We start from the raw sequence: 274,165 nt of genomic DNA, 5'->3' as shown, positions 1-274,165 counted from the left end.
ACTAGGAAGAAATGGTGATAGCTTATCACTAAAGGATAGATTTCTGGATTTCAAACTGAACAATTCCCTCCTTCCACTAATGAAAGGAAACGCACTTTTTGACTTTCCTGAGTGTTCTCAGAGGTGAGGTATGACTTTCAGGCCATATTGGATGCCATAGGATTTAAAACTTGGCTATGATATTATGATGGTGGTGTACATACATATTTAAGTTTTAAAAATACATAAAAGAACAGAGAACAATAGTATACACATTTTAATTGGAGATTAGCTTCTTGACAACAGAGAAAGTGAAAAATCTATAATTATTTCAGTGTATATGAACTCTTTTTTTAGTAGCACATTTTAAGTTGTGCAACAGGGAGACCTTTGGAGGAGCAAGGGATATAAAAATAATGAGGAATTAAATAATTTTATTGTTCTTAGAGAAATAAGTCAAATAATCTTCCCTTTGGTATTACTTTCTGAGAGCTTTTTTCTTTCTTTTTTTTTTTCACATCCTAAATAGCCAAAAGCAAAATTTGGCATGCTATAGTTTCTAAACTTCTTTTGTTGAGGCTACCATTTGTTTTGGGACTGTTGATAAACATTTTCTATTTGAACGCTGAGTTTGGAAACTATTGTGTATTACAGTGACCTAATTAGTGGTTTCCAAAGGGACAGTTAGCAAAAATTCTGATGTCTTTCCACCCTAGGTTGTATCTGAATTGGGAAATAGAATGTGCAACTTGAAAAGACCTTCAGGAGTTCTGTTCATTTGAGAACTGCTGGCCTGTGAAAGAGAAAACCATTAATATTTTAATCTCACCTTCTGTTATGGTCTGAATGTGTCTTCCCAAAATTTATATGTTGAAATGTAATCACCCTCGTGATAGTATTAAGAGGTGGAGCCTTCAGGAGGGGATTAAGTCATAAAAAGTTCAGGGAGCTGCCACAGGGATGGGGCTACACAGAGAGCCCCTACTAGGGCAATTTCTATTGGAGCAGCAGGAGTGGGGCCACTGCAGAAAGGCCCCACCAAGGCAATGCCCAACAGAGTTATGGGGTTGGGGTCACCGCAGAAAGCCCCCACTGTGGCAATGTTTAGTGGAATTGTGGAGGCAGGATGATCTCTGAGATCCCAGACTTGTAAAGCCACCGGTGTGCAATGTGCAGTGCTAGCCTGAGAGAGCCTCAGACACTCGACTTCAACCCCTAAGAGCTGCTGCATGGGCTGCACCCAGCAAAGCCATGAAGGCAGTGCTATCTGAGGGATTGCGGGCCCAACCTCCACTCCAGTGTGTGCAGAAGGCACGGCATGGAGTCAGAAAAGATTATTCCCAAGCCTCAAAATTTAATATTGTTTGCTTTGTGTTTTGGACTTACTTGGGACTTGGGATCTTCTTTCCTATTTCTCCCTTTTGGAATAGGAATGTTTATCATATGCTTGTCCCATCATTGTAGTTGGAAGCACATAACTTGTTTGATTTTACAGGCTCACAGCTGGAAAGGAATTTGCCTTATGAAGAGTCATACCTTAAGTCTCACCTGTAACTGATATAGATTAAACTCTGGACTTTAGACATTGGAGCTGGTACTGGAACAAGTTAGACTTCTGGGGCTACTGGGATGGAATGAATGTATTTTGCATATGAGAAGATTATAAATTTAGGGAGTCAAAGGTAGAATGCTATGGTCTGAATGTGTTTCCCTCAAATTCATAGTTCTAAGGAAATATAAAACTAAATAGGTAAAGAGAATTATGATAGATTAAGGTGCCTGTTAAATTGATCCTGCACAATTCAGGAATTTTTAAATTTTCAGAACGAAAACTCACACACATTTATTACAGTGGTGTTCTTTGGAAAAGTGGGTCTGAATTATTATAATATGAAAATTGACTTTTTTTCCTGTTAAAAAATGTTAAAATTTAACTTTGGCTCTAAAATGATAAAAATTAGATACCAAAAGAGGTGATGAACCAAAATGCATATTTTCAAAGTAGGGCATTCAAGAACCAATTTGATAATTGACCTATAATAAAGACATAATAGAAGAGTTAACTGCATAGAGCAGGGGTCAACAAACTTTTCCTGTAAAGAGCCAGATAGTAAAGGTTTTAGACTTTGTGGCCCGTAGGGTTTCTGTGGCAGCTACACAGCTCTGTTGTTGTAGTGCAAAAGCAGCCACAAACAATACTTCAACAAATGAGCAGGGCTATGTTTCAATAACACTTTATTTACAAAGACAAGCAGTAGGCTTGATTTGTCCCAGAGGCTGTAGGTTGCCCACTGCTGGCATTGAGGAAATAAGGGCTTATGAAGAGGTTCTTTTGGAGAAAGTTCTCTCATACCCCTATGGGAACCTTCTCTCAAGCCTTGAGAGGGGGCCTTCAAAAGGTTCACTTGAAGCGCTTTACCTGTGTCCCTCTGAATTTACAACACATGTTGTTCCCCAAACTGGAAATTACCTTCACTCCCTACCAATGGCAGAACAAACACCCGTAAGTGTTTCCTGTTCTCCAAGGCAGGTCACGGGGGACAGAACATCTGCCTAAACTGGCTTAATTTGAGTTCAAAAGAATCACCCCAGAAGGCAGGAATCCAGAAGAGACAATTCTGTGCAGAGTGAACTGAAACCTGGGGCAGACTGGGAAGTGGCTTCAGAGAAAAACGTGACTGGACATTCTAATTGAAACTCCGTTTGACCAGAGGATTTCTTTTATGTTTTAAAAATTGAGCTGAAGTGAAATGAGCCAGGCACAGAAAGACCAATACTGCATGATTTCAGATTGGATGTGGAATCTAAAAAAGCTAAACTCATAGAAGCAGAAAGTTGAGTGGTGGTTTCCAGGGTTGTAGGGGCAGTGAGGGAGGTAGTGGGAAATGAGATGTTGGTCAAAGGGTACAAAGTTTCAGTTAGGAGAAATAAATTTTGGAAATCTATTGTACAACACAATGATTATAGTTAATAATACTGTATTGAATACTTGAAAATTTTTAAGAGAGTTGATTTTAAATGTTCTCATCACACACACAAGCAGGCTTGAGAGGTGATGGATATATTAATTACCTTCATTTAGTCATTTCACAGTATATACCTATATCAAAACATCAGGCTGAACACCATAAATAATATACAATTTTTATTTGTCAATTAAAAAGTAACAATAAAGAGTGAGCTTATAAGTTATGGAGTTAAAATTTTATGCAGAAGCAAGGGAAAATCTTCCTCCAGTGAAAAAATTCTAATGAGATTTTGAAGACAGAAACAAATCACATTTTTTTTGTTTTTGTTTTCTAAATGTTTTGCAAGAGAAAATTTCAAAAGCATAATCAGTAAGAGGGAGAAAAGTGTGCTGAATTCCATGTATCCAGCATGCAGCCATTGTTAACTCAGGACCAATCTTGTTTCGGTTCTACTTCCCTTTCACCACCCCCACACCCCAAACACAAAATTACTGATTCTAGATCATGTCATTTATTTACAAATACTTTAGTATGTATCTCTAAAAGGCATGAACTCTTTAAAAAACATAACCATGGAATCTTCAATAATATAGTACCTTAGCATCCTCAAATATCTAGTCTGTGTTCAAATTTTTCTGATTGCCTAATAATTGATTTTAGATTTTGCTCAAATTAGGATCTAAAGTCTATATGTTGCCCTTTAGTTGTTAAGTCCCTTATAATGTATAGATTCCCCAACATTTTTTTTGGTCCTTTGCAATTTCTTTCTTTTTTGGTTGAAGAAATCAGGTTTTTGTCCTGTGAATTTCCACTTTCTGGATATTGCTGATTGCATATTTGTGGTGGTGTTAGTAGGATTTTTTAAAAATTTCTTTTGAATTGCAAATAAGATCCAGAGACCTGATCAAATTCAGGTTTAATTATTTGGCAAGACCATGTCATGGGTGACGTGTGCACTCCTATAGTACTTCCAGGCCCATAACGTCTGGTCTTCCTCTGTGATGTTAATATTTATCAGCACTTGGGACAGTTTGATAAATCCATTAGAAATTTTTGTTTTTTAATCAGCTTTCCACTTAATGGTTTTGGCAGCCATTGATGACTGCCCATATCCATAATTTTATTAGGGGAAAATTACATTTTGATTACATATCGCTGGTTGTTTTTGTTCAAAACATAGGTTATATGTTAATCTGCCAGTACATTGGCATCTTCTGGATGAGGGACTCATTAGTCTTCTCACAAGAGTCCCTTTTGTTCATTAGCTTGTGGAATTTGAGTGTGTGTGTGTGTGTGTGTTTTTAATTGTTTGTTTGGAGGGGAGTTGATAAGCTAATTAGCTATAGAGACAAATTTCATTTTTGCTTAACTGACTCTCACTGCATGAAAAGGCAATCTAATTCTCCAGCCTACTTTGGTAAGGTCTGATGACTTCTGTGGGCATGAGCTTTAGAAGACTGGTTGGTCCTCTGTTTTGGAAGATCCTTGAGTGCCAAGAACATGATACATTGATGATCTGCTTAGTAAGAATAAGTGTTGCTCCTCAGTTTGAGAGGTTTTTGCTCTCTTTGAGAAATATTTTCCCAGACATTCTAATGTCTAAATGCCATCTGAGTAGACAATCTTCTTCAATCCATGCCTGGTAAGTAGTGGGGTTCTGTGTAGCCAGCTTATTACACTAACTTCTCCTGACTCCAGTCATGGCTCCTTATTATTTTGTCATCAATGATGTTAACCAAACCAAGGAACATATTTGCTACTTTTCATATATCTCACTCCTTCCTTTTTCACTATTGTCTTTGTAGGACTCATAACATGTTTAAGAGGAAATTAAATACTGCATGTACAGGTCTGAAGAGCTAGAGGCTGTATCTATAACCTTGCCAGTTTAAAGCATAGATCTTGAGTCTAAAAAAATTAAGTGGGTACTGAGATCAAATTCTTGGAGGAAGAATATCAGGCTCTTAAACAATTTCAATGTCATAAGCAAGTGGGCCTCCAATGGAAAATCCCAGGTAAAAAGACACCTTCTCTATGCTTCTGCCACTTCTAAGTTGACCTAAAAAAGCGGGAGTGATGGGTATTGTGATTTTTTCATTGATTCCATATTCTATATATAAACAATTATTTTCAGCTCGACCTTGTAAACGAAGCAAAAGTTCTTGGACTTTTTCCTCCTTCCACACATCTCCACTCTGCCACAAGGAATTAATATCTGGTGTCTTTTTAAAGCACTGGTCAATTTTTCCTTTGTGAACAAGTCTTTCCAGTCTTTTACCTTTTCCAAGAAAGAAATATGCAATTGGTTGCTTTGTACGATGCATATGTTTATATTGCCCCTTGAAAGAATTTTTTAGTGCTTGAGCATACTCTTTCATTTGTTCAGAATGTTGATCTAGTTGTTGATATTCTGGCCAGAATAAGAGGGAAGCTAGAAAATATGGTTCTGAAAACTGATAAGTCAGTCCTATTGGTTGCAAGACTTCTCGAAGCTGATCTTTTAGTTTTTCAACTGGCTTTACTAATCTGGAGGTAGGTTTGATACAGGAGAGAATAATGTTGGCCAAGATGAAATTTAGCTTTTCTTTTGACTGGATTTTGACAGTGCATCGTTCTAAGAGAAAAGTATATTCGTTCACTATATATTCCATAGTGCTTATAGCATCCTCTTGACTTTTGATAAGATATTCCAAGAGCCCAGAAAACTTGTCTGCTTTTAAAGCTACTAGGCTTCTCCTGCATCTCTCTACTTGAAGTGGCTCACTGAACTTTGATCGAAGATCTGTGTTGTTTTGTGATTCTTCTAAGAGACAAAATATATCTACATATTTCTTAAAATATCCAGCCACCTTTCTCCGAGTTTTGGCCTCTTCATTTTGCTTAATATTGTTCCTGGGTTTTAGCAGGACAAAGTATTCATCAAAAAAATCAAAGGACTTTTTCAAAGAAAATTTCAATTTAGTTAAATAAGGAATATAGTTTTTGAGAGCTAATTTATATTCATTGTCTGGATCCCCTGGAATATCACTACTTCCTGATACAAAATTGACCATATATCTTTTAGATAGCTCATTTTTATTATCAAAAAAAGGAATGAGCTGGAGAATTTGGATTGTGTAAAGCCCAACTTCTATCTCTCCTTGATAACCAGCTATATTGTAAGTATCATACCGCCTTTTTGACTTCGGATACAATCTTTCCTTCACTTCATACTCTCTATCTTCACTTTGCTGTTGAGATTCTTTGAATGCACTTGAGGCATGTTCTGCTAAATTCAAAAGAGCAATTAGATCATCAACTGAAATGCTCCTGTTTCCTCCGTTTTCCTCTATCCACCATCTTATTTTACTTTTGTAGACTTGACCCAGTGTATCTGAGATATAAGAATTGTCAGGTTCTATGATTTTTGCTTGTTTTGCCCAGTTTAGAGCATTGCCAAAGTCCTTCTTTTTAATGTAGAAATGTCTTGCCAACGCTTGGCAAATGAATGCATTTGGGTTAAACCGATGGATACTTTCAAGCAATACAGCTTCAACTGCTTCATTTCCTTCATCTTTATGTAATGCTTCAATAAATGGGGAAAACCAATTTCCTGTTTCACCTTCATGTTCATCGCGGTGTCTTGTGAGTAGGAGTGTGTGCATATCTTGCAAAAATTTACTTTTTCCCATACCAGTATCGAAGAACAAATTCTCAGTTAGCATATGCAACATAATTTGACTTTTATTCAGGTGATAGCTTTTCTTCAATTCTTCCAGTGAGAACTCTGCAATCAAAGAGTGAATGATGCGTACTCCACAGTAGTTCCCACATTCGATGACCTCTGTTTTTATCAGAATTGTAGAGTAGGTGCCCATCTTGTCTTCAAATTTTTCTGTCCCCCAGAAAGCCTTCTTGTTTCCAATTCCTAAGAATTTTTCACACTGTGATAGTGAAATGGTGGTATCAGGCACATATGAATTAAGAAGAGCCAGAAAAGAAAAGAGCTTTGCTTCCTTGGTGAAAATATTCTGCCCTTTCAGGATATTCCGGACCACATTTTCTATGTATTCTTTATTAAAATTGGTTTTCATGATCATAAAGGAATAAAAATCCTCAAAGTTTTTATGCTGTTCTTTGATTTCTTTCAATTTAAGCTCAAAAGCTCTCTGTTCTTTGGGAGAGAGTTGCTGTATTACGGCAATACTGTCTGGGATCCTTGCACTTTTTTCAGGATTTTGTGATCTCATACAATTTAGGATAATCACCAGAGGTTTTTCATATCGAATGTACTTTTTAGCTATAGCTGTTTGAATAGAGTACTGCAGAAGATAGACATTATCTTGTTCTTCAAAATCATCAACAAGGAGTAGTACAGGTACGTATTCCTGACGGTTCATTGCCCCATAGGTGATTAAACTGGTTACCTGTTCTCCAATTTCAGAAAAATCCGCTGTCTTATTTTTCAGCACAGCACATCTGAATTTCTTCCTTAGTTCCCAGAGAATGTGCATAGCCAAGGTAGTTCCCCCACAGCCTGGATGATGATACAGATGAATAATTTTGGTACTTGTTGGTTTAGAAGAATCTGCACAGTTTTGAATCATTGCTTCAAGTCTTTCATATTTATCCCTTTTGACAAAAGGTGAAGAATAACTTTCAGAAGAGAAGTAGAAGTTCCACCATGACACTTTGCCACCTCGATAGAAGTCTTCCTCTTTTGATGCCTTGAATTCAAGGAATTTATTTTTGTCCTTCTCTAACAGTGTACCCTCACATTCATTTTCACAGATAATTTCCAGAGCAGTCATGATATCTTCTTCCTTTTTCAGAAGGACAGTCGATAAACCAATAGATGGCAAAAGTCTTTTTGAAGATTGAGTCACAGATTTTAGTTTAAGAATAGTGCCATTGATCTCTTCAAGGCTTAAAGCAGAAATACATTGGCTTGAAATTTCATCTTGGTGTTTTATTAATCTTGCTTCAAGTAGATCTTTCCATCCCTGAAATATGTGTGGGTGTACACAAATACACAGTATATTTTCCATTCCTTTGAGATCCTGGTAGAAAGCACAGAAAGTCTCAATGAGGGGATCTCTTGGGTCATCCACAGAGGACAGTAATAGAAATACCACCAAAAACTTCCCTCTTGGCATTATGTCTTCATGTGTAAGAAATGAAATCAGTTTCCTGACATCAGAAGCTCTTTCTCTTTGCCAGGAACTTGGATCAAAGGGTTTATATTTTTCACTGTCAAGGTCTAACCTGCCATTGCAGAAAATCCAGCTGGGTTGATGGTAAAGATTTAGAGTAGAAATCGTCTCATTTGGTGTGGTTTTCTGTTCTACATATACACTTGGAAAGTGAAGGTTTGCTACTCGGCTTTCTTTGTAAGCTTTGACCACTCCATTGATGTTAGACTCAGGATCAAACTCCAATACAGCAAACCATTTAATTTCCTTCAGGAAATCTAAGTGTTTTGTTTGATCTGGGTGGCATTTATTTGTTACAAGAATGTACTGTTCATAGTATGAATTATCTAACAAATCTTGATTTCCTGTCAATAATTTAACCAACTTTGGTCCCTCTCTTTCTTTTTTATTTGTTTTTGCTCTGAATTTTTCTTCTGCTGCTTTTCTGGACTCTGCCAGTGTTTTAAAATCTGCTTTAAATGCTCTGAAATCAACTTTATTTTTCGTAATGTCCTTAGAGCTGGTCCCATCTCGCACAAATAGTGAGAAGTTTTTACTTTGTTCCCATGTTTTGTTGTTGTAATTTTGCATTTTAATCTGGAAATAATCATATTGGCATTCAGAGAACTGTGGAATAATGTCCACTTCAATAACAAATCTGTCAGATAGAGTACTATTTGGCAGTAAAACTTCCACAAATCTTGGCTCTCGAATGCACTTCTTTGCTTGTTGGACTTGATGGTCTTCAAAATACTTGTTTATCATCAGATTGAAATGGTTAATGAGGGCTTCCTTGGTATCACTGGTGACTTTGATGCCAACAATTTTCCCATGGGGTTTGTCTTTGACTCCAAAATGAATAGTGCCATTAGTACGTGAATTCATACAAGCTGAAGCAAATCGGAAAACCTCATTGCTAAATTTCATCTTGACATCCTCTTCTGTGGCTGTTGCTGTATTTGTGAAGGCTTTGAATTCATGTATCGGATCAATGAGATTGCCTGGTCCTGTTTCAGGCTGTAGACTAAAATCCAACTTGTAACGATATGGATTACTGAATTCATCAAATGGGTATGATACACATGTCAGGTCTATGGATGGTTGCCTTTCCTTTGTATAATCTATTTTATCTTCTATGAGCTCAACTTTTAGTGACTTAGAACCTTTAGCAGTTGTACTCATTGCAGACGGATTAGCCATATCTGGGTTCTCTTTACCCTTTTGTTTTTGCTTTGAAGTTTCTCTACGTTCCTTTTGAGACACAGTTTGGTCTTTAGGAGCATTTTTACTGGGCTTTCCCATCTTAGATGTCTGAATCGAATCTTCAGTGGCTGTTTTCTGCAATTCTTTGAATAGTTCTTCTATTTGAATAGCTGGTCCATGTGTGATGCCCATATCAACAAGATGTTCTTTTTTTAACCACTTCAAGACTGCTCCATTCACGTCTTGTCCAGTCAAAATTTCCCTGTGTTTTTGGTCAATCTTATGACTTTCTAACCACTGATTTACATCCTCTTTTGTCCAATCATCTGTATTTTCTGGAAGGTTAAGTTGCTTTGCCATTCTGATACCTATATGTAGAAAAAGAAAAATTATTTAGTATTATTAAAAGTAAAATTTTGAAACAATTTTAGTAGATAATATATACATAATTTTCAAAATTAAAAAAGTTCAAAAGGATATGCCAATGAATTATCTCTTGAGAGAACGTGACTATTGCCAGTTTCTTCTGCATCCCTCCAGAGAAAGAATACCAAATACAAACACATGAACACACTTTTCCCACATAAATTGTGGCGTACTATACATAATTCTCTTGCTTCATTCACTAAGTAAATTTTGGGAATGCTTCCAGTCAGTATATATAGAGATAGTTTATCCTTATTAATGATTGTTTGCTATAATGTGTGTTTGCTGTATTATTTAAGAACGTTCAATTCTGCTATAGAAAATAAGAGAAAAAAGGATATTTGAAACTAAGTACAGAAGCAAGTTTGTGAGATACATCATGATAGAAATAGATAAAGTAAAAAGAGCATATGAGTATTAAGCATAGTTAGAAAGGGATATAAGAACCAAATAGTAAATATTCATGAGACACACATGAAGCATTTGCTGTTTTTGAGGTCTTAATTTGGTTACCTATTTGGTGACACCCATTCTAATCATTTGTGTTCTCCATTGAAGAAACATCAGTAAAATCCATAGTAGCTTATCAGGCTAATGACCTGTATCTGTGGCCAGACATACTCATCCCTCTGCGTTTCTCTGATTACAGCAGGTGTATGTCATTGACCCAGGACATCTTCCATCTGCCAAGACCCTTTAAACAGACCTCAACTCTGGTTCTCAGAATTGTACAATCAGTGGAGAATGCTGAAACATCAGAGAGGAAGAGAGAAGATATATTAACTTGCACAACTCAGGTAATGAGATCCTTCTACCCTTCTTGTTCCTTACCCAAGATGTGTTGACCACCTCTTTGTTGTGTTGTTGGGTATTTTAATTTTTTTTTTTTTTTGAGATGGAGTTTTGCTCTTGTTGCCCAGGGTGGAGTGCAATGGCGCAATCTCGGCTCATTGCAACCTCTGCCTCCTGGGTTCAAGTGATCCTCCTGCCTCAGCCTCCCAAAGTGCTGGGATTACAGGCGTGAGCCACCATGCCTGGCCTTGTTGTGTTATTTTAATTGATTTTTAAAAATATGCCCTTCAAGCATCTTAATTTTGTCTGTGAGCTGTTCTGTTCCATGTCATCTGGAATAGCTTGCTGAGTAGTGAACTCGTTGGCTACTGTTGTATTAAACTAATTTTTCACATAATAATTAATAAGAGCTGATTCCTGAGCAATAACTTGTGGCATAATTATTCAGTTTGCAAATTTGCAGACTACTATCTGAAAAATTAATGTCAATCTAGGCTACAGAAATATAGCAATGGTTAGAAAAAATGAAATTCAAATAATAATAGTCAGCTTTAAGTATGATCCAAAATTGTGAGACATTTTAATGAACTAAACTTTCATTTATCATGGGAGACATCAAATTAAATAATGGAGACAGCCTGGGGAATGGTGGCAGATAAATTATTATATAGGCCCATGTTCATGAAATAATACACAGAAATATTGCTTTCTAGTGGCAGATACAAACTCAGGTTTAGGATTTACCTTTCTTTCAAGACATGAAGATGCCAGAGCCACTGTCCAAGGTTTAAGCTATTATTTTTTTTGTATGTAACTACGGTATACATAGAAAGTGAATAAGCAACATACCTTACAGCTATATCAATTCAAAATAGGCAAAGATAGGCAATATCTTCGTTGCTGTTTTGTACTGTAATTTTATAAGATTTTACTATTGGGGAAGCTAGGTAAAGAGTACACAAAATATCAAATTATTTCTTACAACTACATATGAATCTACAATAATCTTAAATAAAATTTTACTCAAAAAATAAAAAACAGCAATGGTATCCATATTTAGAACTGAGCAGTAATAAAAATGCTGCATATAAAGAGTTGTAAGGAACAATGTCTATAATACTTGGAGAAATATGTATAGCCTTGGATGTATTTATAAAAATGGAAGAATGGGTGTGGCCCGCCGTGCCTTGCCATGCCTCGCCATGCGCCTGTGTGGCTAAGGCTTCTGCTGTGTGTGCGCGCAGGTGTGACTTGTGTCCGCAAAGTTTGTGATGTCCGGGGGACTGCATGTACCTTCAGCCGTCCTCCCTTCACACGCATGTGGACACAGTGTCACCTCCTCAAGCCATAGGGTGCCGAGTCTAAAGCACAGGGCCGGGTTCCAAGATGGCTGAATAGGAACAGCTCCAGTCTACAGATCCCAGTGTGAGAGACACAGAAGACAGGTGATTTCTGCATTTCCAACTGAGGTACTGAGTTCATCTCACTGGGGCTTGTTGGACAGTGGGTGCTGTCCAAGGAATGTGAGCCAAAGCAGGGCAGGGCATCGCATCCCACAGGAAGCTCAAGGGGTCAGAGAATTCCCTTTCCTAGCCAAGGGAAGCCGTGACTGACGGTACTTGGAAAATTGGGACACTCCCACCCTAATACTGTGCTCTTCCAATGGTCTTAGCAAACAGCACACCAGAAGATTATATTCTGCGCCTGGCTCAGAGGGTCCCACACCCACGGAGCCTCACTCACTGCCAGCACAGCAGTCTGAGATTGAACTGCAAGGCGGCAGCAAGGCTGGGGGAGGGGCGTCCACCATTGCTGAGGCTTGAGTAGGTAAACAAAGTGGCCAGGAAGCTTGAACTGGGTGGAGCCCACAGCAGCTCAAGGAGGGCTGCCTGCCTCTGTAGACTCCACCTGTGGGGCAGGGCATAGCTGAACAAAAGGCAGAAGAAACTTCTGCAGACTTAAACATCCCTGTCTGACAGCTTTGAAAGGAGCAGTGGTTCTCCCAGCATGGAGTTTGAGATCTGAGAATGGACAGACTGCCTCCTCAAGTGGGTCCCTGACCCCTGAGTAGCCTAACTGGGAGACACATCCCAGTAGGGGCTGACCGACACCTCATACAGCCAGGTGCCCATCTGAGATGAAGCTTCCAGAGGAAGGATCACACAGCAAAATGTGATGTTCTGCAATATTTGCTGTTCTGCAACCTTTGCTGCTGATACCCAGTCAAACAGGGTCTGGAGTGGACCTCCAGCAAACTCCAACAGATCTGCAGCTGAGGGTCCTGACTGTTAGAAGGAAAAGTAACAAACAGAAGGGACATCCACACCAAAACCCCATCTGTACGTCACCATCATCAAAGACCAAAGGTAGATAAAACCATAAAGATGGGAAGAAACCAGAACAGAAAAGCTGAAAATTCTGAAAATCAGAGCACCTCTTCTCCTCCAAAGGAATGCAGCTCCTCGCCAGCAACGGAACAAAGCTGGACAGAGAATGACTTCTATGAGTTGAGAGAAGAAGGCTTCAAACGACTGGTAATAACAAACTTCTCTGAGCTAAAGGAGGATGTTTGAACCCATTGCAAAGATGTTAAAACCTTGAAAAAAGATAGAAGAATGGCTAACTAGAATAAACAGCATACAGAAGACCTTAAATGACCTGATGGAGCTGAAAACCATGGCACAAGAACTACGTGACGCATGCACAAGCTTCAGTAGCTGATTCTATCAAGTGGAAGAAAGGGTATCAGTGATTGATGATCAAATTAATGAAATGAAGCCAGAAGAGAAGTTTAGAGAAAAAAAAGTAAAAAGAAACAAACAAAGCCTCCAAGAAATAAGGGACTATATGAAAAGACCAAATCTACGTTTGATTTGTGTACCTGAAAGTGACGGGGAGAATGGAACCAAGTTGGAAAACACTCTTCAGGATATTATCCAGGAGAACTTCCCCAACCTAGCAAGGCAGGCCAACATTCAAATTCAGAAAATACAGAGAATGCCACAAAGATACTCCTCAGGGAGAGCAACTCCAAGACACATAATTGTCAGATTCACCAAAGTTGAAATGAAGGAAAAAATATTAAGGGCAGCCAGAAAGAAAGGTCCGGTTACCCACAAAGGGAAGCCCATCAGATTAACAGCGGATCTCTTGGCAGAAACTCTACAAGCCAGAAGAGAGTAGGGGCCAATATTCAACATTCTTAAAGAAAAGAATTTTCAACCCAGAATTTCATATCCAGCCAAACTAAGCTTCATAAGTGAAGGAGAAATAAAATCCTTTACAGACAAGCAAATGCTGAGAAATTTTGTTACCACCAGGCCTGCCTTACAAGAGCTCCTGAAGGAAGCACTAAACATAGAAAGGAGCAACCGGTACCAGCCACTGCAAAAACATGCCAAATTGTAAACACCATCGATGCTAGGAAGAAACTGCATCAAATAACGAGCAAAAGAACCAGCTAACATCATAATGACAGGATCAAATTCACACATAACAATATTAACCTTAAATGTAAATGGGCTAAATGCTCCAATTAAAAGACACAGACTGGGAAATTGGTTAAGGAGTCAAGATCCATCAGTGTGCTGTATTCAGGAGACCCATCTCATGTGCAGAGACACACATAGGCTCAAAATAAAGGGATGGAGGAAGATCTACCAAGCAAATGGAAAATGAAAAAGGCAAGGGTTGCAATCGTAGTCTCTGATAAAACAGACTTTAAACCAACAAGGATCAAAAGAGACAAAGAAGGCCATTACATAATGGTAAAGGGATCAATTCAACAAGAAGAGCTAACTCTCCTAAATATATATGCACCCAATACAGGAGCACCCAGATTCATAAAGCAAGTCCTTAGAGACCTACAAACAGACTTAGACTCCCACACAATAATAATGGGAGACTTTAACACCCCACTGTCAACATTAGACAGATCCACGAGACAGAAAGTTAACAAGGATATCCAGGAATTGAACTCAGCTCTGCACCAAGCAGACCTAATAGACATCTACAGAACTCTCCATCCCAAATCAACAGAATATACATTCTTCTCAGCACCACATCGCACTTATTTCAAAATTGACCACATAGTTGGAAGTAAAGCACTCCTCAGCAAATGTAAAAGAACAAAAATTATAACAAACTGTCTCTCAGACCACAGTGCAATCAAACTAGAACTCAGGATTAAGAAAGTCACTCAAAACTGCTCAACTACATGGAAACTGAACAACCTGCTCCTGAATGACTACTGGGTACATAATGAAATGAAGGCAGAAATAAAGATGTTCTTTGAAACCAACGAGAACAAAGACACAACATACCAGAATTTCTGGGACACATTTAAAGCAGTGTGTAGAGGGAAATTTATACCACTAAATGCCCACAGGAGATAGCAGGAAAGATCTAAAATTGACACCCTAACATCACAATTAAAAGAACTAGAGAAGCAAGAGCAAACACATTCAAAAGCTAGTAGAAGGCAAGAAATAACTAAGATCAGAGCAGAGGTGAAGGAGATAGAGACACAAAAAACCCTTCAAAAAAATCAATGAATCCAGGAGCTGGTTTTTTGAAAAGATCAACAAAATGGATAGATTGCCAGCAAGACTGATAAAGAAGAAAAGAGAGAAGAATCAAATAGATGCAATAAAAAATGATAAAGGGGATATTACCACCAATGCCACAGAAATACAAACTACCATCAGAGAATACTATAAACACCTCTATGCAAATAAACTTGAAAATCTAGAAGAAATGGATAAATTCCTCAACACATACACTCTCCCAAGACTAAACCAGGAAGAAGTTGAATCCCTGAATAGACCAATAACAGGTTCTGAAATTGAGTCAACAATTAACAGCCTACCAACCAAAAAAAGTCCAGGACCAGATGGATTCACAGCCAAATTCTACCAGAGGTACAAAGAGGAGCTGGTACCATTCCTTCTGAAACTATTCCAATCAATAGAAAAAAGAGGGAACCCTCCCTAACTCATTTTCATTTTATGAGGCCAACATCATCCTGATACCAAAGCCTGGCAGAGACACAACAAAAAAAGAGAATTTTAGACCAATATCCCTGATGAACATCGACGCAAAAATCCCAGTAAAATATTGGCAAACCGAATCCAGCAGCACATCAAAAAGCTTATCCACCATGAACAAGTGGGCTTCATCCCTGGGATGCAAGGCTGGTTCAACATACACAAATCAATAAACGTAATCCATCATATAAACAGAACCAAAGACAAAAACCACATCATTATCTCAATAGATGCAGAAAATGCCTTTGACAAAATTCCACAGCCTTTCATGCTAAAAACTCTCAATAAACTAGATATTGATGGGACATATCTCAAAATAATAAGAGCTATTTATGACGAACCCACAGCCAATATCATACTGAATGGGCAAAAACTGGAAGCATTCCCTTTGAAAACCGGCACAAGACAGGGATGCCCTTTCTCACCACTCCTATTCAACATAGTGTTGGAAGTTCTGGCCAGGGCAATTAGGCAGGATAAAGAAATAAAGAGTATTCAGTTAGGAAAAGAGGAATTCAAATTGTCCCTGTTTGCAGATGACATGATTGTATGTTTAGAAAACCCCATCGTCTCAGCCCAAAATCTTAAGCTGATAAGCAACTTTAGCGAAGTCTCAGGATACAAAATCAATGTGCAAAAATCACAAGCATTCCTATACAACAATAACAGACAAACAGAGAGCCAAATGATGAGTGAACTCCCATTCACAGTTGCTTCAAAGAGAATAAAATACCTAGGAATCCAACTTACAAGGGATGTGAAAGACCTCTTCAAGGAGAACTACAAACCACTGCTCAATGAAATAAAAGAGGACACAAACAAATGAGAGAACATTTCATGCTCATGGATAGGAAGAATCAATATCATGAAAATGGCCATACTGCCCAAGGTAATTTATAGATTCAATGCCATCCCCATCAAGCTACCAATGACTTTCTTCACAGAATTGGAAAAAACTACTTTAAAGTTCATATGGAACCAAAAAAGAGCCCACATTGCCAAGTCAATCCTAAGCCAAAAGAACAAAGCTGGAGGCATCACGCTACCTGACTTCAAACTATAGTACAAGGCTACAGTAACCAAAACAGCATGGTACTGGTACCAAAACAGAGATATAGACCAATGGAACAGAACAGAGTCCTCAGAAATAATACCACACATCTACAACCATCTGATCTTTGACAAACCTGACAAAAACAAGAAACGGGGAAAGGATTCCCTATTTGATAAATGGTGCTGGGAAAACTGGCTAGCCATATGTAGAAAGCTGAAACTGGATCCCTTCCTTACACCTCATACAAAAATTAATTCAAGATGGATTAAAGACTTAAACGTTAGAGCTAAAACCATAAAAACCCTAGAAGAAAACCTAGGCAATACCATTCAGGACATAGGCATGGGCAAGGACTTCATGACTAAAACACCAAAAGCAATAGCAACAAAACCAAAATTGACAAATGGGATCTAGTTAAACTAAAGCACTTCTGCACTGCAAAAGAAACTACCATCAGAGTGAACAGGCAACCTACAGAATGGGAGAAAATTTTTACAATCTACCCATCTGACAAAGGGCTAATATCCGGAATCTATGAAGAACTTAAATTTACAAAAAGAAATCAAGCAACCCCATCAAAAAGTGAGCAAAAGATGAACAGACACTTCTCAAAAGAAGACATTTATGCAGCCAACAGACACATGAAAAAATGTTTATCCTCACTGGCCACCAGAGAAATGCAACTCAAAACCACAATGAGATACCATCTCACACCAGTTAGAATGGGGGATCATTAAAAAGTCAGGAAACAACAGGTGCTGGAGAGGATGTGGAGAAGTAGGAACACTTTTACACTGTTGGTGGGACTATAAACTAGTTCAACCATTGTGGAAGACAATGTGGCAATTCTTCAAGGATCTAGAACTAGAAATACCATTTGACCCAGCCATCCCATTACTGGGTATATACCCAAAGGACTATAAATCATGCTGCTATAAAGACACATGCACACGTATGTTTATTGCGGCACTATTCACAATAGCAAAGACTTGGAATCAACCCAAATGTCCATCATTGATAGACTGGATTAAGAAAATGTGGCACATATACACCATGGAATACTATGCAGCTTTAAAAAAGGATGAGTTCATGTCCTTTGTAGGGACATGGATGAAGCTGGAAACCATCATTCTGAGCAAAGTGTCGCAAGGACAGAAAGTCAAACACCACATGTTCTCACTCACAGGTGGGAACTGAACAATGAGAACACTTGGACACAGGTTGGGGAACATCACACACTGGGGCCTGTTGTGGGGTGGGGGAGGGGGGAGGGATAGCATTAGGAGATATACCTAATGTAAATGACGAGGTAATGGGTGCAGCACACCAACATGGCACGTGTATACATATGTAACAAAGCTGCACGTTGTGCACATGTACCCTAGAACTTAAAATATAGTTTTTTAAAAAAGGAGGAATGACTGAAAAATCATGAACCTAATGCCAGTTTAATAAATTGAAAGAAGAATAACAGAATAGAACTGAAATAAGAAGAAAGAGAAAAATAAAGATAAGAGCAGGAATTTATAAAGTGGAAAACAAAATGACAAGAGAGACTCAGTGAAGTCCAAGAGCTGTTTAGATAAAAAGTAATAAAATTGACACTTCCATGGAATGATTAACCAAAAAAGAAAAAAGAAAGGTGGCACAAATAAGCAATATTAGAAACTTTAAAAATGAACCAACTTTAACTGAATAAATTGAAAACTCAGATTAATTGAGCAAATTCTTAAAAAATATAGCTTACCAAACTGACTCTAGACGAAACCGAAGGAGTCTCACTTCCAGGGTAATGTAGGAGATCACAAAAGGCCACCTATTCACCCACTGCAACAATGAGAACAAAATCCAAAAAATTGCAAAACTCATATTTTTAAGTAATCACAAAGTCATCAATAGACCAGATGACAAGGACTGGATGAACTAAAATTCCAGAGAGGAAAGATCCCTGTCTATGTAAGCTTTGGGGGCATTTGTTGATTTGGGGTTGGGTTTAAGGATTAGACTTGGCCTATCGGGAGGAGGAAAACCAGTGGGGATTTTCATAGTCACAGGGGCAGGTCTAATGAAGTGCAATTAGAAGTGTTCCAAAATGTTTACCATAATGGAAATGCAAAGTAAAATTACAACAAGATAATACTACATGCCTACCAGAATGGCTAAAATTAAAGACTGGTAACGCCAAATGTTGGTGACGATGTGGAGTCAGTGGAGCTCTCATACACTGCCTGTGGGAATGTACATTGTTTCAGCCACTTCAAGAAACTATCAGTTTTTGTGAAGTTAAATATATACCTACTCTTTGGATCTGCAATTCTCATGAAAATTATTAAAGTGCTGATACAGGCAACAACATGAATGAATATCACATCATACTGTGTGAAAGAAGCCAGTTACAACAGAAAACATATTGTAGAATTCTACTTATATAGTTTAAGAATAGGCAAAAGTAATCTGTCATAGAAGTCAGACTGATGTGGGGGGTAGATATTTTCTGGGAAGGGGTGATGGAAATATTTTATATCTTGATATGGCTAGTGGTTGCACAGATAAGTACATATTAAAATTTCATAAAGGCTTACCCTTAAGTTTGTTCATTGTATACAAGTTATACTGTATTTAAAAAGCCAATAATGCCTCCAAAATACATTAGAAAATAAATAAACGGATGAATAAAATAAGAGATACTTGCATAAAAAAAATGATGGTGTGTTATGAATCAAGGATAATTGTGAATTCAATGGTATGTGAGGTCCTAAAGTTTTACTAGGTGTTTATTATTGCAGTCTCAGATTATGAACTTTCGACTTCTGCATCCCACTCAGTGTTGATTCAATACTGGTTTTAGAGTTGTCTAAAAATTGACTACACCCTCGTCTAGTAACCGTTCTATCTGAGTCACTTTCTTGTATCCATTTACTGAGTCACGTCTACTCCACCCTATGAAAGTATGCTCACTTTCGTTGCACCCACACTATTTAACACATAAAGCAGGGGTCCCCGATTATTCTGCTGCTAGCGTGCTCTGGCTCCTGAGGCCTCATACCCATGGCTCTCATCCCCCATCTCGCCGCATCCCACCAGTACCCTTTTCCCACCGGTACCCTTTTCCTAGGGTCTCCCTGACTTCCTTCATCAATTTGGACCTTTCACAGTTTTACAGACACAGTCCTTAGTCTCTGGTGATATGTCATAAACTAGATTATGAGACTGGTGAATTAGATGGATTATTTGATTTATGCAAGAGCTACATACCATTATATGTAAAAACGTAAAGTCAGGTTCTCATATAAGAGTGTAGGGGATGGAGAACTGGGCCTGAACATTTGGTTGGGAAAGTAAGCAAATAATAAAGAAGTGACTTTTGACTGTTTTCTCTACTAGAGACATTATGAATATTTCAAATGTCATTGAACAGGTTACACTTTCACACTTCTTCCCCTAAAGCTTTTGTCCGATTATTGATAGCTGTGCCTTTTCAATACATTATTTTAAAAAAATTGTTGATGATGTCACTGTTAGAGAAAATATATGCCAGCATTCATAGGTATTTATGCCACTGTTCATAGATATTTTACATATTAATGATTTCTTTATACCCTCTCGTTCCAAAATGTTTTTTAGGTAATTTAGAAAGTAATATAGGATCACACATATATTAAAACCCTTAGGTAAAGAAATCATGGGGAAGGCTAAATAAGGGTGGGGGAAAAAAGGTGAAATCAGGGAGTAAAATTAGTACCTAAAATTACTGGTTTTGATTCCGTATACTTTAAAAACTGACCTGAAAATTTGGTTCTGAGCATCTTAGTAGGAAACACTATTTGTTACTGATTGAACCCACACACATTTTTTAAACTCTGGTTGGTGTTAAACTGTAGGGTTTGTTAACTTTTCTAGAAGGGAGTTGAAGGTCAGACCTTTATTCAGAAATGTGATCCTCCAACCGTCTTGCATTGTCTTACTGTTTGCTTTGGGGAGAAATTAGACATAAACCTAGTATTTTTCCAGGAACATAAAGCTGCCTTAATTCTAAAGACTTCCCATAGTAGACTGTCTGTCTGTCTTCCTATATATGTCATCCGACAATAATATCTGAGAAGCTCTCAGAGAGTTTTGTTTTCTGGAAGCTACCTATTTCTTAGAGTAGATGGTGGAGGGTGTATTTGATTAAAGTAAAGTACTTTTAAGTTTTCATTGCCTGTTCTTTATCTATCTTTCCGTTTTTTTTTTTTTTGTGGTTGTTGTTTTTTTTTTTTTTTTGAGACAGTGTCTCACTCTGTTGCCTATGCTGGAGTGCAGTGGTACAATTACAGCTCACTGTAACCTTAAATTCCTGGGCTCAAGCAATCCTTCTGCCTCAGCCTCCAAAGTAGCTAGACTGCAGCTGCGTGCCACCACATCCAGCTATTTTTTTTTTTTTTTGGTAGGAATCTTGCTAGGTAGGGTCTTGCTATGTTGCCCAAGCTAATTTTGAATTCCTGGCCTCAAACAATTCTCCTGTCTTTGCCTTCCAAAGTGCTCAAATTACAGGCTACCACACCTGGCCTGTTTGTTCTTTCTGAAGATGCTGTATGCCTTGGGAGAGTTCATCAATAAAAGTGTCTGTAGTTTTCAATTGCATCTTTAATGAAATGTTATGACTAATTTTTCAACTAATATAAAGCAGACTGCTGTCAGAGCAACAAATAGTCTAGAATTTCTAGGCTTAGAATACTATTTTTTTGTTTTGAGGTATATTTGAAGCTTCTAATTGAAAAGTATATTTCTTTCTATTCAATAAAATGCTGCTATAGATAGTAAGAACAATATTAATAATAGATATTGTACTTACCCAGTAGTCTTGCAAATTTCTTTTACATATATGTGGGGAAAACCATCTCTTTTAGTGCTGAAAATATCTGATGTGTTTGTTTTCTTCCTCCTACGATGCTAGAGAAAAGTATTTTCCTCATTCTGGTTTTAACGGAAGTCTATGTATTCTCTGCTTCTGTCTCACAGCAAGCTCGAATTGGCTCAGAAACAGCAGGGCGTGTTTAACAACTGGGAGGTTGGGGAAGGAAGAATGTAGGTTTGGTTTCAGTTTCATTTCTCAGATCTGAAATTACAGCACCGCCTTTTCTATCTGAAATGCTTTTTAATAAGCTATGGCTATATACCACCTTCTGGTCTGCTTGGTTAAAATCTGAAGGCTTAACAATTTCTCCTCACTTGAGAGTTTTGAGGGCTGCAGAAAGCCCCATTGTCTTGTTATAGACAAACTGTGGGATATTCTGGCTTAATTGATCCCTTGGGAATATGAGTTTACATTGCAGTCCCAGCCTTGTAGAGCGCCAGGTTGGAGATACTCTAGGTCAATATTTCACTGGCCTTTAAGGGTGGAATTACTGTCCATTCCTGTTTTCCTAAAGTGTAAAGAATGTCTTTCAGGGATAGGACTTCTCTGAGCACCCCAATAAATGCTAAATTCATTTATTGCAGAGCAGACCAGGGCTGCAGCAGACCTGATGGTCACATTGTAGAGATTTATCTTTTCTAAGGTCAGTGTCAGGGCCAGAGAGAAAACTGCCTGAGTGAGAGCAACAAAAATAGCTGATATTTTAAAAACTAACAGCAAGTACTGATATTTATTGTGTGTGCTCAATTAGCTTTTGGTTTCCACATCCCACAACTGATTCACACTGGTTTTAGATGGAAACATTTAAAAACATTTATTTTAAAATATTTATTGGGTGCTTACCATGTACCAGGCATTGTTCTAAATGTTTCATATTAACTTAATTACTCTTCACAACAATCTCCTGAGGTAGAGATTATTTTTATCTCAATTTTAAAGGTGAAGAAACTGAGGCATAGAGATTAAATAATATGGCTAAAGTTTGCATAACTAATACATGGCAGAGATTCGAATCCAGGTTTCAGGCCAGTGCTCTTAAATCCTGAGGTTTAGGAAGAAAGAAAGTGGCTATGAAGGACAGCCTAGATATGACCATTACACTTATCACCCTCAGGAGCCCTCCTTGTAAGGGGACCCTGGGCCTGAACTCCAAAACCTGGGTTCCACTTTGCATGGGGACCAGTGTGATGGTTAATTTTATGGGTCAACTTGACCGGGCCACAGAGTGCCTAGATACATTAGTGTCAAACATTATTCTGGTGGTTCTGTGAGGGTGAGGAGGCAGGACTAGCTTGCAGCTCCTGCTGGGACAGACAGGACAGCATGTGGAGACTCACATCATGAACTTTTGCTTCAAGAATTACTGCAGCAACATACCAGGAAAGCCAAGAGAATTAACAGACCCTTTGAAGGAACTGTATCGCCACTGCAGTTTCTCTGAGATGCCAAAAAGAAAAGTCATGAGTCTGCTTGCTTTCTCAGCAGGGAGGCTGATAGCCAGGGGCAAGTTCTCAGCCCTGGTCACCGACTGCCTGGAAATAGATTCGATGTTGTTGCCAGGGGCACAGTGGGAGTGAGACTGGCCTTTAGGAGTGTGGGTTGTGTGGAAACGGGGTGAGGCCTGTGACTGCTGGCTTTTCCCCACTTCCCTGGTGTCCTGTGTCACTCAGTGGAGACAGCCATAATCCCCCTGGGAACATAACTCCATTGGCCTGGGAACCACACCCCCGCCCCCTACAGCAAGTGCAGCAGGCCCCACCCAATAAGAGTCTGAGCTCAGCCACACCTATCCCTGCCCCAACCTGTTGGTCTTTCTTTACCTGCGCTGGTTGCAAGACAAAGGACATATTCTGCCCACTGCCTCAGAAACATGAATATATAACTAGACGACCCTAGGTCAAGTTTGCTTCCTCCCTATAGTACCACAGCTAATGCACTCTTGAAAATGCCACCTCCTGGCTGGAGGCCAACCAACACAAAACCAGAGCATTTAATGAAAATATAACCAAGGACCCTTACAGAGTCCACTTCACTCCCCTGCTGCCTCCACTGGAGCAGGTGTTGGTATCCACAGCTGAAAGACCTGAAGATGTATTACATCACAGGACTCTTTGCCGACACTTCCCAGTACCAGTCTGGAGTCCAGTAGCTCTGCTAGATGACTAGGCCCAGAAGAGAAAAAACAATCACTGCAGTTTGGCTCCCAGGAAGCCCCATCCCTAGAGGAAGTGGGAGAACACTACATCAAGGGAGCACCCTGTGGGACAAAAGAATCTGAATAGTAGCCCTTGAGTCCTAGATCTTCCCTCTGACACAGTCACCCAAATGAGAAGGAACCAGAAAAACAATTCTGGTAATATGAAAAAACAAGGTTCTTGAACACCCCCAAAATACCACACCAGCTCACCAACAATAGATCCAAACCAAGACAAAATCTCTGAATTGCCAGGAAAGTAATTCAGAAGGTTTATTATTAAGCTAATCAAAAAGGCACTAGAGAAAGGTGAATTCTAACTTAAAGAAATAACAAACATGATACAGGATATGAAAGGAAAATTCCTCAGTGAAATAGATAGCATACATAAAAAACAATCACAATTTCTGGAAATGAAGAACACAATTAGAGAAATAACAAATGCACTGGAGGTGGTTGGCAAGATGGCCAAATAGGAACAGCTCCGATCTGCAGCTCCCAGTGAGATCAATGCAAAAGGCGGGTGATTTCTGCATTTCCAACTGAGGTACCTGGCTTATCTCATTGGGACTGGTTAGACAGTGGGTGCAGCCCATGGAGGGTGAGCTGAAGCAGGGTGGGGCATCTCCTCACCCAGGAAACACAAGAGGTTGGGGAACTCCCTCCTGTAGTCAAGGGAAGCTGTGAGGGACTGTGCCATGAGGAACAGTGCATTCTGGCCCACATATTACACTTTTCCCATGGTCTTCACAAGCTGCAGACCGGGAGATTCCCTTGGAGGCCTACACCACAAGGGCCCAGGGTTTCAAGCACAAAACTGGGTGGCCATTTGGGTAGACACCGAGTTAGCTGCAGGAGTTTTTTTTTTTTAATACCCTAGTGGTGCCTAGAACATCAGCAAGACAGAACTGTTCACTCCCCTGAAAAGGGGGCTGAAGCCGGGGAGCCAAGTGGTTTAGCTCAGCGGATCCCATCCTCACGTGCCAGGTCTGTCCTGCAGACCCTGGCCGAGCGATGGATGTAAGGGGTACTCAGACACAGGTATGCAGTGTAAGAGCAGCTAGGGATCTGCCTGGCTTTAGTGGCCAAAGTGCAGCAGCCCTGAGAAGCTGGAGCTGCTTGCTTTTATTCAGTGCAGGCACAATGCCGAAAACCTGGAGCAAACACAACCTGAAGGTGACTAACATTTATTGTTCCCCTTTCAGGAAATGTCATACACATGGATGATCAAAGGTCAGTTCCTTGTCAATATAAGTAAAGGAACCTGTTTAAGATAAATTCCCCTACACTCACTTGTACCTACTCCTTGCCCTCTGCCTCAGGGATATAGAACAGCTGCCTTCAGCTATTCTCCCTGGAGCTTTGCAGAACCTTCTGACCTTTCAGAAGTTCTGCTCCTTTCCCTATTTTTTCTCCCACCACTCTGACCGATCTCCTACACCCATGGAACCCAGCAAGCCAAGATCCACTGGCTTGAAATTCTCGCTGCAAGCACAGCAATCTGAAGTCGACCTGTGATGCTAGAGCTTGGTGGGGAGAGCGGTGTCTGCCATTACTGAGGCTTGAGTAGGCTGTTTTCCCCTCACAGTGTAAACAAAGCCACCAGGAAGTTCAAATTGGATGGAGCCCACCGCAGCTCGACAAAGCTGCTGTAGCCACACTGCCTCTCTAGATTTCTCCTTTCTGGGCAGGGAATCTCTGAAAGAAAGATAGCAGCCCCAGTCAGGGTCTTATACATAAAACTCCCATCTCCCTGGGACAGAGCACCTGGGGGAAAGGGTGGCTGGGGGCACAGCTTCAGCAGACTTAAGCGTTCCTGCCTGCCATCTCTGAAGAGAGGAGCAGATCTCCCAGAACAGCGCTAGAACTCTATTAAGGGACAGACTGCAGACCACCTCCTCAAGTGGGTCCCTGACCCCTGTGCCTCCTGACTGGGAGACACCTGCCAGCAGTGGTTGACAGATACCTCATACAGGAGAGCTCCAGCTGGCATCTGGCAGGTGCCCGTCTGGGACAAAGCTTCCAGAGGAAGGAGAAGGCAGCAATCTTTGCTGTTCTGTAGCCTCCACTGGTGATATCCAGGCAAACATGGTCTGGAGTGGACCTTCAGCAAATTCCAGCAGACCTACAGCAGAGGGGCCTGACTGTCAGAAGGAAAACTAACAAACAGATAGGAACAGCATCAACATCAACAAAAAGGACGTCAACACAAAAACCCCATCCGAAGGTCACCAATGTCAAAGACCAAAGGTAGATAAATCCATGAAGATGGGGAGAAACCAGTACAAAAATGCTGAAAATTCCAAAAACCAGAATGCCTCTTCTACTCCAAAGGATCACAAGTCCTCAACAGCAAGGGAAGAAAATGACAGGGAGAATGAGTTTGATGAATTGACAGAAGTAGGTTTCAGAAGGTGGCTAATAACAAACTCCTCTGAGCTAAAGGGGCATGTTCTAACCCAATGCAAGGAAGCCAAGAACCTTGAAAAAAGATTAGAGGAATGGCTAACTACAATAAGCAGTGTAGAGAAGAACACAAATGACCTGATGGAACTGAAAAACAGACCATGAGAACTTCGTGAAGCACACACAAGTATCAATAGCTCAATCAATCCAGTGGAAGAACGGATATCACAGATTGAAGATCAACTTAATGAAATAAAGCATGAAGACAAGATTAGAGAAAAAAGAATGAAAAGGAAGGAACAAAACCTTCAATAAATATGGGATTATGTGAAAACACCAAAATCTACATTTTATTGGTGTACCTAAAAGTGACAGGGAGAATGGAACCAAGTTGGAAAACACTCTTCAGGATATTATCTGAACCTTCCCAAACTAGCAAGACAGGCCAACATTCAAATTCAGGAAATACAGAGAACATCACAAAGATACTCCTTGAAAAGAGCAACCCCAAGACACATACATCAGATTCACCAAGGTTGAAATGAAGGAAAAAATGTTAAGGGCAGCCAGAGAGAAAGGTCAGGTTACCCACAAAGAGAAGCCAATTAGACTAAAAGCAGAACTCTCTGCAGAATTCCTACAAGCCAGAAGAGAGTGGGGGCCAATATTCAACATTCTTAAAGAAAAGAATTTTCAACCCAGAATTTCATATCCAGCCAAACTAAGCTTCATAAGTGAAGGAGAAATACAATCCTTTACATAAAAGCAAATGCTGAGAGATTTTGTCAACACCAGGCCTGCTTTACAAGAGTTCCTGAAGGAAGCACTAAATATGGAAAGGAAAAAGTGGCACCAGTCACTGCAAAAACATACCAAATTGTAAAGACGGTTGACAGTAAGAAGAAACTGTATCAACTAAAAGGCAAAATAACCATCTAGCATTATAATGTATAAAATTATACATAACAATATTAGCCTTAAATGTAAATGGACTAAATGCCCCAATTAGAAGACACAGACTGGCAAATTGGATAAAGAGTCAAGACATATAGGTGTGCTGTATTCAGGAGACCCATCTCACATGCAAAGACACACATAGGCTCAAAATAAAGGATTGGAGAAATATTTACCAAGCAAATGGAAAGAAAAAAAAAGCACATGTTGCAATCCCAGTCTCTGATAAAACAGCTTTAAACCAACAAAGATCAAAAAAGACAAAGAAGGGCATTACATAATGGTAAAGGGATCAATGCAACAAGAAGAGCTAACTGTCCTAACTATATATGCACCCAATACAGGAGCACTAAAATTCATAAAGCAAGTTTTTAGAGACCTACAAAGAGACTTAGACTCCCACACAATAATAATGGGTGACTTAAACACCCCACTCTCAATATTAGACAGATCAATGAATCAGAAAATTAACAAGGAAATTCAGGGCTTGAACTCAGCTCTGAACCAAGCAGACCTAATAGACATCTACAGAACTCTCTAACACAAATCAACAGCCATTCTTCTCAGTACCACATCACACTTATTCTAAAATTGACCACATAATTGGAAGTAAAACACTCCTCAGCAAATGCAAAAGAACAGAGATAATAACAAAAAGTCTCTCAGACCAGAGTGCAATCAAATTAGAACTCAAGATTAAGAAATTGACTCAAAACCACACAACTACATGGAAATTAAACAACCTGCTTCTGAATGACTACTGGGTGAATAACAAAATTAAGGCCGAAATAAATAACTTCTCTGAAACCAATGAGAACAAAGACACAACATACCAGAAACTCTGAGACACAGCTAAAGAAGCGTTTAAAAGGAAATTTTTAGCACCAAATTCCCACAGGGGAAAGTGGGAAAGATCTAAAATTGACAGTGAACATCACAATTAAAAGAACTAGAGGAGCAAGAGCAAACAAATTCAAGAGCTAGCAGAAGACAAGAAATAATTAAGATCAGAGCAGAACTGAAGGAGATAGAGACACAAAAAGCCCTTTAAAGAATCAATGAATCCAGGACCTGTTTTTTTGAAAAGATTAACAAAATAGACCACTAGCCAGACTAAAACGAAGAAAACAGAGAAGAGTCAAATAGACACAATAAAAAAGAGATAAAGGGGATACCATCACCGATCTCACAGAAATACAGACTACCATCAGAGAATACTATAAACACCTCTATGCAAATAACCTAGAAAATCTAGAAGAACTGGATGAATTCCTGGACAGAAACACCCTCCCAAGACTAAACCAGAAAGAAGTTGAATCCCTGAATAGACCAATAACAATTTCTGAAATTGAGGCAGTAATTAATAGCCTACCAACCAAAAAAAGCCCAGGACCAGACAGATTCACAGCCAAATTCTACCAGAGGTACAAAGAGGAGCTGATACCATTTCTTATGTAACTATTCCAATTAATAGAAAAAGAGGGAATCCTTCCTGACTCATTTTATGAGGCCAACATCATCCTGATACCGAAACCTGGCAGAGACACAACAAAAAAAGAAAATTTCAGGCCAATATCCCTGATGAACATTGATGCGAAAATCTTTGATAAAATGCAAACCAAATCCAGCAGCACATCGAAAAGCTTATCCACCACGATCAAGTCAACTTCATCCCTGAGATGCAAGACTAGTTCAATATATGCAAATCAATAAATGTAATCCATCACATAAACAAAAGCAATGACAAAAACCACATGATTATCTCAATAGATACAGAAAAGGCCTTTGATAAAATTCAGCACCCATTCATACTAAAAACTCCCAATAAGCTAGGTATTGATGGAATGTATCTCAATAAGAGCTATTTATGACAAACCCAGAGCCAATATCATACTGAATAGGCGAAAGCTGGAAGCATTTGCTTTGAAAACTGGCACAAGACAAGGATGCCCTCTCTCACCACTCCTATTCAACATGGTATTGGAAGTTCTGGTCAGGGCAATCACGAAAGAGAAAGAAATAAAGGATGTTCAAATAGGAATAGAGGAAGTCAAATTGTCTCTGTTTGCAGATGACATGATTGTATATTTAGAAAACCCCATCATCTCAGCCCAAAGTCTCCTTAAACTGATAAGCAACTTTAGCAAAGTCTCAGTATACAAAATCAATGTGCAAAAATCACAAGCATTCCTATACACCAATAATAGACAAACAGAGAGCCAAATCATGAGTGAACTCCCATTCACAATTGCTACAAAGAGAATAAAATACCTAGGAATCCAACTTACAAGGGATGTGAAGGACCTCTTCAAGGAGAACTACAAACCATTGCTCAAGGGAATAAGAGAGGACACAAACAAATGGAAAAGCATTCCATGCTCATGGATAGGAAGAATCAGTATCGTGAAAATGGCCATACTGCCCAAAGTAATTTATAGATTCAATGCTATCCCCATCAAGCTACCATTGACTTTCTTCACAGAATTACTAAAAACTACATTAAATTTCACACGAAACCAAAAAAGGGCCTGTATAGCCAAGACAGTCCTAAGCAAAAAGAACAAAGCTGGAGGCATCACACTACCTGACTTCAAACTATACTACAGTATAGCTACAGTAACCAAAACAGCATGGTACTGGTACCAAAACAGAGATATAGACCAATGGAACAGAACAGAGGCCTCAGAAATAATGCCACACATCTACAACCATCTGACCTTTGACAAACCTGACAAAAGCAAAAACAAGCAACGAGGAAAGGATTCCCTATGTAATAAATGGTGTTGGGAAAACTTGCTAGCCATATGCAGAAAACTGAAACTGGACCCCTTCCTTATGCCTTGTACAAAAATTAACTGAAGATGGATTAAAGACTTAAACATAAGACCTAAAATCATAAAAACCCTAGAAGAAAACTAGGCAATAGCATTCAGGGCATAGGCACGGGCAAAGATTTCATGTCTAAAACACCAAAAGCAATGGCAACAAAACCAAAATTGACAAATGGGATCTAATTAAAGTAAAGAGCTTTGCACAGCAAAAGAAACTATCATCGGAGCGAACAGGCAACGTACAGAATGGGAGAAAAGTTTTGCAATCTATCCATCTGACAAAGGGCTAATATCTACAATCTACAAGGAACTTAAACAAATTTACAAGAAAAAAACAAACAACCCAATCAAAAAGTGGGTGAAGTATATGAACAGACATTTCTCAAAAGAAGACATTTATGTGGCCAACAAACATATGAAAAAAAGCTCATAATTGCTGGTCATTAGAGAAATGCAAATCAAAACCACAATGAGATACCATCTCACAACAGTTAGAATGGCGATCATTAAAAAGACAGGAAACAACAGATGCTGGAGAGGATGTGGAGAAATAGGAACACTTTTACACTGTTGGTGGAGTGTAAATTAGTCAACCATTGTGGAAGACAGTGTGGTGATTCCTCAAGGATCTAGAAGCAGAAATACCATTTGACCCTGCAGTATACCCTGGGTATATACCCAAAGAATTATAAATCATTCTACTATAAAGACACATGCACACATATGTTTATTGCAGCACTGTTCACAATAGCAAAGACTTGGAATCAACCCAAATGCCCATCAATGATAGACTGGATTAAAAAAATGTGGCACATACACACCATGGAATACTATGCAGCCATATAAAAGGATGAGTTAATGTCCTTTGCAGGGACATGGATGAAGCTGGAAACCATCATTCTCAGCAAACTAGCAAAGGAACAGAAAACCAAATACTGCATGTTCTCACTAGTAAGTGGGAATTGAACAATGAGAACATATGGACACATGGAGGGGAACACCACACACTGGGGCCTGTTGATGGGTGGAAGGCTAGGGGAGGGATAGCATTAGGAAAAATACCTAATGTAGATGATGGGTTGATGAGTGCAGCAAACCATCATGGCATGTGTATACCTGTGCAACAAACCTGCATATTCTGCACATGTATCCAGAACTTAAAGTATTATAAAGAAAAAAAGAAAAAATTTTAAAAAATGTTGCTGATCCTTTGTCTTGTTTTTCAGAGTCAAGGAAACTTTTATTTTGAGCTATTGACAGCTTTTTACAAATAAGTATACTCCTATGAACAAAATTTGGAGCATATTTGTTTCTCTCTACCTTATTTTTCCAGAATTTGGAAACTATTTCTGAGTATTCTTAATTTATGGCAGTATAGTTATTTATGTAAGTGCAATAAGAATTTGTTTTCATTTGTAACAGGACACAATTGGAGAAACTGGTTATTTTATCGAGGCTGTGACTGGAATGACATGCTTTCCTTTAAGGAATCAAACTTGCCCTATAGAGCCAATAAAATATTTTTGGGAAAACTGGCCTTATACCTTGTCTACACAGTCCCTGCACAGGGTTCCTGACCTGTGGTAAATAAAGAATGGCACTTTATGACAGGCCCGGGGCCCCAAGTTATCTTGGGACCTCAAGGGGAGAAGAATTCACCCAACTCATAGGTATTTGATGGTATAAAACATGGCTGGGCAGTTTGAGGCAGGAGAATCACTTGAACCCAGGTGGCAGAGGTTGCAGTGAGCTGAGATTGCGCCATTGCACTCCAGCCTGGGTGACAGAGCGAGACTCCATCGCAAAAAAAAAAAAAACCCAAAAACAAAAAATAAAGGCTGATCTGAGATGCCTTCCATGGAACAAAGTTCCATCAAAGCCAATTTAAAAAGCCTATGTGAAAAATAATTATTCTTGCTGCACTTTATACAAATAATCTGGCTAAGTGCAACAAAGCAAATTGGTCCTACCATGATGTGTCTTTAGTAAAAATGGGAAACTGGAGAGAGAAAAATTATGTTTCAAAAACTATGGTACATCTGTTGTTGGATTCTAGTCTTGCCTAATATTTTTCAATTTTTATTATTTTCTACAGTTTGGGCTGAATTCTAATGTTTCTTGGGTACAAGTTTTCAAAATAATGTTTTCATTTTTTTCCCTTCTTTTTCCCCCCATTTTTCCTCATTTGGAGTCACTGAAAACTAAGTTGTGCTTTTGTAAAGCCCTGTGACCTGATGCTAGATAACTTAAACTTCAGAAGAAAGTAACAGCAGCCTATTTACATACATAAGCCACTTTCAAACCTGCCTACTGATATATGGGCTTCAGAGTAATGTGACCTATATCGATTTACCAGGATTGTTCTTTTATATCTTGTAGTTTTTCTCTCTCCCCCTGTTTTCTCTGCATAGGACATGAGACTTCTCAACTTGCTAAAAATAAGCTTTCCTAATAACTTGGGACCTAACTGTCTAGGAATGAACCATTTTAGCCATGAGAGGCCAGATGAAACCTGAGACCAGAGACTCATTTTCTTCTAAAATGCTTTCTCCAAAGATTTTAAAAAAGATAAGGGGGGAAATGTGAAAGGAAAGTAAATCTTGAAAATCTTGGGCCCCCCAAAATCACTAACCTAAAGGGAAAAGTCAAGCTGGGAACTGCTTAGGGCAAACCTGCTTCCCATTCTATTCAAAGTCATCCCTCTGCTCACTGAGGAAAATGCATATCTGATTGCCTTCTTTGGAAAGGTTAATCAGAAACTGAAAAGAATACAACTATTTTTCTCTCACCTACCTGTGACCTGGAAGCTCCCTCCCTTCTTGAGTTGTCCCTCCTTTCTGGACGGAACCAATATACATCTTACATATATTGATTGATGTCTCATGTCTCCCTAAAATATATAAAACCAAGCTGTGCACCTTGGGAACGTGTTATCAGGACCTTCTGAGGCTGTGTCACAGATGTACATCCTCAACCTTGGCAAAATAAACTTTCTAAATTAACTGAGACCTGTCTCAGATTTTTGAGGTTCATAAACTTCTCTGCAGAGTAATGTAAGACCTTCTCCTCATTAAGGGTGGGGTGACATTTTGCATATTACACTATATTTCTTTTCAGGAAGAATGTAATTATTTCTGGGGGCATCAAAGGGTTTGCATCCTACTATCTAAGTCAAGCATTCACGTTTAGGGGTTGTTTCATTCAGAAGAATGAGAAAAGATCACTCTATAGCATGGCTGTTGAAATGGGGGCTAAGGAGAAGGAAGCTCTCTAAGATACCTGGTGGTGGGGTCAGAATTATTAACTCTAAAGATAGTTATGGTTAGCAGGAATATTTAGTAGTTTTTCCTCCTTTCATTATAACTTTTTTCTCTACATCAAGCCTTTAGTTATGTCTTACTAAATGTTATAGTCCAGTAGGGGAGTTTAAAAGAAATAAGGATCAGGCCTATGTCCCCAGGCCTATGAACAGCTTGGGGAGTATAGCCACTTGGGAGATCCTGTTACTGTATGGACTGGTGGACTGCAGAAGAGGGAGGCAACTGTTTGGAGCAGGGTCAGCAGCAGACACAGCTTTCAGAAAGAGGGACATGTTCTGGACCATGTGAGCGTTGCCCAGATTCATAGAAATATAGGCCAGAAGAACCCTGATAGAGCATAGACTTCTTGATGACAAGAAGAATTGGGTTTGGAGTCCAGAATATCTAAGTTACATTACAAAGAGATACAAAGATGTGGATAAATAAATATATTTTTTATTCAATATTCAATTTAATCTGTATTAGCCTATGTTTCACTTTATAGGCAATGCGTAGTTCTTAAATTCCAAGCTGTAGAATGCTGCTTGAGACCGTTCTGGCTGTTGTGCGTCTGAGAATGAGCTTCTGGGATGGCATTCCTTGACACTGAAAACTTGAGAACACATATTACCATGAGGAAGCCCTCTAATCAGGCAGGAATGATGGTGGTCAAGGAAGACTTCCTGGTGAAGGTGACTCTTGAACTCAGTTGTGAATGACAAATCAGAATAGCAGGAGAGAGAATGTTAGATGGAAATAAGGCAATCTCAACAGAGAGAACAGCATGTATATAGCACAGGTTGAGAAGTAAAGGGAACAAAGAGGGTAATGAATGGAAAAAATAAGCCAGGGAAGATGGGATCTAAGAAACAGGTGGAGATAAGGCTGTATTCACAGGAGACAAAAATGGCTTAAAGGAAGAGATTCACCTGTAAATGGGAACAAGAGAATGGAGAGAGTTCAAGTTTATGATTACTTTATTTTTTGAACTCTTCTCTCTCCTGGAGCAATGAGCTGGGAGAAGGGCAAGGGGTACAAGGAGTGTGTGTGTGTGTGTGTGTGTGTGTGTGTGTGTGTGTGTGTGTGTGTGTGTTGGGGAGAGTGTTATGTGGAGGGTGGGGAACAATATATTTACCTTCCACATAAGTTTTTATTGATACCAAGATGAGGTAAATAGAACTCTGGTGTGGATCTGTGGGTTTGAGTCCAATAAGCTTTCTCTTTTACATTCATCTTATTTAAATCTTTGCTGTCACAGTGAAGAAATAATTTAGAAAACTTATAAAAGCAATTGAGTTTAACACAGATTTTATTGCCCTATAAACAGTTATGATGTGACCAGTGGATATCAATGAAACTTCTTAATTATTTGAGTCTGAAAATGCATATTTAAAACATTAAAAGATTGACTCCACTTTGTGCCAAGCTCTGTGGGTAGGCATATTTCATATCTTAAAAAGGCTTGTAATTCATTCAGGGAGGCAAAAGCAAAATCTGTAATTAGAGGTTAGCCATAATGTTATGAAAGTGCCATGAGAATAGAGAGAGAGAATAAAATCATAAAGATATAAATAAACATATTTGAACTACAGGTGATGTATTGTCTTAAATTACTTCTATATCATATGCCAGAGGGCCTTCAATGGAAAATCCTAGGTAGAAAGACACTCTTTCTATGTTCCTACCACTTCTGAGTGGACCTGAATAAACAGATATTACTGGTATTTTTATTTTTTCCTCTGTTCCATATTCTATAGAGATTAGCTTGCCTTCAGCCTGACCAGTCAGACGACGCAGGAGGTCTTTGACTTCATTTTTTTTCCACACATCCCCACTGTGCCAGAGGGAATTTGTATTTTGTGCTTTATCAAAGTACTGCTCTATTTTGGCCTTGTGAACAATACTGTTTAGACCCTTCCTTTTGCCCAGATAGAAAAGTGTGCTTGCCTGCTTGGACCTGCACATGCGCTTGTACTGTCCCCTGAAGGATCTATTTAAGGATGAAACATACTTTTCTATTAGTTTGGAATCTTGATCTAGCTCTTGATTTTCTGGCCAGAACAGGAGGCAGGCCAAGAAATAAGGACCTGGATATTGATGACTTAGTCCTACAAATTGCAAGACCTCTCGGAGTTGTTTTTTTAGCGTGGTAAGTGGTTGAATTAACTTGGAGTTGGGCTTTAGACAACTCAGAATAATGTTGGCCAAAATGGAATTTTGTTTCTCATTTGTCATGGGCTTTTTTGAGTTTTGCTGTAGTAGGAAGGCGTATTCATTCACTATACTTTCCATGGTGGTAGCATCTTTGTAGTTTGGATTAAGATATTCCAAGAGTCCAGCAAACCTATCTGCTCTGAGAGCTTCTAGCTTTTTCCTGCAATTCTCCTCCTGGAGTAACTGACTCTCTTTACTTTGTAATAGACATGGATCCAAATGACAGAAAAGTTCTGTGTATTTCCTGAAACAACGACTGACTTTCTTGCTTAACATGATTTCCGCAATTTCTTTTTGGGTATACCTCATTTTCAGAAGAACCATATAATCAATAAAAAAGTCAAAGCACCTTTTCAGATCTGATTGTAAATTTTTTAGGTGGGATGTGAACTTGCTAAGAGCCAAATAACATTCATTTCTGGGATCAGGAGGAATGGTCCACTTTCCTGATAAAAATTGCACCATATGTTTTTTGGATAATTCATTTTCTTTGTGGAAAAAGGGAGTGAGCTGAAGAATCTGGATAGTGTAAAGACCAACTTCTATTTCACCCAAGAAACAAGCTGTGTTATACATGTCATATCGTCTCTGGGACTTCTGTGGTGACCAGTTCTCGGTTTCATAGTTTTTACTATCAGTTTGCCTTTGGGATTCTTTGAAAGCTCTTGAGGCTTTTTCCGCAGCTTCTAGGAGATGTGTTAGGTCATTAACAGTAATGCTCCTACAGTTTTTGTTCCCATCCAACCACCATTTGATTTCACTTTTGTAGACTTGACCAAGTGTATCTGAAATATAGGAATTTTTAGGTGCTTTCATTTTGGCCTGACGTGCCCAGTCCAGAGCTGTGTTAAAGTCCTTCTCTTTAATGTAGAAATGTCTTGCTAAGGCTTGACAAATGAATGCATTTTGTGGGAATCGTCTACTTCCTGCACTCAAGACCTTTTCAATGTCTTTATTCTGTAAAGCTTCCATTAATGGGGAAAACAGAGTGTCTGTTTCATCCCCATACTCCTTGCGCTGTCTTGTAAGCAGAAGAGTTTGAACATCATGTTGAAATTTGTCTCTTCCTATTCCAGAATCATAGAATAAATTCTCTTCTAATATATTCAATGCAATTTGACATTTATCCAAGTGATAGCTTCTTTCCAGTTCTTTTAGACAGTACAGGGCAATCAGAGGGTGAATGATACGCACACCTGTGTATCTCCCATATTCTGCAACTTCTGTTTTTATTAGAAGTGTAGAATAAGTTCCCATCTTGTCTTCTAAGCTTTCAGGTTCCCAGGGTGTACTAGTGTATATGATTCCCAAAAATATTTCACACTGTGAAACTGAAATTGTAGAATCAGTAACATAAGAGCTGAGTAAAGCCAGGAAGGAAATGAGTTGTGCTTCCTTGCTGTCAACATCCTGTCCTTTTAGGATATTCCTGACTACATTTTCTATATATGTTTCATCAAAATTGCTTTTCATGATCATGAAGGAATAAAAGTTTTCACAGTTCTTGTGCTGCTTTTCAATTTCCTTCAGTTTGGCCCCAAAAGCTCTTTGTTCCTTGGAAGAAAGTTGGTAATTTAGTGCAATACTGTCTGCCAATTTTGCACTTTCATCTGGATTCCGGGATCTCATGCAGTTTAAGATAATTACCAGTGTTTTTTCATATCGCAAATCCTTTTCTGCTAAAACGGAATGGATGGCATTTTGTAGAAAGTAGACATTTTCTTGTTCTTCAAAATCATCCACAAGGAGAAGCACAGGAATGTAATCCTGATGGCTCTTTGCCCTATAGGTGACCAGATTGATCACTTGCTCTGCAATTTCTGCAAAATCAGTTGTCTTGTTTTTTAACACAGCACATCTGAAGTTTTTCTTTAAGTCCCAGAGAACATGCATAGCCAGTGTGGTACCCCCACAGCCTGGATGATGATAAAGATTGATGATTTTTGCAAATATTGGTTTAGGAGACTCTGCCCAGCAGTGTACTAAATCTTTAAGCTTTTCATAACTGTCCCTTTTAACAAAATCTGAAGAATAGTTTTCAGAAGAAAAATAGAAGTTCCACCAGGATACTTTGCCACCTCGATAAAAGTGTTCTTCTTTTGATTTCTTAAACTCCAGGAATTTAGATTTGTCTTTCTCGATGTCTGTCTCTGTACACTCATTTTCACAGAGGATTTCCAGTGCAGTCAAGACATCCTCTTTCTTTTTCTCTAGGATAACTGAAGAAGATCCACGGGCGGGCAAAAACCTTCTTGATGACCGAGTCACCGATTTTAGTTTAAGGATAGTGCTGTTTACCAGTTCTATATTTAAAGTGGAAATACTGTGGTTTGTTAGTTCATCTTCCATCTTCATTCTTGTTTGTAGTAGATCTTTCCATCGTTGATAAATATGTGAGTTTACAGAGATACACAACATATTTTCCATTCCTTTGAGAGCTTGATAGAAAGCCCAGAAAGTTTCAATGAGTGGATCTCCTGGGCTTTCCACTGAAGAGAGTAATAGAAACACTACCAAAAATTTTCCTCTTGTCATTATATTTTCATCTGTGAGAAATAAAATTAGTTTCCTGACTTCTGAAGCTCTTTCTCTGTGCCATAAATGTGGTTCTAGAGGTTTATATGTCTCGCTTTTCAGGTCTGATCTGCCGTTGCAGAAAATCCAGCTGGGCTGTTGGTAAAGATTAAGAGTAGAAATCTTCTCCCTCATGTTAGTTGTCTTGTCTTCATATTGATTTGGAAAGTGAAGGTTTGCCACCCGACTTTCTTTGTAAGCTTTGACCACTCCATTGATCATAGATTCAGGATCAAACTCCAACACAGCAAACCATTTAATTTCTTTTAAAAAATCTAAGTGCTTTATTTGGTTTGGATGGCATTTATTTGTTACAAGAATGTACCAGTCATAGTATGAATTATCCAGTGAGTCTCGGTTTCCTATGAGAAGTTTAACCAGCTTTAGTCCTTCACTCTCCTTCTTCATTGCCTTCATTCCATACTCTTCTTCAGCCTCTTTTCTAGATGCTACCAGTGACTTTAAATTTTGTAAAAATGCCTTGAAATCTACATCCCGTTGCTTGGAATTGGCCAGGATATCCCTAGAGCTAGCCCCTTCTCTTATAAACAGTGAAAGATTTTGGTTTTGTTTCCATATTTTATCTTTACAAATTTGCATCTGAATGTAGAAATACTTATCATTACATATAGAGTGTTTTGGAATAGTATCAACTTCAATGACAAATCTGTCAGATGGTGTATTGTTCTGCAGAAGGACTTCCACAAACCTTGGCTCCCGAATACACTTCTTGGCTTCATTGATCTCACTTTCTTCAAAATACTTTTTGATCATTACATTGAAGTGGTCAATGAAGGCAGCCTTACTGGTGATTTTCACACCAACAATTTCTCCATGGGGTTTGTCCTTGACTCCAAAGTGGATGGTGCCATTGGTGCGTGAATTCATACAAGCTGATGCAAATCGGAAGACTTCATTGCTGAATTTCATCTTAATGTCCACTTCCGTGGCTGTTTCTGTGTTTGTGAGAGCTTTGAACTCATGTATTGGATCAAAGAGATTGAGTGCTCCTGTTTCAGGTTGTAGAGTATAATGTTCTATGTAGCGATGGCTGTCATGGAACTGATCAAAAGGATATGGCATACAAGTCAATTGTTCAGGTTTTAGCTTACCCTTTTTCTTGTCTTTAGCATTTGCTACTTCATCTAACACATTTTCTTTCATAAGAATTGATTCTTCTTGTTTGATATCTCTGATCTCTCTGGGATCATAATCAATATTAGATGACGTTGAATTTTCTTCTTCCTTTTTGGTGTGTTTTGGATTTTTTTGGTGTTCTGTTTTGGACGGTTTTGAATTATCTAATTGTCCCGGATCATGATTGTCACTTTCAGGGGACTTACTATTCAATTTGTTGTATGAACGTTTTATCAAAAGTGCTGGACCCCATGGTAGCCCCATTTCTATAAGGTCCTTCTCAGTTAATTCCTGCAGGACTAATCCTGTTACTTCTTCACTGAACAGAATTTGCCCATATTGCTCACTAATCTTAAGGTCTTCATTTACCCATTTTTTCACATGCTCTTTGGTCCAGTCTTTAATCATTTCAGGTAGAGATACTTGTTTACTCATATCAAAGCTTCAACTTCTTCCTGAGACAAAGCAATATAATAAGTATTTTAGAATTATACTTTATTTTTAAAATCACATAGACAATTATGTATATATTATCATACAGAAGATACATATATATATGTATAATATTGCTCAAGGCTAACTCTTAAAACTGCTTGATACTTACTTTAGCTATTTTACCATCCTAATTCATACCCTTGTTTCTTAGGTGACTCTAATTGTAATTATGAAATAAGCTATAGCTGCTAACTGGTGACACACCTTTTAGCCTTATAATAATTCTCCCTTTTAGCTTAACTTGGTGAAAGTTGGGGTTTTGTGACTTAAAAGCAGAATCTTAAGTAACATAGAAATTGGTTTCCATAGCATATAGGAATATTGCAAATAAACTTTAAAATAATGAAACTGGATAGGTAGAAGTGGGTTGAGGAACAGGAATCCACAGCTGGCTATCTTTGTTACATAGTAACAGAGCAGTTGGTTAAATAATCTGTTTTCTTTTGGAACTCAAGCTGTTAGGCCACAAGGCTAGGGTTTGGGGGAATGTGGTAGCAAAATGTCAGGATAATTGATTTGATTGGCTAGTTCTTGTGTTCTCAGAAGGTACCAAAAGAGACTAGCTATAATTCAAGCTGGGATCCCTGAAACTAGATAGGGAAAATAGTATGAGTTTTTAATTTTGTTAGAGCCATTTTCACCTAAATTATTGATATGAGGCTAATGAAGAATCTACAACTATGTACTTTGATGAATGGCAAGAGCTGCCTATTTTGGACTCCTAGAACAGGGGTTCTTAACCTTGGTTAAACATTAGAATTACTTGGCATTCCACACCTGAGACTGCATTAGTTGGTTGAGGGAGTGAGGGTGGTGTTTTCAGGCATTAGTACTTCTAAACATTTGCCTTGGTGCATCTATTGTGCAGACAAGACCAACAGCAGTGGTTCTTAAGGTGTGGTCTCCAAACTAGCAGCATCAGCATCACTTAGAAGCTGGCTAGAAATGTAAATTCTCAGGCCCCCACTTAGACCTACTGAATCAGAATTTAAAAGATAAATCAATTAATTGGTTTAAGTAAACAGAAAATCAGAAAGAATATTTTACGGACAGACAAAAAAACCATTAAGGATCAAATGAAACAAAAACACTAAACTATAAAAAGATAAAATACAAGCATTTTAAACTAGGGGTCTCCAAATCTGGGGACCTGGACCAGTACCAGTCTCTAGCCTGTTAGAAACTGGGCTGCACAGCAAGAGGTGACTGGCTGATGGGTGAGCTGGCAAAGCTTCATCTGTATTTACAGCCTCTCACCATATCTTGCATTACTGCCTGAGCTCCACATCCCATCAGATCAGTGGTGGCATTAGTTTCTCATAGGAGTGAAAACCTTGTTGTGAACTGTGCATATGAGGGATCCAGGCTGCACACTCCTTATGAGAATCTAATGCCTGATGATCAGTCACTCTGTCCCATCACCCCAAATGGGACCATCTAGTTGCAGGAAAACAAGCTCAGGGCTCCCACTGAGTCTACATTATGGTGAGTTGTATAATAATTTCATTATATTTTACAATGTAATAATAATAGAAATAAAGTGCACACAAAATGTAATGCCCTTGAATAAACTCAAAACCATCCCCCACTACCCTGTGGAAAAATTGTCTCCCATGAAGCCAGTCCCTGGTTCCAAAAAGGTTGGGGACTGCTGTTTTAAATGATTTGTAATTTTTAGGTTGCTTAGGTTTAAGGAACCTAAGTTTTTTTTTTTTTAATTTAATGTACAGCCAGTCACAAAGTCTAGCCAAACTGCAAATTTGAACCATCTGTGCTTGGAGCTTCTTGGAAAAGTTCACCAGAAAGTCCCCTTGAAGTTATGTATGGAGAATAAGCTAAACTGGGGCTTCAGCTTGCAGCCCTGTGATTGGCCACAGAGGAAACTTGCACTACACATTTATGATATGAATACCATATTTGCACCAGGATGATTTTCCCCATCTATAGGCATGCAACCACTGAGCCTAGCAGCTTACACTTGCCTTGGTAAAACTGTTCCTGGTTGTCTTAGTGCCTTGAATTCTCTTACTTACTCTGGCTTCAGTCTGCAGATCACGACTAGTCCTGGGCCAATTAGCAGAACCATGAGCAACTGGCACAATGAACGCTATAAACGTATTTTAGATGATCAATTCAGTTCATCTGTAGCGTAGACAGAAGTCACTTGTGGGTCTTAGGGGGTCCCACAAAAATTAGCCCATATATTGTAACCAGCGATAAGTGTTATTTATCTTAAATAGTGTCATCTGTTCATTCATTCTACACATATTTAATGAGCACCAATTATGTACCAGGCATCATGCTCAGGAAAAACAGTGATAATCAAAACAGATGTGAAGCTCGTTCATGACATTTATTGTCCATTGGAGAAGATAAAAAAAATGAAATAAGTCACACAGACACACACACACACACACACTCAAAAAAGTTTATACTGACAAAGTGTGGTAGTGCTTTTTGTCAGACACAAGAAGGAGTCTAGGCCTAGGATATATGAGGAAGAAGAGAGTGGGAACATTGGGCAGGTGAAGTTAAGGGAACTGCTGGAGTCATGTGGGAGGCAATTGAGGGAGAAAGCCTGGGGGACAGAGTTAGGGAATAAGAAATAGTCTACTTGGTGGACCTGCCAAAGGCCCCTTTAGTGGGTCTAAGGGGTATGACATAGCGCTGTTCCAGCAGTGGGCAGCTCCTACTCTTGCACCCAGAGCCAGGGCACTGGGCCTGCCATACAGTACTCCAGGGCAGATGGAGCTTGGGAGCCCGGTAGGCTCATCCCTGATCTTCCCATCTCCCCTGCCAAGGCCCTAAGTGTCATCTCAGGTAAGACCGACAGAGGGACCCTGCCTCACCTTTTTACAAGCATTATATAAAACCAATAGTATAAGCAGTTATTAATAAACATATCCTTAATGAAAACTTTTTTGAAGTCATTACATATGAGATAACTACCATAGTATTTTAAATCTTAGTCTTAAGATATTTCATACTTTGAAAATTTGCTGAATACTTACTTTTTATATATTTTATGCAGTTTTTAGACATTTTAATACATTTTGTATTAAATACATTTTGTATTAAAATGTAGGAAGCTGAAGGGAAGAGGACACTTGTGTCCTCAGATACCATTTCTGTCATAATTATTGGTGGCTCAATAGACATGTCATTGATCCTTCCAATACAATGGCCTCTCACCTGATCGACTTTTATCTTGACATCAACCCACCTCTACTCCCACGGTCATATCCTTGACCTTATCATTACTATTATGGATTGAATTATATCGCGCCAAAGTTCAGGCGCTGAAGTCCTAACCTCCAGAACCTTAGAATGTGACTTTATTTGGAGACAGGATTGTTGTAGATGTAATTAGTTGACATGAAGTTATAGTGGACCCTAATCCAATATGACTGAGGTTTTTGTGAAAAGGGGAAACTTGGGCACAGAGGCTTGCCTACACACCGGGAGAACAGTATGTGAAGACATAGGCAGAGGTTAGTGTGATGTTTCTACAAGCCAAGAATCACCAAAGATTGCCAGCATGCTACTGTGAGAGGCATGGAAGAAATTCTCCCTTGCAGCCCTCAGAAGGAACCCTCCCTGCCAATAGCTTGATCTTGGACTTCTAGTTGCAAGGGTTCTGAGATAATACATTTCTGTTGTTGAAGTGACTGTGCTACTTTGTTATGGCAGCTCTAGCCAACAAATACGGTTACTGAGAACTACAAGCCCTCCGTCCTCTCTGTTTCAAACACTTCCATGTCCCCACCATCTCCTGCCCCTCAGGCCCACTGCCTGTAGTGCTCAAACACTAGTAAGGATTTCTTTACCACCAACACCTTCGATCTATTGATTCTACTACTGTCTCACTTTTTCTCACTCCATTCATGTTTCACTTTTCCTCCTTTACTGACTTAATATTTCTTTGATTATTCATTATCATGACTTATTTTTCTCCTCTCTGGTACACTCTTAAACTACAATGCTAGTTACATCCACCACTCAGTCCCCACTCAGTCCCCACTCAGTCCCCACCAGCTTGTCAGAGCATGGCTGGAGAATGGCCCTCCATACCCTGACTGGAACATGGATGGACAATGGCCCTCTGCACCCTGACTGGAGCATGCTGGACAATGGCCCTCCACACCCTGACTGGAACATGGTTGGACAATGGGCCTCCACACTGACTGGAGCATGCTGAACAATGGCCCTTCATACTCTGACTGGAGCATGCTGGACAATGGCCCTCCACACCCTGACTGGAACATGGCTGGACAATGACCCTCCACACCCTAACTGGAGCATGCTGGACAATGGCCCTCCACACCCTGACTGGAGAATACTGGACAATGGCCCTCCACACCCTGACTGGAGCATGGCTAGACAATGGCCCTCCATACCATGACTGGTCTCACCTTAATGCTGTCAGCTACCATGCTTTATTTCTCTGCTTTAGTCAACCTCTTCACTTGCAGTAGTCACTCTCTTATTCTCCTGAACAATCATTTCACTGTCTCTCCTCTCTCATCAAACCTACAACACCTCCTCACCACGGTCACCTTGTTTCCCATTTAAACTGGCAGAATTGAAGGAATCCAAAGAGAGCTTCTCCAAACTCCTGAAACCACATCTACCCATCAACCTGCGTCTTCACTTTTCTTCTGTTACTACATCATATGTTAGTTTCTGTTCTCTGCATGTTCTGCCCACATGCCTAGTGAGGTCAACCTCTCCACTTGCAGTAGCCCTTGCATCCCTCTCACCTATTCAGGAAGTTGCTCCAGAAACTGTCCCCACTCTATTTGGCTTCTTCAGTCTTTCCTCATCTACTAGATCTCCTTCAGCAATCCATCATGTTTATTTTTTTCATGTTAAGCAAGACTCTTTGGAAACTACTCTTCCCCACGTTTGTGCTTTTCTTCACAGTAGATCTGTCTACACTTTCCGTTTCCTGTTTCTCTTCTTCCACTCACTTTAGAAGGCACTCCAATCAGGCTTTGGCCTCACTCCTCCACTAAAATTGCACTTGGTATTGCTACAGACAGTTCTTGACAGAGCAGCAGCACTTGAAACAAGTGATTGCTCTCTTTTCCTTGGATCACTCTCCTTGCAGGCTTTTGGGACACTACCTTTCCTGATTTTTCCTCCTCCTTTTCTGGCTAGTCCTTCTCAGTTTCCTCTGCTGGTTCTTCCTTAACTCTCCACCTCTAAATGTTGAAGTGCCTCTCAGACCTAGCCTCTTTTCTATCTAGAGTTTTATCTGGAGTTTCTCCCTATGAATCTCATCTATCTTGCATTTAAACGCAATCTGTATGCCTGTGACTTCCAAATTAACATGATCGGCCCTGGCTTCTGCCATGATGTCCATATATCTGCCTTCTCTATGTTCACCTAGATATATGACAGTCCTAAAACGAACATGGCCAAAATTGATCTCCTGATATCTGCCCCTCCCACTCCAAACTTGCTCCTCCTACAGTCTTATCAGTTAATGGAACTTGTCAATTGTTCAAGGCAAAAACCTTGGCAGCATTTTTTACTGCTTTTTTTTTCACTCAGTGTATTAGCAAATACTTTCAATCACACCTTCACAGTATATCCAGAATTCCACCCTTTCCCACTATCCCTACTGCTACCACCCTGTTCTAGGCCATCATCTCTTTCCTGGATTATTTTTGTTACCTGGTCTCTCTGACTCTGGCTTTGCCCCACCACCATGCCATTCACTCTATTTTCAACACAACAGCCAACCTGGTCCTGTTCAAAAGTGTAAGTGTGATCATGTCACTGACTCTTAGTCAGTGTCCTCTGCTCAAAACTTTTATCTGACTTCTCATCTCGCATGGAGTAAAAGCCAAAGTCCTTAAATAAGGTCTGACATGATATGTCCACCCCACTGTCTTTTTGACCTCATTACTTCTGCTCACTTCCCTCCAGCTGCCCAGTTGTCTTACTGTTCCTCAAACATGCCAGCCATGCAGCTACACGAGGCCTTTGCACTACCTGTTCTCTCTGCTTGGAATTCTCTTCCTCCAGATGCCAACACAGCTCACACCCTCACCTTTTTAGTTCTTTACTCAAATTCAATAAGGCCTTTCTTGCTCATCTTTCTTAAAATTTCAGTCCTTCCTCCAGCACTTTCCATTGCTCTTCCCTGCTTCAAGTTTTCACTTTAGATTTATGTACTATACATTTCACTTAATTATATTTCTCATTCTGTGTCAGCAACTGGAATATAACCTCCATGAGAACAGGCATTTTTGCCTGTCATTCATGCATGAATCACCAGGGTCTGACATAAAATAAGCACTCAATAAATATTTGTTGAATGAGGAAATTAACATTTTTAGATTAGTGAAACAATTGAATTGTATTTGGGAAATATCTTCATGTTGTCATCGATGAGACCAAAACCAACTCCAGCATCTGGATTAGCCAGTCATAATTTGTAAGAAAAGAGTTTACTTTTCAGAAAGAAAAGTCAGTAAACATTTTATTCTTCATCTAACAGGCAAATTACAGAGACTTGATGTCCTATTGTAAGCTCCAGTTTTCTGACACTTCTCCTCAGGTTTTGGTGTCTCACAGTCCCTGAGTGAGCATTTTTCTCAGATAGGGTTTTCCCTGGAGGAGATCTATTTCTACCCTAGGTCCTCAGTAAGCCAGAACCCCAGGGCTTCAGGGTCACCCTCCGCTGTTTTAACTGCTGTTGCTGCTTTAGGCAACAAACCCTCCTCTGGAGATGCTCTTACTGTCACCATAGACTGGCTCTGTTTAGGTGTGAGCCAGTGTCTTCTCCTAGCCAGTGTCCTCTCTCAGTAATTCAAGCTACCCATCCTTTCTTTGGGTCACCCCAAATACTGTAAGGAAGAACTCTAGATTTTTCTCTTCTGTGACTACAGCAATTCTTATAGACCCCAGCACCCTACAAGAAGCAGCGTTTTAGGAATTTCCTGCTTAGCAACCATTACATGCCCAGAGACACTGTGTGTGCCGGGTGGTTGCGTGGGGGATAGCAGAGGGATTGTCTTTGTGTCTTTGTGTTACCTGACAGCATGACAGCTTTCCCTCACTTTCTTCTTTATTGATTGACTTCTGTCAGGAACTACCATGGAGATAGAAACACCCTTCTCAAATAGGGTGACTGGCATCTGTGCTCCTCAAGCCTCAAGTCTTTTTATCTTTACCTTGTCTTAGAGGTTTCCCAATGGTTCAAAGATAAAGACTCCACACCCTGACTGGAACATGGCTGGACAATGGCCCTCCACACCCTGACTGGAGTATACTGGACAATGGCCCTTCACACCCTGACTGGAACATGGCTGGACAGTGGCCCTCCATACCATAACTGGTCCCACCTTAATGCTCTCAGCTACTATGCTCTATTTCTCTGCTTCAGTCACTCTTTTATTCTCCTAAATGCTCATTTCATCGTTTCTCCTCTCTCATCAAACCTACAACACCTCCTCACCACGGTCACCTTGCTTCCTGTTTAAACCAGCAGAATTGAAGGAATCCAAAGAGAGCTTCTCCAAACTCCTGAAACCACATCTACCTACCAACCTGCTTCTTCACTTTTCTTCTGTTACTACATCATGTGTTAGTATGATAACATATAACATAAAAATATTTCTCAGCCAGAATTCCACCATTTCCCACCCCTATGTTGGTAGCTGAGAATATATTTAACAACTTGAAGCTATTATGTATTCAATGTTACTTTCATGTGAATTTTGCCCTCTGTCAATTATAAGCATCTTATATGATCTATAATCCATAGGTAGTTGGAGCTGTTATTTAATTCAGGTGACAATGATTTGGGCAAAAATCTTTAATAATGCTTTGACATAACCCTTTGGCTCTTTCTGTGACTTAAGCCTTACACCCTAGACTGCAGGCATAGTTTTAAACATGAGGGCTTTCATGTTTAGCAAGAAGCTACACAGTGTGTATAAAGGTGGAGGAGTTGTGATCAGAAAAATGATGTCATGATTAAATTATGTCTCCTCTCAGTGAGCCTGTTTTCCCACTTATAATACAGGAAAATTGGACCAGAACTAGTGTTGTCTTAGCTGTTGCTTGTTTTTGTTCTGCTTCTTCAAATAAATGCACCTGAAACTGCTGTATCTAACATGGATAAAGGTGTAGCTGCTCTGGTTGGAGCTGGGCAGAAGACCTTCACCTTAACTCTATTCTGTTCTGGGATAATTTTGAAACACAGAGTTCTCTTTATTTGTACACTGGGCCCTCTCTATCAGTGGGTACCACATCTGTGGGTTCAATCAACCACAGATTGAAAATATTTGAAAAAAAAAATTGCATCTGTACTGAAAATGTACAGACTTGTTTTCATTGTCACTATTCCCTAAACAATAAATACGGTATAACAACTATATAATATTACATTGTATTAGGCATTATAACTAATCTAGAGATGACTCAAAGTACACGGGAGGATGTGTATAGGTTATATGCAAATACCTTGCCATTTCACATTAGGGATTTGAGCATGTACAGGTTTTGGTATCTGCGCAGGTCCTGGAATGGATCCCCTACAGATAATAAATTTTAGAATCTACTGCCTAAGGACTATTATTTTTCTCTCTTTAGGGACTAAGCAGGAAGGATCAAACTGGCCTGCCCTTGGCAAGCTCTGGTGCTCACCCTCATGTTTAGGAGGCTGGGCCTCACTGGGCTCACTCACCTCACTGGGCTCACTCACTCACTTTCCGTGCCTCCAGGAAAGGATGCTCAGAATCCCAGCTGCAGCCCAGCAGGCCCACCCCTGCTCTGATCGTCTGTGTAGCTGAAACCGCAAAGCAAAAGTTAGTGTTATTTTCTTGAAGTGCAAGTTCAAATTATGTATTTCTTCCCATAGTCTCTATACAAGCTAGTTGTGCATAAAAGTCTTACATAAAATGATGGCTAAACCTTGGAGGATTTTATTCTTTAATTAAATGTAACTTATAGGACAGAGTATGGCATAGCTGCACATGGCTACAATTTTCTACACGGTTTTGTATGCTTGGATTCCTGATCTCCTGGTCTACGTTTTACCCAGGATTTTTAGCCTCACCCCCAGAGCTTTCCACCTCTAGAAATATGCTGCACCGTCGCCATGCTTGCTGGAAAGTTTCTTTTTTAAAAATTCTGCAATCAGCACAAGTTACATCTATTGATTCTCATATAAAAATAGTGATATTTCTCATTCCTTTTAAAATGGTTTCATAAGAAATAGCTTATGCACACTTGCAAGTATGTTCATTTTCAAAGTTCTGTTTTACTTTTTATAATTAGTTTTTAAAGATAGCTTTTAAAGAGAGTTGATTAAACAAGACTTTAATGATTAGAAACTTACCAGGGCTTTTCTGAAAACTTCTATCTTTATATTAGAAACATAAAATAAGTCTTCATGAGGCTGTTTGATCTGGATCCCTTAGATTAGTTCCCCTTTCTTGATAATTTGCAAGAGTCACGTTCTGGAAAGCAGCTATGAGGAAGCAGAGCTGTAGGCAGAACAGACTTGGTCCTTGTTCAGTTTGCCGGAGGATATACTTGTTGAGAACATATTGCATAAAACAATGATATCACAACCAATTAAAATGCAATAGACTGGACTGCTGCTGAGGAAATGTTTATGAAACAGATTTTCCCCCCTAACTTTCTACTATGAAAATGTTCAAACATACAGAAAATTTGAAAGAATAGTGAAAAGAATACCCTTCTCCCAGGTAGCATCTCTTTGTGTACTTACTTCTAAGAAAATAAATAAACCTCAAGTATGTGGCAGGTACACTTTATCTCTCTTCCAGCATTCCACATTCAATGTAGAGCAAATCCTATGGGGTGTATCTTCAAAATATACCCAGCATTTGACTACCTGACACCACTACCAGCTGGTCCAAGCCTTCCTCTTCTCTTTCCTGGATTATAGGAATAGCTTCCTTGGCAGGTTCCCTCTTGCTGTTATTGATCTCTTCAGGGACTTCTCAAAAAAGCAGCCAGAATGACCCTGTTAAAATGTAAATAACATCATATCAATGTTGTGTCCAACCCTGTCTGTGGCTTTCCATCTGACAAGGCCTCACACAATCTGGTACCCTGCTAATCCTCTGATATTAGGTCTTTTATTTTTCCCTCTAAATCTGGCCCAGTCCCCCGACCTCCTCGTTGCTTCCTGAAGGAAGCATCTGCCCCTGTTTCCAGCCACTACACTTGTTTTCCCTTCCTGGAATGTCCTTGGATACCAGCAGGGCTCACTCTTTCACTTTGTTGAGATCTTTTGTCAAATGTCACCTTCTCAGCAAGGCACTGTTTGGCCAGCCTACTGAAAACTTTATCCCACCTCCCAACATTTCCTATCCGTCTTCTGGCTTCATTTTTTATCTACTTAGGACTTACAAGCAGCAAATATTTTATATATTTTAACCTATTTACTATTTATTTTCTGTCCAACCCATTATTCTATGCACTCCATAAGGACAAATTTCTTTACATTTTGTTCATTATCTGGCATTGCCTAGCACATAATAGCTTCTTAACAAAAATCTGTTAAATGAGTAACACATTTTCTTAGAGTAGTTAAAAGTAATGAATATTTGAAAGGCCTTGAGCTACCAATGTCTGTGGGTCAAAGGACTTCCTCATTTTCCTAGGGAAATTATTTCACTTGGCTGGAACTCCAGGTAGAAATTTGGGGAAATCTCTTTACAGTGCTACCTGTTAGGCCAGAACTAACTCCAGCTTCTATCATCTGGTCACAAATAATGAAAAGGAAGTTTTTTTTCAAAAGGAAAGCAAAATGAATGAATATATTTTCTCCTGCAGTTTTTGTAGATACCCTAGTTACAGAATACACCTTACCGACTTTCTGCTGTGTCACTCACTGTCACCGAATGAGGCCATTTCTCACACAGCGTTTTCCCTGGAGGAGGTCCCTTTTGACTCTAGGTCCCCAGTGTCTTAAGACCTTTGCTGTTTTCACCCTCTGCCTTTGCTGGGAAGCTGCTCTTCTGGCAAGGGGCTTACACTTTCCACAGACACAATCTGCTCAGGTGAGATGCAATACCTTCTTTTAGCTAGTGTCCTCTTTCAGAAATTTAACCAGCCAGTCTCTCTCTGGAAATGCTAAAGATGGAAAAAACAGACTCCAGATTTTTTCTTTTGTTTTAGCCAGTACAATTTTAAGAGCATCTGGATGTATGCTGTTGGAACTAAGTGACAATCCAAATGACCATGATTAGTGTGGACAAATTTTGTGATTGCCTTGACTTAAGTCTTGGCTTTCTAGGGGCCCTCAGTGTCCTGTTTTGAAACAATTGTGAACACAAATCTTATCTTTAGCAGTGTTGGTTATTGACAAAGGAGTTGCAGGTTGGCATCCTCAACACTCCAGTTTTCTCTCTTTGATGTTCAGCAAGAATTACCAAGTCAGCAAACTCTCAGGGACAAGCCCACCCCATCTTTGAGAGACCCTCAGCAACACCGCTGATATCCATGCCCTAGGGAGGTGTTCTGCTCTGTAGGATTCTTAGAACTGATGTAGGGGAAACACACTTCAGAATCTGGCTGTAGCCCAGGAGAGCTACCCACACCCTCCTCGCATAGTCTGGCAGACAGAAGCCACACAAGCAAGTTAGTTTCGTTTTCCTGAAGAACACTTTGCATTTTTTTTTCTTAGTTTTCAACCAGATTGCTGGATAAGATGTATGTGAATGAAATACTTTAATAGAATAATATTTAGCCTCTGCAGAGTATTACCTTTGATAAAATGTAAAAGTTTTAATAACATCTTACGTTATAAAGACAGAATTTTGTGTAATTACACAAGATCACACGTTCCTTTAGAATCTTCAGTGCTTAAATTCCTGACCCTGTTTGCATCGTTTCCCTATCCTCTTTTCCAAAGCCTGCCTGCCACAATCAGAAACCCTCCCACTATCCTAATTATACTTAATGGTATGTTTCTTTTTAGAAGAGCACTTACAAAGTTATTATCAGTTAAATATACGGACATGTATTTAATCCATTGATTTTTCTAATTACTCTAGTATTTTTATAAGTAATGGTTTATGTGAAAACATATATTTATATAAAAAGTACAGCTGAAGTTTTAAAAAATAGCTGTCATCTCAAAAGCATAACAAATAAAGGTTTAATGATTCAGTTTACTTACCAGGATTTTCCTGAAAACGTCATCGTTTTATATCAGAAACTTGAAACAGGCCATTTGAACTTTTGCTGTCTCATTCCTCTTCTGATGGCTAGGAGACATGAGTGTAAGGATCCTTTTTTAAAAACTAACGCATTAAATTGTGAAGTCTTCTGTTCTCCCAGTACTCTGACTTTCTGAGGGTGTGTCAGAGTGCCAGTTGAGAAGCAGGAGGAAGTTGAAGTATAGAGAGTTTCAGTTTTGCTTTAGAACATTCTTTTTTCTTGGGTTTAGAAGGATCTGAAATGTTTTTTAATCAATAACATTAGCAAAAATATCAATAAATTTGAACCACTGCTTAGAAACTGTTTACCAGGCAGATTTTTAAGTTATAAGAGTTAAGGAATAAGGAAACAACAAACAAACAAACAAAAAAACCCAGTGACCCAAAAAACTACCTACAGGACAAAGAGAATGGAAATACCAGGGAGAAAATTAATATGTCAGTGCAATCTAAGTTCCTGTTACTGGTTGAATTGTGTCCCCCAAACATTCATATGTTAAAGTCCTAATCCTCACTACCTCCGCATGTAACTGTATTTGGAGATAAGGTCTTTCAGGAGGTAATTAAGTTAAAATGAGGTCATTAGAGTGACTGTAATTCAATCTGACTGTGTCCTTGTAAGAAGACGAGATTGGGACACAGACACATACAGAGGGAAGACCATGTGAAGACACAAAGAAAAGATGGCCATCTACAAGCCAAGGAGAGAGACATCAGAAGAAACCAACCCTGATGATGTCAGAGACATTCGAACCAGAGTGACTCCATTTTGAATGAGGGCTACGAAAATGAGGTTGAGACTTGCTGGGCTGCCTTCTCAGAAAGGTAGGCATTCCTAGCCTCTAGATGTTTATGATTAAGGGAGCAAATTAATAATATTTACTAAGCAGACCCTGACTTGGGAGTGTCCAGATATCCCAATATCTGGAGAACAAAGGCATTCTTAATTTTGTTTTAAAGAAAATAATATTGATTCTTGCAAAATACACTAATTAAGAAAATTAATTCTTTATCAGAAACTCTTGTAGCAAAACACATCTCCCCATATATACAAGCATTGTACCTAGGGTGGATGTGTTCCTCCTCTTACTTTTGGGAACGTCCTACTCTGTCTGTGGAGTAGCTGTCCTTTTACCACTGTACTTTCTTAATAAACTTGCTTTTACTTTGCATTGTGGACTTGCCCTGAATTCTTTCTTGCGTGAGCTCCAAGAACCCTCTCTAGGGGTCTGGATTGGGACCCTGGTCCTGTAACATTTCTGGCAACCATGAGGGATTGATACTGAAGAACCTCCCCACCAACCCAAAGGAAATGGACTACAGCACTGATTGGATGACTTTGGGTAAGTGGTGGGGTACCCGGGTAAAGAATGGGATTGGGTTAGAGGCCCAACTTAGGGGTATTAGAGTCTCTCCGAAGACAGGGTGAGTTAGAGACCCCTGTTAATAAAAGGCAAAGATGCTTGACTGACATCGGGGTAAAGGACCAACTTAAAAGGTTTAGAGTTCCTTCTAAGATGTAGGGGGTTAGAGGCCCCTCTCAGTAAAGTCCCTCTCTGCTAGAAAAGGGTTTGGCACTGCAGGCTATGCTCTTTGTATTAATCTGCCTTGTCCTCCTTGCTGCATAAATCAATTTCTTGGTTGCTGTCTGTGTTGCACTGTCATTTTCAGGAGACTTTATCTAAATGGTCTTAGGGATTTTAACTTACTCTTTTCCTATGTGCCTCCTGATTTCCTTGTGTCTGCTCTTGAAACATTGGGAACAAAAAGCATTGACGGCTCCGTCTTTAAAATTGCTGATTGAGATTTGGTATTCAACAGCTATGAGCAATAAAATTAGGTTATGTTTTGTTGCTGCTATGCCGACTAGGTGTGATCGAGAAGCACTAGGATGGAAATCAGGGGACTCTTTGATGTTTTGTTTCATTTTGCACACCAAAAACACTTCTTTCCTTTCTTGCATTCAGGCAAACCGGCTTTGCTTGTTCAATCCACACTGTCTCTATTGCCCAGAACCTGCTTGCTCTGGTCATTCCCATCTAAATCCTCTTCATTTCCCTTGCCTTATTCAACATTTTTGTCAAAGTCCATGTTGTGGTTTATCTAAGATTCATGACTCAGCTCACTTATGTTATTTGGATAATGTGAATCATGTTTGATGAGAGGAAAAGAGGAAAAAAAGCTAGACATACTAGATGATCCTTTAATGCAAGCACCCTTGGTTCAGCAGGCAGTTTTGGGTGGAGCAGAACCTCCTTCTGTCAGCTCTGAAGGTTCAGATGTGTCTGTCCTTTCTCCCTCTATCCCCCTTGAGAACCCTTTGTCCCCTCCTCCTTACCCGTCTAGCCCCACTCTATACCCACCACTCCCTGAGGAACTTAGCCTGGTGAGTACTACCCCTAGTGGAGCCTCCTATCAACCTCCAAAGGGAAACCTTTGTCCACTTAGAGAGGTGGCAAATGGGGAAGAAGGCACTGTGAGAGTACATGTTCCCTTTTTTTTTGTCTGATTTGACTCTATGTAAAGAGAAGTTTGGTGATTTCTCTGAAGACCCAGGAAGATTCATAGATGAGTTTGAGAAATTAATTCTGACCTATAGTTAACTTGGCAGGATCTGCATGTTTTGTTGTCTCTGTGTTGAACAGTGGAAAAGAAACAATGCATTTTGGGGACAGCTAGGGCTCATGCAGATGAGGCATTGGCTAACAACCCAAACCATAATACATATCAGGCAGGAGGTAGAGCAGTTCCAGTTCAAGATCCAGAGTGGAACTATCAAAGGGGCAGTGACAACTTGGGGAGGAGCGATCATATGGTCACTTGTTTGTTGGAAGGGAAGAAGAAATGTATGAAAAAGCCTGTTAACTATGAAAAAGTTAAGGAAGTTTCTCAGGACAAAGATGAGAATCCAGCTTTGTTTCAAGGGCATTTAGTTGAGGCAATTAGGAAATATACTAACACTGATCCTGCTTCAAGGGAAGGACAAACCCTTTTGAGAGTACATTTTATAACCCAGTCTGCCCTTGATATCCATAGGAAACTAGAAAAAGCAGCTATGGGTCCCCAAACTCCCATATGGAACAGCTTTTGGTTATGGTATTTTTAGTTTTCAATAACAGGGACAAAGCAGAGGAAGCAGAAAGAGTAAGAAGGACCTCCCACAAGGTGCAGCTCTTGGCTGCAGACTTAAGCTTACCTCCCACATGGGGTTGCCCTCCTGGTTCTTGGCCTGAACAAGGGAAGCTGAAAGGTGGGAAGTCAGAGTCACCGTGCCTTGGGCATTAATCAGTGTGCACACTGTAAGAAAACTGGCCTTTGGAAGAGGGATTGCCCAGTGCTCTGAAGGGAGCCATTGGCATCTGAACCAATGATGGCTGAAATAGCCAGGCAAACCCAAGAGTGACGGGGTCTGAGACCTTCCAGCACAGCTCCCATCAGACAACTAGCTATTATCTCTGGAGAAGCCTTGGGTAACCCTTGACGTGGCAGGTAAGAACATTAACTTCCTTCTGGGTTGCTTATTCTGTTTTGACCCATTATAATGGGTCTCTGTCACCCCAGAACTGTATGGCCATGGGGATAGATGACAAGCCCATAGATGCCATTTTACCTATCCTTTAAGCTGCTCTTCAGGGACCTTGCTTTTCTCCTGAATGCCCCACCCCTTGTTGGGAAGGGATTTGTTAACTCAGCTGCGAAGAGTACTATCTTTTGGAAATCATAAGGCAGACTGAAATTGCTCCTTCTTCTTTCCTGTGAGTAAATATCAGGCTTTGTTGCTAAACATCCTGATATAACACTTAAAGTATGCCATATGTTGAATCCACCTGCCTATTTGCCTGAACCCACAAGTATCGTACATTATTCTTGTATATAAGTTATGCTGCAAGTTTATTTCAGCTGTCCAGATTTAAAGGATAAGCCTCTAGATAATCTTGAGGTAGTATGGTTTACAGATGGAAGTAGCTTTGTGCACCAGGGAGATGGGAAAGCTGGGTATGCTGTTGACAGTCAACACGAGGTAATCGAATCTCAGGCCTTACCAGCTTCTACCTCAGCTCAAAAGGCAGAATTAATAGCTCTTATTAGAGCCCTGCAATTGGGAAAGGACTTAAGAATTAACATTTCACTGATTCTAAGCATGCCTTTCTGATACTTCATGCTCAAGCTGCTATCTGGAAGGAATAGGGACTCCTAACTGCTAAGGGTTCCCCTATAAAACATCACTTAGAAATTCTGGGCCAGGCACGGTGGCTCACGCCTGTAATCCCAGCACTTTGGGAGGCTTAGGAGTGGGGGTGGATCACTTGAGGTCAGGAGTTCGAGACCAGCCTGGCCAACATGGTGAAACCCCGTCTCTACTAAAAATACAAAAAAAATTAGCCGGGCATGGTGGCAGGTGCCTGTAATCCCAGCTCCTCAGGGGGCTGAGGCAGAAGAATTGCTTAAGCTTGGCAGGTGGAGGTTGCAGTGAGCTGAGAAAAGAGGCTCTTCCCTTAGTGTGACTAAGGGAAACTCCTTTGCAGATGCAGCTGCTAAGGCCACAGTGTTAAAGGAGCCCCCAGCCATGATAATAACAGAACCAAGATATATTAAAGAGGAAGAAGAATGGACTGAAGGTCCATTGAAGGTCAGGGTTTAATTGAAGATCATTCTGGCTGGCTTATCAATGACAACAAACTGTTGACACCAGGTGCTAATCACTGGAAAATAGTTAACCATTTGCATGACTCTACTCATTTGGGAAGCGATTCCCTGTATCAGTCAATGTCACAGCTTTTTGTAGGAAAAGACTTACTTAAAACAGCAAAGCAGGTGACTCAGGCCTGTGAACTATGTGCCCAGAATAACCCAAATAACCAATCTTTACCTCCTCCTCTAGTAAGGCCTGTTCGGCACAGAGGAACGTACCTTGGTGAAGATTGGCAAATAGATTGTACTCAGATAGTCCAATGTAAAGGGTTTAACTATTTATTAGTATTCGTTGACACCTTTACTGGTTGAATTGAGGCTTTTTCTATCTGGTCTGAAAAGGCAATTGAGGTTTCTAAGCTCCTACTAAAGGAAATAATTCCCAGATTTGTGCTGCCTGAGAGCTTACAGAATGATAATGGCCCATCTTTCACAGCAACAATTACCCAAAACACATCTTCAGCCCTGTGAATTCCTTAGTAGCCCAACTGCAGCTAAACTCCTGGGAATAAACAGCTGGGTCCACTTACCTCAAATTAAACCTGACTCTTACGAAGTCCCACAGACCTGTGGAACACAAGAGACTGATCCTGTTTATTCCTGTGAGTGAATCAGTGACCTCTGACTCCTGTTTGGAAGAAATGAAAGGGAAGGGTTACAGAAAAATATAGATTGACAATCTACTTTTGGGTATAAGTTGGAGTCATGCAGAGAGTAACTTATTTACTGAGTGGGCACAGACTTTAGCCTCTACGTAATCAGTCAAACTGTTGGGTAGGTGGAGAATTGCCACTTTCCTCCACTTCTGGGTTGCTCTGACATATTCAATCGGTCAGCTTAAGTTTGTGGGGGACTTTATTATGTTCCAGACTATTACCTAGCCTGTGAAAGCTTTAGACACTCATATCTCTGCCATCGATGTGCTATCAGTTGACCCTATATCGACTTGGTTCCAACAACTTCCCAGTTTTTGGAAAGCTTCCCTGTTTAGTTTACTTGGAATGATTTTACTTATTTTGCTTTGCTGTTGTGGAATATATTGCAGTTGTACTTTTTGTGTAGGAATGCAAGACAAGCTCACTCAATGCTTTCTTAAATTGAACACTTACTAATCTTCACTTAATCTTCTGTGGCTTAAGCTACTCAGTCTGTGGTACTTTGTTATGGCAGCCTTGGCAAATTAATACAGTGCCATTAAATTTCTGCTTGCTGATTCACCACTGATTTCATTTTCTTTTGAAAACTAAAACTTTTTGGAGGTTATAGATATCAGGATGTGTATATTAAATGTGTACAATGTTTTTCTGAATCAATTATACCTCAGTAAAGCTAAATATCATTATTTCTTCAATTGTGACTATAATAAAAGTTTATTTTCACACTTAAAAAATACAGAATATACAAAGAAGGGAGAAAACCTATGTTATCCAATTACAATATCTATTTGCTGTTGTTTACTGCCTTTCTTTTTTTTCTATATGTATTTAAAAATGTATAAATTTAATATTTGAGAAATTTCCCAGGCCGGAAAGCATGTAACTTCAAATAGGCAATGTACAACGCCCAGTAATCTAGGTTTTATTTAGCTTTGTCTTTCTCTCTCAGTAAGCATATTTCGGAGATTCTCAACTGCGCATCCCCTGTCAATTTTGACCTCCATCACTCTCATGTGATGAAATGTCTTCCTATGCAATGGACAAAATGGAAGCCATCAGATGGGTTTTCTCACGTGCTCCATTCTCAAGATCCTCAAACTCATTTTTTCCCACAATAGAGCAGTGATTCTTAATCTTTACTTCTATAATCTCATTTTTTCCCCCACAATAGAGCAGTGATTCTTAAACCACATTGTGCATTGACCTCTGGGGAGCTCTCAAAAAAGCAGATGCTCAGGAACTCCATTGGACAATCAATTATCGCTAGGGATAGGGCCAAGCATCAATAATCTTTAAAAGCTCTTTGAGTAGTTCTAGTGTACAACCAGGGCAAGAATGTCTGGAATAAAATGAATGACTTTTTCTCTTTCTTTTCCAAACTTCTCTTCCATTTTCACACAATTCAGTCCTAAAACCCAAGAACCAATTCAGAAAACTTATCCTTAAAATTCTACTCCTCTAGAACCACTCTCAGTACCAAAATCTATATTACTTCAGGTTCTCCAGAGAAACAGAACCAATAAGATGTATCTATATCTGTATCTATAGCTATATTGTATATATCTATATATGAAATCTTAGATATATATTTTTTCTATTATCTATCTATCTATAAGGAGATTTATTATATTGGCTCATGTGATTATGAAGGCTGAGAAATCCTACAGTCTGCTGTCTGTAAGCTGGAGACCCAGGAAAGCTAGTGGTGTAATTCAGTGCAAGTCTGAAGGCCTGAGAACCAGAGACCCACAGTGAGGAAGGAAAAAAGGTGTGAATTCCTCTTTCTGCTCCTTTTAGTTCTATTCATTACCTCAACAGGCTGGATGATATCCAACCCTTTTGGGGAGGGCAATCAACTTTATTTAGTCCACCAGTTCTGGATGCTAAAATACCATCACAGACACACCTAGAGACAATGTTTAATGTGGACACTGTATGGCCCACTCAAATTGACACAAAAAATTTGGGAGTCACACAGTTACATATAGCAGTGCAGCTAAATATTTTATGGCTGTATATCATAGGCGAACAGAAACTGGGAGACAGTTAGCCATTTCTTCTACAGATGTCTATTTGCAATTCAAAGACTCCTAAAAAGCACAGATTCTCTTAAGTGAAATTGGAATCTGTGAAAATTAACTTCTTAATGTCTTAAAGTTTTCTGGCTCAATATGCTTTTCTGGCATAGTAAAAGCAAGAAAAGAAAGGAGGAAAAAGTGAAGCCGAACAAATTGAGGCTTATACAATGAAACTTCTTAAAATATGGGAAAATATAGGAAAGTAAATATGCTGATGACTTCTGGGAAGAGGGAAGTTTAGACAGAATATCTCTAAGTTTGATATTATCATGGACCAAACTCACACCAAATGATACAGTAACACTAGGAAATTGTATTATTTTATTTTACTTTTTGAGACAGAGTCTTGCTCTCTTGCCCAGGCTGGAGTGCAGTGGCATGATCTGGTCTCACAGCAACCTCTGCTTCCCAGGTTCAAGCGATTCTCTTGCCTCAGCCTCCTGAGTAGCTGGGATTACAGGTGTGTGCCACCAGGCCTGGCTAATTTTTGTATTTTTAGTAAAGACGGGGTTTTACCATGTTGGCCAGGCTGGTGTGGTGCTGACCTCAGGTGATCTGCCCACCTCAGCCTCCCAAAGTGCTGGGATTACAGGTGTGAGCCACCGTAATATTTTAAAAATATGTCATTAGCTAGCTGAGTAAACAAAAGTATAGATTACCTAGAGCTTCCAGTAAAATTTGTTGTCTTGGGACCATGTTGGAAATACGGGTTGTGTGTGGCAGAAATCAGCAACTAATATAAACCACAGTCAGAAAGACATTGAATATTCAGATGAAGGACCAGGTATGGAAAAACACTTCTCAGTATGCACATTATATGTATCAAAGACATTTTATGCCCCACTTTACCTTCTTTTGGTCTATCTTTTATCATAAACATTGCTGTGACAACAAGTTTTGTGCAAATATGACCTGACAGTACCTTAATTCAGTGACTGCGTACATCTCACTTTATGTTCCAGGCTTCTTGGGCACCAGGAACGATAGGTGACAACTGCTGGAACCCTGTGGTATTCATGTATGAGCATCTGGGAAATGTGAGGAGCATAAAAAGTCACAGGGGTAACCAACAGTTGACTAATAGAGGACAGAAGCTGGTGGAAAATTTTTCTCCTTTTCACAGCTCAGAAAAATTCTTAGTTGCATTCTGTCCATCTCCTCAGTAGGTCCTGGCAAGATTGAGCCCAGAGCCATAACACATTTCTTGTATTGGTTTTCCACCCCTCCCTGTTTCACTTTCCCCAGGGCCCCACTACTTTTCCTTGGGCTCAAATCCAAAATAAACTATCTGCATACAAGCTCTGTTTCCCGGAGTGTAGGGATGGGGTGGGGAGGAAACTGAGGCTAATACAGTTGGCACCAAAATGGGCCCAGAAAGCAAATTCACAGCATGGGATTCTGGAACTGGTCAGGAAGTGGTAAGGACTATAGTAGTGATGGTAAATTTCGTGGTGAAAATTCCTGACATGCAATCAGCATGAGGCACAGAAGAAAAGTGAAACATTGGCTTATGCTGTAGTTTCAGCACTTAGATGGTGTTAAAAAAGCAGTGTAAGAATTCTAAATTGGACTGGATTATAGCAGCCTTGAAAAATCAAATGACAGGTTTATATTAGCTAACTATAAACTCAAGACTGTCTCTGAAATCAGAAGTCCTACATGGTAGTATTTTAAAATAAAAAAAAAATTTCTGAAGCTCCTGGACAAGACTGTACTGAAAATCAGGCACAGAATCTAATTTTAATGGTAGAAGAGCTACATAGTCAACTTTATATGAGTGTAACACCTCTATAAGTATTTGATGTCATTCAGGGCTGTGATAGGAAAACAGTGGAGCCCTAGAACCTGGGATAGAGATATATGAGTAGGAAGGTCTGAATCTGGAATACCTGTACTGCCTTGAATCCTATGGGCTGGTAGAATAAGCTTCTTCCCATATCAGAGGATAGTGGCCTCTCCTTGCAAAGAGAACTGGTAGAGATTTCACTTGGAACAAGACAATACTTATTTTTTTTGTGAGATTTGCCTCAATCTTCTCTCGTTGCCTGCAGACCAATAACTGGGGCCAGCTTTCAGGATAGATTCAGCAGGAAAATAGAACTTGAGAAAACATACCCCACAAAGTGCAAGACTTGTCTTATATTTACCATCAGAAACCAGGGTAACATATGTAATAGTGGATAGTGATGTGAAAATGGGCAGAATATATGAATGGGGAAATTTATTGCTAAGTGGACACTTTTTCATAACTCTGGATTTAATATCCTGGCCCAGATATAATATCTTAAAATAAAATAAATGCTGGAACTGCCTTGGAAGTATGTCACAGAGCTCAGGAAAGAGAGTAATTTAGAATAAATTTATTACGTGATCCCAGATAACCCACTATTTCCATATGTTTCCCAGAAATAAAACACTCCTTATTTTAAGGATAAGAGGGCACTCCTTTCTTTAAGGCTATATGGAATGTACTGATGCAGAGGGTCCTGGACTCTTTGACAAGCTCAGTGCTGGCTATCTGCTGAAGGCCAGGGTTGAGAGTAGGAGGTATGGCTGGATGCAATAGCTCATGCCTGTAATCCCAGCACTTTGGGAGGCTGAGGCAAGAGGATTGCTTGAGGCCAAGAGTTTGAGATAATCCTGGACAACATAGCAAGACCACATCTCTAAAAACATTAGAAATGATAAAATAAAAAAGAGAGTAGGAGATACACGCAAGAACTGGGCTCCATACAAATGGATATTTGCATTAGAGAATGTATTCTGGAAATGCAATTTCCCAAGGGAAGCATTTAAATAAAGAAGCAAGATGGAAACAATAATAGTGAGCAGCAAGACCAGAATGGTGACCGGGGTCTGTGGTTATGTTTAAGAGGTCACAGTTCGTTTCTAGGAATAAGATGCACAGGCAGCCAAAACAGTATGACAAGTATAGCCAAACTTGCATAATCAAAAAGACAAAGAGCTGGAGAGCAGATTTCAGCCAACATATTAGAAAATTATGATACTGCAGTCAGTTTTGAAGATCTCAACCAGTTTATAGATCTAGAGTCCATTGATTGAAGAGAGCTTTCTCTTGAGGAAGGCCTCTGCAATGTCACAGCAGGTAAATATAATAAATAATTTCCCAATCTTTCCCCACAAGGACATGCACTTATTTGCCTCAGTCTGCAAAAGTACAGGATTACCTATACCTTTTGAGGGCTGTTTTATATATAGGTTACAAGCTGACTCTGATGCCTAAGATCTAAAACACCATTGTAGTCCTCTGGTTAGAGTAGTGGGGTCCTTAGAGTAAGAAGATAAATAGAATTCTAACACAAGTCTATCTCATAAGTGGGTCCAATGCATTTCCAAACTCACAATGGTTATTTCTCTAGTCCTCGAGTACGTAATTGTGAAATTCTTATCAGCTTGCCAACTCTCACACTGATTCCATGACATACAGAATGAGAGCCATTACAGTAGAAAGGGCCAAGTAGAAGTTCCTGAATTGCCCCCATATCCTCCTGTCAAGACAGTAAATCAGATGCAATGCTTCATTCTGAGAATTTCAGAAATGAGAATTACTATCAAAAAGTTAAAGAAGCAATAAGTAATGATCCTTTTAATAAATCTCTGTTCAAATCATCTGTATTCCCCCAACAAAAGTAGATGAATCACGCATATTGGCAGTGGGCTACCATATACTTAACCAAGTGGTAGTCCCAATCATAGATGCTCTGCCAGATTTGGTGTCTTCACTGCAATAGATCAATGCTATCACTTAATTGTGTAGCTATTGATGTAGTTAATGGACTTATTTTAATCTCTATCAGTAATGACAATCAAAAACAGTTTGCATCTACATTGGAAGGAGAGCAGTCTATATTCATACAGGCAATCCATGGCTACTTTAAGTCTGTTAATATAGTTTGCAAGGACCTTAATCATGTTGATATTCCACTGAACATCCTATCTGTCCTCTATGTTGATGACATCATGCTAATTGGACTAGAGGACAGGAAGTGGCAAGTACTCGGAATTCTTTAGTAAGATAAACACATGCGAAAGGGTTAGAAGATATATCAAACGAGTCTGGGAATTTATCACAGCAATGAAGTTTTTAGGGATCTTATGGTCTGTGGAGTCCAGAAAAATAAAGAGGTTTGTAGAAAATTCAAAACGTGATGTAAGCTGCTCTGCTATTCAGGCCATGTGGCCCAGCAGATCCCATAATGCTCAAAGTATTTATTGTGGATTAAAATGCTGTTCAGAGTCCCTTGGAAGGCCTAATATGAGAAATACATTGCAGATTCTCCAGGATTCTGGAGTAATGGCAGGACTTTTGTGCAGAAAACAAGTTGATGTTTAAAAAAGAACTGTAAAAGAGACGGAGTGCTTGACTATGAGATAACAAATGATATAGTTTGGCTGTGTCCCCACCCAAATCTCATCTTGGATTGTAGTTCTCATAATCCCCATGTGTTGTGGGAGGGACCTGGTGGAAGGTAATTTAATCATAGGGGCAGTTACCCTCATGCTGTTCTTGTGATAGTGAGTGAGTTCTCATGAGAACTCATGGTTTTATGAGGGGCTTTTCCCCCTTTTGCTCAGCATGTCACCTTTCTGCCACCATGAGAAGAAGGATGTGTTTGCTCCCCCTCCCACCATGATTGTAAGTTTTCTGAGGTCTCCTGCTATGCTGAACTTTGAGTCAATTAAACCTCTTTCCTTTATAAATTACCCAGTCTCTGGTATGTCTTTATTAGCAGTGTGAGAACAAACTGACACAAGTGATTATGTGACTAGAGTTTTCCAACATGAGTTGGATATTATCAGATCGTAGGAGCCATGATGTCAAGCAAATGCAACAGCCATCTGTCAAATGGTGGAATGACACATTCAGATCATATCTGAGCAGGTCCAGGGGTCACAAGTAATACATAAAGAGGTGACACAGAACTCCACATCACTTATCTCAGTTTTACTATTGCCTCTGCTTCAAATTATATTTGCGGTGTAATAGGAATTCCTCATGACTAACTGAGAGAAGTAGAAACTAAAGGCTTGGTTCACAGATAGGTCAGTTCGATATGTTGGTGCTGACAAAAAAATGGACAGTTGCCATATCACAATCACACTCATCAGATACCCTGACAACAAATGGTGAAGGGCAAGCCCTCCAGCAGGCAGAGCTACAAGCAGTGCAGTTGGTCATGATTTTTATGGAGGGGGAAATAATCTGAAGTATGGATATAAATAAAACCTTGAGCAGAGGAGGCATGGAGGGAGCAAAATGTAATATTGGAAACAAGTAAGTCTGGGGAAGAGGCATATGAATGGACCTTTGGAAGCAATTACACACTTTGTGGATCCTTTTGTCTTATGTTATGTGCACCGGAGAGCATCTACTGAAGAGAAGACACCAGACAACCACAAAGAGAAACTCATCACACAGATGTTAACATCTTCCCTCTTTAGCTACTGCAGTGTCTGCACAATGAGCCTTGGAATGGATGGCCATGATAATAGATTTGGAGGTTATTTATGTGCCCAATATCAGGGACTCTGTCTCACAAAATTGGCTTATTGGCCCTGCCACTGCCACTGTTTATTGGCCCCCCTGCATAGCATAGACCAGAGCTGAGCCTGCATATGACACCATCTTTCAGGGATAACAGCCAGGCACTTAACTGTAGGTTGATTATATCAGACCTCTTCCACCCTCGACTAATTTATCCTTACTACAATTGATAGTCTCTCTGCATATGTGTTTGTCTTCCCTGCCTTGAGTACCTCCAGAGCTCATACCATCTGAGTGATTACAGAATGTGTGATTTACTGATATGGCATTCCACACAAAAATGCATCAGATCCATTTCAAGATAAAGAAAGATTTATTATCCTGGAAGTGAAGCAAGATATCTCCCTGACTCCTTTGCTGGTGGGAACTAGAGTACACAGGCACTGTCAAGGGCAAACTCCACTCACTAGCTGCTTCACCCCTTATGGGAGGGGGAGAGCAGGTGAGCAGGTGCTGGAGCCAGGGTGAGCACTTTTGGGCACCAGCAAAAGCAAACTCCATACTAGCCCCACAGCAGCATCTAGGGGAGGGTGTCCAAAACCCCCAAAACCCCAAAGGAAGTGTTACAGTGCCCTTTTAGCTTTGCCATCCACGGATGGCTTAAGTGTTAACAGCTCAGTGGAGGGTCAGTGTGACAGCCTTTTGCATCCACATTCGAGTTCTTGTCCAGCATCCAAGAGGAATGAGGTGGCACAAACGACTTGAAGATAGTAAATGCAGGGGATTTTATTACCAATGAAAGTGGCTTTCAGAGGGAAAGGAAGCTGAAAAGTGGACAGAGCGGGAAGGTAATCTTCCCCTGAAGTCTAGCCATCCCCAACCAGACTCCTCTCTGAAGCTATGCCATCAAGCTGTCCTTCTGAATTCAAGCCACTTCTCTCTGACATCCCACTGTAATTTCTGTTGTCCAATTGCTTCTCTTCCTCCTGCTGGCTGAGCCTGGGGTTTTTATGGGCACAGAATGGGGGCAGAGCAGGCCATGGGTAGTTTTGGAAAAGGCAACATTTGAGGGGGAATGCAAGTTCTTACTTTGGGCCACAGTTCCAGGCTTGAGGGTGGGGTCCTCACTGGGGACCCACTCTCTTCTGCCCAAAATTTCCCTGCCTCCTTTCCCTATGAGGACTGGAAAGTCCTGACTCATCAATATAAATACTAGTCTTGTGATCTTGGCCAAGACATTTAACCACTATTTTTCTCAGTTTCTCCATCTATTCAGATGAGGATGACAGGAATCCTATTAAGATCATATAAGACAAGGCTATGTGTAAAAAAGTCCTTTAGAAACCACAAATAATGATTTCAACAGTCATGGAAGTGAGTTGGCCAAGAGTCCCACCATACCAGTACCAAGAGGTGACTTGGTAAACAAGAAATGGTACTGTGTGATGGGCTTATACTGCCCACTAAGAGCAAGGAAGGCATTGCTGTTACACTTCAGGACCATGCTCATCAGGGAGCTTGGAGGGATCACAAAGGCAACATAGAGAATTATCCATACAGAGACAACAGGCCACAAGGTAATCACTGGACAGCCACAGCACAGTAGGTAGGGATGGCATCAGTTTTTATGTGAAGGTGGGCCTCTTCAGGAAGTCGTGAGAACACTGACATCATACCACAATCGGGAACCAACCAGGAACTGAACCAACACACTAGAGACTCCATCAGTGATGACTTCAATATCACCACAATGAACATCTTGGATGCCAGGTGGAGGCAACTGCAAATCTGCCAAATTGGGACTGGTAAACAGGCAAAGAAAGAAAGAGAGATTGAAAAAAAAAAAAAAAGACAGAGAATCCACTTAAGAGTTCACAAACAAAATTCAAAAACACACAAAGCAGCTAAGATCAAAAAGGACAGACAAAATTAACTATGAATTCATTCCAAATAAAAATAAATTTACATTTTAATAAGCATGTTTAGGATTGTCAAAGAAATAAATGTAGGGATATTAATAAAAACAGAACAAGAAATTATTTTAAAAAGTTGAAATTAAAGATAGATAAGAAAAAGTTAATTGAAAATCTTGGAAATTATATATATAAATTGTGTATCTACATTTCATATGTATTATATATAATATATGCATAATGTTATATATGTACTTTATATATGATATACACTTTCAAACATCTTATATGTATTTTATGCATATATGTGTATATTCAATAGGTTTGATAAATTCCAGTTATGGTAAAAGAAAATAAAATTTGTGTATTGAAAGATGTTTCTGAGGAATTTACCCAAATGAAGCACAGAGAAAAAGAAATAAAAATATGTGAAAGGATAATTAAAATATATGGTGAAGAGTTTGAGAGACTTTAACAAATGTCTGATTGTTGTTTCAGAAAAAGTGAAGAAGGAAAATAATGGCAAAGTAACATATGTTACTTCTGCTATTTCCCAGAATTGAAGAGAGACATGAACTTTTATCCTGGAGATTTTAAAAATTACAAATAAAATAAAAATAATAATAAATCCATAGCTGGACATAACGTAATGCAACTGAAAAACATTTAGTATAAAAAGGAAAAATTTCAAACTGTCAAAGGAAAAAATTCCCAAATAATCTATACAAGACTGAGTACAGAACTTTCATCAGAAACAACTGATGAAAAAAGACAAGGAAGTAATATATTCAATATTTTGAGAGAAAATATTCATCAGCCTGGAAACTTACACTCAGGTAAACCACAATTCCAAGGTCAAAATTAAGACATTTCAGACGTACACATTTCTTTAGAATTTACCACTAATTGATTTTCAATGAGAACTGATTACTTGATATACTTTAATAGGAAGAGAAGTAGACTTAGAGGGATGACAAATGACTTGAAAAATTGGAGTCACACACAACATTAAGAAAAATGGAGGCACACAAATTGATTAAAGGGTTGAATGTGTGTCCTTTGATGAAGGGATGTTAAAGCATTGTAGTGTTCTAGGAGGACTATAAAGATATGGATTAATTCCAGATTTTAAAATAAAACTATATATGTATTAAAAATATAGGATGCCAACTAAGGGAAGAAAAATATAGTCTAGGGTTTCCATGAGAGTAGGAGATAAAAAAAAATGTAGAAAACTTTATTAATCTACCAGAAGGGAGGAACAGAAATAAAAAAGAAATGGGGAAGAAAGATGGTAAACAGAAAACATGAATTACAAAGGAAAAAGAATATAAATATATAGTTATCACAGTGAATGTAAATAAGTTGAATTCACTTATTGAAGTACAGTCTATCATGTTGACTATATGTTGTTTATAAAAGATCTGACTAAAACAAAAACTACACAGAGATTTGAAAGAAAGTATTGAAAAATATACTAGGCAAATAATAACCAGACAAAGGATATATCAGTATTAAAATAAAATAAAATGTAAGACTGAAAACTTTGATAGGGATAAAAAACATTCTACCAAGAGAATATAATAATAATGAATTTGTGAGTGTGTAACAACATAGCCTTGAAATATATGAAGTGAAAACTGAATTACATGGTGAAATTGACAAAACAATTTAGTTGAATTAAAAACCTAAATATGAATGGAAAAAATTTCAGAAGAAAACATTTAAAACATGAGAATTGAAAAATAATTTTGCCACAAGACACAAAAATACAAACCATAAAGGAAAATACCAATACATTTTTATACATTAAAAAAACTTTTTGTATCAGAAGATACCATATAAGGGAGAAAAAGTAAGTTACGTAATCAACACAGGATTATAAAATCAACAAATAATTAATATTCAGCATAGAAAGAGTTCCTACAAATCAATACAAAATGACAGCCTGATAGAAAAATGGTTAAAATATGTAAAAAATCAATTTATATATATAGAGGAGAGAACCTGAATGGCCAATAAATATAAGAAAATATCTCGACCTCACTAGTAATAAGGGGAATACTTGTCAAAATTACATAAAGGTAATATTTCACATTCATTATGTAGGAAAAGTATTATAAAAAGTAGGTTAAACAGAATTCTCAGATTCTTGTTGGAAATACAAGTTGTTAAAGTAATTAGTATCTAGAGAAGTTGATACTCATGTCTCTAATCTAGATTTTCAGTTTCTAGGTTTATGCCATAAACTGACACAAGTTCATGAAAAAGAATATTTATTGTTCTAATGAAGAGCAAGAAAAAGTTCAAATCCAACAGTTGAAGGAAAGATAAATTGTATGTACATATATACACATAATATATACATATGTGTAACATAGGTATTTTGGATTTAAAAACTTGTGTTAGAAAATTAATGAGAGGCCATTAGGCTGAGATGGGTTTAGGCCTTAGGTCCTACATAAGCAAACTGAAACCCAACTCATTGTAAATAGCGAAATGAAACTTTTAGCTTAACTGATCAGATACTGCCAACTAACCCCTAACTAGGGACTTTCCACTTTAATGAATCAAATATTTTCTTTGTCTTGCTTCCATGAGCACCTTATAAAAGTTTTGCCCTCACACCCTTTTTCTAAAGTGCTAAACTGCTTGTAATTCATGAATTGTTAAATGTTCAAAAAACTCATTAAAATTTTAATATGTCTAAGTTTTGGTTACAATTACATAAATATATGGCATAGAAGGAATTTTAGATGCTAAGTTTTGTTTTTTAAAAAATAAATTCTCCTTGTAGTATGGGAGCAGAAAAGAAAATAAATAATAAAATAAAAAAAATTCGACTTCTGCTTTCATCTCTGACACATAGAGGGCTTGGAAATAGTCACTTCCATCTTTACAAAAAAAACTTGAACAAAATGAAAAATCAATTGCTTTTCTTGAACCCTTCAGAAAATTGAGATCAGAAAATAAACTGTCATCCTGAAATCTGGAGACACCAGCAAATACAGAGAATCATAGCTGAGATCAGCTTACCTGGACCAGAATCCACAGGAGCAATAAACTGATAATGACACTTAAATGGTAATTTTGACATGCTGACCTAAAGGAAGAAGCTGAGGAACAAAGTATAATTTTAAAGAGTTTACTTAAGCCAAGGTAAGAACAGTTGCCCAGAAAACTCAGACCTCAGTAAATTTGGATATGAGCTCCCCATTTGGCCTTTGTTACAAGCAGATTTCTAAAGGTGAAAAGGGGGACAGGAGTGGGATTATACAAAGTTGCTCATCAGGAATTCTCATTGGTTTACAGAAAAAAAAAAACATTGATTAGTGGTTGGCTATACATTGTTCTTTGTATCACACATTCCAGGACCATGAAGATAATGGCTGAAGGTCACATTGTGAAACTTGTGGTAACTTATTTTGAGATATGTTTCATCAATACCTAGTTTATTGAGAGTTTTAAGCATGAAGGCTGTTGAATTTGTTAAAGGCCTTTTCTGCATCTATTAAGATAATCATGTGGTTTTTGTCATTGCTTCTGTTTATGTGATGGATTACATTTATTGATTTACATATGTTGAACCAGCCTTGCATCCCAGTTATGAAGCCGACTTGGTAGTGGTGGATAAGTTTTTTGATGTGCTGCTGGATTCGGTTTGCCAGTATTTTATTGAGGATTTTTGCATGGATATTCATCAGGGATATTGGCCTGAAATTTTCTTTTTTTTGTTGTGTTTTGGAATCAGGACGATGCTGGCCTCATAAAATAGGTTAGGGAGGATTCCCTCTTTTTCTAATGTTGGGAATAGTTTCAGAAAGAATGGTACCAGCTCCTCTTTGTATCTCTGGTAGAATTCAGCTGTGAATTCGTCTGGTCCTGGACTTTTTTTTGGTTGGTAGGCTATTAATTACTGCCTCAATTTCAGAAATCGTTATTGGTCTATTCAGGGTTTCGACTTCTTCCTGGTTTAGACGTGGGAGGGTGTATGTGTCCAGGAACTTATCCATTTCTTCTAGATTTTCTAGTTTATTTGCATAGAGGTGTTTATAGTATTCTCTGATGGTAGTTTGTATTTCTGTGGGATCAGTGGTAATATCCCCTGTATAATTTTTTATTGCATCTATTTGATTCTTTTCTCCTTTCTTCTTTATTAGCCTGGCTAGCGGTCTATGTATTTTGTTGATCTTTTTAAAAAACTAGCTCCTGGATTCATTGATTTTTGGAAGGGTATTTCATGTCTCTATCTCCTTCAGTTTTGCTCCGATCTCAGTTATTTCTTGTCTTCTGCTAGCTTTTGAATTTGTTTGCTCTTGCTCCTCTAGTTCTTTTAATTTTGATGTTAGGGTGTCGATTTTAGATCTTCCCTGCTTTCTCTTGTGGACATTTAGTGCTATAAATTTCCTGCTATACTCTGCTTTAAATGTGTCCCAGAGATTCTGGTACATTGTGTCTTTGTTCTCATTGGTTTCAAAGAACATCTTTATTTCTGCCTTAATTTTGTCATTTATCCAGTAATCTTTCAGGAGCAGGTTGTTCAGTTTCCATGTAGTTGTGTGGTTTTGAGTGAGTTTCTTAATCCTGGTTTCTAATTTGATTGCACTGTGGTCTGAGAGACTGTTATGATTTCCGTTCTTTTGCATTTGCTGAGGAGTGTTTTACTTCCAATTATGTGGTCAAATTTAGAATAATTGCGATGAGGTGCTGAGAAGAATGTATATTCTATTGATTTGGGATGGTGAGTTCTGTAGATGTCTATTAGGTCCACTTGGTGCAGAGCTGAGTTCAAATCCTGGATATCGTTGTTAACTTTCTGTCTCGTTGATCTGTCTAATGTTGACAGTAGGGTGTTAAAGTCTCCCATTATTATTGCGTGGGAGTCTAAGTCTCTTTGTAGGTCTCTAAGGACTTGCTTTATGAATCTTGGTGCTCCTGTATTGGGTGCATATATATTTAGGATAGTTAACTCTTGTTGAATTGATCCCTTTACCATTATGTAATGGCCTTCTTTGTCTCTTTTGATCCTTGTTGGTTTAAGTCTGTTTTATCAGAGACTAGGATTGCAACCCCTGCTTTTATTTGTTTTCCATTTGCTTGGTAGATCTTCCTCCATCCCTTTATTTTGAGCCTGTGTGTGTCTCTGCACATGAGATGGGTCTTCTGAACACAGCACACTGATGGGTCTTGACTCTTTATCCAATTTGCCAGTCTGTGTCTTTTAATTGGAGCATTTAGCCCATGTACATTTAAGGTTAATATTGTTATGTGTGAATTTGATCCTGTCAATTCAGCTAGCAATGATGCTAGTTGGTTATTTTGCCTGTTAATTGATGCAGTTTCTTCTTAGTGTTGATGGTCTTTACAATTTGGTATGTTTTTGCAGTGGCTGGTACCAGTTGTTCCTTTCCATGTTTAGTGCTTCCTTCAGGAGCTCTTGTAAGGTAGGTCTAGTGGTGACAATATCTCTCAGCATTTGCTTGTCTGTAAAGGATTTTATTTCTCCTTTGCTTATGAGGCTTAGTTTGGCTGGATATGAAATTCTGGGTTGAAAATTCTTTTCTTTAAGAATGTTGAATATTGGCCCCCATTCTCTTCTGACTTGTAGGGTTTCTGCAGACAGATTTGCTGTTAGTTTGATGGGCTTCCTTTTGTGGGTAACGCAACCTTTCTCTCTGGCTGTCCTTAACATTTTTTCCTCCATTTCAACCTTGGTGAATCTGATGATTTTATGTCTTGGAGTTGCTCTTCTCAAGGAGTATCTTTGTGGTGTTCTCTGTATTTCCTGCATTTGAACGTTGGCCTGTCTTGCTAGGTTGGGGAATTTCTCCTGGATAATATCCTGCAGAGTGTTTTCCAACTTGGTTCCATTCTCATCGTCACTTTCTGGTACACCAATCAAACATAGATTTGGTCTTTTCACATAGTTCCATATTTCTTGGAGGCTTTGCTTGTTTGTTTTCATTCTTTTTTCTCTAATATTGTCTTCATGCTTTATTTCATTAAGTTGATCTTCAATCTCTGGTATCCTTTCTTCTGCTTGCTTGATTTGGCTATTGACACTTGTGTATGCTTCATGAAGTTCTTGTGCTGTGTTTTTCAGCTCCATCAGGTCATTTATGTTCTTTTGTAAACTGGTTATTCTAGTCAGCAATTCGACTAACCTTTTTCAAGGTTCTTAGCTTCCTTGCATGCTCCTTTAGCTCAGAGGAATTTGTTATTATCCACCGGCTGAAGCCTACTTCTGTCAATTCATCAAACTCATTCTCCTTCCAGTTTTCTTCCCTTGCTGTCAAGGAGTTGTGATCCTTTGGAGGAGAAGTGTTCTTGTTTTTGGAATTTCCAGCATTTTTATGCTGGTTTCTCCCCATCTTCATGGATTTATCTACCATTGGTATTTGATGTTGGTGACCTTCGGATGTTGTCTCTGAGTGGACATGCTATTCCTTTCTACTTGTTAGTTTTCCTTCTAACAGTCAGGCCCGTCTGCTGCAGGTCTGTTGGAGTTTCCTGGAGGTCCACTCCAGACCCTGTTTGCCTGGGAAGCACCAGTGGAGGCTGCAGAATAGCAAAGATTGCTGCCTGTTCTATCCTCTGGAAGATTCATCACAGAGAGGAACCTGCCAGATGCCACCCAGAGCTCTCCTGTACGTGATGTGTCGGATCCGTGTATCCAGTCAGGATACACGGGGGTCAGGGACCCACTTGAGGAGGCAATGTGACCCTTAGCAGGGCTCGAACACTGTGCTGGAAGATCCGCTGCTCTCTTCAGAGCCATCAGGCAGGGTCGTTTAAGTCTGTTGAAGCTGTGCCCACAGCTGCCCCTTCCCTGAGATGCACTGTCCCTGGAAGATTGGGGTTTTATCTATAAGTCCCTGACTGGGGCTGTTGCCTTTTTTTCAGAGATGCTCTAACCAGAGAGGAGGAATCTAGAGAGGCAGTCTGTCCACAGAGGCCTTGCTGAGCTGTGGTGGGCTCTGCCCAGTTTGAACTTCCCAGCAGCTTTATGTACCCTGTGAGGGTAAAACTGCCTACTCAAGCCTCAGCAGTGCTGTGTGCCCTTCCCCCAGTGAAGCCTGAGCATCCCAAGTTGACCTCAGACTGTTGTGCTGGCAGCGAGAATTTCAAACCTGTGGATTTTAGCTTGCTGGGCTCCGTGGTGGTGGGACCTGCCAAGCTGCACAACTTGGTTCCCTGGCTTCAGCCCTCTTTCTAGGGGAGTGAATGGTTCTGTCTTGCTGACATTCCAGCCGCCACTGGGGTATGGAAAAAAAAACTCCTGCAGCTAGCTTGGTGTCTGCCTGAACAGCTGCCCAGTTTTGTGCTCGAAACACAGGACCCTGGTGGTGTAGGCACCAGAGATAATCTCCCGGTCTGTGAGCTGCGAAGACTGTGGGAAAAGCGCTGTATCTCTGCTGGAGTGCACTGTTCCTTAGGCACAGTCCCTCATGACTTCCCTTGGGTAGGGGAGAGAATTCCCCAACCCCTTGCATTTCTCAGGTGAGATGATGCCCCACCCTGCTTCGGCTCCTCCTGTGTGGGCTGCACCCACTGTCCAACCAGTCCCAGTGAGATGAATCAGGTACCTCAATTGGAAATGCAGAAATCACCCGACTTCTGCGTCCATCTCGCTGGGAGCTGCAGACTGGAGCTGTTCCTATTCAGCCATCTACCAAAATGCTTTAAACAATTGCCCCTGGGCATGGGTGTGGTGGTGGTGGTGGGGTTGTGGATGGCACCTAACTAAAGTGTTTTGGATGGCACCTAACTAAAGTCTCATACCCATGTCTCTCTGGACCTGATAAGTTCTGCATACCTCACATTCCTCAGACTGCTCTGAGCTATTTTTCTTCCTCAGATGCATTTTTGGAGGCTGTGTGAACTCATGAGACTGAGAAACTTTCAGTCTTAGGAAGGCCTCCATGCTTGCATGGATTTTACCTCCAGGAAACCCATGGTGAAGAACCAGAAAAGCTTTGCTTCACAGCTCTGTCAGCGGGGAGAAAAAAAAAGTAATCATTTTGAAATACACCCAAAATACTCTCCATAACAAAAAGCCTACTCTCCAGGAGAAAAGTCTTTGTCAGAGCCCTGTCCCACCTATGAGGAAGGGTATTCACCCAAATTTAGTTCACTTTACGCTTTCTGTCTCACCTAATGGAGAAAATATAAGAAACAATTATGAAGGTCACAGCACAGAGACACAGGCCTGCTAAAAGACTGAGATTTTATCATGGGATTATAGAATGTTTCCCTTGCCCCATACCTTAACACCACATCAACAGGGATCCAGTATAATCAAGTGAATTTAGCTAAACTAACTGCAAAATCTGGGCTTTATTTAAGAAGGTTGAAAAAAACCAAAAATGCTAGAGGAATTTAAAGCCACTGAAAACTATAGCTCATGTATTCCCAGAGCCCAGTATATTAGTTAGCTTGATCTGCTGTCACAAAGTACTGCACACTGGGTGGCTTAAGCAATGCAAATTATTGTCTCACCGTTCTGAGTGCTATAAGTCTGAAATGAAGGTGCATTAAGGTTGGTTCCATGTGTAAAGGAGACTGTTTGGAATCACCTGACAGATTCTTCTTGGCCACTGCACAGATAAAGCCAATTCACTGAGACAGTGGTATTCCAGTAGAGAAATTGTTTAATTAATTTAGGGGTAGTCAAATTAAAGATGAGAATTTATTACTCAAGTCAGCCTCCCTGAGAACTCAGAGGCTAGGGTTTTTATGGATAAATTGGCAGGCAGGGGACTAGGGAATGGGTGCTGTTAATTGGTTGGGGACATACAATTACAGGGGTGAGAAAAATGATCCTAATGCTGAGTCAGCCTCTGGGTGGGGCCACAAGACTGGTTGAGTCATGAGTCATGGGTCTGGGTAGAGTCAGTCGATTACCAGAATGTGAAAGGCTGAAAAACATCTCAAAAGACCAATCTTAGGTATGTTATCTATAGGAGCAATTGGGGAAGTCACAAATCTTGTGATCTGGCCACATGACTCCGGAGGAGTAAGAAAAAAGCTAGGAAAAAATAGCTGGTTGTTATTTAACTATGCCTACATCTTAGCAGAATTCAGGCTCCTCTCATAATCCTAATCTTATGGTCTTTCATTCATCTTACAAAGGGAGTTTCAGTCTCTGAACAAGGAGGGGGTCATTAAGCTATAAACAAAATTACTCCCATGGTTAGCTTGGCCGATGTTCAGGAATGAGTGAGGACAGCCAGCCTGGGAGGCTAGAAGCAAGATGGAGTCAGCTATGCTAGTCTTCTCTTGTTGTCATGTCTTTGCAAAGGCAGTTTCATGTTCCTTGCCTCCCACCTAGCTTCTGGTAGCCTAAGGCATTCTTTGATTTGTACATGGTGTTTGCCTCGCATTTTCACTTCATTGTATGTGTCTCTGTCTCCTAGTCGTATTGGATTAGGGGCCCACCCTATGCTAGTATGACTTCAATTTAACTTAACAAATTTTATCTGCAATGACTCTATTTCCAAATAAGGTAACCTTCTTAGGTACTGTCGGTTAGTACTTCAACATATGAGTTTGGGAGGGGAGACACACAATTCAACACATAACACATAATAACAAAAACAAAAAAGAAGATACAAACTGATAATATCAGAAATGAAAGAGAAATCATCACTACTGTTCCCACTGACACTAAAATAAATAAATAAATAAATACCATGAACAGCTCTATGTCCACAAATTTGGACTCAGATGAAATTAATCAATTTCTTGAAAAACACAAACTATCCAAACTCACACGAGTAGAAGTAGATAATCTCAATAGATCTATGTCTATTAAAGATATAAAATCAATAGTTAATAATCTTTCAAAAAAGAAAGCACCAGGCTCACTTGGTTATACTAGTGAATTCTACCAAACATTTAAAGAAAAAAAAGATGTAATTACATATAGTCTCTTCCCAAAAATAGAAGCTGAAGGAACACATTCTAACCTATTCTATGAGGTCAGTATCACCCTAATACCAAAACAAGAAAAATGCTTAATCAGAAAAGGAAAACTGTAGACTAATATCTCTCATGAATATAGATGGAAAAATCCCAACAAGGTATTGGCAAATGGAATACAAAAATGTTTAAGAAGAATTATATATTGTGACTGATATGGTTAGATTTGTGTCCCCACCCAAATCTCACTTCGAATTGTAATCCTCAGGTGTTTAGGAAGAGAGCTGGTGGGAAGTGATTGGATTATGGAAGTAGTTTCTTTCATGCTATTCTCATGATAGAGAGTTAATTTTCATGAGATCTGATTATGTTATAAGGCAACTTTCCCTGCTCTTGTTAGAGCTTCTCTCTCCTGCCACTATGTGAAGAAGGTCCTTGCTTCCCCTTTGCCTTTTGTTATGATTGCAAGTTTCCTGAAGCTTCCTCAACCATGTGAAACTGTGAGTCAATTAAGCCTCTTTCCTTTATAAATTACCCAGTCTTGGGTATTTCCTTATAGCAGTGTGAGAATGGACTAGTATAGTGAATTGGTACTGGGAATGGGGCACTGTTATGAAGATACCCCAAAATGTGGAAGCAACTTTGGAACTGGGTAACAGGCAGAGGTTGGAGCAGTTTGGAGGGCTCAGAAGAAGATAGGAAGATGTGGGAACATTTGAAGCTTCCTAGAAACTTATTGAATGGTTTTAACCAAAATGCTGATAGTGATGTAAACAATGAAGTCCAGGCTGAGGTGGTCTCAGATAGAGAAGAGGAACTTACTGGGAACCGGAACAAAGTGTACTCTTGCTGTGCTTTAGCAAAGAGACTGGCAGCATTTTATCCCTGCCCTAGACATCTGTGAAACTTTGAACTTGAGAGAGATGATCTGAAATTGGAACTTAAAAGGGAAATTTGGACAATTTTTCTGGGTGTTGTGGCTCATGCCTGTAATCCCAGCACTTTGGGAGGCCGAGGCAGGCAGATTACCTGAGGTTGGGAGTTTGAGACCAACCTGACCAATATGGAGAAACCCCATCTCTACCAAAAATACAAAATTAGCCAGGCATGGTGGTGCCTGCCTGTAATCCCAACTACTTGGGAGGCTGAGGCAGGAGAATCACTTGAACCTGGGAGGTGGAGGTTGTGGTGAGCTGAGATCGCATCATTGCACTCCAGCCTGGGCAACGAGAGTAAAACTCTGTCTCAAAAAAGAAAAAAAAGTTTGGATAGTTTGCAGCCTGATGATGTAATAGAATAGAAAAACCCACTGGGTGCGGTGGCTAATGGCTGTAATCCCAGCACTGTGGGATGGATCACTTAAGGTCATCCATCCTTAAGTGGATGGATGTGTGGATGGCCGCTGTGGTTGGGTAACTTAAGGTCAGGAGTTCGAGACCAGCCTGGCCAACAAGGTGAAACCCTATCTCTACTAAAAATACAAAAATTAGCTTGGAGTGGTGGCAGGCACCTGTAGTCCCAGCTACTTGGGAGGCTGAGGCAGGAGAATTGCTTGAACCCAGGAGGCAGAGGTTGCAGTGAGCCGAGATCATGCCATTGCACTCCAGCCTGGGCGACAGAGAGAGACTCCATCTAAAAAAAAAAGAAAAGAAAAGAAAAGAAAAGAAAAATCCATTTTCTCAGGGGAAATTCAAGCTTGCTGCAGAAATTTGCATAAGTAATGAGGAGTTAATCACCAAGACAATGGAGAAAATGTCTCCAGGGCATGTCAAAGGTCTTCATGGCAACTTCTCCCATCATAGACCTGGAGGCCTAGGAGAGAAAAATGGTTCCCTAGGCTGGGCCCAGGGCCATGCTGCTGCTCTGGGCAGCCTCAGCACATGGTGTCCTGCATCCCACCCATGGCTAAAAGAGACCAACATACAGCCCAGGCCATTGTTTCAGGCAGTGCAAACACCATGCCTTGGCAGCTTCCATGTGATGTTGGGCCTGCAGGTGTGCAGAACACAAGAATTAAGGTTTGGGAACCTCTGCCTAGATGTCAGAGAATGTATGGAAACATCTGGATGTATAGGCAGAAGTCTTCTGCGGGGTGGGGACCACATGGATAATCTCTGCTAAGGCAGTATGGGAGAGAAATGTGGGGTTGGAGCTCCCACACAGAGTCCCCACTGGTGTGCTGCCTAGTGGAGCTGTGAGAAGAGGACCACCATTCTCCAGACCCCAGAATGGTAGATCCCCAACAATTTGCACCATATGCCTGAAAAAGCAGCCAGGGGGTGCTATACCATGCAAAACCACAAGGCTGGAGCTGCCCAAGGCTGTGGGATCCTACCTCTTGTGTCAGCATGACCTGGATACGAGATATGAAATCAAAGGAGATTATTTTGGAGCTTTAAGATTTAATGACTGCCTTGTTGGATTTCTGACTTGCATGGGACCTGTATGTAGCCCCTTTGTTTTGGCCAATTTCTTCCATTTGGAATGAGAGCATTTATCCAATGTCTGTACCCTCATTGTATCTTGGAGGTGACTAACTTGCTTTTGATTTTAAAGGATCCCAGGCAGAAGGGATTTGTTTTGTCTCAGATGAGACTTTGATCTTCGACTTTTGAGTCAATGCTGAAATGAGTTAAGACTTTAGGGGACTGCTAGGAAGGCATGATTGGTTTTGAAATGTAAGGACACAAGATTTGGGAGGAGCTGGGGGTGGAATTATATTGTTAGGTTTTGTGTCCCCACCCAAATCTCACCTTGAATTGTAATCCCCAGGTGTTTAGGGAGAGACCTGCTGGCAAGTGATTTGATCATGGGGGTGATTTCCCCTATACTGTTCTTATGATAGTGAGTGAATTCTCATGAGATCTGATGGCTTTATAAGGCAGTTTTCCCTGCTCTTGATAGCACTTCTCTCTCCTGCCACCATGTGAAGAAGGTCCTTGCTTCCCCTTTGCCTTCCGCCATGATTGTAAGTTGCTTGAGGCCTCCTCGGCCATGTGGAACTGTGAGTTAATTAAATCTCTTCCCTTTATAAATTATCCAGTCTTGGGTATTTCTTTACAGCAGTGTGAGAACAGACTAACACAATAACCAACTGGGATTTATTCCGAATATGAAAGGCAGTTTCAGCATTTGAAAATTAATTATTGCAATCCATTCTATCAACAGGCTAAAGAAGAAACATTATATAATCCTATTGATTGATACAGCAAAAGCATTTGGTAAAATCCTACACCCATTTATAATAAAAAGCTTTTAGCAAACTAGGAATAGAGGAGAAATTTCTCTGTTTGGTGAAGAGCACCTACAAAAAAACTACAGCCAACATCATATTTAATGGTGAGAAAATGAATGCTTTCGCCTTAAGATAAGGAACAAGGCAAAGATGTTCTCTTTCTTTACTCCTACTCAAAATTGTGCTAGAAGTTCTAGCTAGTACATTTAGAAAAGAAAGCAAATAAATAAGATTGAGGAAGAAGAAATAAAAGCATTAAGACTATTAAAACTAATAAGACTGTTGCATCAGACAAGAGATAATGGTGACCTGGATCAATATAATGGTGGAGATGGAGAGATGGATTGAAGAGGTAAGAAATAAAATCCACAGAGCCTGGGAATGGATTACACATGCGTGGTAGAGAGGGGGGTGCCCAGGATGACTTTTGGGATTTGGTTTGCATGACTAGAAAGGTTGTAGGGCCATTTATAGAACTAAAGAGAGCACCGAAAGAGAGTAAATTTGGAAGAAAAAGCTATAAATTATGCTTTGGTCAAGTAGAGATTGAGATGCCTTAGAGAAGTGATGTCACTTGGCCACTTTTTGCTTGTGTGCGTGTGTGCATGTGTGTGTGTGTGTGTGTTCCTGGAATTCAGAGAAAAGCATAGGGCTAGAAATTAGTTTGTAAATTATTTGCATGTAAGTGGTGATTGAAACCATAACTATGAAGAAATTGCCTAAGGGGAGATTATAGAGTGAGAAGGATGCCAAAAACTGTGCCCTGGCATTTAATGGTCAAGAAGAGGAGAATGAGCAACAAAGGAGACTCAGAAGTAGCTGAAGAAAAGAGGAAGACCAAGGGTAGTGCATGTTTCAGGAAGGAAGCATTGATCAAGAATGTTGACTACTGCTGAAACAGTACAATGACTACTGAAAAAAATCCATGAATTTAGCAACAGAGAAGTCATTAGTGACTTTACAGAGGGCTATTTCACTCTGTAATGGCGTTATGTGCCAGACTGAAGTAGGTTTGGGATTGAGCAGGAGGTGTGAAAATTGCAATAGCACAAAAAGAAAATCAAGAATGACTGTGAAGTCAGTGATAGAAATAGTACTACACTTGCTAGAAGTGAGGAGGTGGAGGACATGGATTTGAGTGAGAAATTCTTTTCATTTTTTGTTTTAAATAACATTCACTTGAGTATGTTTTAAAGTTGGTGTAAAACATTCAATTGAGAGAAAAGTTTGAATACACATGGAGAAGAAAAGAGATGATGAATGGTGTAAAGTTCTTGAAGTGGGTAATGGGGTAAAATCCAGAACAGAGGTGGAGAGATTATTCCCCTCTCTGGTAGTCAGAGAGATGCAGACCAGGATAGACGGGGAGGAAAGTATGTTTTATTTCAAAAAGATGAAGGAGTTTCAATCTGGTAACTTCTGTTTTCTCTGCGAAGTAAATATTTTATATCACTTATCTTGAATGGTGTATATGCAAAATTTAACACTCTCTTCTAGCATATTTGTAAATTCTATTTGCTAGGCACATAGCTAGCTGTTTAGTTTTGTGGGTTATGGATTGTATTTTGGTGTGATGTAGCATGCTGTAGCATTATAGATCTCTTCAGATTTTTGACAATTTATGAAAGACTTGAAATCTTTCTTTAAGGAGAAAAATTATAGAGATTGCAACTGAAGGTGATTTTTTTTCTTTTGACACATTTTGAAAAATGGATGCGTCATATTCCATCATATAGATGTATTATAATCATTTGCACATTAAGTTTTTTTAAATAATACTGTAATGAATATACTTATACATGTATCTTTCTCTCTTGATATTTCCTAGACATGGAGTCACTGAGTTAAGGATTTTAAACATTTTTAAATCTCATAATACATATTGCCAAATTTCCCTTCAGAAAGATATCCAGTTCATTTAGTCAAACCCAAAAGAAATATAATTGAGAGATTAATATGCTAATTTTAAACTAGGAGACGTCACAGTATCTAGAATTTGTTTTAAACTGACACTTTCTAAATTGGGACCATAGATGGCACTAAAGGATTAAGGAATGTAACCATGTTTGTAATTCTCTGTTGGAAGGGATCTTGAATGGACATCCCAGCCACCCTCTTTCATAGCAGATAAACTATAAACAGTTCTAGAAAAACAGTCCTTTCTGTCTTTAACCTTATATATAAATCAAATTGGTCACCCATTCTAAACTTATACTTTTAGTCTTAATGGTCTGTTGTAATTCTGTAACAATGTAAGCTTATTGGAATTTATCTTATCCTCTATGCCAGTGGTCCCCAACCTTTTTGGCACCAGGGACCGGTTTCATGGAAGACAATTTTTCCACAAACCGGGGAGTTGGGCGGGGGGGGGGGGGGGGGTAATTTCAGGATGATTCAAGTGCATTACATTTATTGTGCATTTTATTTCTATTATCATTATGTTGTAATATATAATGAAATTATTCTACAGCTCATAATGTAGAATCAGTAGGAGCCCTGAGCTTGCTTTCCTGCAACTACACGGTCCCATCTGCGAGTGATGAGAGACAGTGACAGGTCATCAGGCATTAGATTCTCATAAGGCGTGTGCAACCTAGATCCCTCGCATGCGCAGTTCACAATAGGGTTCCTGCTCCTATGAGAAGCTAATGCTGCCACTGATATGACAGGAGGCAGAGCTCAGATGGTAATGCCAGTGATGGGGAGCAGCTGTAAATACAGATGAAGCTTTACTCACTGGCCTGCTGCTCACCTCCTGCTGTGCAGCCCAGTTCTTAACACACTGGTGCGTGGCCCAGGGTTTGGGAACCCCTGTTCTAGGCTGTGGAGTATACTTCACCATGTCATTTGCAAATTCCTTGCAATACCAGTTGTCTTATACTAAACTTTGACACCTTTCATTCTTCTGCTTCTAAAACTTTCTTTTTTTAAAGAAGGAAACATACAGGTCATAAGTCAGAAAGGCAAAGAACTCTCGTGATCTGATCATAAAACTTAGCACTGTGGAACTCTGGATATGAATTTATGTGACATACTTAACTTGCTAAGTTGTACAGTGACTTTCTAGCTTTGCAGTGTGAAAATTGTATTTTAAACAAACTATTTAAATGCCAGACTGATGTGTCCTTGTAGGGATGGTTTTGAATGTCACCACTGTCCACTGTTTTTACCATCAATCCTTAGGAGTTGCTTTGATGGCTTCTTACCCAACGTTTCTAGATTTCAATAGTCCAATGACTGAGAAGCAAGCAGGCTTGCAGGGAGCCAACTTTTCTTGGAAGACCAAATGGCCCCTGCTGGTGTAGATGAAACTTACATTAAGAACTACCTGTCTTAACTTAGCTTTTCCTCTGTAACCTCCTTCAGCGATGACAGTAGAACATGTGTTCAGTCATTATCTATGGCTGGGAGACAGGAAGGGGAGGGAAGCAATGGGAGCATTCATGTTTGTGCCTTTTCAAAGATAGATTTAAAAAGCTAATGTTTACAGCTTGCCACTCACAATAAAAATGCATTAGATGCAGAGGACATGAGAATTGAATCTACCTGTTAAAACCGGTTTACTTTAGTTAAAACAAGTAGCCATTGCTTCAGAAACCTTTCAGAGCCACAATACACACACACACACACACACACACACACACACACACACACACACACACACACACCCCTCCTTGATCTAGGCCTTTTTGTTTCCGTATAAATAAAGGTCTCACTGCTGTGGAGCAGCATGATATTAGAGATAGGAAGTGAAATTATAGGTACCCCATTCTAGAAATGTAAAGAATACCACCTCATCTCTCTCTCTCTGCAGTTAAAAGAAGTTTGCAGTCGACCTTACTGCAATGTAAACATTGCCTGATAATATATAAATATGTATGCAGATGTTTCTACATATAAATAAATATATATGAATATACATTAAATATGTATTAAGAGAGACATACTCATTTTGAGTCTAGCTTATTAATTCTGAAAAAATGGAATTATTTTCCTAGCATTTTGATGCAAAGTGGAAGCCACCTGAACACTGAACAATTGAGTAGCTGATGTTCTGCAACTCCAGAGAGCTTGGAAGCTTTAGCTAGGAACTTTATATGTAAACACACAGCTTCATGAAGACTCCAGTGTGAGTCCACAAAGCAGCCCTTGCTGAAGTTGTCTGGGAGAAGGCAGAGAGTGATACAGACAATTACTCATTAGTTAATGACATTGGACGGGTTTCCTAACGTCTCTCAACATCAGTTTCTTCATCAACAAAGTAGGGAAAATGCATCATAGCATTATTCTGAAGGCTAAGGTAGAATATATTTTAGGCATCTGGCAGAATTTGACATATATTGCACACCAAATTGCAACAATAAATTAATTAAGTGAATCCTTGAAAAGCCTCTGCCTCAGGGTAGTCTTTTGCTTTCCAATTCAATGTGTTTCAATTAAATTCAATCTCAATTCAATCCAATGACGTAGACTTTTAGCCATAAGAAGCAAGACCCGCCAAATACTTCGTATCTTTCACCAGCTGTTCTGATTAACCTGGCAGTTGCCATGGTAACATTAACCCAGTCCTCTCTTAGTTATGGAGGCTCCTTTATTCCAGGATTCACTCTTTTTTCTGATGGACAGCAGGTGAAATGGCCACAACATTAAAGCCAAATTGTTATACATTTTAATGAAAAAGTAAATTCTGGATTTTAGTGATAGAATTTTGTTTTAAATCTCTACAGTCAGTCTCTGAATCTTGATGTCCTTCCGTCTTGGCTGCAGTTTCTCTCAGGCGGTCAGAGCACACAGTTCAGATTCCTGTATTTGGAGAGCCCTGGGCCGTGATTAGAGTCACCACCCAACACGAAAATCACCTGTTTACACTTCCAGATTTTTACCTTTCAGGGATTCAGTTTAGGGGAAAGGAGAAAGGAAATTAAAGGCAGGCAAATATGGAATACAATAAGGAGAAATGAAATCAGAACAAAAAAAGGAAAATCAGGAAGAAAGGGCCAAGAAAAATTGAAAGAAAGAAAATGAGGGTAAATGAAAGGGAAGAGATAAGTGGTCTACATACCTGAGTAATTACAGAACAATTTTGCACAAATAGAATTTCAATTAAAATGTGTGATTTAGAATGTTAAGTTCTCCTTAAGTAGTTTTTTGTGCTTTATTTTATTATTGTAAAAAATCTATGAAGCAGTACAAGTATCTGTAAAGTAAAAAAGAAAAAAATTAAGCCTTTCCACTCGCTATTCCTTTCTTCTTCTCAGAGATTGCTACTAAATATTTTCTGTATATACACTAATACATAGAATTAGTATTGATTCATATGATTATATCACATATGAATCATACCAAAAAATGACCTGTGACATATTGTTTTTCATCTAATAAGATATGCAGAACTTTTCTCCATGTTATTACATTTAGATTTATCTCATCTTTGTAATGCTACAATGTCCTAACTGTTAGTTTTACTAGTATTTAACTGGCCCCCTGCTGATAGGTACTCTGATTTCTTGTTCCTTTTCTTGGAACAGATCATTTGAAAACAAGAAAACCTAAAGACACTACTGGAAAAAGTTTGGACATTTTATTGACATTATAGGTATTTGGCAACTATTACACTGTGTGTAATTACTTGATAGAGCCTACACTAAGTGGTGCTGCATAAAAATGATAAGAGTACAAGTGAGATGCCATGCTGAGTTCTCAAATGAGGAAACAAATTTTCTTTTATGTCTACTTCTTGGTTCAGTTCTTTAAGCAAAGGCAACAGCTTGGTGAAAAGATGTGGACTTTATAATATCCGTCTGCCAAGAAGATATCGATATTTATGGTAAATTAATAAAACGATGGGCCATAAAACTGAAAGGAATCCTAGAGTTTATTTGGTCCTTCTCTCTCATACTACAGATTAGACAACTGGGACTGGGCACAGATAGTGTTTGGTTTTACCTCAACACTACCGCATCAACACTACATACACAGTACTAGTTTGCTAATATCATTTCTATGTGTGTAACCTAGTTACTAAATGATATCTCACTTATTTTAAATTGTTTTATCTTCCCCATCTAATAGGGGAAAGTAGATGTGTGTCCAGGGCTCCAGCAGGATTTTGTAGGCAGCATTACAGGATCATGAAAGAATCTTGGGCACTTCTGGGGAGGCTGCACAGTAGATATGACATCAGCACGGATAGTCTTGAAGAGCAAACAGGAATATTCCAGATGGACAAGGAGGCAAATTAGAGCTTTCCATGTATGGTCATGATATAATCTATTGTTTAAGCTGGGACACTTTTGAAAGCAGAAGGTTTGAAATAGATGTATTTTAAGTGTGTGTGTTGGAACAGTGGGGATTTTCCTTGATGGCATGAGAAACTAGGTCAAGGTCAGAAGTTGTTAGACACAAATGAAATCAAGCAAATGTATTTATCTATTAGCATCTAATTATGACTGCCTGGCAGGTCAGCCTCTACTACTAAGTGTTTGTTTGAAATTAAGAATTGAGACTTGCAGTTGGTAGATTTCTTAATATGCAAAATCATATAGTTAAAAATTAAATTTCATTGAATTATTTCAGTAAACATATGTTAATTAACCTAATAAAATTTCACTAAAATAGAACTATCTAAGAAATGGTTTTAGATGGTCATTGTAAACACAAGAATCTTCCTGATCTGGAACCAGAATATAGAGGGTCACCCACCCTTTTTAAAAGATATTTATGGACATACAGCGATAAAATTCATGTTCAATTTTTCTCTTTAAAGTTGATTTCCAAGTTCACTTTTTGCCTCCTTAACTGCTATTTCTTAACCTTTCCCGGCATCTCCATAATGGTGATGGCATCTCCTGAAGTTGGTGTTTCCAAGGGTGTTTCCCCCTTTATTTGCTTTCTGTCTCATCTTTTTGACATCCATTTCCACCTGTTTCTCATTTCCATACAAAACTCAATTTTAATCAGATATTCGTTGTTTTTCCACCCACTCACATGCTTCTGAAGGTGTTGTCTTCCCTACCATGTCCACGGAAGTAAATTCTGAGTATTGTTTTAATCAAGGTAATCCCACTCCTCTTGCTAATAATTCCTTTAGGGAAGGGCACGTAACATGTATGGCCAAGGAAACCCTACTGGAATTCTAGTAGAGACTTCTGGGAAAGGTTTCCTCACACCCAAGGAAGTAGCACACAAAGTGGCTTTTTCCATTTTCTGGATGGTGCGGCATGTTTATATGACTTCTGGAATTGCTACGTCCATCCTGTAACCATGAGGGAAGAGCAGAAGATGAAAAAGAACTTGAGTTCTTGATGACATTGTTGAGTCATTACATTAACCAATCCTGGGAATTTACCTGGCTTTTGAACTTCCTGTCATTTGAGATAATAAATTATTCTTTAAGTCCATTTAATCTGAGTTTTTTGTTATTCTCTTTCAAAGGCATGGTGATATATGGTCCAAATTTACTTCTTAAACCCAGATCTCTCCTTGAATGTCCCTCTCGGATATAAAACTGTCTATCGGATATTTCTGTTTGGAATCCTAAACTAATCCTAACCTTACCTAGTTCTCAACTCATCATTTTCCCCCTTTTAAACCTGTTGCTTCACATGCACTTCCCATCTTGTGTGATGGCATCATCAAGCTCTCAACACAGAAACACAGGCATTATTTATGACTCTTACCTGTTATTTGGTGTCCCACATCCAATAACTGGGTCCCTATAAGTTTTATCTCTAAGACTTCCACCCTATAGTCCATCAAGCGCTTCATCCTCATCTTGATAATAGTAATATCTTCCCTAATTATTTATCTAGTCTCAGCTTTGTCCTATAAAATCCATTTCCAAGTTTATGTAGAGTGATCCATCCAAAACAGAAATCTGTTGTGATTGCTCACCTGGTCTGAGTCTCATTACTTACAGAATAAATCCAAGTTTCTTAACTGAACACTCAGGTTCATGCATGATCTGACCCTTATCCATGTACTATCATTCATTCATTTTATCCTCAAATATTTCTTGATTGCTGAGATATGATAGTCATTGGGAATATAGGCAGATGTTGTTCCCTGCCTTCCCTGACTTTGGGAGCTTACAGTCTAGCAAGGAAGATAGACACTAAGCAAATGATTACCCTCGTGATGAGTGTAATGGGGAAGTACAGTATACTAGCTTCTTCTCTCATCAGTACTTGCCTTGACCATTCCCTCTCTTATTCTCTTATTATTACTGCACTGCTTACAGTTCTTCACATAGACCAGGCTGTTTCTTGCCTCTATGCCTTTGCCCAAGCAGTTCTCTCTGCCTGAAATGCTTTCCTCACATTTCTTCACTTGGCTAACTCCTTCTTGTCCTTTGAGATTCAGCTCAGCTTCCTCCAGGAAGCCTTCTTTGAATACCCTAGACTCAATTTGATGCCCTCATCTAAACTTCTGTAGTATGCTTTGTGTTCTTTCTTAATGGTGTACCATGTTGCATTTACTATCTATTAGTATTATTTAATTTATTGTATCTCTTTCTTTGACTAGACTGCAAGCTCTTAGAATATAAAGACTGAGTCATATTTAGTTCTTCTCTATCTTATGGCACATGAAATATAGTTAACAAGAGTTTATTAAACATAACTGAAATTTCTAATGGGATTTAAATTTCTCAAGGACTGGGCATGTTTTATAATTTTACTAAGTATACCCTCCTGGATCATTCACATGTTTTTTGTTTTGCATGACTATACTTGTCATACTCTTTCCTCATATATTATAAATCTTACTTAATGTTAGCTCCTGGAATGCCCTTTCCTCTAAAGTTGGTGTGTTCCTTTTGCCCACCAAAACCCAATATGCTGTAAGAAATCTATTGGATGCTGCCAAAAGGAATTAATCAACTCCTTCTTCTGTGGCGTCTCTGCATTTTTACACACTTCAACTATTGCATTTAGAACACAGTATTATAATTAGCTCTTTACATGCTTGGTCCACAGTATAATTATAGTAGCATGATAAGGGTTTCGATACAGGTGTAATGAGAGCATTGCAGAGGACCTGACCTGCCTGGAGAATGTCACTTTTGAGAAAATCAAAGCAGGGTGAAGGTTGCCTAGTTCAGCCTCTTCATGTTTTGATGAGGAAACTGAGGGCCTGAAAGTCTGAGTCAGTTTCCTCCTCTGTAAAATGTCTAGTTATCTGTGAACTGTGAGTCAGAAAATATGAATTATTTTACATATAATGAGAATCAAATTTTATGTAATCCCACCCTGTGACTCTCTAGTTTCTGAAGGACAAAGCATTTTGGTAGAGTTTCAGTGAAATGCAAGGAAAAATAGCTCCCAAAGTTATTTAAGTGCCTCTGGGAGATAAAAGAAACTTGGTTATTGAAAATACAGTAATTTATTTGCCTCCTATAGATGGTGTCTTTATTAAATATAAAGAGGGCAGGCAATTCAGCTCAGTACAATTCAAAAACCGTGTATTGCCTGTGTTCTAAAGTGTGTGTGCTGGGATGAATGCGATGAGGCTCACTGATCCCCAAAGACTCAGAGGCTCAGAGAGCCTCTGTCATAAACCTAAGGTGGGATTCTGCTGGAGATTTTCCCAAGTGTGAAAACATTCTCCCATTTTATGCCGTATTGATGGCAAGCAGTTGAGCTGTCATCTTCCCCAAGAGCATATTCAAATGAGAAAATTCTTGGCCAAGAAACAACAAACAAGTAAATAAACTCTGCTGGGAGCTCAATAATACTTGAAACTAATGAAGTTCCCAAGGTAAGGCTGACAAGACACAGTTGTGTTTGCTCCATTCCAGGATGCCATTCCCAGAGAAATCATTGGTGCATTGGAATAGACCTTGGACTTGGAGCCAGAGATGTAGTTCAAGAATCAGCTCTGCCATTCATTGGTTTGGTGACTTTAGGAAAGTCTTTCAACTCCCAGAGTTTTGGTTTCTCCATCTGTAAAGTGGGTATACTGGTTCTAGCTCACAGTGTTCTTGTGAAGATCAAAAGAAGTCATGGATGTGAAAGTTGAATAAACTTCAAGCTTAATATGGTAATCACAATAAACAGTGTATCTAGGAGATGAGAAGGAAGGAGAGTAACACTGTTAAATCCAAATGCTGTGTCTGATTTCTGTGTCGATGAGGAAGATAGTTTTGCTTTCCTATTGCTTTGTGAAACTAAAAGATCTATATTAATGTATATTTGAACACAAACTTTAGAGGACTATGTAAGAATGATATAGGAATATACATGCTTATATATAGCAATGTAGAAGCAGAAAATAAGAACTTTTAAAAAACAAGTTTAAGTAAAATATAGGGAAATAGCCACCTATATGCTAAGTAATGTGTTGTCACTCAATTTTTATTATTTTGAGAACACCTTTTCATGTACATGCTCTAGTGCAATTGAAGGATCATATGGACCTTGATGTCTGAGACTATATTGCAGTTTAACTGAAATTGTCTTATTAACATGGAAGTACACGTCAGAAAACCAAGGAAAACTATATTTTAATAGTAGGTATTTTAATTTTTTGCATAAAAGTCTATCGGTAGAATATACTCTTTAAAAATAATAAGCATCAAGAATTTGGTTCTATTCCAAGTTAGAAGTGGTAATATAAAGTTAAAAACTAACACTAGCTACGATTCTGTTTAGTAATGAGAAAAGAACTTTAGGCTGGCTTTTAAAGATTAATTTGTTAATTAGGTGAACATCTGGGTTTTGGTTCATCACTTCCCTTGGAAACCTTGATTAATTTATGAAACTTTCATCCTCATTTACTAAAAAAGCATTGAGTCATCCGGTGTTACACACCAATGACAGCAAAAGTTAATTGGATTCTAGATCCTTTCACATTTCTGCTTTCAGCAATTCCTTGCCACTTTGAGTGGAACCATGCGCTAAGGGAGTCCGTGTATTTTTGTGTGTGCGAGAGAGATAGAGAAATGAGAGGAATTACAAGTAATTGAAAAATGAGTTTGAGAAAATAAGAATATATATTTGTATTTTCTTTGGTTTATGGTGAGAAACTCTGGAGGTGTACACAAAATAGCCAAACCAAACCCCAAAACTAACAAACACAGTTAGTTACCTCAGTGCGTGTTTTTTTAAAATAGAGTTTTGATTTGTGAACCATGTGAATGTATTATTATCTTTTCAGAAAGGGCTGTTGAAGATTGTCTGTGGATTGAAGTGTTTCAGAGTTGGGTTTAGGGAGGCGAAGACAGAGATGTAGCTGCAGTTCATTGTAGTTAGTGTCTGGCCTCCAAATAAGAGATGCATTAGCAAAGAGAACACCCCCAAGGAAGGAGGGGGGCACAAGACTGAGAAAGAAAGGGAGAGGTGGATGGAGCTGGGCTGGATGGCTTACTTACTGACTTACTTTCTTCTGGCCCTGCAATTGGATTGCAACCTTTTTTTTTGGTGCTGCTACTTACAAATTGCATTCAGCTTAGAAACCACTCTTTAGGTATATACCTGTATATGGCATATGATCTTGGCCGTGTGAAACAATACTCACAGATGAAGGGGACTTCATCACACTGGTTCTTAATTTCTTTCTGCTTTTGCTTTGCCTCTCATTGTTCTTTCATCCTGTTTTCCTTATCAACTTTACTTTTTGGGCATATTTTATCTTGTGATATTATGCATTTATATGAGCTACCATGAATCTTTTCTGGAATTGGAAGGAGTATGAATAAATATGTACATAACTAATCTGGGGAAATGCTAACAGAGGAGTAAGATTACAAGTGATTTTAATTGTTTTATGGTGAGTCTTCTGCACTTCCAAGTACACATATATTTTTACAAGGGGCATGAATTTCTTTTCTAATAAGATACAGTAGTTTTTTTGCTAAATGTAGAAGAAAATACTTGTGGTAGAACTGATGGACTTTTCCAACAGAACAATATATAAGGGTAGTAGAGACAGAGGACCAGAAATGAGTCATAGGACTAAAGTCTTAATTTTCTTTTCACCATGTGCTTCTGTGAAAATGCAGGAAGGGCAATGTACCTACAGTGGCTTGCTTGAAACTTTTAGAAAAGAAATTCTATTTTTAAGAGTTCTTTTCTTCTATTTAAAATAATAGGCCATGAGAGAGCAAGATCTTTATTTTTATAATTCCCTATAATCTAGACTTGATTGCACATTGGGAAATAAGGATTAAAAAACCAGCGTCTACAATCTGATTTTTATGTAATATTTTTACTCTACAAGACAAAGAATTAAGACCACATAAAAGAAAAAACAGAATAATTTATTTGAATCCATCTTTCCTTGAAAAAAATAAAAATAAGACTTTAATAGTCATTTCCTTAAGTGTTCACAAGTCTTCTCAAAAATACTACTGGTGATTGAAAAAAAAGAGAAGGCATAGTTTTGTTTTTGTGACAACCATCCTTATTACTTTGTTGTACAAATAACAAGATAGAAATTTGGAAATAAAATTGAAACATAAATTTAGCATTCTTAACACTAATAAAAATTTAATAAAACAAAGTCTGCTGAAAAATCTAACAATGTAAAATTTCCACATTTGTAGGTGAGACAGGATAGTCTCAGTGTTGATGATAGTGAAAGTGTAGAGTAGAACTAATTGAGGTTTGTAGAGATATTTCATACAAAAGTTATGAGGAAACCCCTGTCACTTTCGTTCTCCCCGTCAGCATGAGAACGACTCTCCACTGAGGAATATTTCCCCAACATGTTTTTCTGTTGCACAAGACATTGTGTATATGCTGAAAAACCTGCAGTTCAATTTGCATAAATGCCTCTATTCTGCATGTAAAGGAATAATGAGTAAGAGGTGTTGGTCTTGGTTTCTTCACTGATTCCAGATTAATATACTTTCCCACTGTTTTTCCTTAAAATGTTTCTTCAGAATTTCACTCGAATGTACTGTTTAGCCCATGAAAGTTCACCTAGTGAAGAGATATACAAAATATGTAAACAGTTCTATAGATTTTTCAGGTCTGCAGGTAAAAGAACTTTAAATTCTTTTATTGCTTTCCAGGGCTACAAATTAGAAGAATGTTTGGAGCTAGCTCAAGAAAATTACATTTATCAACAAATAAATATAAGAGTCAGCAATTATTAAATTTTGTAGATAATTTACTTTCGAAACTAAAGGTTTACTTAACTTGAATGTCCTGTTTTCAATATACTAACATCAGTCTTGGGTTCAATATAAACCCTACCAAGAGCATTTAATGAGGTCAATAGACAACATTGAAATACATCCATCCATAAGTTCACTAAATAAATAACTGGGCTGAGTACTAGAATATGAACACAAACCAGTTTACCAGTTTGTTAAACAGCAGTCCAATTAGGTAATAGACACATGAAGTAAAGAAAATAACACTGTTATTTTACAACAGTCTAAGAGCCAGAGAATAAAATTGTTTGGCTGTCTTTCCTACTCAGAAGTGACTGCCAAATAAAAGAAAGCAGAGAAGTTAGGATTCTTTCCCCAGAGCTGGCACATTCAAGTTGGGAATGAGAGATGGGAGAGATTCACCAACCACCTATAATAATGCATTACTCATGAAGTTGGTCTTTGAATTTAATTGGACCTAGAGGAGACTAAAACCACAGATAATCAGGAAAGAAAAATGCTCTCTGCATCTATAGGTGGCATTTATTCTACTGAGAAATATTTATTTTACTAAGAATCACTAATCTTTAGTTAAAATAAGTAAACAGCAGCCCACTAAACTAGGAAATCTTTAAAAGATCGAGTCTTATTTAATGTCTTGCTCTAGCGCATAGTAAATGTCCTGGAAATGTTTGTGAATTGATTATAAGTAAAATAAGTGCAAAATAGTTTCTGATAAAGAAAAAGGAAGCATTTCACTTATTTATTAAAAAAATTTAGAATTAGTAACATAAATCTGAATTCAAATAAAATAACACTTTAGAAAATATTGGCTCCCCATTTAGATAATGCTGGAAGACAGACAGAGGAGGAAAATTTTAAGAAGGATATTACGGATAAGGGAGACAGTTATGGAGAAAGAGAGGAAAAGAGAAGGGTAGACTCAGAAAACGGGGGATTCAAAGGATGAAGGTAAAAGAAGAGAGAGCCACTGGAAGACAAAGATGTACATAGATGAACTGACAAACACAAAAACGACTGAGAAGACAGAAGAAGAAGGTGAGAAGAGAGAGGCTGTGGGAGGTGGAGATGTCACTCAGTTTGGGCTGGTAGCATGAGCTGGGGTTTTGAGGGTGACTGCCTTTTGGAGGAGCATGTCCCAATAGCGGTTTTGAATACTTTTTAAATAGCAGTTTTGAATGCCTGAAAAAGAACATTTCTGCTTTGTTTTCAATTCTCAAATCTTATTTATGAAATAAACTTTTATATTCTTAAGAAAGTCAAAAGATTTTGCTAGTGTCTAAAAGTCATCTAGTTTCAAAGGGTGTTTTTTTTAAGAATCAGTTTTTTGACAGGCAAAACAACCCAATCAGTTTATTTTGTGTTCTTAAATTGTAGCTGCCATAATCACAATTTTGACTTAAAATTTATTTCGTTCTTAATAACCTTAAAAGATAAACCCCAAGTTGTCATTTGGTTTGTTTACATTCTAATGTGAAAAATCGATAGTTAGAAGAAAGGATACATAGAAAAACAAATGAACTTAAATAGGATAGAAATTTTAATTAGATTAAATCTTAGAAAGGAGACATAATCTCAAAATTCTTTCAATGCCTTATATTTAACAGCAAACAAACTTCCCCTAGTTTTCTATTATAGACAGTAAAGAGAATTAGGTATCATTTTAGAGTTTTTATTCTTAAAATATCATGTAATAATATCCTACTCTTGTGTTCTACTAGATTGATAATGCAATGCTTTACAACATTTTTTTTTTCAAACTAGAAGTTCCTAACTCCATCAGTCTGTTCCTTATTTATGTGACTCTAGGTAAATTTTCTCTGATGAGGTTCTCTGAAGTATCTTGCCACTTATTTAGTCCTTAAATGACGCACAGTCCCCCCAGCACTAGGTTTCCTCCCCATAAGATGATTTTTCCTGGATTTGTTCATTCCTAGTTGTTATTTTTGGTATTTACCCAGGAGTGTGCATGAATTACTTTGCTGAAACTGTTTATTTTGCCAGAGGGCAAGTTTCTGTATCTGGTTATTGATGTTCTTTTCAAAGTCAATAAGTGACAAAGAAATGATGGAAGATGATCTGTGGCAGTTATGACTGCAGGCAGCTATAGCCCACAAAAAAGAGAAGTTCATTTTATTATTTCAGAAGATTGTAGGCTTTATTTCTCCATGGCATGGAGGAAAGGGAGACTTCTTAGTGACAGCCTTGAGCTTAACTGGATAAATAGGTTCCCAGCTTTGTCCTCAGCACAGGTTTTGTCCTCTATGGGTGAGAGGCCAGTCCTCAATGGGGTTCCACTCAACTGGGAATAGGCTACTTTTGAATAAGAGGATTGGCATTGGTGCTGACTGTGCTGTGGACCCTCTGTAGGCTTTTATTTTACTGGTCCTATTTTTAGTGACAAATCATCCATAAAACTTCCATAGCCACTGGAAAATCACTAAGTAATCATTAAGATGGCTACAGAATTAGCCTGAACATTCCTTTCATACCCAGATGTGGATTCCTTGGGGAAATATTGTGAGAAAGAAATGTACACAAGAGAAAGTTGATTCTAGAGTTTTGTATCTAGTCCACTGGCCCAAGTGCATGGCCCTCGAAGATATTTGTGTGTTTGCCTGTTTTGTTTCTCAAAATTATGTTCAGGTGGGGAAGTGTGTTCAAATGTACAGAAGCTATAATTTCTTGTTTTGGTATTTTTCTTCTGTGCCTTTTAATCAGTTCTGGGGAAAGCAAAAGCTAAATGCTTAGCCTCTCCATAGCACCATCAAATGCAGATTCGTACTTACTCTGGATGGTCTTGCTGCTGGGCAGGGATGTGCTGAATAACTTCATACACTGTACTGTGCAAATCTTGCCCCGATACACAATCAGAGACTGGAACAGACCTGCTTGGGATCTAGAAAATGTGACACATTAAAAATAAATTATCTCAAGACTAGTAAATAGTTTTTCCACTATGTTGCATAGTTGAAAACAACTGGCAGTAGTGATGATTAGAGAATTAGAACTATTTATCTTCCCTAGAAAGTTGACTTCCTCCTTGCTACACTTTTCTGCACTTACCCTATGGCAGTTTGTGCAGCAGCATAGCTATAAGGTCAGAAGAAGGATAGCTTGACAAAGCTATGGATTTTTTTCTTCATTTAAGAAGAAAGCTGGCAGTACTGTAAAGGAAATATTATAGAAAGAAAAAATAGCAAAAGAGAAGATATCAGGACATCTTAGAATCAGATAGCATATATCATTATCTTTTCTATACCTCAGTTACCCTTTTGACACTATTTGCCAATTATGTGCACAAGGGTGGCTTAAAAGAAAGAACAATATACAGCCCAAATCCCTCATCGTATTGCAAATAAGTAAAGGCAGTACCAAGGAATGTGGAACACTCAAAGGAAAATGTTTTGGTTTAAATGTAGTAATGGACTGTAAAAACTAAATGCTTAGGTGAATGTGGAAAGAATAGTGTATTTATGGCTGGTAAAAACCAACAGGTATTTTTATTGAAAGTGGTATTTGTGTTTTATTAATTCCCATTCCTTATATTTCATAACTTCCTTCTTCCTATAAACACTCCCTCCCAATTATTTAGCCGAAGTCTAGTTTTCCTCCCCATCCCAAATGCTTCCTATTTTAATCCTACTTCTGTCCACTTTCAGTCCTTCATATTTATACACCTTCACCTCGAGGACTCTTTGCTCTTGATAACTCTGAAGAGTTCACTATCTCATGTTAATTTGACCTGCTAGGTTTTAATGGAACATCTTAGCTTTTTGTTTTTCTAGAAACCACTAATTTCCATTCCACTTGCTATAGCTCTCACATGAAGCCTTAGTATATGTGATTTCTTCTGTCATTTTTGTGTCAAGGAAATTTTGGTTTACAATCTATCCTTGAGATCAGCTCTTGATATTTGTTGTATGAAGATATTCAGGAGCTACGGTAAAAGCAATCTATTGATGATCACTAACTTACTCACCTAACCTAATATTACAGCTGTTAAATAATAAACTGGCTCACTTAATGCAATTGTTTTCTGTCTAACTCCTGAAAGAGGTGCTAAATGGACAATGAAATGTGCAATTGGTAGAGACAGAAGTAATCCATTTGTGTACATACCACACAATATGCCAAGAGATTATTTTGATTATCTTTTTTTGAGTCAGGGTCTCGCTATGTTACTCAGGTTGGTCTTGAACTCCTGGGTTCAAGTGATCCTCCTATCTCAGCTTCCTGAACAGCTGGGACTACAGGTGCACACCGTGGCACCTAGCTTATTTTGATTTTAAAAAACTCAGAAAGTTAATAATTTAATTTATTTCCCTTCTCAAGTTCAGTTTTGAGATCTTGGTTTTATTATCACCTTTCCTTTTCTTCTAAAGGCCATTGCATTTGGCTGCTAATCTCCCATTACATAGCTACGTATACATAGCTGCCATTCTGGCTTCTCATGCAGATCCTCCTCCTCATGTCCCTGTCCTCATCCTCCTCCTTTGGTTGTTGGTCTTGATTTCTCACTTCTTCCCCAAAGCACCTGCAATGGCCAGTTAAGAACCTCAGCAGATTCCTCAGGAGCTTGCAGCTTTGAAGATGGACATGGCTCCAAATCAAGTTATTCTGTTTCTGATAGAAATAAGCAGGGCTTCTACTGTGTAATTAAAGCCCCTATTTCTCTGCTTAAAGTTCTTCAGGGCTGTAATATTTTGAGCCAATTGAGGTCCTCCCAGTAAAACTCCAAAATTGAGTAGTGATTAATCACATGGTAAGATTTAAAATTTCTTACATAAATCTCACTCCTTTCCAGTGAATTCCTAGGAATAAATGTTTGCATTATTTTAAATAAAAAAAAAACTCCTTATTCAAAAATTCAATTATAAGTCTTAGCTCTTCAGTTTCCTGCTCTCCAATTTGAAGCCACACCTCAGAGTGGTGCTTTCTACCATCGTGAGAAGCTGTTTGAAATAACTGATCCATCAAATATTTGTTTTTGTCTTTTGGTTGTGGAAGTGAAGGTGAGCCAATCCTGCCTGAGATTGAATAGGGTATTGCAAAGCCTTTGCACAGTAGTTCTTTGCTTCATCTGTGACTGTTACTGACTCACCCTTAGGGAGGATGAAATGCAATCAGTCCCTCTCCATTACTCACATGACATTTCTCAAATAAACTCTGTGGCGAGGAAGCTTACTAGATGAACCTTATACACTGATAGAATCCTCTGAACAAGAGAAGTCATCATTCCCTAATGGCAAATAGTCTTTTTAACAAATGGAAATGAGAATGCCTGGAAGCAAGTAATCTGTTTTTATGGTGCCCTTCCTCAAATGGACTCTCACAGCAGAATAAGGAAGCAGAGGAAAACTTGGTTCTATACAAATCTATAAAAATGTTAATAATCTGATTCGCTCAGAGAAACACTCTGCATGTCTGTTAAGAAAAACTGATTACTTTAAAAGATCTTTTTTTTTTTTTTTTTCCGGACTGAAATGACTTCAACTATATGAAAGCTCCCTTGCCATCTCATGCACCTTTAGGGCAATAATAAAGATGTATACTTGCATACTTTGGGCCTATATGGCAACTTCCTTCTGAAGCATGAGGTATCTTCAAGGGTGTGATCAATTGTCTTTGCAATGTTGTCAAAAGATATGAGGGGCCAATAAAGGGAAAACTGAGGAACAGAGAGAGTTTAGTAAAGTGATGGGTTGCAGTCACCCAAGTGATGCAGAATGACTTAAATTAGGGTCTCCTGATCCGCTGTTTATTCAGTATTTATTTATTTGAGACAGGGTCTTACTCTGCTGCCCAGGCTGAGTGCGGTAATGTGATCACGGCTCACTGCAGCCTTGAACTCCTGGGCTCAATGATCCTCCTGCCTCGGTCTCCCAAGAAGCTGGGACCAGAGGCATGCATAACCATGCCTGGCTAATTTTTAAATATTTGTTGGGATGGGGTCTTTGCCCAGGCTGATCTCAAACTCCTGGGCTCAAGTGATCTTTCCATCTCGGCCTCCCAAAGCCCTAGGAATACAGATGTGAGCCACCACGCCCAGCTTGTTTATTCAGTTCTCTTGACTTTCAACCTAGTTAGTTCTCTCTTCACCGAGATTACCAGGTAAAGACTATTTATGAATTAGCATAACTTCCTTATTTGTGTTAGCTTTACTTATAAAGGCGAAGTAAGACGCTTTAGCTTCCCAAATCTGGCAATGCCATTCACTACGGAGTAAGTCAATGCAGCTTAATGCAGTAATGGGTAATGCAGCCATTTGACCACACTGCCCAGTGCTTAAACAAATGCTTTTTACACCTCTGGTGAAGCAGAATTCTACTTCTCGGTTAATCAGCCACTAGGAAAACCAACCCTGGAAACACCAGAAGCATCTGGAAAAGCAACAAATTCATATATTCCGAAGTCATCCAGAGCATCTTCATGGCCTGAAATGTAAAACAAATACTGCTTACAAACCAAATGCCTTGATTTGCTGTTGTTTTTTAAAGCTTTGTAAAACTTATCTTTATTGTCTGTTTTAAATGGTATAGGTACAAAATGAATTTAACATTTCCTAATTCCTATAGTCGTATTGCCATTAAGCAGTGTTGGAAATCACTCTTTCTGAAGCTGAGAATTGAAACTGAATTGGAACAATTATTCTTAAAGCCAGACGTGAGAATAGCCTGTTATATCTTTAAATACACACAGGTGGGCAACCTTGGCCTTTGTAACTTGCAGTTACCAGAGACTCATGGTCACCAGGGTTTAAGCCTGAAGGTCACACCAGTTCTTGATCCACCCGTAATATCTACTGCACCCCGTTAGATCTAACAGATCTAACAGATGTAACAGATCATCAGAACTAAAAAGAGTAAATAGCTAACTGAAGCTTCCCATACATAAAAAGTAAAATACATTACACTATCAATCCACATAAACTATCATCTATAGAATGATGGCGGGGGAGGTGGTTAGAAGGAACCAGATAGCCTCTGGGGCCCTTGCCAGCTCTGACATTCTGTCACTTATAAGTCAGGAAGGGCTAGAAAAGAGGAAGAAGGCCCACATTTATTACACATCCAGGCATCATATCAGGCACTCCACCTATATCATTTTATTTAATTCTCATAGCAACCTTAAGGGGGAAGTTTTTATCCCTATTATATAGAAGAGGAAGTTGTGGTTAAGAAAAATAATTTTCCTAAGGTGACATGAGGGGAAATTGGCATATATAAAACTGAAACTTGGCTCCCTGTGATTTTGTGGCCTGAGCAAAAACTTTGTTAACTTATAATAACTCAGTACAGTCAATATTGATGATAATGAGGGTTACAGTGGGGACAAAGAAGCAATCCTGGCCCCTGCCAAACCTTCTTTTCCTCTTCTCTTTGGGATGGAGCTGCCAGCATGAAACCTACCTTAGGAATGAACAAAGTGATAGAACCCTTTGGCATTTTCAAAACAATAATAGGATCAATGAATTAGCAGAACTAATTTCTTTGATCCTACTGACTGGACAAGTGACTTAATCTCCTTGATTATTAGTTCTCTTGACTGTAAAATGGAGTTAAGAGTGCCTTCCAGGCCTGATATTACAGACTTGTGTGACTTATATAAAACCAATACAGAAGACAGCACTTTCTAAAGTGAAGGCACTAACTCAAAGGTAAGAGACTGTTATATTAATTTTAGCTCATATTAATTATATTACATTAATAATATATAATAATATTAACACAACTAATTAACATACATTAAAACTGATAATAGCCCTTTTCAGCCTGGCCATTACCTGAAAATATTTGAGCTTTCCTGTATTCTGTTTCTGGCCTGAAAAGACAAAATAGGTATTTTTGTCAGGGATAATAATTGAGGAAAAAGCATCTAAGGAAAACAACTATTTTCATAGAAACAGATGCATTACCTGCCTTCTAGTTTCTGTTTTATAACTAAAATCAAGAGAGAAGAAAAATGGTAAGGTTTTTTTTAGTACACATATATACAGCTTCAAATTTTTTTTTTGTAATTTTAACTTACCTTTGTAGGGTTGATATTTTTTCCATAGGAAGAGAAGACACATGGATATAATCAAAAATAGTGATATTCCAGTTATACTTGCTAAAGGTGACAATGATTTTCCTTTCTGTGCAAGCTTCTCTAGTCCTAAATAAAAAGATAAATATATTTTTAGCAATAAATTGCTACAGTATATAACTTGACTTTTTAAATGCCTTATTTTAAATGAGACGCTATTGAAAAAATATATAAACACGTATATTAGAGACACACAGAGAGAGAGAGACCAAATGGAAGGAATGCACTTATTTTAGAACACACACTAAACTCCCTAGGGATACCTGTGATTGGAAACGTGGTGCACTGCCCAAGTTAAAACTGACTGTGTTGTACTAGGTGTAGCCAATATCTCATGTCGTACTTCTCAGTGATGTTTGCCACCTTAACTTAGATCTGTTTCATCTCATTGTCTCTACATCCCTAAATGCTAAGTTGTTCTCTCATTTTCCTTCCATTTTGCTTTTTTAGCATAATTCAAGTATGTGAATTTTCTAGGGAGATAGTATGTGATTAAAGGTGCAAGAGGGGATGTGTTCATTTCAAACACACTTTAGTAATTTTTGGCCAACAAAGAAATGTCTTACCATAAATGATGAAAAAAATTAAAAAGAAAAAAAATGTCAATTCTTAAAATAGGATGTATGTGTGATTTTTCAAAAAAATATTTAAAGTCCCACCTTTTGACTAGAATTCACTTTGTTTTATAAGTCATTCCCTTTATTAATATCACTATATAAAATACGGTGCTAATAACATCTGCTGAGTGCTTACAATATGTCAGGCTCTGTTCTAAGGCTGCATGATACATATTAACTCACTGAATCTTTACAACAATCCTACAAGGGAGAGATTATTTTATCATCCCTTCCAATAGATGAGGAAGCTGCGTCTTGCCCAAGGTCACTTGGGTTATAAGTGGTAGAGTCCAGATGTTACCCCAGACTCTTAACACTTAATGATGCCTCCCTTTAATATAATTTTAACACAACTTATTAACTGTGGCTATGTCAACACCAGCTTCAGGTTATAATATGTTTAGTTATATAGTCAATCTATATAATAGGAAGTAGTTTTAACCTCCAACAAATGAAAGTAACAGATGTCTTCCATATTACCATGTGAATCAGATATGGGTGTGGAAATAAATCATGGCAGTTGCTTGTCTCTGTCCAGATTAATGTGTGAGTGAAAGTCATGTGATGCCATTTCCATTCAGCAATGGTGAACAGCCTGGAAAATCTGGGTGTGGTAAAGACCATGGTGGCTACACAGCTCTGCAATAAATATCCAGCCTGCACTGTGTCATCTTTCATCATAAAATCTCTGCTGAGATCTCCAACAGCCAAAATAAGGGAGGAAGCCTTAATCTTTTCTTTCTCTCAGTATGAACCTACATTAACTCTCTTGGCTTTTCCACCCAGAATACTTCCATTTCTTAATCTTACAGGAATCTTTTAATAATGTAGTGTAGATCATATGTGCAAAAATCGAGTAAACACATCATGGAAATCAGTTATCTCTTCTAATTTCCCAATACAGCACCATTCACATATTTCCCTTAAGTCCTAAAGAGTTTGACAAGGTTGTTTTTCATTATCAAAAATCTTCACCATTTCTGATGGGGAGTTTATAAATTTCTGACATGCGTTCAGAGAACTGCATTCTTAAAATGTTATTCTATGGGATTATAATATCTGTGTCCTGCTTATTGCCTTTAAACAGATTTTAAATTAAACTCTTTCAAACCTTGGCTAGAAGAAATAAATGCAAGGCAGCTTCAAATGAACTAGAATGGCAATTTATTGATCCTAGATATAGACTAGAACATCATGAAGCTTATTAGATTATTTTTGCCTCATAAAAAGTTGTAGAATAATTTATATTCTCCCACTGTTAGAAGGTTGACCTTTTAGTTTGGAACCACTTTGCACTTGGGTAGTCTCTTTGTGAGATCTTAGCCTTTTCTCAGATATTATTCTCTTGTGGGATTGTTCTCTCTAAAGAGCTGTGTAACTTTGGGTGAGCCCCTTGACTCTCAGGGTTTTGATTTTCGCATTAGTATAATGAGGAGGCAAGAGTGACTGGCATTTAAGTTCTCTTCTTGCTCTGATACTCTATGACTTGGGGAAGCCAGAGAAGTTTACATGAAGTTATGTAAATAGGACCCTATATCTGTGGCATGCTAGTAACCAAGTCTTCAAAAAATTGCACATATATATATGTTATTTTAACACACCTTGTAAACACACACAATACACTTTTAAGTTTAATTTCCATTATTTTTTCCCTCATTTCCTCAAGTGTAGGCAATGTAATTATAGAGCAACATTTTTCTGAGTTTTAAAACATAGTAATTTCATTATCATTAAGTCCAAAATGTTTTCTAATTTTCACTGCAATTTCTTATTTGACCTATGGGTTTAGAAGTCTGTTGCTTAATTTTCTTAAGTTTGGGAGTTTTCTAGTGGTGTTTCTATTATTGATTTTTGGTTTAATTTCATTCTTGTTAGAGGGCAATCCTTTGAAGTTTGTTGATTTTTTTAAAGACTATACAAATAGTCATATGAAAAGGGTGTATTCTGCAGTTGTTGTATGTAGTATTTATATTATTTCAACTAGGTGAGGCAGGTTTTCTCTATTCCTACTGAGTTTTTGTCTGTTTTATTAGTTACTGAAATAAATATGTTAAAATCTCCCACTTTGTGATTTTTTTCGGTCAATTTTTGCTATTTATTAGGTGCACTTCCTAATGCTTCTTGTCTTGAAGAATTTATCTAATTCATCTAATTTTTATGTACATTATCTTATACCAGTACGGTAAGTCCTCACTTAACATCAGCTGATTCTTGGAAACTGTGACTGAGCAAAACAAAAAATAATGAAATCAATTTAACCATTGGCTAATTGATATAAACAAGAGCTAAGTCTCTACAACATATTTCTGGTCAGAAAAATATCAGAGTTCTACATAAAGATCCCAAACACTTCTAATATCAAACACTGAAATAAATTGAATGAATACATACATTGAATAAAGATTAATAAAACAAGTAAGATCATTATTTACTCAATTTTTGGTGAATCTGTGAATGATGGCAGTGGTAGTGGTAATGGGTTACATCAAGGAATAAATGTTTACAAAGTGAAAATTGTAAAAAGCACCTCCTAGCATCATGCAGTTCAAAAACTAACATCACAAATCTGGTAGTCTTGCGGAGCACTTTCATATCACATCATTTATTGTCATGCATTTATATGATTATCCTAGTCTTTATAAATTTTTATTTGACAATCATTCATATTCATTCATTCATTCTCCAACCCGCTTATTCTAGTTCAGGCTTGCAGGTGGCTAGAATCCTATCCTGGAAGCCCAGGACACAAGGCCGGAACTAGCCCTGGACAGGGTACCATCCCATTTCAGGGCACACTCACACACATACCCACACTAACTCAGACAGTGACTATGCAGATATGACAGTTCACTGAATGTGCACATCTTTGGGATGTGGGAGGAAGCTGGAATACCTGGAGAAAACCCATGTAGGTAGGGGGAGAAAGTGCAAACTGCACACACACAGTGGCCCCAGTGGGAATTGATATTTTTTCTCATCAATATTATAATGAAATCATGTTGAAATGAAATAACATTATTAGAAGACCTGCTACATAGCTGTGCTAGCTTTCTTTTTTGTATGGTTTATCCGTTCATCTATTTAATTAAAACCTTTCAGTATCTTCATACATAAGGTGTGTATCCAGTTTGACATTTGTTTTTTACTTGGAATATTTAGCACACTAAGACCTAGTATGATTAGTAATATATTTCAGTTTAGATCTGCAATCTTATTATTTTTTCTATATTTCCTACCTTTTATTTCTTTTCTCTCTCCTTTCTTGTCCTAATTTAGATTAATCAGAATTTTATTTATCTTTTCTTCTCTATTTCCTTGTTAGTTATACATTTTTATTTGTCTTTTAGACTTTAGGGATTAAAAATTCTAATCAATAGTTTTACCACTTACTGCTTCTACGATACAATAATTAGTTTCATATTACAGTTGGGAAATCTAAGACTCCAGGACTCAAATTTGAATTTAGCAATGTCTAACAACAATTCCATGCTCTTTCCACCACTCTCACCTAATCATTATAGAAGAAACAAAATCCTTCTCCCAAATGAAGCCCAAATCTACTCAGTTCTACCAATTGAAGCAATGACAAATAAATCAAATCCTCTCTGTATATGATGTTATCTTAATTGTTTGGTGAAACTCACATCTCCCCCTGAGAATCCTCTTCTTCAGATTCAGCATCCCAAGATCATTTTGTTGTTCTTTACATAACTGGATTCCAGATTCTCTACCATCCTAGAGGTGCACTTTTGGAAGCCCAACAAAATTTAGTTAATTTCATTTCTAAGACATAAATTTAGAAGGACCCATACTTCACTGCGGTTGTCAATAAGATAAAGGCAAATAGAATGCTCTCTGAGACAGTGACAGTGATAAAAAAGCAAAAAACAAAAAAAAAAAAACAAAAAAAAAAACAAAAACCAGAAAAACTGGTAAGAAATAAATAATAAAAAAGAAAGAATTGAAAAAAAATACCAAATAATAGAGTGGCAAGATTTAACATATATCGTATGATTTGGGCACCACTTTTAGCAAGTGAATTCTCTATTTCATCATTTTAGATCTGACAATAAAATCAAAACTAGCTAAGGGAATTTTCAGATAATGCACAATTAAATATATATTAAATATTATATATACATAAAATCAAATGTACAATTTGTTTTCCATTTACAAAAGAAAATTCATACCATTTACAGTTACAGATAAAGAAAGAGTCTCAGAGAAACTAAAATATTTGCCATAGTCAGTAAGTCCTAGAATTGAGAGTAGACAGGTTTTTTTCTGACTGCAAGTTCAACTTTTTTTCTGTTAATCTGTGGTCAAAGACTGGTTTTTCCAATTAGTAGGTAGGCTCTTACATATCAGTTTTTCCTCTAACTTTTTCTGACATAAGACTTCATGTGCTTCAAATCTTTCACTTCTTAATAGCCAGACTGCCATCACCAAAATTCTATAACCCCTGAAGACTCCTCAAAAAAGAATTCAATGCTAATTTATTCTATTCAAGTTTTTTCAATGTGCTTTACCATCAGCAAAACTGCTGAAAAACACTTGAGTAGTCTCGGCTGTTTTTTCCCTCTTAAACTTGAACATATGCTAATAATTACTATTTCCAAGCAGTTCCCGTTCTAATAGTGAAGCTTCACTCTGGCCGGCATCAGCTCTCTGCCAGACACTTCTGTGATTCTCCAGTCAGGCAGTAGGCTTAATATACAATGACTGGATGTCTTAGACTAGATAAGATACATATGTTCCCTTCTCCTTCATTTTTAACTTTTTGTCCCTTTTGATATGTATTTACTAAAATGACCTAATTTGCACACATTCTCTCCTACAGAGGATCCCACTGTTTCCTTCCTCCATTACTTCCTTATTTCTTTAGGCTCCTTCCTTATTGCCCTCTTGCCTCTTCCCTTGGCCTGTGTTTGCCCTACATCAGAGAGCTTTCCTGTAGTGACCAGTGCCTGTCAGCCCAAAACCACGGCTGTGGCAAAGGCCAAGAGACTTCCCCATGGAGAATGAGGAATAGGGACAATCCTTTTCTCGGAAGAAATGATCTTTCCTGTTAGTCCTCTTCTCTAGAGCATTCTGGCTCTCTGCTCTCAACACTGCTCCTCTATCCCAGAACACACAAGATTTACTAGGTCCAGCATTTGAAATTTGTTCCTTTCACACACACAAAAAGTGCCAAATATGTAAAGGATCAAATCAAGGGGCACAGTTGTTGTGGTCTCAGCCGCAGGCAAGTGTTTTTTCAAAGATGAACTTCCAGAACCTGAACTTGAAAATAAGACAGCAGGAAATTCTGACCCTATTGCCATAGAGAATGTATAGGGATCGCTTCTGCAGTTCTGGACACCTGCAGGAGCTTCCTTCTTTCTCCTTTCAGAGAGTTTATACTATTCTTTAGCACATAGCATGCCATTCTCCCCATTATTTAAACATGATGGAATCATGTGCCAAAGCCATAGTGCAAATGCTATTTGCCTCCTCCTTAGGCAAACAAATAAAATGGAATAACATGTTAAGTGCAAATATGGGCAAGAGGTGTGGTATCCATGGTATCGCAACCCTGCTGTTTGAGACTGCACTCAGTGGCAGGACAGCCATATGCTACCAGTCTGTGTATCCATTTCTACATCAAAATGAAGTCTTGAGATCTCTCTCATCCAATCTGTTCACTGATTATGGCAGCTGACTCATGTCCCTCCGGAGATGAAGGTGCCACGTTGAGGAGTGTGCCATTTCCACACCCCATCATAGGCCCACTGACAGACACAGTTGTTCAGTGCTGGATGCTCATGGAGACATCACCTTAGGTCTCAGTGTCTGAATGTCATATTTGTAGTTCTATCTTAATTGTCATTTCCAAAGGCCCAAAGTGAAATACATTTCCTAGACGTCTTGACTTGAGAAATTTCCAGATAGAAAAAATTAGTAAATTCATTTTCCTGCCTTGAGTCTTTTTCCTGTTCTCTTCTTTAAGAAAAGATGGGAAATATAAATACATGTAAAAAATGGTAGCTTTCTCAGGATCACGTACAAATTGAAAACATTTCTATTATGGATAAATCTCAAACTATGCCCACATGGCCTTAGGGAATTCTATTTATACAATTGAATGCCTTCATTAAATGTGAACATTTGAATACTGATCAGATGATTACATTTCCATAAACATTCTCTATCTATCTATCTATCTATCTATCTATCTATCTATCTATCTATCTATCTATCTATCATCTCTCTGTCTGTCTGTCTATACATGGCATGCCACAATAGCAATTTTGGCTCAGTTAAAACTTTAAAGTAGGGACATCTGCATTCAAGGAAGTCCGTAATTAAGGTAATAAAATCTTGTTTTGCAAAACACAAAGCTAATTTATTATTTTAATAGCTATTCTTTTCTTGAAATGTATCATAGACATTATTTTCAGTTACAAGTATTTCCTAACTTTGCATTAATATGAAATTATACACATTGTAGACAAACCAGAGTATCTCTACGTACATAGCATTAAATTAGATAGGTGATGAGAAAGTACACGCACATAGCATTAAATTGGATAGATGATGAGAAAGTGACTCTATACCTACCTTTTAGAAAGACCATATGGTTTCATCAACATTCTCAGTTATATCAAAAGAGACAGTTTGTATAGTGGTTAAAAACAAGGGCTTTGGGTCAGGTGTGGTGGCTCACGCCTGTAATCCCTGCACTTTGGGAGGCCGAGGTGGGTGGATCAACTGAGATCAGGAGTTTGAGACCAGCCTGGCCAACATGGTGAAACCCCGTCTCTACTAAAAATACGAAAATTAGCCAGGCATGGTGGCACATGCCTTTAATCCCAGCTACTTGGGGGACTGAGGCAAGAGGATCACTTGAACCCAGGAGGCAGAGGTTGCAGTGAGCCGAGATTGTGCCACTGCACTTTGGCCTGAGCAACAAGAGTGAAACTTCATCTCAAAAAAAAAAAAAGGCTTTGAATTCAGATATTATTTATCACTTACTAGCTGTGTGAACTTGCCTGTTGTCTCTGTTTTCTTTAGGATATTTCCATGGAGATATAAAAAGGTCAATTAATATCTCAAATTAGATGTGAATCATAGTCCAAAGAGGTGAAAGTCACCGTTTGCTGTAGTCTTAGAAAGAGAAAAACACAGAACTAATTGTTTTCTCCAGCCTTCCTCTCCCCACTGAAAATCCCCAATAAAACTTGATTATTTCCTGACCTTGTCATTTTCTTTCCATATCTGTGAACTTGGAGTCATCTCTGGCTCTGTTTTCCTTTGGCTTCCACGTTTTATTGCTAAAACTTTTTGGTCAGCCAAATGTTTTGCCTTATTAAGAAGTAAGAGGTTAATCTCTTACTTACAGCTTCACTGGCGACACCAAACACAAATTCGGTTCTGGAAACATCTCAAAAGCAGGTATTTTAACCTTTTAAATGATTTCAAATTCTCCACAGATCTCAAGAGTTTACTCCTCAGAGTGGATGGAGAGTAGGCTCAACTGATACTTGCAAGTGATGGTCATTTATAACTGTAGGTTGATGTATACTCAATCTGTCCTGCTGAGGTTCATTAACTTTGAAACTTAGAAAAAACAAATATTTAACAAAACACATCAATACTATTCATTTTCTTTGCCATTTTGTTGCTGTTTGAGTTAAAGCTCTGTGGACATTTGGGGGTTAGAAAATAGCTCTAAAAGCCACAAAGAGGTCACTAATATTGACAGCTCTGAATCCCTCTGAAAAATAAGCACCTGCTCTTCTTATTTACTATAATAACAAATGCTTGGTCTTTGTACAGGTCAAACAGGTTTTTTAGATTTTGCAAAAGGCAATTATCTGATGTTAAGACTGTAGCTGTCTTTAGACCTTGGTAATAAGATCTTAATCAAATATTGGGGGCTTCTGATATTATGAGACTATCTTGGCTAAATATTAATGTAGAAAGTTTAGGCAGTGGGAAAGCCTTACTGTAGTATACTTCTACCCATTACAGCCATGTTTTCACTTGCAGTGAGCATGAGAAACAAGCTGAAGATGACACCAGGATTGCTACTATTTTATGTGCTTAATTATGGCTTGCTGTACAATTGTGTCTTGGTTTGCTACTGGGGTGAAAATCTGGTTAAGCCTATAAAAAAATTAATAAAATGGAAAGCAAAGGATGTACCTCAGCTGTTTATGTGTTTGCCACTCATGTTAGATTGTGAGCAGGAATTCTTATTAGGAGGAATTACCTTTCTCATATGTTATTCTTAGTGCCTACTCCAATATTTGGCCCATAGTGAGTGCTAAAAAATGAATGAATGGGTGCTTAATTTATAACACCCTAAAACACACATGCTTTTTGGGTCTACAAGAAATATATATTATTATCTACTGCCCAAATGAAGCAACTCAGGTAAAAATTCTAGAGCTGCATTGTCTGACATGGTAACCACTAAACCTGTGGCTATTTACATTCAAATTAAAATTAATAAAGATGAAATAAAATTAAAAATTCAGTTTCTCAGTTGTGTTAAGCACATTGTGTTAAGTGCTCAATGTGTTAAGTGCTCAAAAGCCAAATGAGGTTAGTGGCTATCATAATGAACAGTGCATTTTCTTCAGATGAAAAAAACCCCACCATGACAATATATACATCCCAAAATACCGAGGTGATTTTTCCTCCTGGTACCAAGGAGTACCTACGAGAAACCCATTCACTATACATTTATCAACCCGTAGGTTTGCGATAGTCTTATAATTCTTCATGGCTCTTTAGGAACTTTTTAGTAAATTCAAAACGCTCTGGAGATAAAATATACTAAACAAGTGGTTGTCACACTTGTATGTGCTGAATATTCAGATTCTCAAGTGCTACCTGAAAGATCCTGATCCAATAGGTCTGAGGTGTCTTAATGAAGCTATATTTTTAGCGACCTCCCTAGGTGATCTTGATGCAGATGGCCCAAGGGCAACATACTGAAAAACTGAGCCTAAGGATTACAAGAAATTATATTGTTGCATCACTTATTCAACAAAACATATTGAGTTTCTCTGTATTATGGGTCTTTTTCTAGGTACCAGTGCTATAAAGGTGAAGAAAGAGAAGGCATCAATAGAAAAGATATTAATGAGTAGTAGCTTTTATAAACTTGTTCTTCCACCAGTCATAGGTACCTTAACCACCATGTCCTGTCCAAACTTGCCCCCAGATTTTGCCCAAGTGGCATTTGACTTGTGTGCAAAGGAGAGTCTGAGAAGGACTTAGCAGTAGTAGAAGTAGTCATAGAAGAGGAAGAAGAAAAAGGAAAAGGAGAAAGAGGAGTAGGGAGGGAAAGGGAAGGGGAGAGGGAGAAGGAGAAGAGAATACAAAGAAATAAGAAAGACAAAAGAAGGAAGAAGGAGAGAAGAAAATGTATCTGAGAAATAGGAAGAAAGGAAATGGACACAACTCGGTGACTGAATGTGGGACCAGGGAATAGGCAAGAGGAATGGGTCTGAGATGACATTTAGCTTTCTGTCTTAGGTTGGTAGTTAGTAGGGCCATTCACTTAAATAGGTAATACAGACAGAATAGCAATTGTGGGGGAAAGAAGATGGTTTAGTTTTGATATATCGGACCTGTATGGTGCTTCTGGCACTTCCAAGCAGAGACATCCAGAGGCAGCTGGGTGTACGGTTTTAGAGCTTTAAAGATATAGATTTGGGATGTACCAGTGTTACATGAAGCCATGGAAATGAATGAAATCATACAGAAAATCATACAGGAGAATAAAACCATTCTGTAGAGAGAGAAGAGAAGGTGTAGAAGGATGAGAATTTGGTGGACATCAATATTTTAGGCCGTAATTCTTAATCTTTGCGGGTTGATGACATTTCTGAAAATCAGATGATTTCTAGAGAAAGCCAAATTTCACAGACTTACAGAATTTTGTAATTTCCAAGGTGTTGAGACTCCCCTTGTTAACTTCCATAGATTTCAGCTGTTTAAATGGTGAAAGAGGAAGGGGAGCCCATGAAAGACAGTGAGAAGGGGAATCAAATAGAAGTAGGAAAACCAGATTCCCAACTCTTGGAGACTTATTCATCTGACCTAATGCAGTGGTAGATATAAACCCTCTAAATGAACAGCCTGTTTCTCTTATATTTTTGTTCATAAAACTAGGAAAGCAAGAGTGCACATTTAGAAGTAATTTGTGGAATTCCCTTTTTCTTCATAGCCCTTCACAATTGAATTGAATTTCTCCCCTATTTCATTTTGAATTTTTTTTCTTTGAGTCATAGAAACCATGGCTTAGTTAACTTTGGAAAGAGAGATTTTTAGAATATATGAATAATCCCACAGTGATTTTCTTTTCTACCTAGGTATAAGATAGGGGAAGTGCAAGGCCAGCACGCATTCATGTTTTATTAGGATCCCTTCCTCGTATGTCACACATACCTACGGAAGTGATGATAACTGTGAAATGAGTTTCATCTTGCCTGCCGGTTATGTTGTTGTAAGCACAGCACACATAGTCCATTGTCTTCTGGGCTACTTTCTCAGACGCAACTTCTAAGCGAGGCCCATGCTTAATGATATATGTAGTATTGTCAGTCCTCCTAATCCAGGAGTAGGTGTTGGGGGGATGAGAATCAGCAGAACAATCAAATAGGATGGCCTCTCCAAGGTCAACAGTAAACACTTCCCCTACTTTTAGCCCTTTATCAGAATTCACTTGAAGTCCATAAGGTCCATCTGCATCAATATAAAAAAAATAGATAAGTAACACAAGTAATCACAACATAGGTTTTGAGTTTGGGAGAGCTTAGTAGCATTTTACTGTTTTTGAAAGTTTTCATCTTAGAATTGGACGAGCAGGTCCTTGCTTAGACTCCCAATAAATGATGAGGACCTAAATATGTTTTATTTTGATATCCATGAAAGTGAAAATTATTTGAGATTTGATTTGAAATAGTGATTTGAACTAATCTGAAATAGTAAAAGCCTGAAACTTCATATACAATTTTACAAATACTGTCATCATAATTGTGATGCTAAGGTTTTGAGTAATGTATTGATAAATCTGCAATCTTGTAGACAAATTCAATCTTGCTGTTTTTGTGTGACTAGCTTATTTTTATATGCTGATTTATTTTATTATTTTTTTAATTGAGACATGATAATCGTACGTATTTATGAAGTACAGTGTGATGTTTTGATCACATGTTTTGATACATGTATACAGTGTGTAATGATTAAATCAGTCTAATTAGTATCTCCATCACCTCAAACATTTATTATTTCCTTTTGTTGGGTACATTCAAAGTCTACCATTGTTGCTGTTTGAAAATACACCATAAATTGCCGTTAATTATAGTCACCCTATAGTGCTATAGAACACAAGAACTTATTCCTCATATCTAGCTGTCCATTAAATATTTTTGTGTCTATTAACCAACTTTTGGCTACCCCCCACCACCCCACTCTTCCCCATCTCTAGTAACTACTATTCTACTCTCTATGTCTATTAGATCAACTTTTTAGCTTCTACACATTAATATTTCTGAAATAGTCATTGTACTTGAAAATATTTTTACAAGAGATTATGGCCACTATTTTCTCTTTAACAACCATACTTTCAGTATTATCTATTTTTCTTCTCAGTGCTAGGGTAGGCCATGTAAATATTTATAAAAGACATTGTTTCACATGGGACACTGTGCAAATAGACATAGGGGTGTTTGGTATTTTTACAACATTTTAACAGTTAAAGAATTTTTAAAATCCTCCCACCCACACCCCAGCTAAGATTAGGATTCCATTTGAAAAAAAATTACATCTTCTTTATCATTAACTACTTAACCCCTGGTGTTTTTTTCCACATTGCAGTACTCCTGTAGCATTTTACCATTTCTATGGTGTTATGTTGCCAGTAGGTGAAGACACATTTCCCATTGCTTTCTTCAGAGAATAAGGAAAATTTAAAAAAATTCTTCTCCTAGATAGGTTTTCTCATTCAGTCTAAATCCTGGCTTATAGTCTAAAAATCTTTGAGTTTTAGTGCTTATGTTCACCCTTCAGCTGATCATTACCAACATTTATTGGATATCTGCCATGAGAAGGCACTTTAAGTGCTTATGCAGATAACAACATTTAATATTTAAAGCAACCACCATGAGGTAGATGTTATTATTCTAATTTTAAGATGAGGAAAGAGATATTTAAACAATTTATTTGCCCACGGTCTTATAGCTATTAAATAGCAGAGCTGGGATTCTAAAATATATGCACTTAATCATTCACATTACTTCTCTAAAAAGAAATAAAGTATAAGTGGTATAACTTTCTATATCATAATAGTTTGTTGTTGTCTAACTATAGTACTAGTTCTACAATCAATTACTAATTATATATTAATATTAATTCTGTAATCATCCAATCAAGTAATAAATCAAATATTTATTTAAGAGATGATGCTAAGTATGAGATAATATATTTAGTATACGGGAGATAGAGGTATGAGACATTCATATTCTTAGGGAATTTACAAACTGGATATGGCTATGGATGGTTTGCTCAGTAATGGCCTAATCTTAAAGGTCCTGATTTTTTTAAAAGTATAAGCTATTTATCTCTCAACATATAGAAAAATAGAATGTAGTAACTAAACATTAGGGTAACTAATTTTTTCAATCACTAGCTAGGCATTCTTTAGAAGTCATTTGAATTTTTGGGGTCTCATTTTCCTCACCTTTTAATATAAAAAGACAGGTTAGAGGACTGATTGCCAAGATTCTTTCTAACCCCTTTGAAACACCAGGATTCTTGCCATGCCATTAAAAGTAATGGCAAAAACTGTGATTACTTTTGCACCAACCTAGTAAAACCATTTTGGATATTGACAAACCAATCCCAAGTCTGCAAATTCCCAGAGTGGTTCTCTATAATGTCAGCATTTTCTGACCAATCTGCCACAGAGGAGACAAATTTTCTAAGCTATAACAGAAAACGAATATACAAAACAATAGATTATCTTCAGCTAGAAAACAGACTAATCTATGTTTTCTTTCTAGAGAAAAAGACATATGGAGAAATGTGAAGGAACCATATGGGTTTTTATTAATAAACCTGCATGAGATAAGCCTGCTTTCAGAAAGCAAACAGAAGTTAGTACTTTCAATTTAAAGTAATCAGGAACTGAAGGTACAGGATTAAAATAAGGAGAAATTTCTGCCCCTTTCCTGTTACTGTATAAGAAGCCTGTTCTCTCATTTCAGGCTGTGACACAGTCTCAGATGAAACCACTGTGATAAAAGGTTTAGAACAGTGTGCTGTCAAATGGAACTCTTTTGTTCTGAATTCCACTAAACAGTAAGTAGTATAATGGGAACAAAAATTTGTTTTTGCTCACTCAACCGAAATCAATATTGAGATTACTTTGCACATGGTATGAGTCTAGGCATAGTGAAGACATCTGAGATGTTGACCACATACTATGTATGGCTATTATCTCAGGCCCTGTGGTTCAGAAGGGACCCTTCATGTTGTCAGCATTGATAGAACATTAGGGAAGGAAAGATCACCAAGCAGCGGGCACAGTTATGGTTCACACCGAAGGAAACCAGCAGGAGGAATTTACCGTAGTTTGGGAGAGCAAGAGACCTGAGTCTATGTACAAAAACTAAAGTCTGAGGGTCTTTCTGAGAATAGAGCAAGGCAGACTTGATAAAGAAGAAAAATGTGGTCACAAAAATACAGCCACTCAATTTAGGTCTTCGTCTTCCCCCTGGTTTTCAGGGTATAGAGAATGGGGCTATAAAAACAAACTGTCTAGTAATTTAATACACATAAAAATGAGTGTTACTCCTTTTCAAGCGTGCTGACATTGCTCAAAACTTTTTGGGGAACTCCTCATTTGGAGTTGCCTTAGGACCCTGCAGCATAATGGAGTATTCTCACAAGCAGTAATTCTTCAATTTCAATTTCAGAGGGTAGGTTTAATTTGTAGAGGAAGCCCATAGTCATTTAGAGCCAAGGCTAGTAAATAAGGTCAATTACCTAATTTAATAAGTTCATTCTGGTTTAAAATAAAAATACCTTTAAAGAAAGTAATCTGATTATCTTATCTTCCTTAATCATGTTTATTTTGATTTCGTTACTTCCCCATTTATTGGGTTTCATGATTGGCATAATTTTTTCTCTTCTGTCTGTTTTATTTATATGCTATATCTGGCTCTTCAGAAGCAGCCTCACATCCCTCAAACTTCCTTGCCCCCACCTCAACACCTCTTCCAACTCTTGGAACCTAACACTTCGAAGCATTTCAGTTCCTTGCTTCTGATATGTTTCTTAAAAAGTAACATAGTTTGTTTATTTAAGAAATGCACGGGTTTTTTTTGCAGAAAATCCTAAAATTCAGAGAAGCACAAAGATGAAAAGAAAGTCATTTGTAATTTTATTGCTCAGAGAACCAATATCCACATTTCAGTGGATAATTTTCAAGTCTTTCTTTAATGCATCTTTTTCTCTCTCTCTTTATCACACGTGCACACAAATTTAACTACATCTCACACTCTACATGTTGCTTACAATATACTTTCTTCTGACTCTACTATGATGTTATTTCCTTTATCATTAGAATTCCAGGCTGACCATCCCTCTACTTGGAGGGGCAGCCTAGTACATTATTCAAGTGAATGGGCAATCCAATTGGAGATATTTGGAGTGATTCAACTAGAGTGACCTCTGATACTGAAGATGAAAGCAGAAGGATAATTCCATTTTGACTTTGGATTATGGTTTACTTTCTTGCCTTTGGCAGAGAGCTCCCAATAGAAATGAACCCTTTGCCTTGGGGATGGCTGTTTACTAAATGACTTGTAAAATCACATATCATCTGTTCTCTTTAACAATTTATGGCTGTGTGGGAACAGTACCTAAATTTACATCATGATGCTGTTTGCCGCCCTGCTTGGGAGCAGATGGTAAGTATTTACCGTGAATGACCTTTTTTCCCCTTTAATTTTTATCACTTAGAGCTCTCCACTGCAGCATTGCCATATGTTGCACACAAAATGCAGTGGTTACTGGGTTATTATTTACAACTGGAGCTTGAAGGCATATCATGAACTGCAAGTAGATACTTGTCTGAGTTATTGGCTTGACATTGTATTCCACCAAGGCCAATACCAGATTATGACATCACAACCTCATAAGTATATAGTCAATCTTAATAGACTTTATTATACTTTTTCTGCCAAAATAAAAAATAGTTCCTACTTTCATGAAAAAACGCTTCACAGAAACAGTGCCTTTAGAAAACAGAATACTTGATTTTGCTAAAGGTCAGGAAAAAAAGTGCCAAAGCACTATAATGAAGAAGCTGTCACCTTATAATGAGAATTTAGCCTTTTTACAGCATCGTCAAGTAACACTGGAATCTAAAAGGGATATGAAGAAAGATAATCTGTTCCATTTTAGTTAAGTTCAAGAAACTTTATTGATTTCTTAATCTCTGTCAGCTATTGCCCTATGGATACAAAGATGAAGAATGCAGAACTCTGGTTTGGGTTTGGGGTGTTCACAAGAGTCAAGGAAAATACAATGCAGTGAGGACCAGGAATGAGAGTGCCTAGGATGCTGAAGGAGCACAATGAACCTGTTAGTGACACTGAGGAGGTGAGACAAGTGGAGGCAGGTAAACCTTTCTGGAAAGGATGATGATGTCATGAGGGAAGAAGAAGGTAACCAGATGAAGAAAGAGAAGTGTGAATAACACCAACCAAGGCACATATTCCCAGCTTGCAGTGAATGATAAAGATTGTAAACATTTGGATGCCACATCCACAGATAGGATATACAACCAATCTTCAGATTACAGTATATATTTTATTTAATTTTTGTTACTCAAAAGCAACAAAACCAACCAACCAGAACAAAAACAGGGCTAAAATAGTGATAGCAAGAAAAATGATTAAATTAATGGGTCTGGGTTGTGTTTGTACATGTTATATGGTAGGTAGTAATTGTTTAGCACAAACAAGACCCTGATGTTTGATTTTTTAAAATCAAATAATCTATAAATCAATGAGTGCATAAATGAATAAGTAAGTGAATGAATGAATATCAATAAGATGAGATGTTGAACAAGTGAAGGATTCTGCATTTGAAAGTAAAAATAGTGAAGACAAAAATTAGTAATGCAATGTTCACAATTACCAATTAATGAGTCAAAATTTTTCTTAAGCCACGTAGATAATTCATCTTTACAATGTGTAAATGGAAGCCACATTTGTAAATTGTCTAAATGTTCTTCTTTCTATTATCTGTTGTTAGTCTTTGCATGTGATAGGTGTTTCTCTATGAGATTTTCATAGGTAATGTTTAAAATAATGTAAAGAAGAAAGTTCAGTCTGTCAGCAAAAGATAGATTCTGTAAAGTGTGAACTTACTCAAATTGGGGTATTCTCATTCTTTCAAATAACATCGTGAAGGAAAGAAGGCTTAGGAGCCTAAAGCATAATATTTAACATTTGCAGGTTTGATTATGGTTTTCTCTCCCATTTTTATATTTTCCACACTGTGTATCACAGCATATTCTGTGATAATAATGAGATTGGTGCATAGACTTGCACATGTTGAAAGAAAGATGTTATTTTCATTTTGCCAGATTAATATGAACTGTATAGCAAAACAAAAGTATATTTCAAAAATGATATTTGCATTTGCCTATAATTGCTTAAGTAAATTTCCCCAGGACTTTTTCATTTAAACCTATGGCTAGAGTTTAAAGATAGGCAGGTAGGGATGGGAAGACATACAGATAAAGAGCTAGAAGAAAGAATTGATGTAAAGAAAATATTTTACAAGAGAAAAATAAACTATGTTAAATTCAGGAATGGTAATATTTGGAGAGGAAAAAAGTTCTCAAGATATTCTTTCGGTTTTTTCATTGCAGCCTTTGCATTGTTCTGGGTTCTTGAAATTGAGAATCTTGCTTTCCGCTGGAAATAAGGTCGCACAATAGACTGAATCACGAAATACAACCTGAATGGCCCCTGGCCAGTATTTCAACTTGATATTTAAGAAATAGGATTGTTCTAGTAGACATATTTCATACAAGACAGTGCCTAGGAGGTGTGATTAGAACTATTGAACTACAATAATGGTAAAAAGCCAAATGACATCTGGTACTTATATTCTCTGTGACTATCCTGGGAGATATTCTCAGAAAACAACAAAAAACAACTCACGAGTTAAAGAAAAATAAACTTACAATATATGATGGGCATAATGATATCACTTTCCATTTCACTGACAGGGTTCCTCACCAGGCAGCTGTAATTCCCAATGTCTTCCTTGGTTACTGGAGCAATATGAAGGGTATTGTTTTGGGGAGAAAAGGAGTAGGTGGAGCTGGTGTGGACAGGTCTCCCATTTTTTAGCCATTGGTAAGCTAGCCGAGTGCCCCCTTCCACATGGCATGTCAGGGTCATGTTCCCCACATACTCCACAGCCCCAGAGGGAGGATGAATCTGCACCACTGGCTTTGTGATAGGATCTGAAATATTAAGAGAGATATGAATGATTTTTTCTTTTCATGGAATTATAATAAAACCCTATGAGGTCTTTCAAATATGAACTCCTGGAGAAATTATTCCAGCATTTTACACTGTAAATGTAGACAGCTCAGGTAATAACTAAAGAAGAGAAGAGAATAAAAAGACAGGGAAAATGCAAAATGACAAAATATGAGAATATCATTTATAGTCAGAGATAATCAAATTCCAGAACTTACTTTTCAAGGATGGTCTAATGAAGCCCTTTACTTTATAGGTGGCTGAGAATGCCAGCTTCCTTATTTCCTGTTCATTGTGCTTTCACCAACACCATAAAGGTGCACTTTCACAGGCAAAATTTATATGGTTATTCCCCTCTATTGATTTGTCCTAATGTCCCAATAGCAGCTGGTTGGGATGGATGTGGTGAACTCAAATTTCTATCATCTGCAAAATATACAGCTAACATATATACTATACTTTTGGGAAACTGAGGGATAATTTTAGTGAATCACATATGTAAAACTATTCTTTCTATGTATGTCATGAAGCAATTATAAACTTTAATTGCTTTGCATTTGTGTTGTAACATTATGTTAGTCACTTTAACAAACCAAAGCCTACATTTCAACACTGACTCAGTCTGAAAATAGGATAAAATATATTCTTGGGCTTTTATCAAATTAGAGAAAAAAATACAAATCCAATAGAAATTCCTATTGGAAAGTCAAGTCACAGGAAAATAGTCTTATTTCATCATCTGCCACACAGTAGGCTCTTAATAATATTTGTCAAAGCAAATTTCCAAAAATGAGTAAATATTTGCTCTCTGAATTTTAACTGTAAAGTTGATGGATTATATAAGCATGGTAGAATTATATAAGAATCCACAACCATTTCTGGCAATTTTCTTTAGTCATTGAAGTTCTTGACTCAATTGATAAAAACAGTGGCTTGCCCAGAGTTACACAGCAGTCAGTGGCAAAATGAAGAGGGCTTCACATCTGGCAATGTTTCTCTTCTGCATTTTGGAGAGAGGTGTATTTAATAATCTCCTTCTATGTATGACTACATGACACAGAGAGAATAGGATGATACATAAGTGAGAGATGATTGTGTCCAATGTTTAGACTTCAATTTCCTTTCAAGCTTTTAATTAGGGTCGATGCATCTTCCTCAGGTAGATTTATTTTGACTTGTGCTCCTATTTTTCTACACTGGAAAATGTGCGTTAGGGAACAAACTGACCAAATTCTCCATCCCAGAGAAGATAGAAGAAAGTGAAAGATAAGAGAAAGGAGGTTGAAAGGTAACTTGTAGGGGAGTCGAGTAATTCTGAAGCCTATAGCACTTTTCAAGAAGGGTGTAATCAACTGGCTCATCTATTTAATTTAATCCTTCATCTTCCCTGGCAAGAACAAAAGACTGGGAAAGGCTTTATGTTTATGATATTATGATTTTAAAAGAAAAATAAATTGTGTACATTTAATATGCAGAAAAAGCTTATATTTCAAATGTACCTGTGTGTGGAACTGTAAGTGGTATGAGATAAATAGGTAACACATCAACAGTTTTGTATGAGAAGAACCAATCATTAGAATAGTCACGGGTATTGTGATCATACATTTGCTTAAAACAGTATAACTCAGATGAAGAAGTTTTTCTTCTGAGAAGAATTTTGGCACGGGGCCTAAAACCCTATTCAGGCTTTACTAAGTTTTTGGTTGCATTTTCCTAAGCAGATTCAACTTTACTACTGATTAACAAGAAAGGATTCTATTAGGAGGGAGACAGGACACCATATAGGAAATCTTCATGGAAATTCCCTTTAGATCTCTCTTTTCTTTTTCCCCACAGTTGCTCTCTAGGCATTTGCTTCTACCTTCTGCATCTTTACTCCTCTGAAGCCTCCCCAGTCTCCTCTGTGGCCACTCATTTATTCCACAGATAGTTGCTGAATCTACTAGTGGTCAGCAAAGGTTTTAAGCACTGAGGACAAAGCAGCAAATAATACAAAGTCCCTGCTCCTAGGGACCTCATATTCTAGGTGGGGAAGAGAAAGAATAAACAAATAAAAATCTATAATATGCCCAGGTAGTAATAAAAGCTATGAAACAGAGAGAAGCAGAATTGGAGATAGAGAGTGACTCTCTCTCTCTCTCTCTCTCTCTCTCTCTCTCTCTCTTTTCTCTGAGCATGTGTGTCTGTGTGTCTGTGTGTGTGTGTGTGTGTGTGTGTGTGTGTGTGTGTTGGAGAAGTGAGATCACATTTTATATAGGGTGGTCAGTAAAGGCTTCACAGATAAAGTGACATTTGAGCTAAGACCTAAAGGAAACGAGGGGAGCATGCTAGTATCTTGGAGAAAAGCTATCTAGGTAGAGCAAACAGCAAGTACAAAGGCCCTGAGGAGTAAGTGTGTTTTGGCCCGTTCCAGGAAGAGCATGAAGGCCAGCATGGCCAGAACCGAGTGAGTGAGGGGGATGCAGATAGGAAAATGGGGTCAGATAGGCGCTGGGTATGTGGGGCATTGCAGATTGTTAATACTTTGACTTTTACTCTGAGTGAGATAGAAGCAATGGGAGGATTTTAAGCTGAAGGAGGCAGGAATAGAAGCAGGGAGAGTAGGTGGCAAAGCTATTAGGATAGTTCAGGCCACAGCTGATTGTGGTATTGAGTGGGGCAGTACTGGGGGTGGTAAGTGGTTGGATTTTGTCTATATTTTCAAGGTAAAGCCAATAGGCTTTCCTGTGGACTGGATGTGGGATGTGAGAAAAAGAGGAGGTCAACGGTGACTGCAAGGTTTTGGCTAGAGCAATTGATAGAATGGAATTTGTATTTGTTAAAATGGGGAATACTGTCAAATAAACAGGTGTAGAGATCAAAAATCAGAAGTTGGGCTTTGGACATAGTATATTTTACATATGTCACTTATTTCAATAAGGAAAATAAGTGTCTGAAAGTTAGCTGACCCCACTCCCCCTCAGAGGACATTTCCAGGCATGTCCATTGTCCTTAAGTACCATTCTTGCACAAGTCTCATCCTCTTCCAAACAGTGTACTGAAACAAAAATCTTCATGACAAAAATAGGGCTCTTCCCAGGGTACAGTCTATTGTTGAGAAAATAAGATTTTCTCCATCTCATCAAATTAGCAACATTATACTTGATAGTTCCCAGGCAAACAAACAATAAGTTATACTTAGTGCTTGATTACCTATTGCACTAGGTATATCTCTTATGTGCATGTCTTATTTAATCTTCAGAAAGCCTCGTGAGGTAGATAATGTCATTAGTGCCATGAGACATTGAGGCTTTGAGGATTAATTGATTTGTGCAAAGTTGTGAAGCCAAGATCTAAAGCCGAAGTAGTTTAGTCTCCTGAGCCTTTGCTAACTACCATACTAGACTGCTGCCCTCGTACACTCACAGGGGACTCACCATCAACCGTGACTTGTATCTTCTGACTGGCAGATAGAGTTCCATTTCCCTGAATGTTGACCTTCACGATGTAATTGCCTTCATCAGGGAACTGCAGTGGGTTGATAAGCAGAGATGCATTGGGTGGCATCATGGTGAACTTGTGTTGGTATTCCAAGTCAGGAACCACAGACTTATTCACAGAACCCAGTAAGTATTTGGGCATCGTGTGGGGTCTCTCAAATAGCCATATGATCTGGATGTCTGATGCTGGAGTGTGGAAGCCATAGTGGACGGGTAGGTAGAGGGCCTGACCTCTGACGCCATGGACAGTGTGTGATGGCACTGTCACCTTCAGCCCCAAGCAAGCACCTGTTGCAAAGGAAAGGAAAGTTGTGAAGACCTTGAGCCACATTTCACAATCTAAAGGGGCAAATGCAGAGAGAACCTGATCAGGTGATAATCCTTTTCAAAGAAGAGTGGCTTCTAGGTACTGACTATTCTAGTACTGGTTACATATAGAGGTAAATATTTGTCCCTGAAACCTTCTGCACTTAAAAAACTCCACCCAAAGACTGTGCTGGTTGCACAAGATAAAAAGGAAAAGCAGAAGTTATTTTCTACGATTGCTACGGAATAATGGGAAAAGGAGAACTAAGAAAGTTTACTACTTCTAAAGTCCAATGAAACCATTAAAACATTTGGAATTATGACGATATTAATGTGTCATATCATATCATAATCTAACTATGTGATTTGAGAAATACTAGAGGTTATTTCCTTCTAACAGTTTCCCTTAAAGCCGTCTGAAATGACTGAATATTCCATTATTGGAAGTACTTCCTTTTAGCCAAATGCTTGCCAAATGCAAATATCCCAAGGAGAGTGGTATTAAACCATTATCAGTCATGACTAGTTATTTCCACCCAGAACAGGCATCTGGTTGGTGTATTTGAGAAACAGCAAGAGGCAGGTACAGACAGAGCACAGTGGAGGAGGAGGAGCATGATAAGATATGAGGTCAGTGAGGTGGCTGTGACAGACTGGCAGGACCTTAGGATCACGGGAAAAACTCTGGCAATTTTACTCTAAGATGGGGATGCAATAGGAGTTTCATTAACAGAAAAGGGCTATTTTTTTAAATGTTTTATTAGACCTAGTCTAGCTGCTGTGAGAATACACAGGAATAGGGCTAGAGCAGGAACAGGGAGAACACTTAGTTAGGAGGTGACTGCAATGTAATAGGCCAGAGACAACTGTGCTGGAAACTAGGGTGTTAGTAAAAGACGTTTTGGAAAAAGGCTGATTGTGACAAAAGGATTTGCTGACACTTTGAGGGTGTCAGAAACAAGGAAGATGCCAAGCTTCTTGACTCGGACCAACTGGAAGAAAGGAATTGCAGTAAATAAATTAATCATGGGGAAGACTGTGGGGAGAATAGTTTTTGTGGGGAAGACGAGCATTCAGTTTTGGGAGTGTTCATTTTGAGATGCCCATTAGACATCTAAGAGGCAATGTTGTGAAATCCTGATTAATGTGAATTTAAGAGAGAATGAGGGGCCTGAGAGGGCCTTGGGGCATGGAGCTCTGCCCAGTGGATAGCCCTGGGCAGTGCTGGGGATTTCTGGGCCCATGCATTCACTGCTGTATCTTCAGGTTTCTTCCCAGTTTCTGGCAACTGGAGATATCCCCGTCTTACCTTAAGCCATGATATATTATTTTATTTTATTTAGCATTTCTATGTATTTGCAGGGGGAAGAGAGTCTTCCTTAGCTCAGGTTACCATGTTGCTGGAAGCTCTTTGCTTCAAAATCCTCATATTAAAAGGGGCAATATGATACCTACATCATAGGAACATTTGATGTAGTAGAGGAGAGAGTGAGAGAAATTTAAATGTGGAATATTTTGAATGATGAGAGAAAAAATAGACAATGAAAAGAAACTGTAGACAATGAGTATAGACAACACTTTTGGGGAGTTTTGCTGTGAAGAGGAGCAGAGATATGGGACAGAAGCTGGAGAAGGATCAAAAATGTGAAATAAAGAGAGTTTTTTGCTATTGGGAATGTTTCACTGGAAAGGGAAATGTTGATGAGGCAGAATAGAGATGGGTGAAAGTAGAATAAAATCCTTAAGCAGGTGAGAAGAGATGGAAATTAGATATAAATAGAAGCATTTTACAATTTTAAATTTCTCAAATACAAAATGTTCATCCTCTTTGATCACTTCCACTTTTTCATTTTTTTCTACATTTTTTTGATTTCATTCTACTAGAAAGGGAGTCCTCAAGCTTCATCCAAGTCATGTCATGAAAGGCCATCAATTTTTAAAAGGGAAAGGTGGAAAGGTCTGTTTGCCTTTTGTGATTATTTCCTTGGAAAAACTCAAAGATGTAGGCCTGTTCCTATGAGGAATCCAGTTCTACCAACAGTAAATTTATCTCCTTCCTTCCCAGAGTGGAGGTAGAAGCAAAGATTCCCACAGTTTGGGCCTTTGGCTAGCTATTAGTAGAGAGTGAGACTCTGGGGTTGGCAGAGAAGTTAGAGGAAAGAATCCAAGAGGAGAAAACACCAAAGAGGAAGATAGTTAGTTAGAGGGAGAAGAGATTCCTAGACTTGCAACTGAAACTTACCATATGGACTGAAAAGCAGATGACTGTAAAAGAAACATAAAGACATGTCTTATTGTCTCCTTGGCCTCTGTGTGTTTTTGTGATTAACTTCTAAGAATTTTTTTTCTTCTGATAATGGACCTACTTGCACACTTTGGTGATTGGTCCATAACAAAGCAGTTACAAAGATGAGAATTCCCTTCTGTATTCTTTTCTGCCAAGTGTAAGACTATTAAATCTGGAATTTTTCCTAATTTGAGTGATTAGAAAAAGAGAAAACTGGGTGCTGGGAATTCTAAAGAGGAGATAAAGTGGATTGCAGAAAAGAAGTAGTGGTTCTCGCAAGGAAATAGTAGGAGAGAGAAAGAAAGATGGGAGAGAGAAATCTATGTCTCAAAATTAGTGATGTCTAAGATATGTGAAGCAGAGGCTGACAGTCGGGGTGAAGCTCTTAAAGTCATAGATTTAGTAAGACATTGGGCCTTTGCATGGGAGATCAGCACAGGAAAAGATTCCTCTTTGTCTATCTGTTTTCTGTACAAAACAAAATGCATTTATATGTCTTTCATTGAAGTTGAAGATAGGCAGTTCCTGACAAGTTCCTGGTAAGCAACAATAAAAAAAAATAGGCTTAGTACGTGTTATTACTAACTTAAGATATGTAAATTGGAACTTTCACTGTATTAAGTGTATTGCTCCCTCCTTTTTTTTCACTTGTGTAAATATGAAAATATTTACAAGTGTTTCATGGCTCACTCCTGATCTTGGACTCCCATGTTCTATATCCGCCATTAAGTCTTAAATTTATCACTTGCAAATAGCTCTAAAATAATGATTTTCAAGCACCTATTCTCTTAACTTGAAGATTACTGTGATTGTTACTTTAATAAAGTTAAAGATCTACTGAAATATGAAGTCCTAGTAAAGGACACATACTTGGGGTAAAATGGTGATTGGTCAGTTATGTGACCTTAAATAAGTCATTTTAATTTTCAGACTCAGTTTTCTCATGTGTGAATAGGAGGTAATATCAGATAAGGTGTAAGGCCTTTCTCAACTCTCTTAATTTTATGTTATTGACATCCTGAGGTGCTTTTCTAAGGGTAGCAGCTACCTATATTTGAAGGTGAAGGGCCCAGAGAGTTTTGAGAGGACCCAAATTGAGAGAGGGCCTAAATAATTTTGAAGAATTGAGTCCCAGTTTTTGGTTCATTTATTAAGTTGTCAATTCTTGGATATCCTTTAATAAAACAGCAATTCTGTGTTTTTTACAAAGAAATCAAGGGGAATGATGGAAGTCTGTATAATTGCCTTGGGAATGCACTGGAAAAAGCTGCATGGCTGCTAATAGGGAGCAGTTTTGTCATGGATGTGTTGGTTCACTTAGGACATTTCACAACTCAGCCTAGAAACCACCACTAGGCTGAGAAGGTCTGAATGGATTCCGACCCATTTTGTGCTTGTCATTTGGGAAAGCCACTGCAAAAGTCCTTCTCTGCTTTTTTTTGTAATTGACTTCCTTTGTAGTTATTTTTGAAAAGATTGATTGAGATTTATTTAATATTCTGGAAATGGTTGGGAGGCACTATATTACTATGGGGTGACAATATTGCTGGAATAGAAATGTTGATGAGTTTTGGATCTTGACCCAGAATGTTGAATCTTAAATATGAAAAGACTGGTTAGAGAGTCCATGACTAAAATTATAGGAGGAAAATTTTATTTAATGAAATATTAAATACAGTACAAATATTGAAGCTCTGAGAAAAAATAAAACTACATTAGTAGAAAAAGATATTTTATATAGCGTTTGTGATCATTATTTAGGGGAAAATTAGTTTTGGGGTCTATTTTAGACTGCATCATGTAATAATACCTTAAATAATATATTGCCATCAATATCTCTGAATAGGTTCAGTGCTTTCTTATTAAATTAAAAGTTTTTTTAAATATGTATGCTTTTTCAAATGTTTGTGTGACAGTGAGAAATAGCACAGCTGTTACAGTAACTATTTGCTTAGAGATTGCTTATACAATTTTTTATCAGATAAATTATAGGTAGCAAGTTATAAGAATGTCAGCAGGGAATGAAATTTTCTTTATACAGTATCTTATCTCAGCCACGTAAAATCTCTTCATTGGACATGAACCTATCAATATGATACAATCTTTGCTTGTAGTGAAATTTGGGAATAAACAGATAATTGAATGCTTCCTCCACATTCTAGGAACACATACTCTCTTATCATTGATGTGTCACCCACTACAGATGTGATGAATTCATGCTGTCCAACACAGTAGTTTACTAATGTGAGAAAACTTAGCTTCATTTTGAGAAATTTTCAAGTGCTCTTTTCTAGTTGTATGAGAAAACCCAAAGGACTAAACCTATTGATTTTAGAAAATCATCCTCTGCATGAACAGATAAACTTCAAGAAAATAAATAATATAAAAAGGCCGGTTGTGGTGGCTAATGCCTGTAATCCCAGGCACTTTAGGGGACTGAGGTGGCAGATTGCTTGAGCCCAGGAGTTTAAGACCAGCTTGGGCAACACAGCGAGACCCCTGTCTCTATTTGAAAAAATACAAAAACAAAAATAATAAATAATATAAAAATTGATGAAATTTAAATTTATTTTTAGTAGTCCAAATATTTGGACTTAAACGGAAATTTAAATTCGATTTTATTATTATATTCACTATTACTTTCTGAGTATAACAAACAAAAACTCTTATAAATTATAGTTCTGTTAAAAAATATCTTGACTTTTTGCATATAAGGCATTACACAAATCTGGAGAAACATTTATAATACTAATCATAATCTGACATACAAAATTGCAGCAATGATCCCTCCTTTACAGACCCTGTTACACTGTATGACAATAGCACTATAAAAAAGTATCCAGTGTTAAGGTACACTTGAAGTCCTACTGTAGAATTTATCTATATTCCAGCAACAAAGGACTCCCTAGACCGGTTTCATTGTATTGAATATAAACATCAGATTTCACAAAGTGACCTCTGCTGTAGCTCAAAATAGCTGGCATTTACTTCCCTGTTATCATGTGTGGTATTAACAAGCATAACACAAGTATTGTTGACTGAAAATAAAATCTTGCATCTTTAGAGAAAATAGAAATTATGATGTGTTTTGAATAAACTGTACAAACTGTACATTTTAGGCTTCAAATTTTTAAAAATTTTTTAAAAAGAAGAAGCAAACAAAACTTCAATATTCCTAAAAGCAAAGATTGCCAAATCATCTGTGGTCTTTACAACACACTGCCTATGGAGAAAAGCAAATTTGCAGAAGAGAGAAGGTCTTAAGGTATAAAAACTGCTTTAGCTATTTACGAACATGCTATTTTCCTAATGTACATTTGTTTTATTTTAGTTGAATTCCTTAACTAAATTGTCTCTAAGTTCTTCTTAACGCCAGTTTCAAAAACAACACTTATAAAATGATAGTAGTCCTACTGTTTTAAATATAAAAATAAGTGGGACGATGACCCAGGATACTTTCAAAAGGAAGAAAAATGCACAAAGGTAGAGACAGTTATAATAATTATTTACTTTTTCAAAAAATTTTAGAAAACAAAAATCTATTATAGGCTTAAATTTGATAACATAAATACTGTGATAACTGGAACAATCACAACTCTGGGAAACTCAAAGACTTAAAAAAATTTACAAACTGTACATTTCAAATGTGTGAGATAGGTACAACAGTAGGTATGAATTTGAATAATAACATTTACAATGCAAACTTTAACAAAATATAGGAGTGAAAGTAAAGCTCTAAATAGCTGAAGAAGCCTAAAAGTTAAATTGCTTATTTTGCTAAGCTGTTCTTAATTTTTAAAAACTGTAGCCTTTTTTGAACTCCTATCTGTTGAATATAAACAAAACAAGAAATTGATTTGACTTTTAAAACTGATAAATAGGAAGAATGGAAATGAGAACATCTGGTGAAAATAATGTTGACAGACAGCAGTTGGAATGCTGGAAAGAGACTCCTTTAAACTCGAAAGATAAAGAGGAGAATGAGGGAAAATATTAAGGTAGAAAAAATTTTTAATAGGACTAGCCATTGGGCAAAGAGAAAAGCTAAAGGCATTTTGGAGTAACAATCTTTTCAAACACATTCTCCCTTTTGTGTAGGAAATTTTTTTGTTAGTTTGGAATCTTACCTTTCTTCCATATTTCATAAGATGAGACAGATAACTTAAAACGAAGCAGTAAACAGTTTGCAACAATATCTTTAATTAAAAAGAAAACAATTTTTGTAAATTATTTGTAGTTTCACTCTAAGTGGTCACAATTTCATGGCCTATTAGAATATTTGCTGAAATAAATGCATTAAAGACTATTGAACCTATATGTAAACTCTAAAAGAAGAAATTCATTATATTTTAAAAATATCTGAATTCTCTTAATGAGTGCTATGACAATAATTGTTGTTCCAAGAAAACAATAACAATCTATTTATTGAAACTCATTTCTCTTAAATGTTCCTGCTTCTTTGCTGTAACAGTGTGTTATTGTTAAAAGGTTCTGACCTGCTCTTCAATTATCTGAATGCATCTACAGCCTAAAGCAAATATTTACCTTATGTCCACAATAAAAAAAAAAAACCTAACAAACAGCTAAAACACAATTCACACAGGGCCTTACCGAAGAGAAGGAGGTATATTTTGCACTGAAAGACCCCAAGTGTGTCACCGAAGGGCTCCATGAAAGCATCCTGTCCCATGCATGCAGTGCCCTGTTCTCAGTGGTAACTTGGACCAGCAGCTGCTGGTTTATTTGCTAGGGAAATTAGCAGTGAGGTAACAGACCCTATCTTGCCTCTTGCTTCTGTGATTTGAATACAGAATGAATGTGTATACAAAGGACACAGGGAGTGGGAACACCTGTTATGTGCTTAGCAAGAATACAGGCTTATGGCTTTCAGAAGAGTTTCTTAGCAACTACCAGTAATTGTCTATATATTTCATAAATTATACTTAGTTATTAAAAAATCACATGAAGGAAAACATCCTTTTCAGTGACTTTACTGAAAAATGGCATGTTTTCATAATGAAAGAATACTGTGAGATTTCCTTAAAAACAAAAGCTGGTTTTCTATCATGCAGAACTATGCCATTATTATTTTAAAATTAAAAAAAAATTATATGAAAATTGAAGTAGCTCATGTATCTGCTAAACAGTTATAAATCTTCATGAAGTCACTAACATGTAAAAATTCTACCAATGAATCAAAAGAGAGATCCAGAATATATTTAAAATGTATTTTTTCTATGCAGTGTTTCCTATTACAATGACTGATTTCATTTAATTTTTGAATTCATCTTATTTTTAAAAGCAAATCACAGGTGTGTTTCCAACTGGGACTGAGGCATGGACCATGCATAATTATAATGAAAAGTGCATGCCAAGAGATAGTATCTGAGGCCACATTTTCACAGCTGATGCATAGAGGAAGTGAACCAATGATCTAGAAAAGATCTCACCTCTACTGCAGTGTCCAGGTTACAGTTTTTCAACCTGGTCTCTCCATTGTCATGGCAGCAGATAGTCTAAGCATGTCCGCTTAATTTACTAAGTTATTAGTTAATCCCTATTTGCAAGAAGGCTCTGGTTCTAGCCTTGTTATATAAAATGTTAAGGATATATCCAAATCTGCATCAAATCATCAAATCAAGGAAAATTCCTTGCATGCATCAGTTTTAACAGTAAAGGCCCACTGAAGAAGTTCAATGATAAGAGGGGAAGGAAGACTATACCTCAAGCATAATTAAAGTAAAAAAGGGATGATAGTAACTTTGGAATCCAAGTTTGGAAACACTCTTTGCATTAAGGCTCTGAACTCTTTTAGAAGGACTTCTATAAGCAAAGAAAGTAAGTGACTATTGGGAAAACGAAGTCCTCTTCAGAGATCAGTCACTTTCAGATCCCTCCATGCTTCAGAAAAATGGCAAGAGCTCCTCATGCTTCCCCCACCTCCCTGCAAAATAATAACAATGCCACAACTTTCTCTGCACTGTCTCTAAATCTGGTACATACATCTATTGCAGCACTTATCTCCTTAATCTTTATTTTATTGGATGTTTATTTTCCCTCTGAGCTCTCGAATACACAGAATAATCTTATTCATTCATGGATGTTGGGCACGTAGCATAATGCTTAACTAGTATTTTTGTTAAGTTGTTTCTCCAGAAAACAAAACTCTAAGTGCTCCTTGGCCCGTCTTACGATTTTCAGTTGATGCGTAAGAAATACAAATAAATTTTAATATTGGATTGCACAAAATACAATTTGGAAAGTAATATGGAAGTTCTACAGATATCACATAGGCTCCCCCAACATCTTTTAGATTGATATTAATCTCCAATTGCCTTTATTAAATTGGCTGTTTTCAGTGTTTTTCAATCTAGTGCTGGATTATAATGAAGTTTGTTGGGTCCCTGGCAAAAAGAGAAATAAAGACAATGTACTGTGTTTTTCCCTAGTGTTAAATATACTCAATATAAACGAGTTTTTTATTCTGAGATTTTCTTTGTTGTATTTGAAAATATTCTGTTTCATGACATAAGGTGATAGTAGATGCTACATTAAAAAATAAATGCCATATGAATCTTACTTGTAATCTTTTTATTTCATGGCACATATTGAAATATAATACGGCACATCTAGGGAAAGGGCTACTGGGATAATCATGACAAAGCGCCCTCTAGTGGTAAACTGTAGATATAAACTCTTACCTGCTGGAGTAACTTCTGATTTCAACATGTTTATACAGGAAGTGAGAAAAAGAGTGCTCAAGCTTAACTTCAACAATTGTTAATTTTTACATGATTCTTAAAAATAGTTTGAAGTGTTTTATAATTATAAGAATTTTCCTACCATCCATATCTCACATCACACCTGTAACCCACTGGGAAGTTCTGCTGTTATCATTCCAGTCAGGAAAAAAGGGCTGTAGTGTTACTGTTTACCAATCTTAGTTATATTTGCATTTAAAATGAGAAGGCTGATTAACCTAAAACAATCTATATCCACGGTGATTAAACTGCAAGCAATCTAAGGAGCCACTGGGATAGAGTATGCGTGTGTGTGTCCACGTGCATTTACAATGGGATATGGACACATATACTCCTGTGCAGGAGGGTGTGTGTGTGTGTGTGTGTGTGTGTGTGTATGTTTGTTGGGGGCAGGGATTTTTATTACCTCTCAAATCACACTACACAGTTTACAGTCTAGTTTATTTAAATTGCAGACCGGTATTACTTCATACAGTAAATGTCTGCTGCATGAATTTCAAACATCCACATTTTTAATCACAAGTAGCTAGCACATGCATGTTTTGCAGTGGCAGAAACAATTAAGGAGAGGTAGTGAAATGCCAAGGTCAATGTAGATGTAGAACAGTGGGGAATAAGAACTGGGGAAAGAAATGTTTCTTATTGTTGTAATTAGTGGATTCTCTCCAGTTTACAGGGAGAGTTAGCTGCCAGAGGAGGCTATCACATATGCCTATGCCTGTGCTAGTGTTCACTTATGTAAAGTCTACAAAGCTGCCTCGCGGAAGCCTTCATCTATCTTATATGGCTGCTAAATACAAAGCAGTAATGTCTTTCTTCCTGGGCACCCCTTTAGGTCACTACTTTACCTTCAGCAAGTGTTCTGTTTTCTGTTATGGCCTGCTCAAGAAGTGTAGTCATATCATCTTGGAGGGGCTGCATCTCTCCACTGCTTTGGTATTTGTGGAGTGGTAAGAAATTTTATCTTTCTAATCAAACCAGGATCTCAGCTTTTATTTAAGCTTCCAGACATTCCTCCTGTTTTGGGCCATTAGTAATATGCCCTTATCCTACTTTACTACTAATCCTATTGTCCTGAATCAGATCAATTTACTTAACTCTTGGCTCTGCACTCCTTTACCAAGGAATTGGTATCCAGCAAACCTTCCCCAGGATTTGTTGGCTGACCATCTAAACTTTCCATTATTTTGCACTGGACTATCACTAACAACAGCTCTCAGGTAAATGTGAAAGTCCTGAATAAATCTTAAAAATAAATACCTTTTTGAAAATTGGAAAGGAAATAGCATGTCAAACCTTTTAAAAAGTGTTTGTTAGGATGCCAAGTTTTTTGTTTTTTTGAGCGTAGACAGATAGAAATGAATAACGTAAGGTTCAATTATTTCATATAGTGTTAAGGTATGCTGAATTAGAAAATATAGTTTATTTAGACACCAGCGCTGATTTACTTTACAAGCTTTCAATATTATAGTTGTTATAGCCTTAAAACATTTAGAAGACTGTATCCATTTTTATCCATTTCTCCAGTTTATAGGAAATAAACTAAAATGTAGAGTTTTGGAGTAAAACAAAGTTTCAATACTTTCTTGCGTTTTCAGTGTCGAATAGATAGGGATAACACTCATTTTTCTGAATTTGGCCAATAGAAATACACACATTATATAAAAAAAACTTTTTGGGGGGATCATCTTTAACTTTGTGTATTTGAGTATGTGAGGGAGAAAATTCCGGGGTTGAATCTGGGTTCTAGTCCTAGATCAAGCTCTCATGAAATATGTGGTCTCGAACCCTTATACGGATATGTTTTCTCATCTTTACAGCATGGATTTGACATGCTAGAGCTGGACTGCCTTTAAGAATCACTGAAGATTTTAAACAAACAAACATCCCCAAAGAAAACAACAATAATAACAGCACACACCTCAGGTGAATCTGAACAGTCAGGTTTGAGATCTACTGAACTCAGATCACCCCTAAGATATGCTTTTAAACCCAATTGTGAACTCCTTGTGACCACAACCATAGATTATTAATCAAAGTGCTTACTTTAGTGTTGCCTTGAGTGCAACAATCAAGAAATGTTTATTGACTTGGGTTTTATTTTATAGGCTAATATGGCTGGCAGTTTTTGTTTCTTTTGATGCTTTCAGGGACTTCTAAATATTGCAGATTTTCACATACAAAGAACAGTCTGACAATTAAGATTAGAGAAGGTAAAGAATAAACTAAACTAGACTTGCCCTAAATGTGACCAGAATTTCTTTAAGGGGTTAGAAATAACAGAGTCAGAGAAGCATATAGGTAAACATATAATTTCAAAGGAGTTGCTGAACGCAGTGATGATACAAGTATGCACAAGGTGGTTCTGCTGGAGTAGAGAACTGGGCAGAATCAAAACCAATAATACCTCATAATTGTATAGTGCTTTACAATTTATACATTTCATTCACCTACATCATCTCACTTATCCTTACAAAGCCCTATATAAAATATTACACCCTCATTTGTAAAAATTAATAAAACGAGGCTCTAAGGGGTGAGAAAATAGAATTTCAGAATCAGAAATAACCTCTGTTAGTGTCCCCCAAACTTCAGTCATTTGCAAATCACCTTTATTAGTTTTGCCATATCTGACTACCACCCATACTATTGTTTACCTAGTATTTTTTAGTAGGTTGACACACTTGAACTTTTTTTATTCTAAGAAATATTTTTGAAATTATGGGTCTGTGTCATACTTTTAGAAGTTAACATTATAATAAAATAAACTTAAAAAAATTGGTGCCATGCTTTAGAACTTTCTTCAGCACAATACATGAAAATCTTAACACATCTGATGACCGATTAATCCTTCAGTTTCTACTTGCACATCTGCAGTAATCTTAGGCAAGTTCCTTAATTTCGCTATACCTGCTTCGTCATCTTTAAAATGGGAACACACAGGATTCTTGTGTGGATAAATGAAATCATATATTTAAAGCTATTAGCAGTTCCTGACAGGTACTCAGCTTTCGATAAGTGTTAGCTATCATTGTTAGCTTTAGGGCTGCTTTTTCTTCTTCTTCTTCTCATATTCTCATAATTGTAAAGTCCTTTTAAAATTGTGTCCCCAAAGACACTCCTGTTCCTTTCCCCAATTTAACTAAACTGCCAAAAGATGAAAAGAGGACTTTAAAGTGACACGTATACTCGTTATTGTCGTATTTCCCGTCATCACTGCTTTAGAGTACGGAGGTAAAATAATAGGCGGGCGTCAAAATCCTTCGATTTTAGAGCTTTTGCAGGGGATACCAAGACTGAGGTAGAACAGCCCTAAACCTGGAGGGCCGCCTGTTGGGCAACCTAGAGCACACCTTTCCTCTGGCCAAACCCAGCGCGCCCGGGGTAGTCTCGAGTTCTCAGGTTACCCCTCAGTGACAGCCCTTTCTTGAGTTCCTTCTCCTTCGCGTCAGTCTCTCGTTCTCCCACCCCGCCCCTCTAGACCAGGTGAGGTTTCCTCCCTCACACTCCTAGGGGACATCGCGTCAATCTGGCTTATATATTGTCTCCTCTGAGTTTGATCTTTCGCTCAACGCCTAGTCACCTGTGACTTAGGTTTCCGTCTCGCCGAAGAGTAGCTACTGCCTAGTGCAAGCACCTTTGTAAGACCGGCGATCGCAGTGGTCGCTCTGAGCAGTAATATTTACCGGCTTAACTGAAGCACCCGCTCTTTTGCTTGCTGGGAGATGTAGTCCCTGGGTTGGCCACTTTAGTTCATCGTTGCTACCGCCGGCGTCCAGAAGACTACAGTTCCCAGCATGCCCAGGGCAAGACAGGATAGCCTGGGTCGGCTCCTCCACGTGACCACCCACTATGGCTTCCTAGTGTCAGGGCCAGCTGTGTAGTGGCTCGGTGTGATTTGTTAGCTCTTTGAGGCAGGGTACCCTCCTCAGGATTTCGACATGCAAAAAATCAAATCTCTCATGACCCGACAGGTAAGTCGCGGCGGCTGAAGCAAAGGCTTCCTTCATCTCGGAAGTGAGAGGAGCCGAGATGTTCTGTCCCCAACCAGTGGCGGGCGGAGATCTAAGTTATGGGTGGTGGCAGGTGTCAGGGGGACTGGGAAGCCGGGGCATACCCTAGAAAACTCACCTGGGCCGCCTGGGTTGGAGCACTGCTCCAGCGGGTACCAGCCTCCCAGAAACATTCGTTTAAAAATAAGTCATTGAAGGAATCAGGGTATCTTTGTCTCCCCTCCTCCTCTTTTTGCCGTCTTTCCAGAACAGCCCGAGCTTCCTTGCAAGGTCTTCCGCATCCAGGCTGTCATATGCGAGCTGATAGCCTGGGTAGGGTGGTGTGGTCTGTGCAGTAGAGGTGACCTGGAAAGACTGAAAACGGATGATTTGAAGACAGAATTAGTAGCTTTTGGATTTTGGGCAAGTCCCCAAACTTTGTAGCTTACGTTTCTGGATGTGAAAATAATTATTTTTGTTCATTTTATTTCACAGTTCTGTTATGAGGGTCATCGATAAGCTAATATATGTGAAAACTCTTTGTGAAATTCTGCTTTAAAAAATTTATTTTTGTCATGGCAAAATACTGATCTTTTCTTTTTTTCCGAGAATGGAAATTCATGAATAAGAGCTTTGGCTATTTTGTAACCTGTCTCATAAATGTTAGGGACCTCGTAATAATGCCTCAGCTTCATTTAAGAAGTGCAGAAATTTTCTTTTATGTACTTATTGATTATGACTTTGTTTTAGCTACCTTTGTTTACTTCCGCTTTAATATTTCACTAGAATTGGTCATTTTATTATTTTAATATTAAAGATAGTTAAGATTAGAGTTTTAAATCAACATGGCTTTTAGAAGTTTGGAGAATGTGGAAGGTAATCGTTTAGTGAAAGGTATATTTGTGAGTTTTTTTCTTGTTGATTACAAAAATAACTCAAATTCCACATTCTTATTTGAGAATTCACAATTTGAGAGATATATAAACAGGATACAAATTGTGTATTTCTTTTGCACAATGCACAAATGACCCTTACATGATTATTTTAGTTATGTCAGATCATTTTGTTAATGTTATGAAAATATAATTAAAATGTTCTGTGAATAATAAAAATATTTAAGTAAGTGGCTAGTAACATTTGTTAATTCCTCACGTGTGTTGAGTACTGGTGTTGTGCGTCCTACTACTTCTTACTTGACGATGAGTTTGGGTCCTGCTGTATCCTGTGGCAGCTGTGTGACTTTCGGCAAGTTACATAACGTTTTTAAGCATCTGTTTCCACATCTTTAAAAAAGGAATAATGTGTGCCTTATGGAGTTAGCCTGATAGTGGTGTTTACATGATATAATGAAGTTAAAGAGATTAAGGCTTTAACGGAGTTCCTGGGCATTATCAAGGAAGTGCTTGAACGCAGAGACCGTTAGTTACATTGGCTATGTTGATGGTGGGAAAGCAGGAAAACTGGAAGCAGGCAAACTGGAAGCAGGCTGTTGCAGTAATTCAAGCAATAGATAAGTTCTTGCTGACTTCGGTACCTGTTTGATTTTTAAATCAATATATACTTTTGTACTTTATATCACTAATACCTCTAAGCTGCCTTTGGAATGCTGAATTTGGACTTTTGTGCATCAGCTGTTTGATGCTGTCTCAAGTTTGTTGCCTGCCATACAGTTCAGTGTAGTTAACATTGTCATAATTGTATGGTAGCTGTGGTTGGTTTAGTTTTTTTGACCTCATTTTGTAAAACTGAGGAGAGAAAAAAATTTCAGATAGCAGTGATAAGTGTATGTCTCCTAAATGTAATGCAATTGTGCTGAAAATGGTAACACTTAAGCCTTAGTCAGTTGCTTATTAAATTTCGGCAGGTCAAACCTGTGTTTAATGGAAATGGAAAAAAATACATTAAAGAACACATACAAAAAGCTGGAACCATACTGTGTACAAAGTGAGGTAAAATTAGGAGTTTTGCATACATATTTAAAGTTATCCTAATTATATATGTTATGGCTTGACTTTCACATATTTGATACTGATGCACAGTTCCTCAATCTATGAGGTATGAAATTAGTGTGCCTGCTATTTACATTGAGGGTTTGAATTAGTACAGTTTATTATTGGGTTAAATTTAATAGGATTACAAGTAAGTATACATGAAAGTATTTCTTTTTTTGAACCTATAGAATGTGCTAATAATATATATTGAGTTAATATGGAGAGATAGGAAATTAAGGTCTGTGAAATTTAAGTTTTGGGACATTTCAGCTGTCCTGGGATCTTTGTTTGCAAAATAATGGGAGGAAGGAAGGCTTTGTTAGCTCCCTTTATTTAGATGAGATCTGTTCTTCATCTTTCTCCATTATGCTCACCTCTGTTCTTTCAGTCCATTCAACAAATGTTTATTGAGCAATTTGTGCCAGGCACTATTCTAAGTAAAAAAAAAATAGACAAGTGTTAAGGCAGACATGGTGATAAACACTGTAGAGGAAAAGAGGATAGAAAGTCCTGGGAATTGTTGGTGATTTGAGGTCACTTATAATTTTACATAGGATGGCCATAGAAGGCCTCACAGAGAAGGTAATATAAAAAAAACCTGAAGGGGGTGAGGAAGTGAATTCTGTGATGTAGATATTTGGGAAGGAGCATTTCCAGTGGAAGGAAAGGCAAATGCAGAGGCCCTGAGGCAGGAGCTTGTTTGAGAAATTGCAAGTGGCCTGTGTGGGTGAAGTGAGTGAGGAGAAGAGTAGTGGGAGATGAGGTCAGGATAAGGTTAGATGACTGAATGCAGGAAGCTAGATCATGTAGTACCTTATAGGTAATAGCAAGGTCATGGCTTTCATTCTGAGTGAAATGGCAAATAGAGGAATGATATAATCGGACATAACACTTCAGACAGACCATTTGGACCCATGTTTTAAGAACAGATTGAAGAGCGGAAAAGAGCAAAACCAGGGGAGACGAATGATGAGGCTACTGTGGTAATCCAGGTGAGAGGGTGGGTGTAAGCCTTCCACCCTAGTGGTGGAAGTGTTGAAAGAGGTCAGACTGTGAATATGCTGTAAATGTAGAGGTGACAGAATTTCCTGACAGATTGGGTTTGGGCTGTGAGGGAAAGAGAAGCATCAAGGATGACTCAAAATAGTTTGGCCCTAGCAATTGGAAGAATGTAATTGCCATTTCCTCGGATGGATAAAACTGAGGGAGGAACAGATTGAGGGAAGGGACATGGTTTTTGGACTTGTTAATTTGAAAGCCTCTTAAATATTCAACTGGAGAGATACAGTAGGCAGTTAGCCAGATGAATCTGAATTTCTGGGGCGAATCCAGGGTATAGCTAAAACTCTGGGAGTTACAAACATGTAGATTGCATATAAACTGGTGAAGATCACCAGTGGAATGAGTGTAGATATACCAAGAATCTAAGGTTGGAGCTTTTGAGAATCCAGTGTTAAAAACTCAGGGGGAAGTGGTGGATCTAGGAAAGCAGAATGAGAACATGCAGCTTGTGAGGTAAGAAGTCTTTAGCTTCCTGAATGGCACCTGGAATATAGCACATGCTCAATAAATATTTGTTGCATGAATGTGGGATGAAGAGAACAACCAAGAAGACTGCCTTGAAGCCAAGTAAAGAATTTAAAAGAGTAAGGAGTGATTAGCTGTGTTAAATGCTGCAGATTGGTCAAGTAAGGTGAGAGTGAGAATGAGAAATGTGCTTTTGGATTGAGCAGCGTGGAGGTCCTTGGTGCCCCAACTACAGCAGTTTTCATGAAGTTGTGGGGAGGAAAGCCTGATTAGAGTGGGTTCAGGAGAAAACAGGGGGAGAGAAATTAGGGACTGGGTGTAAACACTCTTGAGTTTTGCCAAAAGGAGAAGGAAACACAAATCACAGATGCTTCTTTGGATGGATAAGACATAGTTGCTGGTTTCATAAATGGAAAATGAGGATTAACGTAGACATAACTGAAGTAGTTTGAAGTGTTAATCTGATTTGGGTAAATGAAGAGGCAAGTGTTAATTTATGCTGAATTTTCTATATGTCTAAACTGGGGAATTATCAACACAAACATCAAATACAAAAGAAAATCAAATAGTGGTTAATGATAGCATCAAAGTGTTAACTTAATAAAGGCAGAGAACTGTAGTTAAAACCATGACTTCATGCTTTAGAGAGATGAAGATAAAATAAGAATGACTTCATTTGTTAGTAGAAGTTTATAAAACTGATAAAGTGTTACAAATCTATAATTCTAAAGTACAGTTGAATGTCAGATGTGCTTTGAGACATTTATGTAATTCTTCATTTCTGTTTTGATAAAAGGAAAGCATTTCTGTCATAATAAAAATATTAAGAATTATGGTTAATCATCACAGAATGCTTGAGATATATGAGACAGTATTTTTGGCTTCTCACATACATGACCTCTTTTACTTCTTTTTTTTTTTTTTTTTTTTTTTTTGAGACAGAGTCTCACTCTGTCGCCCAGGCTGGAGTGCAGTGGTGCGATCTCGGCTCACTGCAAGCTCCGCCTCCCGGGTTCATGCCATTCGCCTGCCTCAGCCTCTTGAGTAGCTGGGACTACAGACGCCAGCCACTACGCCCGGCTAATTTTTTTTTTTTGTATTTTTAGTAGAGACGGGGTTTCACTGTGTTAGCCAGGATAGTCTCCATCTCCTGACCTCGTGATCCGCCCGCCTCGGCCTCCCAAAGTGCTGGGATTACAGGTGTGAGCCACCACGCCCGGCCTGTTTTACTTCTTATAATAGCCTATGAATGATCATAGAATATAATGCACAGAAAGGATAGATAAGTTGTTCAAAACCACAGCAAGAAAGTCAGGATACAAACTCAAGTGGTCTGCTCCAGAGCCCATTGCTATAATCACTTCACTCTACATCCTCCTAACATGTACACGGGTTTTCAATTTGTATTACTTTTATTTTGTACATTTGGCAGAAATTTGCCGTGTATTGGTATTGAATTGTTGTGTGGTGACTACTTTTTCTAGATGTTGGTATATATCACGTTTACATTTCAGGCATTGGTTTCTTTACGGACTAGCTCTGGGGAAAGAGAAATTAAATATGATATATTTCTTCAGGGATTTCTGTTAGATTAGTTAAGCAAATCTATACAGATGGTCCCCGATTTACTGTGGTTTCACTTAATGAATTTTTGAGTTTATGATGGTTTTATTGAGATTATTAAATGTATTTTCCACTTATGATGGGTTTAAAAAATTTTTTTATTTTTAGTTCAAGGGTACCGATGCAAGTTTGTTCTATAGGTAAACTCGTGTCACAGGGGTTTGTTGTACAGATTATTTTGTCACCCAAGTATTAAGCCTGGTACCCAATAGTTATTTTCCTGATCCTCTCTCTCCTCCTCTACCGTCAGGCAGTCTCAGTGTCTGTTTTCTTCTGTATGTTTCCATATGTTCTCATATGATGGGTTTATTGGAACATAACCCAATTGTAAGTGGAGGAGCGTGTGTACTTTCAAAAATGTTTGTTTAAAAGACATGGCAATTACATTTTAAAAATATATTTTAGGGGTGGTCATGATTTTGAATCAAATTGGGAAGTTTTACTTTCATGTGTGCATATATAATGTATATAGAAGTGTAGTTTGGTAACTCAGCCTTGCCTTCTTTACCACTTTTGATGCTATTCCCTCATGACTGTTGGTGAGAATTCAAGACAGGGAAGAACAAACCGCCCAAGACTAGTAACATACTATTTTTCTCCCTCACTCATTGAAAGGCATATTAAACCTCCTTAGGCCTTTTTTTTTTTTTTTTTTTTCCAGCGAGCATTCCTAGAAATTTTCTTGCGGTCAATTACATGTTCCCATGGGAACAATGCGCTAATTTGTTGGAGACTGGAGCCTGACCAATGACTTCTACCTAATAATTTACTCATTTCTTTGTTGTTTACTCTGTTTCTGGAACTTTGCTAGCCACTGGGCTGCAGAGGCAAATAGGACTTTGTCTCTCCCTTTCCTTAGGACTTAAAGTTTGGAAGAGAAAGATATATTTAAAATTTAAAACTTTACTACTTTGGCTGAGGTATTGTCTTGGAAGATGTCTTGCTGAGGTATTGTTTTGGGAAAATGCACATTCCTGGCCCAAATCTAGAAAAACCTATTCATTAGGTTTATTTTAGGGCCTAGGAATCTTACTTTTAACAAGTTCCCTGGGTGGTGTTGATGGACATGATCCAAGGGTTATAATGAGAAATGCTGTGTTCTTTGGAGCATAGGGATTTAGGAAGACTTTGTAGAGGAGATAATTCTGAAAGTGATGTATTGCTTTCTCATTTCTTGGAGTGGTAAGTGTGCCTGAAAGAGGGAGACGGGGAGAGAAGGGTGGGTGGGTTAGATATTCTGGGGGTAATGGAAAACTTGGGGTTGAGGCAGAGCACTTTGTAATAAAAAATTTTAGATATGACTAGTGGTATTTTACAACAGGGAAGAGAAAATACACATCTCTGTAGTTTAAAGATAAGCAAGTTCTGCTCTGAGTCTCAAATAGTCAACATAAGCATACCATATATTTTGGTTACTAAGGATCCCCAATGTAGGGCACCTAAAGGACAATTTGTATCATAAATCTCTCCTCAAATTAATAATAGCTAGTTTTGCCTAAAAACTAATATTGCAGGTACATTAAATGTCTGCTTCGAATAGCCTATTTTTAAAAAGAGGATTTTAAAGAAAATGTGAATTGCTGATTTCTTTCTATTTTAATAATTTCCCCTGGTACAAATAAAGCTTTCAGAATCCCTCAGTTGATGTGAATATAGAAAGTACAGGGCGCCAAAGAACTAAAGGACAGGTAAAAGACAGTGAGATATGAGACTTCAATCTTAATTTATGCAGCAGGAATTGGATACATTGGTGGGAAATAATCAAGTAAAATGAAGGGATTACTTATATGTTAGCTTAGTTGGTTAGTATATTGCATCTGTGAATCATAATACTATTGCTTGGACTTTTTTCCTGATGGATTTAGTAATTATTGTATATACAAGTGGCTTTTATAGAATGCTTTTTGTTATGTAAGTTTCTTTACTTTTGGCTGTTTTCAAATCATCGATGGGTTGGACTTCTACCATTAGTTGTGAAGTTGACGTATAATACTCTTTTATTTTAAAATACCAAAAGTACACCCTTCTCTGATTTAATAATAGTACTATATGTATTAAATGATGATTGCTTTTAGAATATATCTTCCATATTTTGAAGCAGGAAAATTTCTATTTTTAAAGTGGTCATTTCTGTTTCAGTAGGTGTATTCTATCCTTTTATAATTCTTCAGCATGATTAAAATTTTCCTCATCTTATTATTTTTTTAAGGGTCTGAAAAGCCCTCAAGAAAGCCTCAGTGATCTTGGTGCCATAGAGAGTCTCCGGGTCCCTGGAAAGGTATTGAGCTACACGTGTGAGCGTGACTTTTTACTTCCTTAAGAAAATATGATTGCCTCTGGATAGTCATTGATTCACAGAAGCTTTTCTTTCCCACAGGCAGATGGTTGTTAAGATAAACTAGGTAAATTTTTATTGTATAGTAGGTGTAGGGCTTGTTTCATTACACGTTGGGATGCAGTATGTATGATTCATTATAGCAAAGCAAAAAATGCAAACTTGATAAATTTGGAATTTATTATATTAAATTCTTAGCCTGAAAGCAGTTATATATATGTGTATGCACACACACACAAACACACACACACACACACTCTTATTGATTTATCTGCTGTAATTTGTAGAAATAAAATGAAATAGTTGACTACTGACTTTCTATACTCTTAACATTCTGTGCCAAAAATCATGATTATATTTTTGTTGTGGAGCAGAGGTTTTTGAATAAGCATCTAAGCCATAGTATTTATACTGAATTGTATAACTTATCTCCTAGATTGTAGGTATTTTAGATTTTAATCCTCTGATATTCACGTGAGTTTCTCAGTTTACAAATTTTATATAGGTTATTTGAAAGCTAGCTGGATTCCCCTTGGAATTATTAAGTATTGTTAAATCCCTGCTGTTTTTCTGGGGTGTTGCTGCTTGGAGCTGCCCATGTGAATAGCTGCTCCATCACAGATTAAGCTGGCACTTCTGAATGTCTGTTTTTGTATTTTTTAATTTGAGAGTGATACGTGAAAATACTGTTTGTTTTCTGCATCAGGCATTTGAATACACAGGGTGTGCTTCTCTTGATCAGCAGTTTAAGGCCTCTCCTTACACCTCGGTGTTAGCTCCTTAGGAGGATGATTTCTCATCTCTTTCAGGTGCCTTACCTGCTAAAGTGAATTTTGTATTTACTGCATTGTTTTTATTTTGGGTTAGGCTGAAACATATTCTCCAAGTGCAATAAAATTATAACCAACCCTTTTGCATGAAATGGTTGAGACAAAAACTTAAAAAAAGCATTCCGTATAGTTTTATGTAATGTTATTAAAAATTAATGACTATGAAAAGGTTGGGAAACAAGAGATAGCCATAAGTCCTAATTAATTGACAATAATTCTCTTTATTTCTTTGAGTTAAGAAAAAGATTATCATGCATTATGAACATACCTTGAATTAGATTGTATTACATATTGCAGAATCAATGTCAAATTGATGAGTGAGCCTCTTTAAAAAAATACATTACAGTCTTAACAAGAACTTTCTGTTGTGTTTCCACCATGAGCCATGATGTTTTCCCAGTAGTGGTTGGTAGTGAATTTATGGTGATCTCATTACACAGTCTTCTTATTGGCTGTACACCCCTAGCTCCATCAGTGACCAGTGCTGTCTGTACTTTTAGGATAACTGGCCTTGGGTGGAGTGGCCAGTCTGGGATCACAAGGTCAGCAAATATAAATGGTTCAGGTGAAGAGTAAGCTTAAAGCACTGGTCTCTTTAGCACATACTAAGAAGCTAAGTTAGTTAAATAATAAAACAGTTAATAGTAAAAAATGTATTGATGCTGTAAGCTTACATTTAACCTTACACTAAGAAATCCTTACAAGCTTCATCTGCCTGTTTGTTTTTTCTGTGTTCTCCTGTAGCATAACAAATGATGGAGGGTGAGCAGAGCTTCTGCCTTCTTTCTGGGTGGTTCTGAGAACATGAGAGTTGCTGGGTCCAGAGAGTGGCAAAGCTCCAGTCAGTAAACTGAGTCTTTGGATGAGGTTTGAAGTCAGTACTGAGATCAGGAGTTAAGAAGACTCATATTCAGAAATTCCCTACACAGCATAGCTTGATGTAACTTTAATGTTCAGTATTTTTCACAATTTAGATAAGACTTTATACTTAGATCGTAACACATATATTTTAATGATTTATTTTTGTATAATTGCTTTGAAATTAATGTTGTTGCTAGTTCTTGATGACCTGAAATTTGATGTAATTGAAGAAGATCTTTAAGATCTTTTAAAATTAAGATTAAAAGCATTTTAACAAAATGGAAAATGTTAATTCAAATGATTATTTTAAAATAACTTTTGCTTTAAATATAAAATTAATGTATACTCTAAACAGAAAACATGATAAACAGAAAAAGGTATCTTAAAAAAAAAATCACAAAAATCACCAACACTGTCAAGGTTAACATTGCCTACTGGTCTTTTCCCTATGCATATTCAACAAATTTATTGAGTTTCTATGTGCTAGAGATACTTTCTAGGGATTGGCAGTATAGCAGTGAAAAGACAAAAGTTCTCTGCAAAAGTCAAAACTTCCCTGTTGTCAGACAGCGAGCTTACATTCAAGCAGGGGTAAGGCGATTACAAATTATAATACTGTGAAGGAAACAGGGCGATGAGATAAACTCTTTGAAATTGGCAGTTATTTTACAGGAAGTAGTCAATATAGCTTTTTATAATGGTATTATAAGTTATACAACCTTTTAAAAATGGTATCACACTCTAGAAATTATTTGGAAGCTTGGGTTTTTAACTTGGTGATATATAACTTGGTGATATATATATATATATATATATATATATATATATATATATATATAACATAGGAAATTCTCACAGTATATTCTAGGTTTAAAAAGCAAGGTACCCATTAGTTTTGCTTAGGGGAGTACTCTTTGAACTTAACAATTTGTGCTATTTAAGTAATCACTGTTAATTCTTGTATGGAAAACTTATAAACATTAACTTCATTTAATAGCTCTGCCTCACTCATAACTGTAGGTACAACTTTTAAAAAACATATGCCTGGTCTTCAGGAATTGGCTCCTTTCTTTTCATAGTATCTTTCTAAGTTAGGACAGGAAATTGAGAGATTTCAGTGGCATTTTCAAGAAAGAAATAGGTTAATTTGGGTTCTGTTACATGAAAAGGTTCTAGTATAAAGGATAAGTAGGAGAAAAATATTAGGATAAATGATGGCTGTTTAAGTTTAAAATGGTCAAATATTGGCAAATTGTATGTGCTTCAACTTGCTAGAAAAAGGAGGGTAGTGAAGGAGAACTGAAGGGCACTAGGTGTGCTTGATAAGCCAGATGGTATTATTTATTTATTTATTTTAGAACTATATAAATTCAAAGTGGGAAGAAACTGTATAAACCATCTGGTACAATTTCTGCATTTTATAGACAATCTGATCCTGTGCCCGATTTTAAGAGCAGATGCAAGTCAAATGGTAATCTATATACTGGAAATTTGGAATTTGGGTGGATAAAATAGTATAGAAAAGTAGAAAACATTTAAGGTTCTTTTCAGAACTTGCTAGAGGAAAGGAAACTTTTAGACAGATTTCAGGAATTTTAGCTTAAATAGCTCAGAGCCAAGATCAGTGGTGCCCAAACTTTGCTGTACATTTAGAATCAACAGTCCCCAGGCCATGGCCAATTCCAATTAAATCACTGTTTTTGGGTGGAGGCAAGTGTCAGTAATATTTAGAGGTTCCCTGGTAATTCCAGTGTAAAGCCAGGTTTGGGAACCAATGGCCAAGATGAGAATATTATCTCAAGAATGGAGCAACAGGAAATAGAGGAACTGTTCTAAAAAATCGTTTGGAAGTTTTACTGAGAATTTTTGTAGAATGAGATAGAATGACCTAAAATTTCATTCTTCGAAATGGATTCTGTTATATTTCAAATTAGTGGGATTTTCATGCAGAGATAAAGATATAAGAAATTAGGTAGTATTTTCTAAGTTTGTTAATCCACTTAAACATGAAAGGTATTTTACTTAATTGGTTACAAGAATTACGAATAAAACTAGTATTTGTTATAATATATGATAGTAGAGCCACAATGTTATTAGTTATAGAACTTATTTGGACTGTGTTTGAGAGTATTTGTTGAACCCTGATTAAAAAGTAAAAATACCAGTATTCAGAACCTTATAAAATCTACATCCATGATTTATAGTCCTTTGGGTATATACCCAGTAATGGGATGGCTGGGTCAAATGGTATTTCTAGTTCTAGATCCCTGAGGAATCGCCACACCGACTTCCACAATGGTTGAACTAGTTTACAGTCCCACCAACAGTGTAAAAGTGTTCCTATTTCTCCACATCCTCTCCAGCACCTGTTGTTTCCTGACTTTTTAATGATTGCCATTCTAACTGGTGTGAGATGATATCTCATAGTGGTTTTGATTTGCATTTCTCTGATGGCCAGTGATGATGAGCATTTTTTCATGTGTTTTTTGGCTGCATAAATGTCTTCTTTTGTGAAGTGTCTGTTCATGTCCTTCGCCCACTTTTTGATGGGGTTGTTTGTTTTTTTCTTGTAAATTTGTTTGAGTTCATTGTAGATTCTGGATATTAGCCCTTTGTCAGATGAGTAGGTTGCGAAAATTTTCTCCCATGTTAAATCATGCTGCTATAAAGACACATGCACACGTATGTTTATTGCGGCATTATTCACAATAGCAAAGACTTGGAACCAACCCAAATGTCCAACAATGATAGACTGGATTAAGAAAATGTGGCACATATACACCATGGAATACTATGCAGCCATAAAAAATGATGAGTTCATGTCCTTTGTAGGGACATGGATGAAACTGGAAACCATCATTCTCAGTAAACTATCACAAGAACAAAAAACCAAACACCACATATTCTCACTCATAGGTGGGAATTGAACAATGAGATCACATGGACACAGGAAGAGGAATATCACACTCTGGGGACTGTTGTGGGGTGGGGGGAGGGGGGAGGGATAGCATTGGGAGATATACCTAATGCTAGATGACGAGTTAGTGGGTGCAGCACACCAGAATGGCACATGTATACATATGTAACTAACCTGCACAATGTGCACATGTACCCTAAAACTTAAAGTATAATAAAAAAAAATTAAAAAAAAAAAAAAATCTACATCCAGCCTTTATTAATATACACTTTCCATAGTACTTCCACAGTGGCACAATATGAACCTGAAAAAGAGTATTGATACTAGTATTGTTTTACGAATTTTTACTGAAGCATTGCCTCCTCATAGTATTCTTTAATGATAAGGGGTTTTTTTGGCCTCAATTTAATTAACTCATAAATAGTAATGGGATTCAGCTGTCTTTACTTTTACATGATTGGTTTACCTTTGGTTTTTTTTCATGAAAGAAAAATATAGGATGAGGTGACAAAATAAATGTCTGTTGCAGTCAACATTTGAGAATATAATTGTTTAAGGATAAGAAATAATTTGTTTATACTTCATCCATTCAACAAATATTTATTGAGTACCTGCTTACTCTGAAGCATTTCTACTTATATAAATTCTAGGAATTTGAGCAGAATGTTTTCTAGAGTTTCTAGTACTTCTGTGAAATCAGATAAACCGATTTGACTTGACTTCTTAAAATCCATTAAAAGAATCCTAAAACCACATGCTAACTGCAGAGCTTGGTTTACAGTTTTACCAAAATTTGTGGAAAGTGTGCTTGAATCACAGTCAAGAGACATAGGTTGAAGTATTGACTTAAACATACAGCTTGTTGAAAGGAAGTCATTTTAATGCTTTGTGCCTCAGTTTCTTCATTTGTGAAAAGATGCTATTGAACTAGACTTTTTTGGAGTCCTTTTTGCTCGAATGTATTATACTTTCTATATTGTAATTTTTGTAGGAGAAATATGACACAAGAAATATACATTCTAAATAATTTTTTGAGCAGTTTTTGTTAGAAGATTTGCATATTGGTGTCTGTATTAGAGAGGATTAGTATTGAGGTTTATGACTAGATGAATTTATTTAGTGATCGTGATAAAGACTTTCAATTTAGGATTATGTATCATTTAGGACAGGTGTCTTCTGCAGGTGGTACTAAGGGAGACTCTAACTATGGATCTGCAAAATCATTTAAGAGTTTTTCTTAGGTGCTCATGGCTAACAGTATTTAGTTGTGTTCTTTTTAACCATTAATGAAATTATGCTTCTCATAGCTTCAGATGCTTTGAGATTCTTAACCCTTCTTTCATAGCAAATCATATAAGTTCATTCATACAGTCCATTTGGCAAACACTTATGGAACCAGGCAGTTAGTAATCATTGAAGATGCAAAGAGGTACAAGACTGTTCCTAACTCAACCTGAGTGGGGGAGACAAGCAAAAATAGATAATTGCAGAGGACTAGAGGCACAATAGAGTTCAGCTAGGAGAGGATGTGGAGTAGGTAGAAATGTATTCAGGATCTTTTAGAGTTGGCGATTAATTTTTTTAAGAAAGATTACAGTTTTATGGGGTGAGTTGTTGAGTAGAGGTTGGGGACAAGGATACTGATTAAGAAGAAAACAGGAACATAAGGTATAGGAAATGGAGAAGGGTTACATTGGAAGGACATTTAAAAAACAGATTTTAAGATTGATGATTTTATCGGATTTGGAAGGTGGAAGAACCTGTGAAAGGCACTGGGATTGAAGGTGCTGTGATGTTGTCTTTTCTCAGAATAGACAGTATTATTTTCTTTTAGAGAAAGTTTCTGATGAGATGTTCGAAAACAAAAGAAAAACAAAATTAAGATGTACACACTCGATTTTTCTCTGTATATCTTGATTTATGATGTGTCTTTCCTTCAGTGTTAGCCCCAGAAAGGACAGGCATGTGACACATATTAAAATACATTATCTTAATCACTTGATTGTGTTATAAAGCTGGATTAAAATGTGATCCAATAACCTTTTATTAAAATGTTCTATAAATCATTTTGCCCAAAACCTCTTTTTAAATTGTAACTTCAACAGTATTCCACTAGATGGCACTAAAAGCCTGAAGAAAAACAGGGTAGGCTTTAAAAGATAAGTTTATTTAAAATGCACACAGAAACTGATGAACCGGCTATCTTTGACGGATTATTATTGTTGTTCTAGTGGGATTTTAGGAGAATGTGCCATTTCCTCACGTAATCAGACATCTGGCCATTCATTATAAACTTATGTGGCATATGGTTTTAGGGTATCTGGGATCTTCAAATAAGTTTTGAATCCTGTTTCATTTGGAAAGAGATAAAATCTATTTCTGTTCAGTGATTTATGACTTTTGTAATACTGACTGAATATTGAAAACTTCATGTTTTGTTCTTACTTCTAGCTCTGTTTAGATTTTGGTGACTAAACGCTTCTTTTTTTTTTTTTTTGCTTTCAGTTAGAGCCCTAACGTGATGTTAACTTTGGTAAGATTATAGCTTCTGTTTTCCCTATAACAGAATAGATTTTTTATGTTGACGAATGAAGAAATGCAAACAGTAAAAAAAAAGTCTTTGATAAGATTTGCTGTGGCAAACCGCAAATCATGCTTGTAAAATTTCTCCTCTTTCCTTCTCAACACACACACACACATACACTGCATTCTGCCATTGAGTTATATAATCAGCTATATAAGCACTATATTCTGCCACCGAGTTTTATAATCAGGTGTATAATGTGAACTGTGGTCTAATGAGCTAAGTACAGAAAGAGGAGTTGGTGTGCATTTCATTTTTTATTCTATATATTTTTTGCAGAGTTTTGAAATCTGACCTGTGAAGTGAAGATTTGCATTCATATTTTTGTTTGAGTAAAAACTAGTACTGAAGATTATGAGATTCCAAGCTGTTATGTGGGCTTAGAAATTAGGTTAAATTACTTTTCAAAATTGCAGAAAATATTGAGTTTGATAATGGTAAGGAAAACTGTTAAGCTGTCATAACTTTTTATAAAAGTGAATAGAATTAAGAGCCCTGAATTTGGATTAGTATTTTTAATTAGTGTGGTATTTTAGATAATTTAAAAGTAGTGATTAAATACAAAATTAGTAGTCTCTCTTTTTTTCCTCCTAAACTTGAATATATTCCCTTGAGTGATGAACTCTTAAGTGGAAAATTTTTTGGTAAAGTTATAGCCTAGTTCCTTAGAAACCATAAACATACTGGGAATGTATTATAATACCTTACATTTGAGGCCTCAAATTGTTTTACATAGCTGAATCCCCAATTCCCATAATACCTTTTTTGTTGTATTGAGAGGAAAAGTAGCTTGGCTAAATCAAAGATGTTGACTTAAATCTCTAATATGATTGTTTTTCTTCATTTTTCATAAAGTTACATTTCTGATGTACATTTATGTACATGTTCATGTAGCTTTATCTCAGACATGATCAAAATAGAAAAATAGACTAGGTGGTATTATATGCAACCTTATTGCATGTTGTGACTGCTGGAAAAACACAGCCTCTAAAACGTTGAATTCTGCTTGGTTTATTACATTAAGAAAATATTGAATATTTATGCCTGTTTTTGATATAGCCTAACCTGAGGCAGTGATATGTGTTAAGATGTTTTATTTTTAGTGAAGAAAATATGGTTCTAATATATAAAAAATATGTTGAATTTAAACAAATCTCAGTTGTTGCATTTGTCTTTTGGCATACGTGCAGACTCTCCCTTGTGACATTTTTCTATCCTGCGGAAGCCACCCTTTATTGCTTTAACCTGTTGTGCACTTTCTCGATTCAATATTTTTACTTTTGCTTTGCTTTATATTTGTAACCCTATTCCCCCAATTTCTAAATCTGAAATTCTACCTATTCTCTCATATTTTCCAAATGCCACCACTTCCATCAGATGTGAACCCACCGTCTGATGCCTTCATTCTGTTTGCATCACCCTCATGTTCTGCCATGCATTGTCATTGCTTACTTATTCATTTGACCCCTCCTATTATTTTAACAACTGTTTGAGGGAAGAGCTATATTTTACTCATTTTTGTTCCTGTATGACCTAGTATGGGAAGTTTTTACATAGTGGGAATTTAAAAAATTGTTAAACGAAATTTGTTTTTTGGGGGAAGATAAGGTTATAGAGCTTTGAAAGTAGGCAGGTTAGTTTCTAATGATAGTATGGGAGAGAGATTTCATTTGTTCATTTTTTGCCTTTTATGCTTTTGTTTTCTCCTCTTTGTTATTCCAATTCATTACTTTAATTGTAGTTTTTTTCTCCAGCTTTAATTCTGGGGTAATGCTGATATACTTTTTGCTTAGTTGATTACCATTGACAGCAAGTTGTGTGGCAGCACATTTGGTAGCCTGTAGTTGACAAATTATTTTTGGATTTTCAAGTTTTAGAGAGCATTTATATCACTATTAATGATACTATGTATTTATTAATTATTATGTGACATAAAATTTATTATAAAAATATTTTAAACATTTTTAAGACTGAAATATTTTATCCCAGACTGTTTGAATATCTAATATTATTACAATTTTTTTCTTAAATCATATGTTTAAATATGGTGTAAGAAGTTCCGTTTGGTATTCATTTCCCCCAATTTTGCCTTGTAATTTTTTTATAGGAAACCTTTTGTTCATTTTGTTTATGTAAAATTTGGGCTCACACCTATGTATTGGTTCTATTTTAGGTGAAGAATTATGTATTTTTGTACATCTCCCACCCTAGGGAATCAGTTTCTATTAAATTATGTAGTAATTGTGTTAAGAATATGCAATCTGGTTGCTTCTGTTTATTTTTCTAATTTACATGTGTAAAATATTCCTAAATCAGTTCACATCGTTATCTCTAATTAAAAGAAAGAAATGTTTTACTAAGAGTTTGTGGAAAATTTTGACTATTGAAACAAGAACATATTGTCTTTTCCTTTCCTTTTGTCTTATATTCATTTTTTTGCAATTAACTGTAAATTAATTTTAGTTTGATCAGTGATTATCTATGGTGTGCCTTGGCACTGTGGAGCAGCGTGATGGAGAATGAAGAGAAATCTCAGTTCTCAAGAAGTGTACAGTCTGATTGAGCAGGCAGCCCTAACAGCGATGAAACATTTAGACAATGATTAGGTAGACGCAGAGCTTTACAGACTGCTAGTTCAGTGGGACTAAAAAGAACACGGTGATCGGGATTCTAATGAGAAGGGGGTTTGAATAAGTTCCAGTTCAGATGTATATTTTCACATAGAAGTTATGAAATTGTTTTAAAGGAGAGGATATTTTATAGGGAAATAATATTACATAGGGGCATTTGTTTTAGATTTAATTCTATTTTGTATGCTACATTTCTTTTTCTGATTTTCTAGGTTTTATTCCTTTCCTTAGTCCAGGTTTCTTACACTTTAGAGTATCAGGTGTTCCATGTCAGTTCTTTGAAATTATATGGGGTTGTATGCTCTCTGTGATACTAATTGCTTAGTTCTTTAGGAAAGAATAGCATTTGACATACATATACAGATTGTACTCCTTTTACAGATTCATCATGTTTTTGAAATGTACACTTGTGAGATACTTATAAATTATGTTTTTTCTTTGGCATTCTTAATAACTTTGGATATTTGTTTCACTGTCATTTTGAGAGAGACAGAGAGAGAGAGAGAAAGAGAGAGAGAGAATGCATGTTTGCCCTTTACAGGTGAAAAAAAAACTAGGCATGAAGAGACTAAGTTGCCGAGGGTTAATGATGGAATTGCAGCTAAAAATCCAAGTATCTTTACCTTCTTATCAATCAGTTAGGTACTATATGGAGAACCTCAGCATGGTGTTATATGTCATTGACATTTATGCTTTTAAGATGAAAGTACTCAATCATTGCAGTCTATTTGAATTTCTGGCTTGGCTCTATTTCTGATTTAAAAAAATCGTAGCAGTTTTTGTAATCTTCAAATATTTTGTCTTGAATGGTATCAACTGCATTTATTTGCTCATGTTGCTGCAGACTGCAGAATTCCTAGGGAGGCAGTGTTGCCATGTCCTCACTTGGGCCTCATTTCCTCACCTCCCTCAGCTTACAGTATATGAAGCTGATATTTCAAATGCCTGTGGACTTTTAGGGAAAGAGATTTCCAGGAAGTTCAGACCTCCTCTTCCATTTCATTTCTGACTCTCATTTCATATTTCAATTGGATGCATGGAGGCTGCCTGTTGATAGGCTAGTTGGTAACCTTCCCTTCCACACGTGTGAGTTTTAACCAAGTCTGTGCGGCAGCACCACTGTCCAGGGTGCTAAATGGATTCTGTGTTGTAGATAAACCCCTTTAGGAATGTAGCGCCCACTGTTGGGACCCTGGATTTCTTACTGCAATCATAGTAACTGATTGCACGCTGACTCAGTGATAGCTATGTCATTGACCTTTTTTTCTCGGTGTATTTTATGAGTTAGCACAGAAGAGGGATTTTCTTTTCCAAGCATATTTGATTATTCAGGTTTGATATTTGTGAGTTTGCCTTCTCTTTTAAGTTTCTTGGAATTTTACATTTAAACAGTCAACGTTTTCTTGAGTTTTAGATTTGTTCTATTTTTTTAGCTTGAAATTACTAATAGGGAATAATTTTATAGTTAGTTTTACAAATACAAAATATAAGTTAAACTCTAAAAGATATCTGAGCAAGGCTCTTTTTACAAATAAAAAATATGCCCTGCAATAAAATAATCTAGAATTTCTCTATTTGAAAAATATACTGTTCTTTGATCTTTCACAAACCTGACAAAAACAAGCAATGGGGAAAGGATTCCCTATTTAATAAATGGTGCTGGGAAAATTGGCTAGCCATATGCAGAAAGCTGGATCCCTTCTTTACACCTTATACAAAAGTTAACCCAAGATGGATTAAAGACTTAAATGTAAGACCTAAAACTATAAAAACCCTAGAAGAAAACCTAGGCAATACCATTCAGGACATAGGCATGGGCAAAGACTTCATGACTAAGACGCCAAAAGCAATGGCAACAAAAACCAAAATAGGCAAATGGGATCTGATTAAACTAAAGAGCTTCTGCACAGCAAAAGAAATTACCATCAGAGTGAAAAGGCAACCTACAGAATGGGAGAAAAGTTTTGCAATCTATCCATCTGACAAAGAGCTAATGTCCAGAATCTACAAAGAAATTAAACAAATTTACAAGAAAAAAACAACCCCATCAAAAAGTGGGTGAAGGATATAAACAGACACTTCTCAAAAGAAGCCAACAAACGTATGAAAAAAAGCTAATCATTACTGGTCATTAGAGAAATCCAAATCGAAACCACAATGAGATACCATTTCACGCCAGTTAGAATGGCGATCATTAAAAAGTCAGGAAACAACAGATGCTGCAGAGGATGTGGAGAAATAAGAATGCTTTTACACTGTTGGTGGGAGTGTAAATTAGTTCAACCATTGTGGAAGACAGTGTGGCAATTCCTCAAGGATCTAGAACTAGAAATACCATTTGACCGAGCAATCTCATTACTGGGTATATACCCAAAGGATTATAGATCATTCTATACAGATACATGCACACGCATGTTTATTGCGGCACTATTCACAATAGCAAAGACTTGGAAGCAACCCAAATGCCCATCAAGGATAGACTGTATAAAGAAAATGTGGCACATATATACCGTGGAATATACGCAGCCATAAAAAAGGATGAGTTCATGTCCTTTGCAAGTACATGGATGAAGCTGGAAAGCATCATTCACAGCAAACTAACACAAGAATAGAAAACCAAACACCGCATGTTCTCACTTATAAGTGGGAGTTGAACAGTGAGAACACATGGAGGGGAACGTCATACACTGGGGCTTATTGGAGGGTGGGGGGCTAGGGGAGGGATAGCATTAGGAGAAATACCTAATGTAGATGATGAGTTGATGGGTGCAGCAAACCACGATGGCATGTGTATACCTATGTAACAAACCTGCACATTCTGCACATGTACCCCAGAACTCAAAGTATAATAAAAAGTGAAAAAAGAAAAATATACTGTTCTTTAACTGACCAGATAATTTTTGTACATTTCCTTAGTATTTTTATTGTGTTATTTTACTTACTGAAAATGATTTAAAACAATAGTTCCTTTTTGTGTATATAAGTGTGTTTGAGGTTAATTTGAATTAAAAATCAAATGGCTAACTTGTGATATGTCTATAATGTCTTGATTAACTAGTGTGGCAGGGGAGTGGGTATCTGAATTGTAAAAATTTACTAGTTAACTGAAGCTTTATCTGATTATGCAGTGAAATTGCACAGGATAAGGATGCTGACATTGGGTTTAGGGATTTGTCTGTCATGCTCTTCTTCAAATCCACGGAACCTCCATTCTGTATCATTAGAAAGAAAGCATTTTATCATATAGAGAAGTTTAGGTTCATAATCAGATCATTAATTGTAACAGCAATCCACTTTGAAGGAAGCCTCATAGTATTACAGAACTAAATTTGTGAACCTTTTCTGGAGCCACTGTTTCTTAGCTGAGTACTGAGATTTTTTTAGCAGAGTTGATGTCTTCTATTCAGGACTCCAAAGTTGACTGTGACCCAGAAGTTATTGAGGTGTTCTTCCCTTATTATCTGTGGTGAGACAGATTTTAGAATATTATTAAATAGTAAAATGTATGTATCTGTGATATGTATGTATGATAGGTTTAGGTAGTCACTTTTTTTTCTTTTGTTGAACATTAAAATTTTTATCAACCTTGTTGACATGCAAGGAATTGAGAATAAAATCTAAATATTCAAACTGGCTAGTTTTCTTCTGTAGTTGTTAGTGTTAATGGTCGGCTAGTTCCTAATTTCCTGTGAACTTTTCTGGTTTCTGTTGGTTTGTATCCTTGGTCAGAATCGTTCCAGGTAGATGTGACTGTTAAGACAAATGATCGTTTATTTCCATGCAGATATAATTTTAACAGCTACAATTACTATAATTGTGATTTTTTTTCTTAAAGGAAGAATTCAGGGAACTTCGAGAACAGCCAAGTGACCCTCAAGCTGAACAAGAGCTTATTAATAGTATTGAACAAGTATATTTTTCTGTGGATTCATTTGATATTGTTAAATATGAGCTGGAGGTAAACAGAATTTCATTAAAACGTAACTAAGGCCTATTTTGTTCAGTGATTGGATCTGTGAGATTTGAATACTTTTTTGAGGCATTTATGTATTTTTGGTACCAGAATAGGTCTGTGATTACCACATTGTGATTAAATCAACTGTCAGCATTGTTTGGCGATGAAATTATTATTTTTTAAATGTAACTTTAAATACAACCGTTCAGGGAAACATTTCTGTATTTTTGGTTTTCAATTGTTAGTATTTAATGTGTTAGTATGCTGTTTCTATCCTATTTTATATTATCTATGTTTAGAGAAGCTCAGACTTTTAATTACAAAATATGTATTTACATAATTGTTTAGTGATGATAAAAATTCTTATGCCATAGTGTTTATAATACTGACATTTTAAATTTATAAGAACTTTAACGAAAGTCAGAGTAGTGAAATTTAGTCTTAGATACAACCAAACGCTGTATGCATATATACTTTATATGCATTATTCACAGTCAGTCCCCAGCTCAGTTTGAAGTTTCATCAGTCAGTTGACTGAGAGTGTTTCCCTGTATACGGTATGCATTTTTTGGTTAGTTTCCCATACTGTCCTCTGAAAGCTGATGTAATCCAGAATGTAGTCCAACAACTGTCACACAGTAGTACTTATGGTTTGTAATATTCCAGAGGAGAAATCTGTTTTGAGTTCTATCATAAACAAATAGAGATATATCTGTGCATGGTAGAGTTGGGGTTAGGTTAGTTACTGTCTCACATTCTCCTGTCACAGGCCGTGGCAGCAGTGTCTGTCAGCCTAGGATCTAGAGTCCCCAGTGGTAGTGGGGTTTCTCAGAAGGCAGAGCAGCAGCAGTGGAGGTAACAAGGCTGAATGAGGGGTGGAACCAGAGGACTGTGTACTAAAGATGTATAGGCTTTTGTGGTTGGAACCTAGGAGGGAGGTTGGGAGGACAGGCAGCATGGAGGGCAGTGGGATGTGACACTGTTTTGTATGCACAGTTTGTAGTTCACTAGTCAGAAGGGTCCAGGTAAATGAAACCGAATTAAACAATTTATTTTTTCCTCTTCATTCATGAATTTTTTTCTGTAGAAGCTTCCACCTGTTCTCAATTTGCAAGAATTAGAGGCGTATAGAGACAAATTGAAACAACAGCAAGCTGCAGTAAGTAAAAAAAAAACCACATTTCTTTCTGACAAAACTCTAGATGAAACACAACAGAGAGGTATAATGTTTGCAGATGTATGGTTTTAACTAACAATTAACATAGAAACAAATCTTGTTATTTAACATGACTGATTCAAATGATGCATTTATATTAAAAATTTAATGCGTATGGTTTTCCTTATGTTACGTTGGTAGATTTGCTTCTAGAACTTGGAATTTTCTCTCTGGAATCCTAAATGTGATCAAAGAACTTTGAACTTTGTTTTAGATTAGTAAGTACCTTTAGGCTCCTTGTCATAGACATATGATTTCCCTACCCATAGTTTTGTAACTGAGTATTCCTTTTTGTTTTTTGAGACAGGGTCTTGCTCTGTTGCCCAGGCTAGAGTGCGGTTGCACGATCATGGCTCACTGCAGCCTCTCCCTCCTGGACTCAAATAATCCTCTCACCTCAGCTTCCTGAGTAGTTGGGATTACAGGCATGTGCCACTAGTCTGGCTATTTTTTTTAATGTTTTGTAGAGATGACATCTCACTGTTGCCCAGGCTGGTCTCGAACTCTGGGGCTCAAGCGATTCTCCTGTCTCAGCCTCCCAAAGCACTGGAATTAGAGCCACAAGCCACTTTGCCTGGCCCTGTAATGGAGTATTCTCTCAGAATTAATGTCCCCCTGAGATTCAGAAAGTCTGAGTTGTAGTCACTATTTAATTATGATGTTGAGTAAATCATTTAACCTCAGTGACTCCCTTTTGTTTATCAGTAAAGTGATAGGCTTGCATTTTCTTTAATGCTGTAAAATTCTCTGATTGTATAATTTCTTTATGTTAGGCTAAACCCACTTTATGAAATTCAAACTCTACTGTAGGGATTAATTAATGGTAGCATGTGTATTAATTTTTTTCAACAAAAGGACCAGTAGTAATAAGTTTATCGGTTTGAATTTAAGATATGATTTTTAATAATGCAACTGGCAAACAAAGGAAGGTATACTTTTCTATTACACTCAGAAGTCTCAGTGGGTGCTAGGGTCTGCTTGGAGGTAGCAGTGGTGGTATAGGGCAGTCTTGGGCAGGAGAAGGGATTTGAGCTCTAGAGCAGTGGTTGCCAATTCTTTTAGCACCAGGGACCAGTTTTGTGGAAGACAATTTTTCTATGGACTGGCAGGGGTGGGGTAGGGATGGTTTCAGAATGATTCAAGTGCATTTCATTTATTGTGTATTTTATTTCTATCATGGTTACATCATAATATATAATGAAATAATTATACAACTCAGCGTAATGTAGAATCAGTGGAATCCCTGAGCTTGTTTTCCTGCCGTTAGACGGTCCCATCTGATGGGAGACAGTGACAGATCATCAGGCATTAGAGTCTCATAAGGAGCACACAACCTAGATTCCTTGCATGTGCAGTTTACAGTAGGGATGGAGTTAGAGCTCTTATGAGAATCTAATGCCACCGCTGATCTGATGAGAGGTGGAGCTCAGGTTGTAATGCAAGTGATGGGGAGCGGCTGTAAATACAGATGAAGCTTCGCTTGCTCACCTGCCACTCACTTCCTGCTGTGTAGCCCGGTTCCCCACAGGCCACGGACCAGTACTCTCTATTAGTAGACAATCCTGTAGAACATTTGGAATTCTTAAAATGATATTTAGGATTAACATTGATATTTCTTCATTAATTAAAGTCTAAAAGCCATTTAAAATTTGATTTTCTTAACCTTAATGGAATCCCTCTTTCTAGACAAAAACAATGAGTGTATCTAAAAATTAATTTACATAATTTCAAAGATGCTTGAAGCAGATTAAGAAAATGTGAAAGGATTAATGCAGTAGTGTAGTGGGTGTTCAATGTTTTGTTCTCAGTTGGCCTGGGGAAGGGGAACCAGTTGTGTTTCTGGAGCAAACTCCGTAAATACCTTCTGTGTGTCCTGCTTCATGCCTCATGTGCTATCTCTGTTAGTGAAGTTGGCAGGGACCCTGAAATGGTGGAATTAGAGCCTCATGTTCAAAAATCATTATACTTCTAACTTGCATACATTAATATTATTCATAGAACAATACACACAACCTTAGATATCTTCATAGCATTCCAAAAAACATGTTTTCAGCTTTTCAGAATTGGAGGACCAAACTACTTGCTTGTCTTCTTAGGCAGCATAAAGGATCTAAAGGATACAAGCAAGTTCTTTTTCCCAGATATTGTCGCCATAAATTCAGTTGATTAAAAATCTGCTTAACAATTTCATCTTTTTTCAATCAAATCCTATTCCCGTAAAGATGGTTACACTTTTTGGTTAATGTTACTTAAATCAGATAATGATACACATATTATTAACAATAATAATGACCATTTATTGAGTTTCTGTTAAGGACCAGGACCTGTGCTATGTGCTTTATTATATTACCTCTTTTACTAATTTCATAGCCCAGGGAAATGTGTATGGCCATAGTATGCCAATATCTGCTCCCAAAGTTATTGGGGAGATCTATGGAATATTCTTTTAAAAATTCAAATATAAAATATCATAGAAAGCATGAAGCTTGTTCTTTTATTTCCTTTGTTTGAATACATCTTCTTATAGGTATCTAAAAAAGTGGCAGATTTAATCCTTGAAAAACAGCCTGCTTATGTAAAGGTAGGATAATATTTGTTATTTTTTGTAGTAGAATTTTTAAATGTTTGAGTGATTTACACTTGAAACTGTTAAAATATTGTATTTTTTGTCAATAATTCTGTAGCAGCATATTGACTGTTTTTTGGGTGTGTTTGTGTATATGTATGTATGTATGTATGTATGTATATTTTTCTTTTTCTTTTGGGCTAATTTACCAAACTGAAGAAGCGAAGGGTTTTTATATATGATTCTAAAGTGATCTCTTGGGTTTTTCAAACTTTAGAAGAGCCAGTGAAAATTGCTCCCATTAACATTTAAACAAATAGATTCACCAATATTGACCACTCATTGGCAATATAACAATCTGGCTTTAAAATATGATAAAATTGGTACTGTCTAACTGAATCTGTGTTTTCATCGGAAAATCAGAGCCTTCAAAATCCATTGAAATGTCTACCAATGTTCAGATGACGACTTTCATTGTCAAAGCATCTTAGTAAACAGAAATCATATTTGTCATATCCTTTAATTACCTTGTGAAGTTCTCTTGGGTAGAAATTTAAACAGATATATTACTGGTATTTGTTTATTCCTGTCTACAACAAGTTGGGTCTAGATTTCCTTACAAGCAATACTGACTGAATATTTTGTCATCTGTCATTGTGAAAATCAGTTACAAGTAGTCATTTTAAATAATTTTGTGAAAAATATACTAATAGTTTTCAAGTTCAGGTATTTTTGTTGCTACTTTGTTTTTCAAGCAGGTTTTCTTTGCATCTGACTAGAGTTTTTGTTAGAGTACTATATAAATAAGAAAGAAAAATAAAATACCTCCAACAATAACCTGTACCTAATCTTTCCATAGGAACTTGAAAGAGTTACCTCATTGCAGACAGGTCTTCAATTAGCTGCTGTTATCTGTACAAATGGGAGAAGGTATTGCTTTTGATGATATTTTGTTCTTTAAGCTGGACAATATTTCAAGAATAACTATGGAATCTATAATTTATAATTGATTTTTTAAATTATGGATGTGGTTTCTAGAATATCATTCCTTAAGCGAACATATATTATGATCTAAAGACTACACTAAGAGGGTTTGTGGGAAATATCTCTAAGTGTACTTATGGGTTTTAAAAAATTACTATTTTTATATTATTTAGACTAGTACTTCACAAACTGTTTGTCGTAAAGTACCTACTTTTTTCTAAAATTTCCAATCTGTTACAGGCTGTGATTTTTTAAAAATGCAATAAAAACAAATTACTAGGCAAGTGAAATAAAGAAGGAAAGACATAATACAGTCTTAATTTTTTTAATTATTAGAGTCACAAAGAATAATTATTCTGTCAGTTTTTGTACTGTGTTTTTAAGCGCTTATTCTCAGTTTCTGTAATTTTTTGTTATAGACCACTAGCAGGTTGTGAATTCGCACCAATCTTCTCGTGGTGTTCTGAGTAATGCTGGTTTAGACTGGCCATTGAGTACATTTGTCAAATAGTAGTTTAAATCCTTGGTTTTAATAGTAATCCATTTCACTGCTTCATTAGTTACCTAATTGTTCTGTGTGGATAGTATTCTTATTATAATAAAAAACTTTTAACTATTTATTGTTCACTTTTGCAGACACTTGAATATTGCAAAGGAAGGTTTTACTCAAGCTAGTTTAGGCCTTCTTGCAAATCAAAGGAAACGTCAGTTGCTGATTGGACTTCTGAAATCTCTGAGAACTATAAAAACATTGGTATATATGGGTCATTTAAAAGAATTAAAACTGAATTTTGTGGTTGAAACAGATTTTACCTTTGATTTTTGTTTTTTCAGCAAAGAACAGATGTACGGTTAAGTGAAATGCTGGAGGTAAGTTAATAAGTTTTGGAAATTTAGGGTCCTACTGATATATAGAAACATTAAAGCAGACAAAATTCAGAAGTGCATTTTTCTCAAATGGGTTTATGATATAAAGAATATTTTTAGACATGTAAGATTTTTAGACATGTCAAAGATTCTTGCTCTGGAGCCTTTTTCTATTGACATGATATTACTTCATTTAGAAAAGCAAATGTATTTGGGAAAACATTTATCTTCTGATAACATTGGAATGTTAACTTGTTTGATTGTATTGCATCCAGATAGCAATAAAAATTAACATCTTTTTCATCTAACACATAGTAGTAATTTAAGGAATGTGTGATACTTTAGTTTTGTTCAGTATCATGTATTAATTGCTTTTCTGAGTGAGCCATCTGTTTTTTCTTTGATGCATTCTTAGCATTTTCTGTCTACTTCTGTCATAAGGTTCACCAAAGCATAATGTAATATGTGTGTTTCCTCATAATACTTGAGCTCCTTGGGGTAGGTACTTTGTCATTATCAGCATCACCAGTGGTTTGAATTGCATCTGTTGAATTTAGAATTGAGCATACGGAAAAGTTTTTGTGGTTTTCTGTATAATTGTTTTATTACTTCTCAACTATTACTGCTAACTAGGGTTTCAGAAACCCATATGAAAAATTCATTGGGCATTAAATTACTGTTAGGTGATAAAAATACTCTGAGTTTATTAATTAGTGTTTTTTTTCTAAATTTATTTCTTTAGAACTATTTATTGATTTCTTGGTGGTAAATTGTTGACTATCAATTACAAATAGAATGCATACTATTTTGAAACATTTTATGTAGGCATTACTGAAAGAAGATATGTTAACAGTTAAAGAAAACCTTTCCTGTGAAGCAGCTAATGATTTAATGTAGGATTTATCCATAAGTCATGGTCTCAGGGGGCTGTTACTTTGAAGGAATAGAATATTTTAAATATTTCTTCTATGTATATATTTTAGGCCTGGAACTAGTTGCCTCTTATATTTTGTCACTTATCTATCATTGATATTCTAAGAGGAATTAAAGTTTTTTGATTCTGTAACTTTTGGTTAGAATATGAACAGAGATTGTTTTTTATCAGGGGCTTTAAGAAAAAATGTTTCTATTCTAATGACTCCTGTTGTTGTTACCTTAAGGAGGAAGATTATCCAGGAGCTATTCAGTTGTGCCTTGAATGTCAAAAAGCTGCCAGCACTTTTAAACATTACAGTTGTATAAGGTAAGGTCATGTAAAAGTTTTAAAGCAGATTCTGTTGTCAGCTTCTTATGTAGCAGCTGTGTAAAAATGTTAATAAACATTGAAAATTAGTATAAAGTGCTGTGTTCTAGTTTAACATTCATATTTATATATGGGCAGTACAATAAAATTATAAATAATAGGCTTTAAGGTGTGAAAGATCAGATACTTTTCATTCCTGCTTTTTCTTGTCACCTCATTGAAACTCATTTTTCATATTTTTTCCAATCCAACTGATTCTATTTTTATAGAGTTGTAGACAAGAATAAATTATCTGTTCATATCTCCAATGCATCTCTTGGGAATTCTTCCTTGACTTTGCCCAGCTTATAAATATGGAGGATATTATTGCAGCTTGTTTTGAAGATCCAGATGGTTCAGGTGTTTGGCTCATCATTATAAAAAGTCTTTTGGAAAATTTAAGTATGATTTCAATTTATATAATAATTATGTTTGTAATAGTTAAGTGATTATGTATTCAATGTGTTATGTCTTTTGTTTATTATTAAATATACAACAGAAAAATAGCCACTGTATATTTTGCTATTATCTCTAACTTTATTAATAGCATTTTGGTTTGCTTAAAATGAAGGATTTGCATTGCTTGTGACGGTCTTGGGGAAGCTCTAATCCCTAGGTGTAATTTCCAACATTCCTCTAGAGCCATCACAAATAAATGTACAATCTAAGTAAAATAGTGTGCTTGCCAAACAAATCCAGTTTCAAATTAAATTCATACCCATCCCAGATTGCATCCCCTTTGTCTCTCCTGTATGGAAATTCTGGCATTCAGTGAGCATGACTCACTGTTGTTGTAGATGTTGATTGCTAGTACCTGAAAACTAAAAGAATTATAATAGAGCAAAACGTTAATATAAGTTTGAATTAATTTAAAAAAAATTATCTCATATTACAAGTTTTTGCTGGTTATAGGCTAAGGGCTAGATATTTTCCTCCCAGAAATGCTATTTAAGTCTCTATGGTTTTTTTTTTTCTTTAAAATGTGCAGATTGAAGTTACATGTTTTTTTGTTTGTTTGTTTTTTATTTTAAAGATGGAGTCTCACTCTGTCGCCCAGGCTGGAGTGCAGTGGCGTGATCTTGGCTCACTGCAACCTCTGCCTCCTGGGTTCAAGCGATTCTTCTGCCTCATTCTCCAGAATAGCTGGGATTACAGGTGCACGCCACCACGCCCGGCTAATTTTTGTATTTTTAGTAGAGATGGGGTTTTGCCATGTCAGCCAGGCTGGTCTCTTAACTCTACCGTGCCCAGCTTGAAGTTAACACATTTTTTATTTGGTTAGGATATAAATTGAGTAGTACCAGTGATACTTCCATTTTGTCTATTTTGAGAGTGATTAACTGTCATTAGTAGAAACTTGACGATGTCATTTACACTTATTAGGTTAAGTAAATAGAGAATTAGTTTTAGTGTGTTGAATGTATTTAGAGATTTCCAACAAGCCATTCTGGGTCCTGAAAAAGCAAATCCATTTGAACCAAAGCATCCATTTAGTTCATTTTGTAGTGATAAATCTGTTATATAGTAACAGCTTATTGGGTGAAAATAATTCAGGCAGTTTACAGAGTGTTTATGCCAGGTACTTTGCTTTGAAATTGTCAGTATGGTGATAAACCACATACAGTGTAATCAGTATAATCCTTGGTTTCATAAAGAACATAATCTATCAAGAAGGACTTATATTAAAGTAGGCACCCATAAAATTAGGCTGTAGAGAGAAGGAAGTTGTGCATACAGTGGAAGCATTCGGATCTAACTCTCCTTCCGGGATCAAGACTAAGGAGGACCTGAACGAGGAGCAGGAAGACTTGAGGTAGGCCAGGATATGAGGGTTGTGAATAGGAAACTGTCTACACCAGAAATGAAATCTTTGTTGCGGAGTTACCAAGCAAAATGAAGACTGAAAATATGTATCTATTGGATTTATAGCAACAAAGAAGTCATAGTTGACCTTTTGGGGACAGATTTGGTGGGAGTTGGTTGAACTATCAAGTGTAAGGTGAGGAAATTTTGTGATGAGGACAGATACAGAATTAAGAAGAGGAAACCTCAATATTTGAAAATTGGTAGGAGAGAGTGAGAAGCTGAAAATAAAATAGCATAATAATATACTAAGGCTTTGCAGGGATTATAGCAGAGATTGACTTTGAAAAGGTCACTGTCTATTATAATAGGAAAGAATGAGCATGGAATTGGGTGGCAGGAAATTGAGGGAGCAGGTGATGTGTTGAAACTTTTATATAATTAAAAATCTATTTTAGCTATGCTAAAGTAAATGTCTTACATGATGAGTGTTAACTGTAAAAAATGTCTTTGAAAGAAATTCTTATTTGGGCTTTTAAAAATTGATATCGAGTGGCTTCTGAGCACTTTTTAAATTAATGGATATACTGATATGTGGAGGAGGTGTGGCTACAGTTATCGAATGAGGTTAAAAGGTTGAAATGGAAAAGATTTAAATTAATAGTTATTTTAGGTAATACAGTGTATAAGAAGCATGCTATGTTTAGATATGTGAGTCATGCATGTGATAATAAGAAAAATTGGTCTTATTCTCTGCAAATAGGTAAAAGTACATCACACATACATTCAGATATCCCAAGAAATTCTTTGTAATGGGGTTTTACTTTAGGTATCTTAGGAAAACTTAGATAAAGTTGTGTTTTTAACTTGGTGATTTAGTGACAGTGTCAGGGTGACTCAGAGAGCAGGGCTATCAGTTGGAGCTATCTGGTGGTGATGATAGCCCCTCCGCTAGCATTTCTTCTCCACCCCATACCAGCACAGTATCCTTTGCCAGCCACCATTCACCTGCCTAACACCATTCCCTCTTTCCCTTCACCTGTTGTTTCACTCTTTTGTTTATATGGGAGAACATAATAAGTTTGTTCACTTCTTTTGTAGATGATATAATGTGGGATATAAGAATAGAGTTAATTGACATGTGGGTCACGTTGAGTCCACAAAGATAAAAGACATTGTTATTCTAACATTCTTTTATTTTTGTCTTTATAAATTAGATACACCTCTTTTTTTTTTTTTTTCTGTGCATTTTTCTTTCTTTTGCTCTGTTTCCTCTGGTCTTCCCAGTACAGTGTTGCACCTGTTCTTGAGCTCTCTAGTTGGGCCTACTCATACAGGATTCATCCACACTTTTAAAATGTATTTAATTGACTTGGGCTTGTGGAACTTAGCCGAAGGCAAGATTTAATCTTTGCTTGGACATAAGTGAATTAGAGTGAATAAGCATTTTACATTCTAGTAATCTTAGGAGCAGTAATTAACTTCCAACTGAATGTATATATTCTCAATTTTAAAAACATTTATATCTATTCTAATTCTTGTTGATAACTAGAGAATCATAAATGTTTTCCTTTTAGAAATGATTTTTGAGAGAATCACCCCATGATATAGAATATTTCTGAATTCTGATGTGATTTTTAAAAAATGCTTTAAGCAAGTTTATATGCTCAGTATACCTACTTGTCTACTTGTTAATTTTTTCTTGGCAGATTATGTGTTCCTCTTTTCTTTCCTAGTCACATCACTCCTTTATTGGAAATAAGGTTTTTGTTTTTGGTAGAGCGCAAACTCTCTAAGGAGAGTTACTTGGAGTAGCTGAGATGGAAAAACTTAGGGTTGACTCTTACGATTCTGAAAGTAGGAAAAACAATTTACATATTTGCTTCTGCATAAAGAAATACTGACTCTATATCTTGTAAGTCTCAGATTATATGACTAGGTAGTTTAATACATGAAATGCCAAGTATAATTGGCTCTCTGTATCCATGTGTTCTGTGTCTCTGGATTCAACCAGCTGAAAATGGAAAATATTTGGAAAGAAAAAACAGCAACAAAAATAACAATACAACACAAAAATCACAATGCAATCATAAAAATAATAAAAATAAAAAATAATACAATATAACTGTTTACATACATTTGCATTGTATTAGACATTATAAGTAATCAAGATGATTTAAAGTATAAGGAGGATGCGGACAGGTTATATGCAAGTACTGTGCCATTTTATATAAAGAACTTGAGTATCCGTGGATTTTGATGTCTATGGAGGGTCTCAGAATAATCCCCCACATAGACTGAGGAATGATTGTCATATAATGATGCACCCAGTTGGTTGAAAAATGAAACAGAAGTGGCACTTCCTCTGCACCTCTCTTCCTTGAGATGTGCCATGTTTCAGCATCTTTAATAAAAGATACAGTAATCCCAGTTTTGTTCACTTTTATAACTGAGAGAACATTTTTACATTGTTTGATATTTCCTGAGTTGATTGACAGAGAGTCATATAGTTGGGATTTATTGAGAATAAGAATCAGAATGTGTTTATGCTAAAGTGCATCTGTGAATGAAGTACTTAATTTCTTTTTCACTTGAAATTTGTCTCAATTTGTTTCAAGGAAAGTTAATTTTAAAAGTCAAAACTGCTTTATTATTGTATTTCATTTGAAAGAAACTACTTGAGGGAGCCTGATAACTTTTGTATTATGCACTGTAAAGTTTGCATACTGCTGAACTAGTTTGTTGAGTACTGTACTTTAACATAAACAGATGTATTAAATGTCTTATAATCTTTCAAGAATTCCTTCATTTTTTCTCAGAATATGATCTTGGTAGTTTAGTGAAAATTGTAGGTTGTAGAATGTCTTTACGTCATATGGCAAATGAACACAGCTGACAAATATAGCAATACTGGGAACTTTTCTTCCCCTATTGCATTAATTTCTTTATAGCAAGGTGTGCCTGCTTTCTTCCTCTAAGGTCAGGGACATAAGGAGCCCTGCCTTGAGTAATGTTTGAACATTGATTGTTTCTGCTAGGTTGCCAGGCCTTCTAGCTTGATCCATTGTCTAGATCCTGAGTGCTTGTTGGTTGGTCAGCTTGGACCAAGTTTTGATAACACCTGCACTCCTCATCTTCTATTTTAACTTGTTTTTCTCTGCCTCCCTCTGCCATGCTGTGCTGTTTTAAATAATGTAAAATAATAGTTTCACATGACAAAAATCCTAATAAACAAGGGGGTTTTAAATAAAAAGCAAACAGTTTTCTTTCTGCCCCATTCACCCGTCCCTTTCCTAATCCCTGGAGTAAACCACTTTTACAGCTTACTAATTTTTTAAAAATAATTAAAAAAATATACATAATATATATATACAGACACATATACACACATATATCTCTTTCCTGTTTTAACTTTTATCAGTTCACCAACTAAAAGTTCTGCTGAACTCTAGCATGGGCTTGGCAAACTGTCTTTAAAGGGCCTGATAGTAAATATTTTAGGTTTTACATGCCATACGTCTCTGTTGCAACTATTCAACTCTGCCTTCTGCCTTTGTAGTCTGAAAGTAGCTGTAGACAAAAAGTAAACAAAGGGTTGTGGCTATGTTCTAGTAAAACTTTATTTAGAAACACAGACTGCCAGCTGGATTTGGCCTGTGGGTTCCGATCTCTGATCTAGAATTACAGTTAATAAAGTTGGAGATGTTTTGAACATGTTAGTATTGGACTCTGAGCTTTGTGGTGATAGATTAGGTCAGGGATTTCTTTCTTTCTTTTTTTGGAGACCGAGTCTCGCTGTGTCACCCAGGCTGGAGTGCAGTGGTACAATCTCGGTTCACTGCAACCTCTGCCTCCCTGATTCAAGTGATTCTCCTGCCTCAGCCTCCTGAGTAGCTGGGACTACAGGCACACGCCACCACACCCAGCTATTTTTTAAATATTTTTAGTAGAGATGGGGTTTCATCATGTTAGCCAGGTTGGTCTCAAACTCCTGACCTTAGATGATCCACCTGCCTCAGCCTCCCAAAGTGCTGGGATTACAAGCGTGAGCCACTGCACCTGGGCAAGGTCAGGGATTTATTAACAGAGTTAAGTGGAGTTAAGTTAAGTTAAGTGAAGACAGACATCTAGTTAGATCCAAAGTGATCTTAGGAATTCTGTTATAGCCTGGTTATATATGGTTTGAAGGATCACATAGACACTTCATGGTACTTAAGAGTTGTTGGTTTAACTTTAGAATGTTGAAAAATCAGTTTCTCTGAGGTCTGCTGATAAATTCTCTGCTTCCTGTAAGTAGATTGAAAACCACTGGAATAGGCTCTGATTTAAACAGACTGGAACGTCAGTGTCTTAGGGCCATGGAGATACAGTATAAACTTGGAAGTACATTTACTTAAGCTCATTCTAAAAGTTTTAGAACTTTACTGAACCATACAAATTGGGCAATTGAGTAACTCGTCTTCAGCATATAATAGAATCATGAAACATTAGAGCTAGAAGCAACCCTTTCTATCTGGCCCATTTTCGTTAATAAGAGACCAGGGAAAGATCATTAAGATATTATCGCTGTGCCATCTTGTCTTTTTGTATAGTCAGATTTGTTCAAAATCTTGATTTCTATACAACCTTTCTAGGACTCATTCTTGTGAGTGTATGAGTGTCTTAGATTAGTTGTTTAAAGAACACTATTAATTGGTTCTTTATGGATAATTTATTCCTAGTATTTCGTGTAGTGATGGTAAAAACCCTTTGCAGAATTGTTTGATTCATTCCATTCAGCTTGCAGACCGCTTTTAAAGGCTTTTAGCCTTCCATCTTAGAACTGGTAATTTCTTGACCATAATGTTGCATTTATTTATCAAAATGTTTATGAATAGATCCTTTTAACATACTTTAATTAATTGATCAAAATGGATTGAATTCATGTTTCTAAATGATGGCTAAGAGCTTCTTTAAAGGCTGTACAGTTAATGTCCACTATTTAATCACATAACTTTTATATATGTATTTTTAATTAGTAGTAAATTGTTGTCAAATTGCAGTTGTACATTTTGAAAGCATTTTTAATGAAAGCAAATTTTTGATTTATAGATTTTTATGTTTGTAATCTTCCATATGCTGTTTACCTTACCACATTTGCATTAAATCTTAATAAATGGGATATAGAATTACTTACCTTTAATAACAGCCATAAAAACATCTAGGTTTATTATAATTTCATAAACCAATAATAAAGCCCATTTGTTTTGATAGAGAAGCTGAAGAAATCATTGCTTTCACTTGTGAATGAATTCAGATATATTTCTTTTTCCTCCAGACTCAAAATATTCCCTAAAGGAATATGTTTACCAGTTCTGAATTACTCATTATTCCACTTGTCCTTGCCTCTCTGCTTCTGTTACTCTAGGATCAGCCTTGGGTGAAATTTTGAACTCCATATGATAGAGGAACTGTCTTTAACTCTTACTCATCTCTCTTTTCTTGCTAAGGCTCCTGCAGACAAGAGTTCAGTGTGGTTCTTTTTCTTCTAAAACATTCTCTTCCCTTTCCTGCTGTCTCTGTAGTTTTATTTATTGAGGTAGAGAATAGGGGCTAATGGAATGATGGCAAAATTTTACCATTTTTCTTTAAATTACAAATTTGACTTAGAATATTTATTACCTGCTCTGAGTTAGGTAGTAAATTTAGTTCTGGGGAGTCACTGGTGAGTAAGCCACAGTGCCTTAATCACTTGTGCCTTGGAGACACAGCCACAGGTATTCCTTACTGTAGTACAGGAATTCGTAAACAGAGTATTATGAAGGTTGTGGGGGTAGTTACTTAGCAGGGAAGGACTTCCCAGAGAATATGGTATTCGAATTAAGCCTGGAAAGATAGATGGATGTTTGTGAGTGAGAAAGGAAGAAAGGATATTCAAGTTATTGTGAGCACTATGTACAAGAACTGAGGGTGTGAAGGTCTGGAGTTTGGTTCAGGTGCTGTGCACAGTACATATGTCTAAAATATAGGCATTAAGAAGTCTATGTGAAGTTATTTTTTTCATGTCAGATTGTTAAAGGTCTTACATGCCATACTAATTTGGGGCTTTTCTCGTTAGTTTAATAGGGAGCCACCAAAAGATTTAAAGCAGGAGATTAATGTGGTTTTATTTTTGCTTTACTTAAGAGCTGCACTCAGATGTCTTTAGGGACCAGGCAGGTCATATAAATGTGAGGCTGCCAGATGTAAGACCATAGGAAATGGTAGAGCCCACAGGACTAGATAGCACTTGCCTTGCATAAAGCCTTTTGACAACACTGTGTCTGCCAAATCATATAGAATATTGACCAAATCCAATGTGAAGTTAGACCCCTGCTCAGAGCTGTTTCTGACAGCTTTTTGAAGGATGTTGTACAATGTTTGATTGATGGTATTTGTCAAATAAATGGATAGATTGATTAAAATAGGTGTGTTACATATGCAGATTCGTTAGGAAGCTATTTTTTTTTCATTATTTTAAGTTCCGGGTACATGTGCAGGATGTGCATGTCTGTTACATAGGTAAATGTGTGCCATGGTGGTTTGCTGCACCTATCAACCTATCACCTAGGTATTAAATCTGGCATGCATTAGCTATTTTTCCTGATGCTCTTCTTCCCACGCGTCCCCTGATAGGCCCCACTGTGTTGTTCCCCTCCCTGTGTCCATGTGTTCTCATTGTTCATCTCCCACTTATAAGTTAGAACATGTGGTGTTTGGTTTTCTATTCCTGTATTAGTTTGCTGGAGATAATGGCTTCCAGCTTCATCCATGTCCCCGCAAAGGACATGATCTCATTCCTTTTTATGACTGCATAGTATCCAATGGTGTATATGTACCACATTTTATTTATCCAGTCTGTCATTGATGGGCATTTGGGTTGACTCCATTTCTTTGCTATTCACATGTCTTTGCTATTCACATGTCTTTGTTATCGTGAATAGTGCTGCAGTGAGCATACATGTGCATGTATCTTTATAACAGAATGATTTATATTCCCTAAGCAAAAGGTGATAATGCTTGAATTAGGACATAGAATTGAGAAAAGATAATCACAGGTGGATATGGAAAATACTGAAATGAAATGGTAGAATCATCAGGATTTGATTACCAATTACATATAGAGAGGGAAGAATGCAAGATGACGCTGAGATTTTCAGCTTTATTTGAGTAGGTGGTGATGCTGTGAATTGAGACAGAGAACATGGGAGAAGGAACAGCTCTGAGGGAGAGAAGATACTGATTTGTTTTGTTTTGCTTTTCTTGGGGTTGGGTGAAGATTTATTTAATTCTTTGAAAGTGTTAAGACACTACCATTGCTATCCTTTTGGGGGAATTATTTTGGGGACAACAGTTTTCATTCTTCATTCACTTATTTATCCATTCATTATTTTTTTGGCAGGAGTTGTCCTAGAATTATTTTTTTAAGGAAATTTCAGTCCTACCTGCAAGTATTCCCTTAATCTGTGTCTGAGGATTTGGCTATATTTCAGGCACAAATCCTGGTTAGAGATCTTAATTTTTCTAATAAGGTATCAGTCCTACACTGTTAATTGTCAAAGGATATAGTTTTGCTCACTTCCAGTTTTTACTAGAGAATTATACTCTCCAGTCCTCAACTTCAGTTCAAAGTATGCATATGATAAATACTATTTGCAGAAAATGATCTAATTCCTCTAGATGTTTGGACATTTATCATTGAGAGCATCAAAAACTGTGTGCTTGTATTACATTGTTTTTACTTTTCTGACAGATTGCTATCTATATCTATCTATATCTCACTCTGGTATTATCTCTGTAGCTTGCCTTGAAGGCTCTATAAGAAGCAAATGCAAGGAACCCATTATTGTATGTATTGTAAGGATATTGTCAGGGGGTTGTGCCTTTGGAGATCAAGACACTGGCAAAATTTTCTCTCAGAACTTAATGCAAACAAAAGTGATTTTTTATATTTTTGTTTTGATTTATTTTTCCGCTTTGAGCTACTGGTATGTTCTTCTGTTGTAGACACTGGATTAAGTACTATGGCCCTCTCTATTTGCTTTGGCTGCTAGGAATTTGAGAGTCAAGTTTATTATCAGTAGATAGCAATTTTAAAAACCTTTGATTTTGGTGTGCTAAATGTCTTTCACTTGTTTGTACTATTTTAAGAACAATGAGGTTTTATTCTTTCTTGTTAAAATATGTTCTCTGTGATTGCATTTATTTTGTTAGATATCACATCCTTTTTAGTAGTGAGATATAATTCAAATAATGTTAGTTCTATTGATTTTTTTTTTACTGACCTCATAAGAATTAAAGGGGGAAAAATCTAGATTCAATCACATGTCCTAAGTGTATGAGTATAACTCAGTAAGCTTCTATAAAGTAAACATAGTTATGTAATTACCACCTAGAAGTAGAAACAGAGTATTTCTGACACCCCACAAACTTCTCGCATGTCTCATCCCAGTCATTCTTCTAAGGTAAGCACTGTTCTGGCTTCTGTCACCAAAATTAGTTTTGCTTGTTTAGAACTTTAAATAAATGGAAGCATACAGTATATACTATTTTTTACTGACTTCTTTTGCCAAACATATTTTTGGGGTTCACATACATTTTAATTGCTATAGGATTTTATTTTATGAATATATCACATTTTGCTTATCTAATTATTCTAGACAATTGTGTTGCCTCAGGTTTTTGCCTATTAAAAATAATGCTGCAAGGATTCTGTGTGCTTTTCTGTTCAGTATGTATCCAGGACTAGACCTGCTGGGAGGTAGAGCGTGTGTTGTTTCAGTAGATATTAGGGTTTTCCAAGAGGTTATATCAGTTTCCCCTTCCTCTAGCATCAGATGAGTGGTTCTGTTTGCTCAACGTCCTTGCCAACATTTGGTGGTGTCATTTTTAATTTTTTAAAAATATTTTTAGCCATTCTTTTCATTCGTTACAGTGTTTTTATAGTATTAATTTGCGTTTCCTGAATGACCAATACACTTGAGACAGATAGAATAAAAATAAAGGGCAAAAGTCTTCAGATCACTGAGAAAGAGGATATTCAATTGGCTGTTAAACACACAAACATTGTTTATATAGACTGTTTATGTAAAAGTTATCAATTTTAATTCTTCAGTTTTTTTATTTTTATCTGTAGATTCTTTCTTTCTACTCACACAATCCTGTTGCTGCTGCTAATGACTCTTATTCCCTTCTAATACTTTTTCTTATTGCATTGTCTATATGTAGAATTCAGCAGCATGTCTTACGGTCTATACTCTTAATCTTTGAATTTATGGATTAATTATTCAGTTAGTATGTATTTATTTAGCACTTAGTTTGTCTCAGAAATAGACAGAAACTCTGTTTTTTTTTTTTTTTTTAATAGTGAACTGAATTCAAAGCTGCAAGATACTTTGGAACAGATTGAGGTAAGAAGGATTATATCCTAACCTTAATGACTTTTTCTTTTCAGAAGTTTTTGAATAGCCTAGGTGCAACATTGTGTTTTGGCTTTTATGTTATTACCAATGTCTCTAGATCACTGTATTTCTTGATTTTCATTTGGAATATCTATTTATGGTCAAGTTAGTGTAAAAATTTACTTGTAAATTATGGGATCTCAAAACAGCATTTGAAAATATTGTCATTTCCAAGAAAAATTTCCAAACTATTAGTCATAGGTGTGTTCTCATATAAATTATATAATAGCCAAAATACTTTCTATGTATTAATTATATTTTAATTATCAGTTACTTTATTGTTTAGTATAGTGAGTTAATTTACTTGTAAGTAATTATTGGCTGATGAAAACCCTCCAAAATTCCTAAACCTCATAATGATACTCACATAGTTCATCAAAAACGTAGAAACTAAAAAGGAAGAGATATGTAATTGTGAGCATGAAGCATGTTTTGCCTGTTACATATATTCAAAATTAATCTCTTTCCTTGACAATCTTTGCAAAGGAGGGTATTCATTTTAATAAATAAGAATTATTTGGTTTCTTCTAGTCTTGTATTGTTTTCCTGATAAGCGTATTTATAAAAGTTGAGATTGGACTTTCAAATTACCTTTTGAGAAAGTAATTTTTGACCACAAATGCAATTATTTGCTATTAAATAATTGTGAGAATGACAGTTTATTTGATAGTCACAGAAACAACTGCTTTGAGTGGTTTAAGTTAACAATTCCCTGAATATTTTAATGAAGGCTTGCTTTTGAGAGCCCAGGATTTCTTCACTTTTAATAGATATTATTCTGTATTTATATTAAAAACTCTTATTTCAAAGTAAAATCATTGAAAAAGAAATCCATAAAGCATGGTAATTTAGATATAAGAGCTTAAACCTTGAGGAATATACTTTTAAATTCCATGTAGTTTTGTTGAGAATTCCTTTTCGTTGATTAGAGAAAGATTGTTTTATTGTTCTCCAGTAGTCCCACAAATTCAGTTTATATAAGATTTTAGCAGATGCTTGAGGAAACATTAAGTAGTAAGAGTAAGATTCATTACAAAACTATTATTTTGTTTCCTGTAAAACACTAGGCATGGGTTTTAAGGCATAGAAATTCACATGTTAATATCTTGGTAAACTTGATTATAGTTGCTAATAAATTTACAATTGCAATTTATAACTTTATTTAAATTTGTTTTTGACTTCTAAATCTGGTATGATAGTAAATGTATTTAGATGTTAACTAAAAGTGAGAAATTAGTCTTAATGTTTTCTTCTCATTGCCTTGAAAACATAATTCCTTAACCATGTCTTGCTTCTTCTTTTAATTATATAGGAACAGCTGGACGTAGCTCTTTCCAAAATCTGCAAGAATTTTGACATTAACCATTATACCAAGGTTCAACAAGCTTATCGACTTCTTGGAAAAACACAGGTTTGTTACAAAAGGATGTTTGGATTTTTCCTTAATCAGGAATTTGTTGTCCTTCATGATTAAGTCTGAATATTATTAATCTCATGTCCTTAAAGTTTTATTTAACAAAGTACATTTTTATTCTGAATTAACAGTGATAAAATGGTTGTTCTTGTAGACTCAGAGGGTATATGATGTGGTTAAAACATTACAGTAGTTTGTTTTGAACTATGAAGTACTTGTCAGGTTTAATATTTTCACAATTTTATGTAGATTTTCCAATAAGTATATTATAAGATAATTCAGTGGGAGACAACATGTAGTCTCTTTTAACTCAGCTCTTGGTTCTGAAACAGGACTTCCTAATTTGCAGCTTCACGTGTTGTTAGATAGCCAGTATGACTCCCTCAAAATGATATGTCAGCATTGTACATTTTGTACATTTATATGTAAAACAAGTCCATTTTATTTATCACATATTTCAGAGGGTTCTTTTATCCCCAAAATGTCATAACTTCTCTCATAATATATGGCTTTTCATACTCTTACTGTTCAAGGGCTTCCTTGAAAAGCTTGAAACAGGTGCCATGGTTTTGAAAGTTAATTGTATCTTTTGTTTGTATAGGATTATATGTTTACCTATACAACATTTAATGTGATAGATGTAAATGTTTTCTTCCCTTAAATGGTCCCCTCTTTTAGAAGGAAGTTTAAGATTTTGCTAAACAATTTAAACTCTACATTTTGAAATCTGAATAAAAAAATTTTACTGTTTATTGTAATTTAATTTTCATGTCTTAAGCTATACCCAAGAAAAAAATCTAAGAAGAAAGAACTTAGCAATTTTGAGGGATATGTTTAAACACCTTTGAAAATGGGATTATAACTTCTAATTTCCCTCATAAGATTAAGTCTTAAATTCCATAAATATTTTTGGTACCTCCTACGCGCATTGCTTCAGGTGTCTGGATATAGGCTTTTATGTATCTTACCTTTTAGTGAGGGATACTGGCATACATCTTTTTATTACACTTCACTTTATTGTGCTTTTCAGATACTGTGTTATTTACAAATTAAAGGTTTATGACAAACCTGCATCAAGCAAGTCTGTCAGTGCCATTTTTCCAACAGTATGCATGCATGTACTTCATGTCTGTGTGTCAGATTTTCATGATTCTTGCAGTATTTCCAACTTTTTCATCATTATTATATCTGGGATGGTGATCTGTGTTTAGTGAGCTTCATGTTAGTATTGTAATTGTTTTGTGGTCCATGGGACTGTGCCCATATAAAATGGTGAACTTAATTCACAAATGTGTGTGTTCTGACTGCTGTACCAACTGGCCATTCCCCCTTCTCTCCCTCTTTTTGGACCTTTCTATTCTCTGAGGTACAGCAGTATTGAAAATAGGCCAATTAATAAACCTACAGTGGCTTCATGTCTCTCACTTTAAATCAAAAGCTAGAAATGATTAAGCTTAGTGAAGATGGCTATGCTAAAGACAGATTTTCAGTGTACACGGAACAGCCTTCTATTGGAAGAAGATGCCACCTAGGATTTTCAGAGGTACAGAGAATAAGTCAATGCCTGGCTTCAAAGCATCAAAAGACAGGTTGACTCTCTTATTAGGGGCTAAGGCATGTGGAGACTTTAAGTTGAAGCCAATGCTTATTTATGATTCTGAAAATCCTAGGACACTTAAGAATTATGCTAAATCTACTCTGCCTGTGCTCTGTAAGTGGAGTAACAAAGCCTGGATGATAGCACATCGATTACAACATGGCCTACTGAATGTGTTAAGCCCACTGTTGAGACCACCTGCTCAGAAAAAAAAATGTCCCTTTCAAAATATTTCTGTCCATTGACAATGTACCTAGTCCCCCATGACTTTGATGGAGATATACAAGAAGATGAATGTTGTTTTCATGCCTGATAACAGTCATTCTGCATCACATGGATCAAGGAGTAATTTTGGCTTTCAAGTCATACTACTTAAGAAATACATTTTATAAGGCTATAGGTACCATAGATAGTGATTATTCTGATGGATCTGGGGAGAGTAAATTGAAAAGCTTCTGGATTTACCATATGCCATTAAGAGCATTTGTGATTCCTCTGCTGGATCTCAGGAAAGTCAATTGAAAACCTCCCATAAAGGATTCACCATTCTAGGTGCCATTAAGAACATTTGTGATTCATGAGAGGAGGTCAAAATAGCAACATTAGCAGGAGTTTGGAAGAAGTTGATTCCAACCTTCATGATGACTTTGAGGGGTTCAAAACTTCAGTGGAAGAAATCACTGCAGATGTGGTAGAAACAGCAACAGAAGTAGAATTAGAAGTGGAGCCTGAAGATGTGACTGAATTGCTACAATCTTATGATAAAACTTGAATGGATGTAAGAGTTGCTTCTTACGGATGAGCAAAGACAGTGGTTTCTTGAGATGGAATCTACTAGTGAAGATGCCATGAACATTGTTGAAATAACAAGAAATAATTTTGGATATTACATAAACTTAGTTGATAAAGCAGCAGCAGGGTCTGAGAGGATTGACTGTAGTTTTGAAAGAAGTTCTACTGTGGATAAAATGCTATCAAACAGCATCGCATGCTACAGAGAAATATTTTGTGAAAAGAAAAGTCAACTAATGCAGGAAACTTCACTGTTGTCTTTTCAGAAATTGCCATAGCCACTTCAGCCTTTAGCAACCAGCACCCTGATCAGTCAGCAGCCATCAACATTGAGGCAAGACCCTCGACCAGAAAAAAGATCGACTCACTGAAGGCCCAGATGATTATTAGCATTTTTTTAAATTTTAGCAATTTTTTAAAATTAAGGTTTATATGTTGTTTTTTGAAGACATAATGCTATTACACACTTTAAATAGACTATAGAACAATGTAAATGTAACTTTTATATACACTGGGAAATCAAAAAATTTGCTTTGTGAGGTATGCCTGTAAATGAATATGATGTCAGGTAGTAACAAATGTTACAAAGAAATATAAATCAGAGTATGTGGATGCAGAGATAGAAAGTACTGATTCATATAGGCTAGTCATGGAAGGTTCCCTGAGAAGATTACCATTGAGAAGTGCACTGAATGATATAAAAGAAGGAATACATGCAGAATGATGCAGAGGGTAATTAGAGATATGGTTGTGTACAACATATTTAAGAAAGAGCAAGATGAATACCAGTTATAAATAAAGAACAACAGAGCAGTGTTCACGAGTCACATTTATTTTGAGTGCTCTGATAATTTGGTTATGTGAAGGGTTATTTGCAAATAATATACCCTACAGGTATAATTCTGGGAAAAATATTATCTTTGTGTTGTAACTATTATTTGAAAAGATGTTTCCCTGGGTTTTTTCAATTTGTAGAAATTTATTTATTTTAATAATGTGAAATTATGTTGTGCGTTTTTTCTTTCCACAGACAGCAATGGATCAACTTCATATGCACTTCACCCAAGCCATTCACAACACCGTGTTTCAAGTTGTTCTTGGTTATGTGGAACTATGTGCAGGAAACACAGACACAAAATTCCAAAAGCTGCAATATAAGGATCTCTGTACAGTATGTAGTGACTTAATTACTATTCATATATCTCTCTTTTAGATTTTAAATTTATATTTCCTTTATCTTGGTACATACCTATTTGAAAATGCTACTAAAATAAAAATAAATCTTTGCCAAAAATTTTTTTTCTCCCAAGTTGTTCTTTTCCTTATAGAGAAATTGGAGGACTCAGTCACACAAATGGTAAAGGTTACTGAGATTGGAGCATGATTGCTTCTCCATCGACTCTTTACCATTTCATAGCTTCTTTTACCCATCTCTCTCAGGCTCCAAATTATCTCTTATGAATGCATCCAGTAGGCATCTAAGCAACCATCATTGCTGGTTTTCTGTACAGATTTTCAACCAGTTTTTTCATGTGTATGAATGCTGCCTTTGTCAGCATCTGTAACTGGTTTTTTCTTTTTTCTTTTTAAAGAAAGAAACATAGGTCTTTAGGTAATATAACCCAACAGGTGAGAAGTGGACTGACTTGGGTTCTGTTTTAGAAGTAGGTCCTGCTGAGGAGTTGATGTAGACTGTGAGGAAAAGAGAATGATGAATAATTGGGAGAATGGTACTGCCATTTGCTTTTATAGGGAAGACTGGGAAGGAACAGGACTTTGGTGAAAAATCATGAGCTCTGTTTGGTATCTATTAAACATTCAAGTAGACTTGTTGAGGACGCAGTTGCATAGAAGAACCTAGAGTGATCAGGGCTGAGTTTGTAAATTTAGGAGTCATCAGCATCTACTTGTATTTAAAGCCCTGATACCAGGTAAGAAGATTGAGGTGAAAGGGTATAAATAAAGAAGACATGAGGGCCCTGGGTCTTGTGACATTCAGGGGTTAGATAGAGGAGTGAGACTAGTAGAGTCTTAGAGCAACTAGCTGGGTAGGAGGAAAACTAGGAGATGGTGGTGTCACAACAGCATGAAGAAGGAAGCATTTCAAGAAGAATGGAACCTATGTCAGATGCTGCTGAGAGTCTGAATATGGTAATATTACAGGATTGACCACTTGATTTAACCATGTGGAGGTATTGTTTACCATGATTTCTTCCTTTAGCCTAAGAATGCACTATGTCTCTCACTGGAGACATCCTTGAGTTTTCTCTAATGTCAAGTCAGGAAATTATAACACTTCTAGTAAGTAGATATCTATTCTGCTTTGTAATTGTGTCCAGGAATTAGTGTAAAAATAAGTAATCTTCATCCTTCAATGAATTTCTTTGTCAAACCTGCTGGTTATATGTCCGTTGGGTACTACAGAAATTTTCTTACCTAAGCTACAATAAGTATCCTGGAAGGGTGTGATTATATATGATGTATTAAAGATTAAGTTAATAACGACAGTGGATGTATGTTAATACAGCTAAAAATATCTTTTTAAACTAATTGTAGAAACCATGAGGACTGTTTTACAGATTTTATGATTACTAACTTTAAGTGTGATGTAGTTGTATAATTTTGTCTTTAAATGTTCAGTTTTAGGTATAGCTATCATTTGGTAAATATTAATAATTTTGAAATGTTTTGTTTATTGTTATTTTTCTTATTCATATATGTTCTTACGTTGATAGCATATATTATAAAATTACCCAATCACCTTTTTTATTCTAATAAGTTTTATTAATTTTTTTATTGTAATGTTGCTATCACTAATAGATGGTAAAGCAATTATGTTAGCAATTTTTTCCTATTAAAGCAGAAAAGAACTCTTAAAAATTAAACCAGACATTTTAAACAAATTAGAGTTTTGTCTTTTCATCTTTTTAAATTTGGTTAAATCTGTTGTGTGTGTTTGTGTGTGTATATTTTGCTTTCTTTTATTGACCATTTTTATATGCTTTTAAAAAAGTCAAAGACATAAATTGTGCTCATGCTTCATGAGAAAGCCCCTCTGTGCATTTATATAACAAAAAGCTGAAAGATATACTTGGCTTACAAATTTTTATGAACAAAAATTTGTGCTCAAGGTGTTTACCATTATGTTTCTTCTGAGTTTCTTTCACTTTTTAAAGAAGCTGACTGTAGGCTGGGCATGGTGGCTTATGCCTGTAATCCCAGCACTTTGGGAGGCCAAGGAGGCCAGGGGTTCAAGACCAGCCTGGACAACGTGGCAAAACCCTGCCTCTACTAAAAATACAAAAAAAACAAAAAATTAGCTGGGTGTAGTGGCACATGCCTGTAATCCCTGCTACTGGGAAGGCTGAAGCAGGAGAATTGCTTGAACCAGGGAGGTGGAGGTTGCAGTGAGCTGAGATCACGCCACTGCACTCCAGCCTGGGCGATAGACTCTGTCTCAAAAAAAAAAAAAAAAAAAAAAGCTGAGTGTAAAATAATCTTTTGAAGTAGTTGTGTATATATTTAAATTATAAGATAATAAATAGCTTATCCTTAATTTCATCTTTAGTAAATACTTGTTAAAATTATCCCCAAGAAACTTCTGGTACTTTATTATAAAATTATCCATATACGTGTGATAGTAGGTGATACATATATATATATATGTACATATATATATATGTACATATATATACACACACAGACGTATATGTATGTCTATAATTAAATTAAGGAAACCAATGATTTATTAATATTTTGAAGTGTAGTCATAGAAAACATAATAGCAGGCTCATATATTATTATTCGTCTAACACGGTTGTACTTTTTTGGTATTTATTCAAGCTGTGCTAAAACATTAGTTGAAGTAGCTTTGGTTCGAATTGGTGAGAATAATAGCAAATATTAGCGATGGCTTAATGGAGGAATTTCTTTTTAAGAAAGGAGTTAACATAATAAGGTGAAGATTGTGATGCATATCAAGGTAACCCATTTTCTTTGGCTATTCTCAATAAAAAAATTAAAGAAGTTTAGAAATCATCCCAGGCCTCCTAGAAATTACCCCCAAGGCTCCTGGTCAGTGCTGCTACAGGCAGATATGAGTGCAGAAACCTTTTTGTAACCTGTTAATTTATTTTATAATATTGAGTCATATTTGATGGTTAAATCAGGTAAGATTTGGAAGAAATTCTTTCTTTCTAGTTCTGCTTATTTATTACCTAGTTTGATGAAAAGTTGTTAACTTTTAGTAACTGATCTATAGAATACAGTGGTTAGCTAAGGAGAGGAAAGATAGAGGAGCTGAATAAAGAAGCTGATGAAAGGAAATCTAAGTACATTTTCCTGGTGAGAAAAAATATCAAGGCATAACTCAGGCAAGAGAGATAATTCATGAAGGAACTTTGTATTAGAATGTAAGCTGCTTATTTTTCAATATGTGGCAGTGGGGGATCATTTTAGCCTCTAATTAAAAATAACTGATAATAATTATCGAAGATATACTTGTGTGACAGCAAATGTGGCAGTGGGGCATCAGGTGAGCAAGAAGCAGGAGAGTCCTCAAAACATGTGCAGGGTGTTGACTGACATGAAATGAGAAGAAAGAGTCTAAGCATTTTGGCAGTTTATATCCTCTGTACAGTAGCAATGTTTTGAAGGAAGTGTTTAGTCATACATAGAGCTTAAAAATATAACATTGAAAATTAAGATGAATGCTACAGAGTAAGAGGCAGATTTGAGTTCCTGTGAACAGGGAATAATTGTGCTTCCTTTAAATGGAAAGAGAGTGGAAATGAAAAGAGATAATCATCTGCTTGCTTTATGCATAGTATCATTTTAAACTATTCTTAGATATCAGCCTAAATGAGCTACAGTGAAATTGAACGAATTAAAAAAAAAAAGAAAAACCTCTTGGAAATCTGAGATGAAATTAGTGTTCCATTTTTATTTATTCTGGTATACAGAACCTCAAGTTCTTAAGGCCAGCAGCATCCTTTCCCAATCAATTTTCTGCCATTTGTTTCTATTCACCATTGCTCTGAGTTTAAAAGTTTAGTTGGTTTTGAGCTTTTTGAAATCATTTTGCAGTTGAATGTACTTTTTTTTCTTTACTAAACATGTTTTTAGAGTGGTTTAATTAGATGCATAGTTTTTATTGGTTGTCTTTCAGTCTGTTTTCTCTGCTTTTCTTGAATGTATTGGTTTACTGCTTTTACACTAGTTGTTTAGGTTCTTTTTTTAGAAAAAGTGGGTACATTATTTTGAAACCCAAATAAATTGCTAAAACTTAGCAGCAAGATTTCCAAATGAAAATTCATCATACCTCATGTCTGGAAAGGGAAAATATAAAGGACTCATAGTAGTACTTTTATTTACTTAAAAAATTAGGCCTTGTTTGTGATTGCATTTACATTTTGATGTACCCTACATATTTACACCAATTTGTGGAGAGATTTATAGAGAACATTTGGAAGCTTTTAATTTAGCACCTTTGTAGAGAAACCCTTTGTGGTTTATTTGAAAGTTTATGAAGTATTCATAAGGATTTTTTTTTCCTTTTTAAAAATAACATTACTTTGGCAGGCTGATGGGTTTTCCTGGGGAGCTTATTTCAAGATGCTAATTAGGATGTTATTGATTAATTTTAGGATAATGGAGTTGGCTAGGCTGCCTGAAGTTTTCTCAACTATTTTTAAAATTGTTCATTTCCAAATGATCTTAATGAGCTTTGAGTTCTGTTTTTATGATGAATTTCATAATGTAGTAAAAATATATGCTATGGAAAAATATACTCTCTCTGTATATCTATACATACATACATACACACTCATATATTATTTGGGGGAAAAAAATGTTTCTGTTAGAAAAAACTTTTGAAATTATTTCATTATGTGTTTTCATAGTGTCTGGCACATTGGAGGTGTTTCCTTAGTAATTGGATTGCCATATTTGTCTCCAACTGGTGTGGTGTTGACACAATTAGAGTCTGTTTAGGTTAAGTGAGAGGGAAAGAAAACCAACACTGAGCACCTTCTCTGAGCCATGTACTTTTACAGGTGCTTTATATTAGTACATCATAGACAAACTATAATATTAATCTAATGTCCCATTCTTATAGGCTTTTAAAGTTTCATTCTTAAAAACAGTATTTTTTGATACTGAATTATAATCATGTCAATTTTTTGGGAGTCAACCAATATCTTTAGTAAAGTCCCTGTAGAAAATAACAGTTTATTTTGTTATTAGTATAAAACCCCAAAGACAGATTCTTCTTTTGAGTGAAAACATGTTTCTGTTCCTAAATCCTCAGGATTTTTGTGAAGAATTAATATTTTCTCTCATCAGATACTGTGAGAGTGTATTGACTCTCTTTACTATGGATGATAAGCTGCAGGAAGTTAATGCTAAAGTTAATAATATTCATGTTTAGTACCCATTTTGTTTTGGGTTCTCTATAGAATTAACTGCTGCCTCCTTACCCCTTTTCTGTTTTCCGACTTCTTAAACTGGTATGTTATTTATATGTCTTTATGTTACTCACAGTCTTTATAGGGCTAGACATAATATAAGTTATATAAATAGTGGCTCAAATTAAGCAATCATTAATATATATTCTCTTAAAAATATGCATATTTTAAATTATACAACTAAAACATAATTGTAGGAAAAGACACAAGCAAAAAGAAGAAAGTAAAAATTGCATATGTCTGCATGCAAAGCTGGTTCTTTTAATGTGTATATAAGCTGATAGCTTTTAAAAGTAGCTGCACAAACTGTTTTATAACTTTTTTCCCACTTGCTACATTATAAACAATTTTTCCGGCTGGGCGCGGTGGCTCACGCCTGTAATCCCAGCACTTTGGGAGGCCGAGGCGGGTGGATCACGAGGTCAGGAGATCGAGACCATCCTGGCTAACACGGTGAAACCCCGTCTCTACTAAAAATACAAAAAATTAGGCGGGCGTGGTGGCGGGCGCCTGTAGTCCCAGCTACTCGGGAGGCTGAGGCAGGAGAATGGCGTGAACCCGGGAGGCGGAGCTTGCCGTGAGCCGAGATTGCGCCACTGCACTCCAGCCTGGGGGACAGAGCCAGACTCCGTCTCAAAAAAAAAAACAAAAAACAATTTTTCTATTTCAGTAAATATGCTACTTGCATAATTTTTAATGACCAAACGGTATTTCACTGTAAGAGATGCTGTGGATTAATTGCTTTCCTGTTCTTGGATATTTATGTTATTTCCAGCTTTTGTCATTATGAACAGCACTGTAGTAAATATTCTTAAAGCTAAATCTTTGTGTACATCTTTATTTCTTTAGGATAAATCACGAGAAATGAAATTGCATTGTCTGTCAAAGCTTTACATTTTAAAGGCTTTTGGTTTGTCTTTCCTAAATTGCCCTGTAAAAAATGGTATTTCAATTTACACTCCTGATCAGCAGAGTCTGCATTTATCGCTTTCCCTGAGCACATGAATGCTGATTATCTTTTATTTAATACCATAATTATCAGATGCCAGAGGTAGCATATCAAAGATAATTTGTGTTGCATATCACTCAGGCATGTTTGGGATGGTAAGGAGGTTAAATGACATTTCATTGATTGTTGAGGTTAATTTGCTTGATGTGGTTGGATAGGTGAGTAGACCTTTCTTGCTGAATGCTACAAATTTGAATATTTGGTTGAAGAGAGAAACCTTTTCACTTCAAAGAATATTATCATTTACTTGGTTTGCTCAGGTCGGTTTCAGAATGAACTAAGAATTCAGCTGTCAGATTTATTCTTATCACATATATGGAGTGCCTAGCTAATTTTGTAGTATATAATTTTATGTAATGATTTCTAAATTAAGTAGGTTTTGATAATTTTTAAAATTAAAACTTAATGACCAAAAGGTAGGTAAGGAAAGTTTGTTTGTTTCTTCCTCTTTTTTCCTGCCATTTTCTCTCTGGATCATCAAAAATTGTGAAGAGTCTGAAATTTTATTCTACTTACAAATTAATAAGCTAGCCTGTTACTATTTCCTGGATGCTGGTAGAAGACACAGACTTCATATTCTTAGCACTATAACTTGTTAAGTGTAAACCAGTTCCCTTGTCAGTACTGAGCTTTTCTTTTTTCTTTTTTTGAGGCGGAGTCTCCCTCTGTTGCCTGGGCTGGAGTGCAGTGGTGTAATCTTGGCTCATTGCAACCTCTGCCTCCCGCGTTCCACAGGTTCAAGTGATCCTCCTGCCTCAGCCTCCCAAGTAGTTGGGATTACAGGCTCCCACCACCACACCCGGCTAATTTTTGTATTTTGAGTAGAGACGGGGATTCACCATGTTGGTCAGGCTGGTCTCGAAATCCTGACTTCAGGTGATCCACCTGCCTTGGCTTCCCAAAGTGCTGGGATTATAGGTGTGAGCCACCGCACCTGGCCTACTGAGCTTTTCTTACTCAGTCGTCAGTTTTCTTACTCAGTCATCAGTTCAGATCAGCAAGGACAAATAAGACTTTAAAGTAATAATCTAGTTAAGGTCACATTAATTATGATCAGAGGTAGAGTAAGAAAAGGTCAAATGGCATAAAGTATCCAAGGAGTCAAAATATCTCTTTAAGGTTTGCAAGGGAGGAAAAAGTTGGGTCTTAGATTTCAACAGGCACAACAGGAACAGTGTGTGTCCAGGAATGGAAAGGAAATATGAGCAATGCCATGAGAGTAGGAAAGCACAGGGCAGGTGAAAGGAATGGTAGATTGTCTGGCTTGGTTTAACCGGATTTTTTAGTATGGTGGTTTGGTTGTTTCTAATGCACCCAGGGAATAATTAGTGCCTATGGAGCACATGCTTTGTGTAACCATTTATCTGAGTAACTAGTGTTACTGTCTTGGCTGGAAGTGGAGGGGTGTTTCAGGTCTGGCAAGGCCTCTATATTGTTCATGTCTAAGAACTCTTAACATTATCAGTGTAATTTAGACTGCTGGGTGATTTTTTTAGGGAGGGGGATTGGATTGGAGATAAAAAAGAGCCAACCTGTCTTTATATGGTGGCACACAGCTTCCAGCAGAAAGAAAAAATAATTTACTAGTGGGAAACCATTTTTGGGCCACCTTGCCCAACAGGAAACCATTTTTGAAACCTCCCAAACACCTGATTATTTGATAGTGTTTTTATATTTAAATGCTGCCTTTTTTTGTGTGATCTCAGGCAGCGTGAGGGTTAATAGCATCTTATAACTTGAAACTTTGAAAGATAATTATATATTCTGATTATACATACTTTGCTTGTTTTCTAATATTGAGCTGTCTATTTGATTAAGGCCATTTAACAGCAATTAGAATAACCTGCCACTAAAGAAGAACTTTTTATTTCACAATTTAACGGGTGCTAGTTACTTAATTCCAAGTTGGGATTATTTATATCATACATATTACATGTCTTATGTGTATATACATATTTAGCATTAATGATAAAATGCCTGGTAGATGAGAATGAGTGTTTTTCTCCCCGATTATATTTGTTTTTAAATCATGAATGAATCCAGTGAGTTGCAAGGAAAGTTTTGCTAAAAGCATATGCATATTTTTGTCTATGGAGACTCATAGCTTTTAAAGCTTCAGAGGGACTCTAGGAGATTTGCTTTAACCCTTGGGGTTTAGATACATGAATTGCTATGCAGGAGTCATGATCAAGTAAGTTGCAAAGTTGGGCTCCAAGCCCAAACATGTTTCATCTAGTTCAGCGCTCTTTCCACTATGCAGTACTACCTCTCTGGTTTCCAATGGTTGGAAACTTCTTAAGATAACCATATTTCATACAGCTAGGCCCTCACAGAAGTAATTAGATATTGGAGTAATTAAATATTAGATACTGGCTCAGACACTTCCATAGGTCCAGAGTTACCCCCAGAGATGTTTTCAACTCCCTGGGCCTGGTGCTGTTTTGACCAGCAGCATATTTTCAGAAGCCACTCAGATAAGCAGGATTCTCCCCAGCAGCTTCTGATGATGTGAGCTCATAGTACTAACAGCATTCATCTAAAGATACTGATAACCAACCCTTTGTTGTTTTTTGAAATCCATCTATCACTGTGTGTGTGTTTTGCGGGGTGGAGGCACTGGGAATTTTGGATCTCTGTGAGGATGCCAAAACATCTGTTCCCTTTATGTTTGTTAGGATGTGATTAGAGTGCTAAATCAAAACATGGAATAAGAACAAAATAATTCATTACAACCATCCCTAAGACTTTTCATTTTGATGCTCTAATATAAAAAGCATTACTTTGAAATTTTTGTAGGGATTTAGTAATAGAGATTTCTTATAAGTATTAAAGTAAATTATAGAATAAAAAGCAAAAGACTAACTAGCAGCTTTTCCTCTCATATTCACTACTTTACTTTGCATTTAAATAACTTTCAGAAGATGACATTCTTTTATTGTGGGCTTCAAACTTGTAAAGGCTGCTTATATTAATTTCTGGATTTACACTGTTCTTTGAAAATGGCCTCAACTTATATTTTATAATCAAGACTGACATGTTGCTGGTTTTGATAAGCTAGTTTCATCATTTTTATTTTAACCAGGTAGGTTGGTTGAGGTGGTTAATAGAAGAAATGGAAGGTGCCAAGTGTTACTGTGAACTGACAGTGATAAGAGATGGGAAATCAGATTTGTGGATTTTGTGAAAGTGTTAATCAAAATTGGATTAAGGAATGAGTTGTGGCGTTTGAATATAAAGCATAGTGGAAATGCTGTGAGCTTCTTGCATGGAACATCCAGTTTGTTCATCTTCTCCAAATCCTTCCTCCTAGGATATTTGTTTACCTTTTATGATTGCCAAATTTATTAGACATGTATGTTGTCTCTGTTATAGAGTTTATGGATTTTTTTTTAAATTAGGATGCTTAAAATTTCCTTTTTTTTTTCTGTGTATTTCTTAGGATATTTCCCAAAGATTAGATGCCTATTTTATCTTTTCCCCTCACTTTACAATCTTTGCTAAATAAATTGAAGCTAATAGCTTTAAGTTGAAGAGTAGCAGTGGAAAATAGTTTTAGAACACAGAGAAATATTTGGTAATTAAATTTCGATTTCTTATCTATTCTTAAAAAAAATTTCAAGATATGTTATTTAGCTCTTGGAGATGTCTTACTATGTGAATATTTTATAAATTGATTCAATCAATACTTTCATTGCTATTTTCCATATGTGATGTGAACATAGAACTGGGATTATAATATGGTGCTCCTCTGCTATGATATTCCTAGTATTATGCCAAATGAGTCTCCCCTTAACCTGAACTGAGTTTCAATGTTAGGTATTTAGTAATAAATGAATGACTTCAACCAGTGTTGAAATAGGAAGATACAAGTATCTCTAACACGTTTATGAAAGGTGAAACTGAGAACCAGAGTGGTTTATTATCTAAGGCATGTGACTGGTAAGTTGTGGAACTAGTGCCAGCTGGAATCCCGGGATTCCAATTCTTAATTTAGGTCTCTTTCCATTATGCTCTGCAGATGTGAAGAATTGATGCTTGGGTGGAACACTCAGGTTCCTCTTATTAGCCTGCCTTTTATTTTTTGATTACCTGTGTAATTATTTGCTTATTCTCTGCCTTCATTGAATCTCTTTGGTTATGATTCATTCATGTCTTTGTAATAAAATTCTCTATTTGAAATTTGGAGGTGATTTTTATAAAGTAGAAAATACTAGTTGCAAATGATTTTAGTTAAATGATGTTAAAAGCATGAGAAGCATTTGTCACTGTGACAATTGACACCAGTTGGTTGCATGGCATAATGGAAAGGGGCTCAATTTTAAAATGAAATAGCTCTTTTAACTTATTGCTAGTATAACCTTCAGAGATTAACATAGCTGGGCTTAAATTTGTTGAAAACGTTGTTTTTTTTTTTTTTTAAAAAAAAACTACCCCACCTTGCCTTTTTTCCTTAAACTATTTATTGTATATGTATTTAATAAAATGGTCTTTACGTTTGTTCCTATTTTAGAATATGAACTTAGGCAAGATTCATCTTGTTTGCTGGTGCTGCATGTATCATAGTCTTATGTTTGTACACGTGAATATATTTGAAGATAATAAATTTGGGTCCTTTTGGGAGACATTTAGGTATGTGCAGTGGTTTAGCTAGATCTCTGGATTATTTACACTTGAATCAGTTCAGTGAGAAGAAAGCCTTGCTATAGCTTCACTAAGTAACTTTAACTTTTTATGAAAAAAAGATTCACATAAACATCTGTGTGTGTATATCTCATCCAAACCCATTAAATTTCAGCAAATCCTCAAGAGATAACATAATGAAGGACCTCTTTTTTTTCCCAAATAAATAGGCATATAATGAGCTGGACAGTGGTTGGGTGGAGAATAGAAGATAGTAGGTCTAAGTTTTAATTTTCTGGTTTGTTAAACTGTGACAAGTATAATAGAAATTAATTATAACACAATTATTTGTACAGTCATAATTTTTCTTTGGGAAAAAGTATGACTAACATTGCCTTTCTCTTATCTACCAGAAAGAATGTTGAGCTATACTTAAATTTGTTTGCATAATATACACATTTATGCGAAGTTGGGCTAGTAAAAGTTAGAACTACTGACTTGTAGAGGAGTACCTTTATTTGGGTATGATTGCTGAGTTGCAGCCCAGAACTTTTTGGGATTTTTGCTTTGCCTTGTTTTTGGAAAAGGTTTTTAGTCTTTTCCTGACCCTGTGCATTAGTATTGGCTTTCGTCATATGTGTATGGTATAAGAGGTATGTCAGGTATAATTATGTGCTAAAAATAAACCAAGTGTATTAGTCTGTTCTCACGCTGCTAATAAAGGCACATCCAAGACTGGGTCATTTATAAACAAAAGAGGTTTAATTGACTCACAGTTCCACATGACTGGGGAGGCCTTACAGTCATGGCGGGAGGCAAATGAGGATTAACGTCTCATCTTACCTGTTGCTGGCAAGAGGGCTTGTGCAGAGGAACTCTCACTTACAAAACCATCAGATCTCATGAGACTTATTCACTATCATGAGAACAGTATGGGGAAAACCGCCCCGCCCTTGACACATGGGGATTATTACAACTCAAGGTGAGATTTGGGTGGGGACAGACACAACCAAACCATATCACCAAGGGAAAACATTAAGACTGGCTCATTGTAAGGGTAGCGATTATAGAAGTAAATGTGAGAGATTACCCAAAATTGTTTTTCACAGCTGCAAAGTACTCTTTTGTATGTATGAATAATGTTCTACCAATCTCCTGTGTTTGGACATTTAAATATATTTCAGTGTTTTGCAATTACAAATAATCCTTTAATAAATAACATGGTGCATATGTATTTTCACATTGTTTGAGGTATACCTTCAGTATAAATTCCTAGAAGTAGAATTGCTAGGTTGAAGAAAAAATACACACGTAGGTTTTGTTAGATCGTGACAAATTCCCCTCCTTGGGATTGTACTATTTTGCATCAGCAATGTATGAGAGTGCCTGTTTCATCACAGCCTTGCCAACAGAGCATATATGATGTCAAAGATAAAGCCAGATATTAAAGTGTTGAGGACAGGTTTTAATCAGAAGATATTATTGTAATAGGGAAAAGAGTCCAGTGTGAACTGATACAACTTTGATTTATACAATGGTGACTGGGCATTTTTTAAAGGGAAAATGAGGGAATGGGTTGAGCAGGGGCTTAGTGGAGTCAGAAAAGTGAACATTTACTAGTGAGAAGGGAGTCGGTCCACGTGAAACCCATTTGTGTTTGCTAACTGATGTTTATGGAGGTTAGTCTCCTACCCTCTCACAGAGACTGGGGGACAGGGGCCCTATCTTCAGATGTTGGAACAAACAGTACATTTTTTTTTCAAGTACATTGGCAGCCTTGAGTTTTTTCAGGCCGGCATTGTAAGGTGGGGCTGAAGTCATCCTAGGGATGTGGCTTGAGCCATTAGAAACTCTGTTAGGTGTTTCATCCAAGTTTTTTTAGGCCATGGTTAAGAAGATAGCTCAGAGGAGCCTGACTAGAGTTTGGTTAAGGAGAGAATCTTTGTCAGTGGTCAACTTTAAGATTGAGATTGGTGAGAATTTGCATCTTATTGTAGTTTTAACTTACATTTGTCCTATTACAAGTAAAACAACATGCTTTTCTGTGTTGAAGGGCCATTTTTGTATCTCTGTTTATGAAGTGTGTTCATGTGCATTTTTTCTCATTTTTTTGATAGGAGTTTTAGTCTTTTTTTCCCCAAACTTTTAAGAATTCTATAAAAATGTGGAATATCAGCTCTTTATTGTGAATATATGTTGTGAATATTTTACAGAGTTGTCATTTGTCTTTTGACCTCACATATGGTGTTTTTTGCTATACAAATTGTACTTATATTTTTATATAGTAAAATCAAATGTTACTTTTATTACTTGTAAATTTTGTATTGTAATTAGAAAGTCTTTTTCTATATCAATGTTAGAGAGAAATTGATTCATGTTTTCTTCTAGTATAGTTTTATTTTTGACATTTAAACCTCTTATTCATTTGGAGTTTATTCTTACATATTCTGGAGGAATATGTCTAATTTTATGTTTTTCCAGCTAACTATACAATTTTCCCAACACTATTTGTAAAGAAAACACTATCTTCATCTAAGTGATGTGCGATGCCATCTTTATCATATACCAGATTTGTATATGAGACCAGATCTTTTTCTGTACTTTTTTATTGCTGTCTCAGTAAATTTATAAATTAACTTAAGGAGAATTGACATCTTGATGATGTTGAGACATCCTAACCAAGAATAAGGGATTTCTTTCCATTTGTTCAAGTCTATTTGTATGTCTCTTGGGAGTGTTTCATGGTTTTCTTCTTGGTTTTCAATCATTTCTTATTAAATTCCTAAAAATTCTCTCTTATTATAAATGAGGGTTTCTCATTCAGTGTCTCTTCTAAATGTTTATTTGTATACAAATGCCATTGGTTTGGGCATGTACATTTTATAACTTGCTACTTTGCTGAATTCTTTTATTGTTTGAATTAGTTTTATTATTGGTTCTCTAGGAATTTCTGGGCATATTTTTATGTCATTAGCAGATATAAATAGTTTCATTTTTTCTTGTCCTATTCTTTTGCCTCTGTTTTCTGTAATCTAATTGCATTAGCTTGTACTTCTGAATCATTGTTAAATACCAGCCCATATGCTGTGAATCAAACAAAGAAATTATTGAATTAGCAGGTGTTCTCATAAATAGCAGTGTAAACAGTTAAACAGTAGTGGAGATAATGGGCATCTTTTTTTTTTTTTTTTGTGACCACAGGGGTTGTGCGTTAGAGTTTTCTCATATTAAGGAAGTACCTATTCATTCTTATTTCCTCATACGTTTTTGTTAGGAGTGGGTTTTGAATTTTCTTAAAGCCCACTTTGAGAAATTTTTTTTTAATCGGCACCTATTGAGATAATCATTTGATTTTTTTCCTTAGACCTATTAATAGAGCAAATTATATTAATAGATTTTGTAAGATTAAGCCATTCTAGCATTCTTGGCATAAACCCCACAGTCTGACTCCAGAGCTTAACTTTTTTATTTTAGTACTTCCCAGTTTAGTTTCAAAGATTTGATATACTTACATGGAAGTGTAGTAAATCATGTAAGCTAGCATTTTTATTACTTGCCAAATGAATGTTTTGGTGAATGAGTTTAGAGGGAGAGATGATTATGGGAAGAAAAAGCCTTTTGAAAGAGCAAGGACCACTACCAACTGTGACATCATGAGCATCAACCACACACCATGGCAATACTTGCCATAGCTTATTTCTACTAGCTGTTTATCTTGGGGAGTTTACTTACACCAGAGTCTTCAACTTTCAATATTTCATCAGCATAAGTTGTAGTCTATTGATCACAAACTAAATAAATGCTAGAAAATCTCAAATGATGGAGCAATTGCTGCATTATGACAAATGGGAAGCCTGCAAAATAGAATAAAATAAAAGGGCAGAATGGCAAATTGGTTGTTTTTACAAAGGGAAGCAAAATTCATGCACTTCCATTAAGGAGAGTATTTGAGTTCATATATTGCTTCATAGCCTTGTTTATGTTAGAAGTTATTTTAAAATGTTATTGTCAGATATAGAATATCTATTCCATATGATTTTAAAAATTTAGAGATTGTCAAAGATGTTTACTTAATTTACACAAATGAAATGACAGAATTGTAAATCCAACCTTCTTTTTGCAAGAAGGCCTGAGGTCCAGGCTATGTAAAGCTGTATTTGCATGTTTAGGATCATGTCTTTCAAAAAATGCATTTGGGGATGTTTACACTGCTGTTTATGGGACCAGTTGCTAATTCAGTAATTTCTTTATGGTTCTGTAACTACAGATTGATTCACAGCATATGGGCTGATATTCTTACTGTGTACAAAAAAGCCATGTTGAGATGGGAATTATTTAAAAATTTTTTTTCTCACCATTGAATTTTCTCTTTAGATATGTCAGTTGAAGAAATTTTCTTAGTTATTTCTAATTTTTGAATATATTTGATTAATAACATATTTTATTATAACTGTTAGAGTAAACATAATAATTTGAAAGTTGTCTCTTCTCATTTTCTTTAGCATGTTACACCAGACAGCTATATTCCATGCCTTGCAGACCTGTGCAAAGCACTATGGGAAGTTATGCTCAGCTATTATAGGACTATGGAATGGCATGAAAAGCATGACAATGAGGATACTGCTTCAGCTTCTGGTAGGAAAATATTTTTATTTTATTTTAAAAATTGAACTATAAATATCCCACATTGCTGGAGTAAGAAGAAAGGAAAGGGGCAGGAACGCCTTTGGGATTTCAAGGATTACAGTGACCACAGGCTAAATATTGAGCAAAGAAAGTGATTCAGCTACTTCAAATGTTCTATTACCTTTAGAGAGTAACTGGGCCAAAGGACTTTTTAAGTGGCACGTAGTACCAGTTTCCAGAAGTGTGTGCTGATGGCTTTAGGACTGAATTTATAAATTTTTGTTGTTGTTAATATTATTAGTTGCAAACTAGATAAGACATTGGTCTGTCTAAATTTACTGTGAAATTAATGCTAGATGGTCAATATTAATCTATTTAGCCAATTTTCAAGTTACAGTAATAAAGCTAGGTTCTAAGAATTAATTATATTGATACTTTCCTTCCTGAAAATGAAGCAAGACTAGAATTTCATTTTCAAAATGATGTTTTAAAATATTCATCTTTGAATGGAAAATATAACTTTAAATGACTGTAGTACAGTCAGCTAAATAATAAAGAATACGTCTTTGAAAAATTATTGTATTTATTAATCATTCTATTTAAATTGCTTCATTTGTATAATTATATATCTTAACTGATTATCCTTGAACAGTAGCTGAGATTGAATATTCAGAATACTTATAAAAACAGTAAATGATTTTATCAGCATTTTGTTTAATATGGATAAAATAAATTATACTGCACATCTTTTTTTTTGTATTATATACAATTTATTGTAGCTATTCAATCAAGTTACTTTAGTAAACTTCCAGTTTCTGAGGTGCTTATTTTCTGTTGTTGGGTGAGTGGACAACACACCCAAATCTCACTGTTTGATTAAATGTTTTGGTAGTTTAGAAGGCATAGGTTTAATCTTTGTCTTGACTTACAAGAAGCTTGTAAATATAGAAAACAAAATAAGAGGAAAATTCCATGAATGGATTTTTATCCATTTGGAAGTATTGTTGGGGAGAGTAAAGGAAGGGAGAGAAAGGCAGAGAGAAGGATGGGCACACAGCCAGGATTCCAGGTCAGACTACTTTTGCCCAAAACTTATACTTTTACCCTGTACTACCCCTGGGACCATGAGCTCTGCAGTCTAAGAGGCCTGGCTTCAAGTTTTCACTTCTATTTACCAAAGGTGAGAACTTGAAGACACTGCTTATTTTTTCCACTCTTCAGTTTGCTCCTAAAAATGATCAGTTAAAAAGCAAAGCAAAACCAAACCAAACCCTTAGAGTAGTAACGCATCTACCCTGCAGGGTTGTTGTAAAGTTTGGACAGCATGTAAGGTACTTATATTGGTGGTGGTTAATATGATGAAATGAAATGGATCAAGAGATAATATAATAATAGTGAAATACCTGGAGACTGTTAAGACATATTTGCTTTTCTAGTACATTATTTAAGGAGAAACCAAAGAAAAAGTTTGGAATAGAATTAATACATATTTTAGATATCAGAATTTAGGTGACAGTTATGTATATATTCATCATGGTAAAGCTTGCTTTTTGCTTTAGGCCAATAGTTTACATTCATTGGAGTACTGAGTCAAAGTTAAAACTCTATCTGATCCTTATTACTCAACCCTCTTTGCCTAATCTGTATATTTTATGGATATTCAAGTGCTCAAGCTGTCAGCTGATAGTATCTAGGACTATAAAAAGTTACTTGTTCACCTGAAATTAATCCTTTTATATTCAGGAATAAAATTGTAGAAATTAGTAAATTGAAAATTACTTTTCATGGAACTTCATAAAACTGAAGAGGACTCTAGACTTTATCTGCTGTATCTCTTTAGTGATAATATTTGATACTGTTTGGTAACCTAATACTTTAACGTTCTAAGGTAAAGCTCTAAAGCTATAGTTCAGGTGCACTGCCTTAGGCTGCTGGATCCCTAACAGCCATACCATGGGTGTAATAATAAGGCTTACGTTTTAGGAGTGCTCAGAGGCAAACTTGTCATGCATCTATGTATCTGAGGCCTGGCATTTCCAAGGACCTTTTACTGGTTATCAGTGGATACCTTCCCAACCTAAGACAAGATGATAACATACTCACTTAGTTGTTCTTCACAGGATATACACACAAAAGTTTCATCTTTTTAATATAAATGTGTATGTGTCTTTTTCAGTTGTCTTTAGGGGGGAGATTGGAGGTAGATCACTGATCTTATGTATTAAACTAGACATTGTTAAATTATTTATCTGGAGTGGATAAAACTATTATTTATCATGAAAAATATAAAATATATGCATTATCACCTCACGCCTGAGTTTTAATGTAGACTATCCTCTTAGCACGCATATTAATTGATAATTCAGTTAATTGGTCCTGTAATGCCCTTCTCACAGACTTTTACATGGTCTTGCAGTAGGCAGTATTGAGAACCTGGTCTCTGGGACCACACTGACTCAGGTGAATCCCAACTCAGTCACATATGATCTCAGTGGTCTTAGGTATATTTAGCATTTCATAGTCTATGTTTATTTGTCTCACCAAATGGGTTTAAGTCTAATACCTATTGTTTGACATTGTTTTGATTGTATAAATATCAAACATATTTACTGTATCTTACATAGACTTACAATGTATGAGAGGCCAAATAGAAATTATTTGGAAAACAAACACAAATTGGATTAAATCTAAAAATATATATTGTCTTTTATTTTCAGAAGGGAGTAATATGATAGGTACTGAAGAAACTAATTTTGATCGTGGCTACATAAAAAAGAAATTAGAACATGGACTTACACGAATATGGCAGGTTTGGTTTTTTTAAAATTATTTTTTTCACAGAAGCAATAGAAATGTCATGTCATAGTTTTAGAAATTCAGTTTTAAGTTTTCTATATGTGTATTCTTTGCAGATTTAATCATATGTATCTGTTTGGAATTAGGCTATCATTTAATTTCTATAATGTATTTGGACTATAAGTGGCAGGAAAAAAGTTTTTTAATTTGAAAATCTCCACTGGAAATATTCATACATGCCTTGAGTACATCTTTTGTTCTAGAGGCCTAGCAAATTTCCACTATCATAGAGAAATGTATGCTTTCTCAGTGAGATGTTCTGTTTATTATTTCATTTATCTGTGTTTTCTTAATTTTTTTTCTGTTAATTTTAGAAAAGGAGTAACTAAGTAGATAGCATACTTAGGTCAGATTATAGTTTAGAATGAACAATTCTTTTTTTCTCAGTCAATGATATTTGTACCTTGAGGGAATCTTACATGCTTATTGGCTGAATACATCTGGTTTTAGTCCATTTGGGCTCCTATAACAAAATATTCTAGACTGCATAGTTTATAAACAGAGAAGTTTATTTCTTAGAATTCTAAAGGCTGGAAGTCAGAGATGAGGGTGCCAGCATTGTTGGGAGGGAGGGCCCGCTTCCTGGTTCATAGACATTGTCTTGCTGTATCCTCAAATAGTGGAAGGGATGAAGGAGCTCTCTGGGGTCCCTTCTATAGGGGAACCAATCCAATTAATGAGGGCTCTACCTTCACGATTTAATCATCTCACAAAGGCCCCACCTTCTAATATATTATCACCTTGGAGGTTAGAATTTCAGCTTTGGAATTTTGGGTAGACATGAACATTCAGACCATAGCAGTATCTTATTAAGTTTTTCTTTACAATTTAGTAGCTCAGTTGTTGTAATCAGATAATTTGTTACTTCTTAGATCACAGTGTAATTTCTTTGAAGATAACTTACTCTTTTTGGACTTCTTTGAACCTTGGAAGACTATAGACCCTTTGGCCATGTTATGGTCTTTTAAAATGTATTTTTGATTTTTCTAATGAGGCTGATCTTTATTTTGACCATCTTTTTTTTTCTTTCTTTCTTTTGATTGATTGATTGAGACAGGGTCTCACTCTGTCACCCAGGCTGGAGCGTGGTGGCAGAGTCATGGCCCAGTGCAGCCTCAACCTCTTGGGCTCAGGTGATCCTTCTGCCTCAGCCTCCTGAGTAGCTGGGACCACAGATGTGCACCACCATGCCTAATTTTCTTAAATTATTATTGGTGGATATGGGGTCTTGCTATGTTGCCCAGACTGGTCTTGAACTCCTGGGCCCAAGTGATATTCCTGCCTTGGCCTCCCAAAGTGCTGGGATTACAGGCATGAGCCACCAATGCCCAGCTTGACCATCTTTTATAGGATATGTTTTGAAAAAAATTGTTTAGGAAAATATATTTTGAAAACATAAATTTCTTCATGAATCAGTTAATATTTATAGTTTAGTGCTCTTCTAATTTTTGATAATTTTGTATTCGATATGCTATTTGATTTTATGCTTTAGTATTTAAATTTTATTTTTGTGGTTGTAAGAGGTTTGACATATATTTTCTCATTTGTCTATATTAAACTCATAACCATATTAAACATTTATTAAAATTAAATATTTAATTTATCATTAATTGTGGATTTAGGCTGACTTTTTTCTGAGTATTATGCATAAAAAGAAAGGAAAATCTTATAGTTATTGAATATACACCCAGGATCAGATATGATTTGTTTCTGACTTAGTCTCCCAATAGGCCTTAAGTGTACTTTGGTAAAATTTTACAATCTATGATAGAATTTCTGGTAATTCAGTGTACTTTGAAATACTGACTTAGCACTTTATGTAGCTACTTTCCATTCAGTTTGGCAACCTGATGGCATTCCTGTTATAGGAAATGGGATTGTCTCTATTACATCCCTTAAGGATGTTGGCTATTGGCCTAAATAGATATTCGTTAACAAATTGGGAATATATTCCTGTCTCATTTTAATCTGGGACTGTAGAGTAAATGCTTCTGATAACTTATTTTCTATATTTTGGGTTTGCTTGATTTTCTTTTTCTTTGCCTTACAGGATGTTCAGCTAAAAGTAAAAACCTACTTGCTTGGAACTGATTTGTCTATATTCAAATATGATGATTTCATCTTTGTTTTGGATATAATCAGCAGGTAGTGTTTAAGATCTTGTCTTATTCTTTAGTTTGAGTCATTCAACCATGATAAATCATGAGCTAGTGAGTTATCATCTATAACTTCTTTATGGAAATGAAGATAATTTTTGCTGCTAAGTTTGTGAGTGTATTTAAATATTTCTGCCCTTTGGGTGTTTGTAAACCTTTATGGATTTGTGATCTTTAGAGTTTTTTCACATGTCCAAATTTTAGTGATTTTTTTTATCTTTGAAGAAAGAGAAACCACACTTCTTTTTCTCTATAAGGATGCTGCTGAAATTTACTGAAACCTTTTTATCCAACTAGGTTGATGCAAGTTGGAGAAGAATTTTGTGGTAGCAAGTCTGAAGTTTTACAGGAATCTATTAGAAAACAAAGTGTCAATTATTTCAAGAATTACCATAGGTAAGAACTCTAATAAGATATGAATCGACTTATTTAGGTAATGAGAATACTTTTGTCTAATGCTTAATCTTATAGCATTAATTGATTTTAAACAATTACTTTTGAATTTGAATGTGTTGTAGCTTTTTAAAGATGGTTAAGGATTTTTTAACCAAAATATGATGAAATGTTCTCATTACATATTCATTGTACATTTTAATATATTTTTGTCTTGAGGGGCTTAAAATATTGAACTGATTTTTTAATGAGTAAAACATGATTATTATATCAAGGTTCACAGAAAGAATTTGGCCACTGTTCCATACCTGCATACATATGGGTGTGCTTATAAGGAAGTTAAATCAGTAGAGGCAGTGCTCAGTGAGGGGGTGCTTGAGAGTATCTATCTTTTAGAAGTAAGAAGGATTCTAGAGGAGAGGATGTGATATTCAGAATTCCCCTATAAATCCAAATTTATATACTGCATTGCTTTGCAAAACAATCACTGCTAATATTTAAAAGAGTGACTAGGAATGGTTTGGGTAGTGGAGGAAGGTGGGAAAGAATGTTTATAATAGCAGTGTGATTATATCCTTACAGCAGCAATAAGTTGAGGGAAGGGAGAGCTAACATTAGATTTCTCTTGATATAAGCTAGACCCCAAGTTGTATCCCTTTTGTCCTTTGAGTTGAGTTTCATCTTACTTTTTATTCTGAACTTTTACTTTTTACAATTGAATTTAAGTTTTGATTTCCTTGTTATTTGGTCCCAGAGAGAGTCATGATTTGAAATTCTGCTTTTTCTCCTTGTTCATAGTCAACACCTGCTCACAGTGATATATGCCATGTCAAAAGAGAGATGACTGAACACCAAACCATTGATTAATTAATTATTATATATATTTGAATACAAGTTGTCTGTGTTAATTGTAAACAATGAAGTAAATTGTTTGAAAAAGATTTAAATTGAACTATACTAAAGCAGAGCCTTTGAGTTTCATGACTGAGAATGTTTAAAAATTTTTTAAAAATTTAATGGACTAAACCTCAGGGAAACAGTGGGAAGGGACCGACAGGAAGCCCTAACACTGCCTTTATTTATAAGTTCCTTGTCTGCTAAAACTTAAGCCCTGACTAAAACAAAAGGCTGGCCCTATAAACATTCCTGTATAGAAGTGGGAGGGGCCTGTTAATCATGGATGGGGAAATAAAATGGAAGCACAAAGGAGCCAGAAGCCTCACTTTCCCTGCAGTATGAAGGCATGCCAAATGTCTCTCTTCCCAGAGATTGCTTTGTATCCAACATGACAACTGGGAGAACTTTTGGTGTTCCTGGTGTCTAGGATGTGTGTACAATATAGAGACACTGATTTATTTAGTAGCTTCCATTCTGCATTCTGTTTTACTTATTGTCAAAAGGTGTCTGTCATCTGTAGCAACTAGCTAGGGGCATTTTGACCATGATGGAAATTCCTCACAGAGTTCACATTAATAAAATTAGAAAATACAGAAATGAGTGACTTAAATCTTCCTCAAACACTCAACATTTTAAAGAACTTCTCTTAGAAACATTTGTGAAACTTATTTCTCATTGATGTGGCTGTGCTATATTATTAGAAGGAAAGCTGGGTTGAGTAATAGTAGACTTGGGTTCTTGTCGCATTTTTTGCTGCTTACCAACTGTCTGGTATTGGCAAATCATTTAACCTCTCTGGCCTGTGATTTTATGAATTGTAAAATGAAGTGGCCAGATTAAAAGGTCTCCATAAGTGTTGCCTAGACATCTTGACCCGTTTTTTTTTGCAGTATTGTATATTGTAAAAATTGGGGCAGGTTAAACAGCAAAGATTTAATTATTACTTAGTATTCTTCTTTTTCCCTAGTATTTAAACAAAAGTTTAAGGTAGTTTAGTTTCTATCCTGTCTGTAGTCATTTTCGCTCTGACAGTTGCCATCAGGAAAATTATAGTGGAAGTCATTTGGTAAAGTTGGTGCAAACCATCAATGTGTTCTAAGGTATATTTGTTTCTTTACAAAACAAGATAAACTTGAACAGAAACTTTAGAAATGATGCTAGTGTCCATACATTGAATTGACTAAAGTCATTACATTAGCCAGTGATGAATCTAAATCTGCAAAATCCCAATTTAATATCCCCTTTGCCAGTCATTCTACATAAATACTGAAAAACTGTATGAAACATGGTGAAATATAGATCAAGTGTGATCTTATTTTGCTAATAGAAGTGTTTAAATGTGCATACAGTTTGTTTCATGGTCCTCTCCTGCCAAATACAGCTCTTGAGAATGAAGAAATTCTTGAACCAAATTATTCTGACATTCAATCCATTTAAGCTATTGGTTTGAATTTATAGGGATAATAAAAAGGTAAAAATAGGAGCAGTTTTGTTTTGGTGGAACATCTACTTATGAAATGTATTAATGTTAGTTGTGGTAGTTGTATAAAAGTTTGCATTCCACTCTCTTTTTCTAGGATAAAACTGTATGAACACATGAGGGAACACAGCGTCTATTATTGATTGTTTCTACTTCTCAAAAGTATAAGTTTTATTTCCCATTTTTTAAAATATTCAGGTACTAAGTTTATATACACCCAAAGAACATTGTTCTGTCAGATGCTGGAGAACTTCTAAAAGCACAAACATTCTAATTTAAACAATAATGACATAAAAATTAGAGAGCAATGTATAATTGTCAAAATATTCTGTTTAATAAGTACATTTTATTTTGTAATTGCTCTAGTAATCAAAGCTTATAAAATGTTTTCAAGGATCTTAAAGTTGCATTGACTGGTGTTAGAAGAGAGATGTCACCTATCTTTTTAGAAGAAAATGCAACAAATTAGATGAAATAAACAAATTCCTTATAAAGCCAAACTTAATGAGCTGACAAAACAAAACATCGAAAATGTGAATTTTGAAGAAATTATATGTCTTTTGAAGAAATGTCTTTTGAAGAAATTATATTTGGGCTTCAAAACATTTCCATAAGGAAATCTCCAGGCCTGCTGATGTCACTGGTAAATTCTACTGAACATTTAAGGAGAAAACAATACCAATACAACTCTTTCATAGAATAGAGAAACAGGGAATGTTTTATAACTTATTTTATGAGGCCAGCATAGCATTGATACCAAAACATAACAAGAGGACATTATAAAAGGAAAATGACAGACTAGTCATTTTCTCAAGAACATAGATGCAAAATCCTACACAAAATATTGGCAAATTTAATTCAGTGATACCTAAAAAGGATAATATGCTATGAACAGGTAGGATTTATTATAGGAGAGCCAGAGTTGGCTAAACATTAAGAAAAATTAAGAAATTTAATTTACCAATTGACAGAATACAGGAAAATATCACATTATTTTAATAGAGAAAATAATTTTGATAAAAATTCTACCCCAGTTCATGATTTTGAGAAATTGTGTTTTTGTGTAATTTTAACTTTCTTTCTAATTATGTTCTTATATTTAAAGTGTGCCCTTTGTTAACAGCTTATCAAGTTTGGTCTCGTTTTGTTGTTGTTGATGTTGTTTTACTAATTGAGAAAAATATATATAATATAAAAAGTAAAAATATATATGATTGATCAAAAAATGCAGAAAGAGAAAATTTCTTTAAAATATTTAACATTTTTAGATATCAAACAGCAATATGATGGGTTTAAACCTATTAATAATTATGCCAATAAATACATTAAATGTAAATGGAAAAACAGTTTTATCAAAACATAAAAATTGTCAGATAAGATTTTAAAACAACATTAGGGGCCGGGCACAGTGGTTCACGCCTGTAATCCCAGCACTTTGGGAGGCCAAGGTGAGTGGATCACGAGGTCAAGAGTTCAAGACCAGCCTGGCCAAGATAGTGAAACTCAGTCTCTACTAGAAATACAAAAAAATTACCCAGGTGTGGTGGCGGGTGCCTGTAATCCCAGCTACTCAGGAGGCCGAGGCAGGAGAATTACATGAACCTGTGCGGCAGAGGTTGCAGTGAGCCAAGATCGTGCCACTGCACTCCAGCCAGAGTGAGACTCTGTCTTGAAAAAAAAAAAGAAATACGTTGTTGTAATGGTTACCACCAACATTTCAATATGCACTTATGTTCTACTGTAGTCTATCTTAGGTAGTATACTTCCAGAATAACGCAGGAACCAACTTTGTAACTGCGTTTACCTTTTCTTACCTTTTTGGTGTTGTCATATACTTTTACTTCATATATTATTTTCTATACATTTTTTATGCCTAGGGTTGACTGCGCTTCTTCAATCTGGTACCTTTTGTCACTGTATTAGTTTTAAATTACTGTGTAATAAATACCACAAACCTGTCTGGAAGAGACAGGAAGCAGATTATCCCCTAGGGCCTCCAGAGAGTGGAGCTCTGCTAACACCTTGATTTCAACCCACTGATACTGATTTTCAGGCTCTGGCCTCTAGAACTGTGAGAGAATAAATTTCTGCTTGTTTAAGTCACCTAGTTTGTGGTAATTTGTTATAGCAGCCATAGGAAACTAATATAGAGTAGAATTACTGGATCCTATGGTAACGCTCTCTGTTTAACATTTTGAAGGAACTGTCACACTTTTTTCCAAAGTCATGATACATTTTACATTCCTACTAATACTGTATGAGGGTTCCAATTTCTCCAAAACCTTGTCAGCACCTGTTATTTTCTGTCTCTGATTATGGCTGTCCTAGTAGGCATGAAGTGGTATCTTATTATGTTTTGGGTTTGCATTTCCTTGATGACTAATGATGTTTAGCATCTTTTAAGGTGCTCATTGGCCTTTTGTGTTTCTTCTTTACAGAAATGTTTGTTCAAAGCTTTTGTCCATTTTGAATTGGGTTATTTGTTTTCTGTTGTTGAGTTGTCAAGTTTTCTACTTTTAGTTCTTACCTTAGGATTGTGATCCACTTGAGGTAATTTTTGTATGTGGTATGAGCTATGAGCACAATCACTTTTGGGAATTCTTGGCCATTATGTCTTCAAATATTGCTTTTGCTAGTTCTCTGTCCTTTCCATCCAATTGCCTGCATAATAAATGTTTTGACTATCTCACATCTCTCTTATGATCTTTTCTGTTTCTTCCTTTTTTTTTCAAATTTTTGCTTCAGTTTAGATATTTTCTATTGATCTGTCTTTGAGTTCATGAATGCTGTCTTCAGCCACCTCTAGACTGCTGTTTTACTTATCCAATCATTTTTTAATTGGAAGTATATTTTTCAGTTCTCGAATGTCTATTTGATTCTTTCATTGTTTTTCTTATTGCAGTTATTTGAAATTCTCTTTTCTATCCATTTTATACATTTTTTTCTATTTTATTTAACTTATAATAATTATCTTAAAGTCCTTGTCTGTTAACTCTAGTATTTGGAGCAATTCCTGATTTTTACGGATTCATGTATTTATTGTCTCTTTATTTTGAACCTGTGGATTTTAAAAAATCTAGATTTTGTTTTTAGCATGGTAGTAACAACTTGTGGTAGAAAGAGGAAGAACAGGGTAGGCACTGGCCCTTTTGTCAACTGAAAATAAGGGTTTGTTTTTCTGGGACTGCCTATATCACGTGCTGATTACTGAGGATAGACAGTAAGAATAATAGCATTAAAGAAAGAAGAGATCAGTATGGCGTAAGTGATTAGTGTAATGTCAAGTATATACGTGTCTTAGCTGCTAATTTAATTTGTAAATACTATATAGAGACAGGCACTGAGCTAAACATTTTCAGAAAGTGATAATTATCTTGCTATTGTGGCTTCATTAGGTATGGTTCAGATCTGTGCTGTTTAACATAATATGTTAGTATTTATGATCTCATATAATCTGTAAATTTTTTCTTGATGTTTTAGCATCGATATATAATCAGCTAAGGATATTTTAAGTATGTGAGTTGGAGACAAGCTTTTAATTTAGTCCCCTAATAAAACTGTCATTTCCTATGCATTACTTTTGCAATATAGTAAAAATACTTAGTTTAGTAAACATTTGAGAGAGTTTTTCTCTCAAGGATGATAAGATATTAACTAATAAAAGTAAACATTTCTGTTTACTGTGTTAATCAGAATGGGTTCTCAAAGTTGATTATGATCATGACAATAATCCTATAATTATTTGTATTGTACATTATTTCCTCAATTCTTGTGTGCGTTGTACTTTTCTTCTCACTTTTTGGAGTGTTCATTTTCTTTTTTTAAGAACACGGCTCGATGAACTGAGAATGTTCTTAGAGAATGAGACTTGGGAACTTTGTCCTGTTAAGTCAAATTTCAGCATCTTGCAACTTCATGTAAGTGTTTCTTAAGAACAAAGAAATATGTCTTTTAGTCATCTATTTTACCCTTTTTTTTGAAAAAAAAATCCAGAAATATATGAAAACATTTATAAAATAAATTAAGGAGCAGTTTCTTATCTTCCTTCATTGAAAGTCATTAGTAGCCAGCCTCTTTTTAAAGGAATGATCCTTTTATGGTTGCGAAAAATCAGTCTTACAAAATTCAGTTTACATACTTTAGGAAATCTCTTTTGCCTAACTAAAAAGAGTTACAGTTAAAATGATATTTTTTGTTTGTTTTGAATTCAGAAAAGGGTGACTGCTGTATTTAAATTTTGCAGATAATCAATTAGCTATATTTTGGCATAGTTTAATACAAATGCTTATTTATATTTGTAGAATATTTTTCATTTCTTAAAGGGACTAGTAGGTTCCTAATTAGTGCTGCAATTCTTAAATTTGCCTGTAATGAAAAAATGCCTCAGAAATAAAAGAGGCACTTATAAAAAATACTCTTAACTAATTTGTATTAGTTAATCAATTCCTCGAATACTTACAGAATAAGCAATCTTTGAAAAAGTCTTTAATTGGTTTGATTTTTCCCTTGGTTGAAACACATTGTAGATAAATATTCTTGTGTGAAAGATTGTGTTCTGCAAATATCAAGTGTCAAAATGCAGTGCATATAGTTAGATCCTTGTTCAGAAAGTATGGTGTGTTTAGTTTCTGCCTTTGGAAGGAATGGCTTTCTAGAAAGCAATTTTCTTATTCTGGATAAATGTAAAGAATACATAATTAGAAGTTTTTTTTTGATAGGGATTGTCTTTATGCTCATATTGTATAATAGCTTCTTATCCAGTTTTATTATATTGTTTTCCTATTATAGAAATATTAAAAACCCTGGAACATAGCGATTAATAAATGCTTTAAAGACAGCAAAATTAATGTTAATGTTAATTAGTATTAACATAAGCATTAACATTAAATTAACATAGGATTTAAGAATTCTCAAAGATTTAAGGTAATTCCTTAACATTATTTAGAATTCTAAGTTTAACATAAATTTTAGAATATCTATTAAATAATTTTATTTGAACTCCTTTTTAACCATCAGACTGTGTGTGTGTGCTGTCACGTTGTCAAACTTAGTATAATTATAAGACATGTTTTTTAAAAAAGGCATGTTGAAGCATTCCCATCTAGGTGAACATTATCTCCTTTAAAGTAGTTACCTTGAAAACTATTCACAGCTTAGTGTTCACCTGACATGCATTCCTGTGGATTTGATTTTCTAAAAATTAGTCTCATTGATGTATAGTTACTCCTTGTTTAGAATTATAAAAATAATGGCATGATTCTTAGGCATTATAATATATATGATTAAATGTATAGTTGAAATGCAAAAGGAAAATAAACACATATATTGTTTAATACAACAAGCCAATGTACCTTTCAAGAATTTTAAGAATACCTTTTAAGAATATCATTGAAAATGAATAAATTTAAATTTGGGATTATTCTGTTTAGATAAAAGAAAAATGTTAAATTTTGTGATAAATCATTAAATCAAGATTTTTGTAATTCAAAGGAACTTTAGAGATTATTCCAACTTTTCCTCTAATTAGCTGTGTGATGTTGAACTTTGCACTGAATCCCTTCAGACTGCCTCAGTTTCCTCATGTGGTTAATGCATGACTTAGACTGGGTCTTACAACTCTTTAGCTTAGCTAGGAGTAGAAGACACATCATATGACTTTGGCATATATGTTCGTGTTGTCTGTTTCTTGGTATATAGCGAAAAGTAAATGAAAGTTTGTAGGCATCAGTGTAACACAGATATGTACTTCATACTTTGTTTCTGATGTATTTGTATAGAATATCTTAAGTGGTGCAAGCATATGAAAAAGCGAAGTGTTTTACTTTAACAATTAGTTTTCATAAATGACTTTATTGATTAGGATTTTTGCTCTTCTGTTAAAATTTTTAGAAGACATCATTCAGATTTCTTAAGCTATTTTAAAAAATGATCTCTGCAGTTTCTTAAAGGAAGCCAAAAGTAGCTTGATGCAGATGATACTGTTTTAAGTGATACCATTCACTGAGTTGTCTTTAGGAAAACCTTTAGACGTGTATTTCCAAGTTCGTGCTTTTAGATAACTTGAAAGATTTAAAAGTCAATAACCTGAAGATCAAGATGTTGTTTTTCTACTAACTCTACATGTATATTGAGGGATTCGGTTTATGTACTAGAATTTTATTGTTGCTAAAGGGTATCTGGCTCCTTTTTTAACATCTAGGAATTTAAATTCATGGAACAGTCTCGCTCCCCATCAGTTTCACCTAGTAAACAGCCAGTCTCAACTTCTTCAAAAACAGTGACCTTGTTTGAGCAGTACTGTAGTGGTGGGAATCCATTTGAAATTCAGGCCAACCACAAAGATGAAGAAACAGAAGATGTCTTAGCTTCTAATGGGGTATGTGGTGTATGTGAAACATAAGTGAGTTTTTTTTATTTAAAACTGTTCTACTCAATGAGCAAGGCAATTTACTACATTTACGTATCCATTTACTACCACCCTGCCTGCCTGTATACTTAATGTACCTATGATATTACATTTATAGATGATGACTTTACAATATGCTTTGTTGACCTTGTCCTCTTGAATAGTAAATTTTCCCTTTATGTTTGCTTTATGTTCTTATTACATGATGTTCTTATCAGGTTGCTAATCAAGTAGTAGTGTAATTTCTTCACTGAATATTTACGTGATATATTATGTGAATATTATGTGATATATTGTGAGATGACGGAATAGATATCATCTACCCTTTTTCTCGACACCCTTTATGGGTCACTGATTCATTTTGTTCCATGTCCCTTTATCTAAGAGAAAGTGGTAATGTCTTGCTTAGTTGCCTGGCAGGGATATTTTTTGAGATTTAGAAGTACAATGTTTTAACAACACTTTGAGGACCTCAAAAACAATATTAACTAGACGTAGTGTGAGTTAGTGGAAAGGATTTGAAGGCAAATAATGAATATCGTCTTTATTATTTATCAGCTGTGTGGCCCTTGGCGAATTATTTTAACTTTGTGACCCTCAGTTTCTCCATATTTACAGGGAGAGGAATGCTGGCTTCACAGTTACCTGCATGGTGTTTTCACAGTATTTTACTTGACTTAATATTTTATTTGATGGTTTCTTCTGATCTTCATAATTTCCATAATGACCCAATATGATTTTTATTTTTGATTTGATGAAGCTAAAGTGAAAACCATTCAGATGTGACAAAATATGTTGAAGGATTTGTCTTTATATTTTATGTTAGTTTTAGAATTTATTTTTCATTTGGTGAAGACAAAATTCATTAAGTTTAAATTGTTTCATAGTAAGCCATATTTAAAATTATGATTCAGTGATTCTTTGTGACATTTTGCCTCTGTGAAGTTGGCTAAACCGAGAGGAATTTAAAGTCATTCCAATTATTTTGGAATAATATATCTCTCTATAAAAGTGATTCATTAATTAAAACTTACATAGCATTTGATTCTTATTATTTGCAGCAGTGTGTTCTATAAAGTTGCTCTGAATACTGAATTAGCAAATACTGAACCATTACTCCCAGAGCAAATATAGGATTAGGTTCCTGTGAGCCTCGGGTTACGACATGTTTATCAGCCCATCAGTACATAATCTGAATTCATAGCCAACAACGCTGTAACTCTTGCCTAAATGAAGCTTATCAGACACACATATTTTGTTTCTCAGGCACATCACAGCCTTCTTGTACTTAGAAACACTAGACAGCACTTCAACGCAACACTTGCAGTGGCATTCTAAACAGTTAAATCACCAACAGAAAGCACAAAAATACAAAGCACTTGGCACTAAATAGGTCAAGAAAAGGAAACTTGTTTATAGTGTGAGAGCCTAAGCAAGAAGGCAGAGCATGCCTTGTTTGTATTCAGCTGGGAACATGCATGTTGGATGACTCAAAGTTTTCACTGTTCTGCACGTTTATGACTGACTCCAGAAATATCAGAAGTATTGACTTCAGGGTTACAAATAAATTTCAGTGAGTAGGCAAATTTGCAAACATTGAATCCTCAAATAATGAGTATCTGTGATACGGTGTGGTCACAAACCTCTGTTGTTGTAATCAGGACATCCTAGTTTATGTAGAATACCTTTCTGCATAGCATCAGGATCACATTGTGTATAAGTATAAAGGAGTACCTGTAAGGCTTGTTTGCAGTTATTAATGTGTGATCTGATCTTTCCAGGTGCAACTTATGTCCATGAGAATCAGGGTCCACATTTAAATACAACCTTTCATAGTGCTTTTTATTAACAGACTCTCAAAAAATAGTTGTTGAATTAGGGGGCTAAATTATTTCCATGTTGTTATCATACTGGTTTCCTCAACTGTCATGTGGAGATAAAACTTCCTCATAGAAGTGTCTGTATGATTAAATGAGATAATTCATGAAAGCACTTAGCATAATACTTGGTTAAAAACTCAATGTTAGCTATTACTTAATGATATTAATGTTAGCCATTTAATCATATTAATCTATGACATTAATAGATGATGATGATGATGATGATGAAAGTGCTGTCACTGCTTCCTTTACTGTGTGCATGAATTCCACTGTCTTTCCCATGCTGGCATTGGGCCATGGTGCCATAAAGATGATGAAAATGTTAGGAAGACACCCTTTGTCTCAAGAGTAAATCCACCATTTTTGTCCTCATTCTCAGCAGGTCCCTGTGTTCTAAGCTTAATTTTCTAAGCTGCCCTTGGTATTAAATTTTATAGTGAATTAGAACATCAGCATGTGTGTTGCATGTGTTTATTAAGCTGAAGTAATACTTCCAGAATGCCAGAATTGGATACTGAACCTCTTTTTAATGAGTTTTATTAGCAAATTGGAAATAAGTATGGTGAAACTTCTGAGAGACTTTAAGAAAAAAAAATGCGAATGTATACTCTTCTTCTCTTTTTAGGCCTAGTGGAATGTTTGTTAGGTTTTGGTTTATGGCGATTTGATTTTGTTGCACATTTTCAAGCTTTTATAGGTGTAATATTTTTCTTTTGTGCTGATTGAGATAGAATGATGAAGACAATGGAAGAATAATTAGATTCTTGGTGACAACATTAAAGCTAAATTAAGAATTTTCTTGTATTTAGCTGTTTCTTATAAAATTGAGTACTTTCACTGTGTTGAGACACCCCACGAAAAGAGGCCCTTTATACTCATTTTTTAATACCCTGTGTTTTCTTCAGTATGAATCTGATGAACAAGAAAAGAGTGCCTATCAAGAGTATGACAGTGACAGTGATGTTCCTGAGGAACTCAAACGAGACTATGTGGATGAGCAGACAGGAGATGTTCCTGTGAAAAGGTGATTGTTCTTAAATTGTGAGGTATTTAGCATTTTATCTTGTGCTCTTAACATATAGGATTTCCTTTAAGGTTAAGAAGAAACAAAAATTATTTTTTTTGGTACTTATAATGTCACCTGACAGAAGTTAGTATGTTTTAAAAAATGATTCCTGGAGGGCTAAAAATGTGTTGTTGTTCCTCTTAACATTTCATAACTGAATTTCAGGAAAACTAAAATAGTTATATGAAAAGTTCTGCCTGGCAAAACCTTTGCTGGTATCTCACAGATCAGTTCATCTAACTGTGAACTGGATTGTTAATGTGTCAAAAAAGAAATTGATTTAGCCATTTAAAAACTTTTAAGTGGCTAGTGTTAATGTAGCTTTCCTTTGAGTTATACAGTTTGTTTGACATTGCTTTTTGTAGCAAGATTCTAGTTCCTTTTTTATGGTATCACAAAGTTAGTGATTTGTTTAAATCTGTTAAAATTACTTTATTATCTTGTTGAAAATATTGGGCATAATCAAAGAGATTAGTTTTTGCAGAGGAAAAAGCCTTTAGATTTATAAAATCAATCCTGCCTTTGGTGGCCATTTATGCTTTACATAGATAAATAAAAATCCTCAAGGAGATGGTCATTTGTTTTGTATGTGGAGTTCTTGCTTCAATCTTATAAACACAAAGTCGCCACTTATTTCCCCTATGTCATTTTTGTTCACTATTTGAACCTTCTATCAAGGTGTCCTATTAGTGGTTGAGTTTTGTTTTATGATAAACTGACCTCTTCAAAACTATGAAAATTATAAGAGAATTTTTTCTTACCTTTTGCCAGTTAAATGGGCCTGATTCTGGAATGTTGAAATGACTTGATTTCATGACTATCATACATTTAGTGACTATAGATATACTTTTTGCTTAATGATAGATTTCTTAATGATAGATTCTTAATGATAAGTATACTCTTATCGTTTAACCCTAAGCTACCTATTTAATACTGTTTAACTTGAAATCTCGACTGAAATAATTCTGTTTTCAAAAGTGAGCAATTCACGTAGTTGTAGCTATTTTAATTGAAAAAATTTGTTCTATTGGTTTTTGCATATGTATGATATTAAGTGTCAGTATGATCTACTGTGAACTGAATAGAACTATTTTGTTGGAATTCTTTATTAGATATGTTTTGGGCATATTTTAGCCAAAAGGAAAGGTCTATTTGAATTGAAATGTACAAGTAAGATAGTGTCTGCCAGTACATGTGTATATACCTCCATTTTTGGTAGGGTTACTGGAGCCCCCTAAACTTTTTACCCTTAAGAAGTTTGAATTGAACAATTAGTAACTGAAGCCAATAAATTAATAGATATTATCAGTTCTAACTTGTGTCTCTTGAATTGACCAATTTTTCTTGTATTTTACCACTACCATTCTAGTTTATGCCAAAGTTATCTCTGTGCCAGATTATTAAATCAACTCCTTTACCTTGGATTCTTGTCTCTAGGCTTGCCCCATTCCAAACAACTCTTAGATATAAATTTAGGGTTTTTTTTTTCATAGTTACAAATTTAATCATGCTGTTTTTCTGCTTAGCTTTTAGTGTGTCACCACTGTGTTCAAGATAAGGTTCATATCCCTCAGGTTTGATTGCTTTCAGGGATATCTGGCCTTTACTTGCCTCCTTTCTTGTCACTTTTCCCTCTGTTCACTTCTTCTACATGAAAACGTGGTGAACTCCTTGTACTTTTCTGAGCGCACTCTGTTCTCTCTTATCTCTGACCCTATTTTATGCCAGCCCTTTTTTCTGTGCTGACCATATAGCTTTTACTTTTCTTTTGAACCTTATGCTGCCCCGTAACCCCAAATACTGCCATCAATATTCTGTACTTAATTCAGGTTCTTAGGAGGGTATTTTTTCATAAGTTTCTGAAATCAAGAAACAGTACATTTGCACCTAGATGTATTATTATCCTGGAAAACCAGTTTTTTAAAGAGATGTAGCTTTTTTAGTGGTTGATAATGTTTTATAATCGAAGAAATGCATTATGGTACTTTATTTTTTTGCTTACTTATTTCCCTTATGGATTGTAAATTTTATAAGAAGTTAATTTCTATATCTTTACCTAATGCATAGTAAGATATTCATTAAATAATTAGTTAATAAAGGCTAGGGACTAATCTGACTAACTTATTGGTTTATTACTTGACAACTCTAGCAACTCTGTTTTGTTTTTCCATATCAAGTGTTTCTCGGGAAACTCTAAAAAGCAGGAAGAAATCAGATTACAGTCTAAATAAAGTGAATGCACCTATCTTAACAAATACAACATTGAATGTCATAAGACTTGTTGGTAAGTAGCTACACCTTTAAAAAAAATTATAACAGTTAAATTAGTTTGTTACGAAATGACTTTTACTTGTGGTTTTTATTGTCTGGTATACTCCAGTGCTCTATGCAATGAGGGATTTAAAGTTATCATATGTCAATGCTTCTCATTTTAAATGTTCCAAATACTATAATACTAATAGTAATGCCAGTTTTTCTTTTTCAGTTACCTGTTTATTAAGTGTTTGTATCTTACAATTTTTCTAAAATATTTCAGTTAATTGAAATGCAGTGAAAAATTCTCTAGGTAGGTTAGAGGTACGTGTAAGATAAGTTAGTACCAGTTTCACATTTATACAATATTTTTGTACTTAGTTGTTTCATAGGTCTTTACCATCTTCTGTCAGGCAGAGTGAATAGTGACTTTCTGGCATTTTCAGACACAAGGGATTTACAAGCTAAATGTTCAGATTATAGGAAATGTTGTTTTTGTAACAGATAAGACCTTTATTGATGATTTTGTAGAAGGCAAACAATATGAAGAAATGATATTTTAAATATTCAGGTTTTAGGATGATGTGGATTTTTTTAAAATCGGTATTTCAACATCTTGTATGCTTTTAGCCTTTGTATCTCACAAATAAGTCTATGTATTTGACAAATAAGTTATAGAGATGTCTTCTCCTATTAAACTTCATTATTCCAAGCAGGAATTTTAGTGGTTTTCCATAAAAATCTCTATATTCTATCTATGGAGATGGTATTTACCTATTGCCTAGTTTGATTAACCTTAGCTCTGTTGAAATAGTCTGTGTTCTTTAAGATAATTCTTAAATTTAATTAATGAATAGGATAAAATGTACAGAATGCTTTTTAGGAGTCACGGTTTCTCTAGAAAGAGCAAAAAATGTTACTGAATTGAGAAGAAAAGAAAGGTATACATTTTCATGATGCTCAGAAAAAAGGATAGATTCTAAAAAGCTATTCTGTGGCTAATTATTGCCAGGGAGCTAAGCTTTTCTTCTTCTTCCAAGAGAACTGACTGAACATAGTGTCAGAAATAACTCTCGAGAATTTGTAGAATCAGAATTGGGAGAGTGCTGAGTGGTCATTGGTGTAAGTTGCCATGAAGTCGGTTGTCTTTCTGTAATGTCTCTCATACATGGTAGCCGTCTAGCTTCTGTTTCATGACTCCCAGTCATTGGAAACACAGTGGTTTGCAAGACTACTCATTCTATCATTAGACTGATCTCATTAGTAGAAGTCTCTTCCCTAAGGTAAACCAAAACCTGTCTCTCTGTGATTCTAGCTTTTGGTTTGTCCTTTTGGTCTAAGAGTTATGCCCTTAGAAGCAAGAAGAATAAGTTCGTGCATTTTTTTCTTCTATTTCTTCTATTTCTTCTATCTTCTATTTCTATTTCTTCTATTCTTCTATTTCCTCTATCTTCTATTTCTTCTATCTTCTATTTCTTCTAATTCTTCTATTCTTCCATGTGATCACTTTTCAGATATGTGGTGATAGTTATCGTTCTTCCTTTTCTCATACCGACCACCCCACAATCCATTTTTCAGGCTCCATGGGCTCAGTTCCTTTATCTTGTCCTCACTGATAGAAATTCAGACCTTTCAGAATCATTGTCATCCTCCTTAGCTTTCTAGACTCAGCAGTTTTCAATGTCTGAACACATTACTTGAGATGTAGTCAGCTTTTGCTAGATTATGTTGAAGTAACAAGCAACTGTTGGTGCATCAAGACGTTCAACCACAAAGTTTTATTTTTCACTCGTGATATGCATTGTCTCCTGTTTATATGCAGCTCTGCTCCGTGTGTCTCTTCATTCTAAGATGTAGGTTGAAAGAATAGTACCAACCAATCTAGAACATGGGGAGAAGAGCAAGAACAAACTATGTTATGACTCCTGAAGCTTCTGCTTCCATGTGTCACCCTTGACTTCCTCTGACATGTCATGGCCAAAGCAAGTCAGGCTTGGCAAAGGGAGGGGAGAAGTATGCTTCTGCCGCAGGAAGCACTGCAAGTCAAGGGAAGTGGGCAGGGCTGTATATTGCTCTTACAGGGAATTGGGAAAAATAATATAACCAAACACATCTAAGCAGTTGTTTATATTTTTTACCTTACCTAGTTCAAAAGGGGCTGGAGGTAGTCATGTTGCTGTTTACGCTGAAGGCATATTTTCATTATAATCAAATAAAATAAAATACAAGGCTAAGACAAAGTTGAAGAGTGGGCACATCATGCTTTATCATATTTAATGCAGACATCAAATACAATGCTTAACTTCTTGGTAGGCATAAGGGAATTGAAGAAACAATATATTCCACTATCCTCATTATCTGAGAAAAAGATACAGGCCTTTATAATAATGGTAGAAATATGCTCCTGGTGCTGAATTCAGATGTTAGTAACAACAAATTTTTGTATGAGGATTACTGATCAACATAGTGGGCCTTGCTTTTGAACAGTGGGTTTGTAGGAACTGAGAAAAGCCACATTCAAGACCCTTTAAAGTAAAGTATGGCACAGTCCTGAATAAAGCCTTACTCTGTGAAGAGAATTTGACTATTGCAGTTTCAGCTTTCTCCACTACCATATCTTTTACTGGACTTGCAATTAGGAAACAATGCCGAGTATGACAATTTAACTTTTATATCTTCTCATTTAGGACTGGGATTAGGTACTGCCATTATCACCCCAGTTGGGTTCCCCAGTAGACTTTTATGCCTATCATTTTCTCTCTCCCTGGGATGTTTTTATCTTCAGTTTTTAGATATATACAAAACAGAACTTTAAGGAAGCCACTGTCTCAGAGGCCTCTGACTAGCAAATGCACTATTCCATCCGCTGTTGTTATTGCATAGAAGTGCCTGAAGATTATAAACTGGCAGAGGTCATGCCTCTTCCTACAAAGGGAGAAGTACGGTTGTGTAAATAAGACAGATTAATTTTTGGTGCTTGAGAAGATGAAGGAACTAATTATTGAGTATTTGGGAAACCATATTAGAACATTAAAGGCATATTTAAAATGTCCTTTTCAAGTAGTATTTACTTGGCAGATAATTAGCAGAGCGTAAACAAAAGAGTGTTAATGGGGCTTCCTTACCCCAGGTGGTAACTAAATTTATTAGAAAGGCTCAGGGAGGCTTTGCACTAGTGGAGAGGACTGATCAGAACAGTTGCTTGTATTATATAAAGAGAAAATTCTGTCATCCTGATGGTTTCTTGCAGACAGTGAAAGAGAAATTTTAGGAAATGTGTCTCATCAGTGAAATAGCCTTGGTATTCACGGTTCTCTCTCCTGGAAGCAGCTTGTGAGCAGGTGTGATAGGTCTGAGGAGCAGGAGCTAGATTACCGAAGTCCATGCTTGTAAGAACTGCCGACAACAACAGAATTACCACTTTAGTAGCTAGAAAAAATATACCCTAGCACCCTAGCACATGCATCAGTATTTAAAATGAAACTAGGATATGTGCATCTAAGGGATATTTAGGTATAATGTGCCTGAGATGCAGCTTATGTGGTGGAGAGAACACAGGCGTGGGAGACAAGAGATCCACTCCTTCATTAGGACATTCTTTTCATTGGGGGAAGGTCAAATACTAGATGACAGACTGCTGAAGTTTCTCAGCAGTTTAGTTTGCTGGCATACTCTTTATCATTGAGCATTTTAAATTGAAAGGTGATGCATAAAAATGGTTAAAAATTAAAATACCCCAAGGTATAAGCAGAGCCCCTGAGCTGCAAGTCTCCTTCCTCAGACAAAACGACTCAGTTTCTCCTGTTTTCTTCTGGAAATATTAGTATTAGTACAAATATACTTAATATGTATATCTCCTCTCTCCTATTTTTTTTTGTTGTTGTTGTTTTGTTTCAAAAATTGGATTACACTATTTATACTGTTTTTTATCTGGATTTTTTACTTAAAATATCTTAAGGTTACACTTAAAATATCTTAATGTATTACCTATCTTAGTATGTGTGGATTTCATTCTTTTTTCCTATTGTATAGATGTAATATTATAAGTGCCACAATTTCTACATCTTCTACTTTTCAACATCTAGGTTAAGTCATTTCATACTACAAACTGCCACAGCAAGTATCCTTGAAGAAATATCTTTGTGTATATACAGATAGAGCTATAGAACAAATTCCTATAAATACTTCCTCTAGCTGGATCAAAGAGTATATACATTTCCAGTTTTGATGGACATTCTCAATTTACCAATGAGGTTACTAACGAGCTTACTAAAAGAGTTCTGTTAAATTACTCATTCATCAGCAGTATTTGAGGGTAGCTCTTTTCTTAGTCTCAGCAACACTGTGTATCCTCCAGCTTTGGGTACTTGCTAGTCTGATAGGTTAAAAATGGCATCTCATTCAAAAATGTATTTAATTATGAGTGAATTGAAGCATCTTTTCATATGCTTAAAAGACATTTCTATTTACTTGCGAACTACTTATTCATATCCACTGCTTATTTTTATATAATAAGGAAATTATAGGTTTTAATTTAAACATTAAGGAAATCAGTTCTTTTTTTGCCATGTATATTGCATTCATTAGTTTTAGTCCACCAGATTTTTTTTTTTTTTTTGAGTCACTACTTTGTTTCTGGCTAGCTGTTGGAGTTACAGTCATGAAGAAACCATAGTCTTTGTACTTTGTACTTAAGGAGTTCAACAAGGGAAATACAAAATAAAAATAAGCATAAATAAACAGAAAAGAGGCGAGAGAAAGAATGATGATTCATTTTCCTTTTTGGGTAGGAAGTGAAAGGACTGATTCACTATGGGGGCTGACACCCTAATTGAGTTTGAAAGATGAATAGGTTCTCATAGATGAAGAAGTTGGTAAAGGCATTTTGGACAGAAAGAACATGTGCGAGACATGGTGTATTCAGAGACTCCAGTTGTCTAGTTTGCTGGAATGTAAGAAACATGACAGGGTCTGGAGGCAGAAGCAGAGGAGATGTGACGAGAAAGATGGGCAAGAACAGGATATGAGAAGGCCTCAAAGACTGTCCTATGCAGCTTGGACATAAGCTACTTAAGGGATTTCGAACAGGGGAGAGACCCCAGCAGATTTGCTGTTTTTAAAAAAAGTGTAAATAAGGGATTGACTTTGGCTAAGGGGAAACTGGAGAAGGTCAAAGACTGGATGGCAGACTGTTGAAGTCTCCCAGGCAAGGGATGATGAGGACATAAGCCTGGATATGGATGGCAGTGGCCATTGTAATATAGAGAAGAAGATGGATTAGAGAGATTTTAGAAATACAACAGACAGAATTGGTGAATCAGTGATGAGCGATCACTCAAATTTTAGGTTTGTGTGATTAACCAGTTATAATGCCAGAAATGAAAAAGGGAAGATGAGAGGAAGACCAAGTTTGCCGAGCTGATGGTAGGGTAGACTTTGGACATATAGAGGTACCTCTGGGACATTTAAGTAGAAATAGTCTATAGGTAGTTACATAGATGGATGTGGAGGTCAGGAGAAAAAACATGATCAGGATACATAATTTGAGTCATTGTTTTAAAATGACTAGGAAGGACTAGGACTTCTGTCTGATTTTCTGTGAACTCAAAAGGTTAGTGGATGAGTTTATCTTGGCAGAGGCTCTTAACAATTTGAGTTCATAGAAAACCAGACAGAAGCTCTACTATCCTTCCTACCCACTTAGTACACACAAAAACATGCAACACAAGATAGCTGAGTGGAAACCTAGGAAACAGCAGTGGATATGGATACATTGGAAGGGCAAACAGCAAGATCAGTCAGTGAAGAAGGTCCTGAATCAACAGCAGAAAGGCAGGAGGAAAATTAGGAGGTGAAGCAGAGGTCTTGAAAACCAAGGCATGAGGGCCTGTCAAGAAGAAAGAAGGACTGTGCTTTATTGCTTTATTCATCTTTTATGGTGATCTAGCCTTTGATTTTTAAATTTTGGCATGCATCAGTATCACCTAGAGGGCTTGTTAAAACACAGATTGCTGGCCAGGTTTGGTGGCTCAAACCTGTAATCCCAGCACTTTGGGAGGCCAAGACAGATGGATCACTTAAGGTCAGGAGTTCAAGAGCGGCCTGGCCAATATAGCAAAACCTTGTCTCTACTAAAAATACAAAAGTTAGCCAGATGTGGTGGGGCACTCCTGTAATCCCAGCTACTTGGGAGGCTGAGGCATGAGAACCCAGGAGGCAGAGGTTGCAGCAAGCCAAGGTTGCAGCAAGCTGAGATCGCACCACTGCATTCCAGCCTGGGTGACAGGGCAAGACTCTGTCTCAAATAAACAAACAAAACACAGATTGCTGTCCCCCACTCCCAGAGTATCTGATTCAGTAAGTCTAGGGTATAACCTGAAAATGGGCACCTTTAACAAGTTTCCAGGTAATGTTGATGCAGCTTGTCTAGGGACCACACTTTGAGAACCATTGGTTCCTTTCTGTTATTTTCCTAATTGAAATGTAAAACAATGTGTATTTAACAGGAAAATTCTTGATTACATAACAGATAATTAAAATAGTAGCTTCTTTTGTTTTTTTGAATAAGTTGTTTTTAAAGTATCCTTGTTTTGGATATTTGGATAAAGTTATAGAGTTCATTGAAGTCATAAGTGCAGTCTTACAGAAGTATCACAATACTTTCTTATGTGTTTTGAAATTTTAAAACCATGTTTTATGATTAAGTTATCGTTTAAGAAAAAAATATTTTCATATGTAATGTTTAAGGAAAAAAAGTTTGTCATTCACTTTAATTTAAACTACATTCTAGTATTTCTGTTTATAATCATATAATAATAATATAATTATTATATAATACATACTATATGTTATCTATATACTAATAGGATAATACTATGAGATAACATATATTTAGATATTATTTACATGAATTTATATTTTTAACATTTAAAAATATTTTCTGAGTCGCTAGCTTTATGTACAGCCTGATCTTTTGAGAGGATAATCCTAAAAGCAGCATCCCTCAGTACGTGTCACAAGAAAACAACATTGGAGATTTGGGGGGCTGAGATATAATATTTAAAAAATAAACCTGGTAGCCAGGCACTTAGGTAATGGACTTGTTGATTTTTTACTCTGGTCTTCACTTCATTATTCAGTACCTTTTTCTGAATTGCCCAAGCTGAACCAACTTTACTTTACACCTCTTTTATAGCTTTTCCAGTTTGTCTTATGTGCTATTATGGCTTTATATGCCATTTATATTCATTGATGGTTTCTCAAATTAGTGTACTGAAATAAGAATAATGAATATTCTTCCAATTCAGAATCTATTCCTGCTTGTGTCCCATCAGATTATAAACACCTATAGAAGAGAGCCTTAAATCATTTTTGTAGCATCTATATGTGGCACCTGGCCAAGTGCTTTTTACTTTTGTAGGAACCCAATAGATGTTGGACTGACAAACCTTAATTTTTAAAAATCTTCAATATAGGAGAAACTCATTTTCTCTCTTGTCATATCCACAATGGAAAAAATTTCTCCCCCATGTTTCCAGCATTTTTATGGAACTCCTACACTCTTTTACAAATGACACTGTACAAACAAACAACATCGGTTCTCTTTTCTAGGAGTTTCCATTTAAAATAATTTCTTTGAAAATGTGTAAGTTTAATAGAGTAAAATACAATATATTTAAGAAAATATTTATTTTTATAAGCTTATACATATATAGCAAAAGTAGAAAAGCAAGAGGAAAAATGATACACAGAAGGTACTGCCCATTCCCCTGAATCCTAGCCCTGTGAAATCTTGGGTCAGAGGCCAAGAACATTTCTTTATCACTGTATCATTCAAGAGCTCAATATCCACAAGGTGCAAAGAACATATCTTTCTCATTCCTTTTTTTGGAAGATGCCAATATCCTATTCCTTTTCCTCTGAATATATAATCAGATATAGTCACAGAAAAAAAACACAGTAAATTAAACTTCTGCATTTACAAACTTGCTAATGTATTTGAAGCGTTCAAGTGTGGGAACCACACTTCTCTCTGTGTCTCCCACTGATGAATTGGCTAAGGCAGGCCCACTGTTCATTCTCTTGTTTCTAGTTCTTGTCCATGCTGCTACTTGGTTTCTTTGCCAGTCCCTCTGTGTATCTCTTCCCTATGGTCTAGTTATTCCCCAGAAAAGGCTGATGAGAAGTAAATGTTTGAATTCGTGTCAGTCTGAAAATGTCTTTTTTTTTTCTCTTTCACTTGAATGACAATTTAGCTATGAATAGACTTGTAGATTAAAAATTATTTTCTTCAGAACTGGAACTTCTAGCATTCTATTCTGTTGCAGATGAATTTCTCTCTCTTTGAAAACTTTTAATATTTGTTTCCTTGATCCAGAATTTTATGTTGATGTGTCTAGCTATGATTTCATTTTCAATGTGTTTGATAGTATGTGGACTCTTTTGATCTGAAGGCTCCTGTGTTCCTCAACTATTACTGACACTAGTATTTCTTTGATAATTTCCACCTCTGTATTTTCTCTGTTCTCTCTTTTTAAAACAATTTCCTCCATTACTCAAATTGGTCCTTTATATCTATTTTCTCAAATGTTTCCCACAGTATTGTCTTTTGCTGTAACTTTTAGGAGACTTAATTTAACTTTTTATTTTAAATATTATATTTTTACTTTTAAGAAGTCTTTTATATTCTCTTTTTTGGATAATCTTTTATTACTGAGTTCTACATAATTATTATATTTCTTTTTAGCTTGAATTATTCTGTTTCTTTTGGGATCAACTTTTCATTTCCACACTCTGAGTTTTCTTTGTGTGCCTGGTGATTTTTGATTAGCTATTTAGATTTAAAATAGAAGGCTTACAAGCCATTGTGGGTTTCTTGTGAGTAATTAGAACTATGTTCGAGCTGGCTCTTTCTCTTCAGTAGAAATTCGGACTCGGAACTTTGTGTGAAATATAGGAAAGGGCTTGGGTAGATTTACTGGCAGTCTTTATGGGGACTGATTCTCTAAATCCCAGAATAAGGTAGAAGCCTTAGCTTTTCAATTTTTTGTTTTTTTTTAAGTTCGTTTGCCCCCCGTCTTTTTTTTTTTTTCAGTTTATCATTTCTTTTTTTTTCTTTTTTTTTTTTAGACGGAGTCTCACTCTGTTGCCTAGGCTGGAGTACAGTGGCGCATCTCCACTCACTGCAAGCTCCGCCTCCCGGGTTCAAGCCATTCTCCTGCCTCAGCCTCCCGCGTAGCTGGGACTACAGGCGCCCGCCACCACACCCAGCTAATTTTTTGTATTTTTTTTTTTTTTTTTTTAGTAGAGACGGGGTTTCACCGTGTTAGCGAGGATGGTCTCTATCTCCTGACCTCGTGATCCGCCCGCCTCGGCCTCCCAAAGTGCTGGGATTACAGGCATGAACCACCGCTCCCAGCTTATCATTTCTTTTAGAGAGGAACCTTAAGGGTTTCTATTTTGTTTTATGGGTAAATTCTAGCAGCCTACACCTCTAACTGCTGGAGAGGAGAGGGGAATGGTGATGGTGGGGAATGCAGACTGTTACAGTTTGTCCCATATGTGAACCTGTAGCTTGATCGTTTTTCAGCCCCGTTTCTGACTCCTGCAGTTCCAGCTTGATTCTAAGTACTGTCCTAGTGAATAGCTTCCACCTCCTTTTTGGCCCTCTTATGGTTTTATTGGCTTATGTTTTTCCATCAACGTGTTCCCATCTACTGTCTGTCATCTAGAACAGACGTTTTGAGATGTCAAATGTTTTGAGCTGCTGGCTGCTTGTTTTTGTAAATAAAGTTTTATTGGCACACCCATGCTCATTTGTTTGCATATTGTCTCTCTGTAGCTGCTTTTGTGCTACAGTGGCATAGTTGAGCAGTTGAAACAGAAGACAGCAGAGCAGAATAGTTGCCTCAGAGACTGTGCGGTATGCAAAGCCTAAACTATCTACTCTTGAGTCCTTTACAGGAAAAGTTTGCCAACCTCTGGTCTAGAAATGTTTTGACATTTTTCATTTTCTTGTGCTCAAACCTACCAGCCTCGCCTTCTCACCCTCTTCTCCTCATAGATAAGGAATTAATTCATTGTAATGTTCTCTTTTAATTCGGTAAGATCTGAGGGGGCATATAAGCCTCCTCAAGCCTCCAAACGTCTGCTGTCTGCCTGTTCTGTCCTCTTGAACTGGAAAGACAGAGTCCTCATTCTTATACTCTGTAATATACTGATGATCTGCTTATTGATTATTGTCTTCCATGTATGACTTTTAAGGTGCAACAGCCGGGACTCTGTGTAATTCCTTGTTCCTTAATACAAGGCCAAGTATATAGTAAGCCTTCAAAACGTGTTTGTTGAATGAATAAATTAATATCCTTATGTTTGAATTTTCTTTTCAAGGTGGTGAGGAACAGCTGTTTTTTTCTTCTGAATACACATTTAAAATCGCCTTTACCTATTAATAATCCATTTTTATATCCTTTTTCAAGATTAGGTATATAAACAATGGTTAATCTTTTCGGGAATGGAGAGGACCTCGTGTTCTAGATGCATGCCAGCCTACTTATTTGCATTCTACCTCATTCTACTTATTCATCTTTGTTTTTAACTGAGTAATGTAATATATTATTTTTTCTTCACAGTGTTGCATTATTTTATATGTTAACAAGTAGTAGCTTAAGTAACCGTATGTTTTGTAGCTGAGGAAATACCTGCATAATGATCCAGAGTGTTTTAGGAGCAGTATATTTCAATTATTTTTCAAATGTGATTTTTCAAAAAAAGTCTGTGTGAAATAATTGCAAAGGATGATTGTGAAACAGAAGAATTTTAAAATAGGAATAAGAATAAAATCTGAGTTGAGTAGTTTTTACTGTGTTTTGATGTATATTTGTATTTGTGTTTCTCTTCTTGACTATCTATTATTTAAAATCATTTCTCACATAAATTAAGAAAGACGTACTGAGTTCTTAAAGAAATGGTTTTGATAGTAGAAATTTCCTTTGGAGTACATTTGTCATTTCTTGTACTGCAGTAAATGTGTTTTGAGTCATGATGTCTTTAATAGTACCAATTTAAAATTATAGCAGTTAAGATGAAGTAGAGCCAGCACCTGAATTATTGGCTTATTTGGAAATTAAGCAAATGGCCTGTTTTAAGATCTTCTGCAGAAGAAAGTATAGAGCATTTTTTAATAGATATGCTTCTTTTCCTATTATTTCCCATAAAAAAGAAACAGAACTGGGGACTTGCAGTTATTTGTTATTTGATTCTTCCCATCTCTCTTGAACCCTTCCAATACATTAGCAAGTTTGTAAATGCAGAAGTTTAATTCATTGTGTTTTTTGTTTTTCTGTGAGTATATCTGATTATATATTTAGAGGAAAAGGAATGGGATATTGGCATCTTCCAAAAGAAGGAATGAGAAAGATATGTTCTTTGTACCCTGTGGATATTGAGCTCTTGAATGATATAGTGATAAAGAAATGTTCTTGGCCTCTGACCCAAGATTTCACAGGGCTAGGATTCAGGGCAATGGGCAGTATCTTGCATGTATCATTTTTCTTCTTGCTTTTCCACTTTTGCTATATATGTCTAAGCTTATGAAAAATAAATATTTTCTTAAATATATTGTATTTTACTCTATTAAACTTACACATTTTCAAAGAAATTATTTTAAATGGAAACTCCTAGAAAAGAGAACCGATGTTGTTTGTTTGTACAGTGTCAGTTGTAGAAGAGTGTAGGAGTTCCATAAAAATTTGGGAAACAGTAAAATGTAGTAAGAGGAAAATATCATTTTATTATTTATATTAGTACTCTCCAATATAACTTTCCAAGATGATAGAACTGTTCATAATCTGTGCTGTCCCATGCAATAGCCATTAGCCACATGAAACTACTGAGTACTTGAGACATGGCTACTGTGAAGGAGTGCAATATTTCATTATATTTAAATATTTTAGTATAGTAATTTTATTGTCTTTTTATAATTATAGACTAACAGATTTTAATTTTGTTCTACTTAATTTTTTATTCTTTTTTCTTTTCAGGAAAATATATGCAGATGATGAACATTCTTAAGCCAATTGCCTTTGATGTTATTCATTTCATGTCTCAACTATTTGATTATTACTTGTATGCAATATATACCTTTTTTGGTCGGAATGATTCAGTAAGTCCACCTTTAGAGGGAAAAAAATCTTTCTTTTAAAATTTATTTTATAAATGTCAAAGTTTTTCATTCTCTCTATAGAAGATACACAAATAACATTATTTTGGGGATTATGCATCAAAAACAAAATTATTGATATCAGCCTTCTGTCTGCCTTATTGCCTTACTTTTATATTAATTTTAAGCTTTGGTATGATAAACACATTCAAATTTTTGGCAGAAAAAGTGCAACATCTGTTTCTAACCTTGACATATTTTGGCAATGAAAAATGTACAGGTTGCTTTATTTAAATCTGGCTCCATGTAAAATACAAAACAGTAAATGAGACATTTCAAATGCCGGCTAACAACCTTAGCAGTCACTAGTATATTTAAAAGATAATGATGTATAAGAATGCTTGTGATTTTTGTACATTGATTTTGTATCCTGAGACTTTGCTGAAGTTGCTTATCAGCTTAAGGATATTTTGGGCTGAGACAATGGGGTTTTCTAGATATACAATCATGTCATCTGCAAACAGGGACAATTTGACTTCCTCTTTTCCTAATTGAATACCCTTTATTTCCTTCTCCTGCCTCATTGCCCTGGCCAGAACTTCCAACACTATGTTGAATAGGAGTGGTGAGAGAGGGCATCCCTGTCTTGTGCCAGTTTTCAAAGGGAATGCTTCCAGTTTTTGCCCATTCAGTATGATATTGGCTGTGGGTTTGTCATAGATAGCTCTTATTATTTTGAGATACGTCCCATCAATACCTAATTTATTGAGAGTTTTCAGCATGAAGGGTTGTTGTATTTTGTCAAAGGCTTTTTCTGCATCTATTGAGATAATCATGTGGTTTTTGTCATTGGTTCTGTTTATATGCTGGATTACATTTATTGATTTGCATATATTGAACCAGCCTTGCAAAATCACAAGCATTCTTATACACCAATAACAGTCAAACAGAGAGCCAAATCATGAGTGAACTCCCATTCACAATTGCTTCAAAGAGAATAAAATACCTAGGAATCCAACTTACAAGGGATGTGAAGGACCTCTTCAAGGAGAACTACAAACCACTGCTCAATGAAATAGAAGAGGATACAAAGAAATGGAAGAACATTCCATGCTCATGGGTAGGAAGAATCAATATCGTGAAAATGGCCATACTTCCCAAGGTGTAATTTATAGATTCAATGCCATCCCCATCAAGCTGCCAATGACTTTCTTCACAGAATTGGAAAAAACTACTTTAAAGTTCATATGGAACCAAAAAAGAGCCTGCATTGCCAAGTCCATCCTGAGCCAAAAGAACAAAGCTGGAGGCATCACACTACCTGACTTCAAACTATACTACAAAGCTACAGTAACCAAAACAGCATGGTACTGGTACCAAAACAGAGATACAGATCAATGGAACAGAACAGAGCCCACAGAAAAAACGCCGCACATCTACAACTATCTGATCTTTGACAAACCTGAGAAAAACAAGCAATGGGGAAAGGATTCCCTATTTAATAAATGGTGCTGGGAAAACTGGCTAGCCATATGTAGAAAGCTGAAACTGGATCCCTTCCTTACACCTTGTATATACAAAAATTAATTCAAGATGGATTAAAGACTTAAGCGTTAGACCTAAAACCATAAAAACCCTAGAAGAAAACCTAGGCATTACCATTCAGGACATAGGCATGGGCAAGGACTTCATGTCTAAAACACCAAAAGCAATGGCAACAAAAGCCAAAATTGACAAATGGGATCTAATTAAACTAAAGAGCTTCTGAACAGCAAAAGAAACTACCATCAGAGTGAACAGGCAACCTACAAAATGGGAGAAAATTTTCTCAACCTACTCATCTGACAAAGGGCTAATATCCAGAATCTACAATGAACTCAAACAAGTTTGCGAGAAAAAAACAACCCCATCAAAAAGTGGGCGAAGGACATGAACAGACACTTCTCAAAAGAAGACATTTATGCAGCCAAAAAACACATGAAAAAATGCTCACCATCACTGGCCATCAGAGAAATGCAAATCAAAACCACAATGAGATACCATCTCACACCAGTTAGAATGGCAATCATTAAAAAGTCAGGAAACAACAGGTGCTGGAGAGGATGTGGAGAAATATGAACACTTTTACACTGTTGGTGGGACTGTAAACTAGTTCAACCCTTGTGGAAGTCAGTGTGGCGATTCCTCAGGGATCTAGAACTAGAAATACCATTTGACCCAGCCATCCCATTACTGGGTATATACCCAAAGGACTATAAATCATGCTGCTATAAAGACACATGCACACGTATGTTTATTGCGGCACTATTCACAATAGCAAAGACTTGGAACCAAGCCAAATGTCCAACAATGATAGACTGGATCAAGAAAATGTGGCACATATACACCATGGAATACTATGCAGCCGTAAAAAAGGATGAGTTCATGTCCTTTGTAGGGACATGGATGAAATTGGAAATCATGATTCTCAGTAAACTATCGCAAGGACAAAAAACCAAACACTGCATGTTCTCACTCATAGGTAGGAATTGAACAATGAGAACACATGGACACAGGAAGGGGAACATCACACTCTGGGGACTGTTGTGGGGTGGGGGGAGGGGGGAGGGATAGCATTAGGAGATATACCTAATGCTAAATGACGAGTTAATGGGTGCAGCACACCAGCATGGCACATGTATACATATGTAACTAACCTGCACATTATGCACATGTACCCTAAAACTTAAAGTATAATAATAATAATAAAATAAAATAAAATAAAATAATACAGTATTGGAACCCAGAAAAAAAAATAATGAAAAATATTTATTAAAATAATTGAAAATCTGAACTGAGCCATCTACCTGCCATAGAATTAATGTTTTTCTGCACCTCCTTTTTGTGTTTCCAAAGCTCTTATTGAGTATATCTTTTTCTGCTACTCACAGAAAATAACACAATAGTAGGCAGGTAACTCATTTGATACTTTAAAATTAATTATGTGGTTTGTATAGATGTTTGACAGTTCTCTGTGTAAAAACATTCCACTGAGTCCTATGAATATAATACTACTTATGTTTCATATCTTTTTAAAAATGTAAATTTCAATGTATAACTACATTCATTATATAAATATTTATATCCTTGCTGTGATCACAAGTATGTCAAAGACATAATCATTTTATATAGGACCTGAATTTCCTGGGTTCTTAATTTTGAAAAATATTACTTAGAAAGAATGCTAATATGACCAGTGACAAAATGTTGCTACAGAATTTATATACTATAAAGTATGTATTAATTCATCACCCTGAATTTGGAAACTCACTAAATAAATATTGAGGAAGACATTGTAGAGTTTTAGCTAATTGTCAGAATGTTTTAGTCTTGTAGGTGAGCCTTACTTTGTCTTTTGGGCCATGCCTCTAGACCAGTCCTAAGAAATTTCACAATAGTGGAAACGTTCTATATTAGCAATGTCTGGTATGGTAACCACTAGCCACACATGGCTGTTGAGCGCTTGAAATATGTATGACTAATGACTTAGGAACTGTATTCTTAATTGTATCCAATTTTAGTTAATTTAATCTTTAAATATAAATAGCCACGTGACTACTATCATATGGGACAGAACAGTTCCAGACCACATTATTGATAAGATGTGTTAAAATAAGATCTTTCTGAAACTTTTGGGAACCAAATGGTTTTGGGCATGATTTCCCAGCTCATTATATACTGACACAGAATTTTTTCAGAATGGCATTTACTAGTACCCCAGAAATTTAGCAAAGTATAGTTAGGTACTTATTGTAAAATATATTGCATATTTGATTTAAGGTTTGTTATGAACACACTAATCTGATATTTTATATTTAAACCATTTTCAATTCTGTAAGACTCAGTAAGAGCTATTTAATTATACTGAAACAAAGAAAATCTATAAATAAATAGCACAAATAAGCACATGCATGTGTATAATACTGAAGTGGTAGTTTTTAATTTCCGAAGAGAATAAGCTTTTCAGGCCCATTAGAAATCATAGAATTTTTCATACTCATAAAAATAAGTAAATACTCCAAATTTACCCCATTAGCTGTTGAATGTTTGTTAGTGGTACCGGGGAGGGGGAATCAGGTAATGTGTAGAATGGGAAGAACAGGTTATGTGGTGGTATCTGCTTTTCTGTCAGAAGAAAGGGACTTGTGTGAGAGAATTTAGATGGATGCTTCTTGTGGAAAAATAAGTATCTTTTTCTCAGGGGTTCTGGCTTCTAGAAATCATTGGTTGGGGACACAGTATATACATTAGTTCAAAGGATTACTCCTATTAATACTATTCCCTCCAGAAACTCCTGCTATTCACTGAACTGGTTATAACCTACTACCTCATGCTCTATTTTATATCTGATCCATTGGATTCTATTATAATAATGCTACTCATAGTATTGCTTTATCTTGCCTTGTCCCCAGCTTTCCATTGTTCACCTCTTAAATTATGTTTTCTTTGGTCTTTCTGGTTCACATTTTTTTGTGAAGACCATTCTGTAACTTACATAAAACAGTAGTAAACACATAGCAGACACTCATGGCATATGAATTGATCTAATTATTTGCCATCCCAGTAAATCTTACGAAGGTTCTTACTTGACTACAGTTTGTGAGCCTCATTTAAGGTTACCTTTCATTAGTAAAACAGTTTCTTTGTAGAGAGCCTATAAATAGGTATCTATATATTTTAAAAATGAATTAACTTCCAATTCCGGGTATGACAGACTAAAACCTTTCTAGATAAGATTTCCTGCAGAAAACAACTATAAAATCTGAATACTATAGAAAAGGCAACTATTTGAAGACACTGGAGAGTAAACAGAAGCAGCAAATAGACTGTGGTGGGGGGTCCATGCTAGTCTGCAGATGGGAGAAAGGGGAGCTATGAAAATAGACTTTATCCCTGTGGCTTTTAGTTCAGTTCTAAGTGCAGTCCATGCAGCCCACGGCGGGGAACAAGCACAGGAAAACCTGAAGTTTTTATGGACTTGAGAATCAGAAAAGTGGAGCTAGAAAACTGGAAACACTGAAAATAGTGGAGGACGCTCAGAAGAAAAAAATCCAGAGAGAGGATTTCCAAATTCAGTCCACCTATATCTTGGACTGTGAGATATGTGATTCCATGATCCATGATTATATGGAACAAACTGACTGCAGCCCAGTGAAAGAAAAAAAATATAAATGGAGACCAAAGCTGCTGCACAAGAGACGGTTTATAGTTAAAGCCCAGCCAAGAAACTTATGTACTGAAAACAAAGAAATGGTATTTATGGGAGAAAAATGACTAGTATCCAGAATCTCCAGAATGAAATCGGTGATGTAATCCAACTTTACCTAACAGACACAGCACCAAATCAATCTAGTTTAACTCTAAGATATTGGAACCAAGGGATAAGGATTTTAAATGGGCTTTTATCCTTGTCTTCAATGAATTAAAACAAAATATATTTTAAATGCATGAACATCTCAGCAGAGAAATAGTAAATTCTGGTAGTGAATAATAAAAAAACCAAAGGGAAATCCTAGAAATGAAAAATACAGTTTCAAAAAACAACGAAAAATTTACTCAATATACTTAATAGCCAAATGGACATGACAGAAGAAAGAATATGTGAACTTAAAGATAAATCAAAATTATACAAAGTGAAGAGCGTAGAAAAGGATTAAAAGGAAAAAAGTCTCACAAACATGTTCGATTATATCACATGGTAAAACATACATGTAATTGGAATACTAGATGGAGAAGAAGAGAGAGAGAATGGGTCAGAAAAAATATTTGAAAAAACATTGGCCAAAATTTTGCAGACACAAGATGCTAAATGAACAGCAAGAAGAGGAAGCATAAAGAAATGTACAGCAGAGTACCTACGATGAAACTTTTTCTTGAAAACCATAGTAGATGTATTATATAAAAGGGACCAATAATCTGATTAACAGCTGACTTCCCATTAAAAAGCTATGGGGGTGAGAAGAGAGTTAACACCTTGAAGGTACAAAAGAAAAAGAAATAATGTCTATTCAGAATTTTATATCCAGTAAAAACGTCATTCGAGAATGAAAGTGAAATTAAGATACTTTTAGATAAAAAGAACAAAAATACTAAGAGAATTTGTCACAAGGGACATATAAGAACTTCTAAAGGAAGTTATTCAAACTGAAGGGGAATGATAACACATGAAAACCTAGATCCTCAGAAAAGAGTAAAGAGCGTTGGTAATGGAATCTACCTGTGGAAAATCAAAAGATAATTTTTTTCTTTTTCCACTTTCTTTATAAACCATAGAGCTGTTTAACACTGAAATCATAGCATAGTCTTCCTGGAGTTCATAATATATGTAGATATATTACATATAAAAACTGCAACAAAGTATGTGGGGGGTTACGATGTATAAGATTGCAAGACTTCTGTATATTAGTAAAGCAGTGATGAGTATTGTAATCCATAGGACAACCATGAAACATAATACAAATAACTTTAACTTTTAGCCAACAGGAATATTAAAGTAGAAATCTAAAAATATATAATTACAAAAGGCAGGAAAGGAAGAACCAAGGAGGGAAAATAGAGATAAAATATAACAGTAGGTGCAAACTCAACTAATCATTACATTAGATGATAATGGACTAAACTCTCAAATGGCAGATTATCAGAATGGATTAAAAACAAAGTCCACACTAAAAAACAAAAAGACATACTTTAAATATAAAAAATAGGCTGGGCATGATGGTTCAGACTTGTAATCCCAGCACTTTGGGAGGCTGAGATGGAAGGGTCACTTGAGCCCAGAAGTTTGAGACCGGACTGGAAAATATGGTGAAACCCAGTCCCTACTAAAAATACAAAAATTAGCCAAGTGTGGTGGCTTGCTCCTGTAGTCCCAGTTACTCGGGATGCTGAGGCAGGAGGATCGCTTGAGCCCTGGAGGTCGAGGCTGCAGTTAGCTGTGATTGCGCCACTGCACTCCAGCCTGGGCAACTGGGCAACAGAGCGAGACCCTGTCTCCAAAAAAAAAAAAAAAAAACCCAAACAATTGTGCTGGAGATCCTAGCCTTAGTCATAAGATAAGAAATATAAGGCATATGGATTGGAAAAGAAGTTAGGTTGTCCTTAATTGCAGATGACATGGCAAACCCTAAGGAATCCACAAATAAGCTTCTAGAACTAATAAGTACATTTAGCAAACTCCTAGAATATAAAGTCAGTATAATAAACCAATAATAATCAAGTTTGAAAATAAAAAAATTTTTTTAAAAGCTTTACTTACAATAACATCAAAATTTTTTAGAAATGTAACAGATAACTTGATAGGCTTGTACACTGAAAATACTAAAGCATTAGAAATGGAATTAAAGACTATGTAAATAAATAATGAGATACACCCTGTGCATATATTAGAAAACTCAATATTGTAAAGGTGGCAGTCTTCCCCAAATCTATAGGTTCAGTACAATCCCAATCAAAACTGTAACAAGGTTTTTTTTTTTTTTGAAGAAATTTAGAAGTTTATTTTAAAATTGATACAAAAAGCAAAAGATTCATAATGGCCAAAACATTTTTGAAGACCAGAGTTAGAGGATTTTTATACCTGATTTCACAAAGACTTACTCCAGAGCTACAGTAATTGATAAAGTGTGGTACTGGCCTAACGGTAGATCAGTGCAACAGAAATAGACACACTTACATGGTCAATTGATTTTTGAAAAGATCACTAAGGCAGTTCATTAGAGAAAATAGTTTTTTTAGCAAGTGGTGTGGGTACACTTGGATATAAGTATGAAAAGAAAAAAAAAGCCTCAACCCCTTCATACCAAAACTATGAAGTCATTCCAAAACTATGAAACTTCTAGAAAAAACTAGGAGAAAATCTTTGTGACATTTGGGTTAGGCATATGCTTCTTTGAAAAGACACAAAAAGCATGAAGCATAAAAGAAAATATTGATAAAATGGGCTTCCTCATGGTTAACAACGTTTGCTAAAGAGGTAGAAATACGAAAAGGCAAGTCAGACCAGGAGAAAATTTTGCAAACCATATTGAGAAAGGGCATGTTTACACAAAGTGTAAACAACTCTTATAACTCAATAAGAAAACAACCCACTTAAAAAATGGGAAGAGATTTTATCAGGTATCTGCACTGCAAAAGAAGATACGAGAATGGCTAATTAGCACATGAGAAGATGTTTGACATCACTGTCATCAGAGAAGTGCATGTTAAAAGTACATTGCAATACTTCTGTGCAACCACTAGAATGGCTAGTTAAAAGGACTGACAGTATTAAGAATTGGCAAGTTTGTGGAGTCTTTTAGTCTGCTCCAACTTCCATAGCAGAATAGCATAGACTCCGCTGCTAAAGAACAGAAATTTATTTCTCACAGTTCTGGAGGCTAGAAAGTCCAAGATCAAGGTGGTGGCCAATTCATTTTCTGATGGAAGCACCCTTTCGGGCTAGCAGATGGTTGCTTTCTGCCTGTGTCTTCACATGGCCTTTCCTTTGATCATGTGGAAGGAGATAGTAAGCTCTCTAGTGTCTCTTCTTATAATGGCACTAATCCCATCATACCAGGGACCCACCCTCATGACCTCAGCTAAAGCTGATTTTATCTCCCAAAAGCCCCATCTCCAAACGCTGTCACATTAGGGGTTAGGGTGTCAACATGCATTTTGAGGGAAAACACAAACGTTTAGTCCATGACATGGAACAAATAGAATTCACATACATTGTGTGTAGAAATGAAAACAGTACAGCTACTTTAGAAAACAACGTGGAAGTACCTTATAAGGTTAAAAACATATTTAGTATATGAATTAGAAAATCGATTTCTAGTTATTTACCCAAGAGAAGTGAAAATAATGTATGTCCAGACAAGGACACACACATGAATGTTCATGGTGACATTATTCAAATAGCCCAAAACTGGAACCCAAATGTTAATTGACCAAATCAGTAAACTGAACAAGTAAAGAGATTGTACTGTATCCATACTACTAAATACAATAAAGCAATAAAACACTACAAAATACCACCAGACTCAACACGGATGAATCTCAAAAGCATTCTGAGTAAAACACATCAAACACAAAAGATTATATACTATGTGATTCCATTTATATGAAATTTTAGAAAAGGCAAAAACTACAGTGAGAGAAAGCAGGCCAGGGGTTAAGGGTGAGGGAAGGGGATAAGGGCAAAGGGTATGAGGACATTTTTAAGGGGGAGGGAACTCTATTATGGTGCTGGTTGCGAGATTGTATGCTATTACCAAATTCATCAAACTGTATACTTAAAAGGACTGAATGTAATTTATATATAAATAATACCTTAATGAAAATAGAAGAAAAATGGATTAATGAAGTTTATAAAACCTGGAGAAAATAAAATGTATTAAATATTATAAAATTAGCATATAAAATTAGTTCATGTTTTATTGCACAGTGTTATGGCACAACTATTTTCACGTAAGACTCTCTGACACGTGTAAATAATTTCTCATTCTTGTATCTCAAATGGGAGAGGAAGAGGAATAATAAATGTTCATGTATGCTTGTGTGTGTGTATAGTCACAGTCATATATACATAATTTCTGACTATGTTAATGACATACATTTTATAGCTTACTCTTAATAATGTTTTAAATTTATTGGCTCATAGAGAACATTGTAACATTTTTCCAAATGCCTTTAACTATGTATGATTACCTCTAAATTAAATTTATTTTCATCAATGGAATCATCACACAAGGAGCTAACTGGCTTTTCATGTCTTATTCTTACCCTTCTCATTTATGCTCTTGTGTGAAGGTTTTTATAAATGCTTTGGCTTTGTTGTAGTGAATAGATTTCTATCTATACTGTGAAATGTTTACCAAGCCTAATAGAAAATTGTATTGATTTTTGAATGAGGAGTTAAGCTATCGCTAATTTGTATAAGAAAAATAAGCAAAAAATATAAATAACTTTATGTTGTTATGCTGCCACATGAACACAGCACAGTATACCTTACATACAACAGAGTGTAATATGTTTATCTAAAATCTCAAGTTTTGCAACTAAAAATAATGACTCGTGAGAAAGAAATTCTGGAGAACTCTCTCCTGATGATTCTTAAGATTGATAGATGTTAGTGTGTCCTATAAATGCACACAGGTAAATGTTTCTTTGGTTCCCTTGAGATTTGACTCCTTTGCTTGATGTGCTAGAATCTGTAAACGCAATTTGGAAACCCTCTGAAGGCTAAGTATCTGAGTGAAAACTCATCAAATACCTTGGTTAATTTGAAGATGTAACATTTGCAAGATGATCTTTAGAACGATATAACAAGCCTTTTTCTTTTTCAGTTGGAATCAACAGGACTCGGCCTTAGTAGTAGTAGACTAAGAACAACTCTAAACAGAATACAAGAAAGCCTTATTGATCTAGTAAGTAACAAATTGGAATAAATTCTTTTGGATTATATAAAATGGAAATTAGCTATTCAGTCAATTTCATATAAATGTGTGTCTATATGTATTGAGTAGCTGAGTCCTCAGAATTAAATCAGTGCATATAGGAAGTAAAACAGAGGTTGCTTATAGTCTGATCAGAGAGAAACTAGTATACATAAAAGAATATGATATTGGGCATATGTCTAGCACAAGTTCAAAGAAGAGAAAGGTTTATGTGAAAAACTAATATCAGAGGAGGACTAAAGGAAGAAGTAACACTTGTGCTAGGCTTCGAAGACCAGGCATAGGATTAATGGGAAAGAGAAAAGTCTTTAAATTAAGGTACACAGGGTGAGCAAGGGCCTTGAGGTGGGCGCAGCCCGAAGTTTGACAGATCTTATGATTGGGACACTGGTATATGCTGCAGAGTTAGGTTGCAGAGTGTTTGGGACACTTTATAAACGGCTTTGAAATTCAAGGAGAAAGTTTGGGTTTAGTTTGCTGTGTAGTAGGGAGCCTGGTTCTTGACTGTTGTCACAGGATGAAATACATGTTTTAAGAAGATAGGTTAGATAGCAACACAGGGTTGACCTCCTGTACTGTTTCAGCTAACGTAAGCATTTAAAATGAGAAAACCTTTTTTTCTTGTGGTTGGTCACTGTAGCCGGAAATTTATGTTATTCAGACGTTTCTCCACATCTACTTTAACCCCAGGCTTCTCTGACTTTTCCTTTATTCCTTCAACCTAACACAAACAAGCAATCATTTTCCTCCTTTTTCATAAGCTCTATATTATGTGCTTACCTCTGTTATTGAAGCTTTTTATAAAGCCATGATTATTAATTCTTTTAAGAAATACTGTTGCAACAATTGTTATATGCCAGGCATTGTTATAGAGCTGGGAATTCATCAGTGCACAGAAGAGATATTTCCTGTCTTGGAACTTGTATTTTTTTTGGAGCAGAGAGACAAACAAATGTGTAACATAGTGTCAGATACTCATGAGTACTAAGATGAAACCTGAAGCAGTGATAGGATGGGGATCTTGAGCAGAGATGTGAATATTGTGAGTGAGGCATGTACTGATATCTCAGGTGAGCGCTGTTTGGGCAGAAGAAATAAATGGTATCCTCTCTTAACATTTGGAGATCCTTTTACCCAACACATTTTAAAAAATATAGTCATATCACTTACCTTGGCACATAGCATTGCTTCAGTAAATTTTCATAGAGTAGGTGAATATACCCCAGTCCCTGAGTTTCTTGTTTCTTGGCATAACTTGGCTTGTTTTTTTGGTTTTGATATTTGTTTAATCCTTGATCTTCAACTTCAGAGTCAAGGCTCCTTATCTGATCCACCCTTTTTGTTTCTCTTTTTTCTTTTCTTTTTTGTTTTTAGTCTGTTTTGTAAAATCCATTGGTCTCAGCCCCACTTGCAGTTTTCTGTGTTTCGATTTTGATTCTTCTTATTTGATACTTAAGTATAACCTTGAGCATCAAATCTTATTCTCCAGATCTTAGTCCACAGCTAAAGTTTTTCTTAGTTCTTACTGAAAGTCCCAAGATTGATGGGCCAGATTTTACCACTAGGGCCATTCACCCTGGCATTTCTGTGTCATCCCTGCTAGCTACTATCTTGTGATCATCAAACTCCAGTTCTAGATTTGACCCTTAAGATGTGGATTTCTGCCTCAGATTTTACCACAGTGTATAATGAATTATTACTCATACTGATAAACATTGGTTTGTTATTTTAGAAAATATATTTGTCATTTACTAGAACTTGCTTGATCTCAGGATTTTTTAAGCTGGTATTTATTAATTTTCTTCATTAATTTGCATTTACATTGGCAGAGTACATTAATTGATTTCTTGCTACTCAATACGTTCTTTGGCTACTAAAATAGTTTATAGCTTAATCAATCTGAAACCAACTAGATGGAAGTAATATTTTTCCTTATATTTCTCTTGCATGTCAGTTAAAATCTTAATAAATACTTTTTTGGTAATTTTATTTTCTCCATATAGATATTCTAAGTTTTACTTCTCTTTAAGCTGTAAAAGGCAAAATAGAATCATTGTGGTCTTAAAAGTGCCACCCGAAATAATTTATCATGTAAATTCAATGTAAACTAAGAAAATTTGTTTGTCACATCAAATAAAAGTTTAAGAAAAGTTGTCTAATAGGAAAAGTAAGAAAGGAAGCTGGTATAGGCGATAGTGACAGCAGAAAGTTGAATTTTTAGTTATCCATTTGGTTATGCTAACTAGTTTGCTTTAAGACCTTTAGCCAACTTATTTATTTATTTATTTATTTGCTTATGAGACAGTCTCATCTCACTCTGTCACCCAGGCTGGAGTGCAGTGGTAAGATCTTGTCTCACTGCAACCTCCACCTCCCAGGTTCAAGCAATTCTCCTGCCTCAGCCTCCCGAGTAGCTGGAATTACAGGCTGTCACCACCACGCCTGGCTAGTTTTTGTATTTTTAGTAGAGACGGGTTCGCCATGTTGGCCAGGCTGGTCTTGAACTCCTGACCTCAGGTGATCCTCCTGCCTCAGCCTCCCAAAGTTCTGGGATTACAGGCGTGAGCCACTGCACCTGGGCCTTTAGCCAACTTTAAATCTTTGATAATAAAAAGTATTTTAAATTTGTCCAGAAAAATTCATAAATATGAATTCTCTTTGTAGTAGTACATAGATGGTAGGAAAGGCTAAAAAATGTGACTCTCACTGTGAAAATAAAGGTGGTTAAGGTTTCATTTTTCAATCTTTAAAGGGTTATATCCTTTACTTATTGTACTCCTGTAAACTGAAACAGCCAGTTTAGGAGCTTTTTATTTAAGTGTGCAGTAAGCACATACCATTTATTTATGTCAGCTTGACATTTTCGTGACTCTCTTGCTCTCTTCAAGCATATTTTCCTAAATATAAACACAGAACTTTAGTCTTCAAGCAAATAATTATCATAAATTTTATGCCTCAAATGCCAGGCATACAACTGGGAACAAAGGAAGGTATTTTAATGAAAGCCTTTTGAAGTGGGGGCAACAATTCCAGTGATCTTCTGAAGAATGCTTTTGTGAAAGAGCTCCCTGAGTAGAAGGGAACTCAGTGCATTTGTGTTGGAGGCACTAAGGAGGTAGTTAGGTAAATGCTTTTGGCTCCTCTTGTCATATGGAAGATAACTGTATTCGCTCAGACTATAGATATACCCTCTCCTTGACTTCCATTATTTTCTAGAGCCACCTCCCTGTTCTATCCCTAATTAACTAGTTAGTACCTAAATTCAAAGAAACTTTTAGTTTTATAAATATATTGTGTATATGATATCTAATCCAAAAGAATGAAATTTAAAAGTAACTGCTATTATAAGTGTGTGGTATTCATGGGGATCCTTGAGCTATTTTGAGTTTGAGATTGTACAATATTGTCAGAAAATTCATATCAGATTTAGCTTAATTATACAATATTTTAAAAGCAGAAGTGTTTGATGCTTAGAGTTTTGTTATACTATTGGAGTATAATCTTCCAAGTTTTTACTCATAGAAGGAAACTTATCTGTGCTCACTTAACCTGTACAGCATTCATACATACCTAGTAACTGTCGGCTTCTGCTTGAACATCTCCAGTGATGTTTTTTTGAGAACTCATAACCACCCAAAGCAGCCCTGCTCGCCTTAAGTCTGCCTGATAGAATGTGCTTTGTTATGATGTAACCAAATATGCTTCTCTCTTGAACTATTTTCTGTTATTTCTATTTCCACCTCTTTTGGACCACTTTGAGTAGCCACCCATTTTGCCCAAGTGAGTCATTTCTTCTACCAGTTCCTTTATTCATTTTTCATGTTTCAGAGTTTTAGGTCTCCTCACCATTCTTTGACTTTTTCTGAAATAGGTATTTACAACTCTGAACTAAGAAGAAAGTTGAGAGCACTCTAAGAGGTATTGGAAGCAGACAGAAAACGAGCTATGTGATGAGTGAGGGTGCAGGATGAGATACAAGATAGTTGGATAGCTATCTTTATTACTAATTCATTCAACAATACATATTGCATGCCTAGGTACTTTGTGGTAGACTGATGGTCCCCGGAGTGGAGGAGGCAGTTAAGGAATAAATGAAGATCTAATTTAACATCAGATTGTGTTGAGAGCAATGAAGAAATTAGGTGAGAAGGACAGAGAGAGAAAGGGTGTAATTTTATTTGGGCAGTTAGAGAAGATCCCTCTGGAAAGGAACATTGAAGAAGATCCCTAAAGGAAATAGGAGAGTGAGCCACCCTTATTCAACAAATGTTTATTTAGTATCTGTTTGTTGAACACTATATATGGTGCCAAGCACTGTTCTAGAAATTAAGAATACAATTGTAGGGGAAGGTGGGGAAGCCAAACAAAACTCCCTACCCATGTAGAGTTTATTTTCTAGTAGGGGGAAGATATTTTGGGGAACAGTGTTTTAGGCTAGAGTCAGTTGTAAACAGGTAATAGCATCGTAACATGTTTATAGACTTTTTCCTGGAAGGGTTGGATTGAGGCTTTAAAACCAGGGAGTGTTATGATCACATCTCTATTTGAGAAAGTTCACATCAATATTGTAGAAAAATCAATCAGTTAACTGTGTGGAAACTGGCATAGAAATAGGAGATGCTAGAGACAGAGCTGTCTATTCATGGGCTTTTAGAATAGTCCAGTCAAGACTGCTAAGGAGCCTGTGACCTGTTTAAATAGTAACATCGGGAAGGAACAAACAAGAGAGGTGTCTGTTTAGGCATGTTTTAGTGATTGATTGGATGTGAAAGGTGAGGAAGAAGGGGAGTCATGAATGACTGTAAGGTTCCTTACTTGTTTCTTATCAATAACTACCAGAATTAAATAGCATAGACAACCAATTGGTGCCAAACAGTATTTAATTTTGTGAATTTTTATTCTTTTTTTTTCTGCTGGAGTAGGGTTATTTCCTTTTTAGAGGGAAATGAATGATGGAGATATGACATTAATTAACTTGCATGGATCCATGATCCTGCTTCTCCCTAGAGGAAGCACAGTTATTCCCCAACTAACTTTTAAATGCTAACTGAGTAATTAGAGATTGAAAAGAGACACTGTCTTTAGGAGAAGATAGGAAATAAAAAAAAAAAAACAGAACTAAAGAATTAAACCACTTTCTAACTTGAAAAGTTTTATAATTTTTATTTGCATTTTGCTAAATTTATAGGAGTAAATTATATGTATGCATTTGATGTCTCATTTATTCATATGGAAAATAATTGGAGATTTGTTACTATCAAGTTGCTTTAAAAAGTAATCTAGCTTTATATTTTGTACACTATTAGATGCGTTTACATCCAATTTTTGTGCTAAATTTTCTTTGAGGGTTTTTTAAAGCTATTTTATTTGCATTTAAACATTTAGTTTTGCTATCTGCCTACTCATATGTTCTCACCTTTAAACTCCATAATAGAGATAACCATGGAGTGTTTTCCATACTGAAAGTAGTACATAAACTGCAGCGGTTGTATTATATAATGTTTAGCATCTCTTCTAACTCTGTCATTCTATGATTCAATCAACATTTTAAAACTTTGAGTGGGGGCAGGGGTTAACTTGTATTCAGATTAACTTTAAAAAACATAATAGCATTTTTGTACTATGAGCTATTGCTTAACTTACATAGCTTTTATTCTATTTTTTTTCTTTTTGTAAATTTCTCTTATGGAATTTTTTTAAAAATGTAATGAATGGAATTCATTGCTATGTCAGTACTGTAAAACTCAATACTTAAACTAAAAGTATAATGACCATTTGTAATTCAAGCTCATTGTTATTAGAAATATATTTGGTTATAAAAGTTCTTAATGTCCTTCACAGTGAAGTGACTCTGGATTATACTGTCATCAGTGATGTTAAGATTCCTGCAGTGTCACTACCTTGACCTCTTTCCTTCGTGCCCCAGAAAACAATAATTAAAAGTCTCTTTCTCTGAGGTGTAATGCAGCAACTATTCAAATAACTGTTATGATGATGCCAGTATTCTAAACAGCCTTCTTTCATGTTTGCTGTACAAAGGGAAACTTAGTCACCAAAATAAGTTTATATTAAGTTAAATATTGAAATATTTGGAGTGATTGGTAACTCTTGAGCTGGCAGTCTTCTGGTACTCTGTCAACTACTCCAAGTAGCCAGCCTTGTGCATCTTTACCCATGATCTCAAGATATTCCCATCCTCCTGGCAAAAAAAGGTGGCCAGTGTGCCTGTGAGTTGAAGTGTGTTTTTCTTTTTTTAACTGTTTGCTAAGAGCTTAGTAAAAAATGAGTCCCTTGCTATGTATTGAGGAGAAGTTGAGTAAGTGTATCTTTGAAACTCTTCCTTTGCCAACCTGTTTGTTTATAACATAGGATATGTTTATATGAAGTCCAAGAATGTACATAACTCATATCCAAGGCATTCCTTGCCTGGCATCAGAATACCTAGAAAGGTAAATTAGTAATGAGAAGATTTCTAATGAGTATATCATCAGATGAAAGTAAAACTGAGAAATTTGAAGTCCGATGAGTTTTCCCAACCACAAATTAGACTGCATCACTCCTGTTGACTACATGGCTGTGTAACTGAATCAGTGGTTCTCTCCTGGACGGTGCTGAAGAGCCTGGCACACCCTGCTTCCTGGGTATCCCTTTCCTTTGTTCACATTGACCATCTTCCTTCTTATCAGTAGTCTGTCCCCAGACATATACAATACAGTTGGCTCTGTTCTAGTTTATAACTTCATTCTAGTCCTGCCTTCTTGAGATTATATACCAGGGTAACCTTCATTAAAATTTGGGTGTGAGATGGTTAATCAAAAAATAATTTTGGATTTTATCAGCGTGGTTCTCAAGGGGTAATCATATTTCTCTCATTTACAAGTTATTGAGGGCCATCTCACTGTTGTCACTGTGAAACATCTGTCAATTCATAAAGAGTCCTTGTGTTGACAGACTTTAGGTCATGTACAGATGGTAGCATGTAGAATTGGATGATATTATGTAGGCTCATTCTCATTTAGGATTAAAAAGAAGGTTCCAATAGTTACAAACATGAAAGCAGGATAAAAAGAACTGAACCTAAATGTAATTAACGTATAACCCAAGAGTATTTTAATTTTAATTCTAATTTTGTCAAAATCACGTGGTTTATTACTGTTAGATTTGTTATTCCAGGTTGTATATCTATTGTATTTTCAGGAAGTTTCAGCTGATCCTACTGCCACACTCACAGCAGCAGAAGAAAGAAAGGAGAAGGTGCCAAGTCCACACCTCAGTCACCTAGTGGTTTTGACATCTGGGGATACGTTGTATGGGTTGGCAGAAAGAGTGGTAGCCACGGAATCCTTGTAAGTTGTTCAAAACAGTTGCGTTGCCATTAAATATTTAAGAAAGTTTATAAAAGAAGCATTGTTTAATTAGACTTCTAGTTAGCTGCATACATCTACCACTTCTAAATATCACTTATATGTTTCTGAGAAGTATATTCTAACACAGATTACCAATTGATTTTTTAAACTGCATGGTTGGTTTTTCAGTTATAGAAATGGAAAGAAGGAAATCTTTTAATTTTCAGCCTTTAACAACATGATCCATGCTTTAAGTACAACTTTAAAAAGCATTATAATATGCTTCATATTTTCCTATTGATGACTTATGATCTCAGAAGAAGCTGTAGTTGCATTGTCAATTTAGTGTTAAGTATAGTTGATCCATGACATCAATAAGAATGCTTCCTGGGGAGGAGCCAAGATGGCCAAATAGGAACAGCTCCAGTCTGCAGCTCCCAGTGTGAGCGACGCAGAAGATGGGTGATTTCTGCATTTCCATCTGAGGTACCGGGTTCATCTCACTAGGGAGTGCCAGACAGTGGGCGCAGGTCAGTGGGTGCGCGCACCGTGCGTGAGCCGAAGCAGGGCGAGGCATTGCCTCACTTGGGAAGCAGAAGGGGTCAGGGAGTTCCCTTTCCTAGTCAAAGAAAGTGGTGACAGACGGCACTTGGAAAATCGGGTCACTCCCACCCGAATACTGAGCTTTTCCGACGGGCTTAAAAAACGGCACATCAGGAGATTATATCCTGCACCTGGCTCGGAGGGTCCCATGCCCACGGAGTCTCGCTGATTGCTAGCACAGCAGTCTGAGATCAAACTGCAAGGCGGCAGCGAGGCTGGGGAAGGGGTGCCCACCATTGCCCAGGCTTGCTTAGGTAAACAAAGCAGCCTGGAAGCTCGAACTGGGTGGAGCCCACCACAGCACAAGGAGGCCTGCCTGCCTCTGTAGGCTCCACCTCTGGGGGCAGGGCACAGACAAACAAAAAGACAGCAGTAACCTCTGCAGACTTAAATGTCCCTGTCACAGCTTTGAAGAGAGCAGTGGTTCTCCCAGCACGCAGCTGGAGATCTGAGAACAGGCAGACTGCCTCAAGTGGGTCCCTGACCCCTGACCCCCGAGCAGCCTAACTGGGAGGCACCCCCCAGCAGAGGCACACTGACACCTCACACGGCCGGGTACTCCAACAGACCTGCAGCTGAGGGTCCTGTCTGTTAGAAGGAAAACTAACAAACAGAAAGGACATCCACACCAAAAACCCGTCTGTACATCACCATCATCAAAGACCAAAAGTAGATAAAACCACAGAGATGGGGAAAAAACAGAGCAGAAAAACTGGAAACTCTAAAAAGCAGAGAGCCTCTCCTCCTCCAAAGGAACACAGTTCCTCACCAGCAACGGAACAAAGCTGGACGGAGAATGACTTTGACAAATTGAGAGAAGAAGGCTTCAGACGATCAAATTACTCCGAGCTACAGGAGGACATTCAAACCAAAGGCAAAGAAGTTGAAAACTTTGAAAAAAATTTAGAAGAATGTATAACTAGAATAACCAATACAGAGAAGTGCTTAAAGGAGCTGATGGAGCTGAAAACCAAGGCTCAAGAACTACGTGAAGAATGCAGAAGCCGCAGAAGCCTCAGGAGCCGATGCGATCAACTGGAAGAAAGGGTATCAGCAATGGAAGATGAAATGAATGAAATGAAGCGAGAAGGGAAGTTTAGAGAAAAAAGAATAAAAAGAAATGAACAAAGCCTCCAAGAAATATGGGACTATGTGGAAAGACCAAATCTACGTCTGATTGGTGTACCTGAAAGTGACGGGGAGAATGGAACCAAGTTGGAAAACACTCTGCAGGATATTATCCAGGAGAACTTCCCCAATCTAGCAAGGCAGGCCAACGTTCAGATTCAGGAAATACAGAGAACGCCACAAAGATACTCCTCGAGAAGAGCAACACCAAGAAACATAATCGTCAGATTCACCAAAGTTGAAATGAAGGAAAAAATGTTAAGGGCAGCCAGAGAGAAAGGTCGGGTTACCCACAAAGGGAAGCCCATCAGACTAACAGCAGATCTCTCGGCAGAAGCTCTACAAGCCAGAAGAGAGTGGGGGCCAATATTCAACATTCTTAAAGGAATTTTCAACCCAGAATTTCATATCCAGCCAAACTAAGCTTCATAAGTGAAGGAGAAATAAAATACTTTACAGACAAGCAAATGCTGAGAGATTTTGTCACCACCAGGCCTGCCCTAAAAGAGCTCCTGAAGGAAGCGCTAAACATGGAAAGGAACAACCGGTACCAGCCGCTGCAAAATCATGCCAAAATGTAAAGACCATCGAGACTAGGAAGAAACTGCATCAACTAACGAGCAAAATAACCAGCTAACATCATAATGACAGGATCAAATTCACACATAACAATATTAACTTTAAATGTAAATGGACTAAATACTCCAATTAAAAGACACAGACTGGCAAGTTGGATAAAGAGTCAAGACCCATCAGTGTTCTGTATTCAGGAAACCCATCTCATGGGCAGAGACACACATAGGCTCAAAATAAAAGGATTGAGGAAGATCTGCCAAGCAAATGGAAAACAAAAAAAGGCAGGGGTTGCAATCCTAGTCTCTGATAAAACAGACTTTAAACAAACAAAGATCAAAAGAGACAAAGAAGGCCATTACTTAACGATAAAGGGATCAATTCAACAAGAAGAGCTAACTATCCTAAATATATATGCACCCCAATACAGGAGCATCCAGATGCATAAAGCAAGTCCTGAGTGACCTACAAAGAGACTTAGACTCCCACACATTAATAATGGGAGACTTTAACACCCCACCGTCAACATTAGACAGATCAACGAGACAGAAAGTTAACAAGGATACCCAGGAATTGAACTCAGCTCTGCATCAAGCGGACCTAATAGACATCTACAGAACTCTCCACCCCAAATCAACAGAACATACATTTTTGCAGCACCACACCACACCTATTCCAAAACTGACCACATACTTGGAAGTAAAGCTCTCCTCAGCAAATGTAAAAGAACAGAAATTATAACAAACTATCTCTCAGACCACAGTGCAATCAAACTAGAACTCAGGATTAAGAATCTCACTAGAAACCGCTCAACTACACGGAAACTGAACAACCTGCTCCTGAATGACTACTGGGTACATAACGAAATGAAGGCAGAAATAAAGATGTTCTTTGAAACCAATGAGAACAAAGACACAACATACCAGAATCTCTGGGACACATTCAAAGCAGTGTGTAGAGGGAAATTTATAGCACTAAATGCCCACAAGAGAAAGCAGGAAAGATCCAAAATTGACACCCTAACATCACAATTAAAAGAACTAGAAAAGCAAGAGCAAACACATTCAAAAGCTAGCAGAAGGCAAGAAATAACTAAAATCAGAGCAGAACTGAAGGAAATAGAGACACAAAAAACCCTTCAAAAAATTAACGAATCCAGGAGCTGGTTTTTTGAAAGGATCAACAAAATTGATACACTGCTAGCAAGACTAATAAAGAAAAAAAGAGAGAAGAATCAAATAGATGAAATAATAAATGATAAAGGGGATATCACCACCGATCCCACAGAAATACAAACTACCTTCAGAGAATACTACAAACACCTCTATGCAAATAAACTAGAAAATCTAGAAGAAATGGATACATTCCTCGACACATACACCCTCCCAAGACTAAACCAGGAAGAAGTTGAATCTCTGAATAGACCAATAACAGGAGCTGAAATTGTGGCAATAATCAATAGCTTACCAACCAAAAAGAGTCCAAGACCAGATGGATTCACAGCCGAATTCTACCAGAGGTACAAGGAGGAACTGGTACCATTCCTTCTGAAACTATTCCAATCAATAGAAAAAGAGGGAATCCTCCCTAACTCATTTTATGAGGCCAGCATCATCCTGATACCAAAGCCGGGCAGAGACCCAACCAAAAAAGAGAATTTTAGACCAATATCCTTGATGAACATTGATGCAAAAATCCTCAATAAAATACTGGCAAACCGAATCCAGCAGCACATCAAAAAGCTTATCCACCATGATCAAGTGGGCTTCATCCCTGGGATGCAAGGCTGGTTCAATATACACAGATCAATAAATGTAATCCAGCATATAAACAAAAGCAAAGACAAAAACCACATGATTATCTCAATAGATGCAGAAAAAGCCTTTGACAAAATTCAACAACCCTTCATGCTAAAAACTCTCAATAAATTAGGTATTGATGGGACGTATCTCAAAATAATAAGAGCTATCTATGACAAACCCACAGCCAATATCATACTGAATGGGCAAAAACTGGAAGCATTCCCTTTGAAAACTGGCACAAGACAGGGATGCCCTCTCTCACCACTCCTATTCAACACAGTGTTGGAAGTTCTAGCCAGGGTAATTAGGCAGGAGAAGGAAATAAAGGGTATTCAATTAGGAAAAGAGGAAGTCAAATTGTCCCTGTTTGCAGATGACATGATTGTATATCTAGAAAACCCCATTGTCTCAGCCCAAAATCTCCTTAAGCTGATAAGCAACTTCAGCAAAGTCTCAGGATACAAAATCAATGTACAAAAATCACAAGCATTCTTATACACCAAGAACAGTCAAACAGAGAGCCAAATCATGAGTGAAATTCCACTCACAATTGCTTCAAAGAGAATAAAATACCTAGGAATCCAACTTACAAGGGATGTGAAGGACCTCTTCAAGGAGAACTACAAACCACTGCTCAAGGAAATAAAAGAGGATACAAAGAAATGGAAGAACATTCCATGCTCATGGGTAGGAAGAATCAATATCATGAAAATGGCCATACTGCCCAAGGTGTAATTTATAGATTCAATGCCATCTCCATCAAGCTACCAATGACTTTCTTCACAGAATTGGAAAAAACTACTTTAAAGTTCATATGGAACCAAAAAAGAGCCTGCATTGCCAAGTCCATCCTGAGCCAAAAGAACAAAGCTGGAGGCATCACACTACCTGACTTCAAACTATACTACAAAGCTACAGTAACCAAAACAGCATGGTACTGGTACCAAAACAGAGATATAGATCAATGGAACAGAACAGAGCCCTCAGAAATAACACCACATATCTACAACTATCTGATCTTTGACAAACCTGAGAAAAACAAGCAATGGGGAAACGATTCCCTATTTAATAAATGGTGCTGGGAAAACCGGCTAGCCATATGTAGAAAGCTGAAACTGGATCCCTTCCTTACACCTTATACAAAAATCAATTCAAGATGGATTAAAGACTTAAACGTTAGACCTAAAACCATAAAAACCCTAGAAGAAAACCTAGGCATTACCATTCAGGACATAGGCATGGGCAAGGACTTCATGTCTAAAACACCAAAAGCAATGGCAACAAAAGCCAAAATTGACAAATGGGATCTAATTAAACTAAATAGCTTCTGCACAGCAAAAGAAACTACCATCAGAGTGAACAGGCAACCTACAAAATGGGAGAAAATTTTCGCAACCTACTCATCTGACAAAGGGCTAATATCCAGAATCTACAATGAACTCAAAAAAATTTACAAGAAAAAAACAAACAACCCCATCAAAAAGTGGGCAAAGGACATGAATAGACACTTCTCAAAAGAAGACATTTATGCAGCCAAAAAACACATGAAAAAATGCTCATCACTGGCCATCAGAGAAATGCAAATCAAAACCACAATGAGATACCATTTCACACCAGTTAGAATGGCAATCATTAAAAAGTCAGGAAACAATAGGTGCTGGAAAGGATGTGGAGAAATAGGAACACTTTTACACTGTTGGTGGGACTGTAAACTAGTTCAACCCTTGTGGAAGTCAGTGTGGCGATTCCTCAGGGATCTAGAACTAGAAATACCATTTGACCCAGCCATCCCATTACTGGGTATATACCCAAAGGACTATAAATCATGCTGCTATAAAGACACATGCACACGTATGTTTATTGCGGCACTATTCACAATGGCAAAGACTTGGAACCAACCCAAATGTCCAACAATGATAGACTCAATTAAGAAAATGTGGCACATATACACCATGTAATACTATGCAGCCATAAAAAATGATGAGTTCATGTCCTTTGTAGGGACATGGATGAAATTGGAAATCATGATTCTCAGTAAACTATCACAAGAACAAAAAACCAAACACCGCATATTCTCACTCATAGGTGGGAATTGAACAGTGAGAACACATGGACACAGGAAGGGGAACATCACACTCTGGGGACTGTTGTGGGGTGGGGGGAGGGGGGAAGGATAGCACTGGGAGATATACCTAATGCTAGATGACGAGTTAGCGTGGCACATGTGTACCTATGTAGCTAACCTGCACATTGTGCACATGTACCCTAAAACTTAAAGTATTATAATAATAATAATTAAAAAAAAAGAAAAAAAAAGAATGCTTCCTGACCTTTATAAATCCCCAAAGTTAGTAATACAATTAACGCATATAACTTCTTTGGCATTTCTATAAAATGTAGTCCAATATAATGTAAGAGTTTTTGCATTAGTAAGAAAAAGCAGAAAAAGACAGTGCCTGGATGCAGTGCAACTGCATGCAGTAGTCCAGGCTCCTACACCAGCCCACTGACTCCCATTCCTGTACCTAGCCTCTGGCACCTGTCATTCATCTGTGAAACTCAGCCAAGTTACAGTCTGCTGCCTATTAGGAATGTTGGGGTTACTTCTGAAAAGTGTCAGATATTGAATCTGAGATTTCAAGAGTCTGTTGTATATAACTGAATGAGATCTTTAAAAGAAATCCTTTTAAAAAATACCCTTGTGTTCTTTTTTCAACCTGCTACTCTGGGCTCACATCTTACATTTGAAGCACATGACTCTACACCTCATCATAAGCTGGTTGGCTCCTTTGAAGTTGTTGTTCTTTCACCTCAACTTCCATTCAGTCATAAACTCAGCATTATTTATTGTGTAGATTATAAATGAACACGTCAAGTGGTAGTACAGGTTCGTCCACTAAAGTAGAAAGTAATTTTTATTGTTAAAGTTTTGCTCAGAAATGTTAAAAAATACTTATACGAAAGCATGACAGGCTCTAAATCCTACACAATTTGTTTACACAGTGGGTTATTTATTCCCTTTAGGGTATTCTTGGCTGAACAGTTTGAGTTCCTTCAGCCACATCTGGATGCTGTGATGCCTGCAGTCAAAAAGCCCTTTCTTCAGCAGTTCTATTCTCAGGTCAGACATGGTCTTGTATGTCATTTCAACTGTGAGGAAGATAGGACTGTCACAGATTATTTAGATTTTTTGTTTGTTTGTTTTAACTGGAAGTCAGTCTTGAAACCCCAGGAGAGCCAGATAAAATATTCATTTATTCACTCGTGAATTCCTACATTAAATACATACTATTGAGCACCTCATGTAACTTTTAGACTAGTGAGAGAGAGAGCATCAGTTAAAACTGTTAAAATAAAGCATGATAAGTACTGTGGTAAGGGGAAAGTGCCATGAGTGTATTTAACCCAGACTGGAGAAGGGGAGAGGCTCTGGGTGGGAGAAGGTCATCTAGAAAGGCTATCTAGAGGAAGTAATGTTTAAACTGGACCAGCAGGGTAGAGAGGGTGAATGAGGGATGGATTCTAGACAAAGGGAATGGCATGTCTGAAGACCTGCAGGTGAGAAAGAGCATGGTGCATGCAAACAGCCGAGGAAAGCTCGTTAGAGTAGGGAGGAGGTCTGGGGATGAAAAAGATGGCTGGGGCAATCAGCAGGAACCACCGGCATGTAAAGCACCCTGCTTCAGGAGTTGGACTTTATTTGGAGGGCATGGAAGCTCCTGGAGGGTTTGAAACAGGTGAGTGGCATGGTTGGGTTTGTGTTTTAGAGTTTTCTGGGGGCATTGTGAAGAAAGGACTGTAGACGGCAGTCCTAGAGACAGGGAAACTAATTTGAAGGCTGCTGCAGTATTGCAGGGGAGAGATGGTGGAATCCTGACATCATGTAGTGGGAGTGGAAATGGAGAGAAGTGGAAGAATTTGAGAAGTAATTGCTAGGCTACATGAAGAGCTCTAGTTCTTTGACAGTTGCAGTGTCAATGGCTTCAAGTTTATTGAATGTCTCAAAATTATGTTTTGAGTAAGGCCTTTGCCTTCACTCAAATATTCGAATTATTTTCATCATAATTTAAATCTCCAAATATATAGTGTTTTATTTTCAGATATGATATATACTGGAAACAGGGGCAAGTATTCTTTATCAATATGATACTTTTAGAAAATAATTGTTTTCATTTTTGTGAAATTTATTTCAGACAGTGTCAACCGCCAGTGAACTACGCAAACCAATTTACTGGATTGTAGCTGGTAAAGCCCTTGATTATGAACAGATGCTGCTTCTCATGGCTAATGTGAAATGGGATGTAAAAGAAATTATGTCACAGCACAACATATATGTAGATGCACTATTAAAGGCAAGTGTTCTGGGAAGCCCCTTTGCTAAAGATCAATCTACTAAGAGAAGTGTTCCTTTATTGCAGTGGTTCTAAAATAGTAAGATTATAGTTATTACCACATTTCTAGCATTGTGGTATTAAAGCCCCTGAATTGAAATAGGCTTACTTTCTGAATTTGTCTTCTGTTAGCTCTAAGAATACATCGTAGATTTTTTAGCTTTGTTCACTAATTTCCCATTTTGAGTTGTTGTATGTCGTGGCTGACTTTCATATTATGTAATCTCAGTAGCCATCACTATAATGACAAGATATTTCTGTTTAATTAGAAATTATTTCTGTAGTTTAGCATAATATTCATTAGCAAGAGACCATGCCTCTGATTATTCGGGGTAAAAATCACACTACTTTTGCAGTGTGTCATACAAACACCTCTTTGGAGCCAATGACCTGTGTTTATATGTTTCCTGGAAATAATTGTGGTTTTTTTTCATTGATGCATGAATAGATATCTGTAGATTACCTGACATGTGTCACACGCTGATAGAAGTGCTGGCAGTATAGCTGTGAATTCAGGAACTTATGTGCCCTCAAGGAATTTACATGCCAGGGCAGAGATAGCAGTAAACAGATAAATTGAGATATAATGTCAGATGATGAATAATGCTGTGAAAAAAAAAACAAAATCATCTGAAGAGAGATAGAGAATGACAGGATGTGAGTGGAAGAGGAAGACCATGTATTGTCATGCTCAGAGAAGGACCCTGATAAGGTGAGACTGGAGATGAGGCCTGAGGGAAGTAAGGAAATAAAGTGTGGAAAGAGCATCTGAGAAAATGAAAGTGACTTTCAGGAAAAATTTGTTTTCATTTTTGTAAATGAAAAGAAAATTGTCCCTTCTTAACCTCCTCACTTTAATCTCATTTACACAATCATTCTTACCTGCTTAGACCAAGTCAACAAATAAGAGCCTAGGACAGCTGAGAACCAATGAACAGAGCCATAGATTTAAAATAGAGATGGTAATGGAGTTCCTTCAGTCACCCAACTCCCAGCAATTTATGGTCCCCTTTGGAGGCCTAGGTTGAAGACTGTGAGGCTGTCTCCAGACTCCGGGACTAATTGTGCCAACATCAGTAACCAATTGCTAGGAGTTTCCATAGAGATCTTAGCAGGGAATGACACCAAGGGTGCTCTATATTTGCCACTCTGGAATTCAGAGACCATTGACCTTGAAAGATAATCAAAGAAATAACTTGGTTTCTAGAGCACCCAGGAGATTTCAATTGCAAATTTTCATTTGGAATGTAAAAGATGAATGTAATTTATAAATAGTGATACCCCTTCTTTTTTTTTTTTAACAATTCTGCTTTTGAAAAAATGATTCTATTTTTTATGACATGCTGTCTTAGTCCTTTAGGATACTACAACAAAGTTCCACAGACTAGGTGGCTTATAAGCAGAGCAGTTATTTCTCACCATTCTGGAGGCTGAGAAGTTCAAGATCAAGATCAAGGCTCAGGCAGATTTGGTGTCTAGTGAAGGTTTGATTTCTCATAGATGTCACCTTGCTGTACCCTAACATGGTAAAAAAAGGCAAGGCAGCTCTCTGGGGCTCTTTTATAAGGGTGTTAATTCCCTTGGTGAGAGCTTGGCCCTCATGACCTAATCACTTTTAAAAAGCCCCACCTCCCAACACCATCACGCTGGGATTAGGATTTCAACATATGAATTTAGGGAGGATACAACATTCAGACCATAGAACATACTAACCATGATCCTTATAGGGGTGCAAGAAAAAAAAGATTTCTGTGCTCAACAAATACACATGCTATGAGGAGGCTGCTTGTTTCAGTTATTTGTTATTCCAGTTATAAGAAAGAACTCGTGTTACTCAGAGTATTAACCTGAGCCCAATTTTTAGCAGCTTAAGGCCTTCTTTAAGCATAAAGGTTAATTATCTGTGATAACTTTTGTTCTTTTTATTACTTTTCTAAGTCTAAGCATCTAAATCTAAACAGTCTGCTTATGTTGCCGCAAAAGAATCATAAGAAAAATGAAATGTTTGTATGATTCATTTTATAACAAGCATTTTTGAGCATTTAATTTAGCAATAAGTAGAATGTTATTTTGTACACAAAGCATTTTATACATATAGCTTTATCTTTTAAATAAAATATTGATGAAAAATATTGAATTATGACTCTTGAAATCCAAAGCAGTTTAAGGAATGCATACAGTAACAAATACTACTACTCTCCTAGATCCATGAAATGAAACAACAGATAAAGAGCAATTATTTATATAGTTTTGATTTTCAAAGGTAAATTTTGTGAATTGACAATCCACTTCTTTTTAATAATTAAAAGCAGTGAATTGTTAAAAATAAATTAGCAAGAAAAATTGTGACTTAGGAAGTAGCAAAAGAGCAGAGGATAACACAGTTATCATTATATGATAGCCTGAGTGGTGATCACATTAGATTAGTTGAACACATGTCAGTCTTGTTAAACATTGTGTAGCTTCTCTATTCAGGTAACTAAAGAAAAATGTCATTTTAAGTCTTATATTTGAAATATATTGCCAGGGAACAGTCAACAGCATTTACTTCTGTAAATGAGTATATTTAAATAGCAATGGTCCAAAGAGACCAAAAGCACATCCATTGAAGGCTAAACCTTCTGCTGTTTCCGTTTAATTATTGGAGTTGTCTAAATCAGGTATATGTATTTATATTTTTAGTATGATCATGTCATAAAAGACAATAAAAATATTCAGTTTTTCTGTAGGTAATAGAAACTATGTTTTATTGTTTCTATTGTACTAAAAATTTGCAGCTAGAGTATGATTTTTTAATCATTTGGTATACAGGTTGAGCATCCCAGATTCGAAAATGCAGTATTTGAAATAATCCAGAATCTAAAACTTCTTGAGTGCCAGCATGACACTCAGAGGAACTGGTCATTGGAGCATTTCAGAATTCTGGTTTGAGATTTTCACATTTGGGATTCTCAACCAGTAGGTATAATGCAAATATTCCAAAACTGGAAAAAATCCAGAGTCCAAAAATGCTTCTGGCCCCAAGCATTTTAGATAAGGCATCCTCAACCCATATAATTATTTACTTTTAAAAAGTGTTTAGGAAAAGTGATAATGTATTAGATTGCACTCTGAAGAATATAGATACAAATCACAAATAGTTCTGAACTGAACGCATGTCAAACCATGTTTTTAAACCTGGGTTTCTTGAAGATATTTTTAAAGCCAAATCAGGTCATTCAGCTCCATTAATCTGTACTGACAACCATAGAAAATTTTGAGACATTGGACATTGTTAACATTGTTTAATCAGTTAATGACACTTACTCCTTTTGCGATAAAATGTAGTGTACTCTGTACTATAACATAATCTATTTAAACTAGTGCATATATGTTTTTAAGCCCTTCATACTAAGTCAAATTATCTTTGGCATTATCTTTTTTGATTTTACTTGGTTTGATTCTGAGTCTTTCTAAATCTTTTTTATTTAAACAATTTTTATGGGAAAGCATTGTGGCATTTTAATGATATTCACAAACAGCTACCTATTTGTCTTCTTAGGAATTTGAGCAGTTTAACAGGAGGCTAAATGAAGTTTCTAAGAGAGTTCGCATACCCTTGCCTGTGTCTAATATACTTTGGGAACATTGTATACGACTGGCTAATCGAACTATCGTAGAAGGGTAAGTTTTTCATGAAAGCATTATTTGTTTCTTTAATGACAAATTGTAATATATGAATAACATACGGTATTAATGGTTGAAGAGAATAAGTAGAAATAATAATAACTAGCAGACAAGTTTGGGATATAATTAGAGAAGAAACCTTAGACCCCACTGTGTCTGTCTCTGTCTCTGCTTTCTTTTCTTGCTAGTGGCATAGAACCAGCTAGTAGATGAGTGAGGAATGCAGAATCTAATGGTTATCTGAAAGTTAAACTAACATTATTACTTAATAATATAATTATGATGGTGATGATTGTTATACCTAACACTTTTTGAGCATTAACTATGTGTTATTTACCAAACCAAACATTTCACAGGATTATATCACCAAACCTGAAATAAACTCTCTTTGGTAGGTACTATGATTCTGTTTTATCAATGAGAAAACCCAGTCTCAGAAAACCGAGGCTTAAAGAGGTTAGGTAACTTATCTAAGTTCACACAGTTTTTAAAGGCATAAGTACCCCTGATTTCTTTTTTTCTTTTTTTTTTTTTTATTTGAGACAGTCTTGTTTTGTTGCCCAGGCTGGAGTGCAGTGGTACAATCTGGGCACACTGCAGCCTCCGCCTCCTGGGCTCAAGCAATTCTTGTGCCTCAGCCTCCTGAGCAGCTGAAACTACAGGTGTGTGCCACCATGCCCACTAATTTTTTGTATTTTTAGTAGAGATGGGGTTTCACCATGTTGGCCAAGCTGTTCTTGATCTCCTGGCCTCAAGTTGATCCGCCCACCTAAGCCTCCCAAAGTACTGGGATTACAGGTGTGAGCCACCATGCCTGGTTATACTCCTGATTTCTGATGGTAAAATCAGCCCTCATAACCCTTATATCATCATTAATAATAATCACCATCATATCATTGTAAACTCTATAAATCTTTCATGTGTTGAAGTTATGGATCTATTAATAGTAATTTTCCCACTTACTCAGAGACCATGCTTACTCTGCCCATAACATCTAGGATACAAATAAGGATCAGTAATACATCTGAAATATCCCTGAGAAGCAAACAGCTATTTCAAAGACCCTGTACAGTGCTCTAGAATTGCATGTCAGTTGAATTTTCACACTATCATTTGTCTGATTTTTCTTTTGTTCTCATTTGTTATACAAAATAATGTATTAGAAAGTGGGAAGATGACAGTGACAAGCTGACAACAGTCGTGGCACTCTGTATTGAAACCAGCAGTGCTATAAATTATAAAAAGGCTGTGTCAGCAATCACGAATGAAGAGTATTTTAAATAAATTTAAGTAGAAATGTGAATAATATATGTAATACTTCTGTATAAAATACTCTTTTTTAAAAAAAAAAAGCTTGGTCATTTTAAATAAAATAAGCTTTTATTTTCTTGCAACTTTCCTTAAGGTAAGTACCTCATTCCCACAGTTGAATTTTCCATGTTCTGTATGATTGATTGAAGAAATGAAACATTGACTTAATGAGCAATAAAGTGTTGTATTGTTAGGGTTTGTATATTTGTCTTTATTACTTAGTCCACCTTAAAACACACTGTTTCAGTAGTGTAGAATGTCAGAATAGGTCTATAAGCTTTTTATCATGAAAAATATGTATATACTTTCTATGCTTACATGCTTACACATTTCTTTATGTTTTCAGGGTGTTCATGGGAGAATTATTTCATTTGTTTCTTTTGCATTGCATTGAATATTGAACAGTTTTATAAAACTAAGATTACTTTGAAGTATTCAAAGCTTAGTTTTATAAAGTAACTCTTGGGAGCCAGATTAACTGGAATACCAGTTTAACTTTCTTACAGACAATTATGTTGATTGAATACAGAGATCCGTGGTCTGTAGAACAACAAAGAGACTTGAACTCATTGGATCTCTTTGCAAATGAGAAAACTGAGGCCCGCATAGGTAAAATGACAGAGCACAAACGCAACCCAGTCTTTCTGACTCAAGGCTTATGTTCTCTGTTTCCTATAACCCTCTCATTTCTGGGGAATCTGTCCAAATATAGGTTAGAGAAAACTTCAAATACCTGACAGTTTTTTGTTTCTAATTATCCTATAATGTATTTTTTTTATTGTTTTGCATCTTAGATATGCCAATGTCAAGAAATGCAGTAATGAGGGTCGTGCCCTGATGCAATTGGATTTTCAACAGTTTTTAATGAAACTTGAAAAACTAACAGATATTAGACCCATTCCTGATAAAGAATTTGTAGAAACTTATATTAAAGCTTATTACCTAACTGAGAATGACATGGAACGCTGGATCAAAGAGCACAGGGTGAGAGCTGGAAAACAGTTAATTAAGTTTTTATTCCTTTTTCTTTGTGCTGTTCTTGTTGGGTGTGTTATTTAATTCAAAATCATGAGAGTGAAATACAAAGAAACATTTGCTTTTTTAATACAAACTACTTAGGTCAATTCTTTGCCTTATTCAGATTAAGGGCACTATATCTAAGCAGTGCCCTTTGACTCATCAAATCTTTTTCAGCCCTTTGTGAACTGTTACTGTAATGATCTAGAAATACAGCCAAAGCCAAGACATTAGCTATATTTTTCCTGCAACTGTGTTATAGGAAAAGCCTGAAGTTGATAAATACTGAGACAGATTGAATACAGAAACAATGAAATGATTCATAAGCCATAATCGATTATGTAACTTAAACCTTCTCATACAAACCTTCTCGTACTCCTCAACGATGAAATGGTAACATCCTACACACTGTCATGTATTAGTGATGATTGAAGACATTAATATTTAAATGGCTAAACTTAACTTACATCTTACATTAGATTTTATCTTTAATATACATTTGATTATTTTTCTTTTGTATGACTATATAGATAACAAAAAATACTATTGTTACGTAGGATGCTGAATTTTTGACACAGTTCAACTCAGTGAGCTTGGTATGGGAAGCTTTTCTGTATATGGCATGTGTTAAAATTATCACCAAATCCTCATTGCTTTGATAACTCTAGGATTTACATTTTCTTAACCTATGAATGTCATGGGTAAAAGCTAAGTCAAGTTTTATTTCATTTGGGTAAGAAAATAATTATTTGTATATACCTGCTCAGACTCATCCTTTCTGGCCTTAACACTGTAAAGAGATAAAATGCATTAGCCTAGAACATTCACATTGGCGTGAATCTTGTGTGAATGTCCCCACTCTTAGTCAGTTTCGGATCTTTAGAAGCAAAGTAGGAATGTATGTGTTATTTTTAATGAGTTCGACCAGTAAAGCCAGATTGAGAAAAACTTCACCACGTTTAGCCCGACTGACATTTGATAACCAAAATGTTAAACCTAGATGCAGGTAGACTGCTTAATGTTGCTAGAATCCATTTAGTAAAGTAAGCTGTAAACACTTCTGGGTTGGTACTGAGGAAAGGGTTTTGGGAAAGAATACAAAATAGCCAAGGAGGAAAGGCACAGCTCTATTCGATGCAAGAATGATGCCCATTTTTTTGAATTTCCTCTTTTAATATAGTAGACTGATTTTTTTTTAGCTTAGTACTTTGAAAGAGCTTTAACTGATTGATATTTGTAATTCAGTGACATTTCCCCAGCAGCAGCAGGGACTCTTTTCTGTCTTTGAAGGAAACTTCCCACAATGATGAGTCCAGCGATCACTGACGATGGATCCTCACTGAGTGCTGAGTGGTTAAATGAGATTACTTACCAGGCGGGGACAGGTGCTCTCAGAGATCAGATACACAAGCTGAGCAGTTTGCCAAGTTTTTAAAATCAATTCTTTCTCCTATTTTGAAATTGTACTATATTTAGTGGTTACCTTCAATAAAGACACATTTTCTTTTCTTATTAGATAATAGTACACAGCTGTCTTTCCCTATCTGAACTCTTGCTATTCAACCTCCAGTACCAAGTCAGTCTGCAGAAATTTCTGATGAATCCCTGTTTATTCTCATCCTAGCAATTCAGTATCTAAAATTCAGGAACCAGATGGATTTGGATTGCAAAAGATACTTGTAGTCTTAATTTTATTTGCAGCTCCCTGACTTTGTGATCCTTGTTACCTTATTCATTTGTTGTATCTTAGAACAGTTGTTCTTCTGTTGTCGGAGATTTTTTTTTTAACTGAAGTGTTTACAAAATGTAGAGGGCCAGAAAAATACTTCATCAGTAGCATTTAAAAAATTTGAAATGTCAGTGTATTTTGATGACTCAATAACAAAGACTATTACAGAAACAAGTGTAAAGTGTGTGATCATCAAAGCAGTAAGAAGCATATGCATGTCAGATTGCTTTGCCATATTAAAACAGATTCTAGTGCTTACTGTTTCAAATGTGTACTATAGTATTCTTATTCCCTCCTATTACAGCTCAGTAAACAATTTGCCTTCCATGTCCCAACTGTAATTTCCACTGTTTTTCACTGGTTTATAATGCTCAGTAACTATCCATTGCACCTGAATATCCGCCTGTTCTTTTGTTGCACTGATCAGATACATTCCTTTTAGGGTACTAAATTTGGATCTTTCTTCTTTGAGCAGGAATATTCAACGAAGCAGCTGACCAATCTGGTGAATGTTTGCCTGGGATCCCATATCAATAAGAAAGCAAGACAAAAACTTCTAGCAGCTATAGATGATATAGACAGACCTAAAAGATAATGAACACAGCTCTTTTTCCTCAATGGCATTGATCCTCACTCAACATATATGACCTGAAAGCCAGTTTTTTTATGCACTTCTGACAACTATCTGCTAAGAAAACTTTGTGCATGTTTTTTTTTGACTGGAAAGTGGAAAATATTGAAATGTGTGTGGTGTTCTCATGACTTTTATATGCTGTGGTCTCTTCAACTTTTGGTCTCATTTGTTGTAATCTGAAATGATGTTGCCGCCTTGTCATAACAATGGTTATGTGACTACAGTTATACATTTTACAGAAGAATGTACCATAAGTATATAATTAGAAGAACAGTGGCTTAATATATGTATGGGAAGTTTATGGAAAATGAAGTTTGCACTTTTCTACCCTCTGAGCTTGGTTCTTAATAAGCATAATGTGAGGGTGAATATGTAGTATCTCCTAATTATGAGCACTGCATGAGAATTAAAAAACACATGTAAGTAAAATAGTTGAAAAATCAGTATGTTCTCTTTTTAAAATGTCAAAGTTTATGTCAGGGTTAATTTAGTTATAACAAAGTGATCATAATGGTGAAATTTAATAAATATACTCTAGTATGATCAGCCTATGTGAGACTACATTTTGATTTTTTGTGTGGCATGCAGATGTCATGAACTATAGTGCAGCTTTTAGTGTGTTCTAATTTTAATTGTTTTATATCCTGAAACCAATGGTGAAAAGTAATTTCATTGAGGGTACCTTTTCAATGCCTAGCATACAGAATCATGATTATGAGACTTTCTTTTATCTTTCTTTATAAAAATATGTGTTTTTTTTGTTGAAAGTTTTGGTCTCTTTAAATTCAGATTTTGTCTTAGGACAGTAAAACCCAGGTTGACTGACTCAGGAAACAGTTGTCTGCTAGTCACTCATAAATGTACGGTCATATGTTCACTCTTCTTAAATATCCACCTTTTGTAACACAAATGTAAAATGGTATCAGTCTAGCCAGTGATGAACTCTGGAATCCACTTAGTCTTCAGTAAGTATGTGCCATTCCTCTAAACTTTGCCCTGAAGCCAGGGATCTTCTAATGTATGTGACATAAAAATCCATTTTCCATGTACTCTTGCCAACTGTCTGATAAGGAATTTTGTGTGTGTTCTTTCTGACTGGAGAGTGGAGGACATCTAAGCTTGTGTGGCATTGGTCCAATGATTGCCGTGCATGACCTGTAACATCAACAGCTCACAGAATCCTAAGGAATCATGTGAGAAACAGGCCTTGGGTCTTGTGAGTCTTCTGGGACCTAAGGTGATAAAATGGATGGCACAGAATGGCATGTGATCAAGCATGGAGGTGATAAGGAAACAATTGCTACTCTGTGTCCATCAGTCCCTGCGATGTCTGTAAATGCACAGTGTAATGTGAAGCACTTTCAGAATATGTTTGTGTGTGTCTGTATGCTGAGTGTTTTCTTTTCATCCTCTCACGTCAGAGTTCATTTACTGTCAATTTAAAACTTTCCTCTTGTAAAAAGGTATGAGTTTGGTGCCATTATGATTTGGTTGTGGCTAGATTATATACTTGTGAAGTAGATTCTGCCTGTAGCCATTATTTATATGCAGCCACTTGAAGAAAACAAACATGAGATAAGCTTGGTCCTTGAGTTTAAATGGCATATTTAGCTGGGCACATAAAGAGCTAATCAATCTTTTTTAATTTGCAGTTGATGAAGAGCTGCTTATTTTTCTCTTCTACATGGATTTTATAGTTGGTTTCCTTTAATTTCTACTTTAGTTGGCCCTAGATAATATGAACAGGAATCACCTGCCTGGTAGAGCCCAGTGTTTTCCAAGGTAATAGGAATTGATACAAAAGAATTACTCTTGTTAGAGACTCGACCATGCAATCTGACAGACCTTTTAACCTACCCTTACTTTGCTTTCTCCATCTTCAAAATGAAATGGTGGATCTTTTTAATGCTTTTTGAAAAAGGTTTCTTTGTTTTTTTTTTTTTTTTTTTTTTTTTTTTTGCATTAAAAGGTAGCTTAATAAGTGCTAGCTAGCATCAAAACAGTAACAGGAGGTTTGAGTCATGAAATTACCTAATCACAAGAGAGTTACCAGACATTTCTCAAATACTTTATACAGTAATATTGAATTATAACCATGTAACATTTTATGAAACTAATTTTCAGATAAATAGAATTGAAAAGCTGAGAATGTAAATGGAATTATACGTGTTCCAAAAACTATCATTACCAAAAACTTATTATTTTTGAGTCTAAACTTTCCTTAACTTTGACATTTTCCATGAAAGTTTCCTGTAGAATTTACCATGGGAGCGTGGTAAATTAGCATTCCCTGAGAAAGAATGATCATTTCTACAAATACATTGTCTTGCATTTAAAAATGCTAGGGGGGCACACAGCAATTCAAATGAACTAGTTTGCTTTGGTTTATAAAACCAACAGAGATTTTGTAAGTTCACTTTAATAAACTCATTTACACAACTTATTAAATGAATTTCTCTTGAAACCAGGGCCATATGGTATTTTATCATATCTTTAAATAAAATTTCTTTTCGAAATTTCTATTTAGCTGAGTGCTAAAGTGAAACTTTGTTAGATTAAATAGCTTTTTCTTAACTCACCGAAAAGTAGTAAAAGGCTTGTAATTCAATTCACCTTGTAAACATAGTTGTCTTTTGTAATTAAAAAAAAGATCTAAAGATGAATTGAATACAAGTTGTGCTCAAAGCACATAGAAGTACAGGGTGGGGGGATTTCCATATATATACATATATATATATTATATATCTATTTTTGAAATAATTTTGATTCGGATTAGTGGTTAACAAAATGATATTTAGCTTCTGACAATGATTAATGATGAGAATTATTAATAGTCTGGTATAATCTTTGTAAATGTTAAGACTGGTGCAGCTTTCTACAGATTTTTTTCTTATTGTGGAAAATATTTGCTCAATTCCTATCATCCACAGCTTTGTAAAGGCTATGAAAAAGTTTAAGCAGCACAGCTCTCACAAGGACAAAACTGTGTTAGATTTATACAAGAGAACTGTTAGCTGTTTCAAAATGAATGGAGAAAAATAATTCATTTGCTTTGATGTGCTTTTCTTGATTGACATATCCTTTTTGAATATTGCTAAGTATACTTAGATCATTTTTTCAATATGAAAACAAAGCCACAGCTAAATATTCTCCTTCACTTAGAAGGATCCCTCTGGAATTTTAGTACTTTATTGATATGATTAATATAGAACTCTTTTTGGTCTGTTTTTGATAAAGAACCATTTTTATAAGTTAATTTAGACATCACTTTTTGATCCCAAGACTGAGAAGACTTGGCCCTGCTGAGGATTTCCAAATTTGCCCTGTAGGTATTTTTTCACACCGAGCTAAGCCTTTCCATCCAGGAAAGGGATTTTCTTCATCAGTAGTTTTTGTTTTACTCTGTTCCTTCCCGATCCTAGGTACCAAAAGGATTTCTGCTTTAAAGAAAAGGCATTTCCACAATGTGGGCATTTTAATCCAGCTACACCAAATAGCAAGCGTGCTAATCTTCGCCCAAAAAGAAAGGACTTTGTAGTCAGGGTGTCCATTTTGACACCACTCAGTACTAGAGTCTATGCTAAAGTGTAGTGACACCATCAGGTAACCACTGGGAGACCATTTTTGCTGGCTACCTGCTATCTGCCTTACCTTACTTCTGTTATCCCTGCTTTCCTAATCACAATCCCACCTTTAAGCACCCAAGCAAAATGCTCTCCTTTCCATGAAACTTATCCTTCCCAAGGAGAGATGTTGTGGAGAAAAATCGATAGGGAGTAGTGGTGGTCACGATGGTAGTATAACTTTAACAAGGATGGTGGCAGAAGGCCTCCCTTGAGAGGAAGGGAAGAGGCTTGCCATGCAGATGTCTGAGTGAGTGTAGCAGGCTGAGAGAATGTCAAGTGCAAAGGCCCCAGGGTGGAGGCTGCTGTCAGAGAACAGCAAGGAGGGCAGTGTGGATGGCATAGTAAGCAGAAGAAAGTAAAAGCAGAGAGGTTGTGGCAGGAGGGGACATATACAGGGAAGGACTTTGGATTTCACCTTCAGATGGAAGCATTTGAGGGGCTGTGAACCAAGTGATGACCTGATTTGTGACTCAGGGTTTACCAAAACCACTCTGTGTATTTGAGAAAGAGCTAGAGAGGGACAAAAAGCAAAGCAAGGAAACAAGGTAGGAAACTAATTTGGTAAACCATGCGAGGCTAGGATTGCAGTAGCATTGCGGGATATGGTGAGGGGTGGTCAGACGCTGGACCTATGTTGAAGGTAGAAACAAAATGATTGGTATTTGAGAAAAGAGTGTGCTTAAAGACTTTCTGGAGGAAGTAGAAGTCTTTGGGAAGACTGGGTTTGTGAACAAGATCAAGAAAACAGTTTTGGACAGGGAAGTTTGAGCTACTTGGAGATAAATTATTGGATGTGTAGGAGAGGGTAGCGGCATGCAAGTCTGGAGTTCAGAGGTCAGAGCTATAGATGTCAATGTGGGAGTCATCAGAATATAACGTAAGGCCAAGATTTCTTTAGGAGGCAGAAAACTTACAGGCATAGGACAGTAAAAAAGTTTAAAAAGGCACTACTCCTCCATCCCCTTGCCATTGTTTCCATGAAAGATGAGACAGGACCAGGATACTGTGCTGGAGGGACAGTTTTCTAGAGCAAATATGAGAACATCTTGCCACCTAGGGACCTACCAGGACCTTTGGACATTGTAACTCCTTTAACTGGGAAGCCATCACTCTTGTCGGAAGATACACTCTGGTGCAGCTTGTCATCTGGGGGACTGAGTGAGTTCCAGGGTCATGTTGTCTCAGAGTGTCTTCCTCCATCAGGCACTGGCTAGGCATTAAGAATGCTCTAGTGGACAGGACAGATGATGTGTGCCCTCAAGGAGCTGAAATCTAGCAGGATAAATAGATGTAAGACAAACCTTTCATTACATATTGGTGAGTATTCCAAAGGAAAATGCTGGGGTAGGGTTCAAGAAAAGACTCCCATGAGGAAGACATTCAAGTGGAGACAGGATGAGTAGGAGTTGAGTGAGGAGGCTGAGGGAAGAGCATGTCTGAGGATCAGAAAGGGTAGCGTTTGGCCTATAAAAGGGAGGGAGAAAGAGGCACAAGAGGCGGAGGAGGAGCTGCAAACGTAGATGTCTTCAAGCAAGAAACACACAAGTAAAGCAGCAAATGTTATTCAATAACAAGTGACGTTTTGAGAAGTGGACAGTGTGGGCCAGGCTGTACCTCCAGGCACTTGAATTATAATTTAAACTGCATCCAAATGAACTAATCACTCCTGCTGGCCTACTAGTTGAGGGGAAGAAGAGAGTCTGTAGAGAAGAGAGACCCAGAACTTCATCTGTGTGTTCTGCTGTGCATCCTTGACAGCACCTGGCACAGAATCTCAGCTAAGATGGATGAAATGCAAGTACTCAGGCCCTTTGAACTAGAATTTTTGCCTAAACTGAAAGAGTTGGTGAGTTCCTTTGGGGCAGCACTGTCACATATATACTCCTTACACTCCAAAGCTCTCTGTCCTGGATCGAACATATAATATTGACTTTTCAATATTGTTGAAAGAAGATTAATTACTCAGTGATTGTTGAGATGTGCATTGGCATTTGAAGCTAAAATATTAGTGGTTTAAAAAGAAGCAAAACTTGCCTCAAGTCCTTGTTTTTTATTTTTTTTTTTTAAACATTTGCAGGCTGTGTAAGTTGACACTTGCCTTGTTGTATTAGACTTCCCTAGGCCCCTGGTTCTAGAAATGTGGTTCCCAGTAGCCTCAGCATTCATTACCTGGGAACTTGTCAGACAGGCAGATTCTTGGGTCCCCCCACCCTGCCCCTAGACATGCAGAATCAGAAACTCAGGATGAAGCTCAGTGATGGGCATTTAAACAAGCAATGATGCACACTAAAGTTTGGGAACCATTGCCTTGCACTTGTTCACACACACACACACACACACACACACACACACACACACACACAGAGAATGAAAGTGATCCAGAGAAGTTCACCTGTAACTTTCCCCTAATTAATAAAAACTACAGTATAGCTATTCCAAACAGACTGATGAGAAGGCCTTGTTTCAGTTTTTAGAAAATTATTTATCTTTTATCCACTTAATAATTGTTACTATTCTTCAAGATAAATCTTAGACGCAGAGCATTATTACCTTTCCTGTAGGAGCCTCTGAGTGACTGGTGTTTGAACAGGCCAGCAAGCATGTTGCATCTCCTTCACACTGACTTGAGGTGATTAACAAAGATTCTCCCAGGAGATTTTTAATTGGTGCATGAGTCATGAGCAGTGAGACAAGTGGAATTGCAAGAATAATGTATCTTACAGTGATTTGGTCTTTGATTTTCTTAGCAGTTAATTGAATCAGGTGGAGAGAGAAGCCAGTTCATGATTTGGTAAGGGAAGCTAGCCATTCAGATGGCTATTGTATGTGAATCAGCTTGTAAAATTTCACTTTGCTGAGTCCCCCAAATCTAAGAAGTGCTAAAACATCTGAGAATTGGTTAATGTGCAACTTTGTCTTTGCAAATACGGAAGGATTTGTAGAGGCACCTGTTTCTACTACAAAGCCACAGCTGGACTCTGAACATGTGGTGTTCAAGAACATCTCTTTTAGCTTTTAAGATGAAAATATGGAGTTATTAAGCTGGAGTTATTCTGAAATTTCCGCAAAGCTCAACACAAAAAAGGCTATTATAATTCTTTTCCTAATAGAATGCATCAGGATGATTGAATTCATCAGTCAGAATTACTAGGGGAGGAGATGGTTGGAAAAGTGACTTAAAAACAGGCACAGGGCACAGCTTTTTTTTTTTTATGTTCCTTATAAAGCAAATTCTAAGAACTACACTTTCTGAGAACTTTCAAAGATCTATCCTTCTCAAAAGAATATGTGTCCAATTTAATTTTGTCTTGCAGACAGCCTACAAAGCAAGCCTGCTCCCATGACCTGTCCCCTCTGTATGGATGCCATCTGCCAGCTCCTCCCAGCAGTCCTTTGCTGCCACTGCCTCTTTAATGGCCTCTGTTTCTCTATCCACATTCACCCAGGAATATTCTCAGTGATGGCTTCCTGCCAGCAGCATCAATTCCCCAGCCTACCACTTATACCACATTCCAAGCTCTTCATGCTATGTTATCTTGGATATATTACTTTGGCTTGTCTCCTGTGCAAGGGGCTACCCACCACATTTATGTGTCTCCCACAACACTCAAGTCAGCACTGAACAATTAGTCACAATAAACTTAGTGTATAACATTCACCAAGTATGCCTTAAATGATTTACCTTTATACATTTAATTCTAACAAATCTGTATAGTAGCTAGCATTATTATTACCCCTACTCTCTACAAATGAGGAAATTATATAATCCATTTAATTTCCGTGTAACTCAGTGTTAGTAAGTGAAGGAGGTGGATTTGACTCAGCCAACAATCTACCATGGTTCCATAGCCTGTGTATTTATCTATTACCCTAGAAGTCATCCGAAGCAAATAATCTTTGTTTGATTAATTTAGGAAAGACATGTCTTATTCTAGATAGAGTTAATCTAACATTCCTCTCCTGTTTGTTTCCATGTCAGACTTACCACGAGCCTGACATGAGTTGATGGCTGGGGCTCTATTGAGTTCATTTGTTTCCTTGCCTAGTCTCCAGTTACCCTTCTGTGCCATTTCCTTTTCTCCAAGATGGGAATAATCATAGTATCTACTTCCTAGGGCTATTGTAAGAATAAAAGAATGAAAAAATTCTCAGAACAGTGTTTTGTATATAGTTCAGTAAATGGTAGTCATTATTATTAACCTTGTTCTGTGGAGGAGGTGACTGGGGCTCAAGATTATTAGGCAATTTTCCCAAAACCACAGTGCAAAGGGTAGAACCAGATCTTGAATCCAGTGCTCTTCCCGTCACTGCTTCCAGCAGCCATGTGATCCAGGTATGGCCACTGATGGACCTCATCACATTTCTTCAGGTCACTAGTCTGCTAGAATTGCATCCCAGTATCAATTCCGTAGCTGTGTATTTCACTCGTTCCCAAAGGGTTAGTTAGCATACTGCAGAATGTATGCTGGTCCTAAGTGGGACTCCTTCCATTTTTAGTGCCTGCAGATTTCAAATCAGGGCCTATTGCTAGTAGTGAGTAATGTAATCTGCTTTGGAGAAGTAAGAATCAATGGTTATTCCATGTATAGGTGAATGCTTTAAAGCCTCTTCCTTCATGCGTTCTTTTGATAAGCCACCTAAGAGACACTCTTCTGACTGCTAAGAAATTCATGTGACAATGATACCGTTTGTGCTACCACACAAGCTCCTAAGGAAATTCCAACTGTTATGTTCACTTCTACTTCAATTGTGGGGAAAGTTTTCCCTTTATCCTTCTCCCCATACAAGGTATACAGCTCTCCCATCCTGTGTTCAGGGGGCTTAAGTTTGGAGTTGCTGAAAGCTAGGGAGCCCACAGGTATTAGAAACATCCACACTCAGGGCAGCCCAGCACTGAGTCCCTTCTACTCCATTCCTTACCCACACAGGAAGTGATCTGCAAGTGGGCACATTTTAGTTCACGCTTAGATCAGCAGTTTCTTAGACTCCTTTTCAGTTTGTTTGAGGGTTGAAAGAGCAAAAATGACACTTGGATGCAAGTGAGATGCAAAGAAAACAGAAATACTCAGAAAACCAACAGAGGCATTAATAGGGAAATAACTCTGCCGTTGACCAATATCTTATTAATAAGATTGTTGGGAGAGTACTCTCATTTCTTTTAGAATAATTCTTTGTAGTTTGGATATTTATAAATACAAAAACCTAATATTTTCATCTCCAAGCTCATATGTATACACATGCGCACACATGTGCACACACACACACACACACACACACATTTTCTCCTGCCCTAACATCACTGACTAAACAAATCTACTGCCTGGTATGTATTTCTTTAGATAATGGGATGGTTATTTTAAAATCTATTTAAGCTGAGGTCCAGCAGTTACCACTGCTGAGTCATTAATCTTTGAGACAAGGCTTGTTGCAAGCAAACTAACTGCAGTTTTGTCCCTGAGAGTTAAGTGTGTGTCAATAATAAAATTCTAAGTCAAATTATAATTAGTGCACATCCAGGGACTGAGATTTGTCAGTGCTTGATACTTGGTAAGTACTTTGTCTTTAAAAGCTCACTTGTTGGAAACTGGTTTAAATGCTTTTTAAACCATCTTGGAGATGGTTAAAACTGGGAGGCTGTTGGGAAGGTACAATTGTATTTTGCCATGTGAGAAGAGCATGAGTTTCTGGGATCCAGGAGTGGAATAATACAGTTTGGATATTTGTTCCCTCAAAATCTCATGCTGAAAGGTAATCCTCAATGTTGGACGTGGGGCCTGGTGAGAAGTTTTGGGTCATGGGGGCAGATCCCTCATGAATGGCTTGGTGCCCTGCCCATGGTAATGAGTTCACATGTGATTTGTTTTTTTTTTTAAAAAGCCTGGCACTCCCACCTCTCTCTTGCCCCCTTTCTTACCATGTGATATACCTCCTCCCCCTTTGCCTTCTGCCATGAGTGGAAGCTTATTGAGGCCCTCACCAGAAACAGATGCTGGCACTATGCTTTTTTTTTTTTTTTTTTTTTAACAGTCTGTAGAACTGTAAGCCAAATAGACCTATTTCCATTATAAATGAAAAGAAATTTCATAAGGCTATAGCTGCCACAGATAATGATTTCTCTTAGGGCTGAGCAAAGTAAATTGAATACCTTCTAAAAAGGATTCTACCATTTCTAGATGCCGTTAAAACATTCATGAATCATGAAATAAGTTTAAAATATAATTGACAGGAGTATAGAAGAAGTTGATTTCAACCATCAGGGATGACCTTGAGGTGTTCGAGACTTCAGTGGAGGAAGTCATTGCAGAGATGGTGAAAATAGCAAGAGAACTAGAGTTAGAAGTGAAGCCTAAAAATGTGACTAAGTTGCTGCAATCTCACAATAAAACTTGAACAGATGAGGAGTTGCTTCTGATGGATGAGTGAAGAAAATGGATTATTGAGATGAAATCTAACACTGGGGAAGATGCTTTGAACATTGTTAAAATGACAGCAAAGGACTTAGAATACTACATAAATTAACTTGATAAAGTGGCATCAGCATTTGAGAAGATTGACTCCAGTCTTGAAAGAAGTTCCACTGTGGTAAAGTGCTACCAAACAGCATCACATTTCTACAGAGAAATCTTCTGTGAAAGTGTGATGTGGCACAATTTTATTGTTGTCTTATTTTAAGAAGTGGTATATAAAAATGTACATGCTATAAAAGCCAACCCAACCTTCAGCAATCACTATTCTGATTAGTCAGCAGCCATCAACATCAAGCCAAGACCCTTCACCAGCAAAAAGATTATGACTTGCTTAAGGCTTGGATGATCATTAGTATTTTCCAGCAATAAAGTATTTTAAATTAAGGCATGTACATTTTTTAGACATAATGCTATTACACATTTAATAGACTACAGTGCAGTGTAAACATTACCTTTATATGCACTGGGAAACCAAAACATTTTTGTGACTCACTTTATTGCAATATTTGCTTTATTGTGGTGGTCTGAAATTGCACCCACAATATCTCTGGGGTATGCCTGTATTTATCTAAAGACAACAAAATCAGTATGTTGAAGAGATATTTGCACTCCCATTATTATTGCAGCACTATTCACAATAGCCAACATAGAGAATCAAACTAAGTGCCCATCAGCAGATCAATGAATAAATAAAATGTGGTTTATATACACAATGGAATACTATTCAGCCATTTAAAAAGAATGAAATCCTATCATTTACAGCAACATAGATAGACCTAGAGGACATTATGTTAGGTTGAATAAGCCAGGCACAGAAAGATAAATATTACATGATGCATTAGTCCATTTTCATGCTGCTGTTAAAGAAATACCTGAGACTGGGCAATTTACAAATGAAAGAGGCTTATAATGGACTTACCATTCCACGTGGCTGGGGAAGCTTCACAATCATGGTGGAAGGCAAGGAGAAGCAAGTCATGTCTTACATGGATGGCAGCAGGCAAAAAGAGAATGAGGAAGACACTGCAGATGACATGATTGTATATCTAGAAAACCCCATTGTCTCAGCCCAAAATCTCCTTAAGCTGATAAGCAATTTCAGCAAAGTCTCAGGATACAAAATCAATGTACAAAAATCACAAGCATTCTTATACACCAATAACAGACAAACAGAGAGCCAAATCATGAGTGAATTCCCATTCACAATTGCTTCAAAGAGAATAAAATACCTAGGAATCCAACTTACAAGGGATGTGAAGGACCTCTTCAAGGAGAACTACAAACCACTGCACAATGAAATAAAAGAGGATACAAACAAATGGAAGAACATTCCATGCTCATGGGTAGGAAGAATCAATATCATGAAAATGGCCATACTGCCCAAGGTAATTTATAGATTCAATGCCATCCCCATCAAGCTGCCAATGACTTTCTTCACAGAATTGGAAAAAACTACTTTAAAGTTCATATGGAACCAAAAAAGAGCCCGCATCGCCAAGTCAATCCTAAGCCAAAAGAACAAAGCTGGAGGCATCACGCTACCTGACTTCAAACTATACTACAAGGCTACAGTAACCAAAACAGCATGGTACTGGTACCAAAACAGAGATATAGATCAACAGAACAGAACAGAGCCCTCAGAAATAACACCACATATCTACAACTATCTGGTCTTTGACAAACCTGAGAAAAACAAGCAATGGGGAAACGATTCCCTATTTAATAAATGGTGCTGGGAAAACCGGCTAGCCATATGTAGAAAGCTGAAACTGGATTCCTTCCTTACACCTTATACAAAAATCAATGCAAGATGG

General features: G+C 36.6%; 4 protein-coding genes across 24 annotated transcripts; 1 reads left to right on the top strand and 3 right to left on the bottom strand.

Annotated features, from left to right (window-relative positions):
• Positions 1 to 3,104: 3,104 nt before the first annotated feature.
• SAMD9 (sterile alpha motif domain containing 9) lies at positions 3,105 to 24,972 on the bottom strand. 3 transcript variants are annotated; one of them, XM_063708241.1, is made up of 4 exons: positions 21,474 to 24,972; positions 18,387 to 18,466; positions 10,348 to 10,495; positions 3,105 to 9,690 (listed from the first exon to the last, which is right to left on the bottom strand). In XM_063708241.1, the coding sequence occupies exon 4, from the start codon at positions 9,680 to 9,682 to the stop codon at positions 4,913 to 4,915; it is 4,770 nt and encodes a 1,589-aa protein (XP_063564311.1). In that variant the 5' UTR covers positions 9,683 to 9,690; positions 10,348 to 10,495; positions 18,387 to 18,466; positions 21,474 to 24,972; the 3' UTR covers positions 3,105 to 4,912. The 3 variants fall into 3 exon arrangements, with proteins under 3 accessions (XP_063564311.1, XP_004045790.1, XP_004045789.1); XM_004045742.4 differs by lacking the exon at positions 10,348 to 10,495 and having other exon boundaries at positions 21,474 to 22,182; XM_004045741.4 differs by lacking the exons at positions 10,348 to 10,495; positions 18,387 to 18,466 and having other exon boundaries at positions 21,474 to 21,636.
• Positions 24,973 to 33,656: 8,684 nt separating this feature from the next.
• SAMD9L (sterile alpha motif domain containing 9 like) lies at positions 33,657 to 52,045 on the bottom strand. Of its 15 annotated transcripts, none has more exons than XM_055346568.2 (6): positions 51,813 to 52,035; positions 50,501 to 50,764; positions 49,392 to 49,649; positions 48,996 to 49,143; positions 48,342 to 48,443; positions 33,657 to 39,600 (listed from the first exon to the last, which is right to left on the bottom strand). In XM_055346568.2, exon 6 carries the CDS (start codon positions 39,578 to 39,580, stop codon positions 34,826 to 34,828), a length of 4,755 nt encoding a protein of 1,584 aa, XP_055202543.1. In that variant the 5' UTR covers positions 39,581 to 39,600; positions 48,342 to 48,443; positions 48,996 to 49,143; positions 49,392 to 49,649; positions 50,501 to 50,764; positions 51,813 to 52,035; the 3' UTR covers positions 33,657 to 34,825. The 15 variants fall into 15 exon arrangements, with proteins under 15 accessions (XP_055202543.1, XP_018887315.2, XP_055202547.1 ...); XM_019031770.4 differs by having other exon boundaries at positions 49,518 to 49,649; positions 51,813 to 52,022; XM_055346572.1 differs by having other exon boundaries at positions 48,996 to 49,191; positions 49,518 to 49,649; positions 51,813 to 52,003.
• Positions 52,046 to 92,036: 39,991 nt separating this feature from the next.
• Positions 92,037 to 130,024, bottom strand: HEPACAM2 (HEPACAM family member 2). 2 transcript variants are annotated; one of them, XM_004045750.5, is made up of 10 exons: positions 129,923 to 130,024; positions 122,656 to 123,006; positions 118,936 to 119,220; positions 112,119 to 112,415; positions 101,002 to 101,127; positions 100,889 to 100,913; positions 100,757 to 100,794; positions 99,334 to 99,407; positions 95,760 to 95,869; positions 92,037 to 92,773 (listed from the first exon to the last, which is right to left on the bottom strand). In XM_004045750.5, the coding sequence occupies exons 1-10, from the start codon at positions 129,999 to 130,001 to the stop codon at positions 92,770 to 92,772; spliced, it is 1,389 nt and encodes a 462-aa protein (XP_004045798.4). In that variant the 5' UTR covers positions 130,002 to 130,024; the 3' UTR covers positions 92,037 to 92,769. The 2 variants fall into 2 exon arrangements, with proteins under 2 accessions (XP_004045798.4, XP_018887154.3); XM_019031609.4 differs by lacking the exons at positions 100,889 to 100,913; positions 129,923 to 130,024 and having other exon boundaries at positions 92,287 to 92,773; positions 122,656 to 123,049.
• A 5,821-nt stretch (positions 130,025 to 135,845) lies between these two features.
• VPS50 (VPS50 subunit of EARP/GARPII complex) lies at positions 135,846 to 262,809 on the top strand. 4 transcript variants are annotated; one of them, XM_031013092.2, is made up of 28 exons: positions 135,846 to 136,046; positions 143,415 to 143,483; positions 157,198 to 157,320; positions 158,405 to 158,476; positions 161,061 to 161,114; positions 161,959 to 162,029; positions 162,720 to 162,837; positions 162,918 to 162,953; positions 164,111 to 164,193; positions 175,421 to 175,463; positions 176,827 to 176,925; positions 180,348 to 180,488; positions 195,913 to 196,045; positions 198,754 to 198,845; positions 200,943 to 201,037; positions 201,346 to 201,444; positions 207,645 to 207,735; positions 210,018 to 210,194; positions 213,010 to 213,128; positions 215,348 to 215,454; positions 227,465 to 227,586; positions 237,948 to 238,028; positions 245,256 to 245,404; positions 252,535 to 252,631; positions 253,704 to 253,862; positions 257,443 to 257,564; positions 259,673 to 259,862; positions 262,100 to 262,809. In XM_031013092.2, the coding sequence occupies exons 1-28, from the start codon at positions 136,014 to 136,016 to the stop codon at positions 262,217 to 262,219; spliced, it is 2,895 nt and encodes a 964-aa protein (XP_030868952.2). In that variant the 5' UTR covers positions 135,846 to 136,013; the 3' UTR covers positions 262,220 to 262,809. The 4 variants fall into 4 exon arrangements, with proteins under 4 accessions (XP_030868952.2, XP_055202537.1, XP_055202535.1 ...); XM_055346560.2 differs by lacking the exon at positions 135,846 to 136,046 and adding an exon at positions 150,654 to 150,681 and having other exon boundaries at positions 143,431 to 143,483; XM_055346561.2 differs by lacking the exon at positions 135,846 to 136,046 and having other exon boundaries at positions 143,478 to 143,499.
• Positions 262,810 to 274,165: the final 11,356 nt, after the last annotated feature.

The sequence above is a fragment of the Gorilla gorilla genome, chromosome 6, assembly GCF_029281585.2.
Source record: "Gorilla gorilla gorilla isolate KB3781 chromosome 6, NHGRI_mGorGor1-v2.1_pri, whole genome shotgun sequence".
NCBI classification, from domain to species: Eukaryota; Metazoa; Chordata; class Mammalia; order Primates; family Hominidae; genus Gorilla; species Gorilla gorilla.
This window is presented reverse-complemented; position numbering and strand designations above follow the sequence as displayed.

Bases quoted from the DNA above. Each gene is read 5' to 3' on its own strand.
- HEPACAM2 (XM_004045750.5), bottom strand. From the start codon at position 130,001: ATGGGACAGGATGCTTTCATGGAGCCCTTCGGTGACACACTTGGGGTC. The intron at 119,221-122,655 runs GTGAGTCCCCTG...TTAATATTTCAG, and splicing joins GATACAAGTCACGGTTGATG to ATCCTATCACAAAGCCAGTG. The intron at 95,870-99,333 runs GTTGGTTTTCCT...CACATTTTCTAG, and splicing joins ATGCTTCTGGTGTTTCCAGG to ATCCCAAGCAGGTCTGTTCC.
- SAMD9 (XM_063708241.1), bottom strand. From the start codon at position 9,682: ATGGCAAAGCAACTTAACCTTCCAGAAAATACAGATGATTGGACAAAA.
- VPS50 (XM_031013092.2), top strand. From the start codon at position 136,014: ATGCAAAAAATCAAATCTCTCATGACCCGACAG. The intron at 136,047-143,414 runs GTAAGTCGCGGC...TATTTTTTTAAG, and splicing joins AATCTCTCATGACCCGACAG to GGTCTGAAAAGCCCTCAAGA. The intron at 158,477-161,060 runs GTAAGTAAAAAA...ATCTTCTTATAG, and splicing joins TGAAACAACAGCAAGCTGCA to GTATCTAAAAAAGTGGCAGA.
- SAMD9L (XM_055346565.2), bottom strand. From the start codon at position 39,580: ATGAGTAAACAAGTATCTCTACCTGAAATGATTAAAGACTGGACCAAA.